At 36.7% G+C, this 265,165-nt stretch overlaps 10 protein-coding genes across 24 annotated transcripts; 5 read left to right on the forward strand and 5 right to left on the reverse strand.

Moving 5' to 3' along the window:
* The first annotated feature begins 11,393 nt into the window (after positions 1-11,393).
* LOC128864282 (uncharacterized) lies at positions 11,394-17,435 on the forward strand. Its single transcript, XM_054103877.1, has 4 exons — positions 11,394-11,495; positions 11,673-11,825; positions 12,677-12,799; positions 17,054-17,435. Exons 2-4 carry the CDS (start codon positions 11,686-11,688, stop codon positions 17,196-17,198), a joined length of 408 nt encoding a protein of 135 aa, XP_053959852.1. The 5' UTR covers positions 11,394-11,495; positions 11,673-11,685; the 3' UTR covers positions 17,199-17,435.
* Positions 17,436-52,304: 34,869 nt separating this feature from the next.
* Positions 52,305-54,513, forward strand: LOC128864752 (piggyBac transposable element-derived protein 3-like). The gene is made up of 4 exons (XM_054104508.1): positions 52,305-52,315; positions 52,574-52,848; positions 52,896-53,555; positions 54,347-54,513. Exons 1-4 carry the CDS (start codon positions 52,305-52,307, stop codon positions 54,511-54,513), a joined length of 1,113 nt encoding a protein of 370 aa, XP_053960483.1.
* Positions 54,514-58,162: 3,649 nt separating this feature from the next.
* Positions 58,163-177,634, reverse strand: LOC128865195 (dnaJ protein homolog 1). 8 transcript variants are annotated; one of them, XM_054105298.1, is made up of 7 exons: positions 177,584-177,634; positions 175,984-176,241; positions 111,302-111,474; positions 110,845-111,220; positions 110,493-110,721; positions 109,121-109,490; positions 58,163-58,425 (listed from the first exon to the last, which is right to left on the reverse strand). In XM_054105298.1, the coding sequence occupies exons 4-7, from the start codon at positions 111,068-111,070 to the stop codon at positions 58,198-58,200; spliced, it is 1,053 nt and encodes a 350-aa protein (XP_053961273.1). In that variant the 5' UTR covers positions 111,071-111,220; positions 111,302-111,474; positions 175,984-176,241; positions 177,584-177,634; the 3' UTR covers positions 58,163-58,197. The 8 variants fall into 8 exon arrangements, with proteins under 8 accessions (XP_053961273.1, XP_053961272.1, XP_053961274.1 ...); XM_054105297.1 differs by having other exon boundaries at positions 175,984-176,312; positions 177,584-177,600; XM_054105299.1 differs by lacking the exon at positions 177,584-177,634 and adding an exon at positions 177,087-177,538.
* A 5,464-nt stretch (positions 177,635-183,098) lies between these two features.
* On the reverse strand, positions 183,099-194,462 carry LOC128863615 (RNA-binding protein 5-A-like). The gene is made up of 13 exons (XM_054102855.1): positions 194,164-194,462; positions 193,947-194,064; positions 192,533-192,826; positions 192,311-192,461; positions 192,186-192,252; positions 191,754-191,827; positions 190,716-190,811; positions 190,541-190,655; positions 190,199-190,435; positions 184,794-185,300; positions 183,860-184,718; positions 183,556-183,796; positions 183,099-183,491 (listed from the first exon to the last, which is right to left on the reverse strand). The coding sequence occupies exons 1-13, from the start codon at positions 194,177-194,179 to the stop codon at positions 183,378-183,380; spliced, it is 2,889 nt and encodes a 962-aa protein (XP_053958830.1). The 5' UTR covers positions 194,180-194,462; the 3' UTR covers positions 183,099-183,377.
* A 4,860-nt stretch (positions 194,463-199,322) lies between these two features.
* Positions 199,323-201,722, forward strand: LOC128863616 (uncharacterized). 2 transcript variants are annotated; one of them, XM_054102856.1, is made up of 6 exons: positions 199,323-199,626; positions 199,684-200,317; positions 200,383-200,588; positions 200,653-200,770; positions 200,920-201,415; positions 201,481-201,722. In XM_054102856.1, exons 2-6 carry the CDS (start codon positions 199,757-199,759, stop codon positions 201,639-201,641), a joined length of 1,542 nt encoding a protein of 513 aa, XP_053958831.1. In that variant the 5' UTR covers positions 199,323-199,626; positions 199,684-199,756; the 3' UTR covers positions 201,642-201,722. The 2 variants fall into 2 exon arrangements, with proteins under 2 accessions (XP_053958831.1, XP_053958832.1); XM_054102857.1 differs by lacking the exon at positions 199,323-199,626 and having other exon boundaries at positions 199,640-200,317.
* LOC128863618 (uncharacterized) lies at positions 201,198-202,498 on the reverse strand. 4 transcript variants are annotated; one of them, XR_008454616.1, is made up of 4 exons: positions 202,265-202,496; positions 202,043-202,180; positions 201,461-201,988; positions 201,198-201,387 (listed from the first exon to the last, which is right to left on the reverse strand). XR_008454616.1 is itself a non-coding variant. In XM_054102860.1 (4 exons), exons 1-4 carry the CDS (start codon positions 202,401-202,403, stop codon positions 201,584-201,586), a joined length of 417 nt encoding a protein of 138 aa, XP_053958835.1. In that variant the 5' UTR covers positions 202,404-202,498; the 3' UTR covers positions 201,538-201,583. The 4 variants fall into 4 exon arrangements, 3 of the variants coding, with proteins under 3 accessions (XP_053958835.1, XP_053958834.1, XP_053958836.1); XM_054102860.1 differs by lacking the exon at positions 201,198-201,387 and having other exon boundaries at positions 201,538-201,627; positions 201,893-201,988; positions 202,265-202,498; XM_054102859.1 differs by lacking the exon at positions 201,198-201,387 and having other exon boundaries at positions 201,541-201,627; positions 201,773-201,988; positions 202,265-202,498.
* Positions 202,499-204,918: 2,420 nt separating this feature from the next.
* On the forward strand, positions 204,919-205,950 carry LOC128863617 (transmembrane protein 222). The gene has a single exon (XM_054102858.1). It carries the CDS (start codon positions 205,070-205,072, stop codon positions 205,664-205,666), a length of 597 nt encoding a protein of 198 aa, XP_053958833.1. The 5' UTR covers positions 204,919-205,069; the 3' UTR covers positions 205,667-205,950.
* LOC128863619 (RNA polymerase II transcriptional coactivator) lies at positions 205,742-206,716 on the reverse strand. Of its 2 annotated transcripts, XM_054102864.1 has the most exons (3): positions 206,549-206,716; positions 206,179-206,475; positions 205,742-206,049 (listed from the first exon to the last, which is right to left on the reverse strand). In XM_054102864.1, the coding sequence occupies exons 1-2, from the start codon at positions 206,606-206,608 to the stop codon at positions 206,197-206,199; spliced, it is 339 nt and encodes a 112-aa protein (XP_053958839.1). In that variant the 5' UTR covers positions 206,609-206,716; the 3' UTR covers positions 205,742-206,049; positions 206,179-206,196. The 2 variants fall into 2 exon arrangements, with proteins under 2 accessions (XP_053958839.1, XP_053958837.1); XM_054102862.1 differs by lacking the exon at positions 205,742-206,049 and having other exon boundaries at positions 206,070-206,475; positions 206,549-206,715.
* Positions 206,717-207,051: 335 nt separating this feature from the next.
* LOC128863614 (ubiquitin conjugation factor E4 B) lies at positions 207,052-233,480 on the forward strand. 3 transcript variants are annotated; one of them, XM_054102853.1, is made up of 14 exons: positions 207,052-207,578; positions 207,650-207,819; positions 221,521-221,838; positions 221,926-222,040; positions 222,095-222,245; positions 223,016-223,918; positions 223,989-224,707; positions 224,792-225,363; positions 226,039-226,435; positions 226,503-226,615; positions 226,672-226,849; positions 226,927-227,073; positions 231,810-232,152; positions 232,217-233,480. In XM_054102853.1, the coding sequence occupies exons 4-14, from the start codon at positions 221,987-221,989 to the stop codon at positions 232,513-232,515; spliced, it is 3,876 nt and encodes a 1,291-aa protein (XP_053958828.1). In that variant the 5' UTR covers positions 207,052-207,578; positions 207,650-207,819; positions 221,521-221,838; positions 221,926-221,986; the 3' UTR covers positions 232,516-233,480. The 3 variants fall into 3 exon arrangements, with proteins under 3 accessions (XP_053958828.1, XP_053958827.1, XP_053958826.1); XM_054102852.1 differs by lacking the exon at positions 207,650-207,819 and having other exon boundaries at positions 221,521-221,855; XM_054102851.1 differs by lacking the exon at positions 207,650-207,819.
* Positions 233,481-243,141: 9,661 nt separating this feature from the next.
* On the reverse strand, positions 243,142-258,274 carry LOC128865209 (serine/threonine-protein kinase Tor). The gene is made up of 7 exons (XM_054105331.1): positions 258,258-258,274; positions 257,694-258,190; positions 257,414-257,631; positions 256,788-257,354; positions 255,481-256,691; positions 253,488-255,393; positions 243,142-251,890 (listed from the first exon to the last, which is right to left on the reverse strand). Exons 2-7 carry the CDS (start codon positions 257,917-257,919, stop codon positions 248,633-248,635), a joined length of 7,386 nt encoding a protein of 2,461 aa, XP_053961306.1. The 5' UTR covers positions 257,920-258,190; positions 258,258-258,274; the 3' UTR covers positions 243,142-248,632.
* Between the last annotated feature and the right edge of the window lie 6,891 nt (positions 258,275-265,165).

The raw sequence follows: 265,165 nt of genomic DNA on the forward strand, positions 1-265,165 counted from the left end.
AAAAAAAATTGTGTTCTGGATGTTCTAAAGCAGGAAGGTGATTACCAGGGTTAGGATTTTAAGGTATTTGCCTATTTTGATCCTTTCTGTTAACGAAATCAAGAATTACGCGTTTGACATATTTTTTACACAAAATATAAATTTTTATTTTGCCTTCTTTGTGCCTTTTTTGATTTTATCGCCTTTTCCGCCTTTTCTAATAGGACTATGAATAAGTTCGTGCGGTTTTTTTTCGAAATTTGAAACTTTTTTGACGTAAAATGGTTACAAATTTAATATTCAAAATATTGTCCATCGCTTACTACTACTTTTTCCCATCTTTCTGGCAATTCACGGATTCCCTTTGTGAAAAATTCGGTCGGTTTTGCCGCAATCCACGAATCGATCCATTTTTTGACTTCATCGTAATTACGGAAGTGCTGGTCAGCCAGGCCATGTTGCATCGATCGGAAGAGATAGTAATCGGATGGCGCAAGGTCTGGACTATACGGCGGGTGGGGTAGGACATCCCATTTGAGCGTTTCTAAGTATGTTTTGACCACTTATGCAACATGTGGCCGAGCATTGTCATGTTGCAAAATAACTTTGTCGTGTCTATCGGCGTATTGCGGCCGTTTTTCTCGCAGTGCTCGGCTCAAACGCATCAATTGTCGTCGGTAGACATCCCCCGTAATCTTTTCATTCGGTTTCAGTAGCTCATAATACACAACACCCAGCTGGTCCCACCAGATGCACAGCATAACCTTCAGGCCATGAATATTCTGCGCCGACGTCGATGTTGAAGCATGACCAGGGTATCCATACGTTGCCCGACGTTTTGGATTGTCGTAATGGACCCACTTTTCATCGCCAGTCACAATTCGATGCAAAAAACCCTTTCTTTTGTGCCGTTGAAGCAGTTGTTCGCATGCCATAAAACGGCGTTCAACGTCTCTTGGCTTCAATTCATACGGCACCCAATGGCCTACCTTTCGGATCATTCCCATGGCTTTTAAACGTTTGGAAATGGTTGATTGATCAACTCCCAAAGTTTTTGCAACCTCTTCTTGCGTTTGAGCCGGATCTTGATCGAGCAATTCCTCCAATTCGGTATCCATGAACTTTGGCGGCGCACCCTCGCGTTCTTCGTCTTCCAAGCCAAAATCACCACTTTTAAAGCGTGCAAACCACTTCTGGCACGTTCGCTCAGATAGAGCATGCTCACCATAAACTTCCACCAAGATACGATGACTTTCGGCTGCTTTTTTCTTCATATTAAAATAATGAAGAAGAATTCCCCGCAAAAACACATTATTTGGCACGAAATTCGACATTTTCAAGTGTGGTAAAAATATTGTTGTTTACGCTTCAAATAAAAAACTTATACTGACGTTTGTGCCTTACGACAGTAGCTCTCCAATGAATGTTTGGAAATGTGGATCGATGGAATAATAATCAAGTTACGCCATCTGTTGTAAAACCGCACGAACTTATTCATAGTCCTATTAGGTGCTTGGCCTTTTTCTTGCCTTTTTATATTTAAAGCCTGGCAAAGCACCTTGGATTTGGCACAGCTTTTTTGTTTTACAACACTGCTCTCTACTCATCAGCTGATTTCTATTTCTTCTTCAGCTTGCGATATGATGAGTTTCTTTTTTTTTTTTGTAGATAAAACTTGACATTTTCAAATTCGTGCGTTAATTTTCCTTGTGAGTTAAATATTTGCGATAATGATAATAAAAAATCCGCGGCTATATAAAAGAATTTGGGGAAGACATACTTTTGACTGACGGAAAGATTCTCATTTGTTCATGCTGTGTAATAAAAGTAAATCACGACAAAAAACATCATATTCAACTACATCTTCAAACGGAAAAACACAAAAAAGCGGCGACATTGAAACTGGCTCCGAAGGTACAACCTATAACTTCATTTTTAAATAATGCCACATCAAACGAGTTTTTCAGAGATCTCTCACCATGGTAGCCTGCGATATACCTTTAATAAAAGCCAATCATAAAGAGTTCAGATCGTATATGGAAAAAATATGTCCAGAAAAAAGTTCCTGATCAATCGACTATGCGGAAGCACTATTTAAAAGAAATTTATGAAAATGTTTTGGAAGAAATACAGTCACATATTGGAAACAACAGCTTTTTTGTGTCAATTGATGAGACTACGGACAAAGCAGGCAGATTCGTTTGTAATGGCGAACGGCAAAGTTGGTCGAGGCTTTCTTCTAACATCGGAAGTAATACAAAAGGTAAACGCTTCGGAAATTGCTAAACTCTTTGATGATGCCTTAAAAATTCTATGGCCAGAAGAAGTAAAACGGGATAAAGTACTGATATTTGTTACAGACGCTGCAGCATATATGAAAAAAGCGTAGTTGGGATTCAGTTATTTTATCCACGAATGATTCATATTACAAGTGTTCCGCACAGAGTTCCCAGGGTATGAGAAAAACTGTGAAGCAAGTATGCAGAAGTTGATTCCTTAGTTGCAAATATGAAGAAAATATTTTCAAAAAGTCGAACAAGAATTCGATTCTTTCAAGAAAAGCAACCAGATCTACCTCTACCACCTCAACCAGTAAGTTTTTTTTTTAAATCCATGTATGTATAAATGATTAAAAATATTGGCATTTTTAAAGGTCTTGACACGCTGGGGAACTTGGTTGGAGGCAGTATCATATTATGCTAAATATTTTAACGGAAGCAAAGATATTGTTGATGGTCTCAATGACGATGCGGCTTGCGTTATTTTTGCAAAGAAATTGTTTGCAAACAAGGGAATTCGAGAGGACTTGGCTTATATTCGGGCTAACTTTGGGTTTATAGTAGGCGAGATAAATTCATTCAAAATCGTTCGGTGATCTGTCAGATAAGGCGCCAGTTAGCGTTAACTGAAGATGGTGAAAACGGCACTAATAAATATTGAGTTGAAAAATGCACGGTCTACGAATTAGTAGTGGATTAGGCTAGTATATACTACAATAAGATTGATAATTTAATAATTAATATTTAGGCGAGCCAATAAATAATGTATTGGATGCACTGCAGAATATAAAAAAACAATTTAAAACAGGCCAGAGGGCCAATAGCTACAACAATATTGGAAAAATTTAATATGGTATTTCAAGCAAATCAAGGTCTGCAAGTGATAAAAAAAATTGCCGGGATTCTGAATGGTGAAAATTCGGTAGCATGGCCAGAAAATATAACCACAAACGCGGTGGAGTTTTTGAATTGGGCACCATTAGTCTCTGTGGATGTCGAGAGGAGCTTTAGTTCATTCAAATCAATGCTTCGTGATAATCGCATGAGGTTATTACCCGAAAATTTTAAAATACACTTAGCGGCACTACTATGATAGGAAGGGCAAAAAATCATAGTCAACCTCTGTATATATTTTTAAATATATTTAACTGTACGTAAAAGTGTGTACATATTTAAAATATTGAAAAATAAATGCCTTTTTTTGCCTTTTTTGAAAACTCATTTTGCCTATTTTCAAATGTTTGCTGCCTTTAAATCCTGACCCTGGTGACTACACTAGTCAATATCTCCATTGATAGCAGCTACATGCATTTGAAAAACTCAGCAGTGATCTTGCAGCCCAACTTTATTCTTAATGGGCAACTCTTCTTAGAACACTCCTCAACAAACTTGAAGCTTTTGTAAGGTTCGAGAAGAAATAATTCCTTTTGGTTTTCATATTGCGTTTAAAACTAATGCCGCTACATTGTTTATGAAGGGTACACTCGATCAAACACTTGTCCTTACGTGCATATCTATAATGAAATACACTCAATACCATGGCAACAACAAACATTATATAAATTAATAAAATGCTAAGCAAATATACATAAATGTGCCTCCAGAAATACATAAACAAAAGTGGTGGCAAGGGTAAAATGTAGCCAACTTAATGAGCATTTACTGACAACGTAAAAGAAGGGGAAAATGCATAAGCTCTAACTCATAATGCATATACACTTACATACACAATACACCTAAGCCTCCAACCGCCCACAAGAGCAAACACTTAAGAGGCAAGTAAACGAGCAAGCAACTTGAGTACTGAGTATTCATGTACCTTCTTCAGTTTATGGTGCTTAACAACATGTTACCATTCGTAAAGATTATAACAAATTTATACTACTTACCATACACCCAAGTACAACAACAGAAATCACCAGCGCTTTTATATTTCACTACTTTTACGAATGTGGGTAAATGGCATAAGGAAAGTTCTTGAATACACATTTTCACGTTACGACTTGGCACACTATTTCGGATATGTGGGTTTCAGAGAAAAGTGAAATGAGAAGAAGAAGAATCGCTTCATATCAAGACTTTCATATGCATAGTTTTAGGCGCTCTAAACCACTTAAGTACCCATTAAAGCAGCTGAAACAACTTTCTTCCTGGCATAAATTGTTTTAAAGCAGCAACGGAAGCAGGTTAGTGTGCAACAACAGTAGCAGTTTGTCGAGAAATATGCGCCAACACAATAACAAAAAATGGCCTACAAGCAAATACACACACACACACAAATATATTTGTGCTTCACATTGTGAGCTCCTCTCACTGCAACTGATTCGAGTACTGCCTCATGTATGTATACATAAAGTACAGGCAAAGTAACGGCAATCATCAATAATCTTAAAGACAACGCCAGCTGATACCACTGAGCCAACAGCCAGAAAGAGTAGAAGGAGCAGGAGAAGAAGCAGATGAAACGGACGGCGTGGGGAATACAAAGTTCAAGATACTCTGTCAACATGGGAGCACCGATAGGCCGAGCCACTTCTTTTTGGGCGTTGACTACTTATTGCTTTGAACGTTTAACCCCCACATGAGGGCAGTATGTCAAAGGCTGGCAAGTGCTGGTGGGACGCTATGAAAACACTGGACTTGTTCGCCAGTGTCCATGTCCGTCCGCTAGTCGTCTTGCTGCCATTACTCTCGTTCTTTCCCTTGTCGATTTTACATTTTTATCACTGCAATAATTTTTGGCAGCTGTTGGCGTTTTTCGCTTTTTACTCGCCATGCCAACTAGTGATTGTTACAATTTCCGGGCAAGTTCCCGACACTCTCTGGTCGAAAGTTTCCATTTGCAATTTATGTTTTAAATTGGCGTGCATTTATATTACAAAAGAATTTATACACCCATGTTTTCCTAGTATCCGTCTCTCCCTCCATTCAAAGGACGTTATTTTGGGCCAGCGCCAGCTGTACGCTGTTAGCCATTAGACGCGCGTCATTGACCCGTACGCCCGCATACTTTTCTACTTGCTGCTCCGCTCTGCGCAAACTTCGTCATCTCCTACTCTGTCTAAACTCTCTCTTGAGCATATTTCTAAATTGCACTCCCCTTGCGTTTCACCTCTTTCCCCACATTCTTCGGGTCAAAATGGCATCATTACGCAGTAATGTCATATCGATACATTCACTGAGCGTTAGCAATAAATTATCGGTTGAAAAAATGTTGAATGTTTAGCATTGCCAGTTGCGTCTCATCTGCGCTAAAAAACTCCTGTTTATTTTCTCCTTGTTTGACCCTTTTTATTAAAAATCTAAGATTTCATGTGCGATTATTTTGAACCCTTCATGATAAACAAATGTGATAAAATAAATCGAAACGAAATTGGCTGCCTGGGCAACGCGCAACTATCAGGAAAAGTGCTTGCGTATGTGTGAGTATTTTTCCTATGAGAGTGGATAGGGTTACCAAAATGCATTTATTAACCTTAATATAAAAATCTTTTTTATTTTTATGCATTCTTAGAATTTCTTTCTTCCTCCTCTTATTCTTCTTCTTCCTCTTCGTATACATAAATATGAAAGTCTGTTTATGTGTACAATTGTAGCTTTTACATTCCTAAACTAATCCTCTGATTGCTCTAAAATTTTAGTAAGCTGTTGCGAGCTGCCTAGGAAGCCTCACGAACTTACCCATTGACTACCCAGGTGTTGCCGGAACATGTGTCGAAAAATCGTATGTATTGACCAATTGGACTCATACGCAGATTGCAGTGCACTAAATAACTATAGCACAGATGCATGACCTGAAATGTATTTCTTTTAAGCTGAAGAAACATAAATGTCTTCATTTTTAAATGGTTGACGGTTGTATCTATTAAGTGGCACTACCACTGGACAGTCTAGGCACTTTTCTGAATTCTTTATTCGCTTAGAAGGCTACTGTTTCCGAAACTTTAGCATAAAAAAATTGAATAGTTTTATATGTATCAGATTCAAGGATGATAGATTACCAGGCTTGCTATTTAGCTATGATGAAAAAGAAAATTTTGAAGGGAACTTTGGCTGCCACGACGCTTTGGGAATCGGCAGCCGAATTCTGCACGATCATTTCACATGTATGGTATTCACACACTCGTCCAATCACCCGACTAGAAATTTTGGTAAGGCGGTGATTAGGCGCAAATAAGGCAGACCGCATTCCAAATTTGCGCCTCATAAGGCAGCCAAACTAGGCCCAAGTCCCGAAAGGTATCGCCACACATCTGCCTCATTAGGCGCAGGTTCGAAAAACCGAACTTCGGTAATACTCCGGATGTCCTTCTACAAATCAGTTAGGGATTCCAATTTATGCCTAAGTGAGACACTGCCACAGATTTTCGTGACCACAACCAAATTTGGTATTGTTCTGGCATGCCAATTTTTGCCTTGCCTAACGTGGGCCTGGTAAGGTAATAGTGAGGCGTGTCTCAGTAAGGTCTGCCTAATTCGGGCCTAACTGATTCTTCGGCATGCCTCACTGTAATTCTAGTCGGACAGCCGCTGCTCAGACTGCAACGAAGTGTCATTGGTTGATTTTCCGTATATCACCCACACAGTTTTTTTTTAAATACGCCTCAAGTGACGTCAGCCCATCAGTTGATTTGTCTAATTCGCTTAGAGCCGCATTAAAGAGCTCACTTTTGAAATCTGAGCTCCGCGGTGAGCCCATTTTTGTTTTTATTTATTTGAGATTTATATGCCGCTCGTGAGGCCTGATAGAGCATGTCAATTTTCTTTTTTTCTTATCATTCTTGTCATTTCTTGTAAAAAATGGCTCTTAAGGGAACTAGTTCCTTTTTTTGATGGTGGTTGTGGTATGCACACCGTGTAGACTATCACTTTCACATTTCATAAGCCATGTGAAGGAGAAGCGATTTCCTACGCAAATAAAAAAACAAACAATAAAAATCAAATTAAAAATATGTTTCATGTACCAAGTTTCTATAAATGAGCTAAAAAGGTAGAAAAAAATTTTTCGTAGACTCTTAGAGGAAGTTTTGATAAGCTTTGATTTTCAAATTTTTACAATAGTCATTATGAACAATGTATAAGATTCAAATTTAAAAGTGTGAGTCGTATAAAACAGACTTGAATTGACATGAAATGTCAATATGTCGTATGTTAGTTGTTTGTATTAAAATTAGGCAACCTCACCGGTCACCTAAGTATCCTAAATAAAATCAAAAACACCATAAGCATGGCTCAAGTTTCAGACCACATTGACCCAACCCTCTGTTTCACAAAAGGATACACAGTTACCTTTCCAGAGAAGATCGAGTGGAAAACAAACCCAAAATGTATGAATGATGATTCACAAAAATGATACACTGATGGATCAAAAACACCTTATGGTGTAGGAGCAGGAGTAGTGGGGCCCAGAATCCACTAATCATTCACTCGCACCAGGGACACCACCATCTTCCAAGCGGAACTATACGCAATAATGGAAGCAGCAAACATCATGCAACGTAGAAACCACAAGAGAGTAAAGATTAAAATACTCTCGGACAGCCAATCAGTTCTAAAAGCTTTAGATAGCTATACCTACAACTCAAAAACTCTCTTAGAATGCCACAAGGCACTCAATAACCTGGTATCCAAAAACAATGTCTCATTAATTTGGGTACCAGGACATGAGGGATATGACGGCAACGAAAAGGCCGACCTTCAAGCCAAAAAAGGGGCAGATGTAAACTTCATCGGACCTAGTCCCTTGTTCGGATTCAACAAAAACAGCCTAAAACAAAAAGTAAAATACTGGGTCACTATTATATCAGCATTGGAATAACGTAGAGGGTCTTAGACACTCCAAAAAATTCCTAAGTTTCAACGCTAAAAGAGCTAACATGACCCTCACGTTAAACAAAAAGAGCATTCGCACTCTCACAGGCGCCCTCACGGGTCACTTTACCTGCAACAAACACTTACATAAATTAGGCATAACTAACACCAGCACCTGCAGATTTTGCTGCGAAGATGAGGAGTCTATAGAACATCTCATCATCGAATGTCCGGGGTTGACGCATAGAAGGAAAAGGTTTTTAAACAAGTTCGTGCTTACAGATGAAGACCTCCAATCACTCCCTCAGAAGGAGCTGGTACAATTCATAAGCATACTTAACAGTCAATAGACAGCATAGGGTGCACAATAGATCAATATGGTCGCAGTGCTAAAGGGCCATACCTTAACGCTTTACTACCATTAACCATTAACCATTAACCATTAGTTGTTTGTATCTATGTACCGATCTCATATTCTCATCCTGTTTGCTGATTAATAAATAAATAAAATTTACTATTTTTAAAATATTATACAAAACTCCTTTATCAGTATTTAGTGGATAATACTTTGGCCATCATTATTGCATTTAAACATGTGACAAGATTCTACCAAATTTTTACACATATAATATTTCAAACAAAATGTATGGAAAGTAGTGATTTGGTTATATTTTACCTTGTTATATTACCAGTGCCAAATTTCTTACAGGCGCTCTTGTTTTTCAGGCTAATTAAGGGATTCTATAGCACAACTCGCCCATGGACGTTAGGTTTCCACACAAACTACTTTATATCTAATTTCCCTAAAAATTTTATTGAGTTCTATGACTGATGCAAAGGAATTTTTTTAGTTCGTTAGAAACCATGCGAATTATTAAGTTTTTTTCCAAAAAATGTTGAACGCACCATAAATAAACGAAAAACATGCTTTTTTCAAATTAATTTATAGTTTCGAAAATCTGTTTTAAAAATTTACCGGATCGCTTAAAATAGACCTGAAATTGGAAGTTGGAAATTTTTAATGAATTATATCACCTCATCAAGGGTGGTGTCGGTAAATCAGCTGATTTGTTTTTTTTTTATTTCGCCGTGTCCATTTAGCTGTCAGCCCAAAATGGAACAAGGAGATTTTATTCTTTGTTTTCTACTTTACCAATACTATGCTTTGATAATCAAACGTACAAAAAATGTTATTAACCTCGCCTCAGGTCTATTATTTGTGCCACACATTTTTCAATTTTGTTTATAATGACTATTAGAATTAGAATAAAGAGACGCTTGCACTGGGATTTAAATATCTTTTGTGTCGTGTACTCTATACAATACTTGATCCAAACCCAGTTCTCTCAATAAACACAGATAGGAGATTACCCACTCACCACGAAGTTGAAGCAACGTGGCTTCACCATGAACGGGGAGATTGGGATAGGAAAAGACTGGTAGAAACACACACTGAGGAATGGCAACAGCAGTGGGCACTGGACAGAGCGAAAGATAATTCCATAATTCCAGACTTGCGAACATGAAACATGGGAAACTGAATTTCTATGTAACTGAATTTCTTTCTGCTCATAAATGTTTTAGACAATATCTACACCGATTTAAATCTGTCAGCAATCCATACTATCAATTCTGTGTCGATAAAGTCGAAGGACCTGAACACGCAGTGTCAGAATACGTGCCAATTACTGAAATACGGGGGCTGGTCAAACGGGAGCTGAACTGCAGACTGAGCTCATAAGAACTCGTTCAACAAATGCTGACTTCACCTGAAAAGTGGGAAACTAGAAGCAACTACATAAAATCAATACTGATAAGACTACGGCTGCATGATCGAGCTGCACGAACCAATGACGTAACAAGAAGTTACTTTACCTCCTCTGCAAAGAAAAGTCTTCAATGTGGGTCCCGCGAGGTACTGACAGAAATGAGTAGTGGGGGTGGTTTTAGTCTGTACGAGCTATAAGTATCCTTAGAAAACTTAACCTCGTCCGCATACTATAAAAAAGGAGGCTTATGCTTATGCTTAAGTATCTTTTGGTGTACTCTCCGAATAAGCATTTAGCCCGACGTAGCCCTATAATTTGGTGCCAGCTTACTATGTATCTCGTAGCCTCTGTTCGTCGCTTCTAAGCTCTTCCTTGCTGTTATGTTTTCCTATGGCATGGAAGACTGAGGTATACTAACTATTGTTAAAATCAAAACTAATTCTATGAGTATAGGAAAAGCTATTTTCAACTTTTTAATCTAAAGGGTGGTTAAATTTTAAGGGCCGATGTTGAATGTAAACCACACCTAAATGTCAAGTTTTCTTCTGCATTTCATTTGACATTTTTCAATTTCAGACTAGCTCAATTTGAACCATGGAAAGATACATAATCGAGCAATGCGATAAAGTTGTTCAGGCTTATTATGAAAATGGGCGTTCAAATCATAATGCATATCGCGCACTTCGTGATTCAGTGATGAGGCACATTTTCACCTAAGTGGATTCGGCAATAACCAGAATTGCCGCGGTTTGGGAGAATGATAATCCAACAGTCATTGCCGAAAAACCAAAGCACCCACAAAGAGTGACTGTTTGGTGCGGCATCATTGGGCCGTATTTTTTCCAAAATGACGCCTTTCAGGTAATTACTGTGAATAGTGTTCGCTATCGCGAGATGATAACGAACTTTTTATGGCCCGAATTGGAAGATATGGATGTGGACGATATGCGGTTTTAACAGGACGGTGCCACTTGTCACACAGCTAACGAAACAATGGCTCTTTTGCGCGAAAAATTTGATGGCCAAATAATCTCACGTCGCGGCGATGTCAATTGGCCGCGAAGACCATGTGATTTGACACCGTTAGACTTCCTTCTTTGGCGTTATTTGAATGAAAAGGTGTACGTCGATAAGCCAACAACAATTCAAGAGCCAAAGGATGAGATAATTATGCCTCAGCGTCATTGAAAATTTGGACCATCGGATGGAGGTGTGCCGCCGTGGCTGCGGCGGCCATTTGATCGATATTTTGCTACATACGTAATTGAGCTATACCAGTATTGTCACAATAAAGAAAAGTGACAATAATTTCCTAAAAAACTTGTATTTTATTCAAAATCAACACCGGCCCTTAAAACTTAACCACCCTTTATTTATGGAAACGTGGCAGATAAAATTTTCTTTCATATGTACACTTGAAAATGTTTTTGATTTTCCAATCATAATTTGAGTCCATTGGCAACCTTTAAAACAATCCTAGCGCATACACGCACGCACACACATACACGATACTTAGTCAATTTATTTGTTCAATACACACAGTCGCCAACGAACTGCTATTCGTCAAGGTAAACAACCAAACGAGTGGATAAAATTCAGTGGCTGAACGATAACGAAATCAAAGAATCACAAGAAATCAGACAAATCGAACGCGCAGGTGAAAAATTGCGAAGCCGCACAGGGCAACGTGTTAGCAATCAGCTGAAATTGCAATTGCTCTTCGCGTGCTGCAAACATATCAGCGCCTTGGAGGCAGCATCAATTTTTGTTTTCACACAAAATACTATTTCCTCTATACATTATTTGTTTTTGTTTCTTCTTTCTTTCTTTGCAGTGCTTGAACCAACATGAAATTAGAATACGATACAAATCCATTCAAGCGACCGATGAATGCGCTACAAAAGCAATGGTACCGCGTACTTATTGCAAGACGTGTTGGCTATGGGCCACCAAGCTCGTTGAATAATGCCAACCAAATGCAAACATAGTGAGTAGCAAATAAGGAATATTCAGAGGAGGGAAGCTTAGGGGAAACAAGAATTGCATTAGGAACATGCAATAAGAATCACCAGGAGCGGAGCAATCGAAGCTCAAAGCTGAGCAATAAGCATGATATAGACATAATCAGACGGTGTGGCAGAGTACAGCTATCCACTACCTCAACAATTGTTACACCAACTGCTCCACATGCCCTCTTTGCTCGTACGTGCATATACTTTGGTTCCTCGTTATTGTTAGCAGCTTCTAACTGAGCAGGAAGGCAGTGCAAAAGCGCAACAAATCTGTTTGAATTTCGTCAGGAAATTGCATTTCCTTGCTGCCTCGTTTGGCTTGATTTGATTTGTTTCCTCACAACCTGCTGGCTTTCTTTCATTCAGTGCTCATCCTTGGCCGCTGCTCTTGTGCGGTCTGCTGCTGGCGATGTTGATCCGTGTTCCACACTAGTTAGCGCTGTTGTACGTGCATCGAACACACTTGCCGTAGTTGCAAATCCCTCACGGGCTTCAGCGTGCACTCGTGCATACGCTCTCACATATTCGCACCTGTGCGCCAGTGTTAGTGCAAATGCCTTTGCCTTTACCTGTGTCTTTATATTTATGTGGTTATGTCAGTTTTTGATTTACTTTGCTTGGTGCTCATCGGTTCTTCTCGAGTTGTATACTCTGCAAATATTTTCATTTCATATTTCACATCATTGTCCTTTTATTTGCGCCGCTGAGCTCGACAACTGCACCTGTAATCCATCGATGCATCTCAACAATTCAACTTCTTCCCGATTTTCTTCACATTCTATCCTCTCCTTCTGACTCCCACTTTTTCTTTCCCTGCTCTTCGCAGCCAACAAGTTTGCCAACGGCGTTACGTGGACGCATTCCGTCGTTACAATGCACAGTTCCGCAAGGAAATTCAGCAACATGAAGCCATGCAACCGACTGTCATTGATCCGATGCGTGTTCACAGGTATGTTTTGTGGAGAATTGGATAATTTTTTCAAGGCAAAATGCACAAATGCAAATACACATGAATGGCAAACAGTAAGAGATCGCAATACAATAAAATTTTTAGAACCACAGTGCACTGTAGTATATTTTCACATAACGAGTATTTGTAGTAAAGCAACGGAATGGAGTTAGATGTAACTACTTATATTTCCTTGTTGTCAAAAAAGTCTTGCGGTATTTTTATTGAATTTTCAATTGTTCATAAAATTGGTTATAATAATGCGATTTAAGTCAAATATGAGCCGTTCGATGACGAGCTCCCAACGAGATGCCAATTTCATAATGCCCCTCTTATAGAAGCTCGCTTCCCTATTGTCAAAAAACTCGGAGAGCCAATTTTCACAGGACTCTCTTGTGAACAACTTCCGACTACCAAGCTCGTTCGCCATGGACAGAAATAGGTGGTCATCACTTGGTGCGAGATCCGGACTATACGGTGGATGCAAAAGAACCTCCCATCCGAGCTCCCGGAGCTTCTGGCGCGTCACCAAAGATGTGTGTGGCCTGGCGTTGTCCTGATGGAAGACAATTCGGTCTCTGTTGATCAAAGATGGCCTCTTCTGCATGAGTGCTGCATTCAAGCGGTCCAGTTGTTGGCAGTACAGGTCCGAATTGAGCGTTTGGCCATAGGGGAGCAGCTCATAGTGGATGATTCCCTGCCAATCCCACCAAACACACAGAAGAACCTTCCAGGCCGTCAATCCAGACTTGGCCACCGTCTGGGCAGCTTCACCGCTTTTCGACCACGACCGTTTGCGCTTCACGTTGTCGTTGGCGTTTTCATCGCCAGTCACCATCCGCTTCAAAAACGGGTCGATTTTGTTGCGATTCAGAAGCGATTCGCATGTATCCATACGGGCAAAAATGTTTTCTTGCGTCAAGCTTCTTCAAATGGTTTATAACGGTTTGATGACTCATGCCCAGCTCTTGGCCGATGCTACGGCTGCTACTATGCCGGTCTCTTTCGATCAATTCAGCGATTTTATCGCAATTTTTGACGACAGGCCTTCCGGACCGTGGCGCATCTTCGATCACCTCTGCACCAGAACGAAAACGTTAAAACCATCGTTGTGCGGTGGAAATGGAAACTATATCGGGTCCATAAACTGCACAAATTTTATTGGCTGCATGAGATGCATTTTTGCCTTTATCGTAGTAGTACTGTAAAATATGCCGTATTTTCTCTTTATTTTGCTCCATGTTTGCGACGCTATAACTCACGAACGATTAAAAGCAAACAACAATTAATCAAACACGTGTTAGCACGTGAAAAGAGCTTTCCAAAAAGTTCTAGCGTGAACCGATGCGACGAATACAACTAGAACTACGCGCTTGCAAAGACAAGCTTGCGGAAATACCGCAAGACTTTTTTGACAACCTATATAACACATATTTTAAAATGTTCGCAATCGTGAGAGAGAATGAATTTTTGCGCGTCGATCTGCCGTGTGTTCGATAATTTGAGGAGATACTGAGACATCTTAAGTAAACTTGGCACACGCCTGCTAGATGGCTTAGGGGCGCACTTAGAGCTATAAGTAAAGAGACCCATCCAAGTTATCAAACCAAAACAGACTCAAGATATATGTAGACAATTGGCTCTTACACCTTTTTTTGGATGATTGGCTGAGCTTCTTCTCTTATTTATGGTATACGTATTGATCTTTTCCACAAATGGAGGGATTTACGGCTTTACGCCGCATCCGAATGGGAGCAGTTTTTTATTAGGGGCTTCTCCTTGACAGAAATACACTCGAAGACTTGCTATTATCTGCCGAGAAGCGACCGCCATTAGAAAAAACTTTTTCTCTCAAATTATGCTTCGCACCCGTGGTCTCAAACCTGTGCAGTTCCCAATTGTAGTCACGCACCAACCAATTCGGCTACGATGGCTGCCAAGAAAGGGAAGAAAATAAAGTTGAGGCGCAAAGGCAGAGTCAAAAATTGTGTTCGAAACGTGTTATTAACAAACTTACGCAAGCGCCAAATATTCAAGTGCGCTAGCTCATTTAGCATGTAAAAAGGTGAGGGCTAAGATGTCTAAATCATAGTCTGGCAAAAGCAAAGTAGATGAGGAATAAATGTCGAGATGATTCCATCTCATAATTTTTCACCGCATAAATTCCAGCAAACCGTATTCGGTTAAACCTCACATCAAAAACGTGAGGAATCTATAACGAGAAGAGTCGGCTGCACTTCCAAAAGATGTGTTCTCAGAGGTAACAACCTAGCAGAAACTGCTTGCAGTACATTTTATTAAGCTCCTAGCTATGAATGTAGCTTTCGATCTCGGAAGGCGGTTTCTGGGCTTAGTGTAATGTTTCCAATTTGTATGTGTCTCCATACACGGTATCCTGGAAGTCTTCGAATACGAAATTGAAGGATGCGTGCTTCAATGACACTTCTTTGATTTTATCTAAAGTGATGGAGGTGGACTTGAGAACTTATTTGTCGCGCTGTAGTTTCGTACAGTCGATATAGTTCGGTCATAGACCTGAATGACTAACTCCAAATAGGTCCGTGTTGTGTGCATGCGGGCCATAATTTTGTAGGTGATAGTGTAGGGCACCTAACAGTGAATAAGCCAATGCTATTGTATACTCTCGAACAGAGAGACCTCAACTCGGTTTATATCCTGGCTGACCGTTGATCACCCCAAAACCAGTATCTTTCTTGATGTAAGAAACTCCTTTGTGATACGCGCAGTGTGAATTAGTGCCGTAAAATTCAGGAATCAGCGTAAAAGTTATCAGAAATTTTAATCAGTACTTTATCCAAAAATTATTTGAAAACCCCATCCAAATTAAATATTTTTGGTCAGAAAAAAATAGCATTTTGGGGCTCTTCGTTCCAATATTTAGCGTGCGATAATGTGCCGTTTCAGGCTCTCGGAACTCACACTTAATCAATTTGTATTAGATCCAATACAAATATACTCTTCTTCTGGATATGTTAAAATCTAAATTAATCTTAATCTCCAAGCAAGACATCGTTTTTCAACTGTTAGACGCCATATTTCGCACTTACACCGTTCGTCTATATTAGAGGAAGCCTGAGTCCGTCAAGAAAGTTCTAAACGTCGTTACGGCGCAAAAGAAGCCAGGGCCATCCCAACATACATGGACGAAGCATTGAAGACGAGGAAGTAGAAGAAATCGTATTTCTATTTCTATTTGTTGTAGCAGCTATATCGGCCCCTTTTGTGCCAGTTTCTTTCAAACGCCATATCAATTTACGCCAAATCGGTGTGATAAATGTGTAGAACGTAGCCTTATCTAAAGCATTGTTCTTATTAAAAAGAAGAAATTGGTTAAAAGTGCGTACTTCAGTACTTGAATATTGCGATTAATTTGTTAAGCGGAATATTTAAAATTATTGTATTGTAGTAAGGGAAGAAATATACCCACCTTCCATAAACTCTTTATCCAGTTATCCCAACTTGGCACACATTTTAAATTTCTCTTCCTCTTCCCCTGCTTGATATGAACAAAAAATGTATGCTTATTTTGATATTGAAAATTTAATATTTCATATTTCATTTTATTTTTAAAATCTTAAGAGAAAGCAGCCTAATCATTCTGATGGCCAAAAAAAACGCCATCCCAAAGTACGACGTAAAAAGGTATTGAAATTTATTGTAGCCAAACTAACTCCCTCAATTTCTAAAAGTTTACCACCAAATTATTTTCTCACACAAAATTGGGTCAACCCATAGCAATAAAAAGCACCTTAAAGCGAAAAGCACTTAATACACTAAACACCTTCAGCAACCAGTCGACTTTGAAATATTTTCAATCGACACCTCCACCAAGAAACAAAGAAAATCCCGAAGAGAGTTAAACTAACTGCAATCCAACACCGCTAAGTATTTTCTTCACTCTTTTTTGATCCTCTCAACTTAATTCGCTTTTAACACCTAAAATGCACAGCTGGAGAAACACCAAAAAGGCCATTCCAGCCAAAGGTAGCGAAAGCCACGGCACTAACAGCCACACCTCGCTACGCTTGCTTAGTTTTTGTTGTAGTCAAGCAATTAACTTTGTAGTTGTAACACTTTTCAACAAGCAGCCCGTTACTTTGATAAGCAACATCAGCAACAAGAACAATTAGCGTACAAAAACAACAACAATTGAAGTAGCAATTCAAGCATCTTTGACATATTTTAATACACAAAGTAAAACTTAGTTAACATTCTTTCACTCCATCCCCCCAGAACCTTTGCCATAACAACACTTTGGCCACCATTACACTCAAAACGCGAAATCAACCTGACGTTGGAACAATTGGAGAAGGTTTTGAGTGTCAAAGAACGGCGTCGTTTGGAGGAGATACTCAAGCGCGAAACGAAGCGCAGATAGAGTGGCGTTGAAGGTGAACTTGAGGCAGGAGAATGGATGGTGAACTAAATACATACAAGTGCATACAATACTTCATACAGAAGAGCGGAAACAGCAGGGAAGAGAAGCAGAAATGTAAAAGGGCGTGATTTACGAGAGCAGGGGATGGGACGGAAGTGTTTTCTGGCAATAGATATCGCATTTCAACTGGTTAGATTGGTCAAGAATATAAGTGGAATTTGTAATTTTTGCATGAAAAGTCTAGAGAAATTAAATACATAAAAGACGGAATGATTATTACAAAGAATTATTTCCATTGATAAAATAGTTTAACTCATATTTTGAAACAGACACTAGACTATATTGTTGCGAAAGTTTTTGACATGCTGAGTCTACATCTGGGTTCTGGCCTCTGAAGTGCCCCAGAACATAAGACATTCGAGATATTCCGGGATATTCCGAGACATTTCGAGATAAAATTACACCGCGTTACACACATTCTGTCCTATGAACCAAATATACTTTTTCGGAAAGGGGATAAAAAATAAAAATACACGTGTATAGGCAATTTTCATGTACACGTCACATTCTTTTTTTTTTTTTGTATTTTATAACTTTAATCGAGCAATTCTTGTATGCATATCTGTATAGCCACACGATCTCAGGATTAGCTTAACGGATTTGAATGAAATTGGGCACACAGATAGTGTATCACATTTCTAGACTTTTCACCTAGGTATTGCCACTGACAATGCTTCACAGGGTTACCACCTGTTCGAAATTAAAGGAAAAAATTGCATGAGATATGCCGATGTGGGTATCAAAAGAAAGGTATTTCACTCCGCATTACAATAGAGATATAAAACCCCGATTGGATCACGGGAAAAGGGTTAAAAATTGATCCAAAGTTTTTCACACAGGCGGACCACGAGCTCTATATTTTATACATAAAAAAAAATTCTGACGTGTGCATGAAAATCGCCGATACACGTGTATTTTTATTTTTTCTCCCCTTTCCGAAAAAGTATATTTGGTTCATAGGACAAAAAAAAAGTTCGTTTTTGTAACGCAGTGTTAGTATTTTTACCGATATTTCAAGTCATGAGATACTTTTTTTTCAATATCGTGCAAATGTCGCAAACTACTCTTCGCCTTTTGATATGTAAAAAGGCCGTTATTAGTATTTGAAATATTATCTGTTGAATCTGCAGTCTTGTGAAAATGGGTTTAAAAGGGGAATATTTGTACATTAACAATGTCTAGGACCTTTCAAAAAGTAGTATTACATAACCAAACAAACAAATATATCCAAAACCTCCATTTTTTATAAACCGAAATATTTCGAAAGCATGTAACATAGGGTTGGATTCGAATTTAGCACGTCAAGAACATATGGAAAATTTTAGACTCATTCTTGGTTTTGAAAGTAAATAACATTTTCTTAGCCTGTATAAGACTTTCAAATATCTAACAAGCAGAATAAGTAAAATAAGTAAGTAATATAAAAGTTAGTTAAAAAATAAAAAAATCAGTTTAGTGTTTTTAAATTTTATTTTATTATAAATAGTAAGATTAATTACGGAGCAAAACTTCATTCAAATGACTGTTCGACTGGCCCACTCTGTCAACTTTTGTTTGCGCACATTTCTACTGCTTTCGGCTCATGCTTTCTCAATATCGAGAACACTGTTTAGATCTGAGAACTGTTTTAGGTCCATTTTTACAAAAAGTAGATCAATCACGAAATTTTAGGTCCATATATGCAAAGAATATCAATAGTACTGCATTTACTTTCTTGCTTAACTTGATGAAAGAATTAGAAGAAAAGACTCTAGCTGTGAAAAGATAAACCAAGGGTTATCCGCCATCGTTCTGTAGTTCTGTGATCAGGCATATAACCCAGTATGTATCACTGTATACGACCATCTGCATTGTTCAATAAGTACGTAAGTTAAGCGCACGATAGTAAGATAATTTGTTTTTGTAAAATATGGACTATAGATAGCTATCTTTCAACTGATCATTAGAGTGTCTCAGATGTTACTTCTCGAGATAGACGAGCAAACACTTTTCGAAATGCTGCCTGAAGATGATGAAATGATTATACCCCATCCTACAGATAGCTGCATTAAGCAGACTCGAAGTAATGTGAAGCTCCAGAGCATGGATGCGGATAGGATACTCACAAAACTTAAGAGCTGCGGCTTTGTTAGACTTAGAAGTTTCCTCGGGCGCCTCTAGTGCATGAAACCGCGGCCTTACAAGTTGATGTATCTGCCCAGAATTCGCTGAGTTAACGAGAAGGCCACACAACCCACAGATAGTCGATGAAGCACCAATAATCTTGATGCACGGGGAAACCACCTCACGGATCCCTGTCTAACTGGCTTTCTAGCCCAGCGGTTTCCTGTGGTCTCCCTGTGGCCTCTCAGTGGCCTAGTACCGGCATGAGCTTAATTGCTGAGTACTTGGATGCAGCCGAAAGGGAAGTTGAGCGTTCTCCGTCTAGTTTTGCGGGTACCATCAGTAAGCAATAATAAGTGAATTCGTATGAAATGGGAATAAAATGCTTTACAACGCGAGGCTCATTACTTCATACCTACAACTTGTACAGCGCTAATTTTTTTTCGCTGAGTAGTGGTCAGAGCTCTGTAGAGGCAAACTGAACACTTTTTTGAAGCTTCAATTATGCATAGATTAATGATTGTATTTATTCGCGATTATGAGAATTTTGATGTTGTTTTTTAGAAGTCGAGCGAAAACTACTTATCATTTCGAAAACTTGTAATAGTGCAGTTCCATGTAAAATATCCAAGTATTTTGAACATTGCCGTAAATTATTCTGAAAATTATTACTGGTATGCTTGAAGAAATAGGAAGTAAGCGGACAAAAAATTTGGACATAATGGAATAATTTTCAGATTTATTCAATATGAAAAATTATGACAGCTTTTTCACTTTGAATTGAAATATTTTCAGTTTTTTTTATATTAGAAAAAAAATTTTTATTTAGAACAAAATTTACTTTAAAAAAATTTGTTTTGCTAAATTTTTTTTATAATATATAGAATAAAAATTATTTTAAAAAACATTGTTTTGGAAAAAAATTTCTTTGTTTATTAAAAATTTTTGAGAGGGTTTTTTTTTGCTTTAGAATAACACTCCCAGCATATTAATGTAAGTAGGGTGATTTAATCAATTTATAAATGGATTAAAATATGAACGAGTGGGTATACTAGCGTTAGAGCGTTAAGTTTTCTCTGGTTCACTGCAACGTATTTTAATATAACGGGAAAAGTTAGAGGAATCCGACTACAACACTTTGAGGTATTTCTAACCAATTTAAAAGGCCACAAATTTAGTTTGGTAAATTACTTTTATTCAATTCAAAGTAAAAAATGTGTGGAAATAATACAAAATTAAGAATTTTACTTTTGCTCGATATGACCACAATTTGCCAATACTTTCCCGATTCCGGATTGGAGAGCACCCAACTGCGGTTACAGCGACCCAAACCATTACTTGTGGCAAGTGCTGCCTCCTGGTGGCTAATTGATGATCAAATTCTCGTATGAACGGTCGGTTGGTTGTTCAATTTAAAAAAAATGTCTCATCAAAAAACACAATGTTCGGAAATTTACCGCTTTCGGCCAAGCGAAGCAACTCCTTCGGTCTCTCAAGTCTGCACTAACAAGTCAGACTTTGGTGTGAAATCACGAATCTTGTAAGGCTTGACTTTGAACTTTAAGCACTATTTGAACTATTACACGTGACGTCACAGTCTTTTGATGACCACCTCCATGACGTTTCGCGATGCTACCAGTATCATTGTAACGAGTAACCTTTATTTACTTTAAGGTGTCCAAGCTCACGAACAGTCGCTGGTTGTGATATTCTAGCCAAATATTTTTCTCATTTACTCGCCCGTGCATCAGCTGCGCGAGCGGTCTGAAGTTGGTCGGTACACGAGTACCGGACCCTGTAATAAAAAAATTGGAAAACAACTTTTTTAGAAAGGAATTTTAGAATTAATTTAATATAGTCGTTTTTTTCATAGAAGTATCTGGTACATTGTCATACATTTTTCTAAAAAGTAGTTTATTTGTAAGCTTGAGTCATGCGGCAATAATGAAAGATGATATAGGATGTCCAGTTTTCACCCTGTGTCGGCCATCGTGAGCTGTTTAATAAATTCGTGATGTCTCTTGAATAATCCAATTTTTATTTCAGAGCAAAATCTAAAGAAAAAGTACTCAACAGTGTACGAGGGCGGGTCAATAAGTCCGTGACTTTTTGTATTTCTGACCTCTTTACTGAAAAAGAAATACTGCTCCTGTCAACAGGCATCTGCCAGTTGACTCCTGTCAAAATTTGAACGTGCTGCGTCAGTTAGTTTGTGTTTTACAGCTACCTTTATCAGACTACCCAGTAATTCACAGTCGACCACAAACGCAATCGTGTAACAACTTCACAGGAAGGTTTGGCGTTGTTTAATCGCAATATGGAGGAGTTTTTGCGCCGTTTTGTAACCGTGGACGAAACATGGATCCATCACCACACACCAGAGACCAAACAGTAGTCGAAACAGTGGGTTTCTAAGGGTGAATCGGCTTAATAAGCACACGAAATCCAGTTTTTTCCATTTTCTCCTCAAATTACTGGGTAGTCTGATAAAGGTAGCTGTAAAACACAAACTAACTGACGCAGCACGTTCAAATTTTGACAGGAGTCAACTGGCAGATGCCTACTGACAGGAGCAGTATTTCTTTTTCAGTAAAGAGGTCAGAAATACAAAAAGTCACGGACTTATTGACCCGTCCTCGTACACTGTTGAGTACTTTTGTTTAGATTTTGCTCTGAAATAAAAATTGGATTATTCAAGAGACATCACGAATTTATTAAACAGATCACGATGGCCGGCACAGGGTAAAAACTAGACATCCTATATCATCTTTCATTATTGCCGCATGGCTCAAGCTTACAAATAAACTACTTTTTAGAAAAATGTATGACAATGTACCTGATATTTCTATGGCTTGCTCAATAGTAATGATAAAAAACGACTATATTAAATAATATTGGAAAATAATGTAAACCTGAAAAATAAATTGTAAACCCTTTTGACACTCACAGCAAGTCTGTTAAGTTAAGTTTAAGTATTAAATACGTTAAGTTTAAACTTTGGATATGAATTTATCCGGTAATCTGTAGCTCCCTACTCGCATATTCCTTCTAACTACCTTTCAAATTCATTCAATTCCTACTTAAGTAAGTAGATAAACTTCTGGAGTCATCCCCCAGAAATAGAAAAAAATGCCATCAACGGCAATCAGCATCATAGCCGAATTCGTGCCGACATGCGATACTTTCCATGCCATCAGCAACATACTCGTAAGCATGCATTGTTATTGATGTGGCATGCAACTCGCCTACAACAATTCATTACAATTTCCCCGCATTTACAATACTTGTAAAAAAAACTAGCAACTCATCATTATACGCGCAACGAAAGCCGCCGTCGAAAATTGCAATGCGCGTGATTAAGCGAATACGCCGAAGCTGGGGCGGACTATCAAAATAGCGGAGCAAGTGCATGCTTTGGGTAGTGAAACCAAAGTAAAGGACAAGTAAAAGCTTGTTTATTTGTTGTCGATTCGGTGGATGGATGCCACAGGCGCTTGCTCGCATTGCAAATCACGGCCCAAAATATCGACAACTGGCAAAATGTGTGAATTGAATTTTGAAAAAGATTCTTTTCGTGGCGTATGATGTGTCTATGGACATGAGGCGGAGATTCAGCATTGAACCGCTTCGATACTGACGCGGTCAGACAATGAACAGTTTGAGTTGAAATTGTTGAAAAGTTTGTTTATTCCCGTGCCCTTTCTGGTTGCCACTCCTATCTGCACGAATACGGAACGTGTTGTCTGCCGCTTTAACCGAGGCACCACTGCAACTTTGTCGGTTTGCTTGCTCATTTCAGTCTTAACCACCGCGAGTCAACTTTTTGCAGCCAGCTTTTTACAGCGCGTATTGCCATCGTTCATTCGTTTTAGAGTTTTGGTTTTGGTTTTTCGGTTGAGTTTGATGCGCCTTTGACTAGGAAGTTTTTGATTTGGTTTGGCTTGATTTGGTTTGCACGCTTACTCAACATAACATTCACATACACACCCAACCGCATCCATTCAAGCAAACTCTCTTTATTATACTTGGTCCTTCAAACGCTACGCCGCTTTTCTGGTCTGCTCATTGGCATTTCACTCACGTCGCGGATGTTTATGCCATTAGAGCGATAAGCTGCTGCTGTTCGCTGTCAGACGCGCACGCCTGCATAACAATTGCCAACACTTTGCTATAGCTTCCCTGTACGCTTGTCTGCCTGTCTGCCTTTCCTATAACCAACGACCCACCGAATTTGAGTGTTCAGGGGTTAAGTACAGCACAATTTGGTCGCTTTGGTTTGTGTAGTGGTGTTGTCGTTCGCTTTGGCAGCAGGTTGATTTCTTGAAATGACGATTATTGCTCACTTCACATATTAGTTGAATAATAACAGCTACATAGAATTTTGCTTGCCTTATCCCTGCGCTCAAGTGGTATTTTTTGTCATTTTTTCTTTGGCATTTTATTTCATAGATGGGGAGGACTGCTCTAAATTTCTACTAATAATTCATTAACGACAACAAGATCGATCGATTCTGTAGTTTATGTTTCTGACTACTTGGTATGCATTGGAGGTGAGATGCGTAGGTTTGAGTGTAGATTGGGAGCCGAAATTGGATTAGCGAATAAAATGTTCTTGCTTTGTTTTTGTGGCTACATGAAATTGAGACAAACTTCGAATACAAGCAGGAAAATAATTTCTTCTCTACAGACTGTCAGCCACAGCTTCACCATTTTTGTCGCAAATTAGTTTGTATTGAAGATGAAGAAGCTTTCAATACTTTCAAGAAGCTTTCATTGCTCTCTTTTAAGTTAAAATAAAAAGTAAATTCATACCTACACCTGGTTTCCCGCTTTAAGATAAGATATAGGTTAAGAAGCGAACGTAGGGCATCCCCGACATGAAGAATCTTTAGCATGCAGGCATACATGTGCCTTACTCCCAGTATCCAAGGTGCCTTGAAACTCTCTAGTAAAGCTTAAGCCTTGTTTGTCGTTTGTTTTTACTAATAATAAGACCAGCTGTACCAGACTGAAAAAGATAAAATAAGCAGTAACAAATCTCTGTTACGTCAGTCAAACAGCTGATTCTTTCAAATTCGCTGAAAGCCGATTAACGGTCTGATAGTGACCATACCTTCTATATTTTTTCGCCATGCCCTGCTCCTCACAACATGTTGCGTAAACTATTTTGTAATTCCATTGCTTTTCAAAGCACCCCGTCTGAAAGTATGCAAATTGTAATATACATAAATATCTTCACTTGGAAGCACTAACTCATACAGGGTTTGATTGAAAAGTAATGAGCCTTATTTTTTTAAAGCAGTTTTATTAAACCTTTTGGCTTATACAACCAATATTCTTCAAAATAGGACCCTTGAGCGTCAATACACCCCTGGTAGCGGTCCTTCCACTGCAGGAAACATTTTTTAAACTCATCCGCCGGAATCGCGTTCAATTCGGCTGTCACAGTTTTTTTGATCGCCTCGATGGAGTCGAAACGCCTCCCCTTCATTTTTCTTTTTAGGCGCGGGAGTAAGAAGAAGTCCGGAGGGGACAGGTCTAGGCTGTAGGGAGGGTGGGGAAGCACCGGAACCCCCATCTTGGTTAACGCAGAGGTGCAGAGGAAGGCGGTGTGCGCCGGCGCATTGTCGTGATGAAGGTTCCAATTGTTGACGAGGTCGGGCCGAACCTGGGCGACGCGGTTTTTCAGCCAAAGGAGCACTTCTTTGTAAAATGCCGCGTTTACAGTGCTTCCTGGAGGTACAAACTGTCTAGCTTTACCCAAAATTTGATCGAGTAACGTTGCTCCAACGATCGCTGCATTTTCGCCACTGCAAAATCCTAACACACTTTTAAAACAGCTTTCACGCGCGGAGCGATGTTGACTGCACCGCTGTTGCCAGTGAACTGGGACCGGTTTCCAGTGAAAGAGGAAGGTCCAACGATCATTTTCCCCCACCAACCGATTCGGTTGATCGCTTGGCAGACGCTCAGCGCAGGAAGGCTCATTACTTTTCAATCAAACCCTGTACAGGTCGATCGTGAGCTAAGCGGCTAAAACCAAAGCCGATTGAACATCGTTACATTAATCTTTTGTTGCTTTCACATACACATTTTTCACTTAGTGCGAGCCGGAATTCCCTAGCGAGCAGAGAAGTGGTGAATCGAAAGTAGCTGATATAAAAATGTCTTGATTCAGCCAGGCGCCGGTATTCGTACAAATTGTGTTGAGATACCACAGTTGTTAATTGTACTTCTTGCCTAGCAATGAAAAAATTAACGGTGATGGTGGAAAATCGTTTTATTGTTTTCCTAAATATTCTCCATGTTAATCAACTTATTTTTGCCATCCCAGCAATTGCAATCGAACCAATTTTCAAAGAACTTCGTTCAGTCCAACTGAGAGAACTCTGAAACATGCATTTTGAATACAACAACCCCTTCTTGAAAATCGCTATTCTTAATGTGAGAGAACAAAAAGAACGCCATTTGGCCGGAACGGCGCCATTTGCAAAAATTACAATTCTTCCGATAGAGTGATTAATTTTGTGCCACCTTGTATAAAATCTATAGCTTCACCTGCACACGTAATTTTTCTTGTATAACTTCCTTTGTATAACCATTCTAACGCCTCTTCTGGCATTTCTCAGTGAATACATGGACACTAGACAGACACTTTTTTTAAAATGATTTATTATATTCTACTCTACTCCCAATCATCCAAGGTTCATTCAAGAATTGAAGCATGAAATCGAAGTAGCCATTGGTGAGAAAAATGCCGAAACTTTCGAAAATATACTGCAACTAGGGCTAATGGAATAGATGTTTAACGATCGATAAAAGCTCCAGCGGAGACCTCATATTTTTATTTTTTCGAAATGATGTCAACACTGGAATTGCCTCGTGAAAAATCTTTCTTGAAATTTCTATACTGCTATATCAGTATTTCCGTTAAGTTTTATTAAATTTAATTACTCCGCTTTTAACAGGGGGGCAACCACACTCAAAATTGTTTTAAGAATCAGATTTGTAAACCTCTTACGTTCGACACTCATGTGATAATATTCCGTTTATCTAATTAATTTAATATATCTAAATTTTTCAGACAGATGGCAACACTTTTTGGAAATGTTTTCGAAAGTAAGACTTATAAAACCCCTAAATTCAGTAGTTTTCGCGAAGCGTTGTAGGATGAGAAAAAAAACAATTAGCCAAATGAAGTTTTGGGAATAGTTTAATATATATTTGAACTAAAAAAAAAATTTGTACAATCTCCAACAATATATTGAGTTATCAATAGATTCCCAGAGCGCCTGTATCCAACTTCTGTACAAGATACAACTTGCAATTTTCATCTGAAAACAAAAAAAAAAAAGATTATTAATTTTGATGTAATTATCTTCGATGTGAACTAAGAAACACATAAAATTCGAATTTTTGGGGAAGGTAGAAAAAAAAAGTGGTTTTTCAAGGAAAAAAAAACTCTTCAACTGGGTAAAAAAGTCGCTTAAAAAAGTTTTTGGATGTTTTCTAGTTGTTTGTTTTAAATTTTGAAAAAGGTGGCAACCCCCAAAAAATCTTTTTGAAAAATTGCATTTTTTTTCATTTCCATTTGACATCAGCATTGCAAGATTTTATCAATGTTATTCTTTAATTTAACTTTTTAAACAGGTGGCAACTCGACTGCGAAATGAAATATAGTTTACGCAAAAAATTTCAAAGCAGTCGGTCAAGGCGTTCCGAGGATTGCGACCGCAAAACACCGCCACACGAGATTAGATATACTCGTACATATTTACATCCTAAATACTACGTAGACTATCCTATGGTAGAGACTTTTATCAGTTCCCTATAGAATTTGGAGTATAACTATGTTTTTCTTTTAGATATAAATTTCCACATTCGCATTTGATGGGACATATTGATTTGAGTATTCCAATTTTCAAGCGAAGCTCTGAGCCTCCTTTGCCAAGAATGCCCGTTGAATAAATAAGAAATAGAATTAGACTTTGTAGAACTGTCAGAATTTTTTAGAACTCAACTGACTACAAATGTAGTATCATGATTCAATTATTAAAGGTTTGCTCAGTAAACAGCTTTCTCGTTCTCTCTTGACAAATCGGCTCCCTTAGCAAGAAACTGTGTTGCTAACTCAAGAGATTGTAAGTAAAAGTGGAGCAAAAGTAAAATTTGTAGAACAAACATAACCGTTGGCATCATTGCTATTTGATTTCTACGAATTCGCTGACATTTGAATTTCTGGATTCGTGAATTTGAGTAAGTTTTTAGTAAATACATATTATTCAATAAATAAATTATAATTTTATATTCAATAGGTTATTTCCGTGCTAATTTGAGCCTTTTACTGTGCCTGCTTGCGACTGAAGCTGTTTTTAATCGTTTTTCTGCGTCATACACACACAAACACGTAAGTTCAAACTAATGGCCAATAGACTTTGAAATTATATAAAGAGTGAACCTTTTCGTTTACAGATTTCCAACTGCCCGTCTACAGAGCCACTTATTCCGTGCTTAACAGTGTTAAGTGAATCTGTAACCGTTTTCCTGTCAGAGTGCAGCACCACCGTTTTGCAAGTGCGACATACAAACAAACACGTAAGTTCAAACTAATGGCCAATAGACTTTGAAATTATATAAAGAGTGAACCTTTTCGTTTACAGATTTCCAACTGCCCGTCTACAGAGCCACTCGTTCTTAAAGCCCATATCCTAATTGGTATGTACATATGTATATAAATTTTGCGTTACTTTTTTTTTGTCGGGATTATAGTATGTTGTCTGTTTTCTTTAGCGTAAAAGTTATATAGTTTTATTTTATATATAATATTTAATATTTAAATAATGATAAAATTAGCTTTAGTAAATTGATGATAATTTAAGTTACAAGTTAATCAATAAAACAAACAGAAAACAATAACCGATGTTCTTTTAAATTTTATTGTACATGTCAAAAAATAAAACAACCGGGGCATATTATTTGTGGAGTATGTATGTATGGAGTTTACTTTAGTTTCAATGTTTTATGGTGAACACAAACTTTGCTCCGGTTTTCTTTCTGTGCGTACGACTGCAAAATCACGAAATGCATCTTGGACAATTTAGTGCAAAAAATTCACGAGTCTGGGTTCACTGCCGTAGGAATGGTATCGGATATGGGTGCAAGTAACCAATCTTTATGGAAAGAGTTGAACGTGTCAAGTGGTATGCTAAAGTTCATAAATACTTATATCTCTTATTTAGACCAAACGTGGTTTTCAAATATAGCAACAGGCGGTAAAATTTTTGTGTTTGCTGACGTGCCACATTTGCTTAAGCTGATTCGGAATCACTTCCTTGACACAGGATATATTTATAAAGATAAACTTCTGACGTCGAGAACCATAGCACAGTTGCTCACGTTAACATCAGCTTCAGACGCTTCAATAGCGTACAAAATATCGGAGGAACATCTGACAGTGCACCACGCTGGTCGTCAGAAGGTTAAGTTGGCTGCTCAGTTGTTTTCGAACAGCACTGCAAGTGCTATCAGAAGGTGTTATGCATTAGGGCATGATATATACAATGCGATCGAAACAGCTGAGTTTATATCGATTGTGAACGACTGGTTCGATATATTCAACCGGAAATTCACAAATTTTCAATCCATGCCAACAAAAAAGCCTTTCGGAATGGATTTGCAGCACCAACTACCATTTTTGGAAAGAATGTGTATGCACAACACAAGGGCTTTTGGACGCAAAACGATGCTACCCTTTCAAAAGGGTGCGCTAATGAACAACAACTCGCTCAGAGATTTGTACAGATATGTCCATGACCACTATGACATTCAATATATCCTGACCTATCGACTAAACCAGGATATCATAGAGCATTTTTTTGGGTCAATGCGCGCGAAAGGTGGGCTTTTTGACAATCCGAGCCCCATACATTTCAAATATAGGTTGCGGAAGCACTTACTAGGTAAGGGTGCTTTAAAAATATATAAGTTATGAACAAAAGTACATTTATCATTATGTAATTAATTACAGCCCGCAACTCTGTAAGTTTTGCTGCTCGTGGTAACGTCGAATCAGATGAAACCGAATGGCTTCGTCTGAGTGATACATCAGTCGAGAGCCTGAAAAGATTTCTTTCTGATGATGAGATGTTATTGGAGGAATTCTCGTTTAGCAGCGAGGTAGCATTTCCCAACGAGTTTCAACAGGGAGAAAAGTTGGATAGTCTCCACGAGGACACCATTGAATATGTTGCAGGCTTCATCATAAGAAAGCTGGGACTGTCAGAGCACATTTCCAATGAGCCTACCTTCACTTGGGTTGATGAAGTGTCCGGAGGAGGCTTAACCAAGCCTTGCACCAGTTTTTTAAACACAACAAAACAATTGGAGCTTGTATTCCAGAATTTTAACGGGAGAACTGTTCGGCACTGCGACAGCTATTTGGAAAAATTGATCGCGTGTTCGGAACACGTAAATGTCAGCGTCGACGTCAAGAAGCTTTTCTTTAAAACTAGAATGTACCAACGAATTAAACATTTAAACAAATCGTTGCGTAATAAAAGGCATTTTTAAAAAATCCTTTAAATACAGTACAGTCTGTTTTCAAGTAGGTAGTAACATACGAAAAATTTTTACTTGGGTATCAAAACTATAAATTTACATAGGTAAAACGTAGTCTAGTATGGCGTAAGTATGTTAAAGTGTGTTTTTAGTCAATTAAATTTATGATGAATCTGCTTCTTCTATGAAATAATTCATTATGGCCATATTTGCCTATCGCACCGCAGTCGGTACTTCGTTACCGGACCAACGCCGAGTTATGTCCCAACATGTATGGGTAATGTTAATGCTCTCATAATCACAACAACAAAATTCAATTCAAAATTGAATTGAATTATTGGACTTATTTTATCTTTTTTTGTTTTAGTTCTCATTAGACAAATTCTGCTAAAAACTCCTATTTGCACCATATATTGGCTTATACACTACATATGTACATATGTATGGTATATGAAATTAAATTTACTTTGTGCATGAACAATGAATTTTAAAATAACTTATTTACGTTCAAATATTAATTTTAAATTATGTTTTAAACCGTTTGCAGCTTATTTCCATTTAAATAAAAAAGTACGTTTTTGCTACTATTATCATCAAGAGGGATTTAATTTTTCCCCCTTTCTCACCCTTCTTAAATGCAACCTTTTGTAAGGGAGTGTCAAAATTCTAATGTCACAAGTGAGCAAACCTTTAATAATTGAATCATGATGTAGTATCTTTTAACATTTATTTATAAATATAAATTCTATTATATAATTCTCTATAAGCCAAATATGTGCATAGCTAACGAGATATGCGCTAAACTCTTAGTACAAATAAAGAACCATATCATTTTCTCTATCGAAAATTGTAAATACCGAAACCACACAAATGCCGAGCATTCAAAACAAACCCTCTGCTACTGAATTCCTTCTCTCACTCATAATTCACCTCATTCGCCATTGCCAATGCAGTTAACCACCAACCATCGTAACAATAATCCAATATATCCACCCTCACTTCCCGCTCAATTGCGCTCGTCTCACGCGCTCAATGACAACAGATGCGCGTCCGACTGTCACGTGCATTCACATTCAGATGCACAAAGTTCCTCTGGCGATTCGCTATGTCGATAGCATGCTGTATCTGATGGATGAGCGCCTCCATGCTCCTTTTGATTTTGATGAATTTATAGTTGATTTGTCGATTGATGCCGCACAACTCGTGCGAGCTGCGCGCACTCAGCACCACATTCGATGATTTACTTTGAAGCAATACCCGCGAGGATTTTCCGCTGGTCGTTGATACGGGCAGTGAGCGTACCGAGGTGGCACTGCGCGCCGAGTCGGGCAATTTGCATTGATATTGGGACCAAATATTCGCCATGTAATTTTTGTAGTTTTTCAAAAGCCAATCGGAATTGTAACGTATGTTGAGACGTCGCACCAGGCGTATCGATTCGTAAATTGAGCGCTCGAGGCGTTGGCAATTCTGGAGTGCGACTTCAAGTACTTTTGTTTCATCCATTTTGGCGGCTGTCAACTTTTGTGCACTTTTGTTTTTGCTTGTGGCTGTTATTGTGTAGCGAAACGACTTTTATTATTTATTAGTTTCTGATAGTTGTTGTTTTATTTGTTGCGCACAGCTGTGTTTGATGCATGTCATGAACCTTTTGCTTGAGTTGTTCTGATACACCGTTAACGCCAAAAGCGTTTTGGTTAGTGTTATTTTTTTTTTTTTGCAAAATTTTTCGAAATATTTTTATTTAATCATTTTTATTTTTTATTGTTTTTTTGTTTTGTTCTTACAACACTCCTGAAAATTTAACGTCTTTGCTGAAGAGAATTTCAAAGGTTTCTTTCTTTGGCTTTTATAGTATCTCGACTAAGCATGTCAAACCCCGCAAAGAGAAATTTAGAACTATAACTAATCCACGCCCCAATTGTGTCCCATTGCATCGCTCTCTAGCTAAAGGTGCTTCAGATAACAATAATAGTTTTTCCAATTGCTATGTTTTAGCCGCTGTCATAGTTACCAATGACAACCAGTGACCGTGTGGACCACTGCCTATATGCCTTAATGCCTGAGCAGATCTTAAGGTGGCACCGCCCATTGCATTGATTACCTCCATTCGAAGTAGAGTTCGGATGGACCCGTTTTTGGCAAACACCGCAGAAATAAATTTTGTGTACAGGGTTAAGCTCTATGCCAGCCCTGAAAATAAGTATGTATTAGGAGCATAGAGCTGTTCTAGTGACGATAGAGGAAGGCCTGCACTAGACATGGCTAGTTTATGCTATGTTCGTAGAAGAGGGTTAATTAAAAAAATTATTAAATTTGTTATTAACAAATATTTAAGTCAATGCCGCGGCGCTACATGTTATACCTACAAGCAAGGCAATGCTTGAAATTATGAAGCAGAAATAATGACGAAAAATTCGAGTTCTTTTGACTTCATTCATTCATTGAGCCAGTTTGACAGTTTGTAAGAAGTGAACCGCTCTCCAATAAGGGCTGACTGCATTGATCGAAACAGATGATAATCCGAAGGTGTAATGTCTGGGGAATACGGCGGGTGGGGCAAGATTTCCCAATTCAGTCTCTCTAAATATTTCTAGACCGATTTACCGATTTAACAAGGTGTGGCCTAGCGTTGTCATGCAGCAAAATCAGTTTGTCATGTCTACCGTCTCATTCCGGCCGCTTTTCTTTGAGAATTCGATTCAAACGCATTAGCTGCAGTCGGTAACGATCGCCAGTGATGGTTTCAGATGGTTTAAAGAGTTCATAATTGATTACACCCCTCTTTCTGATCCCACCTGATGCTCAACATAACCTTTGAAGCATGAATATTTTTTTTTCGCTGTCGATGGACCTGTTTCACTTGGCAGGCTCCATTTTTATCGTCAGTGACGATGCGATCCAGAACACCTTTTCACCAAACGTCTCTCAATATCCCTCTCCTTCAATTAATGTGGCGCCCAGTTACTTGCTTTTTGGACCATTCCCGTCGAGTGCAAACGTTTACCGACGGTTGATCTGCCTACATCCAACTCTTTAGACATATCATCAAGGGTTCGACATGCGTCATGCGTCTTCATCCAATAACTATTGTAGTTGAATATCTTCGAATATTTTCGGTGCCCCTTCGCTCGTTTGATCTTTATCACTCACGTCGAAATTGCCAATTTAGAAGGTTCGAAACCACTCTTTACAACTTGTATTTGATGGAGCGTGATTACCGTAAATATTGATTAACATACAACACATTTCGGCTGCACTTTTCTTTGAAAGGTAATAATGAAGTATGACAAAGTTGTTTTTTCGGGACAAACGTAAACATTTTAGGCTTCATATAAAAAGGATCTCTACGCTTCAAACAAAAGTCAACTACTGCGATCGATACCTTACACATCCACCTTAATTACCAGTATATTACTAGATCGAACACAAAAATGGTATTAGTAGCGACACCTCTTTTCCGAGGGCGAAAACTTATGGCAATACCCAATATGGTTGGATCATCTCGCGGCGAGCTTTCACCAATCCGCGCCGCGATCATGAGACTTGACACCACCTGCTCATTTCATTTGAAACGGCGTTAAGTGCTTTGTCTTCGCTAACAATGCAGCGAAATTTAACCATGCTTAAGGCCAAGATTCGAGACGTTAATGCACATATTGCACTGAGTCATGAAAAAGTTGGACCGATCGCTTAAAGCACTGCCAAAGAAGCCGAGGCCGCTATTTGAAGAAAATAAGGTAAGACTCCATTTGATATCTCACACCGTTGTGATTTTCTTTCCCATTGCTCTTGTCTAGTGACCCCATAGTTCGGAGCTAGAGCATTAGTGCAGCATTTAGGAAGTTCTAAATGCGATTCTTGAGAGAAGCAACAAAATATTGAGCTTTTGGAAAAGCCGTTTGCATAATTTGGTGTTTCATATCCACAGAGGGTGTCGCACCAGTTAAGTTGGCTTTGGTTATACTCGTCAGCCCTCCACAGTATTTTACCGTTTGTCCGAGAGACATTGGGAATTAGAGAGTGAACTTGAGTCCAAATTGTGGCATCACAATGGACCTCCAAGCCCAGGTAGGCTCCTTCCACATTTTTAAGAAGACGAGAAACCATCGTAACCTAACCTAACCTAACCTAACCTTGGTTATGCTCGTAATGTCGAAGAAGAAACTGAACGTCCAAGTGGCGACTAAATGCTGTTTTGCTGTGTTATAAGCCCCACCTGACCGTAATAAAGCCCGCCAGTGCCGTTAACATGCATATACAGTTATATAAACTATTTTCGAGCTAAATCAATACTATGACCACGTAAATACACTAACTATCAAGAAATTCTTCTCAAGTTGGCATGTGGCTTACCTAAAAAATGCAGCTATTTTCCTTAAAATATTAAATTAAAAATTCTTCAAATTATCTCAAGTTACTATATCAGCAGTAACTGTTGGCGGGGCGATTAATTTCATGCAACCCTCAGGGGCAATGATGCAGCGCGTGATTATGTACAGCGCAGCTAAATCCTCAGCATAACCATCCATGTCTTTCGTAGCGCCATTATACTCGTATGCAAGTAACTTTGCCATACAACTCTTTCGGAATTTCACCGAATTGATGAGTTAGCATGACGCTGCTTGCATTATTCGCCTAACAAGGCTTTTGAGTTTTATAAACTATCTAACATACGCACACATATACTAATATATATTTACATGCATACACGCATACAAGCGTACACAAAAAATGTGCATACTTCGCAAGAGTGAAGTCAAAATACAAAGCAGCCCACGCACCGAACAAACCATCAACCGCACAAACCAACTAATCGAACCACCAACGAAAGCAGATAAAAGAATGTTTCGAGCTTTTTTGTGTTAAAAATGACTGATAATTTTGTTGTATGCTTTGTTATCTCTGGGCAAACTTCCTGCTGAAACTCTATAACGCAAACGCGGAATCCCGTACAGCTAAGTGGTAGAGCGCCAGGTTGGGAAAACAAAGTGAAGTTGTGTGAGATGTTGGAGAGGAAGGAAAACAGTCCGAATTTTGTTTCTTAATTTCGCGCTAAATATACCTGCTATTGGAAGCTGGTCAAGAGATTGCTGGTTTGATTCCAGTTTCATGGACTTCAACCAACAAAATATTACTACTAAACGAAGTTAAAAAAGTATCGCGAATTTTGTGTTTTTTCAAAAATTATTTATTTATTCATTAATATCTATTTTGTCTCCTTCAAAGTAACCCCCATAAGATATTATACACTTGTGCCAACGTTTTTTCCAATCTTCGAAGCACTTCAAAGAATCATTTTTTTCTTAATCTTGTTCAGCTCCTCCTTTGATGCCGTCTCTCTCTCCTCAATCGTAGCGTAGCGTCATCCTTTCATGGGCCTCTTCAGCTTCAGGAACAAGAAAAAGTCGCAGGGGGCCAGATCTGGGGAATATGGTGGCTGTGGCATCTTTAGCGTGTTGTTTTGGACCAAAAAGTTGCACATAAGCAACGATGTGTGAGCAGGGGCTTTATCGTTATGCAAGAACCAATTTTCCTTCTTCCACAAATCCGAGCGTTTCTGGCGGATTGCTTCGCGCAAATTGCGCATAACATGCATGTAATATTCCGTATTGACCGTGTTACCCTGTGGCAAGAACTCATGATGCACAACACCCCTGCAATCGAAGAAAACGGTAAGTAAAACTTTTAAATTCGATCGAACTTGGCGCGCTTTTTTCGGTCTTGGTTCGTGCGGCAGCTTCCATTGATTAAGCTTTGGTTTCCACGTCATAACCATAAACCCACGATTCGTCACCAATTATGACCCTCTGGAGCAAATTTGGGTCGTCGCGGACAGAGTCCACCATCTCATTAGCAATGTTTTTTGAAAGTGAGCAGTTTTGGTACGAATTTTACGGCGCCCCGTCTCATGCCCAAATTATTGAAAAAAATCGAATGGTACGAGCCAATCGATGTGTCTAGGTCCTCAGCAACTTCTCTAAGGGTGATTTGAGGATTGGCCAATACCATTTTCTTCACGTCATCATTTTTTTCGGCGTCCGGCACCCTTTTCGTCATTCACATCTTCTTGGCCTTCTCAATCCTTGCTTTGGTCCGAAATAGCTTCTCCGTATGACACAATCAAAATTCGGAATGCATCAGCGCACTTAATTTCGTTTTTCACACAAAATTTGATACAGGTTCTTTGATCCATCTTTTTGAAAAAAAAGTCGAAGACGAGTCGAAACACGTGCAAGCAAAGCAGCTGTCAACAATTAACTGAACATTCAAAACGGCCGAACTCGTCGGCATGAGTGAGAGAGATGAGTACCAACATATCGCCACAAAAAACTCGAAATTCGAATATACTTAACCTGCGAAAATTCTAAATTCGCGATACTTTTTGAACACACTTCGTAAACTCTATAAGAAAACTTCGCGTAGATTGCTTTTAACGTGGCTGAAGAATTAGATATTCTGCATTACCTCCGTTCTTTCCTAATGACTATATTTGTCGGGGGCTTGTTTAGGATATATCGAATGGCAGATAGTCCCTAATCGTATAGCCTTTAGTTGCTGAGTGATTCCATGTGAAATGATTGAAGTATACCAATTTTTGGAAAAGTTTAGGAAAATGTCAAAAATTATTAGATCACTTGGCATGCAATCGGTTGCTGCCATTGAAATAACTACCTTAGTAAAGCAGCCGTCACAGAAGAAATGCTGTTATGAGGATGCTTATTGGTTTCATGCTCAACGCACGCACATGCTGCACGCCCTAGACAGAGTAATACCTGGAATTAAGATTTGGGGAGTCAGGAGGCCATAATTTCGGTTTTATGTGACTATGGAAATTTTCAGACATCCAATCTTGTGTCGCCATAGCTTTGCGTGAAGGAGCAGGGTCTTGCTGACGAATGTATCGGCTACCATCGCACACACTATCAATCCCGCGGTAACTATTGTCTCTAGAACCTCTACTTACGCAGCAGAGTCTACTTGAAATCTTTTGTTGCTCACAATACCTAAAACCATAACAGTAGCTGGAAAATTTGTGTGCACTACAACAGGAGCCTTTGTAGTGTGGAACATAGCAATCTGTTCGTCTTCTGGTCTTGATAAAAAAAATTTTCCTCAGAAAAAAATCTCTGTCAGTTCAAGGTGTTTAATTTTGTTCAGAAGGCTGTTTGATCTAATAGTTCGCTATTCTCATGTTTAAGTAATAAATAACCTGCTCTGCACTTAAAGTAGGATCTTGGACATGTCGATGAATAAGACCCTCAGAAGCATTGATCTCCCTAACAACAGTCCTCATTGATTTTTAAGGATCCTCGTCAATGACCGCTTGTATTGTTGAATAAACGTGCATTTTGCAGTTTGCAACAGATTCTGCATCGCCGCCTGATACTTCCGATTCACGGCGAACCTTATGAACGAGTGAACGGGCGCACTTAAGAAAATTAGGGACGATAACTGCATGTATCTTCATTTCTTGTAGTCCTCCATGTCTTATCTGAAAAAGAGTAAAAACAAAGCTGAACTTAAAAACGTGCAATCATTTTGCTATCTGGGCCGCATTGTGTCAGTATCAGGCGGTTCAAGTGAATGCATCAAAAAATCATGAGTAGTATTTGTTTCACTTCAGTTAGTTTGAAATGCTTCACATATTTCGAAATTCACCAAATTGAATATCTTCAATTCAAATATAAAACCCTGCCTGCTGCATGGAGGCGCAACCTGGAATGTCCTAATAAACAGCTGGCTCATACACTGCAATTCTTCATAAATCGTTGCTTGAAGATAATCTTAGAAATATTCTGGCGAACGCTATATGGAACGTGGACTTATGGAGCAAAACTCAATACCCGCCCGTGCTTCTTGAGATACGAAAAAGAAAATGGGGCTGGTTTGGTCATGTCCTGGGCAGAGAAAAAGGAGACCTAACAATAACTGCCATTAACTGAAACCCTTATGACAGTCGTAGACGTGGAAGACCAGCAAATACCTGGAGACGACTTCTAGAACTGGAAATCTGCTTTATGACCCTGAACTGAATTCGAATGGAGCGACTCGAATGGAGAAATCTTTTTGTGGCTCTTTGTTTTAACTTGGAACCTTAGGACACATATAGCATATATATACAGTTAGTTAATATATATATACGTAAACAATCTCTATATTGTATAGGTTTTAACCCAGCATACTCGAAATTTTTTTAACAATTCTATTTGAAAAGTTTGAAATTTTGATGAAAATTTGTTCACGTTTTTTTTTTAATGTGTACAATATTTTAAAAAATATTAATATTAAATAAGAAACAAATAAATAGTTAAAGCTTAACAACAAGTCCCTGTGCTATAATTTTTGTAACACATGGGCTGAAAAGTCCCGGGCTTGACACATAGATGACACTAGTTTTATTGCATTCTCATCTTTCTCAGTTGATATTAACCTTAAAAAGACATACATATGTTAAAATTAAAATTCATTAGTTCGTGAGTTATTGTCATTTGTTATTTTCAAAACAATGAATCGAAAAGAATTTCGTTTTTTTATTTTACAGTGTTTCTTGATGGGAAAAAATACCGTTCAAGCTTTTAAATTGTTATCGGGACTCCGCTCCATCAGAAACAACAATAAAACGATGGTTTGCTGACTTCAAACGTGGTCGTAGAAATACCGTTAACGCACAACGCAGTGGACGTCCAAATAAGGCGGTAACACCAGAAAACATCAAAAATCCATAAAATCGTTTTGCATAATCGAAAAACGGAGCTGCGTTAATTAGTTGACATTGGAAAGATATCAAAAGAACGTGTCGGCTTTATATTGCATGAAAATTTGACTATGAGAAAGCTCTGTTGCTCACTGTTGACCAAAAACAAGAATGTGTTGATGATTGTAAGAATTGGTAAAACTACTGGAAATTAATTTCGATTCTCTACAATCCACCGTATTCACCAGATTATGCTACCAGCGACTACCGGCTGTTCGCAGACCAAAAAAAATGCTCGCCGGTTAGAAATTTCGCTCGAATGAAGAGTTTATCGCTGAAACTGAGACCTATTTTAAGCCAAAATATAAATCGTTCTTCAAAAGTGGTATTTAAATGTTAGAACGGCGCTGGAATGATTGCGTTGTGTTGGAAATTGCATTGATGAATACAGCTAATTTTGAACAAAAGCAAAGAAAGTGTTTTCTTTGTTGGGCACGGGACTTTTTAGCCCATGTGTTATATAAAATTTGTGGCATATTTTAAGCGTTTAAAGCACGTTTTTAAGCGCATGTTTTGGTTTACACTACTTATTACCAATTGCTTGTAGATATTAAGCTGTTGAGCTTTTATTTTTTGAAAATATCTTGAGTGCACCTCTAGTCTGTAAGATTTTGTAACAATAGATTCAAATAAATAAATTATCCAAGCTGATGGCATTGAAACCCTGCTCATGCTTATTCTAATAAGTTTTTAATATAATATATATACACCTATTTTTTTGAGAATGGTAACTCAAATGACATGTCAAATGTGTTCATAATTTACTTAAAGATTTGACATTTACGAAATGGGACGCTATACGCTTGAACAAAATTGGGAAATATTGAAAACCTATTTCCAAAGTGGTGAGTCTTCTTCTTCTTTTCTGATTTTCACATCGGTGGCTACGTCAATAAGCAAAATTGTCGGATTTGGGGCTCAGAAAATCCACACGTTACTGTAGAGAAGCAAATGCATCCACAACGAGTCACTGTTTGGTGCGGTTTTTGGTCTGGCGGCATCATCGGGCCATTTTTTTTTCGAAAATGAGCGAGGAGCTGCGGTTACAGTAAATGGCGAGCATTATCGTGACATGCTCAACGAGTTTTTGTTTCCAAAAATTGAAGAGGATGACATGGACGACATTTGGTTTCAACAGGACGGTGCAACTTGTCACACTGCCAAAGTTACACTCGAACTTTTGGCTACCGTTTTTGAATTCCGATGTCAATTGGCCGCCTCGGAGCTGTGATTTAAGCCCGTTGGACTATTTTTTGTGGAAAGCCGTTAAGGACAAATGCTATGCGAACCATCCAGAGACGATTGATGCTTTAAAACACGAAATCGAAGTTGCCATTCATGAAATCGGAGCCCAAATAATCGAAAATGTGCTTAAGAATGGGTTGATCGAATGGCCTACTGTAAAGCCAGTCGTGGCAGTCATTTGAAAGATATTATTTTTCATTGATAAATGATGTTCAATCTTCAAAATAAAAAAAAAAAAGTTTGAAAAATTATTTTTTCAAAAAGCAAATTTTACATGGCCCACCCCATATATTCTAATAGGTTTTTATATAATTTTATAATAAGTTTAATAAATAATTATAATAATTTAATAGATAAATAAGTAAATAAGTAAATAGAAACTAGAACTTGAATATATAAAACTAACAAAGTTGTTAAAATTCTAAGAAATAATTCCCATAGACCTATAGAAATTTACACCATTCTAATCCCACATAAGTGAATATTTGTGCCATTCAATTAGCCATCAATTAAATCAGCATTGATTTCAAGCAACGTACTAACATTGGTGATCTCCCTGCGGCTCTTACTCACTCATACGCCCACTCAAGAGCACAAAATTCTATGTAAAATTCTATACACAACTAATTAAGCGTTTTCCTTTGCCTAAATTAACCAGTTGACATTTTACGCATACAATTTCACACATGAAAGTAAAATTCCAGTTTAGCACTCGATGGCACGCATTTGCTGCACATCTGCTTATTTATATATACGATACGCACATATTATAAATATATGGGCATGCATGTACACACACAAATATTTTTCAAAGTCTTTATTACGTAATGGCAGGCCTAATACCCAGTTGGATCATTAATGGTATTTATTTACCTGTGAGCACAGCTTGAACATTGGGGCCGATTAATGGTTGCAGGACTTTAGGGGCAACTAAATATTTTAATGGTATGCCAGCAACAAAGGAAGATAAAAAGCACACACACAGCCACACAAGTGCGCATAAAATTTGCATTGAATAACTGTATATAAACGATTTCAAAGCTCTCGCAAATGTATGCGAATGTTAGTGATACAAATATACCATATTTGTTTGTGTGCGTACTAGTGCACATGCTTCAAATATTTATGACGCCAGTTATCCAAACTCAAACTCTCGCCATGGCGTATACGCAACATTCAGCTGAGTATGAGAGCACACGCACTCAATTCTAAATATGAGTAAATATATATCTGCATCTGTGGCTGAGTATAAGCATCATTATGGCGTAAACAGATATGCCAAAATACTATGTAAACACACATGTATACATACTCGGTAGAATGTTAGTATGTAATTACGCGTATGTGTGTGTGTGTGTTGCGCGCATTCATGCATCTAATAACTATTTATATTCGTAGTAGATTTGTATTAGCATCGAGCACAAATAGAGTTGCGAATAGTTTATCTGGGTAGAATTCAGTTACTCACAGAATCGCTTTTGGAAACTAAATGCAGAAATACCATATGTATGTATGTGTGTATGTATCTAGTGCATCTTCAACTCGACGCCAACAGTCAGTATGGTCTGAGCAAATATGCACGTGATATGGCAGATATAAATAAGACTACTTGGCCATATGATTTACTCAAATATATTTCATATGTCTGTGCATGCGTGCAGTGCACTTCTACACATACATGCATACTGCTCTTATTATATAAATGCTTTTGAAATGGGTAAATAAACCGCGCACAGTGATCTAAAAAGTAATTGCACGAAGCATAAGAACCAACAAATTTTTAGATACAGTCTGTCTAATGGAGGCGTGACTGGCAAAATTCAAACTTAAAGATCTGTTTCAATGCTGCTAAACTGGTGCATCCTATTTGTGAGATATTTAGGAAGCGTACGTTGCTTTTACAAAATGAGTTTCTCTTACGAAAAACGATTTGAAGAGGTGCTCCTATGTACTCACCTAAATATTCAAAAAGTGTACGGCATTTGCACCAAAATATTTTAAGAATTCGAAGACGATCCCCAATATATTTGAACAACGTACACCGAAGTTAAAAATGTTGACGACTTCCCCGCACGAGGACCAAAAAACAAACACTACCTTTCCATAGCAAAATCAGAAGATCCTTGATTCGTTTGTGACAAAAACGAACTTATCGTTGCTTGAAGCTGAAGCAGTTTTAATGAAAAGTGGTGTTAATGCATCCAAAGAGACGAGTCGACGATGTTTACTTGCAGAAGGTTTCAAATTCTTAATCACATGCACAAAATCACTGTCCCCAGAACGGAATTGGGCTAAAGTAATATTCTCGGGTGAATCTTCCTTTTCTGCGAATAATCGCTCCGAACTGTACAACGAACTGTTAGACATGCAGTAATGATTCATATGTGGAGCTGTTTCTCCGAAAAGAGATTTGGCTGCTTATTTCTGTTTGCCGCCAATTTGAATGCAGTTTTGATTAATAAAATTTACCAAAAAGCATTGTTACCGTCAGCTGCGAAGATGTTTGGAAAATGAGCAAAATGAGATTTAAATGTTGGATTGACCATCACGATCGCTTGATGCTAATCCTATTGAAAATATTTTGGCAATAGTTTAGCAGAAACTCAGAGGGAAACACATACGGACGGTCAAACAAATTTCGAGGCAAATTCGGCTGATTTGGAGCCGACTACCTCCACAACTTGCGCAGAAATTAACACAAAGTATGACTCGAAGATGTGAAGCCATTATAGCTAATGGTGGTGATTATACATTTTATTGAATTTATATTATTGGGTTGGGGAAAAAGAAATGTCGTACTTGTGATCGAAATTTGACGCTTTATTTAACGTACTTAGAATTATCCGATTCAAGTCAAATATGCCCCGTTTTGTTTGCACATTTGTTTCCATTTAGAAGGCAACTTCATTATCCCTCCTTTATAACCTCCCCTCGGATAATTCCCTTCCAATCCCACCAAACACACAGCAAAACCTTCCTGGCGGTCAATCCGGGCTTGGCGATGGTTTGGGGCGGCTCGCCGCTTCTCGACCACGATCTTTTTCGCTTGGCGTTATCGTATATGATCCACTTTTCATCGCCAGTCACCATCCGCTTCAAAAATGGGTCAAGTTCGTTCCGTTTTAGCAGAGAATCGCAAGCGTTGATTCGGTCCAAGAGATTTTTTTGCGTCAACACGTGTGGCACCCAAACATCCAGCTTTTTTGGAATCCAATCTTCTGCAAATGGTTCCAAACGGTTTCGTGTTCTACACCTAGTTCCTGACTAATCGAGCGAATGCTCACATGCCGGTCTCTTTGGATAATTTCAACGATTTTATCAGTCTCTACGACGATTGGCTTACCAGTACGGGGTGCACCTTCGGCATCTACTACACCAGAACGAAATCGATCGAATCAACGCTGTGCTGTGCGAATCGTTACAGTATCAGGCTCATAAACTTCACAAATTTTTGCCGCCGCCTTCGTTGCTTTTTACCTCTAAGGTAGTAAAAACGTAAAATATGACGAATTTCTTGCTTGGTGGACTCCATCTTTGACGCGCTATAACTTAAGACTGAAACGTACGATCACAACACTGTGAAATAGACACTTGTAGTATATATTATGGTCTTCAAATCGCCGTTTAGTGTGACCCCATGCAATAAGTACAATGCAAGATATGTTTAAATGTCGCCCCAATATAAGCTCATACAAGCAGTTTGTTAGTCAAATATGCAGTTAGAGATATACAGGTTATGGTGGTCACGCTTGAATTGAACAGACTGGACTTAAACATATTAGGACGAATGATTTTTTTTAACATACTAGCAGATTCGGACTCTGCATAACATTTCGGGAAAATATTTTATACCACCAAATTTTAAAAGAGGCTATCCTTAGTTAAAACCTAGTGCCATCTTAGGTCCCTTTAAACAAAAAATTAATATCAAAAATAAAATCTTCGTACCAAACATTGAAGTTTGTATATATGTATATATATATGTATGTATGCATAGTACTTTTGTTAATAAAGGGTATTTCAAAAGTGGGGTCCAGATGTCAGTAGTGAATACATCGTAGACGGTACGTTTTTTATCGTATCTTTGACATTTTCAAGTAGACAGATATATAAATTTGCATGATAGAACAACGCAAACAATACAAAAATATTCAATTTTATTATGAAAATGGTCAATCTTTAAGAACTACAAATCACAAGATTCGTAGTTTTTTTGGTGAAAATAATCGTTCGAATGAGTCGACAATTCAAAGGTTGGTGAAAAATTTTCAAGAAACTGGTTCTGTCGCGGATAGAAAAAGAAATAGCATATAAACCTCGTATGAATTAAAGATAGCTAAATTCGCCGGACCTTTTCCTAAGAACATCTATGTAGATTACCATGGAGGATGTCGAAAAAAATTCTTCTATACAAATTAACCCGCCCTAGTAAAATAATTAGTTTCTCTGAGATAATTAGTTTCTTTGAAAAGTGGAATTGTAACGATAGCTTTCAAGCAGTTCGTATTTTTTAACAGTGTTGCCTACTAGTTTTATTTTACAATAAGAGTTAATATTTTAAAATATATAAACATTATATTAAAAGATAGATTCCAAAAAAGTGGAATTTATTCAAAATATATTCTAATCTTTAATTTAAAATTTAAATTTAAAAATATTTTTATTAAGGTTTGATTTTTTTTATTTAAATCAAAATCATTAGTTTTTTTTTATTTTACTACGTGTCCATATTATTTTATGAGTTTACCACTGTATTATTATTCAAAAAGCACTTCTCTGGCAGATACTAGTGAGCACTTCAGGCCCTAACGGTGTTTGAGATGATAACAATGAGCAGTTTTTTATTTAAAAATTAGTAATTCCTTTGCCTTTTTAGAGTAATATAGCAAGGGTGATAGAGTACATGGTTACGCCTTCCGAATTCGCTGTGTCGCAAGAGCCCATGAATAACCAAATAAAACGAAAGGGAAACAACCAAGCACAAGAAATTATACGCACAAACACACACATTCCGTCTACGGCATCAGCCGCATAAAAACGCTAATGAACTGCATTTGTAAGCTTTATACTAATTTGTGCTTTCACAATTTAACACACAGCACTTCGTTTTCACTAGTTTGTATAGCTTAAATCTCACAAATCACAATATTACCAAACCATTCACTGAATTTTCACAAAACCTGTAATTTCTCCTCGTTTTGTTTGTTTTGTTCGTTTTAAATTGGAAAGGGAGCTGACGTCAGACTTGTCAAAATCGCGAAAAATAAAGTAACTGTTTCGGGAAGGTGCCACCGATGGTACTCAATTCGCCTTAGTAATGTAGGTATATATTTCACTTCGAATTCTTATAAAAGGAAAAGAAGTACAATATTATAACTAGAGATCGAATTCTTATGCAAGTGCATATTTTGTTTAACATCACAATGAAGTTCACACCTAGGTAGAAACTCATCATAATAAAATATTCAATTTGCATAAAAATCCGATCTCTAATTATAACAAACGAAAAGTACTCACCTATTTCCGAGGCTAGAACGAAAATGAGTAGTTCGCTAAGCTCTTTTATTTTATTTCATTTTTTTCTTGCGTACTCCACTCGGGAGCATAGGGCCTCGACAAGACTTTTCCGTCGTATACGGTTCTGGCCTGTTGTTTTTGCGCCGTCCCATGTTATGTCGGCAACTGCTAGCTCGCGCAACATCGACCTTCTCCAAGTATTCTTTGTTCGACCGCGACCTTTGCTCCCTTGCGCGTTCTAGTCCAGTGCCATTCTCGTGATGCTATCTAGAGGTTTTCTAAGCGTGTGACCTATCCATCGTCATTTTCTGCTTTTGATTTACCATACGATGAGTTCCTCATTTGTTAAGCTCTACAGCGCATCGTTACTGATGCTCTTTTATTTTGAATGATAATGAAAATGGACACACTTATTTTATGCTCAGCTGTAAAAGTAATTCATCACAAATACACTTCATTGCAACAATAATAAGAGAACTCTTACAAGACGAGTGCAAACCTCAGTAAAAAATTTTGAAGTTTTCACTCAAAGATGTTTATACTCCAGTGCATTTTCCACTCCTTCTCGTCATTCCTAGCGAATGGAGAATAGATGAAGCAACTGATATAAATAAAAATATTTTGGGAACACTGAATCAGAGTTGCCAAAAATTATATTTATTTCATCATTATCCTCAATCCCCAGAGCTCTAAGTTGGAGCATAGAGTTAGACTGCGTTTATTCGGAAGCACTTAATGAGTATTAGCAAGATTGTGTTCATATAGGGAAGCTTTTATTGCTTCAACACGTTACTTGTGATGCAATCGCTCTATTAGCACCCTTTGTGTGCTTGATTTTGCTGACTGTAGACTAAAACTAAACAATTGCAAGCAACGGAGCTGCCGCGTATGAATACGACGGACACCACCAAAAGAGAATTCGCAAAGTTGAAGCAACAAAAGTGTCCCTGTATGAACGCGGTCTAATGAAATTTGCCTAATATCAGAAAAGAGAGTTGGCAGCATTGGTTATTGTTCGTTATACCAGTTTTGTGAGATAAAGAACACTCGCTAGTGGTGAATCTTGCTCGATAACTTTGTTGTTGCTCTCGCATGCAAATTTTTCGTTAAGCAAGCAGAGCCCAAACATAGCGAGCAGAGTAAAGTGACGAATCGAAGACACCTACCCGCATATTGCAAATTTTCTAGACTTTCCAAATTTACAGAACACGTAATTTGTTCTCATTCATTATGAACAGAACTTTAAAAACCACTCTAGTTCACCAACTTTTTGGAATTAACTTATCTGATTCATCACACTGTACTCTACTTCACGATCAATGAGCTGCAACGAATTATGCTTTCGGAAACGCGGTCATACCGTAATTCTTCATCTTTTGCAATTTAATACTCACATGTTTATACTCATTTCTTGTTCATGCACAAACTCACTGACGACTGAAAACTACGTCTGGCTTTCAGTGGTGCAACAGCTTTTCATGTCCGCCACGGGCAAGCACATACATATGGACGAGTAGTTTACCAGCCCGCATGTCTGTCAATCTGCCTGCCTGTCTGTTTGTCTGTTATTTATTTGGCATCCCTATAAGCAACAATCCAAGCAGTTCATCCAATTTATCCCGGCGTTGTACGATAAACTCATACACTACGTTCATCTTCATGTCCATCACAAAACATTGGATAAACATTTCACATTAATTCTCGGCGAGAACAGTAACCACAAAGCACGCAGCACTCCACCCACCTGCAGGCACATACATACAGTAGATATGTAGCTAGCTAATGCAATAGAAGGCTTGAATGGACATAGAAGCTTGCTTTGAATGCATGGTAGAATGCGAGGGAGACTATGGCTAACGCAGACTGGGCTATTTGCTAAAATAACGTGCTTCAACGCCGCTGAGCCTTCTCATGTATCTTCGTCACAGTTTCTGGACTAACAACGTACGCCTTCACCCACAACGATGCTAGTTTTTTTGCCGTACATTTTCCCTATTACACTTTTGTTGTTTTTTTTTTACTATCTTTCATTTTTTTCTTGCATCATTTCGTGGTTTTTCGCCCCCAGCAATTTTTCTTTTGCTCCCCAAGACGAGGAGCTCGAGACGTGCTCGCCGGCAAATCCAGTCAATAAATTGTGCCACAAATGCGGTTGGCCGATACTGAAATCGATGCCATCGTGCTGCTGCTGCTGCTGCTGCAAAGCGTTACGGTGCTGACCACAATTTAAGTGGATGTAGGGTTACCGAGCGGAGAAAATGTGGGATGGGGATTGTGTGGTCAGACGTGCAGGAAAGCTGAGAGTCGGCAGATGGCTACTGCTCGGAAGCAGTCGAAGATTAATTTGGTGGATTTTTCATTTTTCAATATCGATTACGAATGGTAAATGATGTTGGGAAAGTTACTCGCAGCGCAGTTTGATGGGAGTTGCAGTCAAAAAATGGTCAGTGGGGACAGGCGGACAAAATGTGTATGTAAACACCAAAGTGGCAGAGAATGATTAGGCAAAGTGAAAAATTTAAACAACTTCCGTAGCAGTGAAGAGCTGGCAAAAGATATATGCAGCTATAAGAATTTATGAATCACATTGAAAGATTTAGAATTCAGTAATGTTTAGATTTACTATTTTGGGCGAATTTAAACCGGCTTTAGTAAGGTCGAGGAAACAGGCTTTACTTAACTGATTTATGTAGGTATTTAATTTGTATAATTTAAATTTTATAATTCGATCGGCCATTGGAACACTTATTTGGTCTGAGTTAGAAGTCCAACACTGAATTATAGAAAAGTTTTTTTTTTTTGTAACTGACCCTGCAAACATTTATGGTCCGCTGTCTTCGGCGCTTCATGCAAGTTTTTTGGCCATGAACACGAACCTATGCCGGTTTGTTAAGAAAAACCGCACAGGTGAATTAAAAATAAATAAATAAATTATTGGCACGTACACTTCTGTTAGATGTTTGACCGAGCTCCTCCTCCTATTTGTAGCGTGCGTCTTGATGTTGTTCCACAATTGTAGGGACCTACAGTTTTAAGCCGACTCCGAACGGCAGATATTTTTTATAACGAACTTTTTCATGGTATACACTCGGAGGTTAGCCATTGCCTGCCGAGAGGCGATCGCTATTAGAAAAAAATTCTTTTGATGTTTCGTGGATTCACGGATATTCGAACCTACGCTCTCCCGAATTGTAGTCCCGCACCAAGCCATTTGGCTACGGCGGCCAAGGTGAATTGAACAACCGAAATATACGGTGAAGTAAAAGGTAACAGCTCCGGGACTATAGCGACAAAGCCATTGCTAAACAGGTCCTACTCTGAAATCCTTTTCATCAAGCTGGTCGAGGAATTGGCAGACCACGTATCACTTGGTGACGCTCGGCATATGCAGAAATGAAATCTCTCGACCTGGCATGAAATGAATTGGGATCACTAGCACCGTGTTCGTTGGCGAAGAGGAGTAGTTGACGCCCTATACTCCTGATAGATGTTTAAGGAACGCATTGTTCTATTCAGAGTAGGCGTATAACTATACGACACTCACGCCAAAATGGACACCAACATTTGTATGAGAATCTCCTCCAGATAAGTACCTAACAAAGAGTTTCGGTCGCATGGGCAAAAATGCCGAATGCCAAAATATTTCGAAAACTAAGAAATTAAATATGAAAAGGATCGATCAATGATTTCAAAATATTTAAATATATTAACTTGGAAATTGGAATTTGTTTTCAGACTTTTTTTTGTTTTTTTTTTTACAAAAAGAAAAGTTTAAAGATATTGAGTTCGAACATAGTTGCCGTATATTTTTGTTTTTATGGAAAGGGTAAAACTTTTTCATTAGAAACAAAACAATTAATTAAAATGTTATTAGATTGCCATATAACTTATTTATGTAAGTAAATTTAATTATTTATTTTGTTAGCTGAAACAATATGGAGATTTAAAGACAGCTTTGATAAAAATAGTATTACAATAACATGAATCAAAAATCAAGCGCGAAATCCTAGGTTCGCAAAAAAGACGATTAAAAACGGCGGCGGAAGCATCATGGTTTGGGGAGCTTTTTCTTGGCATGGTGTTGGGACGATTGTTCGCGTGGTTGGTAAAATGGATAGATTTCAGTATTTGGATATACTCCAGAATAAAATGGAGCCATTTGTGTTTAAGTTTATGCCATTAAATTTGACATTTATGCAGGACAATGATCCAAAGTATACTGCAATGCCAGTGAAGCAATGGCTCAGAAGAGAAAAATTAATGTACTGGATTGGCCGGCGCAGAGCCCTGATCTCAATAGAAAGTTTGTGGAATGACGTTAAGGTCAAAATTTGCTAACAAATGATGATTTGATTGATTGATTTGATGATTTGTGGGCCACAGTTGAGGCGGCTTGGTATTCGATTTCAAAGGAAAGATGTCACAAGCTTGTAAAAAGCATGGAGCGACGGCTTGAAGATGTAATCAAAAACGGTGGATATAGTACAAAATACTAATCTGGTAAAACAATATTATTACTTGACTATCTGATTTGTTTACTATTTTTGCTTTTATTTGGAATTTTTTGGGATGTGCTATTTATGTGTCCAGGATGTTTCGTGAGTTATCAACGTTCTCGTAAATTAAATCAGAACTGAAATTCTTCTTGACCATTTTTTTTTTTTGTTTTAAAGTGGAAGTAAATAAGTTTTTAATTTTTTATATTGTTTTTTTTTTGCAATCAAAAATAATTATTTAAAAACATACTCCACTCTTTGCTTTCAAAGTCTAAATGTGCTATTTATATGAACATGGTTGTATCTGCGTAGAATTTGGAAATGCAAAATGTAGTCCAATGCAAAATTAATGAGCCCTAAGAATGCTTAAAATATTTATTTTTTTATTTTTTAAGTTTGAATCAAACAAAATATTATTTTATCATACAATTTTCCGTACATTTTCGGTTAATCTAAAAATCCAATTAAATTGCAGAATTTTATAAATCATTTAAATCATATATTCTTACATAATATAATTCATTAACGGAAATTAATAGTGCTTTTGTGAGCTAAATAACATTTTCTAAGGACCTGAAATGCATACATACACACATAGCTAAATTGCCGGAAAAATCTCTTATTTTCACTCATTCCTCACTCATAAAATCGAAATCATTACGTTAAGTAAATTCATTAAATTTATGCATACACAAGCACGCATACCCCAATCAACGCTTCTAGCACCCCGCCAAATCACTATATAAACACCTAGAAAGGAAGACAGCTGAGTGCAAGCAGAGTACGAATTCTTATTAAAAGCTTATTAGATATGCCTGGATAAGTCAAATTGCAGAGCGATCAACACACATTTCTACCCTTACCGCCAAACTCCATTTCGCATATTTGATTACATTTCAACTCCACCAAAATTCCAGCTGCGCATTTGCACCCTCAAATAAGTTTTTCGCACAGCTCCCTGCTGCTCATGCCTACATTGTGGAAACTTATCTGGAGCACGTGGTCATTGCTTATTCTTCATTAACACACATACATCAATCGGACCTCCCAGTTCAAGTTCTGGCGCAGTATTATTACTAGCATACATTTGCATGGTCGCATGTAGTCAGCCATATTATACTCGTACTGCTATTTTGCTCTTTCGCCTCTAATAAATCATCTCTAAATGGTGGTGCACTTCCCCATACTCACTTGTATGTGTAAGTGGAGCTTGTAAGAATTCGCCAAGACAACGCTTGCAGAGAAAATCTGCACTGGTGAAGCACTTTCTGATTCAGAACTACAGATTTCCACAATTGCGAAGCACTGCGCTACTCAGAGCGCCGCCAAATGAAAGCTTTCGCGTGTACACCCTGTACTACTACTTCAAACAACAAACGTTGCATAGCTTTAGGCATGCAGTGATAAAGCAAACTTTGGCGGATACGCGTTTCCTCAAAAAAAGTAAAGAAATATGCTTATAAAGCATTAAAGTAATCATAAATGATGTGAAATTTAACTTACATGAAAAAAGTCAGATTTCTAAATGATAAAAATATTTTAGTGACTGTACGTTTTTTGAAGCCGTTGCTGTTTACTTATCGGATCAACAAAAGTTGAGTTGACTGAATACCCGAAATTACCGGAATAGTTTAGAGATAAAAGTGTTAAGAGGTAAAATTGCTCTTTCCTAAACTTTCATACCGAAATCTTAACACAACCTCCTTATTTTACACCACATCGGCCCGAGCAGTTAGAAGTAGGTGGAGCAAAATTAATCGTCAATTTTTATTTTTACATTTCTTTTTTGGGGGTATTTGAAAGTATTAGTGTTCCTGTAAATAGCCTTGAAGAGCGGCAGCACAAATGAGAGCAAATCTGAGACACTCTTTTAGAAAGGCTTTAGAAAGAGTTCGCATATTCTATAGACAAAGATTTCGTACCTGCTTAGAAATTGAAGAAGGGCACCTTGAACGCCTTAAAACTTATGGCCCCTATTATGAGTTAGATTCGATCTTCGATATTCGCTGGTTGTCGAAGATCGAAAATCGAATGTCAATTTGGTATTATGAGCGGTGCAACTCTATCGAAATTTTCGTTGTTTACCGAATTTAGAGCCGAATGCAATTTTGCTTTCGATTGTGTAGCGTATTTTGGGAGAATTAGTTAACCCGAATCTTCCCACGATTACCATATGGTAATGCAAACATGCCGTTACAATTTTACGTATTATGTCTGAACTAAATAACAAAAAAGAATAACTGTATTTCACGCAGAATAAATGCAGCTCACGGAAAAACATAAGTGTTTTGTTATTTTTAGTGCAGCTAGCAAAGCTATAAGACGTCAAACTCAGGTGAAAAAAAAAGTGAATTATTGTGGTTTTTTAACATGGCACGTCGGTAAGTATATGAATAACTTTTTGCTTTTTTGATATATTTCCAAAAAAATTGCATCAGTTGGTAGCTAATGAAATAAACTAGTAAATGCAAGTTTAGTTTTGTTTGAAATTTGATTTTTTGTGTAACTTTTTTGTATTTTATTCAAGGCGTTACCATATGGTAACCGTGGGACGTCTAGGGTACAGGGTTTTAATTACGTTTGGTGTAGTTTGTTTTTGAGATTTTTGATCATATTTATTGATATTTTGTGAATTACAGCGGTTTATCGTTGCAAGAAATGCTTGATTTCATTCAAGAACTCGATGAAGCAGAAGATCAAAATCAACTGTGTGATATTCCAACCACTCTTTATATCGAGCCTCCTGTGGATGGCAACGAATCTGGCGAAGATGACGCTGAAGATGATTGTGCGGGCATTCCAGATAATGTTTGCCCGGCTCAGCTAAGAGGTGGCTGCGAAGTTGTTATGGCTAGTGGGCGACGTATGCAAGGTTTCGATGAAGAGAAGGATATGGGAGGCATGTTTAGAGACGGTATAAGCATACCATCATTTTAATCTTATAAACTCTAAATTTTTCAGCACCAAATCCAGGTGATTTGCCTGTTATTGAGGTTGCAGACACTTATAATGAGATAGAGGATGAAGAAACAAGGGCTAATCGTTCAGAATCTCCAATGAGGAAGCGCTTATGTAAAATTGAACCGAAACCTTCAAACGTTGCATTGCCATCAGGAAACAAGGAAACTGTTTTTGAATGGATCAAGAAGAAATCGTCATCTCTAATTCCAATTTTTCCAAGCGCAAATTACGAAGATTGTCGCCATTCACTGCCACACGAACAGTTTGAAAAATTTTTTGATGACACGTTATTGGAACATATTTGCGAACAAAGTGCGTTATATTCGGTGGAACAGAATAGACCGAACCCAAATATAACAGTCAGCGAACTTAGAGCATTCATAGGCATATTGATCGTCACTGGCTACAGTTATCACTCCAATTACAAACATTTGTGGAGTCAGGATGAAGACATTCGGAACAATCTTGTCAGTAACACTATGCGTCGGAATCGTTTTCAAGAGATTTTGCAAAATCTTCACTTCGAAAAAAATTCCAAGGCTTCTTCAAAAGACGGCCCAAATCCTGACAAAATGTGGAAACTGCGTCCTCTTACGGATCATTTGAAAGCAAAAATGATAGAAAATTTCCATCCGGAACAAAATCTTTCTTTCGACGAAAGTATGATATCCTATTTTGGTAAACATGGATGCAAGCAATTTATAAAGGGCAAACCATTACGATTTGGATATAAAGTCTGGTCCTTATGCCTTCCATCTGGTTATTTGGTGAATTTTGAAATTTACCAGGGGAAGAATCCTCGATCGAATTTGGAGTACGAAGCAAAGTTTGGAAAATGCGCCGCTCCTTTAGGAAGCATGATCGACGATTTTCCTGATGAATTGAAATCGCTGTCATTCCAGTTTTATTTCGATAACCTGTTTACTAGTTATCCTCTGTTGGCATATCTCAAGCGGATATAAAGGTACTGGGACAATCCGAGAAAACAGAATTCCAGCAATCTGTCCACTAGTGCATAAAAAAGACTTCAAGTCAATGGAAAGAGGTTACTCTGAATCAATTGAAATGAAAAGCACTGGTATTTGTTTGGTGAAATGGAAAGATAACAATGTTGTCTGCATGTTATCTACCTGCTTTGGTGAGGATCCGAAATCAAGGGCACAGCGTTATTCGAAGGCAAGTGGATCGAAAATAAATGTACCCCGTCCTTGCGCAATCACGGAATATAATAAATTTATGTGCGGAGTAGACCGATTAGATCAAAATCTATCCCTGCACCGCATCTCATACAGGGGAAAAAAGTGGTGGTCTAGCATTTTTATCTGGCTGTTAGATGCTTGTATTCAAAATGCATGGCAACTTTACCGCAAAGATCAACCTATCAGTCAGTTAGAATTTCGACGACAAGTTGCAGTATACTACTGCAAACACTATGGTATACCGCCCAAAAGTCCTGGACCTGCGCCCTTTCACAGATATGCATACCAACCAGGTCGAGTTGAACATACTCTGCGCTATGATCAGGTTGGACATTTTGTGGTACCATCAAATCGTAGGCATTGTGCCAGTGACGGATGCAGAGTTAATGGACGAACTGCATGTGGTAAATGCAACGTAGGACTTTGCGTACAATGTTTTGCTCAGTACCACACAAAACCATGATAAATTTCAGTTCAAAAATGTTTTTTTTTTCATTGTCGTGAATTCATTTATTTTACTTATTTTTTAAATAAAAATGTTTGAAAACAGTTATTTTTTGAAAAATTAAAAATAAAACGACATTCGAAAACCATGTTGTCTAGAGGTCCCACGATTACCATATGGTAACGCTAGTTTTCCGCATTTTCCGGAAAATCGAAGCGAGGAAAATGAAAATGGACTTCATTTTCGTGCTCAGGAGATCGAAATACATAAGTATACAACATTTCACAAAAATCCAAAACAAAAAAAGTTATGGGACTTCCCGGGTTAAAATGTAAGTTGTTTGCGATTATTGATTGTTTTATAGTAACCAAATAATAAACATGTCCTATTTTTTTTTATAATTTTATGCAGGTCGAAAGTCGTGAGTACCAAACAGCAATTAGAAAGGCTAATCGCATTAATGGAAGAGAATTCACAATTCGCAAAAGGGATTTACACAAAAATTTAAGCAACAAAAAAATGGGAGGAGTTTACAACGGAGCTGATTTGATTGGGACCACCAGTAAGAACGGCAGCACAATGGATTAAGGTTAATAATGGTTTTTTTGTGATGTTTGTAGAAATACATTTTTATTTTCCCTTCACAAGTATGGACTGCTGAATGACGAATATTTGAATGAGGAAAATTTATAACAAAAATAAAAAAGAAACTATGGCATAAAGGTTTTTATTTAATACTTTTTAGTTTTTTCCATAATATTCTAAGAATATCATTTCTCATGTTTTCTGCTTCTCCGTTATTTGACTCCACTTCAATATTTCCAGCATCATCGTTGAGGGTCTCATCGGATAACTCTTCATCCGGAAGTTGAATATTGTAAAGCAGACAAATGTTGTGCAAAGCTGCACTACCATTAATAATTTGTGTTACTTTTTTTGGAGAATAGTGGAGAGCTCTTGCCTGCAACAAACATCTAAATCGGTTTTTCTAGACTCCAATTGTTCTCTCAATGATACTTCTCGCTTTAGCATGTTGTTAGTTGTATGTCCTTTGTGGAGACCCTTCCTCAGAGTTTCTGAACGCAGTCATTAAATATGGTTTTAGAGCGTATCCAGCATCTCCTGAGACAGACAAAAATTATTAAAAACGGAAGTTCAATTGGTGTTTATTACATACCGAGGATCCAAGTATTGCGACGACCATTGAGATGTTGCTCCTCTAAATGCGCTTTCAATGGCCACATGTTGAAAGCCATAGAATCATGAGTAGCTCCTGGATTTTTCGCAATTATATAAGTTATTTACAAACCTGAAATTTACATTATTCACATTGAGATAAATCGTCGAACCACAACTCCGTTGTACTCATTTTCACAAAAAATACTTTTTTTAATTTTTAAAAATGTTTTTAACAAAGAATTTCAATACAACCGCTTTTTCTTTTATTTTTATTTGCTGTATGAGCTGAGAAAAAATTATCTATTGTAAATGCGTCGAGCGATCAAAATTCACAATAGTCCTATTCTTCAGCGAATGAGCACCATAATACCAAATGAAAATTCGTTCGATCAGCACTTTCGACTACAGTCGAAGATCGAATGTTGCTCATAATAAGCGCCTATATAACTATCTTTGTTGTTTTATATGTTGCTTTTTCATATAGGAATAGCCTGTATATCTCCAGGACCCACTTTACTTTTCTGACCCATGTTTATTACAATTTTTTTTGCTTTTGGTCCCTTTCTTCGATGCTTGGCCGAGCTCCTCCTCCAATTTGTGCTGCGCAGTTTTTTTTATGCCGCCTCCGAACGGCAGATGATTATTTACAAAGAGCTTTTTCATAGAGGAAATATACTCAGAAGTTTACCATAGACCGCCGAGGGACGACCTCTATTAGAAAAACTAGCGTTTTTATATTTTCTTTTATTTTACATCAATTTGTTTGCTGTTTAGCAAAGGGTAAGTATTCATTCAACTCTGTTTGCTCTACAGGGTTGTACATATTCGACAGACCCATCTGGCAACCCTGTATCTTTTGACAGAGATCGCTTAATGACATACCGCGTTGGAAGCTTCAGTCCAAGCAGATTTTTACCATGGAACAGTACACGCCACGCGAGTGCTCCCAAATTGTTGAAATTTACATTCAACAAAAGAAGTCAATTGTGAAAACTCAACGTGCGTATAAAAATTAAATAATGTGACAAATGGCGATTTTGACTGGCCACCGCGTTCGCTCGATTTAACGCCACCTTCTTTTCATCGAGGTCAGAAGGGTGCCGAAGCAATCCGGGACATTTGCGACGGGTATAGAGAAGGTCGTCACGGGAGATGAGAAATAGTGCCCGTACATCCAGATGAAGTAAAGAACGGGTTGGGTGGCTCCAGGAGATACGAGAAAGCCGAGAGTCAAGCCGGATCTTCATCCAAAGAAGATTATGATATGTGTTTGGTGGAACTGGGAGGCCATGATACACTGGTAAATGCTCGAAAAGAATACCACGGCCAACAAGGAGCTCTACATTGCACAGCTACACTGCGTGAATTAGGCTGCTCGACTGAAATAACCTCATCGACATGGACAAACCATACTCCTGCTCGACACCGCCAGGCCCCATGTCGCACAAGTCGTCTAAGCTGCACTCCAAGAGCTCAAATGGGAGGTCCTTCAGCATCCGCCGTATTCTCCGGACCTTGCACCGACCGTTTACCATATTTTCCGCAAAATTTTTTACATTGGTGTGCATGAATTTGTAACTTAAATCTTCATTTCCGTATTTCCTTTTAAAATTTCTCGAACGGCGCATCCCCACAAACTAAAAAAACTATTAAATAAGTAGACACCCTATAATCAAGTATCAGTATGCCAAGTGTAGTATTTTGGCACCGTCGAAAGTGACCCTACTTTCGTCTTAAATTTTATGATTTCAGTTTAACTCGGCCCCACAGATTCCGAAAATCCTCAATTTCCACCAAATGTAAATTCCAGTTTCGTCGAAAAAAAATAGCCAATGCATTTTAGTGTTTTTTAAATAATTTAATGTTATTTAAAAAAATAAAAATTAAAATATAAAGAGGACGTAGAGACGTATCATTTAATATAATTTTAGTTGTTTTACACAGAAATCTTTTTTTTTTCATTTTAATTAAATAAAGTCTAGAAAATGAAAGTAATTTGTCACAAACAAAAAATGTAGAGAGTGAAGAAAAAGTGTGTTGCTTGATAGAACGAGAACGCAAGACAGATAAAAAAAGAGAGAGAGAGAGAGAGAGAGAGAGGAGCGCGAAATGTCGGTGATCAGTTACAAGCAAAGCCGTTAACGATTTGTGGAGGGCAAAAGAATATCATCCGAATCAAAGAATTTTAATGCATAATTCTTTTTTGCTGCTTATGTATGTATGTAGTTCCTCGGCACAACAACGGCATGAACGGCTCTGAAAACGTTTCAAACTTTTCGACAGCTGCAGCGCATTCTATGTTGACTTTTTTCTATTGTTTTCTGTTAATCCTTCATTTGCTGGTTATAGCCATAATTGCCCGCATATTCTACTCATCTCTCTGTGCCCCTTTCCTGCCGATGCTACAGCTTCCTATGCTACTACTGTTGTTATTGTTGATGTAGTTGTTTTTGTTTTTTTTTGTGTTTTTTTACTCTCATCATAACATATCCCTGAGCAATTCCTTTTGCGCGGCAGTCAACTTCTCCGGGAATTGTATATCGAACGCCACCAGTAGATCACCTTTCCGCGTTGGATCCTTGGGGAAGGGCAAACCATAGCCTTGTATACGCTTCACCGTATTCGGTTTGATAATCTCCTGCATGGTGCTGATACGCAACTTATCACCGGACATTGTAGGAACTTGGAAGACCACACCGCATAAGGCCTATTGGCGAAAAGAGAAAAAATAAAGTAAAAAATTAGTAAAGCCATTTCGTAAAATAAACAAACAAAAAATGGGGAAAAAGAGAATACGAAACAAAGTGAACAAACAAAAAAATGTACATAGATACAACTTAAATTGTGTAGGGTCGCTTGTGTTGGCGTTTGAGCGATACATTCTCGGCATCAAAAGGCTTTTAAATATCGCTCAATCAAATATCAACTAATCCGCCCGCAAATAAACAATTCAATTTCCTTCCAATTTGCTGCCCGCATCATTCATTGGTGACGCATCCTTGTGCTCTTGTTCCGGCTTGTTGGTGTATCCCAACGCTATGTCAATGCAGTCATTCAACAAATTATCAATCTTCTTTGCCACTAAATGCGCATACAAGACTGTTTATCCTGGCGGTTACAATGGAAATTGTCTATGGTACAACAATACACTAGCATTTCGTATTCACTTATGTAACTATCTGTAGGAGTGGGCGTGTGTGTGTGTGTGTACATTTCATTTATATCTTAATGCGACATCTAAATCCTTTTTTTATATACTTAATCGTGCTTAAACATGTTGTTGACAACTTGTTTGTTTTACAAATACATACAAACGAATATTACAAGCACACACACTCCCATATGCATACACACAAATACGTGGAAATGTAATATACTATTTCAGGCTTAACAACTCCCCATCGCCTACTACGGCTGTACGTCTCACTTTCGCTTTTACTTAAACATTTGTTGATTTTAGCTTTATTGATAGTTTTCTGTTGGCTTTTATACATGCATACCTATGCGCATCAAGACATACATGCATACATATACATATATTGATAATGTACATATACATATACATGTCATAAGCCCAGCTGGAAATTTTTAAAATGCATGTACATATGTATGTGTGTGTTTGTATAAGCAAAAAACGAAATTGCTCAGGCACGCCCGCAGAACAGAAGTAATGTTAGTTTGGAAGCGGGAGTATAACATAGTGAAAAGATTTTTAGAGGTGTGCTACGTAGCAGACCGTTATTCGGCTCTGAGCGAATTTCACAGAATTAGCTGATGGACTCACGTCACTTGGGTCGCGAAACGCTTTGTTTACGAGAAAACTGAGATTGTGTTAGTGATATATGAAAAAAATCAACGAATGGCAACACTTCGTTGCCACATGAATAACGAGTGATTGAACGAGTGTGTAATTTTTTTTTCGCCATAGCTAAATAGCAAACCTTTTTTAATTTTTTTTTTTTTTTGTTTTTTGTGCCGATGAGGGGGTTCAAAATGCCTAATGCATCAACCGTCGCCGACTCTGGAACCTCCTCCAGAGTGGCATTCCATATTCCTCATGACAAAGGTCTATCTATGTGCCTGCGTCCAGGTCCCGCTTTTTTATCCGGAGAATTCTTTCCGCGAATCCACTGATGATGTCTCACCTTTCGTCGCTACTTAGCATCTTGTCGATTACATTTTCAGTGGTTATGTGACCGACAGCATTCTCCAGCGTTCGACGTTCTTGTTCACAACGCCTGCATTAGAAGAATGTGTGCTCAGCGGCATCTTTGGCGGCATGCCCGTATATGCATGCGTGGTGTTCGTATTTCCCTATTTTGAACAGGTATTTCTGGAAATACCCGTGCCCCGAAAGCATTTGGGTTGTAAAAAAATTGACTTCGCCGAAGTCCCTGCTGTTGCATGTGGCAACGTCTTTCATAAGCCTAGCCGTCCATCTGCCGGGTGTTTCGATAATCCCGCGGTCTTGCCATAGCCTTGTTTCGGCAGGTTTGCTAACTCTCTTTTCCATTACCTCTTCCTTTAATGCCCATAGCTTTTTCCTTTCAGTCTATTGAACCGCTTATTACTTGAACAGCTGGCCCTGATACTGTGCAATAGAGGGAAAGAACTTTCAGGGCTGCTGTCGTTGTACCGATGCCAAGAGCTTTCATCGATGATTTACCTTTAGCGCACTTGCCCACAGTTTAGCTCCGTCAAAGCGTGGTAGCCATCAGCAAACCTGGTAATCTTGGTGCCATAGTTACCCATTTTTACTTACAGGTTGGTGGAAAAGTAGTAAAAGCGACACCTAGCGACTAACAGAGGTATCAACACTTATGCGATATTTCAATAATTTATCTTTCGTGTGAACTCACACAAAAATTATATTTCAAGCTGTAAATTTAGACTTTGTTTCAAAGTCAGTTTTTTGCTTTTTCATGGAAAGAACCGCGCAGTGATGGAATTTTTGGCTTAAGGAGATTAAAAAAAAATGGTTAAAGTGTTAAAAGCATCTGCTCTAAAAAGATATACAGTGTCTCACAAAATTATTTGGAAACCTGCTTTAATTTTCCTAAGAGACATTCAAAAAAAAAAATTATTTTATCTCGGGTTCACATTCAAAAACTAGTTTTTTAACACTCAGCTTTCTCTTGAAAGAATTAATTCAACATCTCAAAAAACAAATTATGAGTGTAATCCGCTATAAACAAGAACTGGCTTGAATTCACATTACATAAGTCTTCAGATCTTTAAATCGTAATAAACTTTTGCAAAGGCACCGTTTTACCCACACAAGACGTGTCGCTGTTGGTAGAATTTAACATTCAATCTGTTAGTTGTTGTTGTTTTAACAGCATAGTTAGCCCTGTCAGTGTGGGTATATCATCTGTCGTCTTCGTCTAGCTCATCTAGGGGTAGGCCCAGGAAACATGCTGTTTCGACGGGTTGGGTCCAGAGGGAGAGGGGGGTTAGATGAGTCTGATTAAGGGGGCATGTGAAGAGGTGGTTAGTGTCGTGCGGGGTACCTTCACATGCCGGACATGTGTTTGGTATGTCGGGGTCAATTCTGGATAAGTAGGAGTTTAACCTGCTACAATATCCAGAACGTAATTGTGCCAATGTTACACGAGTCTCACGGGGAAGCTGGAGCTCTTCTTCTGCAATGGGTGGTGGTTGGACTCCGATTACGGCATTCACGGGACGGGAGTTCATGAAGGTGGTAACGGCCTCCCGGTGAATGTCGTTTATTGACTGTCTGAATACTGTCCGGTCCAGTAGGTCTCGGTCAGTTTTGTCCTGGAGTTCGTCAGCGTAGTCGAGGAGGTGTCTCCTGACGTGCCTGGGAGGCGGCTCAGGCTCAAGCAGGTGTCTGCAGGGGTGAAACCTGCGGTAACACCCCAGCAGGAACTGCTTGCTGAGCAGTTTGTTGTGCTCCGCGACTGGGAGCATTTGTGCCTCGTTGTGCAGGTGTTGTATGGGTGACATCAGGAGGCACCCGGTCGCTGTCCGAATGGCGGTATTCTGACATGTCTGAAGCTTTATCCACTGCGAATCACTAGTGCCAGGCGACCAGACAGGCGCAGCATAGTTTAGAACCGGCCGGCCAATTGCCTTAAATGTCGAAAGCAACAGTTCTTTGTCCTTGCCCCAAGTGCTGCCGGCCAGCGATTTGAGGACCTTGTTGCGATTTTGGACTTTAGTGGCAATTGCGGTTGTGTGCGCAGAGAAGGAGAGCAAGCTGTCAAAGGTTACACCCAAAATTTTGGGGTTATTCACAGTCGGAATTGGTGTGTCGTCGACTTTTACCTTAAGGGACAGCTTGACCTCCTTTGTCCAGGTGGTGAAAAGGGTCGCCGTGGACTTAGTGGGGGAAAGTTGGAGATTCCTCGCAGTGAAAAAGCGAGAAAGGTCGGTGAGGTAGTTGTTCACTTTGGAACACAGGCCATCGATGTCATTGCCCGACGCCATTATCGTGCAGTCGTCAGCGTATGAGATCAGGGAAACTCCCGCTGGTGGTTGGGGGAGCTTCGAGATGTAGAAGTTAAAAAGCAAGGGTGAAAGGACACCACCCTGCGGTACGCCTTGCTTAATCTTCCTCTGCTTTGACATTTGATCTCGAAAAATCACTGACGAGTGCCGACCGCTCAGGTAGTTCGCGGACCACCTCTTCAGCCCTGGCGGGAGTGTCGACTGATAAATATCATCTAGTAGCGTGGAATGGCTGACTGTATCGAAAGCCTTCTTTAGGTCCAACGCTACTAGGACAGTCCTCTCGCAGGGGCGGTTTTGGTTAAGCCCGCGATTTATCTGGGCGTTTATGGCGGTGAGTGCCGTGGTGGTGCTGTGCACTCGTCGGAATCCGTGCTGATGTGGGGCTGGGGCCAGGTGGGTCGTGAAGAGTGGGAGTAGGAGGGCTTCAAGTGTCTTCACTACTGGGGAAAGGAGAGTTATCGGCCGATAGGACTCCCCTTGGTTGGCGGGTTTCCCAGGTTTCAATAGTGGGACCACTCTCCCTGCTTTCCACTTGTCAGGGATGATGAGAGTGGCCAGAGACAAATTGAAGACCCTTGTGAGGTATCCTACTCCCAGGGGTCCCAGATGCTTCAGCATCAGCGCGTTAAGTCCGTCAGGGCCAATGGCTTTCGAAGATTTCGACTTGTTGATGGCCCCCTGAACCTCATCACCGGAGAAAGTAAGTGGCGCACTGTCGTTCGTCAGTTTGTGCAGCCTTCTGGTAACACGACGTTTGGTTCTGTCGCCCGGAGGATGCAGTGTAAACAGCCGGCTAAAATAGCTCGCGCATCTCTTCGGGTCCGACGAAGTACAACCGTTGAAGGTGATAGCCACCTTGTCGTTGTGTTTCGTCGGGTTCGACAAGGACCTAACGGTGGACCAGAGCTTACTCACTCCGGAGGTGAGGTTACAAGTCTTCAGGTGCTCAACCCATTTAGTCCGCTTGTGTTGATTTACCAGTTGCCGGATCTCCAAATTGAGATCCCTTATGCGGGGATCCCCGGGATCGGCCTGGCGTAGGTGGTCACGCTCGTTTGCTAAACTGGCTGCTTCTGCTGGGAAGTGGGGACGGATGTCCTTATAACATCCAGCTGGGATGAAGCGAGCCGCAGCAGCTGTGAGCACCTTGCGGAATGCGCGTTCGCCGACGCGCACATCAGTGGGGATGGGAAGAGCGGCGAAGGTGTCCTCGGTGAATTCCGTGAAGCCGGCCCAATTAGCTTTTATAAAGTTAAAATAGGACCGGTGATTCGCGGAAACGAAATCGGCAGGTCTCTCGATCGAGACGATAATGGGCAAGTGGTCTGATGCAAGCGATAGCATAGGTCGCCACGTTATGCTATTTATCAGACCCGCGCTAGCTATTGTTAGGTCAGGCGAGCTGCTACAATTGCCCACTACCCTGGTGGGGGCGTCGTCGTTCACTGTGCTGAATGTCGAGTCGTCTATCTGCTCTGCCAATTGCTGTCCCCTACGATCATTTGGCAGGCTTGAATGCCAAAGATCGTGATGCGCATTGAAGTCACCTACAACCAATCGGTTTTCACCTCTGATGAGCGCACCTATATCAGGGTGATATCCTGCCGGGCAGCAGGTGACAGGGGGTATGTATATATTAAAAATTTCGAGCTCGGAATCGCCTGACCGGACAGCTATGCCTTGACATTCTAAGGTGCTGTCCCTGGGGTCGATTCCTTCATCGATAAGACGATACTGCACAGTGTGGTGGACTATAAACGCTAGGCCACCACCGTTGTCTCGCTCGCGATCGTGTCTGTGCACGTTATAGCCATCCCTGGTGATCAGAGATGACCTAGCGTGCAACTTTGTTTCTTGGACCGCAGCTATCTTGATACTGTGCCGGTTCATAAAGTCGACTATCTCGTCGACCTTACTCGTAAGTCCGTTGCAGTTAAACTGGAGAAGCTTGAAGCTTCTCGGTGAGGTCAGTGTAATCCGGGGGGTGAGGGACGCGTGGGGTTGTCTACGTTGGACCTGCTGTGCAATCCACTGTGGTTGTTGCGGCCTGATGGTGGTGGGCGGCCGCTCCTCCGGGGGAGGTAGTGGGTGCAGAGCTCTGCAGCAGGGGGCAACGTAGGCAGTTGTCCACTCACGGGTGGTGGGCAGGCCGGAACATCTCCGAAAATGGCACCAGCCATTGCAGGAATTGCACTGGACTGATACCAGATTCCGAGGTATTACGGTCTGACACACGGAACAGACTGTACGGGGGACCAGGAGCTGCTGGTTTGTCCCCGCACTGGGGTTGGAGCAGGAAGGGATAGGAGGGGTTAAAGGGGAGTTGTGTTGCTCCGATAGGCTCCTCACCGTGGAGGTGTGGGTTGTGGTGGCGGTTGGTAGTGCCGGCCTATCAGGGGGTGTAGTAGCCGTGGAGGCATCAGACGCCTGTTGGCGGGAGCAACACGTGGCCACATACCGTGTGGACCACTCCCTGTGCGACTTAAGGCCTGAGCAGGTCTTAAGGTGGCTCCACCCGTTGCACTTATTGCACCTAACCGAGGTGGAGTTCGGGTGGAGCCGTTGGTGGCAGACGCAGCAGTAGAATACCTCTGGCCCAGGGTTGGATTCGACACCAGCCCTGAGGAGAAGTATTTGGAGCAGGTTAGCTGCGGGAGTTTGCTCCTGTGACGTAAGGGGTGGGGTGATATACGATACACTAGACAGGGCTAGTGTACTGGGGCGGCAGCCCTTGGTCGGGAATAAAAACCCGAGTCATTCCGGTAACGTAGAACCGGCTGCCATGGGAATGGCAGTAGAATTCTATGGTGTCGCTAGTTTTCACTTAATGTGTAATAAAATACGAGCAATTGTTTAAAATATGGGTAGCAAGTCAAAAGAAATTACTTTGGAGGAAAGAAAAATAATATTTATTTTACGTAATGAAGGAAAAACATTAAAAAATATATCAAATTCCACAAAATGAATGCGATAACGAGCCGAAGCATGCAGCTCACAATAGGAAGAATTGGATGTTATTTAACACCTCGAATAACTTTGTAACACCGCCTCAGTCGCCGAATCTAAATCCGGTCGAGCACTTGCAGGCAAATTTGAAGTGTGGCTTTCGGAAAAATGAAATTACATCAAAGGACAGCCTTAAAGCCACGGTAATCAAGAAGGAGCGGAGCTGTGAGAACGCGAAAGTTTGTATTCTCAATGCAGAATAGATTAGGAGAAGTTATTAAAATGAAAGGATACGCTAATAGATATTAGTTAAAAATATATGTCTTAAATTGTTAAGTGAATGCAATATTTACTTCCGCTTTTGCTTGAAAAAAAAATTTAATATCTAAATTAAAACTTAGTTTTTAGTTTTTGAGCAATAAATAAAAACTGAAAGGAGATTCTGATATTTTATAATCTAGAAAATATATTTCCGAATACTTTTGTGAAGCACTGTATATGTATGTACATAAACCTTGGCGATTTAAATTTGGGTATTTTGAGTTTGGGGATTATATTTTTGAGACTCTGTATTTGGGGATATTTTTCAAGCTCGGGATTTTGTGTGTGGGGATTACATTTCTGGGGATTTTGAGCCGCTCCCGAAAAGATTATCTCTTTTGGGAGGTTTACCAGCAACAAAAATTCATTAACAAAATTGTGAAAGTATATACGGCGTTGAAGATGAGGCATACAGTGGACATCCAAAAAGTGCAACAACCCCAGAAAGCATTGAACGAGTGCACGATATTATTTGTGAAGCGTCGAGGAGTTAGAGCAAGCGTAAATACTTCAGGAATATAGGAATGAATACTCCATATTTTACACAAGGAATTACATATGTATGAAAAATATATTCGTAAAGTTCGTTAGCAATTCAACGAAAAGCTTTAGAACAGTATTTCGTAGAGTTGCCAGAAAATCATTAAAGGGTTAGTATAAAATTATAGGAGCATCATTGGAATAAGTATTTGAAGTGGAGGGAGTTTATATTGAATAAAAGAGGCTAATTTCATTTTTTACTTTCCTACTATTCAACCAGCCCGTTGCGCTATGGGATTCCTTAACTGGGATTCCTTTAACCAACCAAGATATTCTTCTTTTCAACCACTTCCAATATCAGAGCTACCATCTCCGTCATCTCTGTCAGGCTTATGAAAAAGCATATCATCAAATATTGAAAATATATTACTTCAACCCCATCTTCGTCATCTGTGCAATTGCCAGAAAATTCCAATGGCATTCACTCAGAAGTGCATTACAGAACCTGCTCGATAAACTCGTAATAGCAAATCATTTTATAAACTACAGACATTTTCCAAGACCCATGTTGGCCGATTTAGGTATAAGAATATATCTGTAATATCTCTACTTTTTTTCTCTTAATTGGGGCTTAAAATCTTCAAGAATCTGCTAAAGAAAAACTCTCTAGAATAAAGAGAATTTCTATGCCTAACCTAGCCTAACTTAACCTAAAAATTTTTAGTATACGGATATACACACCAACGCTCAAAAATTAGATATCTGAGCTAGAATAGTGAGACCTAAATTCAGTACATCTACATATTTCAATGAGAATCTAACCTACCACTAATAAATATTCGATTTTTCAGCACCTTCGAGTTCTTGTTTCGACTCATGAATCTTCACGTGGTTGGCGTAATATTTACGCTTAGCGAAGGCCCACAAAAACTTGCCCAGAAGAGTCCAATCGCAGCTTCTGGGCAGCCAAGTGACAACAACGTTATGGCTAATTATTCGTTTTTTTATAATCGATATTAAATTTTAATATTTTCCCCAACTTTGTGGAGGTGAAAAACGATCAATTTTAAAAGTGTCGTGCTTAAGCTAAATGTCTAATAATATATATTGCCAGTGTTATTTTAGCTGTCAAAGTCAAAAAGATGTATGGTTCAAGTTTCACTCGCTATATAAGACAGAGAGAGAAATATAGTCAGATCAAAAGATCTATTTTACTACCGAAAAAGTAGCCGGCAGACTACTGAATAATAATATAGAGGATCATCTGTGCAGCATTCCTAAGTCAAAGAGTATCAAAAACTTTACAAAGTTTCGGCAAAGAATACCTTCGAAATCTCACTGAGTACTATACTGCTAATACCGTTATATTCTCCATAAAATGAGATTCATAAATGTAGAAAATGTTTTATAAAGGCGCCGCATTATAATACAAAAATTCACATTAGAAGTAGGAGCCTAATAATAATAAGAAAATGAGCTAACATTTTTCTGCTGGGCCTTCATATGTACGTATACATATATGTAACATGTATGTATATATATTGTAATATACAAATGTTTATCCATTTCGGAGTGTATTGCTAGCAGACATGTCACAAATCCTTTTAACAAATCCTTTTCTTTCTATGTCGTTTTTAGTATTGATGACTATTTATTCATTGCTGCCACGCACAAAATCACAAACCCACGCGCACACACATGCTTGCGCTAGTTCTCACACATTCACACTCCTCAAATTCTGGGACATTTTAACAGCTTTGTTGTTTGATTTTGTTTTCATTTTATTTTCATATTCTTTTTTATTTGATTGCGTTTGTTGTGAGTGAAAGTCATCCATCACAGATTACTCTCAATCACCACTCAGCGCAAGTAAATATTGTACAAATACAAAATAAATAAAGAAAAGTGGTGGCGAAAGTGCAGCCTATCAATGAGCAACAAATTCGCAAACAAAGGATATATAAACGAATTTTCTACAATGCATGGAGTAATAGCTCCGGAACACGCTCATGCATGGTGTCCAGCAGCTTATATGTATGTGTGCGTGTTGGGTGCATGACGCTAATATCTAAATTTTTTGATTTTCATCATGCAAAAGCCGACAACAAGTATGTGTGACACGAAGCAAGTACGTGTATCACCCGACACGCACACATATAAGCTGCTGGACAGCACATGCATGAACGAGTACCAGACCTATAAGGGCTTTAAAAAATGTATTTGAAATTTATAATTGGATAAATAAATTGCAGTATTTTTCAATATTTAATTAGGATTTTATTTAGCTCAAGACTACTTATAGTTTACTGGCTTGAAGGGCACTTCAGTTTTCACCATGATGGAAAGAATAATGAGATGGCGCCTATCGTGGTCCCGTTACTTTGCTCTCAGCGAATTTGACAACGAGTTACGTGATTTTAGCTCCAGTAGTATGGCCAGATTACCATTTTCGTAACTTGATTTAGCATTTTTTTTCTTGTTATTTAGTCTGAGAGTTTTAGTTCTTTCTTCATGCTATTTTTCTAGCCTGTTCTAATTAAAAGTAATGTTTATAATTTTGTAAAATATACCTACATTTTTTTTTTATTAGTTCAATAATTCTCTTAGTTTTATTTACTTTTTTTAACATCTGGTGGCATTGCCCGCGATTGCAGGTGTTGTTGGTGTTCTTCTGCTTTCGGCAGTCAAATCTCTCTCTCGCCACTGCAGTATTGCCAACCTTTTGATATAAAAACGCACTAAAATTCCCATTCAAAGAAAATAACACAACAAATTTTTATAGAATCATATAAAGAACTTTGTGTGCGTGACAAATTGTCTTTATTTCTTTAATTCTTTTTAATGAATTGTTAACGAAAATCAGTTGCCACTGAAAATTCAGTGCAAAATACTGCTCTAGTGAAGCGGTACTTGTACGTTAAGTAGATCTGTTTGCGAATCGGTCGAAGCGATGCTACGTGCATTAGTAAGAGTTCTGTAAGCCAAGAATGAGACATAATTAGACTCGTCTACCATGCCAACAACACGAGTTTCTGGTTAGCCTATACTCAACTTAACTTAAAAAACAGAGAGATTTTGTTTTTAAATAACTAAGCTATGTATTTTACGCAAATTGAGAGCCGTGAAAGAATAAATACCAATACAAAATACCATACAAAATAAATTTTTCGGACATATTTAAAACATATGGAAACACGTGAAAGCTAAAATATAGGCAATGCAAACCCAATAAGCAAATTTTGTAAGCAAATATCATAAACGATGGAAGTCATACCTGATGCAATCGTGATGACGAGCTGAGTAAGCTGCTATGAAAACTATGTAAAATCTAAGTCTTGGCATCGGAATCTGTTGTTTGTAAAGAGGTAGTTGTAATTAGTATCCATAGGAGAGGTACACAGTATGTTCAACAAATAACATAACTTTTCAGATGTAGAATAAAACACGTATCGTACTGTGTTTGAGAGTTATTTTTTATTCAAAATAGTCTCCATTTAACTCGATACAACGTTCAGAACGATCAACCAATTTATGCATGGACTTTTTTATGTCATCTAAGGGAATGTTCTTTAACACCTGTGTCACGGCTGCTTGAATGGCTGGAATATCATCATAAAACGCACTTTTCACGGCAGTTTTCAATTTAGGGAACAGAAAATAGTCGCATGGTGATAGATCCGGAGAATACGGAGGGTGGTCGATGACACATACATACATATATGTTTTTGCATCAAAAATTCACGAACATTTTTGGTTTTGTGAGGTGGTGCATTATCATGCAATAAAAACAGCTGTTTCCCCTCTGGATATTCAGGTCTTACACGAACAATTCTTGACCACAAACGACGTAAAACTTGTAAATAGTATTCTCCATTAATAGTTTGACCTTCTGCAACAAATTCCTTATGTACAATACCCTTGGAATCGTAGAACGTGATCAACATTGTTTCTTGTCGATTCTTGACTTCGGAAAACGCAATTTCTTTGCTTTTCGCTCCCCTTTCGTCTTCCATTCTGCAGATTTTCGCTTAGTTTCAGGGTCATATTTGAAGCACCATGTTTCGTCACCAGTTATGATCGAATCAAGAAAATCTGGATCGTTTTTAGCTGTTGAAATAATGTCTTTACAATGCTCTACACGAGCGATTTTTTGATCTTCATTTAATTGGTGTGGAACAAAGCGTGCACAAACCTTTCTTTTACCCAAATCGTCAATTAAAATTTTCCAAATACTACCAGTAGATGTATTTAATTCTTCAGCCAACATTCTTACAGTGAAATTTCCGTCAACAGCAATGATTTCGCGGACTTTTTCCACCAATTCAGCACGATTACTTGCTTCTGGACGACCAGGTCTTTCATCATCTTCACGACCATTTTTAAATCGTTTAAACCATTTATATACATTTGAACGAGCTAAACAATCATCACCACAAACTTTTTGCATTAATTCGTACGTCTCACTAAATGTTTTTCCAAGTTTAACACAGAATTTAATATTTGCTCTTTGCTCCATTGTATTTTTACGACACAAGCACAAAACATACTGTCAATAAAAGGCGCGTGACAAACGATTTACATGAAGTTGGCTGTGGTTGAAAGCTGACGCTTGTACCTTTTCAATATGATCAAAGTTAAATAGATAGCTCTACGTGTTCCATGATTTAAATAAAAAGTTCTGTTATTTATTGAACATACTGTGTAGTTCTGCCCTTTTTTGAATTTTCTTTTTTTCCTTTGTTCTTAGTGCTATGACGCTGTCTGTCATAGCAAGTTCAACAATGTTTTACCGAAGCAGATATTCTATATCTTTACAGATCCATAGGTATTGGCTCGTTCGTCTTCTCTAATTCATGTCTTACATACATACACCTGTATGTGAAGCATTGCCCAAAGCTCGCTTCCTCTATGTCACGAGGTGTGCCTATTAAATAACAAGACTATCGCTGCAATCAAAAATGATAGATCACAAGATCGCAACAGCCATGGGAGTAATTCTGACTGCGGAGTAACAGTAAGTAAACAATAAACGTAACAGCGTTGTAGAGGAATCGCTCATGAATAACTAACAATTTTAAAAGCAATGCAACAGTAAAATGAACGCAGATATTATATTATTATATTACGTCAACAAATATTCTGTCAAATTCACTAAGAGCAGAATAGCGTTACGCGAATGTTGCCACCTCTGTATTCTGTATTCCATAATGCACTCTTCTTCTTCTTCTTAATTGGCGCGATAACCGCTTACGCGATTTTGGCCGAGTTTAACAAAGCGCGACAGTCATTTCTTTCTCGAGCTAACAGCCGCCAGTTGGACACACCAAGTGAAGCCAAGTCCTTCTCCACCTGATCTTTCCAACGCAGAGGAGGCCTTTCTAGCCGCTGGATCTTTATTCGCTGTGCTATGTCTATGTCGTCATAAAGCTCATGCAGCTCATCCTTCCATCGCTTGCGATATTCGTGCAAAGGTCCAAAAATCTTCCGCAGAATCTTTCTCTCAAACACTCTAAGCGACGCTTCATCGGATATTGCCATCGTATACGCTTCTGCGCTATACGTTAGGACGGGCATGATGAGAGCCTTGTAGTGTGTTGGTTTTGTTCGTCGAGAGAGGAATTTACTACTCAATTGCCTACTTAGTCCAAAGTAGCACTTGTTGGCAAGAGAGATCCTACGTGGGATTTCCAGGCTGACATTGCAGCATATAGGGACTTCTAGTACTGTCGGATGCTGCTTTGAAGTCGACGAAAAAGATGGCGTGTGTTGATTCTCCTTTCATGGGTATTTTCCAAGACTACTACAGAGAAATTACGCTTGTGCCAAACGACGGCGTGCTCCCACTTCAGTGGGAAAAATCGTTGTAACCACGACCATTGCCCCTGTTGGAGTTGTTTTTCTTTTGTTGTATGGAATAATTTTTACGCGTATCTATAGCGCAAATCAATAAGTCGGCCCATTCTACATTGTCAGTCAAGAGGTTATTAACCAAGTACAGCAACCCAGTGGTAAACAATCTGCCGTATGCTCTCTGTTTTCTCACGGAAAAATGTGCATTAAAAGGAAGAATATTTGGGCCCCTTAAGCGAAAGCATCGCGAACTCAGAAGCAACTGGGAAAAGCAGGCAGTGCTGGAACCGCTCCGAGTAATAGAATACTTTTATTGAGCAATGCAGGAATGGAGAGAAGGTGTATTGAAGGTGGCAATGAGTATAAATGTATGAAATCAAAATAAAATATATTCCAGCCTCAGTCTCGTTGTTCAATACACACACCCCATACAACTCAAATATAGTATGCAGCATCGAGAATCACATAAACCGCAAATGTATGCAATAAAGCACGAAGAAATGATAATAATGAGATACTTATAAGGCAGTGAAAAATTTGATAAACCAAATCATAAAAATTCCATGAGCACAACTAAGAATAAGTAAAACCAAAGTTGGTAGTAAAATTGCTGTCGCCCTGTCACTGACGACGTTGGAAATCATGTTGTCGTTGCCGTTGCTGTTGCTGGCTGCTGCCAGTGAGAGCATCATCTTCAATGCCAGGCAGTGCATTATTACCTTGCAATATCACTTAAATTTGAGTGCGTGCCTATTTAACTACTTGACATTTGTTGACTTATTTTTCGCCAATCCTGCATCGTTCCAAATTGATATTCGATGCTATGGTTTATTACTCTTTGTAAGGGAGGCCAAAAAATACACGGAAGGGCGAGGAAGTGGTATGACATTTAATATGAGATTTATTTTCCTTTTTTTTCTTCGAAATATTTTTCTTTAAGTCAAATATAGTTCTCGAATTTTTGGTGAAATTTATTTGTACAAGCAAATGTTTTACTTGGGTTTTCCAAATACTTGCTGGCAGACGGCATCTCCATAAGAATTTTTTTTTACTCCAAGTTCCTTACTAAAGCTTGAAAATAAATAATAATCTGAAAAGGCAAAATTTCTAATATTCTAGGGCAGCCATCACAACACGACTCCTGTGAACGGACGATTTATCACTAAAATAAAGCACATCTCGAATCTTTGGTTGCCTTTGGTAGTCTTTTTAAATCTCTTCCTTTATAATCGATTAATAATAACTTCTCACTCCCAAGAACTATAAGCCATTACCCTTTCTGCGTATTATGACATCTGGAGTTTTATACGCCCTGTCGCACATTTTTAGCCAATACATTGATCTCTTCTTTGGTGCAACCCAAACCCTCGACGTGCCGTTGCTTCTCAAAACCCATTTGCACTAGACATTCGAAAATGTACTTCCTTCAAGTTCAAAATCATCGTCGATTGGGTTTATGCTTGATTACTATTCTGAAGGCTAGGATCCTTCTTAAGCTCGATTTTAGCGGAGCCAAGAGAAGCTCCCCTCGTCGGGATTAAGGTGAAGCGGAGCCTCACAGTATTGCAAGTGGTCAATGGAAGTGACTACCAACTTGTGGCATCTCCAGGAAGACATAGCTTGTTGCGTAGCATAGTCGACCCAAGAGATCAAGACCAACTGCGGTTCTCACAGGACTCTGTAAGGTAGAGGAGAATATATGCTACAGTTGTAAAGAAGTGTGGAAGAAGAAAACTCATGTGTACTAACTTTGCAATAGTCCGAGTTTATCAAGGGCAAGATTACTAGCTTTTGGCAAAACATTTCTCAACAACATTAACGAAATTTCAGGCCGAAAGTCTCTTCTTCTTTTTTAAGACACAACGAAATTTAAGTAGGAGAAAACACTCTTAGAAACTCAACCTCCTGGATTTAACGGCGCTAGGCAGCAATTAAGTATCTCCCAGTTCACAACAACAATCTTAAGGTAGAGCCAGAGTTAAAAAATATTGTTGGCATGAAACATTCACTAATAAAATACCCAAGAAGAAATAATAAAGCCAAGTGTATTAGCAGCTTTTTCTCATAAATAACCATCTGCCGTTCGGGGACGCCATAAAACTGTAGATCTCTCCATTTGTCATCTTCAACAGCAAGATGTAGACCACGAATTGGGAGAGCAGCTCGGATAAACATCAAAGTCAGAAAATTCATAGGAGTTCTTCGGTCTAAGAAGCTCTTCTAAAACGACTGGTCTGAGCGCTCATCGTCTTATGTTGGATTTCCACTTTAGTTGTAACTAATTTAGCAAAATAGTTTAAGACAAACTTTTAATCAATTTTAAAGTACTTTAGTTTGGTAAAACAAAAACGAAACAAACTATCTTGCGGACACAACTCTGAGTGACCGAACCATGTGAAACCGACTTCGGAGCTCAAAAGCGCATAAGAAGGAAATATGGAACTTCTCTAGACTGGAGTAATGACTTATTGCTTTTGAAAATCGGAAGGCAAATGGCCAAATTAAAATAAAACATCATTTCCACGGTTTTTAGAAGGATCAAAAAAGTGTTTATGGTACTGAAATTCTCTCAACATTAGGGTTCAATACAGGGGAGGACTTTTCCTACTTTTTTTTGTATGGCGACTGACCCACTGCCTGGTGTCCAACGAGAAAGAGCCAAGTGTAGCTGTTTACTCGTCTCTTCTTTGCTGTTCTTCCTTGCATACTGAGGAGTTTAACCAGCGAATATTCTGTCTAGTTACAGTTATCTTACCGGCAAACTTTCTCATCCGCAAATATCTCATAGACCTATTAGCCGATATGGCTGAAACTTATAGTTATAGTGCCTCGCTATTAAAATCTAAGTGAAGTAAAATATTCTTTCCTTACTCCTTCATTTCCATTTCGCGGACTTTTCGACCTCCACTGGTTTACACTTACAAACATCAACACAGAAACACTGTGAAAATAAGAACTGTAATGTTGCTCAACATACATACCTACTCAATCCTAACATTAAGCCCCGCAATCCAGCATAAATGTATGTCATTTGTTTGTCAAATTGTCTATTTACGTACCAATGCATTTATATTTACTCCTACTACACTACTACATTCACACTAAGTACTGGCTGTGTGCCGTAGAATCTGCGCAACATTGTGTGCGGCAATGATTGCTGCTCATTCGCCCGTCGTCATGCGATCTTCAGCTTGCTCGTTCACTTGCATTGCATTGCTCCCATTTCGACATTTATTGTGCCTCAATAAATATGTACCTATATATGCGAATATCTGATTGATTTCAACGAAATGGCAAAAACATTTGGGATATTGTGCGTGGATATTGTGCATGCACCGATTACTGTTTTTGCATGCACGGATGCTTGTATCTGCATACATATGTACAGGTATATATCGCTTCATATACATATGTATGTGTAAGTATATGTATGAATGTCATTTGCAGGTATATCCTCGCACCCTTCTCTATATCTCCGGCTAAGTTGGCGGTGGCATTCATGATGGTGTCATCGTATTATTTCTTGACATTTTTCCATTTACCTGCACACCATTGGCTTTCCACAAGCATAAATAAGACTGTGGGGTGGTTTCTTTTGAAATTTTATCAATATTTTAATAATTCTTTGATATTCATTTAATAAATTAAAATAATTTATTTGTACCCATGATAGTCACTTTTCCGATAATGACTAGAGAGTAGAGCACAGCGGAAACCCTTAATCACAGAAACCCATGGTAAAAATAACTCAAAAGGTGTGGTCAAAATCAGACTGTTTGGATCTCAGCTATTCCAAAGGAATCAGCTGATATTTGACGCAACGGGGATGAAGAAAAAGTCAACGTAGGCTTCACTTAAGGTGAAAAGACTTTTAATGGTATGGCCGACGGTAGGTATGGTATAGACGGCTCTCAGCGAATTTAACAGAATCAATTGATGGGCTGACATAGCAGGAGTAATGAATCAGTTTATTTGCGAAATTACTAAAATGTGTTAGTGATATACCAAAAAAAATTACCACAAAGTAACTTCGTTGTCGTCTGAATCCAATGATTGGACGAGTTTGTGAATACATGTGAAATGATTCGATTGAGGAATATCCCCGTGAGTTCCTCTCACATCTACCTATCATGCCTGGGCTTCACTCATATTACTTTGGTGTCGTCGACCGATTGAACAAATGTGTGAATGCATGTGAAAGAAGAATTCTACTGCCGAGTACCCAGTAACACGACAGCCGAAGTTCTAACAACCTTGAAACGAATGAATGTAAGAGAACTTTAAACACGCTGGCTTCATAATACACCAATAGCGTAATAGAAATACCTGCTCACAAGGGAATTGGGAAGGGTAAATGAAGTTTTCATGTACATCTATCAACCACAGCCCATCAATGACCAGGCATATATTTTGTTGGATTTTCGTCTGAGATCCTCCTCTAATGTATGGTGTGCGTCTTTGTGGAGGCACCTACAGTTTTATGCTGCCTCTAAACGGCAGTTGGTTTTTACGAGGCGCTAATTTAGACGTTCCGTGCCCGCAGTGGGGTTCAAATCTGGGTACTACCGAATGGTAGTCACACACAAGCTGCTTCAGTTACGGAGAATGAAATTAGTTAGCGAATAATGAAGAGGCAAAGTGAATGCTGGAACATTAGACACGCAACAAACTTAGGAAACACCGTCTTGCTCATGATATTATTCGGATTCTCCATAGATGTAAACTCTGTTTCTCTTCTGAGAAGTTTGCCTTAAGCTGTTTTTGCACCAAAAATATGAAGACGGATTCGTATATCGATTATTACATAGGGTTAATGACTAGGAAGGCAAAAATTGCATACGGCACTAGATGGATGGGCAAAGACAGAACCAGGCAAAACAGTTTATCCTTTCTTCGAGAATTACTGGAGAGGACTTATGAACTCTCACTGTATAGTAAGAGGACATTTTTGTTCTCGTTATCATTTCAAGAAAATAGTAAGAGACGTCTTCCGTTTTTGCGAGCTGTATGATGGAGCACGTTCGAGTATCGTTTTCTGCTTGAAATTATTATAATTGCACGAAGAGGATTTGGTTCACATTTTTCAGGTTTAAGCCTATCCTTTCCTTTGTGAATACAACTCATTGAACTAAAAACTGAACTCGCTGAGCTCTTCCGAAAGATGATCAAATGATCGTGCGACCTCCTTTAGTCAAGATAAAAGACAGTTAAATTTCGAAATTAGCGAACGGTTGGTCTGCAGAAGAGCAGTACGGGATGAATTATTAAGTTGTCCAGTAACACAGCCTCGAGTATGAAACATCAAATGATGGAAAAGATTGTTTTTAATAGGCAAACAATGTCAAACCTCTGAGGTATTTCTGACTCGCTAAAAACCATTTGCCACTCGGCGGCGGCATAAAACTCTAGGCCTCTCCATTTGTGGAATAATATCAAGGGCACAATGTAAGGGCACTCAATGTTTTTTCAATGGATTTTGACTATAAATTAACGAAGCTAAAATTAGCCTTTTACAAATGGTTCCATCTATTTCACAATTAGGCACAGAAGCTCGACCAAATACCCAATAAAAAAGGGTGTCAGCACCATTTACAAAACAAATACAGCCTTTCATATTATCCAAGAGCAGAAGAACCATACCCGTTAGATCATGTTGTGGTTCTATAACAAATAAAAATACGACCTGGAAAATTCTAATGAAATTTTTTTTAATAAAATTTTGTTTGCAAAAAAACTTTTGACTACCACCAATCAGTAATCGCACCATTGTACCTGTACCTCTTGAAGCCAAATAACATAGCATCGGCAAAGATAGCTGCTGTAATGTGCGTCATAAAATATGTCACGCCGTTACAACTCATCTTCAATCAGCGTTGACAGTGTCACCAACATACAAAAACAACAGCAATAATGCCAGTAATAAAAGGGGCCACAATAAAAATAAAGCCATTTTTGCGTAGCTGCAATGTCGCATTTTGCATTTTGCAATTTGATTTTGTAGAAATGACGACGAACAATGCTTTATCGCTGCCGATTGATTTTTTAACTCTTTATTTTATACATAAGAAACTTTATAGTTTTTTTCATTGACTTTGTTTTTGGTAAGTCATAACTGCGGTGCGTTTTTGTTTTTTTGTTACTGACATTATTGACGTCGTTTTTTCGGTCACTTTACGGTGTTTTGCTGTTGGCGGTTTCGTTTCATTGCTGCTGCACCTTTTTGTTGCGAATCGCTTATTCCAAATTTTTTTCCAACGCAAACCCCATTCATATTTATATTTTAACTACAATTTCGCGCAGTATGCATTTTTTTTCTAGTTTTTTTCTTTTTTTATTAACAGATTTTTTATTGCATTCATACACACACACAATTCTATAGGCACAGTCGCCGGCACAATCAGTCAGTTCCTCAGTCAGCGAGCGAGTTTTTGTTCGATATGTTGCCTTATTTGGTTGGCAACAGCCATTAAGTCATCATAAAAAGCGGTGCTACCACGAGAAAATAAAAATCACAAAGCGCAGAAAAACAGCAAAGCTTCATAAATACGCTGGAAAAAAATTAAATCGCATGCGATATAAATTCGCGCAATATTTTACGCATATTGCCAACTAAAGCCCTGCCAACATGAAATTGCTGCCAGTTCACATGGCCAAGCGGTGGCAATAACACAGCTGAATGATTGCACTTACAAATACCTACACACTCACACATACGATCAACGTACCGATATACTCATGTGCAGGCATGTGTGTACATATGTACATATGTTTAAACGCAAAATATAAAACTCATACATAAATAAATATATGAATGAGTGCAGCGCGCCATTGGCCATAAAGTCGAATTGCACTAAATATTTCTTTGTTGTCTGTTTTGATTTATTTTTTTGTTTTTGCAATTTTTACGGGAACTTCGAATCGTTGCCTCGCTTGGCATTGCCAAAAGGGTATTACTGCAATGCGTTCTACTCAAAAAATATTGTACGAGATGTACCTTTATCAATCACGTGGCTGTTTTTGCGGAGCGCACATTTTTTTAATGCCAAAATTATTGGAGATCATAAAAATATTTTGCCATTTGGGGTATTTAGGGTATTTAAGCAATTTTTATGTGTAAATAAATCGGAAAGATAAATAAAAGAAATGAGTGTAAGTATTTCTTTCCAAAATTGCATTTTAAACAGAGTATTTGCGGATGAAAATAATTTCCTTTATATACCTGTGCTTTATGGATTTAAAGTTACCTATTTCTATTTAAGTCGTATTTCCACACAAACGCCAATTTTTAAATCTCTGTTAACTTCATTTTACAACACAAAGAAAGTTTCCCTATCAGTGTTGCCTTAGAAAGAACTTTTTTGCACCGAAGACATGAGTGTCTATCGAAATTGAAACTAGATTCCGTACTACTCAAGCATTCTACTAATAAATGATTATAAACATAAGATGTGCTTCCCAATTTTTGTTTGTTATTTTACTCAGCAATTATATGGGAAAAATAAAAAATAGTTTAAAAGTTACTTTAAAAGTTATTCACGAAAAACCAAAAAAATGCACTGACAAAAGTGTACATACGTTATATTAGGAAACTTATTTTGCTCTTCTTTTCTGCGAATACTTAACTGTAAAGTACCGTTTATTTTATTTTGAGGTTCTACTTTGCATTCTTCTTAAAATTTATGGCATTTTGTCTTTTGAAAACGATCGGAATAATGTCACTCTGCAAAGAAATCTCTACTGATTTGAGAAAATTCGTTGTTGAGTACAGAATTAATAAGACATCCTTTAGTTAAATAGCTGATTTATTGCATTTAAGCAAGTCTACGGTACAAACTATTTGTAAAAACTTTGAAACAACCAATTCTCTGGAGATTAAGCCGCGTAGTGGCCGGCCCAAGAAGCTCAGCCGGAGAGATGTATTCTTTATTTGCAAAGCAGTGAATCAGAATCCGAAAATACATGCTACTGATTTGGCCCAGGAGGTAGCCGAGAGGTATCAAATTGTTGTCCACCCACGTACAATAAGTAGGACCCTTAATAATGAAGGTAACAACTGCAGAACTCCTCGCAAGAAGCCCCTTATAAGCGAGAAAAACTGAAAGCTGGATCTTCCAGCAAGATAATGACCTGAAGCATTATGCGCAAATCGTCAAGGACTAGCTGCTGTATTACATTTTATAATAAGTAATAAGAGGACAAAACGTTCATGGACACACGCTTTTTTCTGTAAAATGAATCCCTATTTAATAATATTTGACAAAAATTTTATTAGAATTATGTTTACAGACCTGTTTTCTTTCCGGGCATCCATTTCATTTAGTTTTTATTTTGATGTTTCTCCTTACATTCGTAATAATAATTATCGATAACACAGTAAACACAGGGTTGTATGCCAAAAAATATCGTTATTATCTAGGATTATTTTATAATCTCAGATTTTGGGAGACAAATTTTGCATGGGAAATCGCGCTTTTTAATTACAGATTTTGAGTTAAGCGCGAAAAAGTAGATCATCTACTTATATGTGAACGTATTATAAGACACATTTAGTAGAAACGGTAGATGTTGGGGTTAAATACGCATAAAAGACGGATTTCATTAGAAATAAAAATTTTTCATTTTACAACCAAATTCACCTTACTTTTTGCCCACAGGTAAAAAGGAAAATATTAATCCTGGCAATCCTAATAAGGATAATGGAAAACTTTTATCAAATTATTGCATTGTCATCGGTCTTTGATAGGTGTGCGAAATTCCAAGTCGATCAGATTTTTAGAAGCCAGTGAAAATTAAGCTCAAAGATTCCGTTACATACATACATACAACCCGAGCTAATAAAAGTGTATTAATTACATCATTTGAATGTCCACCGTGAGTGTACAGACGTATCTCGCTCACCCATTACCGCATTGAGTTCAGCAAATTCAATCCGAATGTTGTGTTTCAGCTCTGGAATCATCTATTGGAGTTAGATGGCATGATCTAAATGGCCAGTTTATGCCACCATTAGGTAAAATTAATTGACCGTGCAATATTTTTTCATGTTCTTGTGGCTCCATCCTGTTGGGAATAAAGATCGTCTTAGTCTATTTCTTGAAGCTCAGGCCACAAAAAAATCTTCAATCAGCTGTGTATGGCAACGTCCACCGACAGTAGCATTTTATTTTCATCTTCGTGCCAGGTATTCTGCGCGCCCAAAACCCACACCAAACAGTACAATTTAGTGGATGTAATGATTTTTTATAAATAAATAATAATTTTTCTATGGCTTCTCAATGGTTTTCTTCTGCGCAGATACGCCAAATTTGTTTGTTGAGAAATCCATGAAATGAACTTCAACGCTAAAAACGAATTGGCGAGAAGTTGTTCTTAAAGATCAAGAACTTTCTGAATAAGTTTCAATAATTTGGATACATTGTTCTATCGTCTAAGTATCCATGGTTAAAATTGTATTAAACATCTGTCTGCATAACAAATATCAAAGATGACACAAAAAGGTACTTCTAGGAATTATTCACTACCTTCATCTAAGCATCACTTTTGAAGGACGCTTTATTTTGTATGATACATACAATTTGTCCGTGGAAATTCACAGACTACGTCAACAATTTTTTATAACGCGATTAGAAATTAAATTCTTAATTCCTTAATGCCAGCCGAATGTCTCCGCCAACAGTGCTGCGACTCGTTAGATATTTGTAGGATATTTATTATACAAATAACTTTAAAATAAATTAAAAAAACTTTAATGAATAAAAATAAATTTATATAACAGCTCAAAATAAAACAACTCATACAAATGGGTAAATTGAATGATTACCCTTCCCATAGTGCTTTAGTAGGAGTAAGCATTTGTGGAATGCATATTCCCGCTGAAAGTCGATCCGCATTTAAGTCTGGTCTAAAAGCACATTAATTATTTTATTTAACACAGTAAAGGGTATAGCAAGAGGCACGCTCGAAATTTATAAAGTTATAGTGGACATAGGTATTGTGAACAATATCAAGACGCACGCCGTAAATAGAAGGAGGAGCTCGGCTAAACACCCAGAAAGGGTATACGCGCCAATTATATATAGTGGGCATATTGCCGAACGAACATTTGACAAAGTTTTGTACATATTTTCATATTGAATAAAGTTTTAACCACTATTCTGAATATTTAAGATTATAGAAGAGTACACTTTTTTCAATTCAATCTGAAAATTATGAAAATTTACTAAAGCTCGGTGAAAACATTTGAGGATAATTTAACACTTGGCTTTCCCTAAACCTAATTGGGATATATTACCCATCAGTAACCAGCTAACTATCATATTTGGAAAGACACACAAACTTTATTACCGAATAAATAAATATAAAAATTAAAAAAGTAGTTAAATGCTTCACCCTATGAAAAAATGGTCCTTCAGCCCTAAGTCCCGATTTTGAAGTTCAATGCAGAATTCTTGGGGTGCAGTTTTTTTACTTGCCTAAGCCTGGTTCAAAAGTTAATTCAAGAATTTCTTTTTGCCACAGTGTAAATAATTCTCCTCTCAGTAGCTCATTGGGATAAAAAAATGTCTGGTATGTCTGTCCCTATATTACGTCTCGGGTCGTTAGATCTCTATTTTGTTACGAACTGCGTCGGCGGTTTGATTTATTACCTCAAAAAACCCCTGCTGGCTAAGTTTTTACTCTGTGGAGGTCAAATTATGAAAACTTTCGTGATATCTTTTTATATTTTAATTATAACGGGTGATTTTTTAGCTCTAATCTTTTTAAACAGTTGGTTTAAAGAGCTGACGCACGTTTCGTGTTTTATTTCACTGTCAAACATCTTCAGTTTGGTCTATAATTTAACCATGAATCGTCTTACAAACGAACAACTCTTGCAAATCATTGAATTTTATTAAAAAAATGCGTGTTCTGTTAAGAAAGTTCATCGCGCGCTTCTTCCATTTTATGGTCAGTTTAATCGACCCACTGAAGCGGCTAAATTTAGAACCAAATTTACATTATTGGACATCGAACCACCAACACGCTTACGTAGAGTGCGAACTGAAGAACTGAAGAAAATATCGCAGCTGTATCGGCCAGTGTTAATGATGACCATCAATTATCGATTCGTCGCAGTTCGCAGCAATTGGGCCTCTGTTACTCAACAACGTGGAAAATTGTGCGAAAGGATTTAGGTGTGAAGCCCTTCAAAATACAGCTGGTGCAAGAATTGAAGCCGAACGACCTACCGCAACGCAGAACTTTTGGTGAATGGGCTCTTGGAAAGTTGGCCGAAGATCCACTTTTTATCGAAAAATCATGTTCAGCGACGAAGCTCATTTTTGGATCAATGGGTACGTAAATAAGCAGAATTGTCGATTTTGGAGTGAAGATCAGCCAGAATAATTGCAAGAGCTACCACTGTATCCAGAAAAGGTCACAGTTTGGTGCGGTTTATGGGGTGGTGGTATCATTGGACCGTACTTCTTCAAAGATGCTGCGAATCGTAACGTAACTGTGAATGGTGAGCGCTACCGTGAAATGATATCCAACTTTTTGTTGCCCAAAATGCAAGAGCTTGACTTGCATGAGATGTGGTTTCAAGACGGTGCCACATGCCACACAGCACGCGTAACAATGGACTTGATGAGAGGCGAGTTCGGTGAACAATTTATTTCACGTTCGGGACCTGTCAATTGGCCACCCAGATCGTGCGATATAACGCCTTTAGATTATTTTCAGACAAGCCTGCTTCAATTAACGCATTGGAAGACAACATTAAAGCATTTATATGCCGAAACATTGGAAAGAGTATGCCAAAATTGGACTAAGCGGATGGACCATTTGAAGCACAGTCGCGGTCAACATTTGCATGAAATAAAAAAATCTTCAAACATTAAATTATATGGACTGTTCTATCGATTTAAATAAAATTGTCATGCATTTTTCTGAACTTTACGTGTGTTTTTCGTATAGCTCTTAAAAAATCACCCTTTATATTAAACGTGCATACCTACATATGCAAATTCAGGCCTTTTGAAAATGGATTTATATGGAGGCTATGATTGATAGCTGTCGGGCTATCAATTGACACCCCCTTATACCTAAATGTTTTAAGTATACGCCCTGCACAACGTCTCGAAGATTGCCAAGGAATTTTTCACTAAAGAATAGTGTTGGATTTGCTTCGAAGAAATTTCATCCATATTACGTTTCTCGTCTTTAGTATTTGAGAGCTAGCACTTGCATCTATAGATTAGTTCAGAAGCAAATTGTGTGTAGTTTTGTTTGTAACAGTGCACTGCAGAACTATGGACATGAATATTTTTGACATACTTTACTGGCGGGAAAGCCACTGACACACAAAAAAATATGTGAAATTTAAGGAGTAGGGATCTCGTCCTCTATGAAAACAGTCTCTTAAAGTAACAGTCATAGTATGGTCTCCAGATAAGAACAGCATATTTCAATTAGGAACAGCATATTTCAATTAGCACCACACAAGATACATATCCAAGGTCCAAAATACTTGTGTCACTTGATATGAATTGCTCTTTATCTATAGCTACTGTATGATACTAATGATTATACAGGGTGGGCCAAATAAGACCTACTAATGTTAAGCACAAATAAATTTTTTTGACATACCTATTTATTTTTCTCTTTTTGTAGGTTATAATTGAATTGTTGGAAATTTATTATGGAACCCTACCGCAAGACCACCAACAACGACTGCAATACGCTATTCGTTTTCCACAATTAGCCACATAAATTGATTTTTTAAATAATGTTTTGATGTCGGATGAAGCGCATTTCCATTTAAATGGTCATGTCAACAAACAAAACTGTAGATTGTGGTGCTCTGAAAATCCAAGGGCAACACACCAACATCAGTTGCACCCATCTAAATGTACAGTTTGGTGCAGTGTTATGGCCACTAGAGTTATGGGTCCATATTTCTTCGAAAATGATATTTCTACTTACAGAATCCCAGTATCCTAATTTGGCGTTTCAACAAGATGGAGCAACTGCGCATACTGCTAGGCAAACTATGGACCTGCTGCGTGAAATTTTTGGGGAACGTCTGATTTCCAAAAATTCAGATTTCCCTTGACCACCTCGTTCGCCAGATTTGACTGCGCCCGACTTCTTTTTAGGGAGGTATTTAAAAGACAAAGTGTATCTTAATAAACCAGAGACTATTAGGCAGCTGAAGCAAAATATTCGAGAGGAGATACTGAGCTTTCAACCAGAAACATTATGTGATGTAATGGAAAACTCGTTAAAAAGAGCCAATCTTTGTATCGAGAAAAATGGTGGACATTTGTCTGATGTAATATTTCATACTAAATTTCCTTAAACTATATTCAATGTATAAAAACAATTAACCAAAATAAATTATTATTGCACAAGTTATTTGTGTTTAACATTAGTAGCACTTATTTGACCCACGCTGTAAAATATGTGGGAGAGTGTTCTTTAAAATCATCAAAAACCATGCTGGAAGTTCATTAGTTCAACTATCATCAGAATTATTGACTTGCTGAAAGCACTTTCCCTACCCATTTGATAAACTACCGCATTATTGGGTTCTCTTCGGAGGACTAGGCAACACCCAGCACCTATTCTACTGTTCATATTCAGACTAAAGTGGACGAAATTTATCCACCAAACCGCTTCTCATAGGAATATTTCTATATGTCCGCGTGGCCAGACTCGTAGCACCGCATAGCTAGTTATGTGGGAGCTGTAGTAATGATTAAGAGGTAGAGATAAAGTCTATTCAGCACTGCCTGTGCGATCACTCTACCCTCCACTTCGAAGACTGTACTTTTTATTTCTGGATATAACTCCTTCGAGGATCGAGTCAGTTTAGGCACGAGTTACTTAAGCACCTTAGGCGAAGCCCGCAAAAACTGCTTTTGTTCTAAATCTTCCTTTCATTTAGCTAAAATAGTCACCGTCGCATAAAACATTTTCTGTAACTCAAGAAAATTCAAATAAACGTTGACTTTATCACCTTTTAATTTCATTTGTTACGATGCTCATTGTTTTACTCTCATTTGAAGTGATTTGAGCTTTTAAACTTTCGTAAGAATACCAAAACTTATGAATTGTGATAAAAGAATTCTATTGTGACGGTAATGAATTTACTGGCGGCGTGAGAAAACGCGATGTTACTAAAACGGGCGCAGTAAAATTGGATAAGCAAGCTAACTCTTTCAATCATTTGCTATTTCATATCCACTGTGGGCACCACCTTAAGGTGAGATCGTTTCGAATGTGGTGAGAAATTTTGTTGAGTGTACAAAATAAACCACTGGCCAAATATGCACGTGTGTACATATTTGAATTGATGACGTGATTGAGTACCATTTAAGGTTGTTCTCTTTTTTGTATTAATAATAACGTACTGTGTGTTGTTTGTTACTATTATTGTTAGTGCTATTGTTATACGGCTTTTGTTTTTCTACAGACGTATTGTTTATTTACGACTTGTACTCGGCTTTACATTGCTTATTATATTTTGCGTAATTAATTCGTAACGACGTGAATAAACTTTAAAAAATAAAAATAAATTTAGAAAGAAATTGGAAAATCAAAAAAGTGACAGTGAACTAGCTCAGAACTCAGACAGTGAACTAGCCCAAGCACGAATTTCATATCAAAGTGATGGCAACCTAAAACGCAGCCGCGCACAGCCACTCAGGTACTCAGCCACTCAGGCGCTCAGGCGTTCAAGTGCGAAGTGTGCGAAGTAAATGCGACCTTTTTTGGACAATACGAGTCATACGAAAACACGTTGATTCCCATACTACAAATGTAACGACAACACTCGCAATGGCAAAAACAAAAGAGGAGCATGCATCCATAAATTCTAATGGATTTATGACAAAATGTCAACATTATTAGCAGCTTGTGTTGCCTTTTCCTTATTTTCATATTATTATATTCAGTTATTTTTTCTTTTTTTTTTTTTGTGGTTTTTTCTGTATTTTTTTTTTTTTTTTTGCAAAAATATGATGACAATTTGACAGTTTTGTGACAGCTTACAAATTCTGCAAAAATTTTCAGTTTTTTTCGTACAAACGCAATTAAAACAAGTATAAAATATGAGTAGCCCAAAAACAAAACAAAAAACAACAAAAACGAATCACGAAACGCACATATTTGGTGGCATACCATTTTATTGTACACACTGTGCCTCTAGATTATTACTAAGATTGTACTTTTAAATGAATTGGCCCCAATACGGTGTAACGTTTAACACCAACCACCAACAGCAGCAGTGCCAGCGCAATGGCAAAAGCGCAACAATAGCAACAAGAAAACTGTCACCATATGGTGTTGATGTTGGCTTTGGGTGTTTGTTACCATGTCCATTTTGGTGGCGGCCATTGAAACTCGTACTCGTAATTCAATTTTAATAAATTCAAAAATCTTGCCAATTTTGAAGAAAAAAGTACAAAACAAGTAACGATAATAAAAACAAAAACGAAAAAAAAAATGGTAAAATGCGTCAAGTAATGCCAAAAAGAGCAAACGCAAAGGAATGTTACAGAAAATGTAGAATATTTTAATACCAAAGCTAATAAAAAATTTAATCAAATTTAAAATATCTGGAAAAATAATAAACACAAAACCACACATTGGCAGCAAAAAGGCATGCCATTTATTTCAAACCCTTTATTGGCGTTAAAATTATGCTTTTTGCTATACTTTGGTTATCATCAGCAATAACCGCATAAGTCGAAAATTATGCTTTTAAGAAAAAAAAAACCCTTTTTATATTCTAAAGATTAAAAAGAAAAGATTGCAAGTGAGGAGTCTTACGTAAATATATCTACATACAGGGTGTGTCGAAATTGAAGTACATACTTGACATAGATTTGCAATAAAGCTGTGGTCCCGCGAAGTAGCGTGAATTAAGAATTTAGTTAGATGTACAGTGACGGTGAATATAATAGTAGCGCGAAATATTGGAAAATTTCAAAACTTTTGTAATCACACACAATAACCGCATAAGTCGAAAATTATGTTATCAAGAAAAACAAAACACTTTTTATATTGTACAGATTAAAAACAAAAGATTGCTAATGTGAAAATACACACAAGGTAAATATACATACAGGGTATGACAAAACGAAGGTACTTTACATAAATTAGCAATAAAACTGGCTTCGTAAATAATTGAGTTATATGTACATTGGCGGTCGAAAAAATAGCAGCGGAACATATTTCAAAAATGTACTATTTATTTTACACTTCCTTTTTAATTTTTCTTATTTTCTTATGTCTTTTTTTTATAACAACAAGAATATACCACAACAAGTACTATGTAATTCAAACTATCAACTTTGTACAGAACATTAAAAAAGTTTGAAAATTTTTAGCTAGAATTAAAAAAGAAAATCTTGATAAGCGTTCAATTTTGTTATAATATTGTAGCTCGAAATTCGCATTGATTTTTAATTATTTTTTTTTTTTTTGCAAACGCATTTTCTATCATATAACGAATACATGCATTTTTTTTTTTTTTACCAGAGAGCATTACATAAAAAGTTAAAGCTGAATTTCGACTACAAATTTCCCGTCCTTTCCACCATTAAAAACAAAGTGTGCTGTTTTGAGACACCCTGTATGGTATAATTAATCCTTAACTGCACGCACACAAAACGATAAGATAATTGCACGCGTGCACAGTGGTCCGGCGGCCGGACAAAATTCAATTTTTCAACATTTTTGAAATAAAAATTTGATAATTTTGATAAAAATTAAAAAAAAATAAAATAAAAAATAAAAAAAATTTTAAAACAAAAAAAAATGAGGAGAGAATAACCTTACCGTAAACCTCCACGTGGTACTCTCTGGGGTCGTGAAAAATGTAAAACTGAACTCACCAGCTAATTACGGAAGTAAAAATGTATTCAATGAATTTAAAATTTGCTAAAACTAAGGTCAGATTCGTCATCACTATACCCTAAATATATATTATCAGCTTAATTAAATGAGTTTTTGAATTTTGTCCGCCAACGCCTTCTGGTCGGACCACTGTGGCGTGGTGCAATTTATAAGTTTCTACCAAGTATATTATTTATGTACGAGTATACCGGATAGCACAAACACTTGAATTTGAAAGGATGTGAATGTCATTGGCGCAATGAATATCAGGGTGGGTGACCAAAAGGCATCTAAAAAGTAATGCATAAAACATAAATAGACGTAGCAAAAGAATTACACGAATTCATAGTTGATACTCAGAAGCACTGCAGACATTTTCGTATAAGTCGAATGCCTTGAAAAATAGAAATTTTTCCTATTGATAATAACACTGTATAACAAAATGGGGCAAAAAAAACACAAAAATGTGATGTAGCAATTATTAAAGAGAAGAGAAGATCTGTAGGATGCGGGACCACTTGAGGTTTTGTGCCTAAACATCATAATTTTTTTTTTCAGTATATGGAAGTTTCCCGAAATCGATGTCAAGTTGATTTAAATTATTCGCAAAAAACCTTGTATAAAACTCTTAAAGACAACATTAATGGTAAAGAGTCTGTATTTACATTTTGTTTTAGACTCTTAAAGACAATATTAATGGCAAATGTATTATATTCATATTGACTTTAAGAGTTTGATACTACGAGTTTTTTCAAATAATTTAAATCAACTTGTCAAGAGTGATCTACATCTTGCACTTTTAAGTAAATGCACGCAACTGTACATACATAAAATTCTATTCTTTTTTGAGTCGACTTAAGCGGTTATTTCTATGCGTGAACACAGTTTTATAGTAAATAATTCCCAAGCACTGCACAAACATTTTTCCCCTTTTGGCTTAATACATAATTTTCTACACACTTTATCAAATTGAAGAAAAAAATGTGCAACGCATAAACTAACTTCTAACAACCAATCTCTGCCTAAAATTGGCCAAATCTAACAAGCAATAAAATCCTAAAAATTTTTACAATATTGCAATCAATAGCCACATGCAGGTATGTACATGCATATTTGTAGTAGTTGTTGTTGTTGGTTACGGAGTGTGTAATTTTTTTAGCAGCTCTGTCGCATCACTCACCAGAGTGCATATGTACATACGCGCATTGTTTTACATAGTGTTACTTGCTGTTATGTGTGTGTATGTACTCATGTGCAGTATGTTCGAATTGCTTAAAAGTCTAGTTAACACCACAACAAAGTGCCTGGCAGTGGCCAGCTTCAACCAGAGAACCGTTTGGGCCCTCTACTTTTGCGTTATTTGATATTTAAACGGCCTAGCGGCTTGTCGCGGCCATAAACAACGAAGCACTTTAGTTTGTATGCAATTGCAGTCTGTCCATTTAGCTAACAAACATTTTCGGCCGTGACTCGACCACTCAAACAACCACAAAATGGCAAGCCAAAATTAAAGCTATTGCTGTTTTTTTGCTGTTAGTGTAATTTAATGCACTTGTCAACTTTAGTTAATCCAATTAACAATTTTGACATGACAACAAACTAAACGTGACTCTAGTGGTCAATAGCACAACAACCGTGTAGAAAATAAAATGTATACTTACAAATACATAGAATACATATATATTTACATAGTACTACACATGTATGCTGTATGTGCATGTTTAAGTGGAACTAAACTTAACTGCCATAACAATTCAAGTAGTAATAAGGAAAAAAATTAAATTGATGATTTCATGTAAGCCATTTTAATAGGAGTATACTGTACATACTTACATATATGAGAGGCATACCTAGCAAGGACACCCTGAGATGAAGATGGATAAGGGATACCATATATTTTTGAGAAAATGCTAAGATAAACAAAAAGAGCGTGAGATGTTGGCAGCCAGGAATGCGGCTCGAAAATTAAATACGAAATACACATGCCCCACAAAGTTTGCGATCACCCGAATAGCATTCTTAAATTTATTAAAAACAAAATAGAATATTATGATTAAATTGAAAATTTTACAATTTGTTTATTCACTACATTCCCAGCTTTTAAGGGCAAAAACAAAAAAACAAAATTCCTCACTTCACTTTTTACATAACGGGAAAATAATTTCAGCAGCATGTAAATGTGGCACCAAAAAGTCTGCGTTCAGCCTGTTTATTTTAATGATACCGTTAATTTTGAGATATTTTTCCTTGTTTATATTAATTTTTGATTGCGCAGTACTTCGACTGAATGTTAACAAAGCTTAGTTGAACATTTCATTTATAACTGGAGATAATTAAAGAACATGGAAGGAAAGGAAAAAGAAATAAGCGTTTCTGAGAGGAAAATATTTATAAAAATGTGGAAAGACGGCAAAAGTTTCCGAAATATTGGAAAATCTATTGGGAGAACGTATTCCTCCATTCAGCGAGTTGTAACAAATTTTCGGCAAACTGGAATTTTTACACCTAAGCCCATGTCAGGGCGTCCGAAATAATTATCGACCTGGGAAAAGCGTTCTATAATCAACTTGGCAAACGTTAACCCCCGGATTACATCCTCAAAATTAGTTGAAAACATAAATCAAGCATTTAAAAAAGTATTTGCGCTAAAACTGTCAGAAAAGTTCTACGTCAAGCTGGATACCGTGGTAGAGTCGCCCGAAGAAAGCCTTTCATTTCTCTTGTGAACAGACGTTAACGCATTCAGTTTGCTAATGAGTACCTACATAAATAAGCCTCCCGAGTTCTGGAAAAAAAGTAATATTTTCAGACGAAAGTAAATTTTGTATATTCGGAATAAAAGGCCGTCAAATTGTTTGGCGAAAACCTGGAACTGCTCTTGAAAAACAAATACTTGTTGGCACGGTTAAGCACGGAGGTGGCGGGATTATGGTTTGGGGCTGCATGGCGGCAAACGGGGTGGGCCAGTTAGAATTTATTGATTCGACGATGGATAAATGGGGATACTTGAACATTCTAAAACGGAATTTAAAGCAAAGTGCAGAAAATCTCGGCGTATCAAGACCATTTTGGTTTCAACAAGATAACGACCCGAAGCACACAGTCGAGATCGTTAAGCTTTGGCTGTTGTACAACGCCCCAAAACAGCTTAAAACACCGCCACAGTCCCCAGATCTTAACCCCATCGAGCATGTGTGGGATCCATTGGAAAAAATAATTCGTCAGCAAGTGAGTACTAGTAAAGCGGTTTTGCGGAGTGTCATGCAGGCAGAATGGAGGAAGATAACAGCAGAGGAAACATAGAAACTAGTAAGTTCAATGCCAAATAGGCTGAGTGAAGTCCTGAAGCAACGTGGATATCCAACTAAATATAATATTAGATTTAATTTTTGCATATAGCATATCATGTTTTTGTATTAGACTTTAAGACTGAACGCAGTCTTTATGGTCGCTTTATTTACTTGTTACAGCCATTATTCACCGTTATCTAAAAACGTCTGTGAGGAATCTTGAAATTTATTTTTGTTTTTGACACTTAAACATATAATAAACCTATAAATATACCTATACAAATTTATAAAAATTATAAAATCAGGTTGTGTGTTTCATTTACTAAAAAGTTATTGTAGGGTGAACGCAGACTTTGTGGGGCATATGTATGTAGAGAACGACCGAGCATTGATTTCTAATGCCGAACTAAAACTGAGCCGAATGCATAAAGGGCACAAGTACAATAATAAACAAGCAACGATTTTTTTTTAAAGTCCAGTATTTTTATTAAAAATAAAAGCCCAATATTTTATTTTTTCTTAATTTTTTATTTTGTATTTAATAATAACCAGTACAAAGTACCTTACAAATTCGACAAAAATGTAAGGAAAAATAAGCCAAATTGGGCAACTAAAATATTACCAATCAATATAAACCATACTAAGCAACTGCATTTTAAAATTTTTGCAGTAAGACTTATTTGTGAAGGCTAGGTTAGGTTGAAGCATCCCATAGGACGGGAAACACTCAGGCTCATGGCCCATTGTGATGCCGCGTGCAGTGCTTTTCCTATCTCTCCTAAAACCAGTGTGTGCTTTTCAACAATAGAATACTTCCGATCTCTGCAGAACTGAGATCTACCGATTCGTTAAAAAATTGTCTGCCTAGAATGTTAAATCTCCGTTTGGATAGAGCAGGGCAATGGCACAGAAGGTGCAAGATTCTCTCTTCCTCATCAAGACAACTTCTACAGAAGTCATGTGCTTGCACACCCATCCTTTGGGCAGTGCCCCCTTATGACTAAAATCAGTGTGCTAAGACTCTGCTTATTTTGGCTTAGCAGAGATTCTGTGCGTTTAGCATTGAGAGTCGGCCACAGTTGACTGGCGATTTTGCAGGTGATTTCAGTACGCCAGCTTTCATTCGATTTCTTCAAGGATATGTAGCTTAAATGTTTGTAAGGGTATGCCTATGTCATTGTCTATGTACTCATCGGTCAATGTGGGGTCGAGTCTCGGTAGACTCAGCCATCTCGTTAAGAGATGTGCGACATTTCATGGCTATGTAGGAGGTTGCCGACTGTTTTGTGAGGGATTTTATCAGCGCCTGGCTGTCAGTGAAAATGTAAATGTAATTTCCAGATATCGTATCATACTGTACCAGTGTCGCGGCTTTCATTATTGCGATCGGTTCCGCCCATCCTGCCATCTGTGTATACATGGATAGACTCGCCTTACATGTCTTAAATCGTCCCGTTTATAAGATGCTAGTCTTTGAACTAGAGGCAAGCGTTCTGTTTACTCCTATTTCCATTAGCAAAGTTGTAATTGCTTCCGGATATATATTATTGAAGGCACCCTCGATGTCTAGAAAGGCAGCGAGGATGTATTTCTTATAGTGAAATAATTTCTCAACCAAGTCAACTAGCGTGTTGGGACGTTGATAGCTTGTTGCTAATTTTTCCTTTGATATGCACATCTAGCAACCGTTCTAAGGCTTTTAACTGAAGGATGATAGGCTAATTGGCCTGAAGTCCTTCGGTTTTGTATGTGCGGTTTTCCCTCCTTTGGAAATGAATGCATTAAAGCTTATCCGCATATGTAGAACTGGACACTGAAAATAAACGAAAGTGAAAGAGCTGTCCTTATCTTTTCTAGAGATTCTAGATTAATTAGCTTTAGCCGAGAACTGTAGGATGGAACAGTGGCGTCAAATCGTAGGAAACGTAATGTCTGCTTAAGAAATATTTTTTGAACGCGCTCAATTCTATTTGTCGAAAGCTGGTCGTGAAGTCTCCAAATAATAACAACCTACTCTAAGTGAGAACGAACAAGAGCCGTAAACAGCAGTTTGTAGGTATACGGATAAGAAAGCCCGAATGAAACCTAGAACCGAGTACGATTTTGAAAGAAAAAAAATTAATGTGTCCACTAAAAGAAATTTTCGCGTCGAATAAAACTCAAAGATTCTTAAACTCTGTTACACTTTGTGTACTACAAATTATAAATGACGTAGAATGGGTTAAGAACGTACGGACGCCTCGAAAATGTTAAATGATTACAAAGGCATGCGCGATCTCATGCACCATCGATGAAGATTAAGTCGAGTTGAAGCTTTTGAGCGCCCACTGAGTCCTTAACAGATGAGAAAATCATCCAGGAAGAGCAAGAAATTCGAAAAGGAGAAACATTTTCTTATGTCATTGATAATAACATCGCATCATCGCACCGCACATCGTCTGCCCGTCAAATGTGACTTAAGCCACTGCAGAAAGGTGGAATGAAAGACCAAGCAAGCTTAACTAGACTCACGTGCGAGGCTTTGTCAAATCTCTTAGAGAAGTCAGTGTAGATGCAAACAACTGAGAGTCCTTTGGAAAGCCATGTCATACAGAATTCATTAAAAACACCAGGATCAGTAACTCTAGAGTGGTCAGTTACAGTGTTGGTTGATTAGAGTAAATTAAAGACTTAACCGCAAAATAAATTTTGTCTTTACAATCAAACAGTTTTGAGACGCTGGTTAACCGTGAAATCCGCCTAGAATTGTAAACATAATTTGTTTCCGCTTTGAAAAAAAGTGTGATGATTGTAAGTTTCCATTCATTTCAGAAAGTGCGTGTAGATAAAGATTTGCTGAATATATTCTCAAAAATTCCGTCAGTTTCTGTATGTAGTGAAAGTTTGAGGGAAAGCATTCCCTTAAAAATATCATCAGATGAAATGCACAAATTGCCAAAATTTAGAAATGAAGATATCTCGGATGAAAGGTCAGAGGACAGTTCATAATTTGGCATTATTAAGTCTGCAAATAAGTTAGCCGCTCCGGCAGGTGTATACTCGAACTCGACTCTTTAGATTTGACAAAATTCCAAAACAACTTCGGAATAGCTTTAAAACCAGATTATCTAAGGATTAAATTTATTTTCTGATATTTTACAAAAACGAAAATAACTGATTACTAGGTGCTTAAGAAGAATAGAAGAATAAATTCAAACCTAGAGTTCCGTTATAAAAAAATTGTAATTGCTGCAAAATAGGCACAAACTTTTCGCAATATGCGTTGTGCAATTTGTTAGTTTTATGATAAATTTACAAAGCGTACGTTGTCTTTACAAAATGAGTTCGGCGTGTGCAAACCGATTCGAAACAATGTTCCTATGTGCGCATCCTACAGGTCCAAAAATGTCAATGCATTATTAAATAAATGTGTGCAACGGGTTACCGGAGTTCAAAACGAGACTAAAAAACATAGCAACACCTCTTCAAAGCAAAATCAGACCATCATTGATTTTTTTGTGACAAAGCCGAAGTTATCGTTGCATGAAACTGAAACAGTTTTAAAGAAAAGTGGTTTTAATGTTTCGAAAGACATGATTCGAGGACGTTCATATGCAGAAGACCTCAAATTCCGGATCCCATTGAAAAACCCATAATGGAAAGAATAAAGAGATGGCGGAGATGGCGATTACACCTCTATGGTTTTATCTAATTCGCATTCAGTAAATTCAAACGCTTATTAAAATATGTAAAAAGGTTTCCAATGTTAAGAAGAGTTGAGAAAGGAACATTTAATAATCTTGCATAACCTTAAAAGGAGCAAAAAATAAAATTTGCACTTTTAAAATATCAAACTTTATAAAAATCAACAAATTTGCATTTGCATTTAAAATCTTCTCAGAGTGTCCTTTTTCAACATTGTTTTGTTTAATAATACAGTTTTTTTAGCTTACAGTTTCGGTAGCTTTAAATTAAAAAAGAAAACAAACACAAAACTTAAAAACTTTCGCATTTTGGGTATAAAAAGCACTAAATTTATTGTGAAGACCAAATGGTTGGCAACACTGCAAAACTTGGCAAAAGTGGCTTGATGCACTCTCTGATGGGCGCAATCTTGTCATTCTTGGAAAAAAGACTTGCATGAGCTAAGACAAATTCATAACGGAATTAGGCAAATGTAATATGCACTTTTGAATCTACCTTTTGGGCGAACAGTTGCATACCACAAGTTGCAATCGAACTACAGTTTTAAGCCGACTTCGAACAGCTGATAGTTTTTTATGAGAAGCTTTTTCATGCCAGAAATACACTCGGAGGTTTTCCATTGCCTGGCGAGGGGTGACCGATATTAGAAAAATCATTGGGTGATTCATACACGGAGACTCGAACTTGTGCACTTCCGAAGGGGAGCCACGCGCCAACTCTTTCGAATTCCAATTCCAATTTATTCGAGAGTCCAATGTTTCGAGTACAGGCGTACAAAGTTGATCAGCTTCAGTATCAGACTTATGAAATAATTTGTATATCTGCCGTGAGTTTGGAAACTAAGCGCAGGCTCTTCTCAACAGCAGCAAGAAAAACCGCCGCCGACACTAAGCCGTTGAGACCAACAAACTATTTTCCTGCGTAAACTACATCAACTCAGCGCAATCCTCAATAACCACTTGGCTCCTCTCCTAAAGCTGAACAGTGACTCAATTTAGTTTCTTTCCCGTCTTTTCTTTAAAATTTCCGAATATAATTTTTAAATTAATAAAAAAAACCCCCTTAGCGCTTATAGAGCTCAGTCTCCATAGCATTTTTAAATAAGATATAGGCACTTGTCTAATGGAGTGCATCAGTATAAGTATTTCTGCCACCTCAAATTCACTGCAGTAGAGATGTAAACTCTCGGTCAGCACGATTCCGACTGGAAACCATTCTTCTTTGGCCAGTGGTTTTCTGCTGAACTGCATTTTGTTCTGCCACTCGTATTGAGATTACAATTTATCGTATGCTTGCCTTAATTTCCATCTATTCCGGGAAGGCCGTTTGTGGCATGCAACATAATAATGTGTTCCTACTCAGAAATATTTAATATTGACGAGTCAAGTGTTTATGTGGAACTGCTATATATTTCTTACTCAAATGCCCTCTGTAAACTCTCTGTGTACCCACTTGGTTCCAAAGTATTTTTTACCAAGCCGTCTTGGCCACTGTCAGCACAAAAAGTTTTCAATAATTAACGCGATTTTTAAGCCGCTTCAAACTTACATTATTTTTTACTATAATTTAGGGGACTATAAAACTGTGTACTTGAAAATTTTCTAAAAAAAAAAACAAAATTTTGAAAGAGTGATGAAAATTTGTTGAATTTTTTAAATCTTGTAAAAAATTAGAAACTTGGATTAATATGGTCCTTGTTATAGAATAAACTATAATTTTATAAAAAAAATGTTCCTTAAAAAATATTTAAAATAAAAAGATAAACAGAATGTTTCTATAATTTTGCAATGGTGTATTTAATAAAAATAAGAACACACCTACAAAAAGTATAAATAATTCTGTCTGTTTTGAAGCCATTTATAATATTTCATGTGTTGAAAATTTAGCACCTTTGCAATTTCATAAAACACACACAAATTTTGTATGGCTTATTGTAGGCATATGTGTATTTATCTATTGTAATATATACATATAAGTATATGCATGCATGTGTTAGTGGCGGTGTGTGTGTAGCTCCAATTGTTAACAGAGTGTCACGTTATTCATTAATTTGGGACCAACTGCTGCGAAAAACTAACCGAATTACTTCACTCAGCCAGCACAAAATGTTTAGCAACATTTTGAGTTTCTTTTAAATTATTTTTGTGGTCGCTGCTTACATGATAGTTGTTGTTTTCCTTTTTCATTTTCTTAATAAAACAAAGTGTGGTTGACTATTGCAACCGCAAAAAATGATATGGCACAAAAACTGTCAATTGCCAGCGATTAGCTAGACAAAAATGGTAAATTGCCATTTTGGTGAAAAAGATTTTTACTGCTAATCTTTTTTTTTTATAAACATAACTTTTCATTTTCTTTTTGCGTTGCGTTGCAATTGCAATCATTTTTCAAGTGTATCAAAATTGCATTCATTCAAACTTTAATGTGTGTTATTTCATGCTGTGAGAAAATGCCAGTGCGCTGTTTGCCAATTTAATTTGTTAATTAATTTTTTTTCGAAATCAGTTTGAGTAAAAACAGCAGACTGTTTTTGGTTTTTTCTTGGAACGTGATACCATCTCGATTTGTTAAAGCCCCATGGCGGGAATGCGTGAAAAAATTTAGCCATAAATTTTAATTTGATAAATAAAGTGATTTTTTCAAATGCTAACGCAAGAAATCGGGTATACAAAAATTGTTGTTAAATATAAAATTTAATTGAAACAAGAAGGGTGGACTTAATATACGTTCAAAATCGTACCCTCCCCAACGTAATATCACAAGTATTTCTGCTAAATTTTTGGACCTGGTGCTGCAGCACTTACGCCCACCATCACCGAATGCTCTTCTAGAGTTTCTACAGGACTTAGTAGGTTACCACGCAGTATTTACAAGATTAGATAATAAAATAGGTCTTAGGGTCTCAGTGAACACCTCATTTAGTTGTATCCCTATTTAGATACTACAACAAATTTTAACTCATATTTGGCAACATTGAAAATCACAGTTATATGGATGGTGGATGAAGTTCGATTTGATTGATTCTAAATAGACGATTTGTAAGCTTAATCGAGATGGATAAAGTGGTCGTACAAACTAAAGTGAGCGGTACCACGTAATTTATAGAAAAATTTAAATATAAATTTCATTCTCTGATATTATTATGTGAAATCGAATCCTCTCCAAGCACTGCTCAAAAGTAAAATATACCCTACAACACACGCGCCAGATGGGCTCACTCATAAAAAAATTCTCGGAAATTCTCACTTTAAATCAGAAAAAAAGAAGGCATCTCGATATGAGGAGAAGTACTGAAACAACTCCCAGAAGAAGAACTCACTTTCCTTACGTATATATATATAACTCTATTACATTACCTGTTTTTGTTCCATCTCAATGGAAAGTAGCTCAAGTAAGAATGATCATTAAACCATAAAAAGCGTTGCACAAGACGAATCATATTATATCTCATTCACATGCTGGTTCTACGCTACCGGCATAACTCGGTTTTTTCCCCGATCAAGGGCTGCCGCCCTAGTAAACTAGCCCTGTCTAGTGTAACGTATCCCGTACCCCACCCATTAGTCTATTGCCTATTGCCTCTAACCTAATGGAATCCCTTTTCCTCAAAAGAATCATGCTTATGATTGAAGACCAAAATAGAATCCTAAATCACCAATTCGGTTTCAGGAACAAGTCCATAGATTCCTAAACAGCATACACAAAGCATTTGAACAAAAAAATATTGCCAGCGGCTTTTCTCGATATATTTGAAGCCTTTCACCGCGTTTGGCATGATGGCTTACTGTATAAAATAAAAGACACTCTACCAATAAACTATTACATATTGATTAAGTTCTACCTGATATTTCCTTGTCAAACAAGGCGAAGAACTGTCTAAATTAAGTGAAAGCACAGCACAGGTGCACTCCTAGGGAGTATTACGGGCCCCATCCTATACTTTTTATACACATGCGCTCTACCAGCTTCTGAAGAAACAATAGTCGGATAGTTAGTGGATGATACTCACAATTGACCCCCACCCTCATGCGGTCTCCCAAAACCTCCCCAAAGAACTTGATATAATAACTCATTGGTTGAAAGAGAGGCGCATTAAGTCAAACGAGACGAAATCTCCCCAAGTCACACTAAATCGAAAAACTTTCCCATCCCAATAATATAATCATACCCCAAGCTAACGTCAGAAAATATCTGGTCATGAATCTTGATAGCAAATTCACATGGAAAACCCATATTTTCATTAAACGTGGGACTGTAGGAATAAAACTGGGAAGCCTAAATTGGTTACTACATCGAAATTCTCATGTTTCTCTGGAAAGTAAGCATATGGCATTCAACTTTGGGGCACAGCAGCTAACTCCAGCATCGAAATACTTCAAAGATTCCAGTCGAAAACCTTCAGAATGATCTCAAACGTGCCTTATTATCGTGATCTCCAGTACCCACAATAATTGAAGAAATAACACAACGCGCACTCAAATCCTCTCGTCACAGAAATAATTGCAAACCCCATAAGCAGATGGCAATAAAGAAATGGAATTACTAGAAAAAAAAAAATATTGTCTTGCATAAAAAAATTGAGCAAATTTTTTTACTAACTACTGAAATCTCTTACATTATTGCTTTTCCTACCGTTCCACCGTAGGATGAAATTCGAAATTCGATTTTGCTCATCTACTTTGGCTCAAAGGCAACATGTGTAACAAGTTTCGTTCAAATGTATATCTCAATGTGTCTATGTGCTCAATTTGCACTCGACTAGGACAGATCGATAAAGAACCATGCGTGACTTATGTGGAATGGCCCCGCTCCCACACATAAAATTATCAAAAAGAAAAGAACCATATTTTAATTGTAAAATGAGTATTAGTGAAAAAGAAAACAATCATATTCCAATAAAATTTATGATTGTAAAATGAACCTTAGGAATGCCACTCAGCACTTTAGAGTTAGAAATATAAATATACATAAATATGTATATGCTTAAGTATAATCCGCTCATTGCATATACGAATGACGTGAAGTCATACGTATATGCAGATAACAAACATACTGGTGTCAACACTCAAGTATGCAAAACATACTTGAGTGAAATAAGAGGACACAGTAAAACAATTGCTGCAAGTCTAAACAAAAAGTAGACTATTTGGATGGTGCTGAGTGACATCACAAACACACATATTTACAATCTAAATATGTATATACTAAGGCTATATTTAAGACCTAAAGATCTAAGAAAAGCCAGTTGTGGCTGAACCGCGAAGGGCGACTGGCAAAAGTCGCAGAAACTCCGTAATCTAAATTTGCAATAAAAGTTTCCATAAACTTAATAAAAAGTATTTATTATTTAGAGGAAGGATATTAAAAGGGGTTATGGCCGCAACTCGAGGTTTCAAAAAATAGACGGAAACCATAGCTGGGGAGTCTATAGAAACCATAACTGGCGCAGTCGCGATACGGATGGCACCACCCCATTCGGCTACGGTGGTTGCTTATTAAGGGATCTTTAAAGAAGGAAAGCATTTACACATAAAAATTTAAAAACTGCACTATAAAATAGCAGTGAAAGAAGCAGCAGCAACAGATATCTCTGTCATCAAAGAAGTCGCTTGTTTCCTTGATCGCTATCAAACGCAAAAGCAACATCAGCAGCAAAACAACAGCAGCAACATCAGCAGCAAAACAACAGCAGCAACATCAGCAGCAAAACAACAGCAGTAACATCAGCAGCAAAACAACAGCAGCAAAATAACAGCAGCAGAATAACAATTTCAACAAGTACCAGTGAGCACTCCGGAAACATCAACCAAACCACAGCAAATAAGTGAAGACCAAGCAGAGCAGAGATCCTGAAAATTTTGATCCATCCATTGACGAAAGGAGTCTATGTAAGTAGCTAGTGATACATATATTTTTTAACATTTTGCGAAAAGTTATGATACTTGAAAACGACAGTGAAAAAAAAAAAAATTTTTTTTTTTTGTGAAAAATTGTTTGCGGGCAATAATCTTCGCACTAATAGAAACAGGTTTAATATGTTTAATATTGTGGAAAGAGCCCCAGTGCAGAAAAAAAATAGAGCAAGCGTACTTAATGCTTGGGCACGTTAAATCAATTAAGAAATTTTCTCGAAGCAAGTAAGCAAAAACTAATAATCAGGCATGTGACGTATGCCAGTTCGGTAAAAGCAAATCAATAATAATAAAAAAAATTGAATTATAAAATATATATTTTTTCTACTCCTTTGTTGATTCGAAAAGTAAATGGCCCAAAATATGGAGGCTTGTTTAGTAGCGATAACGCAACTATTGCAGCAAAATGCTATATATCAAAGAACCACCTTAAGACAAAAGGTGGAGAAAGACTTAAAATATCTACATCCTTTTGAAGGCAACACAAAGAAGTTGCCCTATTTTATTCAAACAATTGATAGGATTTTGGGGGACTACCCAGAGCAACAGGACCTAGTGTATAGAATAGTTTTCGATCTTAAGATATCAGGATCAGCAAAAAATTTTCTTTCTCTGACCCCACCAGAAAATTGGGAGGAGTGTAAAACAAAGTTAAAGCAACATTTTCGGTCAACTAAAGACCAAATGTCGATAACGAACGACATTACACATTTAAAAATAGGGAGTATAAGTGAACTTAATAAAAAAGCTAGGGATATAATTGATAATATCACCGAATTTAGTGTTTTAAGTGAAAATGGTGATGCGATGAAGGAGATATTCACGGGATGGCTCATTCAAAGAATAAAACAATTGGCGGCAGGTACGTTTGCTTGCACCATAAGAAACATAGTGTCATGGCCGCAGATGTCGGCTTGTATATACAATTTTATTGGCTTGGATGCTGGAAACCTGAATCCAATGCTCATATCCAAAAATATAAACAGACAGTCTGGAAATTTTAATCCTCGCCCTGTTTATAATAATAATAATATTAGACAGAATGCCAATTTTAGGCATAATAACGGCAACAATTCGCAAGCCAATAATTCAGGCAGGTATAGCAGCCGTTCGCAAAATAGCACTGCTCAAAACAATTACCGTGCACCCAATTTTTCACGACAAAATAATAGACAAAGTAATTCGCAACAGGTAAATGGCCGTCCTGTATATGAACAAGGCCAATATTATTGGCAAGGTAGCCAACAATTAAACAATCGACCACAAAACACTCCAAATAGACTTAATACATCTCAGCAAACAAGGCGTTCAAATGGGCCTCAACCCATGGACGTCGATGCTGCGAGTCAAGGGGAGGCTGTAAACATAAACGAAGAGTTTTTTACAAACTAGCCTCGGGTGGTCAGAATAAAATTCTAATAACATTGACGTTATTCAATAAAAATTTTTTAACTTTGCTGGATCCAGGATCTACAATTAGTATTATGAAGAAGAAAACCTTCGATGAATATAATCTACCGGTTATTAAAGGAAATAACATAATAGTGAGTACCTTAAATGGTAATATTAAGGGCACAAATGAAAGAGTTAGTTCTCCGTGCCCATCAGAGTTTCAATATGTTGCCAAGGCTAGAATAAAGTGGGTGAAGATGGATTTTGATAAACCATACGATTTGTTGTTGGGAAATGACTTTATATTTAAAAATGTCAAGGTAATTGATATAGAAAAGGAGGAAATTGAACTCCTTAATGGTGTAAAAATACCATTCCTCTCAAAGACGATCCAAGAGCAGGTTTATGCATTGGAGTCTGGGAAATTGCAAAATATTCAACTTGATCATCTAAAATCAGATGAACGTAAAGGAGTTGAAAAATTGCTAAAAAAATATAAAAAATTAATTTTTAAAGATGGGGGCACACTGACTAATACAAAATCAGTGGTCCATGAAGTAAAGACGGTCACAAACCAACAAATAAATTCAAAAATTTATAGGTTACCTCCGAAACATGAAGAGGAGGCGGTCAGGCAAATTAAAGAATTGGAAAAGCAGGGTATAATTCAAAAAAGCAGGAGTAGGTATAGCTCTCCTATTATAATAGTTCCAAAAAAAGAAGATAAGTCCGGAAATAAAAAGTTTCGTTTAGTGGTTGATTATCGTAGGCTTAATCAAATAACCATTGACGATAAGTATCCCTTGCCAAATATTCATGGAATCTTAGACAAGTTGGGCAAAGCACAGTACTTTAGCCCTATTGATCTTGCAAAAGGTTACCAAATTTTAATGGCATCTAAGGATATAAATGAAAATAATGATAAAGAATCGAATTTTGAAATTTCCGATACGATACATTCCGCAGAGGAAGAGTTATTGGAGCACTTTGCTATAAAAGAGGAGATTGTTAATAAATATAAAACACAAATTATAATAACATATAGCCCTGAAGCTGAAATTAAGATATCGCATGGTAGGAAAATAATCGAGGTTGACCCACTGAATAGTGAAAACATATTAAGAACTATATTTGAAAGGCACATTAGGAAAGGTAAGGTAGGAATATTTTCTGAAGTTGAAGAGCAAGATTATCATAAAATTCAACTGTTGTTGATGTCCATGTTCTCCTGTAATAGCAAACTGGAATTCATAAAATGTACAAAAAGAGCAACAGAGATATCGCAGGAAGAAGAACTGCATAGACAAATCTCTTTGTATCACAGTAAGGAGTCGATGCACAGTGGCATTGCAGAAACAATTAATACATTGAAAGACAAAATATTTTATCCGAAACTCAGGGAGCATATTCAGTTAATAATAAATAACTGTGAAAAATGCCAACAAATAAAATATGATAGAAAACCTATAAAACCTAAGTTCAATTTGACAGAAACCCCTACGGATAAAAACGAAGTTATCCATATTGATATATTTCATTTCAACAAACATTCGTTTGTTACGACAATAGATAAATTGACCAAATTTGCAGCAGCATATATAATAACTGATAGGAATTGGAGGTCAAAGAAAACTATATTGCTAAAACAGTTCGCAAAATTCGGAAAACCGAAGAAAGTAATAATGGATAATGAGTTTAGAGCAGAACAATTGATACAATATTTAAATACTGAAAATATTGAGGTCCATTTAACAAAACCCAATAATCACACTGGTAACGCAGACATTGAGAGACTTCACTCAACCCTGTTGGAGAAATTAACAGGAATTGATGATACAAGTCTTTCAACGGAAATGAGGATGCAGGTCGTTATAGCGAACTATAATGATCGATATCACTCAACCATCAAATGTTCTCCAAGGTTCGCCAAAGATAGCATTGGCCCATCCATATTACAAGATAGAATTAATTTGACAAAAAGAAAAATAATAGCAAAACATAATAGCAATAGAGAAGAGTATACAGAATACAGAGAATCAGGACCCATAAAAAATTACAAAAGAGTAAGACATAAGGACCAACCATATTTCCGAATTAATCCATTGCAAAACGTCCATCCATCTAATATAAAAAGACCACAAAAATTTGCGAACATACCTAATTTGGACACAGAAAATAATTACGATGATGATAGGTTTAGTATCATAGTCCATAATGGAGATACTGGTTAATTTTTTTTTATTGCCGTTTCCACTTGTAAGTTTTTTTTATTATTTTGCTTTCAGACTATGTGGCGTATAATATTTTATATCATGCTAGTGAGCATGGCATCAGCGAGGGGATTTTTGCAGGTGACCCCGATACTGGACGAGGCAGGGTACACCATTGTACGAATAGGACAGGTGGAAGTAGTTAACGAGACCACAACCATATTGCATATTATCCAGCCACAAGAAATTTTAGAAGTTGTGGAGGAATTAGGAAAGGAAGTCAGAAACATTAATATGACAGAAAAGAAGTTTTTGCTAAATGAAATTGAGGCATTGAAGGCAAAGATAAGAACAATTCGACCCCAAAAGAACGGTAGATACAGGAGGGGATTATTGAACGCAGCAGGAAGAACATATAATTGGTTGTTCGGGTTAATGGATGATGAAGATAGACAAGAGATTTTAGGATATTTAGAAGTACAGAAAGAAAATGACCATAATATTATTGAAACAGTTAATAAGCAAATAGCAATAAATAATCATTTTAATGATAGTATAGATTTGATTAGAAAAACAATAAATGAAGATAGGGAGGAAATAAAGGAATTTGTAAAAAGTATGAATGAACAGAACAAAAATTTTTACGAGCACATCCTATTCAATAATTTGATAAATAAATTGAGATATTTGGAAAGTAGGGTCAATGATATACAGCACAATATTGCTGCGGCTAAATACAATATGGTCCATCCAGGAATTCTAACTAAGGAAGAAATTGATCACTTCCAAATAGATTTTTACAAATTGAAAATGGCAAAAATGGGAGTATTAGCATATAAGAATCAATCACTTGTAATAGCAATAAAGATACCAAGAAGTTATGTTATAACTGATCTAAAGATGATCACTCCATTACCGAACAGAAATAAATTACAAATAAAAACAGAAAATGAGTATTTAATTACAATTAATGAAATAAATCTAAGTTATAAGAAAGACATTGCCTTGAAAGATCTAAAACGAAGTAGAAATTGTATATTTGAAAATGATTGTTCTTTTGAAATAAATAATAAAACTAAAATATTAAACATTGATGACGATACGATATTGATCGTCAATGCATACGAAACAATCTTAAAACAAAATTGTGACAATAGAAATATCGTATTAAAAAATAATTTCCTGATTACGTTTACAAATTGTAAAATCGAATTAAATAATGAAATGTTTGAAAATAATAAAGTGGAATTTGCAGAAAAATTCCACTACCCAGTAAAAATGTTAAACCAAAGTTACGAACAGGAATTAAAGTTTAAAATGATTGAAGAAAAAAATATGGAAAACATTAAAGGAATTAAAGAATTAAAATACCATAAAAATGTTTCATATGGTATGAATGTAACAGTAGCAATATGTTTATTGCTCTTATTGATTATAATAATTGTATATTGGAAAAGGAAGAATATAAAAGTAAAAGTTGTTAATAAAAAGAATTATAATGAAGGAGGAATTATGTTAATGGAAACCAACCCCAAACAAAATGTACTTATTAATGAAAGAACTCAGGAGAGTTCTAACTCTAACGGTGGGGGAGTTATGTGGAATGGCCCCGCTCCCACACATAAAATTATCAAAAAGAAAAGAACCATATTTTAATTGTAAAATGAGTATTAGTGAAAAAGAAAACAATCATATTCCAATAAAATTTATGATTGTAAAATGAACCTTAGGAATGCCACTCAGCACTTTAGAGTTAGAAATATAAATATACATAAATATGTATATGCTTAAGTATAATCCGCTCATTGCATATACGAATGACGTGAAGTCATACGTATATGCAGATAACAAACATACTGGTGTCAACACTCAAGTATGCAAAACATACTTGAGTGAAATAAGAGGACACAGTAAAACAATTGCTGCAAGTCTAAACAAAAAGTAGACTATTTGGATGGTGCTGAGTGACATCACAAACACACATATTTACAATCTAAATATGTATATACTAAGGCTATATTTAAGACCTAAAGATCTAAGAAAAGCCAGTTGTGGCTGAACCGCGAAGGGCGACTGGCAAAAGTCGCAGAAACTCCGTAATCTAAATTTGCAATAAAAGTTTCCATAAACTTAATAAAAAGTATTTATTATTTAGAGGAAGGATATTAAAAGGGGTTATGGCCGCAACTCGAGGTTTCAAAAAATAGACGGAAACCATAACTGGGGAGTCTATAGAAACCATAACTCGTGCGTTTTTAATGGAAGAAAATACTCAACATCGTATGCAAAAAAAGTCTCAAAAAACAACTCTACTTCGAACTTACACTTTATTATCCTAAAATTCAATGGGCTATAAAACTGCATACTCAGAAAATTAGTATAACAATTTTTTTTATTTGTTAAATTGTTGTGAGCTTTTGACAAAATTCGGAATTTTGATTTATCAGGTTGATAAAAAAAATGAACTATATTTTTATAAAAAATTGACCAAAAAAATGTGTCGTGAAAAATAATGCACATTTTTTAAAGAGATTGTGTTAATTATATGAGCGCACGTACAGCTACAGTTGCGGACTTGAAAATAGTAGTAGGTACCATTATATTTAATTAGCCACTCAGATATTTCTTAAATTCACACAGAGATGACGTTTTTAGATTTTTATTTTAATACTGTGTAATTAATTTTTAGTGCACATTCATCTTAGCTGTAATTCAAATTTAATACACATTCACTCATTTTAGCAACATTTCTTCGCTTCGTTCATGATAATATTTATTTAGTGTATGGGTCTCACAACAAAAAAATCATCATCCAATTTTCTTTATGAATAACTTTTTTACTAAATAAAAATAATAACTCTGAAATATTTTTAGAAATCTTTATTTTCTTTTTTCCCTTGCTTATATGTTTGTATACTGCAGCTGTCTAGTTCGCAAGTGTCAAATATGAATGGTGTACGACGTCATTTCTAAAAATTATAAATCTGCCGATAAGGTGATTAATTTTGCACCACCTTGTAGTGTGCTCCATTACATTTAGAGTATATTTTAATTGACAAGCCGCACCGGGCGGGGCTCGAATGTATTGCCTAGGCCAAGCAATTTCAAATGAAATAACTTTTGATTCGTCGATCCCAAAAATATTGCGCCATTTGCAAGCTAGTCGGCGTGTTTTCTAGAAAACTACAAGCAATTATCTCCATACTTTTGCATAAGCAATGGCTTCCTCTTTGGATTTCGAGCGAATAATTTTGCATTATAAGTCTAAATTTAGTTCTGTTTTTATCTGCCTGACAGATTTAAAAGCATCAACATTGGCAGTTCAGACAATTTCAGGGTCCTCTTGAGGTGTAGTTGAATATTATTGAAAAAGGCCTTTTAACTTACTTTCACTTCAATATTGTAAAAATACTCAATACTTTTTCAAAAGAAAAAAAATTATTATAAAATTAGGTATTGCAACCGCTGCTAAATTAAATAAATATGGCTTTACATTTCATTTATTTATTTTTTATCTTCTCACACCCTTTTAAAAAATTTAACAGTGTCACTGCTATTTTCATGTTCGCGACTGTAAATCAATTCCACCCGTCAGTTTCAATACTCTGATATGTATTATATGTATTAGTGGTGCCACCTGCTCAATATGCCTTAAGTTATTCGGTATTTGAGCGCTATTGGTTTTAAAGTGAAATTGCTCGTATCAAAAATACACTCGCACATTTAATATTGTCACTGAAGAGACGCAAAACTTTCTTTGATTTTTGATAATGCAAATTCTAATTATTCAATATAAAAAGCTGAGGGTGATGATATTTATAATATATTATTTAATATCTCATCTTAATATCATTTCTAAAATATTTCGCGAATAAAAATAACATCAATTTTCCCTTATTTGAGTTAAAGACTTTACCACCTTAATAAAATCGTTCTTCCTCTCCCATCTTTTCACTCACCTGCTTGAGCGTTAAACGCGCCGTGTACCGCATATCACTACCTTCTCGCTTAAACATCGCATGTGGCTTATCCCTAATGATGAAAACAATATCCGCTGGTATCTTGCCGGGTGCTTGATCGCCTTCCTTTTGAAATGTTACCTTCGTACCGGATTTCCAGCCGGGTTTAATCGATATGCTCACATATTTGTCCTCTTTCTTTGTTGATCCATCCGGCTGTTCCACTCGCCTTGATATTTTCATCTTTTTCACACAACCATGGTAGATTTCTTCTAGTGTCGCGTAGAGATCATGTTCGACGGGGGGATCTTGTTGTTTCTCTTTTTTGAATGGGGTATGCACGTTGAACGAATGTGACCTAAACGAAGGTCTTCGCTTTATTTTTTAAGCATCCATTACAAGCGTAATTCAATTATATTCTGAGATTGACTTTGACCAAATTAAATTAAATTTAAAGGCCTTTTGTGTACAAAATAGCTGTATGAATCTATTCGACCTGAAGAAAGAAATATTGATCTTTGAAACTTGAACGTAAGTTGAGGCTGAGCTGCATTGCATGGCGGCATAAACTTGAACTTATGTGTGTGCCGGGGCAATGTCCACAACGAACTGTCGATTCTTCAAAGCATCCAATTGCAACGAAAACAATTTTAGGGACAAGTACTCGTATAGCGAACAAGTTTTCATTGATGAAGCTCGTGGGAGTAGTTAGTGCAATGCTGGCACCTGGAAGACAACCAAATGCCTGAAATGGTGGTAGGAAAATTCTTTCTCAGACAGGGAAGGAGTGAGCAACGAAACTTGATAGAACTAATTGCGGGGTGCAATTAGCTCGAATATTGAACTGAAAATAACTCTACTAACTTGGTGCATTGTCATGGTAGGCAATGAAAAAGCAAAAGCACCTCTTGAGATGAAGGTAGTCGTTTGGAAGTTCACAATCTAATCAGAAATTTTTTCTACTCAAGAAAGCTAGCTCAGACAAAGATTACTTGAATTCGTAAATTACTCCCCGCACTAATGAAAGTTATTGGCTAACAGACATCCAAAAAGGATTCATTCGTTCTACTCTTTTAGAAAAAAGTTACGGGCAAAGATCATAAAACCTTTTTATATTCTAGGTAAAGTAATGGAACGTATTGGTCTTCGTAGGCTTTCATAGGCTTTCTTGGTTTTTTGTTTGAAAGCAGGGTAAAAGTACATTGATTTCTGAGCCTACCTCGAACTACTTTAATATTAATTTTGGAATTTGCAACTGACCCTCAAACCGAGATCACTCCCACCTTAAGCTATTTCCTTTTCTTTTTTTTTTTGTCAAAGTCAACCTCATTAAAATTGTACTAGTTGCAACAACTATTCACAGCACACTTACCTGAACCCACTCCCGAGCCCATGCCGTGACCCCAAACCTCCAAACGGGGATGAGAAGAAATCATGTTCGGTGTCCAAATCGAACACATTCTTATCGAATAGATTATCGCCCATATCAAAGAAAGAGGCAAACGGATTACTGGAGCCGAAGAATTGAGCAAAGGTCGCCCGCGGATCACCATGGAACTGATATGTGAACGTTTTACCGCCGCCGGTGCCATTGCGAGTACCTGCATATGACAATTTACAACAAAATAGTTAAAATTATTGTTGCTATACCAAAACTTACACGCACACATTCATGGATAAATAGAATTCACAGTTTTAAAAGTATTCAAGAATTATCACTGTACCTCCACTCTTCAAACCCTCTTCACCATATTTGTCGTACACTTCACGTTTATTCTTATCGGAAAGCACCTCGTAAGCCTCGGCGACCTCTTTGAATTTGTCCTCTGCATTTGCGGCTTTATTTTTATCCGGATGATAACGTAACGCTAATTTTCTGTAGGCCTTTTTGATCTCTTCATCGGTGGCAGTCTTCGGCAGACCCAATATTTTATAATAATCTTTGCCCATCTTTTATGTCACTCTGTGTATTGGGGTATTTTGATGACGTTGTGGAGTAGTGTTGAATGCGTGGTGAGTATCTTTGTTTTGTATATGTTGTTGGGTATTTTATGTTGATTTGGATGGGAGTAATGCAAACGTTAAATGATTTGCTTAAATCTGTGTCGATGTAAATAATGAAAAAATAGCAATAGTTAATTTGTGTGCCCTAATTTTTTTTATTACCAATTCACTACTCACAACACTTAAACACGCTAAGTGGCTGGTTTAATTTGTCCGCAAGAAAGTCCGTGTTTTTTTTTCTTTTGGCTTTTTCCGTACCTTTCCTCAGCGCACTGAACACGGCACAAACATTGTTTTGCTCTGGATGGGTGTGAGGTAAATAACTTCTGATGGGGCTCGACAGGTTTGAACTGCAATTTTTTAAACAAAAATGTTAGTGCTAATTTTTTTGAATCCACTTAAACAATTTTTTATGAATTGCAGAAAAATATAAAAACGAAAAAATTGAGAAAAAGTGTAAATGTATGTATGTATTATTTGAAAAATAATAAAAAACAAATTTTGAAGGCTCCTAATTTTTTTTGTTTTTTTTTTAGTCTTTGAAAACTCCATTTTCTGACAGAAAATTTAGTGAACGAAACAATAATCGCTTAGAATACTAAACGCAATACAAAGGGTTGCACAAAAAGTACAATCAAAGGAAAGGGATCTTATTGAACTTCAATAAAAATAATATCGAAGAAAAAAATTTTATATTTTTCACTTAACAAAATCATTCACACAACTGCTTATAAATACAAAAATCGCGAACAGCTCAATCATCATCACGAGCAGAGCAAAATTACGCACATGCGTGCATACTTACACATATTCGTGAAATACAAAGGCGTGTATATATGTACGTATACTCGTATATATGTATAAAAATTCATGTATGGATATAGGGTGCGCCATTAGCTGCATGTTTGTTAAAAATGATATAAAAAACACTGACAGAGTCGCCATTCGATTCGACAATCGCATTCTGCTTTCAGTATTTAATGCTCAACGACCACTTCGAACAATGAAGTAATATTCCTCAATCTCTGCCTATCACCTCAGATGCATATGTATGTGGGTTTCAATGAGACCGAGACACCCGTATAATATGCTAAGAAATCCCACGCTAAAGAGAAAAAAGAAAAGACGATGACTAAAGCACCATCTTGGGAGTGGACGTAATGCGAGCTGGATGCTACTGAATGAAGGCAGATTCTTAATCACCGAAGTAAGAAATGCGATGCCGAAATACGTGAATGCAAAGAACTTTAGGTACTAATTGATAGGAAGAATATCCAGAAATTAAATTATTAACTATCAAATGTTTAACTCGGCTCACCCTGCAGTAGCACATCCCGCCCACTCGGGCCGATCGCATACGACTCATATCGTCTTCGGCACGACATATTTTTTATGCAGCGACGATGACGATACGCTTACATGTCCGTACACAATGCGACTATCTATAGTCACTATACGAGTTGTCAATATGTCAAGCGATGAAAAGGAATTTCTTTTATTATGTTATCTTCTCCATCGGAGGAGAAATAAAAGAAAACAGAGCGTACAAATTTCATACATTTTACAGGATGCCTAAAAATGCTTTTAAGGAGCTTTTAGTGAAGGGAGGAGCGGAAATTGTGAAGCCGGCTATTGAAAAACAAAATACTAACATGAGCGAATTCATTAGTCTGGAGGAAAGAAGTATGATTACGCTGAGGCAAGTAGCATTCTTTTCGAGATTTTAGTGTGGTGGACAGAGTACAAGAAGATGTGGATTTCTCAATCCAATTCCGTAGGAAAAGAACGTGCAAGTTTATATGGTCAATTTCAGTACACAAAAAACTACTCCTCGCTACGAAAGTATACATCATCAGCATTGTCCAAGCCTTAAGCGATCCATTTCATACCCTTGAAATGAGATATTCATTTTTTGTCATTTTTCTGCGCGCGGCATCCTTCAGTGTTTAAATAACAAGTTATTTAAAATAAAAACAGTCGACTAACCACCCTTTATTTAATGTAAAAACGAGCAAAAAATTAAAACACGCCATCAACTACACCGAAAATCTGTTGCCATGAATACTATCATCATCTTCGCCAGCGGCCACACATCACAATCAAGCTCATGATCATTCCATGCCAACCCACGCATTCTACAATTTTAGCTCCGCACAGGCGGCCAGCATCAACTATCTTAACGTCTCGATAGTGGAGGTGGCGGTGGCGTTGACGCTCATAGCATTGGCGTGTTGGCGATCGCACATTGAAGAATGAAATCGTAAAAGAAATTTTTAAAAACAAAAAACCTTACACATATACTTGTGCGCACACATACCTATGCGCATATGTGCGTAAGTGTATATAATATAAATTTTGCTTACGTATACTACTTATTTTTAATCTTTTAATATTCACACGTTGTTAAATTAAAGAGTTTTTGTCTGTTACTTAGTTCTTGATTTTCGAAATTTCAAATTCGGAAATATTTTCAAAAACCAGACGAAAAATTTTAAAATTTTGTATTGGCTTCGCTAAAAAGATAATTTTATCAAAAGTTTATGATTGATTTTCCCAAAATCTTGTTCCTTCGTATGTAAAAGCTTATGTATGTATATACATACATCTGTACGTATGTATGTATAAAGTTTTGTAAATATGTGTCTTTTGTATGTGTCGGCAAAAAAAGACAAATTTCGTTAACGAGCACTGCTTTGTAAATAGTTTTGCTCACCACCCCCGAGCATGATTAGTTATGTGCGCCCAAAATAGCAGCATAAATAATTTTTGTGCACATACCAACACACATACTGTGTATATACAAGGCGGCACTAAATTAGTCACCCAATTATATGTTTGGAAAACTTTTTTACTAACTAAAAAATCAATATTTTGGATCACGGAAATCTTTAATTTCACCTTTACGCCTGGCGCCATTTGCAAAAATTTTAAACCTTCCGATATTAATGTTATGCCATCTTGCACTTTCATATTTTTTTATTTCTGAGAAAACGTAGTCTTTGGAGGCTGCGCAAAATATTTTAGAAACAAATAAAAACTAAATTCCATAAAAACCATCAAAAATTGTATGTAGCCTCCACACTTAATCACTTTCATAATTTACAGACTTTCTGTCATTTTTATATAGTAATCAACCCCCATTCATTAAAGGTGGTGAAACTAGACCAACAACAATGTTTTGTACGTTTGATTGTCACGGCAAAGTATTCGCAATGTAGAAAACAAATTACGAATTCGCCGTGTTTCAATCTGTGCTGACAACCACATGGACACAACGAAAGAAAAAAAATCAGCTGATTTACCGATACCACCTTTAATAGATTCGCCTTGATAGTAAAAATAGAAGAAAACATTCTGATCACTCTGATCAAAATCATCTCTTCGAATTCGACTTCAAAGTGGTCCTGCTCAAAAAGTGATTCAAATCTTTTACTTTAACGTTGGCTTACGTCAGATTCAGACAGCAGACTCGCTGGCAACCTTAAATAGAAATCATAAAATAAATTCCATTTCCGCATGAAATGACTTTGATGACCTTTTATAAAGTGTTTATTTTAAAATTTTCTTTTACCCCGAACTAGTAATCGGACAAAATTAAAATATTTGAGTTAGTCAGAAAACATGGCAGCTATTAAAATGCTAGATTCCTCTTCAAGAGTAAATTTTAAAATTTATTTTTCTGTAATTTTTCCTTCATGAAATTTTTATATAGAGCTTTTGTTTAATCGACACGATTTTTTTCTTCCATAAGATAACAAATCAATTTAATACGTGGTTTAAACCATGTTTTCGACTTTTTAAAATCTATAATATCAGTAGCACAAAGCAGGTCCCAATTCGAAATAAATGGAAGTTAATGAACTGAAAGCATTTCCATCTTAGCGGGTACGTAAATAAGCAAAATTTACGCTTCTGGGGCACTGAAAATCCGCGAGTAACCCACGAAGAGCCATTACACCCGCTCAAAGTCACTGTATGGGCCAGACTTCGCGGGCCAAACGGTTACTGTGAATGGTGAGCGCTACAGAGCAATGATAAACGAGTTCTTTTTGCCGCAACTTGATGAATTGGGATTGGAAAACATGTGGTTCCAACAGGACGGTGCAACGGCACACACTGCATGTGCCACAACCGATATGCTGAAGAATGTGTGGGGCATTGCCTGTAATTGCATGTACGCACTGTACAACGCGTTGATACAACAATCGCAGCGTGTGTGCTGGACGTAGGGATTGTTGATACAAAAAGGCAGCGTGTATACGTTGCTTTAGTATTTTTGTTCCTCGCGTTCGTGCAGGTTGATAGAGTTAGTGGAAGTTTGATGATTTCATTGTATAATAAATATTTGCCTGTACATACACTTAAAAATCTGCCTATAAGAATAAATAAAAATATAAATTGGAAAAATCCAAAAATGCATTTCCCGGGCGCCTAATCTCCCGTTTTGGCGATTTGCACTGACCAGCAAAATCGCCTGATTTGACTGCTCCAGACTTCTTTTTGTGGGGCTTTTTGAAGTCGCGGGTTTATGTCAACAAGCCTCAGACTCTTGCTCTTAAAGACAATATCCGTCAAGAATTTGAGGACCTATCGCCGGAAGTTTTGGCCAAAGTGATAGAAAATGCCATTCAAAGGGCTCAAATGGCAATCAACTGTGGCGGCGGCAATAGACTTGATGTAAAAAAAAATTAAAAGACCAAATAAAAATAATCCACAAGAAGAATCAAAGTTTTTCATTTTTTTTTTAAATTACAGCCAAAAAACATCGCAAGGTTACTTTTGCGCCACCTTGTATTATCGCTTTTGAGTATGACATATATATATATAATATTACGCCTCGCCATAAGCTATTGTCAAACATTGTTACTTTTTATTATTTTTACTTTTTTTGTTGTTGTACGGTGTTATTAGCTAATAAAAGTTAAGTACCTAGGGCGACCGGCTCTGTTTGCGTTTATCACAGCAGGGCTAACAAATGAATAGTTTTTTGACAGCATTAACCGCTTAATTGTTTATTTAATTTATTATTCAAACAACTCTGTCCTTACATACACACATATGCATCCACAATGCTTACTAATTTAGGTTTGCTGGAATTTTCATAGTGGCATATGCACGAAGTTGCTATATTATAAGGCTTGCATACAAAATTTTATTCGATTAATTATAAACGCATTTTCAATAATGACTCTTTTAAAGTTATGAGATGTAATATTCTACATTACTTTTTAAATAAATCTAATTTTTGCTTAAAAAAAACAGAGCGGAGTTCTATTCAAAATTAAATTTGATTTTAGTTATTTAAGTATAATTTGAATGTTAACATGCAACTCTGTAAATGTATTCCACAGAACTCGTATTCCAAGAGCTTTTATTTTAAAAGCTTTGGATAAAAGTTCTACGCTTGACACCATAAAATGACGAGTCCTCGAGTGATCGCCTTTAAAGGTTAATTTAGAGGTGCAATACCAAAATGTCATAACATTAACCGTAGTCGTAACCAAAATGATATTTACTGTCATCTATTGGGTTGGGGAATAAGTTCGAAGCATTTTTATATAATCATGCTTTTTGGCAAAGGGTAAGTATTCATTCGATAGAACTCTTTCTGCTCTATAAAACTGTGTTAATTGTGTTTCTGAGTTATTAAATTTTAATTTAAGCTTCAAAGGCTGAGAAATGGAACACCCAGTAGGCCAAAATCAAAATTTTCAACACCTGCGCTTCTTTGCTTTTCATTGAGGTCAAAAAGCTGCCGAAGCAGCCCGGGTTATTTGCAACGTGTATGGAGAAGGTATTATAGGCAAGTCTACAGCAGGGAAATGGTTTTCAAAGTTCAAAAATGGCAACTTTGACGTCGATGACACGTCCCGCAAAGGAATGCCTTCTGAATTCTACAAAGAACGTCTCAAATCACTTTTGAAGGTCGCGGTCGACAAACTAGTCGTGAATTAGCTGAAAAAATGAACTGAGATCTCACGAAGATTCTCAATCACTTTAATTCAATGAGATTTGCCGAAAAATTGGGAGCCTGGGAGCCTCACGAGTTCATCGAAAAAACAAAGAAACAAAACTAAGTCTGGCAATAATCTAAATATTTAATCCAAAAAAACCTAAACTAGGAAAACCTTAAATTTTCCACACAGTCGAAGGCCAAAGGCTAACAAGTTGAGAACGTTTCGGTGTATTCTTCAACACTCTATGGACTTCGCATACTGTTTTTTTATTTTTCAAAGTAAATTTTCGTTATTTGGAATCGTTATTCTGGCGTTAAACGATTAATGATGACTTGCCAAACCTTACAGAACATTTTACCATTCTCAGCTGACAAACCACAATTATCGATATCGATAGTTCCCATGCATTTAAAAAAAACACGCATTACATACTAACGTATAGTATCTACACAGCTTTTTAGTATATTATGTATTCTAAATTTTCACTTTTGGTATTCTAAATTTTCAAAAATGTTATTAAAAAAATATACCTTGAAATTAAGATGGCAACCCTGTTCAGAAATATTTTTGAATTGAAATTGTCTATGAAATGCTTTTTCCTACAATCGTAGAACAAATTTAATAATTATTTCATTTTTAAATAACATAAAAGAAGAGGTAACCTTACGAAATGCTCTCAGGGGTAATACCTACCCAGATCAAGCATTTTTAACACTTTTTTTCTGTGGGCACATATATCCCTATACAGTTTTATAACTTTCACCTAATAATGGCTAATTAATTTAAAAAATATATACATATATTGGCAACCCTATTCTAAAAATACTTTTGAAGAAAAGCTTCCGTTTTATAGCCATAGTATTAGGCATTATATAACCTTATTGTTGAATAATAGCATCAAATAAGTGTTACCCCTCCATCTATATTCTCATTTATAATATCTACCTAGATAGCATTTTTTTGCTATCTACATTTACATTCTTACAAGATTTATTAACTGTTTACATACATTTATCTACACAAATGTATATTACAAATAATGTGGCAACCCCATTGAAAAATATTTAAGAATTTCACTTCAGCTTTCAGTAATATATTTAATTTTATACTCATATTGCAATATTTAATTTTAGTTTTAAACAATTTAAAATAGGTGATAACCTTAAAAGAATATTCTTACAAACATCGTGATCGAACATTTTTTAGGAAACTTCATTTGTTTCTTACATACACAGCACACAAAAATCAAATTAAGTAAAAAATTGATATAGAAAATTTGGTGGCAATGCTAATATATTTAAAATATATTTGAAATAAAGCTGTCAAAAATACCTTTTTCTTCGATTCTCATACATTTTATATCTTATATTTTCGATTTTTTTTCTTATATTTTATTATTATTATAACTTAAAAAAGGTGACAGTCTTATTATCTTATCCTTTTTTTTCAATGAATATATAAAAATAAAAAAATTAAATATAAACAATTATAATAAAAGTAAAACAGTTGTCAAAATAAAATCACCTCAACATGTTTACCAGTTTTGACAATTTTACTTTTATTTGTTTAATGCTCATTAATTTTTCATAGAACAAAAAGCATACAAAACCAAATTGAAACTTTGTACAAAAATTGAAAACAACAAGCAAAGTTTAGAATTTCTAAAAAATATTTAGTATGCAGTTTTGCAGCCTATTACAATATTTTTTGTATATGGAAGGGAGGAACAATATCGTCAGCAAAAAAAATTGTAAAAATCAATTGGATTTTTTTTAGCAAATTCAAACTTTTATGTTCGATGATCCATTGTTGCACAACGCAGAAAAATGGAATTGCAAAAATGATATTTCCAATAGGAATGGTAATTATTATCAAGCCAGCTTTTACAAGGTGGTGCAAAATTTATTACCCAATTTTGTTTTTGAATAAAAAAAACACTTTGAGTGATGGAAATCTTTAATTTTACCTTTACGCGCTCCATTGATTGACTGTTTGTTTACTGCAGCTGTTCATTGGTTGTATAAGTTCATAAGGGTCATAAGTTCATAAGTCTCAAATATGATTGACGTTCGACGCCAATTGTAAAAACTATAAATCTTCCGATAGGGTGTCGTAGATTTTAAAACACCGAATAAAATGTAGGGCAAAGGCAGGACATTTGGAGAAAAAGTATATTACATTTTAATGTTTTTTTTTGTTTTGAAAAATTACGCGGGATAAAAGTTTGAAAAAAGTAGGGTTCCGAAAAAAGGATGGACAGATTTATATATGAGATGTGACAAGATCAAAAATACAAACAATTTTAATCAGCTAGTGAACCGAAAGACTGAACGGGAGCGAAGTATCCGTACGTAGCAGGAGGAATGGAAAAACTCTTTGAACGGATGATAGGCGTATCGATTGATTCCTGAAGTAATACTTAACGATTATCCCGCGGGACGGAAACGGGGCTGGGAAGGGTTTTAAATACAAAAATTAAGCATCTGCGCCTGGGTGTACGATTTTCTACAATATTCGGAGAAAAAATCTCATTTTTCGAATAAGGCAAATCCCGAAAAAGCATTGTGTAAATGGCAGAATAAAAAAAAGCGAGGTTTATTTGGCGCTCATGATTAAAACGTTCAAACTGCACAAAGCTGCCTAGTTAGTTGATAAGTAGACAAACAAATACTTGTTTAATAGTGGATTTGAGCAAATATTTACATTCATAAATATTTTAAAATAACAGATGTCAATATCTATCAACATTTTTCAAGTCATAGCCGATGTCAAATGTCACCCAAATGTACGTATATATGTGCAAATCCCTAATGAAACCAGAACAAAATGCAAAGCACAGAAATTTTGAAAAACTGCGAAATATTTTTCGCGACACCGTAAGCCAATTATAAATATGCAAACAAACACAATTGATATTTTCAAAAAGAAAAATAGTAAAAGATTAACGAGATGAAAGTCTTAATTGGGTCAACATGTTGCGGCACCATGACCGCTTTCTGAACGCCCCAAAACACCTCGAAGCAAATGAATGGCAAAAGACCAAAAAACCCAAAAAAAAATAAATAAAACGCTTGCATGTATGTGCATATATATGTAAATATATTCATACCAACAATGGTGCTGATTTTCGGTCTGCGAAATGTGCTTTCGCGCACACACACAAACGAAAACCAACTACAAGCGCACGCTCTTGTCTGCCCATGTGTTGGGGGGTATTGTGGTGGGCGGACAGCTGTTAAATGACTATTTAGAAAAATGCATAAATGTATACATACATTCATACATACATATTCATACATATATATATATATAATATAGATATATAATTTGGCGGATATATGGAACGTTAATTTTTGCCTTGCTACGCTTTCGCTTCATCTCGAAGCGACTGGCGATTTAATATTTTATTTTTATTTTTATATCATACACATAATAGGTGCATGCATACATACGAACATATCATATACATATGTATTAATATTTATTTAGCTTTTAATTTAATTTTTATTTTATTTAAATTTTAATTAATTATTTTTTTTTTTTTATAATAATTTCCACACATCTATTTGAGCTTTGCCCATTTCGTATGCGCTTTCTTCCTATTTTCTTTAGTCTATACATAATTGCGGCTTTTGATTTTTCACACTGTTTGCTTGCATGTGCACTTGCACATTAGAATGGGCCCGAAAAAAATGTTTCGTGTTGCTATCCCCTAAGTTTGTTCTATGAAAAATTTATAATGCAAATATTTTAAATAGACCCTGATGCTCCCCAAAATTAAAAATAATTTTCAAAATTAAAAGAAATATATATTTTTCTCGTTTGTTTTATATTTTGACCTAAGAAAATTTTAATAACCAATGAATGTATTATTTTGTTGTTTTTAAATGTTTTTTAAAGAATTTATTGCGGATTCTTAACAATTTTTTATCTTACATAGAAATTTGTTGTTTTTTCATTGTCCCCATAAAAAAATATTAACATTATTTTTAATAAATAACTCGACTTTTGTGAAAGAAAATAAAAGAGCAGATCAATTAACATCGATCTGTAAACATTTTATACCAAATTTATGGAAAAATGCATTTCTCCCTTGGAACTTCAATAGCAAATTTCAAAACGTTGGCCGGGTAAATATGAAATAGAGAAAAAAAATATTATATATGTGCGTAATTTTTTTTGCCCTAGAACACATTTAAGGTGTAGAATCAAGAAAAAAATTTCTTTGAGCACCCCTAATGTACATACATTTGTTTGTATGTAAATGAATTATTTATACCTTCTTTGAGGAATTATTTTGTATTAATTTTTTCGCCTGCTATTCTCGTACTATATGCAAATATTATTAGAAGCTTTATTTCTAATGTTTACATTCTCATATCAGACACACTTGTCGTGCTGCCATGCTATCAATTTGTCATTATTAGCATTTCTGGGATGTGCCTCCAGCTTGATTGATTATTCTTACGTGCAGGAATCACTAATAACTTCGAATACATGTATGCATACTTGTACATATGTACATATAGGCAGGTATATGTATGTGTATATAAGTACGTACTTTCTTTTCTTTTACAATGTAACAAAAATATTTACAAGTTTTCAGTTCAACAGTGCTTGCTGAAAGTAAGTAAACCACCATTTTGCATTTCTATCAAAGAAGAACAATTTTACGTTTGTTAGACTTTTAAAATTACTGGCAAATAAACTCGAAAGTAAAAAAACACTAAAACTTGTCATTACACCATAAGTGCAAAAGTCTATTATTTTTTTATAAAATATGAACACCCTTTATAAACTGTCACTATCTGTTCTTATCTAATCCTATCTATCTGTTTGAAATTTTTTGATAAATTTTCTAAAAAAAATTTAAATATTTTTTCTCTTCTTCTCACCTCTCTAAATCTCACCTTATCTAAATTTTTCGGAAAATTTTCCAACAAAATTACAAAAAACAAATTTTTTCTAATGTCGGATACAATTTTGCGTTGCCTTCAAAAGGGAGACTAGGTTAGTTGAAACAGACTGCTCTTCTAAGTAAGAAGTCACTTAAAGGCTGCAAAAGCTCATTAGAATCTCGCGAGTTTCTCTCACCAATGTCTATATATTAACAAATCTTTTTCAGGAGTTTAGCAAAACCAGGGATTGGAATTACTCAGCTACTTCCTAGTTTTAATTTTTGCTCTCGTTACTACTCTGAACTTACTACTTGAGCAGGTGGCGCAGGTGGCGCAAAACGGGGAATCAATTATTTTACTCCGCTCCAAGCTATGTTTCGTTACTGCTAGTAACTAAGAGCACTAGTCAAAAAACATTTTCCGTACGCTTTATAATTGAAGTAGTAGCAGAAAACTTGGAATCGGCCGGAGCACTATTTGCGAAATTATTCATGTGTACTCCACATACCCCTTCTACTCTCGCTTCTGTTGGTTGCGCTACTGCTACTGCCATATCTGCTATTTGAGCATTGTTCGTTCTTGTTTTGTTAGATGCATTGCGTATGAGTTTTTGCGGAGGTACACTAAAAATATAATCGACAAATTAAGTATGCCCGTATACTGTAGGTTGTAGGTATGGTTGAATACAACTTAAAATAATATTTTTTATAATTCTTGAGTCCTTAAACTTTTTATGTTTGAAAAAAATTCATAAATGTATGACATAATTGGTACATTGGCTATCTTTTAAACTATTTTGTCGAAAATTAAAAGTAAAAAAATGAAGTCCAAAATAAAAAGACTGTCATCATAAAAATGTTTTTGATGGCGCCATCTTTTTAATGAGTTAGTGTGTTGGAAGTAACATCCTTAGCTGACTTCCAGTGAAAGCTCGGTGATATTCGGTTCAGTGGAAACGAAGTTATTGCGTCTAAAGTATCATCGGTACAAAAATGTATATAAATTTATCAAAAATTAACCGAACAAGTTAACAAGTTAACTGAGGGCCAAAAATTGCTCAGCATTCAATCTCATTACAGAAGCGAGAAAAGACGAGAACTTCCTTTACAACATTATAACTGGTGATGAAACGTGGTGTTTCCAATATGAATCTGAAACTAAGCGTCAAAGAGCCAAATGCAAGGCCCTAGACGACCGACCACCCAAAAAATCGTATTTGGAGAAGTCAAAAATCACGTTGATGCTTATTTGTTTCTACGATTCCAAGGGAATTGTCCACAAGGAGTTCGTGCCAACGGGCCAAACCGTCAATGCAGTTTTCTATCTTGGCGTTTTCACACGTTTGTTGCATCGCATTCGTCGAATTCGCCCTGAATACTGCGAAGGAGGAAGCTGGCGCTTATTGTATGATAATGCAACATCACATCGATCCACTCTTGTGACTAATTTTTTGACTAGAAATCGCATTTTAACCATCAATCACTAACTTTATTCCCCTGATATGGCGCCCTGTGACTTCTACCTATTCGGAAAATTGCATTTGACCATGAAAGGAAGCCGTTTTGAGTCAGTAGAGGCCATCCACAAGGCTTGTACCAACACCCTGAAGGACATTCCGGTCAATGACCTGAATCACTCTTTCGAAAAGCTTTTAAATTGCGCAAAACGGTGTATCGAGGGCAAAGGGGACTACAGGGTGAACGATATGAAGTGTTACCTATTCAAAACACCATAAATTTTTTGTGTGGAATTAGTGTTTATTGATTTCAAAGAAAAATTTTTTTAAAAATTATTACAATTTTAACATATATTCACTTTAGCTCGATATGACCACCTTTTGCCTTGACTATAGCCTTCAAACGGTCAAAAATGAGTTGTATGCCGCACGAATGTGATCTTGAGGTATTTTGGCCCACTCTCGAGTAATCGCTTTTTTCAGCGCATCCATACTCGCATATTTTTTAGTCCTCACCTTGCTCTCCAAAATGGACCAGATGGAATAGTCCATCAGATTTGCGTCTGGCGAATTCGAAAGCCATTGTGTGGACGAAATGAAGTGTGGAACATGATTTTTTAACCATTCTTGGTTCACACGAGCTTTATGAGACGGTACCGAGTCCTGTTGGAACGTCCATGATCTACGACCGAAATATTTGCGTGTCCACGGCTCTAAAGCAGCTTCTAAAACATTTTCCCGATAATAAGTCGCATTCAATTTGACACCAGGCTCGATAAAAACGATTGAAGAGAGTCCATCAGCGGTCACGGCGGCCCAAACCATTACTTGCGATGGGAAATTGCTTCAAGTGGCCATATGGTTTGTGCGTGACTACCATTCGGAATTCAGAGAGAATGTAGATTCAAATCTCGGTGAAAGACCATAAATGAAGAAAAAGTTTTACGAAAAGCGGTCGCCTCTCGGCAAGCAATAGCAAACCTCTAAGTGTATTTCTGCCATGAAAAAGCTCCTCGTAAAAAATATCTAACGGTCGGAGTCGGCTTGAAACTGTAGGTCCCGCCATTTGTGGAACAACATCAAGGCACACGCTACAAATAGGAGGAGGACCTCGGCCGAACACCCAAAACGGGTGTAGCGCCATTTATATATATGTATATACCCTTTAAATAGACAAATAAATAAGGAATTTATATGTGACAGCAATTTGACCCACGACGTAGGTCAGGAACTTAATTGCGTTTTGAAACTTTAAATAACTGCAAAAAAATGTTTATAAGGTAAGTAAAATGTTTTCGGGGCTGAACATTTAAAGTTGATTTGATTTGATTGAGGCTCTAAAATGTCTGTTTCAATGTGTGATCCTAAATTAGCTATCGATTTTCTTTTTGTATGTACTTCCCACCTTTTGCATTAAATGGCTTTGATAAAAATAAATCAATTCAGCGTTTGGCGGCAATTTTTAAATTGCTTAAAAGTCCATATAAAGTGGTTACTACACACACATGCATATACATATGTATGTGTATATAATAATTGTTGCTTGCATTTAATATATTTATATGCAAAAGTACGTAAGCACTTGACTTATGCACAACAAATGAATAATTTGTTGGTGCCACTTACCTAAATCCACGAACTTGTCAAATTGTGCAAACAAATTTCCACATTTTTCAAAATTCATGCTAATAAGTTAATCCACATTATTGCAAATATCTTTTAGTCTAAAAGTCTAAAATCCGAAAGAAGAAGAAAAACGCGAAATAAGAGAAGAAGACTAACTAAGAAATTTTCAAGTAGAAAATTAAAAATAAAACGATATCTAAATTCATACAAATCACACAAATTAGTAATTAAGTATGTACATACGTACGTGTGCATGTGTGACTATGATTTTCTTGTTTTTCGATGGCTGTGGTTAATTTCAAATAATTTTCATCCTCTTCTCAACCAACCCACTCTATGTGATATTAGAAGAAAATGAACGGTTGAAAAATATTTTAGAATAAAAAAAAGCAGGAGGCGAGCATTTGGCTGACAATGAAACGGCGAATGGCGAGTGTAAGGTCATACGCACCGGCCAATGGAAAAGAGTAAAAATACCAATGTCAGTATGTATGTACATATGCATGTATTTATGTACAATTGACATTAAAGAAATAAAAATAAGTCTTTCGTGTTTGTTATAACGAAGCAAAATTAAATAATGGTGAAAATTATAATTTTTATTTAAATTTTTTTTTTTTAATATAATATTTTCATATTACCTGCGCTTTTTCGTCGCACAAAGTATTTTCTTCTAATTATGGCTAATATGCACTTTATTGTCAATTGAGATAGAGTCAAGAAAAATCTGATTAAGAAGTTATGTCTAGTTGAAACTTTCGGATTTTTTAATTTTTAGACCAGCCAACACGTAGAGCGACAAGTGGAAGCAGAAGCGAAAAAAGCAAACCTTTCCTGGACCCAAACTAAATTCTTAGCGCTAAGTAAATCAAATTATAATTTGTTTATCCAGAAACTGAGGGAAAATATAAAAACTAAAAACATTTACTTTTTGCACACATTTTTTTATTTGTTATGAATGTTTCACTCTACTAAGGACCAAAAAAATGTGTATTCATTCTACATATTGCTCAATAAAAGAAATTTTGAGTTTACCTAATCGCGGAGTTCAGTTAAGCCTCATTCATCTATATTTGCTGCATGGTTATGCTTCTAAAAAGTTATGCGGTCATTGAATGCATTCATCCATGAGATTACAGATGAAAATAGAAGAGTCCTGTCCAAGCTAAGGCAGAACAGTGCCTTACACTACAACTACACCATGAAGCCCTTCACTGGGCAATGACCGATAATAAGTGCGATCATGTGCGAATGACCGTGCATTTGAGATCAATAAATTGATCGGATTTTTGGGTAGTTAGATAACTAGGAAATTGTTCAATCTGCATCCTTAGCTCATATGAGCGTGTTAAATTTTCTTCTTTGCGAAACTAAGTTCTCAGTGAAATATAATATAAATTTACATGATGATCACACACTTCCCTGAGCTCTTCACATTGTTTCACAAATTTCACTTATATTGAGAAAATGTTTCAAAAAGCCAATCCCTATATCTACTTGGTAAAACGGGTTTACTGGCAAACGATTTTTCCGCAATTGCCGCAGCGGCGAAGAAATTGCAGCGTCGAACACTATCTTTTTCACAGTCCCGCTTATTAACACCTATAAGATATTTGGCGGATCTTAATTCAACTTTACTGAAAGCTATGCAGCAATCTTACGACTGCAGCTTTTTCCGGATAACATTAAAACTGGTGCTGGAATATCTTGATTAGCTTAATATCTCGAGCTAGAACTATCAACTACTTCCCCTATAGTATGTGTTCCAAGGAAGGTAGGAATTACTGGGAATGAAATGGCAGATAAGTTAGACAGGAAAAGGGCACCCTCCCCATTTATAGGGCCAGAGCCATTTGGCGGTAACTACTTATCTCTGTACTCAGGAAGTGCAGAAAAGACGAAGATCATACTGGGACAATCTACTGGATTTATCGCGGTCAAAATCAATGATAGGTAGCTTTAGCCTAAACCGATTTAAAGAGTGTATGGAATTAAATAAGACTAATTTTCGAATAATCGCAGGAATTCTAACCGGGAATTGTAGATTGAATTATACTTGGAAATATACTCCAGCTTCCAGATTCTGTAGGCAGAAAAATGAAATAGCCCAACATGGGCTGGCGACGCATAAGCGGCACAAACACCTGGATAAACATATTCTACCATAGGAGGAAATAAAACTGAAACAATTGAAAGCTCCAGAGAAGATGAAAAAGAACCGATTACAGCAGGAAAACGAAAGCGAGGTAGTCCGAAGATAATTGGAACTGTGGCAGTTGGTTGTCTACGAAAAAATTGTGGTTGAAGGCGATGAAGTTTGAATTCAATGCATTATCAAGCGTTTTAAAAGTGAGAAATTGCTTAAAATTGTTGCAAGCCATTGAAACTTGAGTTTTGAATTCATAAAATTTGTTACTCTCAATAGTGGCTTAGTGTAATTATACTCCTATGTTGAAATCACATTTGGACGAAGATGGTGTTTTTAGGATTTCATACTGATATTAATCCTAACCAAGGATGATAGTTTACAAAGTTTGGCCATCCAAAGCAAAATTGTGGGAGTAACTTCGGCTGTCACGTCATCGCGGACTCGCCAGCAGAATTCTGCCGCGCATTCGAATCAGTCGTTGTGCAGATGGTCAAGAAGTACCACGCGAAGGGGTTATGTTGAAATTGTTGGTATATCATCAACACAATCTCGGTTTTTTCATAAGCAGGCCCATCCCACATCCCCTATTACGTCAGCAAATCAGCTGCTTCTATCACATACATAAGCTGTTCATGATTTTTTGCATGTATTGAATTGGCTTATGTATAAGTATATATTATATTTGATCCTTTTATTCCTGCATGGAACACAAGGCTTTACTTATGTACGAGATGTGTTCAAAAGCTATCGCGAATTTTTGAATTTTCGCAGGTTAGGTATATTCGAGTTTCGATTTTTTTGTGGCGATATGTTGATACTCATGTCTCTCACTCATGCCGACGAGTTCGGCCATTTTCAATGTTCAGTTAATTGTTGACTGCTTTGCTTGCATGTGTTTCGGCTCGTCTTCGATTTTTACCTTAAAAAAGATGGATCAAAGAACCTGTATCAAATTTTGTGTGAAAAACGAAATTAAGTGCGCGCATGCATTCCGAATGTTGACTGTGTCATACGGAGAAGCTACTTTGGACCAAAGCAACGTTTATCGGTGGTACAAAATGTTCTCAGAAGGCCGAGAAGATGTGAGCGACGAAAAGCGTGCCGGACGCCCGAGCACTTCAACAACAGACGAAAAAATTGATGAAGTGAAGAAAATGGTATTGGCCAATCATCGAATCACCGTTAGAGAAATTGCTGAGGACCTAGACATATCGACTAGCTCGTGCCATTCGATTTTTTTCAATAATCTGGGCATGAACGGGTCGCCGAAAAATTCGTACCAAAACTGCTCAATTTCGACCAAAAGCAGTATCGCATGAACATTGCTAATGAGATGTTACACTCTGTCCGCGACGACCCAAATTTGCTCCAGAGGGTTATAACTGGTGACGAATCGTGGGTTTATGCTCATAAAGCTCAATCATCTCAACGGAAGCTGCCGCACGAACCAAGACCGAAAAAAGCGCGCCAAATTCGGTCGAATGTAAAAGTTTTGCTTACCGTTTTCTTCGATTGCAGGGGTGTTGTGCATCCAGTGAGTGAGTTCTTGCCACAGGGAAAAACGGTCAGTAAGGAATATTACCTGCAAGTTATGCACAATTTGCGCGAAGAAATCCGCCAGAAACGCTCGGATTTGTGGAAGAAGAAAAATTGGCGATAACGCCCCTCCTCACACATCGTTGCTTGTGTTCACCAAAAACAACACACTAATGATGCCACAGCCACCGTATTCCCCAGATCTGGCCCCCTGTGACTTTTTCTTGTTCCCGAAACTGAAGAGGCCCATGAAAGGACGACGCTACGATTGACGAGATAAAGACTTCGCTGCCGTCTTAGAGGAGCTGAACAAGATAACAAAAATAATTATTTTTTGAAGTGTTTCGAGGTTTAAAAAAAAGTTGGCACAAGGGCATAATATCTCATGGGGATTACCTTGAAGTGGGCAAAAAAGATATTATTGAATAAATAAATAATTTTTGAAAAAAAAAACACAAAATTCGCGATACTTTTTGCACACACCTCGTATATTATATATATTGAAATTTTCTCACTTCCAATTAATTACTCGATCTGAAGAGACTGGTAGGTCTTTAAAGGGTTCTGGTTTTTACATTCATAAAAATTGCACTTTTTTTAATCTGAATTTTTAGAAGGTTTGGATGTATGCAGTTTTGTAACCCATCAAATTTTGATGTAACAAAGTAAAAGTTTTAAGTGGCTCAGAGATCGCGTGGATTTTTAACGGTTTCGTGTTTTACTGGGAATTTCTTATATGGAAGAAAACATGAATCGCTGTGAAGAAAATAACATATGTATGTATGTATATACCCAACCCAATGGAAGAACTGAGAAATATATTTAACTATAATTCTGTCGAAAATCCTCAGATCTTTTGCTACTTAGCTCCACTGAGGCGTCTTTTTCGTACGGGTGTATGCGTTCGCTTGTGTTTTCCAAATTTCCGCTATTTTTAAACGAACTCAAAAACAAACAAAAAAACCCTGCAGCTATGTATAAGACTAGGCGGCAATGCTAAAATTGTTTTCAACAAAAACAAAAATAGAAAATAAACCGAACATTGAAAATTTCGAGTTAGATGCCGCAAATCGCTGAAAATCAGATAAAAGTTATTTGGCGAGAAAAACGTGAAATGTAAAAATATTAGCTGCATTACATATGTACATATGTATGTATGTATATTTATTGGAAAGCAGCATTTTCTGTGAATTTCTGAAATTTGCTAATTGTTTTTGAAAAAGTTCAGAAAAGTTTATGTATATACTGCATATAAAATTAGTATTACGCAAGAATGGAAAAAACACAAATAACTTTGAAAATTGCAATTAATTTTAAAAATGTTATAAATTTAAACCTTTAATGAAATTTTCCTCTCGCATTTTTAAAAATATATTTTTTGTGAACTTTTTTCGACGCGAAAACCAAGCAACAACAGCATTACGTGTTTTGTATTCGTGCTACTTATCCCTACGGTTGCTTTCAGTAAATAAATAATTTATTAACATGTACCCGTTTTATTGTGCGCCCAACAACAACAACAAGATGTCCAATGATAATATCGAATAATAATAAAAATAAACAAATTGCAATAAAATTAATAAACATTAATATTTATTGAAATACCAGCTGTGCTGAAGATGCGCATGAAATTAACATAAAGTCTGCACAAATATTTGTGTACACGCATACACACGTAGACATGTATGGGCATAAGCCCACTTTTAGGTGCATAAATCCATATGTAATAATGTGCATTAAAAAAATATATATATACATACATATATATATACATACATACATATATATATATACATATATTATATCCATATATATATGTATATAGCTATGTACGTATGTATGCACGCACACTCCATTTCCCACCGTCTCTCTTTTGTAAATTTCAAGTGCGGAGAAAAAATAATTAATTAACTCAATTATGCACATATGTACATGTATACATGTATACATACCTATGTATGTATACCTGTGTACATATGTGTACATTTTTTATTATTTTACATCCTTTGTGCCTTCCTCTGTGCCCAGCGTGCGACACAAGTCAGCTTATCAAATCGCTAAAGGAAGTTTGGCTTAATCTGCTGGCATCTTTGAAGATTTTTTATTATTATTTATTTTTTCAATCACATGCTGAGTGGTTATGACAAAGCAGACAATTAAACTGACAGGCACCACAATGCAAAATATATTTTTATTAATGTTGTTGACATTTATTAATGCAATATTGTTCAGTTTTTCCTTTAGCGGTCTGCCTTACAAGGCATCAGCTAATGCACCTCTTCCGTTTCTCTGTAAGGTCAAGAGTAAATAACTTCATTAAAATTAATTATAAAAAAATGGGTGTTTAACTCACAGTCACCTCAACATTGACCACTCAATGCATCACAAATGCACACAAAATAAAATTCCTGGTTGGAAAGACATGTTTGTAGGTATGTGCATATGTACAGTGCGAATTTTTACTATCCTTTTATTTTTTAGTTAATTTTTATATAAAGCGCAGAAGAAAGTACGGAACATGTAAAGAAATAGACAAAATCCTATAAATGAATACCTATCCTTCTCAAAGATCGCTATACTTATATGGGAATCTCACTTCCAACAGCTGCTCAGCATTGTGGAACAAGAGTGTAATGAAGATTCAATGAGTTCCTACGACGCCAGGGAAAATTATTACTTATCACTTTTTCACATAGAGAGTTCTGTGAGCAAAGTAAAAAATAGTAAGCCCCCAGGGCATGACAAAATATGTAATCAGTTGCTGAAACATTCCTCTACGTTGGAAAGATCAGGCGAAGAATACCTTGGCTTCACTCGGTGTATCCAATTGACGCCGATTAGCACGAGAAAGAAACGACTGGCGCGCATTGCTACTCGGCCAAAATCGCGTAAGCGGTTATCGCGCCAATTAAGAACAAGAAATATGCAGGAAGTAGCTTGATGGTCGAAATTACAACAACAAAATACTGGAAAATAAAAAAGTGCCAAAAGAATGCAGAGAAAGTACGATAGATCCCATACATAAAAAAAGTGATAAAAAAAACCCTAATAACTAAAGGGGAGTCACTCTTTTAAGCACAACGCTCAAACTTTTCACCAAAATATTTGGAAAAGAAATAAATAACTCACAGTTCAGCGACGAACAGCAAGGATTGATGCCATATTTATCGGGATCCCTACAAAATGCTGTATATCAAAATTCTTTTCGTACGAAATACTGTAAATTAACGTAACAAAATTCTGCAGTGACAAAATTCTGTAAAAACAAAATTCTCTACTGTCTTAAAAAAATTCTGTATTGACAAAATTGTGTATTGATGAAATTCTGTACTGACGAAATTCTGTATTAACAAAATTTTGTATTGAAAAAATTTTGTGTTGACAAAAGTTAACGAAAAAAGGAGTTATACGCAAAAATACGGTGGATTGCGTAGCCGGAGTCGGACTGATGAGGGTTATTTTTTTGAAGCGCAGCCGAAGGCCGCCCACGTGAAAAGAATTTCTACGCAAAAATACGGTGGATTCTATCGAAACTGAAGAAAAAAGTGCGCACTTTTTTTATAAAATTTGTTGAATTTCTTATCATTTACTTACAGCATTTCGTCAATACAGAATTTTGTCAATACAAAATTTCGTCAATACAGAATTTCGTCAATACAGCATTTCGTCAATACAGCATTTCGGCAATACAGAATATTTTTTACAGAATTTTGAAATACAGAATTTCGTATCCAGAAATCTATAATACAGAACTCTGAAATACAGAATTTTGTAAACAGAATATTGTATCATTCAGCATTACGTACCCAACCCATATTTATCATCAGATAATTAACTGAAAAATCTATTGAATATAACAAGCCATTGTATCTGTTTCTCATCAATTTGACTAAAGTATTTGATACAATTTTTTGTCAGATGTGTGAAATCAAATTAGAAATATGGGACATCAGAATTCGTTTTCGAGGTATGGTTCCTTCGGCAAAGTTTCTTATTTTGATCCCTAGAATATGATTTTCACAGAGCAATGGGCGATTTTTTGCCTCCCCACAAATCGACCCGACCTAGTATATATACATTACATTAGTTTGGGAAAAAAACCATTATTTTTGCGTAAAATTTTTGCACAAATAGTTTGAAACTATTTTATGGTCGATTCTTAGCTCCTGGGCGATGCTACGACTACTAACATGCTAGTCAACTTCGATAGCTTCTATGCTTTTATCGACATTTTCGACATGGTCGACATTTTCTTTAACATCAAAAATGCCTGAACGGAATCGACGCAACCGAAATTGCACGCAATCAGCTGTTGCAGTATCGGCACCATAAACATCATTCACAATTTCAGCGGTAATTTTTGCCTTTATCAAAGAAAAAATGTAAAATGAACCGAATTTTCTCTTTGTTGACTTCCATTGTTTAGCCCCTGTAACTCACAACTGAATGGAACAAACAAAACACAGCAAACCAGTTTTTTAGTATGAAATGTCACCTTGACAACGAGCATAAACTGTTAGATCGATACTTTACGAGATATCGATCACTACAGCCATCTACCGGGAAAATAATGGATTTCTTTATCCACAAACTAATCTTTAAGTATTATATTATTCAATATTGTCATTAAATATGAATATTTTCAACCATTCTAAAAAAAACAAGAAGTAATCTTAAATAAAGTAGAAGAAAAATTTTCTTTAATTTATTTATAAAAGTATTGCTCATACTACAACAGAAGCGATATACGTATATAATAGTATAGTATGTACTACAAAATTTCAAGCGTTTTTTCAAATTCTTAAAAAATTTAACAAACTTTTTAGTTATATTTCTTTTTTTTTAATTCTGGGTATGCAAGTTTAAAGTGGCTTAAAGTGCGCGTTGACTTTTGATAATTTTGTTTTACACGAAATTTTTTTATATTGCACTAACGTTCCAAAAATCATAGATTTCTGGAAAAAATACTTAACATAAAGTATTATTTTTAAAAGTTCACAATTGGCGCGATAACCGCTTAAGCGATTTTGGCCGAGTTTAACAAATGCGCGCCAGTCGTTTCTTTCTCGTGCTAACCGGCGCCAATTGGACCACAAAGTGAAGCCAAGTCTTTCTCCGCCTGATCTTTCCAACGCAGAGGAGGCCTTCCTCTTCCTCTGCTACCACCAGCTGGTACCGCATCGAATACTTTCAGAGCCGGAGCGTTTGTATCCATTCGGACGACATGACCCAGCCAACGTAGCCGCTGGATCTTTATTCGCTGCGATATGTCTATGTCGTCGTAAAGGTCATACAGCTCATCGCTCCATCGAATGCAATATTTGCCGTTGCCAACGTCCAACAATCTTGCGCAGAATCTTTCTCTCGAACACTCCAAGCATCACTTCATCGGTTGTTGTCATCGTCCAAGCTTCTGTGCGATACGTTAGGGCGGGCATGATGAGAGTCTTGTAGAGTGTTAGTTTTGTTCGTCGAGAAAGGACTTTACTACTCGATTGCCTACTTAGTCCGAAGTAGGACTTGTTGGCAAGAAGAATCTCTACCTTGGATTTTAAGGCCGACATTGTTATCGGTGTTAATGCTGGTTCCTAAGTAGTATACGAAGTATTTTACAACCTCTTTGATTGATGGCTGCAAATAACACATTTTTGGATTATGTAGACGATCTGTTTATATTAAGTTTGCGTCTTCACAAGTAAAAGATCGTCTTTTCTTTATTTTGGAAAGAGAAATTTTAAAGAAAATAGCTTATCATCAGTACAAAGCACGTAAATACGAAAGCGAACTTCGATCACATTGTGATAAGTGAGATACATGTATGTATGTATATAGAAGGAGGCGCAAAATTAATCATCAATTTTGGTTTTAAATAACTTTTTTAATAAAATTACAAAAAATTACTTTGAGTGATGAAAATCTTTATTAATATTAATCATCCAATTTTGTTTTTAAATAACTTTTTTACTAATTAAAAAAAGATATTTTGAGTCCTGGAATCTTTATTTTGACCTTTACACTGTTTGCATACTGCAGCTTTCTAGTTCACAAGTATCAAATATGATTGACGTACGACGCCGTTTGGATTATAAATCTTCCGCCACCTTGTATCATATAAGAAAGCATGATTAAATTGCAAAAAAGGCAAATATCCCCATCAATAATCTTGGTTGTTGACAAGTTGTCTTCAAAAACCAAAACTCCAGCTGGGGTAATCTTGTTAATTGCTTTATTTGTATGTAGTTATACAAAAGTATGTACGGCTCAACATTCTATTGAATTTATTTTCAATTAGGGCGGTCTCAACTCACCCAATATTTAATTGCCGCAAAATCTCCACTGCTTTAAAATTTATGACCAGAGTGCCGGATGCATTTAGAATATTAAGAAATTTATTTCCGCTCAAATATTGTACATATGTACATACATGTGCCTCATTACGTATAACACTCAGGCACACACACATGCGTATATATAAAAATACAACTGCATAAAAACAAGCATGCGAAGACATAAATCAAAGTTGAAGTTTTAAATTCGGCAATATATTTTAAAATTAATTAGGGAGTGTCCTTCTAAGTGCACAAAATTAATGGGAAATACTTTGTTTTTGTTATCTGCATAAGAACTATCGATATCGATAAATATGGTTTGACAGCTGAGAATGGCAAACTGTGTTGAATTTGGTTGTTGTGCACTGGCGTCATCATCGGTGCATATTTCTTTCGAAATGAGGTATGAGCAGCCGTTACGATGAATGGCGAACGCTGTCGACCCATGCTGACTGAACATCGAGGACCTTTGGCTCCAACAAGACAGCGCGTCACAATCGATTTATTGCAATATTTAAACCACATACGGCCAGATTTTTTGAAAAAAGTAGTAAAACGTGGGGCTCATCGAATGGACCATATAATGCGTGGCTGCGGTGAGTATATGAGGGATATCGCATTCATAATATAAATATCACGCAATTATCTACCAGATTATAATAACTAAATTCATTCCAACAATATTTATGTTTTGTATTATCTTTCTAAGTTGTCAAGCTATTAAAAAAACACCCGATATACGAGTACATATTTCTCTAAATTGGTATTAGCATCAAATAAGCTTTATCGAATACGATAAGTGCAATGAGATGAGCCATGCCCCTTGTATGTATTCAGATGGACTCTATGTATGTGTATATGTACATACAGGGTGAGCCATATAGCGTTTGCTTTTTGACCCACCTATTTTTTTGAGAATGGTAACACAAATGACATGTCAAATGTGTTCATAATTTACTTAAAGGTTTGACATTTACGAAATGGGACGCTATACGCTTGAGCAAAATTGGGAAATCTTGAAAACCTATTCTTCTTCTTCTTTTCTGATTTTCACATCGGCGGCTACGTCAATAAGCAAAATTGTCGGATTTGGGTTACAGTAAATGGCGAGTGTTGCCGTGACATGCTCAACGAGTTGTTTCCAAAAATTGAAGAGGATGACATGGACGACATTTGGTTTCAACAGGACGGTGCAACTTGTCACACTGCCAAAGTTACACTCGAACTTTGGCTACCGTTTTTGAATTCCGATATCAATTGGCCGCCTCGGAGCTGTAATTTAGGCCCGTTGGACTATTTTTTGTGGGGAGCCGTTAAGGACAAATGCTATGCGAACCATCGAGAGGATTGATGCTTTAAAACACGAAATCGAAGTTGCCATTCATGAAATTGGAGCCCAAACAATCGAAAATGTGCTTAAAAATTGGGTTGATCGAATGGCCTACTGTAAAGCCAGTCGTGGCAGTCATTTGAACGATATTATTTTTTATTCATAAATGACAATGGTCCATCTTCAAAATAAAAAAAAAGTTTGAAAACATATTGATTAGTATTTTTTTTTATAGCCGATTCAAAAAGCAAATTTTACATGGCCCACCCTATATATGTATTAATATCAATTCTTCAGTGTGAAAAAAAAATCATTGTAATTTACACCCTGGCGAAAATCTCCACCCAGCTACTTTGCGCTACGAAACGTGACTTTTTCGCGCTGTTCACTTTGTGTATTGTTGACATATTCGTTAACCACACAAATTACACAAACAGCAACACGTGAAATTTTCATCAAGATAATCAAATGAAGAATTTACTACAATTGTTAAATTACTATGTTTACTTGCAGAAAGAAAGTGTAAACGCGATAAGAAAATGTGTGTGATAAAGAGGCGACAATGGCGGTTAAATAGCAAACAGAACTCGCATTGAGTTGATGGGTAAATGAGCGAGCAAAGATGAATGCAAATATGCCAACAGAAACTCCATGAAGAATACATATGTACAGTTGCGGTCAAAATAATAGTAGTGCTACTAAGGTATATAGTTTATTATGTTTATTTTTTCCTACTGAGTCCTTTATTTTACTTTCTCCTTACAATACTGTTGTGCATAGAACGTACAATAAAAAAGTACCGTTAAACCGGTCAAAGTTAGCATTTGTTTTTTCAAATTCATTTTTTTCCAATGTTTTGCTGAATTTAGTCAGTCAAAATAATAGTAGTGCGAAGAGTTTGCTCTCAAAAAATACAAATAAAATACAAAATACAAATTGTTTACTTATAAAACAATTATAAAAGTGCTTTCACTGGTAAGTATTACATTTTGTTAGTGTATTTGTATATAATTTTGATTTAATTTGATCATCTTAGTTTTTTCCTTTTTTAATATATATGTTCAATAAAAATTGCTCGTTAGTATCTTTATTCCGTTGTACTAGTTGTAATTTCTAAACGTTATTCTGCCTATACTTTAAGATGCGTTAATAAAAAAAAAAAAAAAAAAAATTTGATTAAAACATTTTACAGCAATGGGACGAGGCAAACACTGTACATACATATGTGGGGGAAGGAAAAGTTTACATGCATTCATACGTATGTATATAATTTTCTCTTTCTATATACTCGTAGTTCAAAACTCTTCGCTATTTGCTTAGTCATTGTCCACCAAGCAAATCAAAGTTTTGCCGAGACGAATTTGCTTTGTATTGTGCAATTGAGAAGTCTTGGAGTCTTCACGATCGGGTAGTAAAATACTGATTACAAAAATTTCTGGATTCACCGTTATTTTCTGAATTTTTTTCTTATTCAGCATTTTATAAAATTTTAACTAAGCACACGAATATTAAAGAATTCGAAATTTTTTTTTATTAAAATTTGTAAAGTTGTACTTATTTTATTATAAAATATAATTTAATTTATTATAAAATATAACTCTTGTATTTTTAACCGTGAAAAAACTCCGGGAAACAAATGCGTTTAGTAAGCTAAGCACGAGCAAGAGCAAAACCTGTTTTGCAGCGGCCAGCCAACGCTGTGAACACTGCAACATGATTCAATGATAAAAGGTTTGCTCAGGAAGCAGCTTTCTCGTTCTCTCTTGACAAATAGGCTCCCTTAGCAAGACACTGGGTTGCTAGCTCTAGAAATGTTGAGTAAAAGTTGAGGAAAAGTAAAATTTTCTAGAAAAAACATTTCATTTTCAAAATGGTCTGCTGTTGTTGCTCGTACAACTCGCTCAAGAGTTTTCATCGGTATGTTCAGGACTATGGTAGTAGGACATGGAATACATACCGCTTAAGTTAAGACATGATAGAGTTTTTGACGTACTCCAAGATCGATGGGTGGAGAATTTACAAGGCTTTACTTCTTGTGATGTGTTGATTTAGAAGGAATTCATGTTTCGCGAAGAGCTAGCATTTCCCAAAAAGTTACGACAGGGAGAATAATTGGATAGTCCTGAGGCGACCGATAACATTGCATACCTCATTATAAAAAAGTTGGGATTGACGGAACTTGTTCCCAATGAGCCCACCTTCACATGGATGGATGAAGTGTCCAGAGGAGGCTTAGCAAAGCACAGTACCAGCGATCGGTTTTAAATTTAGTAATTAATTCACAAAATAAAGTTTTGGATTAAGTGAAATAATTTCATGTTTTAATATTAGACTTGGCAATTTCCGCTAATAACTTCTATTTGTACAATTATTTACATTCAAATATTAATTAAAATTAATTTTTTAAACCGATCGCGGTTTTTTCCATTTAAGTAATATAAGAAAATACTTTTGTGCTACCATTTTTACCAAAGAGGATTTAATTTGTTCAACTTTATTCACCTTCTTCAATACAACCTTTTGTAAGAGAGTGTCAAAAATCGAATGTCACTAGTGAGCAAACCTTTGATAATTGAATCATGCTTGCACTGGTTTGCTTAATGAAGTTATGGTCATTATGAAATGTTTAAGGAATACTAACAATAAAAATAATAAGAAACAAATCTGAGGAGAGTGTTTTTTAAAAATGACAAAAAGAAAATTTTTTTAAAAACTTTCCACAAATATTGTTTTAAAATTGTTAAAATAAAAATAAATATTTTTTAAATATATTCAAATGATAAAAAAGAAACTAAGATAATATACATTAAAAACTCAGTAAAAAAATCCTAAAAAAATTTTCAAATATTATCAACAAAAAAATTAGTTTTAAAAGTACATTTTATCTAAAAGATATTTTATATAAAAATATTAAAAAAAAGTGTTTAAATGCTTGAAAATGTTAATTGCTAATGTTAAAAAGAACCACAGATATTTTACTTTAAAAGATCTATACCCAAATTTTCAAAATTCAATAAATTTCAAATTTATAACGTACTTTCATGTTTTTTTTTTTTACCATTCGAAATTCACAGAGAGGTCGTTGGTTCGAATCTCGGTGAAAGCAAAATTAATAAAAAAAACATTTTTCTAATAGCGGTCGCCCCTCGGCAGGCAATGGCAAACCTCTGAGTGTATTTCTGCCATGAAAAAGCTCTTCATAAAAATATCTGCCGTTCGGAGTCGGCTTGAAACTGTAGGTCCCTCCATTTGTGGAACAACATCAAGACGCACACCACAAATAGGAGGAGGAGCTCGGCCAAACTCCTAACAGAAGTGTACGCGCCAATTATTTTTTTTTTTATGTTTTTCTCAATTTACTTCGTATTTCTCAAAAAACAATTTTCAGAAAAATTTACCACAATGTCCGAAATACTTGGATCTCTTGACATGGAATCAATCTGTAGTGAAACATTTGTCTTTTTGTATAACAGTGGATTTGCCCTCCAGATATTTAAACTGGTTATTTATTGCATTCATTGTTTTATCTTAATTCGCTATTTACACCGTGGACAGTTTATTTAGGCAAACGAGACAGTTAATAATTTAGCTAACGAGACCGATGGAGTCTAAGTCCTTCCTTGCTGTGGAGTAATACCTTAAGAGAAAAGCTTGGGTACAGTGCAAAAAAGTCGAATAGACTTATAATTGTGCCGCATAACAATTTCTAAGAACCTAGTCAACCGCCAACATCCATCGTTAAACGTCGGACACCAACTATTGAATATGAATTTTGCCTACAAAAGTATCAATCCTATTAAGCTTAATCTCGACAGTCATCTACACTGCTCAAAATGTAGGAAGCGCGGAGCTCTAGGTTAGGCTAGATTATGTGGTTGCCACTCCCCATGAGAATGTAGAGGGGACGCACTTAAACCTGGAGATCCATTATGGTACCACAAAGCTCTAACTCAACCTTAATTTTCGACTACCAATCAACTCCAGCGTATTATAACACTTAAAGCGAGCAATCAAAAAGGCGTCGTTCTGGTTTATCTCTTCATCTAGCAAAGAAAATGCATTAAGTTAACAAACTGGTTCTACTTTTAAGCAATAAAACCACACTGAGATTGTGATTTTTCAGTCGTCTTTTCTATTCTATCGCTGCCCAAAACATCGAATAAGTTAAGGAAAATGTATCGGAAGAATGTCGTGTGAGTATCAGGAAGATCAGGCAACCGATATTAGTGTCCTGCTCTGAATGGAGAGTATCGCAATCCTGTCTCTGAAGTGCAATAATACGCATCATTACCGGGGAAAAGTCATCAATCTGTGAATATAGCATCGAAACGAACGCAGGCTCACGGAATAATGCTTCTCAGCGCAGGCCGACCCCAAAAAACCACTTTCACGTCCATTTAAAATCAAAGTTTTGATGAAAGAGTTGTTCCTGTTCAAAGAATTATTGCTGTGTGAAAATACTGAAGGGGGCCGACCCCAAAGCACACTTTCACGTCCATTTAAAATCAAAGTTTTGATAAGAGAGTTGTTCCTGTTGAAAGAATTATTGCTGTGTGAAAATACTGAAAAGTTTGATAAAGGTCCCTCGCAAGGGATTGGAGTTGTGGAAAACAACTGGTGGTTTCAATACCATATTCACCTGTCGAGTTATCTTGAGATTCTTTGCTTCTACAGCTAAAGTCACAACTTCACGGAAAGCATTTTGAGACGTTTACGATTATAAAAAACAATTAACAGAAGAAGATGCAGGTGATTCCAAAAAAAACCTATACAAGTGTTTGGGTTTGGTGCTTCGTATTAGTTGCTATCAATACTACTTTGAATTGAAAGACATAATTACTTATTTTAATTAATAACTTTTTCAAAAGGTTTTCTATGATTTTTATTTTGGTCTAAATGCCATGATTTTCGCATGGAACTAAAGGCATTCCAGGTACAAGAAATAATTCATAAGCCCGTTGCTAATTAAAAACATACGCCAGGCAGATCGAATAAGAAGCGGATAAATAATATTGGTATGTACCTATTTGTAGCTACATACTTCACCTTAGTGGTTTAGCCTTTTTAAAAGTAACGTTTTGTTACTGAACTCAAAGTTAGGTGAAAAATTTGGGTAGTGAAATTCATTTTAGAGTCAGCTGTAAAAAACCGCACTCTAATTTATGCCCATAAAAGTAAGGGATGTAGGTACAACGTAGCTAAGACGGGTATTTCCACCACATTTTCACTTCAAATAGACCACTCCCTGCACTTCACTACCCCTTCACTAATGCTTGTAATATAGGTTGATGGCCGATAAGCCAGTGAGCGAAACATTATTTTAGATTAGCTGGAGTTTAAATAGAAAATTAGCCGCAAAGTTCATTGAACACTCAGTTCTTCAATCGATACTACATATGTATGTATGTATATATGTATGTGCATATCTGTGTACTTGCATATGCACTTATATATATGTAGATATACACTATTCTACACTCAAAACGACGTTTAAACAATCAACGGCGTAAGTCACATATATTTGTACGTGTACGTACATATAAACAGATGCTATGCATTGGCATGAAAACTAATTTACACTTACTTATGTATTTCCAAACTTAAATTTGTAGACCATGTTAACATGAAATTATACACTATTTTAAGTACTTGCATATAGATATACATGCATACGTACACATACATTTAGCATTTAGTACAAAGTGCGCTCAACCAAAAAGTTCGTTAAACCGTCCATTTGTCAGTAAGTCTTTCGATTATTGTTATTGTCGCTGTTGTTGTTATTTAGCGTTCGCGTAAGTAAATTTTTCGCAGACATACGAAAATTTAATTTAAAATATTTAGTTTTTGTTTTAATTTTAGCTTAATATACATATTATACATACAGCACATTTGTCAAGATATGGTTTTTCAAGAGGAGAAATTCGCTGTTTACGATTTCTTTTGTGAATAAATGGTTAGTTTATTAAAATATATTATGTTTTTTTTTTGTAATTTATTACGATTACTTATGGTATTTGGAATTGCATGGCCTACAAAGACTTTTCCCACAAATCAGTAAAACTGTTTAGAAAATACAAAAACAAAAAATACTTTCATTCAGGGGTGTGTTTTTACAATACGAGAGGTGCCTTTTATATGTCAGGATTTGGCAATCCTGGTGTTGCTCTCTGGCAACTGACAGCTATATAGCAAAGATTGACATTTTTTGGCTTTTACGTACTTAATTCATTTTTTGGCGATGAAGCTCCATCAAGGACCAGTGTTTATCGCTGGTATGGTGAGTTCAATCGTAGTCGTAGTTCACTCCAAGACGAATTTCGTGAAGGTCGTCCAAAATCAGTTGTTGTTCCGAAAACCATTGATGCTGTGCGCGAACTGATATTGCAAGATCGTCATGTGACCTATCATGAGATTGAGACAATCTTAGGCATTAGTGGGACCAGCATATATTCAATATTGCATAAACATTTGACTGTCAAAAAAATTTGTTCGCGTTGGATCCCACACAATTTGTCAATCGCTCAAAAAAAGGCTCGTGTCGATTGGTCGAAGGAAATGCTCAAAAAATACGATCGCGGGGCTTCGAAACACGTCTATGACATCGTGACAGGTGATGAATCATGGATTTACGCGTATGAGCCCGAAAGTAAACAGCAGTCGACTGTATGGGTGTTTCAAGATGAGCCAAATCCAACAAAAGTTGCCCGCGCACGAAGCAATTCCAAGCAAATGGTCGCCTGTTTTTTCGGAAAAACTGGACATGTCGCAACCGTACCACTAGAACAACGCAGAACAGTAAATTCTGAGTGGTACACAACCATTTGTTTGCCAGTTGTCTTCTAAGAAATTAGGAAAACCAATCGCCAAAGACGGATCACTCTTCACCAGGACAATGCGAGCTCTCACACATCGGCTCAAACAACTGCATTTTTGAGCACCCAAAACATCGAATTAGTGGGTCATCCGCCGCATAGTCCTGACTTGGCACTGACTTGGCACTGAATGACTTCTTTTTATTCCCGTACGTAAAAAACAAACTGAGAGGTCAACGTTTTTCGACACCTGAAGAAGCGGTTGCGGCATTCAAAATGCATGTTTTGGAGGTACCTCATTCAGAGTGGCAAAAGTGCTTCGACAATTGGTTCAAACGCATGCAAAAGTGTATAGAGAATATTTTGAAAAACAATAAAGTGAGTTTCGATGATTAAAATTTGTTTTTGTTCTCTAATCCCGACATATAAAAGGCACCCCTCGTACTATACTTTATTGTGAGCCTTGCAATTACAAAGTGAAGCAAAATTAATAACCCTTTTTTTATATTTTGAACACTAAATAAAAAAATATTTTGAATGATGGAAATCTGTCTGTTCGTATGCTGCAGCTGTCTAGTTCACAAGCATCAAATCTGATTGACTTACAATACCATTTTCAAAAATTATAAATCTTCTGATAGGGTGATTAATTTTGCGCCACTTTGTACCTCGCTGCAAAAACCTTAAAATTTTGTTTATAACACTAAGCTTTTGATGAAATTATATTGCAGTGTGCTCACAAACTGAGAATAGAACGTTGTTTGAAGTACCCAAATGGTGTCCAACAAACAGTAAATTGTGAAAAGTGTTTAGGAAGGCAAACAATTATAATAGTTTACGTAGAAATACAGTGCTCAACCTTGGGGTTTGAGTTGCTAGGCTATAAAAAGCGGATTCAATAAATTATATTAAAAAAAAAATATTGCACAGAAAAATTATAATACGCTAAAAGCAGAGAGTTGAACATAAAATATCTCATCAGGTCCGAACCTCGGAGAGATCAAACTGAGGAAGAAAGGAATCAATAGTTCTTATTACTATAGAGTAGATCATCAAAATAAAACTACGAAATACGAAAATAGGAAACCAGAAACTTTCTAGAAAACAGATGAAAAACTCACTAAAATTAAAGAAAAGGTGATCAATAGCCACAAATGATCGATCAGAGAGCTGGCAGAAGACTTGAGCATTGCGTATGGATCCGTTCAGGACATTGTAGTTAATGATTTGAATTTGCGCCGTGTTGCTGTAAAGTTGGTCCCAAAGCACCTGAATTTTAGTAAAAAAGGGACCGCGTAGAGACCGCCAAAGACATGATTTCCAGGGCTGAATCCGACCTAACATTCATCAAACGAGACGTGGGGCTATGATCACAACACGCAATCCATACATCAGGCGAGTGAGTTTAGAGCTTCGAAAAAAACCAAGAGCATAAAAATTACATTTACACAATTTTCAGTCAAAAGATAAAACGATGCTCACAGTTTTTATGGATTACATTTTACAATTTTTGCCAGAAGGTCACACAGTTAATGAGGACAATTTTTTGGGCGGGACGAGACATTTTCGTAAAGCAATAGGCCAAAAAAAGAAAGAATGTGTGGGAAAACAACTTGTTGATTTTGCACCATGATAAAGCACTGTCGCATAGTGCCTTCATTATCCGTGATATTTGACCAAGAACGAAACAAATGCCACCCAAAAACCATCGAATTCACCTGATATGGCTCCCTGCAAGTTTTTGATTTTTTTTTTTTGTTTAATTGAGTCAAAAAACAACTACGTGGAAAGCGTTTTAACAGCCGAAATAGCCGAAAGGAAGTAATGGAAAAATCAGTGACGGCTATACCGTAAATAGAGCTAAATGCTTCGAGAGCTGGATCAAATGCTGACACAATTGAGTTGCAGTTGTTTCGGAGTTCTTTGAAGGCGATAATATCACTTTTGAGGATAATATCACTTTTGAGGATAATATCACTTTTTGATCAAGATGGTATAACTGCTTTATAATTGTGGAAAAGCTATTGAGACAACAGCACAGAACTCAAACTTGAGCTCAATAGAAAATTTTTCAAGCCACTTGGTAGAATGACAGAAAATTCTATTCACCCACGACATGAAAAGTCTTATTTACTTTAGGATAAGGCGATTTGGTCTGCTTTATTGAATGTTAAACGAAATTATATAGTATATTAAATAAAGTGAAAACATTCATTCATTCATTCATTCACATTGTGAAACATTCTCTGGAAATGTTGACATGAAAGTATTTTTTATTTGCGGAGTTTTCACATCATTTTTTATTCAGTATATCTAATCTTTTTACAGGCAGTATAATTCTAAATACCGCCAGTAAATTACATATAATAAATAAAAATAATAATTATAATAACCGAACAATTTATTTGCAAGATAAAAACTGATAAGCAATGTTCTCTCATGTAAGAAAAACATTCTTGATATACAGTATTTATGTATATTTATATATATACCCACTTGTATTATACAAATGTATACATACTGCCATAAACTTATGTGAATGAATTGTTTCGTTTTTATTTTAATATTAAATCAATGAATTTGATGGCACTTAAGATATTCATTTTTATTGCAATATCGCGTATAAAAAAATTTCTTTAGGATGGGTGTGTGTAAAGGTGCATGCAAATCTAAATGGCGGGGGCTGACTCTGCTGAATTTTAAAAGTAAGGCAAGCCATACACGTAGCGACTGTTGTTCCAACTCAATTCGTAATCAAATTGAATTGTTTTGTCTCATTCTCACTCCTTCACTCGCAATCTCGCTGTACACTCTCGTTTTGTAAACAGTAAGTAAAGATGGTATAAAAAGGAAGCACAAAATATTTAGAATGATGTGGCACAACATGCTCACTAACTTTGGCACTCAGTTGTACAACTCACCAAAACACCTAATTTTGTATCTTTCGTAAGACTAACACACAACTTCACTCAACGAGCCCACAAATGTTGCAATCCCGGGAATAACATCTGCAAATTGAACCAACGGTCGCTACGTTTATGGCTTGCATAATAGTGAAGTGCGCCCATATATGCACATTAGGGTGTTCTTAATTAAGCGTTCTCGTTATTTTTGTGGTCCAATACCTTAATAATGCTCACACTGGCTGCTATATTTAAAAGTTTTTGAATGCATTTATAGAGTAATATATAATAATAATATATAAAAAAAATTTTACAATAAATATTTTCGTTTAAAAATTCCGAAAAAAAAACAAAAGACGCGACATTTTTCAAAAAGAAATTATAATGAAAAGTATTTATTTTTTTACCATAAACTTATAAAATGGACAAATACAAATATGACAATACGACATTTTCGAAATTTTTTTAATTACACTACACAACACAAAAAAATTGCCAAGCCATCTTGATATCATATTCAAGGTTTTTCAAATTGTTTGCCTTGCACAAGGTGGCGCAAAATTAATGATCAATTTTGTTTTTAAATAACTTTTTTAGAGTGATGCAAGTCTTTATTTTGATCTTTACGCGCTCCATTGCTTGTCTGTTTGTATACTGCAGCTGTCTAGTTCACAAGTGCCAAGTGCCATTTGCAGAAACTATAAATCTTTCGATGGAATGATTAATTTTATGCCACCTTGTACCTTGCTGCTTTAAGGTTTTTGGGTTGTTATGACTATCTATAACACTCAGTTGCTGATGAAATTCTATTTGATAAAGTCATATGCTTAAAAACTGGGAATAGAACGTTATTTGCGCCACCTTGTATATGTGCATATACATATATTATAAGTATGTATATACTTTGTACAAAATTTAAAAAAATTCTAAGTATTTAAATTAAGTTTCTAAATTTAAGGATTTAACAATTTTTAGCAAAACTTTGAGGATTCAGTTTTATAGTCCGCTGAATTTTGGCATAATAAAGTGCATTGAGAATTTTTTTTTTAGTTTTGCATTTTCTTCATATAAAAAAGTCGGCATTCATTAAATAGAAGAAAATGCACAATACCATCAACAACAAAAATTATTAAAAATCTGAGCAAATTTCTAGACACTTTAAACTTCCACAATGGACTACAAAACTGCATACTCAAAATTTGTCTAAATATTTTAACTAAAAAATTTGCAATTTTGATGAGAATCTGTTGCATTTTGCAATTTTTTATGAATGTTTTGAAGCTTTGGGTGATGTGAGTTTTTTTTTTTTTGTAGTATAAATAATATTTTTATAAAACCAAAATTTTAAAAACTAAGTAAGACGGGATAAATGTCAAAAATTTGCATCGTAGAGCGCTATTATTATTGTGATCACTGGTGTACTTAAAAATTTCGCCAAAATTAACCAAAAACTTGGAACTTGTACTGTTTTTAGGACTTTAAGACTTCTGCCAAAATATTTCATAAATTTACTTAATATATTTGAATGAGTTATAAGTAAAATTTGTTTTTAAAAATATTTTTTCTAACAAATCAACTCAGATGACAAAAAAATTCTATGTTTAAATGGTCTACATAAAGTTGTTTAAAAATTGTATAAACGGCATCAAAAAAACGACACTTTTCATGCTATTCTTAAATTTTGACGTGATAACGTCTTATAATTCGATGTAGCCGGCATGGTGCATGCAAAAAATACGCCGTTATTTTGCTCATGCGTCGTTATCTTGCTTGAACTGCAAGCGAGAGCGCGGAACGAACGACAAAGAGGCACAATCGGCCCCCGCGTTCGGCAACGTTCGACATCTGGCTCTCTCCTACTTGAGTGAGCATATATATGTATGTATATGCGCATATGTATATAAATTCACATACTTGTATTTGCATATGCCTTCATCCTGTTTGCATGGTAATGAACCATTTCGCTGTTGAGAATAGGACGATGATAGGAAAAGTAGGAAATGAAAGGGAGTGTTTCGAGTGTAAAGTGTCTTGAAAAAGGCAAATCGATGATGGTGCCTCTTAGTGTTGTTGACTTATTAACGTCTGATGCACAATCGAAATTAAACATATCTTTCATGAATTTGATAAATGTTTCGTCATTTTTCACGTTTGTGTAAATGTAACTTGATCAATTCCATTGCGATTCCATTTACCTCCTTCTCTATATCCATACAAAATATCTATCAAACAAATAAAATTAAAATTTTCTTTTAAAAAATGCAACCATTCCATCAGTATTTTCTTATGACGTTGTCACGTTAAACTATCGTCAGTAAACCGACTTTACAGACAAACTCCTTTTTTTGGAAGATAGGTTAAGGGAAATTATAAAAAGTGTGCGAAAATGCCTCTTCAATGATACCTTGGGGGTCCAAATCGGTCAAGATCTGCCTGAATTACTCAAATTAATTAAAAAAAAGCAAATAAATAAGTAACCAACGTCAATCAATGGCTGATTTTTGGCTGCTGGCAGTCTAAGTGTCCGATCAGATGAGTCAGGCGCTTGATTTTGCTAGTGCAAAAAAACCAAAGCAAGGCAGCTACCAAAGTCTACGCCAAGTTGAAAAATTCTCTACAATGAAAACAAAAAGCCTTTTTTAAATAGTGTGAAGGAGATTGACTGACGTTTTCAAGTTTTCAAAATTTCTATAAATAGTACTTATGTGCGCGTATGTATGTATACACTACATACTTGAACATATCTTATACATAAAAGCAAATTAAGTATGTAGGAATTGTATGAAATCAATTGTCTATAAATTTTATGGCCAAACAATAGTGAATGAAGGAGCTATAAAATCTAAGCGCAAACCGTATCCAAAACCAACAGATTACTCCCACACAAATGAGTACAATTTGTAAATATCGCACATGTGTACGTACGTTTATGGAAAACAAAGCCAAAAGTGAAAGAAAGTTCAAGTCAAACGTTAATGCTGACAAAGAAATACAGACACTTACATACACATAAAAGAGTTTAAGTGAAGCGGGCACTTAAAGTTGGAGATGCTAGCCTTTGGGGATCAAGATACATACATATATGCAAGGTAGAGCAAAATTAGTCTCCCAATCGGAAATTTATAATTTTTGCAATTAGTGTCGTACGTCAATCATATTTATAAAAGATTTTCATCACTGAAAATATATTTTTTATTTAGTAAAAAAATTATGCAAAAACAAAATATGACGATTAATTATTATTATTATATTTAATTTGAATACCGAAATTTAATTTCTAAAAATTTATTTTGCTGAAAATTCTTTTTTTTTAATTCTATGCAAAGTTTGAAATTATGAGTTATATGGTTTTTGGTGTATATGAACTATACTGCCATAAAAAACCAAGAAAAAACTAATAATTAGGCAACATTTTGCCAAATGTTGCACTGCTAATATTTTGGCAGCCACTGTAAGTGTTACCAAATTGGCTTTTTAAAAATATATCAATAATCAATAATAAATCCAATGATTGTTCTCCTGCTGACCAACCGACACGACACACATCCCGAAACCTACGCCTAACGTTCGAACCATTTTTATTTTGGCGCCGGGCCCAGAAAGACAGGAGTTTGCGAAAGCGTTAAAATCTAACACTCTATTCTCATATGGGCATAGAAATTCTCATATGGGCCAAGAAATTCTCATATGGGCCTAGAAATTCTTATATGGGCCTAGAAATGTATTAACACAACAGGAATTCCTACGGTCGGTGTGCTATCGTTCCCTTGTCCGTCAGTTCTACTTAACCGTACCAAACCAGATTTGCAACCTACCAAAGATTGTCTCTTTAGCAGCATACCTCGAAAATGTATAGAGAGCGTTTTACACGCCACAATTAGAATTCGCACGAAAAAACATAAACAAAACAGCGGCTTGCGCTTGGGTTACAGAATTTTTATTTATTTATTTATTTATTTATTAATAATGAAATATAATTATAAATAACTATATTACAAAAAAGAGGCACTAGCTACTAAGACTATTGGCCTGAATTTTTATATTTACGACCGTTTTCACATCTTACAAAGAGAGTCGCTTTACTAATCGGGACGATACAGTTTTCCTCATTTTAAAGTGCCCTCTGACTACGTCAAAGCACGAATAATTTAATGGAAAATTACAATTTGATCTCAAACACTTTGAACTTATGTTAGCTAAAAAATTGTAAACCGAGTATCAACAGGTCTTTAAATATATCGGACAGAGAGTTTAATAAACGCTTGAGAGAACGAAAATGTGTTTACCGGCAATATTAAGGCGGACGCCATAGCCGAATGGTTGGTGCATGACTACCATTCGTGTGCGGTCCTTAATTTGCACAATCTTGAAGTTTATAGTATGGATAATATTTTCGAACAAGAAGAGATTCAATATTCACAGTTCTGACAGGTTTAACTTATATTTGTGTGATCTGTGCACATACACACGCAGGTGGTGGTTCATTGATGGTTTCGTGCTTTCGTCACTGAACAAAGTGATTGAATAACATTTCTCACATTTACAATGAAGTTCAGCGAATAAATAATATTTATTTATCTATTAATATGGGAGAATTAATAAATTTATTATAATAATCATAGTGCGTTAGTAGTCCTTTAGTAGGAAGTTTGTGATTTCATCGTTAATAAAACTCAACTAAATACTGCATTTTTTTCTACAATGTACAAAAAATGAATCTTGATCGAAGCGTGAAGAAACTCATTACGAAAAATTTCACATACAACTCGATTTTTTTTCTAAGATCAATAATTAATTTTATGAATGGTTGTTTCTTCTGAAAATTTGTGGATACTTTTTTTTTAGATAATCTTAAGATTACTATAAAGCGGTTCGATGGCCTGCGTCCAGCAGCATAAATATCACGTAAGAAGTGTAGTAGGTATTAGCGATGTCAGTTTTCAGGATTTTACTCATTACGAAATAGTTGGGATTTTATTAGGTAGTGTCGGGATCCCGTTAATGTCCCGAAATTAAAATAAGTTTTGAATTTGTTGTATTTAAAATATTATTTTTATTAATCTTCATTTTTTACAAATAACTTCACAATAAATATTATAACGCGCGAGCAACTAAAGATATCGGCTTTCGAGCTTACAATAAAAACTATTATAAAGCTGATTATAATATTGATTGATATTCAATATATGTACATAAAAACAATATTTAAGATTAATTCTGTTAAAAAAATTGTAAATGGTATTAACATGAGAGTCCCTGGGTTTGCTTAGGATGGAGAGTAGTTTTTGAATTTTGAAAAGATGGTACAGTACGTGTGTATAAGGCTGAGGCACTGGGATAAAATATGAGTGATGGGTTAGTGGCGAGATGTTGCAAAAATTGCAGACAGGCTGCAGTTCTCGTTTTCTGATGTAAAGATGAGTGGGCTTAGTATGACTAAGATGAACCCTTGTATAATATATATTTGTATTTATATATTTATTTTGTATCATTGAAGACAGCCTTGAAGGTAGCCTTAGAGGAATTCCTTTGCTTGTAACTGATTTCGTCTGCAGTTGGCATTTTTTTAACCATTTCGAATACCGATTTTCTATATGTATAGATAATTTGTTTTTACCTCGTGTCATGGCATAGATTTAATACACAGAGAACAAAAATCGATTTAGAGGCAATCAATACAGCATAAGAAATTGTGTTGCAATTTTCATTTACAACCGCGAAAATGATTTCAAATATATTAGTGGCTTACTTTTGGGATTAAGTTACTGTGTATTTTGGTTCAAGTGTAATCTCAAATAAAAATGAAATAATTCTTATCCTTCAAGTGTGACCTGAATTTATTTCATACAAACCCAACAGATGTGGGACACCGCACTGCTTCAACACTAGTTGGCCTGATTGTTGATAGAAATTTAAATGCTTCATGCATAGCAAATTTAAATTCTTCTTTTATCATCACCATAGAAAAAATATCTATTTTCTTACTTAGAACTGCTGGCATATCATACAACTTTATATTAACCCTAAAGTTTGCAAACCGCTAGTTAAAGCCCTATGCAATTCATACTTTTTGCTCACTGCTGTGTGTGTGTTGGTGATTTGTCGCACTCTAAAAATAGAAGTTCCCGAAAAACACAATTATAAATTCAGCTCTTTTATAAAAAAGGTGTTCCAAACGCTTCAATCTCAACCAATGTTACAAATAAATCTTATCTTTTCTCAAAAAGCGGGATTATTATGTTGAAAATTTTACTAATTGCATCTGATGAAGCAAATTATGATTAACAGTACCACGATTTGCATGGACTCGTCCTGAAATTTTCGAGATTTCCAAAAAAATTCGTCATCCCGGGGCATTGATATTCCTGGTGGACATTAAAAAGACGTACATCTAACAGAGAATTAAGCAACTTACGTGCACAGTTACACTTTGCTACATATGTGTGTACACTTGTATATGTATGTCTTCACATATTCCTACATTCAAAAAAAACTTTACACCTTTCACTAAATAATCAACATTAAAACCGCATGTACGAATGTACATATTTGAGCACAACAGACACAATCAACTAGCCGGTAGGTTGAACGTGAAAAATCACATTTTTATTTTATTTACATTTCTTCACACTCATCATCGTTCGAACACCTCTAGCCTCTGCGGCGAAAATAGCAGGGCACACGCTAGAAATTACAACAAAGAACAAAAGTACAGTACAAGCTCGATAATTGCAGCTTACAGAAGTTAAGAAAATGTAATTTCAACTGAATACCCATAGAGGGAAAACTTATAAACTAAAACTGAGTACCCCTTTATGAAGCAGAATACTTATATTTTTATAAGAATTTTTTTTTAATCAATTGTACATTTTTATCTTTTACATTTTTTCAGAATTTTTTCTTTTCAAGACCTTTTAAGCAGCGCGCTCCCGAAGTTTCTTCAGAATTAGAATACAACTTCACAAAAATTAATTTTCTAATTTTCTCGAGAAAATTCGTATCCACATAAAATGTTGTTCTAATCGACTTCTTACTGTAGCTGCTTGATGTGCTTTTTTCATTTTATTTTAATTCCATTTATTTTGTATTCGTCATTCCAAAACACCATTCCATCTTTGTGCACGTTTATTTTGGAATTTTCTACGTAATTCTCTAAAGCACACGGTGAGCAGCCATTGAAACCTTATACGCTTTGAAATGCAAATTTTTGGTTATTAAAAAAATACAATACAAAAATGTGTTTCATTTTGCAATTCATGCATTTTTACAATTTTTTCTTTGAGTTCCAAATTCGCGTGTGAATTTCGTAGAAAATATTCACCATTTATTTTTTTTATTTTTTCTATTTGGATATTTGTGAAATACTAGAAAATTGCTTCTCTATTTAAAATTTAGCACTTTTAATTGTTGGTATGTCTCTGAAATCTGAACTAAATTTTATTCCTATTCCATTCTTAAATATTTTCATTCTGTGTTATGAATATATCTTTAACGTCCTAGCGCCCATTAACTACCAACTCAAGCCCAGTGCCGCTATTTTTTTGCGATTTGATTCACTAAACTAGCATATTCTGCAAATAGAAACTTATCCCAGTGATGATGGGTTAGTCAGCAGAATATAGATTTACATTTAATTTTAACACCAAATCTCCAGGCGCTATAAACTGCGAATATTCAGCTCATGCGCCAAGTCAGTATTGTTGTATGGAAGTGAAACATGGCTGGTCCCCAACACCTTCACACAGAGGCTACAATCTTTCGTCAACAAATGCCTCCGCATCATCTGTTGAATATCGTGGCCAAACACCATCAGCAACGACGCGCTGTGGAGACTATCAAATGAGGAACCCCTCCGAACAAACTAGCAGATGCTGACATCACATGGGACGGCGCAAAAACAACAGCCCAGAACAGTGTACGGTGGAAGAGTCTTGTCGAGCTCGTATGCTCTCGAGCGAAGTGAACAAGAAAAAAAAAAAGAAAACAAAAATGCACCTACACTTTTCATACAGCGGCCGGTACATAGAGTATCACAATGAATCGAAATACAAATAAGAGCAAGCTTTGCAGCAGTTCAGATCTGGCTTCAAATTATGTTATCCTGTAATTCATGTGGACTGTACTAGGCTGTCGCACCCGCTGGTAATGTCTTCAAAGAGTAAAAGCGCGCTAATAGAGAATACCTCAGCAAATGGAATAATCCTTAGCTGATAGGAACTCTGGGTATATCCTTCCAGTATATTCTGAAGCCTTATATGTATATAAGAATATCGATAGCATATCTCGAAAAGAACTTTTGAATAGTCAGGGATGAATTCATGTCTTCGAGGTTACGAGCGAGGTTCTTCGAGTAGTTTAAAAATGGTCAAAAAAAGATGATCTCAATGTAAACCCATAAAAGACTGCTAATCCACCGTTTTCAAAATGATGTAAGCCGGTCTTTGATTAGGTTGCACTTAGAAGCCAATGATTCAATACTCTTATGAGGTCAAAACCTGGGCATTACTTTCGATAAGCGAATTCTTGAAAGGAATTCCCATATGGGCAAGACTCTAAGTAAAGCAACTCTTGCCAGGTGGGCGTGAAAAAAACTATTTGAAGAATACATAGAATGATCGTACAGTATGATTATCTACCCGTAATTCGCTCATAATACGTCTAAATGAACTTCTTTTAATATTTTTAAACAAGCAGCAGCTCAAAAGAGTTACAACTGCAATAGCATCTATCTTGCAAAAAAAGGGGTATTCTAAGAAAATTCCTGGATTGGAAATGTTGTGATGCTCTAACCTTTTCCATAGGAAAATCTGCAATCGGGTTGTCGACGTGTTGAAAAGATTAGAGATCGGTAAACTGATGATCTTCTAAAAGCACACTCTACTAAGTGGCTAAACTCAGTGCGGAGTAAGTATTGAGGAACAACAGGGGGTTTCAAACAGGCATTATTGGTTAGTTTTAAGTCTTAAAATACTTAGTTATAGTTAACTACGCATTCACAACCACCGGTTAAGTCTGACCACAAAGGCAATTTGCGGTTTGGGTTGATGAAGATGAGAGGTCTCAGCATATTTTAGAAGAGATAAAGTGAAGTGCCCCAAACTCATGTATGTATAATTGAACCCTTAAGCGTTAGTAATTCATGTACCAAGGATACTTCGGCATTCATTAGAGAGGTTGAAGAACTCATAGGGCGTAAGTTTAGAGACGTACGTATTACGGGTGGTTCCCTCGACAGTCAATTTTACGTTACCATAACAGCACAGACTTATATTCGGCTTAGGACTGTCACTTCAGCAGCAATTCCCGAAATTATGGCGAATATTTATAAGTAGTATACTGATAGTAGTATTATAGCAATAACAAGATAGGTACTACGAGTATACGAAAGATTCTTTTAGGTCGCAATGTCAGCTCGTTTTAGTAGTAGCCAATTTTTCCCATCTATCTGTCTCCTAATTCCAATCCTATCTTCTGAATCCAATTTCTTTGAAAAGGTAATCGGTATTTCTCATCACTGTACCAAGTTCCGTTGCCTCACCTTATCCATAGTGAAAGATGAAGTGCTTACTTTTTCTCACAATTTTTTGTTCGAGTAAAAGCACCCAAGATCTTTACGCTGACTTCTATCCAGACTTACGATTCTATAGACTCTGCTGACCCTCAGACCACTTAGTTATTAAGATTTTTTAGAGCTTCCTTTATGCTGCTTAGCACATTTAAACTCAAAATATTTTTCCTCATGAAGAGTCAGGCTAGGAGTAATTCGAAGAGTTCCACTGAATTTAGTTACATTAGACTTGTTCCAAAAAAGTTCTTTCAAAATAAAAAAATATTTTAGAATTGAAACATTTTCCTTGCAAAGAGGAAACCAACTTATATAAAAAAAATTTCAACTTGCCAATTTTCAATTGAGACTGGCTAGCCATGACAAAAGAGGGAAAAAACGTCTGCCCAGAAAATTTCTACTTTCACTTGGGTGCCTCTTTTTTGAGTGGTTCTATTCGCAGTAAGCTTATGGTTGTTGGTAGCTTCGCCTACTTAAGAATAGATTTTTTTTTTTAACAGTTAAAATTTTTTTTTTACAAACACAAAATACTCAGACGCTAGTCTATATGGACATGAGTGTATCTGTGAGTCATAAAATTAAAAAAAAAAGTTTACCGAAAGCAAACGCAGAATTAAAAGTTATTCACAATACGTAATGCAACAAATTTTCGCGCCACTACATTTATGTGTGAGTGAATTTAGATATGTAAACAAATTTTTAGGAATCACATACATAGGCATATATGTATATGTATTTAAGTTGAAAAAGTAGCGAGAAATAAAACTTACAAAGCAACAAATTGGACGAAGAAATTAAGGCAATAAAAACAGAGCAAGACATTTTTGAGGGAATGAACGCATAATTTGCGAAGATAGTTTTAATGCTTCTAAATATGTATGCTATGTTTATATTGTATTATATATATACATATATATATATAATTGGCGCGTACACTTTTTTTGTGTGTTTGGCCGAGCTCCTCCTCCTATTTGTGGTGTGCGTCTTGATGTTGTTCCACAAATGGAGGGGCCTACAGTTTCAAGTCGACTCCGAACGGCAGATATTTTTATGAGGAGCTTTTCCATGGCAGAAATGCACTCGGAGGTTTGACATTGCCTGCCAAGGGGCGACCGCTATTAGAAAAATGTTTTTATTAATTTTGCTGTTCCACCGAGATTCGAACCAAAGTTCTCTCTGTGAACTCCGAATGGTAGTCACGCACCAACCCATTCGGCTACGGCGGCCGCCGTTAAAATATATTAATCTTTATAATTCCAATAGAAACACCCGAACTTTTTTCATGAGGCACCCTGTATGTACATACGCCTATTCATATAGTACGTACGTACATACATAAATACATATGTACACACATACGTACAAATGTACGGCCTGAAATGACCTTTGAAATTTCTTTAAGGCCAACAATTACGCTTGATTAAGCAATATATGAAAAAATGTTAATTTTATTGCGAAAAATAATCTATTTTTACAACACTTTCAGTGGTCGTCCACATTGCTATGGCAAGCATCCATAGCGTATATGTACATATGTACATACATATATTGTCGGTATATTGTAAATGCATACGTCACGCCCAGTGTAAGAAATTTTAAAAATATGTACAAAGCAAAATGTGGCTGTGGTTGGTAGGTGTAAATATTTGATTTTTAATTTTTATTTTTTTTTTTAATTTTTGTATTTCTTAATTCTTCAACCATTTCACTCCTTGTACTTGCTCGTGCGCACAACAGAAAAGTGATTTGAAAAGGTTGCTTTCAACTTTCCAGCAACCAATTTTGAGAAGAAAACTTGTATAGCCTGGCAGCAAATCAGAAAGCAAACCAATTTTGAAAGTTACTTTCAAGTTGCAAGCCTTGCGCACCAGCAAATTTTCTTTCTTCTGAAAAATACTGTCTAATCATTCGATTGTTGCCATGTGATATCGTAGAATTTTTGAATATTTATAGATATTAATAAAAGCGCGCCATCCTAGTCTATAGGATTTCTGTGTGACTAATTCTCGATTCGACTCGGAGTCCAAGCCCATTGCACGAGCATATTTTTCTACCAGCTTCTCATAAAAACCTCTGTGTCATTGGGGGGAGTGACAAAACTCTAGAAACCTTCATTGTACCTTGAAATGAGGTGTAGCTGCTATAGAAGTAATACGCATACAATAACTACCAGCGACCAGCAGCTGTTATAAGGCGTAAAGCTTCTCTTTCGAACATACAATATTTAGTACGGCACGCTTCTATAACCCCTGCTAATTAAGCAGGAACTACTGTAAGTAAACAAAATTTGAGTTTGTTGAAGCTGTAAAAGCGAAAGAGGCACGCGTTCTGAAGAACCTGACAGAAGGAGGCCACCAATTCGAACAATAGACGATTCACATGGAACATTATGGAGAATGAATATAGGTGTATATTGGAAAGCATACCAAGTAAAAATATATGAAATCAAAATAAAATGTTTCATAGTGTCTTTCTCGTTCGTTACTAGGCACAGAAAAGCAAGTAAAACACTCTTCTTCTTCCTATTTTTTTGACCAGTACCCTGGGAGTGAGTTTGACAAGCACCCACATGTGTAATATTGTAAGTTGCTATGCCGAATTAGAATTTTATGGTAACATTGAAGACAATAGAATGTCGACAAAAGTATAAAAAATAAAATCTTTTACTTGGAAAATTTACAATAACAAATATATTTAATATATTTTTTAGCTTTCTTGTTTTTTATTGAGAAATTTTGTAGACTTTTTGATTCGATTTTCTAATCTTTTCTACCTTTTCTGCAACCATGTTACATAAAAAAGCGTTTTGGAATCAGGTGATCTCAGCTGACTTAAGCAGCATTCCCCATACATGTATGGGGAATATTATGCTGCTACAACAACAACAACAACCAGCTGCGAGTGTTTTTGCTATTGATCTGTCGTTATGCACTCAACTACCACGAAGAAGATTGAGTTGTCAATACCACTTGCACCGGCTCTGTAAGCAAACTCTACGGTTTTTCGTGCCCAAGCACTTTTCATGTCGTTTCAACGAGATGCCGGCGTATATAATTGTGATTGCCAAAAGTAAGATTATGTTTAGAAATACACCAACAAACTGATATTCAAGAACATGTGATTTAACGCCGCTCGCCTTTTCTTTTTTGAAATGAGAAAGACAAACACTATTCCAGCCTTGAAAACTCTGCATCTATAAGTATATTGCCTCGCATGTAAGCTGTCTTGAAGGAATACAAACAGTATGTATTTATTCAAATCGACCTTCGCTCTCTGAACCTTAGAGAAACTAAGTCATCTTACAAATCTCATTATAAGCTTTTGGCCTCAAAATCTCTATACCACAAGTTTGCCTTTCTTGCTTGTTGTTTTGAATATCTCCTTCTTATGAATAGCTCTGTGAATTATCGAGCGCTCCAGAAAAACTAGCGTTCAATGTCAATTTTTGGAACCTAAAACGTGTTCAGTTATTCTACGCATGACCCTTGAGGGTTAATTTCACTAAATTTGTCCTTTGTCAAGAAAGATCTTAGAGCTAAATAATGCTCCTCATCTTGATCTGGTTCTTCTCTATACAACCGTGCATACTAGGGCGGGTCGATTTAAAAATCGCTCATTGTTCTGTGAAAATCGTATTCTAGGGATCAAAATAAGAAACTTTGCCGAAGGAACCATATCTCTAAAACGAATTCGGGGTCGAACTTTTGGGTAGGGGCAAATTTTGAAAAATCCCACTTTGACCCATTTAAAGTGCTCCAATCGAGTCCAAATGTATGACCGACCCCCACTAACTTTGGACGGCCGATCCACCCATGCCAGTGGCACACCCCCTGGAACTCCCCTGGGGGGTTACCCATACAATCATTTCAAAATATCACCATTTTTGGCCTTTACATGAAAAAATCAGCTAAATGGCTATGTTTTTTTCTTTATTTTTATTTATTTATAATAATATTTATTATTTATTTAAATTAATATCTATTTTTTCTCTTAAGAAATTTATTTAGTCAGAACATATGTAACTGAAAAAATTAATTTAAGTGAGTTATAGAAAAGAAACTAAAAAAGTCGACCCAAATTTGGGGACATCAGAATTCGTTTTAGAGGTATGGTTCGTTCGGCAAAGTTTCTTATTTTGATCCCTAGAATATGATTTTCACAGAGCAATGGGCGATTTTTTTGCCTCCCCACAAATCGACCCGTCCTAGTGCATACCCTCTTATTTATTTAGTTTAACTAGACTCTAAGCATATCCAAATAGTGCGCCAAGAAGTCCAAAGGCAACTATCCCCGAGCCGAGAATTTCACTCGACCACTCTGGCAAAGATAAACTTACAATTTAATTTTTTATCATGTAACAGTTTCTAATAAAAAGCATCCATAAAACCATTACTAAATGTTTATTACAAAAAAACAATTTTGTTTTCAGAAAAGTGGTGATTTTTTTTACAATTGAAAATATCACAACTCCTACATTTTTGAATAACTCTATGTCAGAAAGGGATTTCGACACTGAATAAAACTGAAAAAGTGTTTGAAAAAGTCCAAAGAAACAATCACACGATAATTCATGTATATCGCAGCATATTCTTCTTATTCTAGCCATTTCCGCATTTTAATAATTGCCTTGAGAAAACATATATTTGAATATTATATCTACACACATGTAGTCATTTATTCAAGGAAGCGCTCATTTAGTTCATTAAGATCAGTAGGTAAATGCATATACATATGTACAAACATACACATATATACATAGGTATGTATTAGAATATTTATTTAGCAATTTCACTTTCCCTATGTTTTGTATTTACGCTCTTACTTTTAATTTATTTTAAATACTTCTTGTTCTGCCGCTCTCTTCCGCTGCATTTTGCAAAAATCAATATCCAATGTGTGCCTATACGTACATATGTACGCATGTAGGTGTATCACACGCACTTTTAATGCAAAATACCGACACCTACTCATACACACACATCCATATGTATGTAGACTGCCTCACAAAACCATCAACTAGTTGCCAAGATCACCGACTCCCGATCCACTGCTAGTCATCGCTGTCTTTTTCCCACGGGTTAGCGGCAGGCGGTAAGCGGAAGGGGAATACATTAGGCAAGTTCACACTTGCAGCCCTTTTCACAGAACTTCCCAGCTACAAAGCACCTATGAGCCCCACAACTGCCTACGCAAAACCCCAAAAGATCAACACACCAACTCATTATCTCAGTTTCACTCACATACACGTACACATATACGCTCTACACGATGGCGCGCACTCTTCTCTCTTTTTTCGCGATACTCATTCGCGTTGGCCGCGAGTTTTTCTAGGCGATCGCAGACCGACAAAGCGCTCTGCCGATAGCGAGTAATACAAGTATGTGTCATAATTTAAAAATAAGTAAATACTATACATATGAACATCATTACACACAGCAGTAGAGTAGTATTATAAACAAGAACAGATATACTATGTATGTATCGTTTGCTCCTTTTTTATGAACTGAAAATAGTTTAACTTGAATGTTTTTGGTTATTGTTTTTCCTTGAATAGATGAGAACTCAGCCACGATAACACAATTGTTTGGTTAATTGCACTACTTTACTTTTTGTTATTAATTTCTTCGTCACTCTACACTCACTTAGCCGAGAGTAAGCACATGCTGCTGCACACGCGCACACATACACATACGTACTACACACGCGCGTAACGTGTTTTCTAACTCCCATACTCATTCCTTAATCTCCAGAGAGGTGGCCTATAAAATTACTCCCTCTGAAAAAATAATAAATAAACAACAAATTCTGGACGAATCTGAAAAAAAGCTAAGTCAGCAGCTGATTTATTTCAAGAAATGCTAAAAGAAAACACTATTCAATATTCCTCAATTATTTTCGCTTTCTACATAAGAAAGGGGAAACCTTCCGATTAATTATGCATAGCTTCATTGGAATGGTTGTTTCTGTATTAGCCCAACCACCTTTTCTGGATTGCCGATTATGCCATCAGATCACACCACAACTGGCGCCAAACTGTCGCTCTCTGCGGACGCATCGGCTTCTTGACAGTCACTTGCAAAATCTCTAATATTTTTTTTCTTTGTTTCGAGATATACGAGAATACGCCTCATTCAAAGCTTCTATTAAAAAAACGCATAGTTTAGACAACAGGCGCTCACTTTTGAAATAAGTTTTAAGCTTTTCCCTATACGCCCAAAGGTAAAGCGATCCATTTTGGGCGGCAGAAATATGAAACTAAAACGCAACCACTTTTTTGAGCGCGAAATTGCTGTCAGTAGCAAAGTAAACGTAATTTAAAATTAATTCAGTTCATGACTTATATTTAAGAAGTCGTGATATTTTGTAGTGATATTTTCCAAGATATATACAATATTTGTAGAACCTCTCAACCCTCTAACTACTTTTCTAAAGAAATATTTTGGTTACTTGCCAAATAAAGGGTCAAAAAGGCACATAGTAATGAGTTAAAATATGTTTCGAGGAAACTACTTTTCAATTTTTATTTTATATGCCCGAAAATTGTTAGCTTAGATTGATACTTTAAACGTTATTTCTAAACTTTCGAAACAACCTTGGTCACCTATAGGGAAACTTAATTATAGCACAAAAAAAACTTTATCCTCCACGGGCCAAACTGTTTGGGGGTTTTGATATACTCAGTCGACGCCATTAAATAACTATTTTAGAAATTTCGTAAACCAACACCTTTTTTTTAATTTCCACAAAGCACTGATCTGATTGATGACGCCGATCTCAACACCATAGCCATAGAGAAAATTAGATAATTGAAGAAATTTTATGTGATGGTTGATTTTATGTGATGTGATTAGTCTCCTAGTGGTGGCCCTTCGCCAGACAGTAAATAGCCATCAAATACATTTCTGCTTTGAAAAAATCATCTGCAGCTCGAAGGTGACATAATCTGAATACGAGTATAAGGCCACACATTTGTGGGATAACATCAAGTCACAAATTGGAGGGAAAACTTAGCCAAATACTCAAAAAAGGGTATAGGCACCATTCATACCCGCTTTGACATGCACGCATACTATGCTACAATAAATTTAGAAAATGATATACATTTTGTAGTGATAATATGAGCAAAGTTATATAAATACCAATAAAAGAATGTTAAGACAAAATACACAAAATTAACATATTTCCATTATAAACTAAAAATATGCACATTTAAAAAAATTGAGGCAGCAAAAACAGCATTTTTTATGCGCCCAACTTTTATACCCATAACTGTACAAATACGATTAATGAGTACTGAAATTGGAGAGCCACTTATTTGTTGATCTTGCAAATTATACTCATCGATTCTTTGCCTTTTTGCATTGCCACTTTGCACACTACACAATGCCCAAGGCAATGACACTCACAATCGTTGGAGGCCAACAGTTTTTCTTATATCATATTTATGGTTTTTATCATTTGAGATTCGAATTAGGCACTTTATTGTATTTGTTTTATGTTTTTTTTCTTTCGTTTTGATTAGGCTAGTAGTGTTGAATTAGCTTACATACGTCTCGCTAAGAAATATTTGACGAATATTTCACATTTTTAATTTAACAAATGTCCGAAGCGAATAAATTTCTAATAGAGTTAAGGTGAAGGGTTAAGATAAAAAAAATTGCTTTATTGAATAGATGTGTTGTATTTCATTAATATTTTAAACCTTATCCTGCATTCCTGGGTCAAAATAAACCGAACGATTTTTAATGTTGCATATTTTTGTACCTACTTTATGTAGTTAAAGTAAGCTATGACATTCTAAAACAATGACATATTGCAAAAATTGTTCAAATATACAACTTAGAGATCTCGAATATCGTACATTTATCTCATATTCATTGAAAAAATATATTTATTCTTAAGTCAATGGAAATGAAACACATTCTGGAAGTCCTCTTTTGCAGCACTTTTTTGATCAGCTGAAGGCGATAATAATATACCAGTAAAGTATTTGATTTATCGGCTTGAAATGGTGAGTGATGCCATGGCAAGTGACCCAATTGGATATCGTCTTCGATTTTCCGGAAAATTGGTTTATTTGTTGGTTTCAGCGTAATAAAAAGTGCACTGAGAAAATTTCGAAAAATGTTTAATAATTTCGAGATTTATTCAATGCAGAAAATTTTGGTATACATTTTTTTAAATATTTTAATACATATTTTTTTAATTTACAATATATATATATATATAATTTACAAAATTATACATTTTAAAAAGTAGTCCCTGAAATATCCATTAACTTCTCGAGTTATATTCAAATACGTATACCGAACCAGTGAAAAATCCCATGTATTTAATAAGGTACGCAGCGATACTGCCGTCGATTTGCAAATGGAACTTTCAGTGATCAGGTACTGGCATAATCTCAGTTATTTATGAAAGAAATTTAAAAAAATCTGATGGGGGCTATTTATCATAAATATATAAAAAGAAATTTTCAACAAAAAAATTATATTTTTTCCCAAAAACAGGATATACTTTTTCCAAAAAAATGTTTAAAAAATATTCCTTATCCTAAAAAATAAAGAAAAAACGTTATCTTAAAAATAATAAATTTCCCAAACGTAGGAGGATGTAAAAAACCGTCAGGAATTTAACTTATTTTCTGTAAAATAATAAACAGCACATTCTTCTTTTGCAACATCTAACATGCATTTATTTACATTTGTGGGTTGAATAAAAAAATTACCTCTATTTTTTATTTCTTAAAAGCTTATTAAGATTTGTTTGCTACGGCTAATATACGTTTGACACTTTATTAATATTTACTCCGGAAAAAACACTTGCGATCCAATACATTTCATTTACCCATCATTGGAATACGGAAATGGTTTCGGGACTGTTTCAGGATATCATAAGCTACAGATATAATTCTAATATCTAACTTATGACTAAATGTCTGCCATAAAAATGATATCATAATAAAGCGCTTTTCAAAAGTGATGTCAAGATGTCAGTAATGAATAATTCCTAGACGGTACCTTTTCTTTTGTCTTCTTTGGCATTTTTCAAGGAGACATTTTTCAAGTTTTACACGATAGAACAAATTATTGAAACTTATTATAAAAATGGTCGATCTTAAAGAAAACCATATCGCAAAATTCGTGATTTTTTTGGTGGAAATACTTGACCCAATGAGACGACAATTCAAAGGTTGATGAAAAAATTTCATGGCGAGGATAGAAAAAGGACTGGCATTTAGGCATTCATAAATCAACTGTTTGGCAGATTTTTCGTATCACAACCTGAGTGAAATGCACTCGGAAACCTTTTGCATATCAAACAAGCCATAAAAATCCTATCAAGATTGTACCCCAGATTTATTTCGTCATTTCTTGATGAATTCGCTAACCTACTAAGGTTCGAAAGGTGTATACTATATATTTATCATTTTCTTGATTGCAATATTGAATACAAAGCAATCCGTAAACTGAGTGGCTACAAGGGAACATACGAGTCGCCACTATATGACGAAAATGGCACAATAGAAACATGTAAAGAAAAAACAGCTCGCCATCTGGAAAACGTATTTCCAAAAAACTCTCAACTCTGTGTACGATGATAGCTCAGAAAGTTTCGAAATAAGAACTCGGCGTCACCCTAACAGAAATATAAGCGTGCAACCGCCAGATTTAGGAGAGATAACAACAGCAATCAAAATGATGAAAGACGGCAAAGCTACTGGAAATGACGGTATCCCTGCTGTACCCTTCAAAGTCGATACTGAGGCTATGGCATCCCTGTTGCTGCCACTATTCCAGCAAATCTGGAGAGAAGAAGTGATGCCTAGTGATTGGAAAGAATCTATCATTATTAAGCTACCCAAGAAAGGCGATCGGAAAAAATGTGAGAATTGGCGAGGAATATCTATTCTACCAGCAATCACAAAAATTTTTACTCAAATCATCCTAGAACGAATATCAGCCCCGCTGGATAAACTTATCAGACCAAATCAAGCCGGTTTTAGACCTGGACGCTCGTGTATCGACAATATACATACTCTTAGAATCTTGAAGAACAATCTGCTGAGTACAACTCACCACTCTACCTGACATTTATCGATTTTGCAAAGACGTTCGACTCCCTAAAGCGGGATATAATCTGGTCTGCTCTATCTGCGAGAGGTGTCCCAGGTAAAATAATTAACATTATAAAATGCATGTATGACGGCTCATGCTGCCGTGTGTTGCACGAAAAACAACTAAGCGAGTCCTTCCCTACTGTATCAGGCGTGAAGCAAGGCTGCGCACTCTCTCCCTTACTCTTCATAACAGCACTGGACATAGCTTTCGAAACTTATAACCGATGTGGTATAAACTGGAAAATGACTCAAAAACTTGGCGACCTATCATATGCGGACGACGTCGTTCTAATTAGTAACTCTTATAACGAACTACAAACAAGACTCTCCAACACAACAAACGACTGCTTAAAACTTGGCTTACAAGTTAATATAAAGAAGACCAAGTCTATGAGAATTAACGTAATCAACAACACAGAGTTTAAAATAGACGGAGGACAAGTTGACGATGTAAACAAATTTGAGTATCTAGGTAGCATCCTAACCCCCGATGGTGGTACAACGGCTGACATTCAGCGTAGGATATCCATAGCGACGAACACGTTTGCTGGGATGTCACGAGTGTGGTCTAACAAAGCGCTTAAAAGAGGCACTATAATCGGTATATTTAATGCTTGCGTAAAATCTGTGTTACTGTATGGCAGCGAAACGTGGCACATGAAACAAGACTCAACGAGAAAACTACAGGCATTCGTAAACAGATGCTTGCGACGCATTATTGGTATCTGGTGGCCACGTACTATATCTAACCCTCGCCTGTGGCAACTGACGAACCAAAAACCTATTGAAAAGGAAATAATGCACAGAAAGTACAAATGGATCGGGCACACCCTCCGAAAACAACCCGATGAAATAGTCTACTCAGCCTTACAATGGAACCCGCAAGGCACTAGAAACAGAGGGCGTCCCAAAATGACTTGGCGTAGATGCGTTAACCAGGAATCCAAAAAGCCATTCAATGAATTAAAATTCCTAGCCAGCAATCGGAATATGTGGAAATCTTTTGTAGATAGACTAAGTTCTTAGTACATATACCTATATGTATTGTAACACCTGAACATGTCAATAATAAATAATAATAATATTGAATGTAAAAATTTACTTCCTTATACATATTTTCGCTCCTGATGCTTTAAGATACGACCAACCAAATTAAAATATTTAATGAAATAAAAAGTTATGAATATTTCCGTTTTATATCTGTTCAGTAGGGCGGGTCGATTTAAAAATCGCTCATTGCTCTGTGAACATCGTATTCTAGGGATCAAAATAAGAAACTTTGCCGAAGGAACCATACCTCTAAAACGAATTCTGATGTCCCCCAATTTCAAAATATCACCATTTTTGGCCTTTACATGAAAAAATCAGCTAAATGGCTATGTTTTTTAAGAAATTTATTTAGTCAGAACATATGTAAATAAAAAAATTAATTTAAGTGAGTTATAGAAAAGAAACTAAAAAGTTCGACCCAAATTGGGGGACATCAGAAATCGATTTAGAGGTATGGTTCGTTCGGCAAAGTTTCTTATTTTGATCCCTAGAATATGATTTTCACAGAGCAATGGGCGATTTTTTTGCCTCCCCACAAATCGATCCGGCCTACTGTTCAGCGAGTCATATTTCACGCTAAATATATTACACCAGCTCATACTATGCGGCGATTTATAGTTGATATCCAAATAATTTTTGAAAGTTTTTTATTTTATGAGGCAACTGCGTGTAACAGCAATCCAAGAAAGGTAAAACAAAAGAAAATGCCATACATTATTCAGTGCCAGTACGACCAAGGTGAAAAATCGAAGCAGGCGGTGATTTCAACGATTCCGTTCTAATAGGCTAATCGTCGAAAGGGTTAAAATTCATGGCAGAAATACGCTCGGATATTAGCCTTTGCCTGCGGACGCCCCGCTATTAGAAAAAAAATTCTTTTGCTGTTTCGTGCAGGGAGACTCTAGCCTACGCACTCCCGAATGGTAGTTACGCACCAATCCATTCGGTCATGGCGAACGCCTATATTACTTTCCACGTCGAAATAAAGCACAGAAGCGTTGGGAAGCTTTTACCTATTTCTTAAATATTTTCAAAGCAAAAATGATTGGAATCTAAGACAATATCAGGGAATTATTTTTCAGCAGAAGAATTGATCTGTGATCATATTTCAACCACTGTATCTTTCTTTAACATTTTTATTTTATTAACTCCTTTTGTCACTCAAACTTTAGCGATTGCAGTTTTAGAGCTGCTGCTTGGCTTATAATACATTTTTGTGTATTCAAGCTGTCAAATATTTGCTTGTTGTACGTACTATTGTTCCAAAAAAATATTTTCCCTTTTTAGTAATGCCAACATAAGCATATACTTACACACTTCTGTACGTATGTTAATACAGATGCATATATCGTGCGATATTGTTTTGAGTTTACCGTTTTTCAATGTTTTTTTTATTTTTTTATGCGATAAATAAATGTTTAAAAAATTTTATACAACTCCTTCGCCGCTCACTCAAATTCGGTTATTTTCGTTTTTTCTTTTATATTTTTTCTTACTTGAGTTGAGTTTGCCGGCGTCAAGGTCCTCCTCCACCAACAAATATGCCGATGTGTATTGAAAAAAAATCCAATGGTACAGACCAAAAGCTGCATTATATCATATTAAGAAAATACACACATTTACTCAAACGTACACAGTAGGCATTTATATGCAAGTATTAACCCAACCAATTTAGTGATGCTGCTATTTTGGTATTTCAAATATTATTTATGGTTTTTGAAATATAATTGGAATTTTAATTTTTGAACAATATATTGTAATATTTATATACATGTACATGTATATACATACATACAAATATCTAATACATATATAAGGAGTATTCATTTATAGATAATGAATTTTTTTGTGAAGCCCTAAATTGAGAAAAAATTGATAGCACATATTCCAGTAAGGAGTCGATTTTTTTGAGAGGCTTTCATTTATTTATTTTAGGCAAAATCTCCTATTTGTTATCCTTTGAAAACGCTGAATTGCATATTTAAACAGTATATGACGTCTTTTCCCAGCAATTCTTATTCGGAAAAGTGTACAGACTTGCAGGCTACTGTAGCGGTTTTCAACCCAAAATCTAAGGAATTGACATGATGATAAATCTGGTAGGCACAATGTGTCTAACGCCTTCGAAACTCGCTTTCTTTTCGAAAAACAGCGATCAATGTATGCCCTTACTCGTGTAAATCAAAATTAGTGCAAAAATTACGAAGATCCAAGCAATATCTCCAATCTATACTTGGAGCAGCAGACGAGTGAGCGAGAAAACGATCTGATACACCTACGATTACAAGCACAACTAGGTTTTCTCTTTGCACCAGAGCTAAAACAACTACTGACACCGGTTGGACTAATCTGGATAACGCTAATCCTAGAGGTACGTTGTTTTCTTAAGTATCCTGGTGTAATTTCAAAAACAGAATTAAAAATTATTTTTTTAATATTTATTTTGTTTTACAATATTTTGGGGGAAAAAAGTTTTTTTCTTTTTGGTTTAGTCACTTTTTACAATAAAAATGCGGAAAACGTTGAGAAAATGTTTTTCCAAAAATTCGATCGAGTGAAACAAGAGAATGGCTGGACAGATGAAGTTAAAACTTTATATGGTTTTTATGGGTATATCAGGCTGTAAAAGGCACATCTAGCACTACTACCATATTTATTCGATAGTTATACATATGTTTGTAGCGTAGCGCTTGATTTTTCAACAAAAAAAGCATTAAAATCGCTTTTTCCTTGCTTTTTATTCTTTTTATTTTAGCAAGGATTCAGAAAAATATTAGAAAACACGATAGTTAATCCTTGAAGAGAATTCATGCACGTTTTTGAAACCACTTTTAAATTTTCTACATTACTATTGTTTAATGAGATAGCTATGAAAGCCAATTCATGGCAAATGCGGGATGCAAAAGTGATGTTTTCACAAGCCTGCAGAAAGCAAGAAACGCATTTGATAATCTCCGACCAGTGTGGCTGTCCAAAGAAATCATACCAAACTTCGAATCTATAATTCAAATGTTAAGTCTCCAATTCTCTATGCTTGTGAAACATGGTGTCTAGAAAATTAGACTCAGCGCCATGTTGAATCAGAAATAAGAATATGTGTATGAAAAGAATAATTGCAAACAGATCCAAGCTGCTACCATTTAATCAGTTGCTAATAATAACATCTATGCTTATTTTTTTAGATTTCCGCGAATGATATTTGCAGTTTTAAGCACCATTTTGTTCGATAACTAAACATGTAAATTTACAATTTTATGTTAGCACTTACTGTTAAATACATAAGGCGCTTGAACAGGACTCCTGATTAAATTTTAAGCAAATGAGAGCAACTGAGTAAAATATTAACTTAAATTTTTAATAACTTTTAATTTTGGAAAAAAAAAATGTATCCTCTATCAATTGTAAAAAATTATAAAATTGCATTTTTGCCGAAAACTCATTATAAGTACTTTAATGTGATATGGTAGAAAAATCCTGAAGCAGTAATCGAATTCAGCACACCCAAAAACTTAGCGAAACTCACACAGCTTTTCTTCGTGAAAAAAGCAATGTGGCATAGTAAATTTATTTTAAACTCAAAATTAAATAATTTTCTCTTGTAATGTAAAAGCAATGACTTATAGGTAGGAAGTAATGCCATGCTAGCGGCACTGTCTTTCTTCTTTCTGATTTTTTAGCTATTACCTTTTTAAACAGTTGGTTTAAACAGCTGACGCACGTTTCGTGTTTTGTTTCACTGTCAAACATCTTTAGTTTGGTCTATAATTTAACCATGAATCGTCTTACAAACGAACAACTCTTGCAAATCATTGAATTTTATTATAAAAATGCGTGTTCTGTTAAGAAAGTTTATCGCGCGCTTCTTCCATTTCATGGTCAGTTTAATCGACCCACTGAAGCGGCTAAATTTAGAACCAAATTTACATTATTGGACATCGAACCACCAACACGCTTACGTAGAGTGCGAACTGAAGAAAATATCGCAGCTGTATCGGCCAGTGTTAATGATGACCATCAATTATCGATTCGTCGCCGTTCGCAGCAAATGGGCCTCTGTTACTCAACAACGTGGAAAATTTTGCGAAAGGATTTAGGTGTGAAGCCTTTCAAAATACAGCTGGTGCAAGAATTGAAGCCGAACGACCTACCGCAAAGCAGAACTTTTGGTGAATGGGCTCTTGGAAAGTTGGTCGAAGATCCACTTTTTTATCGAAAAATTGTGTTCAGCGACGAAGCTCATTTTTGGATCAATGGGTATGTAAATAAGCAGAATTGTGTTTTGGAATGAAGATCAGCCAGAATAATTGCAAGAGCTACCAATGTATCCAGAAAAGCAGAAAAAGTCACAGTTTGGTGCGGTTTATGGGCTGGAGGTATCATTGGACCGTACTTCTTCAAAGATGCTGCGAATCGTAACGAAACTGTGAATGGTGAGCGCTACCGTGAAATGATATCCAACTTTTTGTTGCCCAAAATGCAAGAGCTTGACTTGCATGACATGTGGTTTCAAGACGGTGCCACATGCCACACAGCACGCGTAACAATGGACTTGTTGAGAGGCGAGTTCGGTGAACAATTTATTTCACGTTCGGGACCTGTCAATTGGCCACCCAGATCGTGCGATATAACGCCTTTAGATTATTTTCAGACAAGCCTGCTTCAATTAACGCATTGGAAGACAACATTGAAGCATTTATATGCCGAAACATTGGAAAGAGTATGCCAAAATTGGACTAAGCGGATGGACCATTTGAAGCGCAGTCGCGGTCAACATTTGCATGAAATAATCTTCAAACATTAAATTATATGGACTGTACTATCGATTTAAAAAAAAATTTCATGAATTTTTCTGAATTTTACGTGTGTTTTTTCTAAAAACTTTCCTATGGCTCTTAAAAAATCACCCTTTATTACAAAGCTAATTTGCTGCACTTAACATTTGATCGCTAGCACACACTCGAAACGGAAGAAGGTAGATAATTTAAAGCCGTTTTTGTGAGAAAAACTAAATTTTTTTCAGATTTAAAAAAATTTTAATTTTTTGGCCGAAGTTGGTCGATCTTGAATGTTTACCCAGTTTCTTCAGAATTAAAAAAACGTGTCAAAAATCGCTAGAAAATCTTTTATAGTATAATTTCAGGTCAAAACAACTTTGTACAAAACTTTAAAGTCCAATTGGGAATAGCACGACCTAACCACCAGGAAGGTAGTCATATATCGTATGATCTTGGATCCAAGACCAACTATGGCATCACTACTCCGCTGGTAGGGATACCTTCATAAAGTTATAAATACCATCTACTACTGTATTATGGAGCAAGGCAATCCGGTTTTTCTGACACATCTGCATACACCCTAACAGCGAGACGCTGCTATCGAACGCGAAAGCACTGGAAGTTACCGCCAAGCTGGAATTGGAACACTTTCAACTATTAATAGACCCCGAGTCCACGAACATGGTATATCTCAAATGGTATACCTCATACCATAGTAAACACAAGTCATTCGCCTTAATAGAATTTATAGACTCAATACCTACCTCGAACTCCAATGAACGTCCATTAGACGAAACCATTATAGCTATATGAAGAAGGAGAAAGAATGAGGAAGTTAATAGATACGAGTAATCCAAAGTTGCCATGCCAGAAATATCAGAGATAAGAATAAGAAAAGTTACTTTGAAAGTCTGTGTACCACCATCGAAAAAGTGATTGAACTTCAGTTCGCGCTATGAACGGGCGCAGCACGAGCTCTTTGGTTGCATTATCAGGAGTTAAAGAAGGAATACACACTTATAAATATATGGAAAGAAGAAGGGATTCTAGTGGACGGCTTCCGGAAATTCCAGATAATTCGAGAACGATAGAAGTAAGAAACGAAGCTATTCAACTCAAGCTAGAGATCAAAAAATACCAAGGAGCATAATGTAACATTGTGACATTCTTACCAAGCTCCGTATATGGAAACACAGGACCTTAGTGGCATCCTCCTCTATTGTTTTTCTATCGTAAAATTTTCTGCTTGCTTTTTTCCAATACTATTTGTGCATTTAACATTTGCTAATCTCGCACCCTGTTTACTACTACATACTCGTATTATTGCCTATTAAAAGCAAACGAAAAAAAACAGAATCAAAGAAAATTACCGCAACCTAAGGTTAACCTATAACTAACCAATAACCTACAACATAGATATGTAGATGCACACATACAAATGCATTCATCTGTACATATAAATGATATTCCAAATTCGAAAAACCAAATACTAAATGAGCGCAAATCACACAACGCGCGCAAAGTTACAACAACAACCAAATTAACAAAATAAATGAAAATTAAAAAGAAAAAAATAAACAAATCAAAAATAAGCAAAAGTGCTAAAAATAAAATTTATTTAAAGAAATGAAACCATGAAAATTTTCGAAAAACCGAAAAATGAGTGGAAAACTTTTGCAGGCAAATCAAAAGAAGCGAAATTCGGTAGAAGAAAATTTGAACGTTGCAAAGGCAAATATTTAAGAATTCTGAAGATTTTGAAAGTCAACTGCTGGCGGAAATTAAGCAGATATTTTAGAAATATTAAGAAAGAAAAGTATTTAAAATTATAAGTAATTTACGGATTAAAAATATTTATTCTAAAAAATTCAAATTTTGTAATTAACTTTTAGGTTTTAAATTTTTTATTTTTTGCAATTAAATTTTAATTTTTAGAATAGATTTACTACCAGAATTTCTGTAGGAGAATAAAGAAATCTTAATAAATATTTGAAAAAAAATAAACAATGGATGAGAAAACAGCAGTGCTGAGAATTTTTTAATTAATTTTCAACTGTAAAATCACATTTATAGATGGAAATTCACTAGAGGAATAAAGAAATATTTCAGAAACGTTTAGAAAACAAGGTTATAAATTTTTCATTAAATTTTAGTTTCGTGAATTTTAAAAATAAATAAAAATTTAGTAGGAGAAGAGAAAATCTTTAGAAAAACTTTGAGACTAAGTATTTAAAGCACTCAATATGCTAAAAATTAGAAATATTATATATATTTTAATAATTAATTTCTTTTTAACTTGAAATTTTTCAAATCAGATTTGCTGTCGGAAATTAAGTAAATAAATAAAAAATTAAAATAAATTTAGTAAAATGATAAGTAAAAAATAGTTAAATAAAAACATTTGTACATAAAATAAGAGCAATTGAAAATTAAATAAAAAACTTTAAAATACTGATGTCTAAGACACATTAAACAAGTAGCATCAGTAAAGCACAAACAACAAGAGAAATGTATTTTATTTTTACCTTGACCCCTAGAATGTCAAAATCTATAAACAAAGATGGACAGTTCAGAGCAATTTGTCCATTTAGAAGCCAAATAAATAGAAAAAAATCAAAATGGCAACCCTACTGCTGCTACCTATTTAATGTGCCTTAGACATCTGTATTTTTAAGTATTTTCTGTTTAATTTTCAATTGCGATCACATTTACTGTTGGAACTGTTGGAAGTGGCAGCAATTTTTAGAAATATTTAAAATTTTAATTTTATTGGCTGGCATTTAAAAGAAGAGAAACTAAATATTTGGAAACAAAAGCAAAAACTTAAATTTCAAAAATTTTAATTATATATTTTAAGAACTTAAAATATTCATTTAGCTTTGAAAACTTTAATAAATACATTTTTTTTACTAATTTGAATAGCAAATCTACTGCCAGAAATTACAATAGTATATTAAAATAAATAATAAGGAAACCTTTAATAAATATTTTAAATATTAAACCAAGTAATTCAAAATATAAGTATTTTAAAATAATTTTGATTCGCACAATTTGTTAAATCACATTTATTGACGGAAATGTTGTAGAAGAATAAGGAACTGTTTCATAAATATAAAAAAAAATATTTTTCATTTTTTTGAAAAACTTTTAATATTGTAGATTTTACACAGATATGTTACAGAAATATAAAAACTAAACTTTTTAGCTAAGTTTTAATTTTGTAGATTTTGCAAAACATGTGTACTTAAGGAAATTTAGTAAACTAATATAATAAAGAACCATTTGGAGAGCACAAAGATTTATTTTTTTTTTTTTTTTTTTTTTTATTCCTTTGTAAGTTTGAGTGCTTGGAAGTCACATATGCCTGTCACTAAATATAAATATGTATAGAGAAAAGAAATATTTAGAAATAAAATTAATTAGAATAATCAGTATTTTAAAATTTTTAAGTATAATGTATATTTTAAAACTTGAAATTATTTGGCTTTAAATTTTAAAACTTTAATCAATAATTTTTTCATTAAGTTTTAGCTTGAACATCAAATTTACTGACGAAAATTTAGTAAAATAATTTTTTATGAATCATTTTTTTTATTAATTTTTAATGTGAATATCAAATTTACTCACGGAAATTAAGTAAAATAATAAAAACACCTTTAATAAACATTTGAAAATACAAAGAAAGCATTTTACAATATCAGTATTTTAAATTTTTTAAATAAATTTTCCATTTACATTTTTTTAATCACATAAATGTGAAAGAAACATAAATAACTGTTTCAGAAATAAAAGAAAAAATTGTTTTGAATTTTTTAATTAACTTTTAATTTAGTAGATTTTACAAAGATATGATTAAAACAGAAAAAAATCTTTTTAATTAAGTCTTCATTTTGTAGATTTTGCAAATCAAATTTACTGACGAAAATTTAGTAGAAGAATATAGAAATATTTACGAAATTTTTTGTAAGAGAAAGTAAATTTGAGAAAAGGGGTAAATAATTCTTAATTAACTAAATTAATTTAATTAACTACAGCAAATAAAAATGTTCTACCCATTTTTTATTTTGTTGGTTCGTAACTGCAGTTGCGTATATAAGCACTTTGACAATGTCATACCATGTAAAGTGTGGATGTAGTTTAACATGAAACACTCAGAGATTTTTTTTTAACTAAAGTTATCTATTTTTCAGTTTTGCCCTAACAATTCGCAAACTTAGATGTTTTCCCCACACTTAATGTTGCGCAAGCTTTATTAAAAAACTATTTGTGTCTTTGTTTTTTTTTTTTTTTTGGTTCTCAATTTTTTTGTTTTTGTTTCATATATTACTAACTTAACTTGTTTCTTTATACCTTATTTGTATATTTTTCCGTGGCGCGTTCACCACCGGTTGATAATTTTCTGCACAATCGGTTACGCTGTTGTTGTTGTTATTTTTTTTTCTTATTTGTTGTAGTGTAAGCAATGCTTGTTGTTGCTATTGTTAATAATATATAGCTGCTGGAAGTTTAAATTTTCAATATTTTTTTAGCTACACTCGTTGTGTGAATCAGTATGAATTTTACGCGCAGTTATCCAGTTGCCCAGCTGTTGTTTGCTCGACTACACTTCTGTGGATTAACAATTTTTGTTACAAATATTATTTTTTTAGTTATTTGGTTATAAGATTATCGCTGCACGCCTATTTTTCAATAGACAAAAAAATTAGTAAAAAGAAATATTAGAAAACAAATTGCTGAGTTAAAGATTTCTCTCTGTACTAGAAATTCTTAAATCATAAATGCACTACAACCCGCACGATCGCATAGTGTTCTTGAAGCAGAAGAAGACGCTTGTAATTTCTTGAAACTTTTCTTTTTTGTTTGCTTGTAATTCCACTATTTCACTATTTTTCGTTTGGATAATGTGACTATTGTCTTCTTCAAGCCATCCGCCCCGCGCACATCCAATACCCAATACCTCTAACTAATTCACTCACAAGCACGATCTCACTCGCGTTCAACAGCGTCAACGCACGACTAAAACTGACCGGAACACAACTGCGAGTTGCCAGCTAACCAGCCAACCAACCAACCGACAGATACAAAGATAGATCAGATACTAATTCGTAATTTACTTGAGCCTTTTCGCTTTCAGCGTGTTTTGTGTGCCTCTCCGCAGTCCGTGGGCTTTTCAACAGCGTGTTCTTTTCGATACGAGTATTAGTTCGCGTTTTTTCTTGTTCTTTTCTTTTTGTTGCCTCCAACTTTTTTGCTTTACGACTAATTTTGACCACATATGGCAGACGAAACGACCAGTTTGAGAGCCGAGAGTGGATAGTGATTTTTTTCTCGATCTTCTTTTGAATAAAACAAAACACAGTCACAAACACAAACACGAAAACAAAAATTCGCAGGCACTCGAGCGTCAAAAAAAAAAAATATTTACCATGCAAGTTAAAAATTAAAAAACTCACAGAATTTGCGCTAGTTCAAATGAAAATATGTTTGTATATTTAATTATATGTATGTATGTTAGCGCGTCCTTCACTCTTTCTTGGTTATAATTTTATTTTCCGTTAAAAATTCACAGTATCGCTGTAAACACCGTAAAAACGTTTAACGATCAATTGGTCTGCTGCGCAGCGCGATCGCTGAAAAAGCATTGAGCACACATTAGTTGGGCTAATAGTCTATGTCGGTATGTATGCGCCTATGTACACATGTACGTATTTACGTACATTCATAGTTAGCTCGTAAGGTTCACAAAAGCCCGATCGAGTAGACGCGCTCTCTCATACGCTCGCGTCGCGCCTCTGACGTAAAACGTTTAAAAACAAAACAGAATTCAACAAAAAATTTCTGTTTCGAGTGTATTTTGGGCTGGGTTAGCAAATGTACTATGTGTACTTGGAGTGGTGTCGATCCGAGAAGTACGGCTTGAGTCCCATACGAATATTGAATCACAACGAACCTGTTTCTGGGTGCGCGTACACGTCTATCATCGTCAGCAGCTGATTTGATACTGAAAACAATTAGTGCGAGTGGAATCTTTTCATTGGCTCTTAATTTCTTTTCTAAAGTTTTTATTTAGCCGGGTATCTGTACTAACTTGTGTCAAATCAAAAAGTGGATACAACAAAAATGCTCAAAGCGCATGGAAACAATTATTTTTTTTGTTTTGCCATATGTATGTGGAGAGGCCACTGCTATGACCAGCAGTGCGTCATGTTTGCTGTTATTTGTATACACTCGTATGGTAGTTGACTGAAGTTTGTTAAGCTTTTTCAGTATTCCCAGTACTGCCAAGAGTTTAAGATTTTTTCTTGGCACAGCCTAAAGATATGCTTTTTGCCTTGCTCAGCGGATGTTATGCCAAGCACATAAAAACTACAGTTCTAGCACCCAGTAATACATAGGTGGGCACTTTGCAGTAACAGTAAAAATGCAGTAAATATAATATTTTACTGATATTGCAATTTAATTTTCATTACCAGTAAACTTTTACTGATTACTGAAAAAAATGTGCAGTAAAAATATTTTTTTACTGATAACTGAAAAAAATTGCAGTAAAAATATTTTTTTACTGATTAAAGAAAAAAAATTGCAGTAAAAATATTTTTTTACTGATTACTAAAAAAAATTGAAGTAAAAATATTTTTTTACTGATTACTGAAAAAAATTGCAGTGAGAATATTTTTTTACTGATTACTGAAAAAAATTGCAGTAAAAATACTGTTAATATAATTCGATTTGCTATTAGCTATTAGCCTTTCTTAACACAAGCATTTCAAAATTTGCAGTTACAGTTATGGGGTTATTATTTTGTTATTTAGGAAAATAACAGAAACCAAAAAAAAGAAAGAAAGTACATATGTAAATGATTGAATTTCGTGATGAGAGTGTATTACATTTTGACTTCCCATAAACAGTAAATATTATATTGATAATGCAAATCAAATTATATTATCAGTAATTTTACTGCAATTTTTTTCAGTAATCAGTAAAAAAATATTTTTACTGCATTTTTTTTCAGTAATCAGTAAAAAAATATTCTTACTGCAATTTTTTTCAGTAATCAGTAAAAAAATATTTTTACTGCAAATTTTTTTCAGTAATCAGTAAAAATTTACTGGTAATGCAAATTAAACTTCATTATCAGTAAAATATTACTGATTACTGCTATTTGTAATGCAGTAAATTTATAATGCAGTGTGCCCACCTATGCAGTAATATTACTCGTAAAACTTTGTTCACATAAAGATAGTTTCTTAGTACGAGACTTTCCTTTCATATTGTGCGCCCAACACTGAAAATACAGTAAAACAATAATGACAATGGCTTTATTGCTTTTGAAAATATATTCCTCAAAAGAAAATACACTGCTACATTCGCCTGAACCAGTTTTCAAAGAACTTTTGCCACTCAGCCCTGGATACCTCCAAAATGAGCTCTGTAAAAGCTTCAACAGCTTTTTCATGCTTTAAATAGCGTTGACCTCGTATTTTATTTCTGATGTGCGAGAACAAAAACAAGCTATTAGGTACCAAATCACGGCTTTGAAGCAGATGGCCCATTAATTCGATCTTTTGAATGCTCAAAAACTCTCTTGTGCGAGCCTATACGTGAGAGCTCGCATTGGCTTGGTGAAGGATAATTTGTCTTTAGCGGATGATTTTACTTAATTCTCCGAAAACTTATGGGAAACATATGATTGTGAATCACTCAGAATTTACTGTTTTAAGTTCCTCTAGTTTGATGGCAATGGTCATGGCTGTTTTGTTTCCGACTCATTATCTTACATATATGCAAGATTCGCCCGTGATGTTACGTTGTCAAAGACGTCTATCTAGGTTATCTAAGTTAGGTTAGATTGAAGCAGGACACACTCAGGTTCATAGCCCATTGTGATGTTGTGAGGGGAACTTGTCATTGTCTCTCCTAAAACCAGTGTGTACTTTTCAAAAAATTTTAGAAGATCCCTGATTTCCCCAGAACTAAGATCTTTCACTTCATTAAAGAATTGTCTACCTTAAGTAGTAAATCTACGTCTGGATAGAGCAGGACAAAGGCACAATAGGTGCGGGATCGTCTCTTCCTCATCCTCATCTAGAAAACTTCTGCAGAAGTCATGTGTTTGCCCGCCCATACTCTGCCGCATAGGCAATGCTTCGCTATAACTGAAATCAGTGTGCTAAGACTGTGTTATCTCCGCTTAGCAGAGATTCCGTGTGTTTCGCATTGAGAGTTGGCCACAATTCTGCATGCGGTTTCATTATGCCATCCTTCATTCGCCATCAGTTCCACCTGAAAGGCCCTCGGGAAGTCGAAAATTGAAGGAGATCCCCAGATGTTTGCAATACACGCCTGCGGTGTCTAACAAGAACAAATATTCTTGACGACCAAATGCTCGTGTAATGCTGAGTGCTTTCTGCTCCCACTAATGCCCTAGGATGTTTCTATCTCGCGATATGTCACATGGCGATCTAGCGTTGTCAACTGGCAAAACAACCGTTTTGGAACGGCCTTTACAAAATTCATCCTGCAAGGATCGACGAAAACTTCCGAAATTAGGCTACATTCAAAGCCCTATCATCTTTTGAAATTAAGTCCTCAATGGTCTTGGAATGCATAGAGAAATTAAACTTACTAGGGGCGCGCAATCGCATTCAGTTCAGTTGAGTCCCGGTAACAAAGGCAGCGTATGGCATATGAGGCACATGAGAAAAAAAGGTTTATATAGTGTCATTATCTAACCAATGGATAGATTTTTTAGGTGAGGAATAATATAATATCATTTGATCACATCTGTCTATGCCAGACATATTTGCGTTATAATTAGCAATCTCGATTGACTTTTTCTTCGAAATACCATATTTATTATGCACGTCAATTAATTTGGGATGGTTTTCCGTTGTGACACAAAGCACATCTAACTTGTCTTTCCACTTACTAATATAGACGTTGCCCTGTCTTCTCCATATACATATGTTCTCCTTCTCTGAATTTTTTTTTTGTTTTTTGCATTACGACTTTCGGATTTATTTTGCGATTGGTACGTAAGGTTCCCATGGTATGAATTTTAAAACTAAGTAATCGATTGCTCAGTCCAACACTATTAGTTGTTGTCCATAAATAATGAATGACCCTTCGATAAATATGGTTCTATTAGTCTCATAACCACAGAATCCACTACAGATAAGGAAGACACCTCATGTGTTACTTTGCCTTTATATACGTCTATATGGAGAGCATAGCCATCATGTGTACAAAGCTCATAGCATTTAATTCCGTACTTATTTCTCTTTGATTTTATATATTGCCGAAAACTAAGTCTCCCTCGATGCAGCATCATAGTCTAACGATACATTTTTTCCAGGTATGCCGTTTGAAATGAATTATTTATAAGCTTCAAAAGTTCGGAAATCTTAGATAGCCTGTCATTATTTGGTACGGATTCACAATGTACGCAACGCAATAGCTGTTCAAACCTGCGCCCGGTCATAGATGCCCCGCAAATTGGATGATAATATAATCGATTGTTAGACCAATTTGAACGAATTCTAGTGTCTTTATTTGAGCCTGCAACAAACAATGGCCAAAGAATATCTCCATATCTTTGTGTATTCATTTGTGCAACTAACAATTAAAAGAATTATTTCCGTAGACTAAATTTTACCGAAAATATCTTGCGGAATTTTATAAATTTTTAGATTATCAGCTATACCCATTGAAGACCAATCAAAATGAAAGTCTTGTATTTCTGCAGTATCTTCATTCCACAAAGTAGTTGTCTCATCTATCCCATTTCAAATATTTATGCCGTTAGAATCTCCCGAATCCGAAGATGATGATGTTGATAAATCCATATTGTTTGATGAAAATATATTAGGGGTACATTCTCTTGAGTTTTCGCTGAATTGTCCATATTCTATCACAAAAGTCTCCATAAATTTATTGATTTCATTTCCAATTATTTCCGTAATATATTACATTTACCTCTATATCTTGATCTGAATCAAAATCATTAATTAATTTTTCAAAAACGTTATACGAGGGTTAAAAAAACTGATGTTTTCTCAAATGTCTAACTGAAGCAGATAATGAAATGTCTAAGCATTTACAATGCACATTGTTGAAAGTTAGGGAAATTTTCAGAAAAAAATGTGCAATGATACAGTCAGCTCTCTCTGAGAATTCTACGAAATAGAGAAGCTATAGCATTCACGTCAAGTATTACACTTCTAGTGTACTCAATGTGCCGGCTTAAGGAAATTTGTAAATGCAAAGAGAAGAAATAAAATAATATGAAAGTACTTAATGTATCAATTGGTCATTACTTTGAAATGTATATTAATTATTTACAAAAACTTAAGGTACCATGAAATTAAATGAACAAAAATTGGTTTTAAAATTTGAATTATAGCATTCACATCATTTTACATCACTATAAAAATGAATGCTATAGCATTCACGTCCGCGAACGTCTTCAGCTTGCACCAGTCTGTGAGGTCCCTACTGGGAGGCTATAATCCAAAGATATTTAAATATCTCATAAACCTCAGTAAAACAAACTGAGAATTCTCACTGTCATTCTCACTGGTCATTGCAGGCAGCGCAGACATCTACACAGGCTCGGTATTTTGTCAAACGACTCTTAACCTTACCTATCTCCAGAGAGCTTAAGGAGAGTGGGCATTAGTGAGAAATTCAGCAACTATTCAGTAGATAAAATGAAAGGGTTAGGTTAGGTTACGGTAGTCGCCAATCAATGGGGCCAACAACAAACGTAGGTAACTGGGCACTGGCTGTAGTAGCAGCATAGGAGAGGTAAAACCCTAATTCCCACCACCATCGGTTCTACGTTACCGGAATGACCCGGATTTATGCTACTACAATAACAACAACAAGGGAAACCTCTGCCGTGAGAGATTGTTGTGAATCTTTCAAAAATCAATTGTACTAAAAAAAATTGAATCGCTTTGAAAACCTTAAAAGTTCTCTACCACAAGAATCCGGAGGAAAAAACATAGCCGGGCAATTTATTTATATTTATTTATTTAAACAAAAGTAGCTTATAAAATGCAAAATATTTATGTTGTGAAATCGTGTGTAATTGAATTTTATTCAACAAACTTTGCTACGGTTCTTATTAATCAGCTGTTTAAATGTTGCCATTTCATGCTACCCTTGTAGGTAGGGTATTCACTACACATATACATATATTATACACCCTTTTTTGAGTGTTTGGGCGATCTCCTCCTATCTATAGTGTGGGCCTTGATGTTCTTCCACAAATGGAAAGACCTACAGTCTTAAGACGACTGCGAACGGCAGATGTTTTTTATGGGAAGCTTTTTCATGGCAGAATACACTCAGAGGTTTGCCATTGCCTGTCGAGGAATGACCGCTGTTAAATAAATAAATATAAATACTTACATATATTTCCATGTATATAGCTTCAAACGTGTTTTCGTAGAATAAAACTTGTTGCTTCATTTTATTTGCAATGCATCATTTAATTATTATATTTACAAGCTACATTTTTTCTTCATATTATTTTCAATAGATACTGATTTATTAATTGAATAGTGTACAAATGTTCAACAATGATGCAGTGAAAGTATAATTGATTGTGTTATGAAAAGACGCTTGCTGCCTTCTAAATACATGCATCTACGTAGTTTTTCCTGTAACGGAAAATTGTTATTCAAAATCACGGAACACTTTACTACATTTGTTGTAAAGATTAAACTAGAGCAAATGAATCAGACTGACTCATAGCGCGACTTCATCATTTTCTTTATGTAGGTTTTGTAGTCTTCACCGGGGGTAATGCCGGATTTGTTACCCAAGCCTACTGTTGACGAGCGTGCTTCGGCCTGCAAAGATATCAAAAATATATTACCAATCAATTGCACTAATTGTATAGGGTAATCGGTAAACCTCTATAATGCTGGTGCGGCCTTGATTTTTTCGGCCTAGTCCTTGTCCCTCGGACCAGCCCATTTTTTGCAGCAAACGATTCCCAACGTTATTCGACCCTATTGGCATTGGTGGCGCTTCTGGTTGACGTGTTGAAATTGATTTCATTTCCATTTCGAAACGCTCACGGCTACGATTCGCAACAGGTGGATCGCTCTCACCATATTTTTGGCGTCGCTCTTTAGCACGATCCCGATAATTACTGCCAAAGAAAAATGTTTGACATAAACAAAAAAAAAACCATAAGCAAACGGGAATCACTTACGATAAACCTGCATTCATGGAATCCCCAGAGGCAGTAGAACTACGAGATAAATTAAATTTTTGCAAGTTTTCCTTGTGCAAATTCGACATTTTTAAATGCTTTTGCAATATTTCCAGTGACTGAAATGCACGCTTACATAGCAGACATGTAAGTTTTTGGAAGTCGACATAGTCCTTCTCACTAGTTTCAGACGTAGCAGCACCGCCCGTTGACGTTGACGGTAATGAGCCGGCATGTTCATCATCCGAATCAGACGCATATGCAGTGAGTTTGTTTCCACTCGCCGCAGAAGGCAGATAATCCACTAATTTGGAACGTTCCTTCTTCTCTAAGATTGAGAAACCGACATCAGCATAGCCACTTGACAAGTATCCACTAGCACCTCCACCTGTTGCGCCAGCAGTAAAAGACGGCACATCATCTGTTTTCGAAGGCAATATAGGTTGCGGCGTGGCAACTACTGTATAATCTTTCTTTTGATTCAACTGCTTAGCCCACTTTTCCATATCCTTAACTATTTTCTTGGCAACCTTCACTTTGTCATGCTTATTTGCTGGATCCTTTTTCTCTTTCTTTTCATCTTCATTGGCGACCGTAGCACTGGCAGTTGCGTTACCAGCAGATGAAGAGGCCGCATTATCTTCATTTGTTTCACTCTTGACTACATCCTGCACAGTGGCGGCCACGGCTGCGGGTGTTGCCAGTACGTAGGTGCTTTTCCGTTGATCCCAATAAAGATAAGCACCTGTTTCGCTGTTGTAATAGTATTGGGAATGTGCGTCGTAGTACAGACCCGTTGCGGGGTCGTAATAATACCCTGAGGTTTCATCATATTGATACAGTGTGACATCGGGTGTGGCTAAATCGTAAGATAAAATATTTCGTTAGTAAATAAACGACTTTAAATCTCATTTATATACAATAATATTCTTACGATACGTCTTGCCGTCGTTTCCTTTCGGCGTAACGACAGTCTTGGCTGCTAAACTTGCTTTCACCGCTGCCGCGGCCGCAGCTGCAGCTGCTGCTGCTTGCGTTGCTGTTGTCTCAATGCTATTCATTTTCTTTTGCTTTCGTTGTATGGCCGAAAGCGCAACAGCGGCCGCTGAATTCGCCGATGTTTCTTCCACTTGAACGGAGCTTGGCAAATTACCATAATGACCTTTGTTTATCTCGCTTATGTAATACTCGGTATAGTACTGTAAATACTGGGCATGTTCAGCAGGTGTCGAAGCATATAACGCGGCGCTGTATTCCGCCAAACGCGGCACATCGGCCAAAGTGTATTCTGAGGCGCCGCCACCTAGAGAACCCGAGGCAGCCATCATTTCGGCAGCCGTCATTGGACCGATAGTACTAGAAGCAGAAGCCCCTGCTCCAGATTCGTTTTTCTTGGGTACGATTTCGCGATTCTCATGATCTATGCAGTAGGTGATGAGCACTGAAAAAGCGTTAAGAATTATGTAAATTTTTATACTTTTATACTTTTTATACCATATTTAAGGATGGGTCGTATCAGTGTTTTGTACATTCTTATTTTCGGTTTGTTGTTGTATGTTAGAATAATAGCTTCACAATAATTGTCGGTACACATTTTACAGCGTTAGCATACGGCATACCCATACGGGTTTTCCCTTTGTTTTGGTTTTTAATTTAATTTTTTTGTTTCCATAGCCCACTAGTTGAATTATGACTACCATTCGGAAAGCGGAGAACGTACAAAATGAAGAAAACATTTTTTCTAATAGCGGTCCCTCCTCGGCAGTCAATGGCAAACCTCCGCGTGTATTTCTGCCATAAAAAAGCTCCTCATAAAATATTATCTGTCGTTCGGAGTCGGCTTGAAACTGTAGGTCACTCCATTTGTGGAACAACAACAAGACGCACCCCACAAATAGGAGGAAGAGCTCGGCCAAACACACAAAAAGGGTGTACGCGCAAATTATATATATAGTATATTTATAATTTTGACGTGATAACGTCTTATAATTCGATTTAACAGGCTGCACGCACGAAAAAATGTGTCGTTACCTTGCTCATTAGTGTTACCTTGCTCATATGTAGTTACCTTGCTCATTAGTGTTACCTTGCTCATATGTAGTTACCTTGCTCATATTAGTGTTACCTTGCTCTTTAGTGTTACCTTGCTCATTAGTGTTACCTTGCTCACATTAGTGTTACCTTGCTCATATGTAGTTACCTTGCTCATTGCATTGAATGAACTGCAAGCGAAAGCGCGGAAGGAACGACAAAGCAAACAAAGCAAACGAACGGCAACGTTCGACATCTTGCTCTCTCCTACTTAAGTGAGCGTATATATGTATGTATATGCGCATATGTACATATATAAATTCACGTATTTGTATTTGCATATGCCTTCTTATTGATTATTATTAATTTGATTCACTTGAAGAATTTAAAATAAAACCAAGTTTGTTAATAATACCTGTTGTTTTAATGTTATTATTATTATTTTCTTATTATATATGAAGGAAAAAATGTATGGTAATATTTACCATATCTATACTAATATTATAAAGAGGAAAACTTTGTTTGTTTGGTTGTAATGAATAGGCTCAAAAACTACTGGACCGATTTTAAAAATTCTTTCACCATTCGAAAGCTACATCACGAGTAACATGGATTATATTTTATTTTGGAAATAGGGCTCGAGATATAGGTCAAAACGTGGACCCGGGTAACCTTCGGATGTGTATGTACAATATGGGTATCAAATGAAAGCTGTTGGTGAATGATTTAGTTCAGAGTTTTTCCATCCGCTCCGTGACTAGGATCTCGAGATAGGGACCAAAACGTGGACCCTAGAATGTGTTTGTACAATATGGATATCAAATGAAAGCTGTTGATAAGTGCTTTAATAGGGGGTAATTTTCATACCTATTGATGACTAGGGTCTGGAAATATATGCCAAAACGTGGACCCGCCGTGTCTTTGAACCGAATTAAACCAAACTTCCACACATTGTTAAGGAGGTATTGAAGATGGTTTCCGTATAGTTTTGATACCTATTGGTAGACAGGGTCTCGAGATATAGGTCAAAACGTGGACCCAGGTAACCTTCGGATGTGTATGTACAATATGGGTATCAAATGGAAGCTGTTGGTGAATTCTTTAGTTCAGAGTATTTCCATCCGCTCCGTGACTAGGGTCTCGAGATAGAGACCAAAACGTGGACCCTAGAATGTGTTTATACAATATGGATATCAAATGAAAGCTGTTGATAAGTGCTTTAATACGGGGTAATTTTCATACCTATTGATGACTAGGGTCTCGAAATATATGCCAAAACGTGGACCCGCCGTGTCTTTGAAATGAATTAAACCAAACTTACACACATTGTTAAGTAGGTATTGAAGATGATTTCCGTATAGTTTGAATACCTATTGGTAGATAGGGTCTTGAGATATAGGTGAAAACGTTGACCCGGGTAACCTTCGGATGTGTATGTACAATATGGGTATCAAATGAAAGCTGTTGGTGAATGCTTTAGTACAGAGTATTTTTCATGCCGCTCCGTGACTGGGGTCTCGAGATATAAATCAAAACGTGGACCCGGGTAACCTTTGGTTGTGTATGTACAATATGGGTATCAAATGAAAGCTCTTGATAAGTGCTGTAATACGTGGTAATTTGTTATGTTATGTTATGTTATGTTATGTTATGTTATGTTATGTTATGTTATGTTATGTTATGTTATGTTATGTTATGTTATGTTATGTTATGTTATGTTATGTTATGTTATGTTATGTTATGTTATGTTATGTTATGTTATGTTATGTTATGTTATGTTATGTTATGTTATGTTATGTTGTGTTATGTTGTGTTATGTTATGTTATGTTATGTTATGTTAAAGTATATTATGTTATGTTAATGTTAACTCATTCTCTATATCCATACAAAATATCTATCAAACAAATAAAATTAAAATTTTCTTTTGAAAAATGCAACCATTCAATCAGTATTTTCTTATGACGTTATCACGTTAAACTATCGTCAGTAAACCGACTTTACAGACCACCTCTTTTTTATCAGTTTTGAGGCTTAGAAATGGAATACCCAGGAGGCAAAAATCAACATTTTCGGCACTTGCTCTTCTTTGCCTTTCATCGAGGTCAAAAAGGTGCCGAAGCAGTCCGGGATAATTGCCACATGTATGAAAAAAGTGGCGAGTTTAAAGCACGGAAATGGTTTGCAAAATTCAAAAATGGTAACCTTGACGTCGATGGCACGTCCCGCAGAGGAAGGCCTTCTGAATTCGATGAAGAACATCTCAAATCATTTTTGAAGGAGAACGGTCGAAAAAACAGTCGTGAATTGGAAAAAGTGAACTGCGATCATGAAGCATTTCTCAATCACCTTCATTCAATGGAATTTACCGAAAAATTGGGAGTCTGGGTGCCTCGCGAGCTCAACGAAAAACACGAAGAAAGTCGCCTTCAAATTGCTTCTCACTATCTCGCCCGCCATCGAGCAACACGCGGTCATAAACAAGGCTTTTTGTACCGAATCGTCACGGGAGATAAGAAATGGTGCCCATACATCAATATGAAGCAAAGAAAAGAAGAGTGGGTGGCTCTAGGAGATACGCCAAAGCCGAGAGTCCAACCGGATCTTCATCCAAAGAAGATCATGGTATGTTTTTGGTGGGACTGGGAGGGCATGGTGCACTGGGAAATGCTCGGGAAGAATGCCACGGTCAACAAGGAACTCTACATTGTCCAGTTAACCTGCGTCAATGGAGCTATTCGACTCAAAAGACCTGATCGACATGGTCAAACCATACTCCTTCACGACAACGGACAAGTCATCAAAGCTGCACTCCAAAGCTCTCCGAACCTTGCACCTACCGATTACCATTTTTTCAGCTACCTGTCAAACCTTATGATAACAAAGAGATTCTTAAAAACTGAATCAACAAAACGGCATCAACAAATTGGAAGAGGTTGTAACAGCAACGGCGAATATATAATTCATTAACTTACTAATATTATATAATTACTGTTTTTTGTTTAAATAAAGGTCTTCTTTAAATAAAGAAAAAATTATAATAATAAATAAATAAAAAATAATAATAATAAATAAATAAAAAATAATAATAATAAATAAATAAAAAATAATAATAAATAAATAAAAATAAATAAGTAAATAAATACAAAAAAATATATTATATAAATAAATAATAATAAAATGTCTTTAAGTTCCGACCACCAACAACAACAACGATAACACACTAAAGTGGAATGACAATCCCAGAATGAAGAACATCGATGGAAAAAATTACCACGGCAGTCGGTTCTACGTTACCGGAACGACACAGATTTATGCCGCATTCTATTCACCACTTCTCTGTTCGCTAAAGATTTCCGCTGCTCGACAAACGGAAATGGTTTATATGAAAACAACTACAATTTACCGATGATCAAGTGACTTTGTGTATAGCTGTTAGCGCACAAGCGATATGGTTATAGTCCGGGAGCCAGGGGTCATTTTGACCTCATCATTTCAAGCCGACTGATTTTAATACTGAAGGCAGACTCCATCCAATGGATGACGAAACCAACCGTCAGCAGGTCCAGTAGCGGTGGGTACGTGCCTGGGATGCTGCGAAACGTGTTGAAAAAAAATTTTTAACAACTCATTTAATACCGGCTGAAATTTCTTTTGTGTATTGTTGACATTTAGTAGAATAAAAAATAAATAGTCAGCTGCGCCGTAGAGGGGGGGAAATACGTGAGCTGAACAGGCGAGGTAAAAAGTAAACCTACTTTATGCCGATTGAAATTTTTTTACATAATTTTGGGGACATATGAAAATATAATAATGATGGTCAGCTGCGTTTATAGCGGTGGGAAGATCGTCAGCCAAAATCGACCCCTGGCTCCCGGACTATGAAGTCAGCGCTTCAAAGTATATATAAGTAGATGTTTTGAAAAGCAATGGAAATTCATAACAGTTTAAGCGAAATGTGATGAGAAGCAAGACGCTCGTCTTTTGACCGCCATAAATCATATGCAATGTTGGGTTCAAGGGAAATTTTTTGTTTAATTCATAACTGGCTAGGTGGTTAGTGGATCGAAATCAGTCACTGCCACTCCAGAAGCATTCCCCAAACATTTATAGAAATGCTTATGCAGTACAACAATAACCACGTCCACGTGGATTACAAGACAGATAAAATTAAGAAGTATTTTATATTGTTGCAATAACACCAAGCTAACCCTCTACTAAAGCCTGTTGTGTTTCGATTAAAGAACTAAATTCACAAAATTTAACTATAAATGCAATTAAACTGTGATATATTATTCAAAGAAACTTACATTGGCGATTATCGATGGTCAGTGGTGGATCCAATGCTTTTAGCGCACTATACATATTCATCGAGTCAATTAAGCTGTCGAAATTGAAGTAGCAAATTCCACGAGATGTCTGCGTTAAGGTGTCACGACTGATGAGTATTTTCGTAATTTTATTTGCCAAATCCGGTACATGTTCCTGCATGGCGGTGAGCACAGTCTCCTCCGTGGTTAATGTATCCAAATTGCGTAACATGATCTCTGCATTGGAGGATTGAAGGATCAGTAGAATTTTAGTTTAAATTTTAATATGTATTGTTATTTGAATATTGCTTAGATTTTTAGCAAGCAGTTTGCAAGATATACTTTTCGTTAGGATGTGGCTGGCTTCTTCACTACCCTCGCCAATTTTTTCGCTATCCCCACGCGATACGTAGCACTTAAAACAGACATCCCGTCGTTTGAAATTCAAAACGCCACACTAAAAGGGGAAAAAAGGTATTTCATTTCAAAATAATGTAATACTTCTCATTCAACTCACTTTGAAGCAATGCCAGTCAGTAACATTCACTTTCTGTTTGGGTGAAACGCTGTATTGAAGATTCGCAGACGTTTGATCCGCTAATTGCAGTGAGCCCTAAAGTGCATGGAAAGGGAAGAGAATGAAAGAAAAAAGGAATACATTAGCAACAATTGACTTTTTAGGTTCCCACAGACTACACAGTCACCGGTTGGTTGATTGCAATGAGCTTGCATTGTTGCAGGTAGCACTCGCTTTTTCGCATCGAAAGTTCTAGACTTGAATATGACTCAACTAGTTATATTTTTTCGCACTTTGTTCATTTTATGCCATTTCCATGAATCTCTCAACACGATTAAAATGCAAACATGCAAATTTTCTATACATATCTCGGATATGTTATAGAATGGTGGTCTGGCTGAGCAATTTGATGTTTTGAACGATGTTCATTCGTGTTTTTTCTTTGCGCTTAATTTTTGGTATCAGCTGAATTACTGCGTTGGTGATTTCGCGATATTGTGTGCCTGCAACTAAACTCGGCTGACCTAACTTTTCTGATATTTATCCATCGTCACATAGCTATCTACATATATTATCTACACTATATTCAATTTACTTTTAACTAATCAACATTTTAAATAATACAAACTCTACTGGACATGGCTAAAAACTAAACTGATCAATCCGGATATGTACATAAATATAAGTGCGTAAGTCCTAACGGCTTGGAAACGCTACACATATTGATCAAATTCATTCCTTTAAAAATGTTATGGAACTAAATTAAAAATTTTAATAGTTTTGCTTTGTAGTTTGTTTAAATTATTTAAAAAAAGTATTTGTTAGTCTCTTCGCATAATTTGCTATCTAAACACCTTGCAAATAGTTTAAATAATTAAGCATTTACTAATTTCTTCTAGCCCTCATCTTCTGTCAGTTTCTAACGCAAATCCTTCACGACAATATTATTTCACTTATACTTAAAACAATGTATGCGCTTGAACGTGATCTGAGATCTTTGATGGGTGTGTGTAGAGGTGGTTGAGCAACAAGTGATACCTGGGTTAGCTCCATCCAACGTGCAGCTTCATCAATGGTACTAAACTCGACGAAAGCGAAACCTCGTGATGCACCTAAATTTTAGATAGAAGCAAATACAAAATATTTACGTCAAAAAATAATGTATTTTTGTTGTTGTTGAATATAGTTGGATTTTTTTAATGTGGAATTGCAACAAATATCGTTTCATGTTGTTAATTCAATTACTACAAGCAATATAGGGTACAATTGTTTGTAGAATTTTTTTATTGTAGCTGCTGCAGTATATTTGTAACCGTTGTAATTGTATGTAGTCCCATTTTAGGGGTTCTATTGCCTCAGTCGGTACTTACGTGCCATCAATATTACATATTTTTTTCACTTATATACTTTCTTAAAGCTACTTTACCAAAAACATGTTTCTAAAACTTAAGTATTGTCTTTGAAACCCACCTGTTTGACGTTTTCGTATAAGCCTTATTGAAGCGGTCATGCCTTGCTGTATCAGGATGCTCATTAGCTACAAATGTAATAAATGTGTGCTAAATAAATGTTACTTATATAATTCATATCCTTACATCAGCCTCGGTTATATGCGATTGTAGACCCAGTACAATTATTGTATTAGATGGAGTTTTGTTATAGAAGTGATTATGGTAACTCTCATCGCTATCATCACTGTCCCGATCATTATCATAACGTCGGCCATATCGATTATGACGATTATCTCTACAAAAATAAAAATAAAATAGAAATAATAGATTAATGAACAACATTACACTGTGGTTGGCATGTCTTGCCTTCTATCACGATCCCGATCATAATCACGATCACGATCTCTATCGAAGTCACGTCCTTTCTCCCTGCCACGATCGTTCCAAAAACGATCACGGTCATCAGCAAAATCATCATCACCGCCACCACGACCGCGATGTCCTCGTGCATTATAGCTTTTATCATCTTGATAGTCATCATATATTAAATCGCGATATAAATCTTTTTCGCCACTACCGCCGCGACGATGTGGACCCAACCGATCACGCGATTTGGAGCGGGTATTGCGACGGCGAAAATTTTGATCACGATTGCGTTCACTAAGTAAAAAGTAAAATAAGTTAAAGAGTATTAGAAGAAATATAAGATTTATATATACGTCAACAAATGCAACTTTGAATACAAGTTTGTTGTTGTTGTAGCAGCCTATTCAATGCGAAGGCTCAAAGAAATAGGGATTTCGGATAAAGTAAGGGAGTGAAACCTGAAGTAGCATTCCAACAGCTGTGTGCAAAGCGCCGTGTTCTGCTACTTACCTTTAAACCTAAAATTCCCATGGCAACCGGTTCTACGTTACCGGAATGACATGTTGTTTTCCCGACCAAGGGCTACCGCCCCAGTAAACCAGCCCTGTCTTATGCACCGTATCTTACTCCACTAGGATTGTCTTTCTATTAGGTTTCAACCACTATTTATTTAAGCGGGAAGGAGTGTATTGGCAAAGCCTCATATGTCGTAACTTGAGGATACATATCAAATGTATAACTTCAGTGAATTTGTGGTTTGTGTATTTTAGTGATGTCACAACATAACGTTTGAGCCTATCTTCTGAAGGGTACGGAGTAAATTTCCTACTAACATAGCTCGTGTATCGCCTGGTTTGCGATAGACCCATGTTATTGTATTTCGTCAGATTTGACAGTAGCCTAACAATGGGCCAGAGCTTTTTCACACCAGAGGTGAAGTTATCTCAATTTACATCTTTCCGAATGTCCGAGCGGATACCCCTAACACAGAGCTTTTTTTTATAAATCTGACGCCCAATATTGCGGACACCTTATATTCAAAATTTAAGTAACATTTTATTCCAATAAATTGGCAATACCAGACACTATTTTCCAATGATTTTTTTTTTTCATCCCTCAATATTTTACTGGAATATTGATATAATTAATTAACAATATTTAGCAAAGTAGCTTGCTGAAAATCTCAAGAATACAGTGCAATAGTGCTCAAGTTCTATAAATCGGAAATTTAGTGCGTTACTGAATAAAAATTAGTGAAGCAAAATAACTTTTTTACGGAATCGATTATTTTTAATTACTTTTGAACGGTATAAGAGAATTATGATCCATTTCTGTTTTGGTCCCGTTTCGATTATTCGTGACCAATTTTGGCACCCGAGCAGCAAACAAGGTAATTATTTAAACCCACACTCACCGTGATCTTGATCGCGAACGGGAGCGACTGTATCGCCGGTAATCGCGTCGTGAGCCCGCCCCAGCCAAGTTGCCGCCATTACGATGTCGCCGATTAACAGGTGATATGCTTCTTGAACCTAGAAAATAATCGTGGAAGTATTGTAAAATATTAATAAACTGAAATCACTTTTTCCCATCAAAATCATTAATTCGCAATTAAAATCTCTAGTACTCACGTCTGTCCATATTCATATGGCAGCTGGCCACAATTCCTTTTTCACAAGTAAATAACGAGTTACAAAGCGGTGATATCCGCACAGTATAGTTTCAGTCGACGTTTGTTAGAAACCCAACTCTTACTTTTCTTTTGTTTTCTCTTTTATAACCAACGTTACTGCTCTATTTTATAATGGAATTAAAGAATATTTAGCATTTCTTCAATTAAAACTTATTAAGAAATTTTCACTATGAGAAACACAAGATTGAAAGATTCATTGATTTTTCACTTCTTATTTGACAGCGTGGGTTATAACGAGTAAGTTATAGAGATGCCAAGTAGGTATTAAACTGTCACTTTAAAATCACACTCAACGCCGTGTACGTTTAACTTAAGACACACAAAAATGAGCAAGCTTATGCCCATAGCCAATGTAAATAGAAAAAAGCGGGTTTGTGTGTCAAATTGACAATTTTTCATTGTATAATAAACCAACAACTACAAATAGTTAATTTATCTATAATACATAGCTTTTGAATTATTTTAATAAAAAATTTAAATTGTACAAGTTACAATACTTTTGTTGGTTGGTTGGTTTGAGTGGTGATTCTTCCAGAATCCAACTAGCACCATTTTGTTGCCGCATCCTCGTTACCAACTTGTTTACCAGTTTACAGCATGACTATATCCAGTCTGTCCTTATTAGGTTGTTGACATCTAAGCCAAACAGTTGTTCGAGACTCTAGAACAGCGGCCTGCCCAGGATTAACATTCTGTCCTTCCATAGGGCAGGGCATTCACAGAACAAGGGGAAGATTGTTTCCTTTTTCTCTGGTTATTTACAACTGTGGCAGTATATGTTTTTGATCCTGTCATCTGGCAGAGAACGTACGTTTAAGTCGGTGAATGTGGGCAGTATGATGCAACCGTTAATACCTCACTTAATTTGCAATATATAAATGAATATATTTGCAGAAAAGTGAGATATTTACCTGTATTTGGTATTTGTAGTTCGCGTTCATACAAGGATGATCGATTTACCAGATTTGACCATTAGTTTGGTGAAAACCAAAATGGTGTGAGAGACTTCGGCTGTCACGAAACAGGGTCGTCCGCAGCCGATTTCTGCTCGTTTCACACGTTTTCACATCCTCTTCCATTCAGTCATTGCTCAGACATCAACAAAGTAATGGATGCGCGTAGATTGTGTTGATTTTTTTCGCATATCACCATCCCCTGTTTCGTCAGTATATCAGCTAATTCTGTAAAATTCGCTGAGAGCCGGTTAACGGTCTAATATTGGTCAAATCTCTAAAATCTTTTCACCATGGCATTCACCTATAAACATTAGCAGTGGTAAAAGTACGTACAAATTTTTGGCGCTATGAAATGTGCGTGGGTATAAACAATTCATTTATGGCGTCAATCACATTTTGGTCTTGGCATTTGTGCTCAATAGGTCAGCACTTTCGGCTGATTGGGCTATTTCAAAAACCATGGAAAATTTTTCCGCAATTCATTTATAAATACACCGAACGCTTGTATCTTGAATCCTAAGTAGTATATACATATGTAGAGCTGTTTACAAGCTCAAACAAATAATTTAAAACCATATCACAAACAACAACAAAAACACTAACAGGAGCCGAGAAGGGGACCTCTCGGATTCAGGGGAATCGCTTTTTACTGAACATGCCCACGATGATGCCCACCCATACATGAATAGGGAATACTGCTAGAGTGAACGTCCTTGGCAGGAAATGAATCCGGGTTCTTCTGGTGACGTAGAACCGACTGGCATAGGAACGGGAACATTGAGGTCGCATTGTAATCGGTGTACCAGTTACGTAAGTATCTGTGAAAAGAGCATTATCCTCACTTAATTTTCTGCCAAGTGACTCCATCTATAACCTGCATTTTATCGCTCCATTTGCATGCGCGAACACAGCGATCTGATTTGTTTCATACTATTTTGAAAATTAAATGGTAAGACAGCAAGATGCCCATATGAGAAAACTGGACAACAAACACATTTAGTAGAAAGTGTAGATGTAGGGTGAAAGAAAGCACTACTTCGATAACAAGGCTACTGAGAATTTATTACTTATAAAGCTAACTACTTAATGATTTTAAAAAATATAACTTAAGCCACGTTTCCACGGCATGTAATTTACTCTCACATTCGTAATTAGGTCTCTCATTAGTGAATCACATCCCAATTATGGTGCTCACACTGACCAACGTAAACGTACGCCTGTATCAGCTGAAACGATGAAACTAATGAGAGCCCCATGTAAATGAATTTTCACCACCGTTCCGTTCCGTAGTATCGTAGATGGTTGTTTCATTATGTCAGCTGTTACGGGCGTAAGAGGGTATATTTACGTTTGTGAGTGTGAGCACCATAAGCCAAAACAAAATTAACAAACTTTGAACAATAATCAGTTAAAATCAAATTGTAATAATGGAAGTAAAATTGTAAAAAAAAATATTATTTCGAAAAGATTGCTGAACACCTCAACAATTGTGGTTTCGACAGCATTCTCTGGTATATATTTCAACAAAAATACATACATATATTGATAGAGAAAACAAAAGTAACAGACTTCTTCAATGCGCAATCTTTATTTTTAATTCCTGCTATTAATAGACATATCTTCTTTATTCCTACTTCGTTTCATGCGGATCTTCCAGTGTTAGTGTGCCGTCTTTTCTTATAACAATTCAATTTTATTCCTTTCAATGATACAATCTATCATTGAGTTGTTGTATTTGACTAGAAACTAATGGACAAACGATGTAGTCTAGAGTGGCGTTGCATATTCATATAGCACTCGTTTCATAACACCGCACAGCCCTACGTTCCCACGACAGTCGGTTCTACGTTACCGGAACGACCCGGATTCATATCCAGCCAAGGACTGTCACTTCAGCAGCATTCCCCTTATATGTATGGGTAATGTTTATGCTGCTACAGCAACAACAACAACAACCGCACAGTTCTACGTATACCGATTTTCCCTGCCCATCTGACACCAAAAGCGCTGTAAACACAACCATAATGTCCTACCCACGTTATTTGACTTAAAACTGAAGGAGTCGGACGGTAGTGATAAACGTACAGTTAGTTTGGGGGCAATAACCATATACATTATTCATTTCTAACTTCAAACGTTACGTTCTTTAGTGTTTTTCCTTTTTTTATTTCATTTTGTTTGCATCGCATCATATACATTTTTTCTTTTTTTTTAATACATATTAATTTATTAACTTATAAAGGCTAAATTAAAAAAAACAGAAATACATTCTTCAACATAGGTTATCCTGTAACGGAAAATTGTTATTTAAAATAACGAAAACTTTACTATATTTATAATAAAAAGATATATTAAACTAGAACAAATGAATCAAACTGACTAATTTTCTTTATATATTGTAGGTTTTGTAGTCGTCCCCAGATGTAATGCCGGAAATCACTTATGAGAAAACTGAATTCATATAGCCCCTGAATCGGTAGAACTACGAGATAAATTAAATTTTTGCAAGTTATCCTAGTGCAAATTCGACATTTTTAAATGCTTTTGCAATGTTTCCAGCGACTAAAATTCACGCTTACATAGCAGACATGTAAGTTTTTGGAAGTCGTTGACGTTGACGGTAATGAGCCGGCATGTTCAACATCAGATGCACATACAGTTAGTTTGTTTCCACTCGCCGCAGAAGGAAGATGATCTATTAATTTGGTACGTTCCTTCTTCTCTAAGATTGAGAAACCGACATCAGCATACCCACTTTATAAGTATCCACTAGCACCTCCACCGGTTGCGCAAGCAGTAAAAGACGGTACATCATCTGTATTCGAAGTCAATATAGGTTGCGGCGTGGCAACGACTGTATAATCTTTCTTTTGATTCAACTGCTTATCCCACTTTTCCATATCCTTAACTATTTTCTTGGCAACCTTCACTTTGTCATGCTTATTTGCGGGATCCGTTTTCTCTTTCTTTTCATCTTCATTGGCGACCGTAGCTGGCAGTTGCGTTACCAGCAGATAAAGAGGCCGCATTATCTTCATTTGTTTCACTCTTGACTACATCCTGGACAATGGCGGTCACGGCTGCGGGTGTTGCCAGTACGTAGGTACTTTTCCGTTGATCCCAATAAAGATCAGCACCTGTTTCGCTGTTGTAATAGTATTGGGAATGTGCGTCGTAGTACAGACCCGTTGCTGGATCGTAATAATATGTGACATAGGGTGTGGCTAAATCGTAAGATAAAATATTTCGTTAGTAATTCTTCTTATGTAGTGTTATGTAACTCACTTTGAAGCAATGCCAGTCAGTAACGTTCACGTTCTGGTTGAAGGAATCACTGTATTCTAGATTGGTACACGTTTGATCCGCTAATCGCAGTGAGCCCTAAAGTACATGGAAAGGGAAGAGAATGAAAAAAAAGAGGAATACATTAGCAACAATTGACTTTTTAGGTTCCCTTTGGCCTTTTAGCTTCAATATCGATTTTAATTAGTGCAATACTTTTAGTACTGTCGTGTTCAACACAAAGTTCCATCGAACCTCAATTTGGGGTTTTCAAGCGAAACGATGAGTATTCTTTTCTTATACAAAATGAGAAATAAAATCACACTTACCGTGATCTTGATCGCGATCGGGAGCGAATATAACGGTGGTAATCCCGCCGCGGACCTGCACCGGTCATATTGCCGCCATTACGATGTCGGTGATTGGATGGTGATATGCTTCTTAAGCCTATAAAACCGTCGTCAAAATATAGAAAAATGTAAATGAAAAACCACTTCCAAATCTTTTATACGAATGTAAATCCCTAGTACTTACATCCGTCCATAGTCATATGGCAGTTGGTAAGAATTTGTTTTTAACAATGAACGACTTATGAAGCAAAGGTATGCGCACATTATTGTTTTATTAGTCGCTTATTTTCCTCTATTCGACACTTTCCCTTTTCTTTTATTTTCTCTTTTACATCCACCGTTGCTTGTGTTCTTTGTAGTGAAATAAGGAATATTTAATATTTGTTCAAATAAAACTTTTAGTGAAATTTTCTCGATGAAAAAAACCAAGATTTGAATGTGTGTACATTGATTCTTCCCTTTTAGTTTGACAATGTGAACTGTAACGAGTAACGAGCTGTCACTGCCGGTCCAAAATCACCAGTGAAAACAGGGGATAGCCTTTAGTAACGTGGCAACACTATCAACGTTTTTAGTTTGATGTCACTATCAAAGGGGATTTCCGTCGTAGAGCCTATCTGTTTTTATGAGGAAACGTGTATTTTTGTTAACTTTATAAAATCAATGAAAGTGATCTTTCTACCCTTTTAGTATATGATGCAAAAATTTAATAAATGTATGGTAAATGAAATAACTTATAATCGGCCAAATATACTTTGATTTCATTTAAAATAAGAAGAAGAAGAAGTCGACCCAAGTTTGTATTCATAAAAGGTATTTCCCCAAATAAGAGACAATTGACCATTGTAGTAAAAACTTTTTATATTTCAGTTTTACTTTTCATTTGTGTTGAAAATTCAATTGATAAGTTGGTTAAGTAAGGTTTGCGTGCAGTTCTCGAAATATGAAAAAGGTAATATTGACAAAGAGCAATAGTAAGAGCAGTGCATTAAAAATAACCAGCCCTGATAACGTGAAATCGAAGTTAGCTTATGCGGAATTATTTCGTGCGGTTCTGCAAATACCCGAGAAAGATGTACAAAACCGTATTTTGGATGCAGTCAATGGGCGGCCGTCGACCGCGCAGATAGTGCACGCGCTTTGCCCAAACTGTAAACAGTCATTTGGTAATTTTTCTGACACACAATTATTGCATAAGGAAGTAGCCACACAAACAGACGTAAATGGAATCATTCCTTGTGCAACAAATACAACGCCAAATGGCGTAAATTCAAACACAAATAGCGATGATAGTCGGGATCGAATTTCGCCAGCGTTACAAAAATATCTAATTACTTCAACACCAAACGTAACGCCAACACAACAGGATTCAAAAATAGATAAATCTCCAGTGAAAAGAAAACGAAAACGGAAAGTGTGCCTGCCACAAGTGGTAAAACGATCGCACGCTCAGTTGGCACACATGCAACTGCAGCCTAAACTGAAATCCAGAAAAGTAGACAACGTATGTTAAGCTTTGCGAAATATGTGCAGTAAATATTTGTAACCAATAATTATGCGTTCTTGCAGCTTAAAATTACGAACATGGATCATTTGCAATCAGATGAGTTAAGTGAAATAAACTTATTTGACCGTCGTTACTCCATTAGTTCCATTACTTCGGACATGTTATTCGACTTATTGAATACACCAGACGAACGATCAAAAGAAGAGCATATTATGCGCACAATGGCAGAAGAATATCTGAATGTGGATAAACGAACAGATGGATTGCTGTAAGAATAGTTCAGAAGCAGTAAATGCGTACATACTTGTATTATTTAATAATTACTTTTGCAGTACTATACACCACACCATTATTGCGAATGACTTATTTGGATTACGTAGACAAATTTTTGTTTGGAAAAAATTGAGAAAAGTGTTGGATCTAAACCACTTGCTAACCGACGAAGATGAAGTAAGTTTATCTACTTATGCAAACACTACGTACAATATACATATGTACATATTACTATATAAGTTGCAAAGCATTTTCAAATTGTTATTTCCAGTTTTCCTTATTTAATCAAAAAAGAATTTCAATTCTAATTATGTATTTTCCTTCAGAATTGCCTGCAACTTGCAATCATTCAAGATTGTTTCCCAAAAATAATAGATGTTCTGCTGAATGAAGGTTTAAACGCCAACGAGATCGACGATCACTCCAATTCCTGTGTTCATTTAGCAATACTCAATGAAATTGAAACCGAATCATTACGTTTACTCATGCAAAAAATAGATCCAAAAATATTGCTCCAGCTAAACGATGACGGTTATACTCCCTTGCATATTGCAGTACGTACCAATAGTTACCTACGTGCAGAAATAATGTTAAATACACTAGATGAACGTCTCCGAACAAACCCTTTATTCCATCGGAATGTGCAATCATCAACAGAAACTGATTTTAGTAAATACTATGAGGATATTTGCAAAACATTAGAACAAAAATATGGTAATATGTCACGAAATGCACAGCCAAAGTTGAAGAAAAAGTTTTTGGAGACAGGTGATCGAAAAAGTGGAAGTACAGCTCTGTTTTTCGCAATAGAAAATAAATTAGGTTTCCGAAATTAATTAATTTATTTTTTTTTTTAAATATACTTACTCAATTATCCCATTTTTCAGAGCATTTTGTCTTCTTCCTGCTTGCTCATCTTACTGATCCGCGCGTTTTAAACTTTAGTGGTCAGGATGCAAAGTCTTATTATTCGGAATTCGGGAAGATGCTTCAATTGAGTTTGAAAGTTGACAGCGCTATTGAAAATGTTGTGACTTTGCTTGGTTAAGTAGAAGATTGTACATATAAACACGGAAAAGACGGAAAAATTTAAAATTTAAATAAAAATTAAAATAAAAAAAATGTAATAGGTGCTAATGTGTTTTGGAATTTTTTCTGTATTCAGTTATAGGTATGTACATATTTCGTTTCTTCCCCATTAACCCCATTCAAGGTTTAAGCTATCACTATTCATTCGATTAAAGTTAATAGGTTTTAAGGATTCTGTAAATCTTTTGGTTTCCTGTCGTCTTTTTTTACCGTCGTTAGATTGCCAAGGCAGTATAATCTTTAATTTAATTTCGTTTACTGCTTTAGATGCGGGTTTCTGCCTTCGAGTTCTTTCCAATCGATCAGCTAAAATTAAGTTAATAAATTATTCCACAACTTTAGTTTTGATATTTTACCAACCTATTTCCCGTAATCGTTGTAGTTGGATTTTATTAAAATGTGTTGAATTGCACAGTAAATCAAATTTGCAATACCTGCCAGATAAATAACGATAGCAAGGTTCTTTGCTGCATTCTTCCTCCAGCACTTTTCGAGGATCTGGAAAAATCAGGTCATATTATAATATGCAGTAGCATTTTCCAACTTTTATTTTTGGTCACCCCCATTTCATGGTGCACTCACCTGTGAAGCTTCGTATATATCGAATTTTTGCTATTTTATGAGTTAACCCAGAATTATGTATTTTACGCACATTTATGTCGTTCTTAAGAAAGCATAAACAATAATCACAATAATAACTTTTACCACCCATTTGTGACATATAATTAGATTATTTTATAGAACCAATTATTAAACCCCATAAACACTGAATTGTTTTATCAAATAACAAAACAAGCGTGATGCCATTCACAATAGTTGAGATAACAAAATTTTTAATACATATTATATATGTATACATTCATCTTCTCTATCATTACACTGTGGAACAAATTCAGGTTAGCAAAAATTAGGTCCATTCTGAGAGTGGCGGGTGAAAATAGAGGCGAAATTAGAAGACCCGTATCGCGCCGTGTTTTTATGTTAGTTCGAATTTTTTTTTAATCGGCCTTCGAAGTTTGCAGTCAAATGCCGATTTTCAGTATATTGTTTCATAAGTACCACAAAAATTTTCGAAATCAATTTTTTCAAAAATTGTAGTTGTTGCACAGGTCTCTAGCAATAATTTGGCTTTTACAGATTGAAAAAATATCAATTAGTCGACGAGTTATAGCCAAAAAACCATATAAACAATTTTGCTCCGATTTCGAACTTCGAAGGCCGATTAAAAAAAAAATTCGAACTAACATAAAAAAACGGCGCGATACGGGTCTTCTAATTTCGCCTCTATTTTCACCCGCCACTCTCAGAATGGACCAAGGCGAATTTATTACAGGTGGCAGCAAACACATATAAGTAAAACCCTACATGTATTTGTTGTTGCGTTTGGTGCAAGCATCATGTCAAAATCAGCAAGCAAATGTAAACATACCAATACATACAAACAAAGCATATCAATTTGACGTAAGCCATACCTACGGCGAAAAATTCAGCTGGGTGAATGCTGTCACCTTATTCAATCCATCTTGGAATGGACCTAATTTTTGCTAACCTGAATTTGTTCCACAGTGTTATTGTATTCATCCACACATGAATTCGCATTGTATTTAGCTTTATCATGGGCAGTGTAGCCGTTTGTCAACATTTGAAATAAAATTAATACGTTATATAACTTTTAAAGCTTCAAAAATGTCAGACAATAATATTGATTGTTTTTGGAAAAATCAGTTTCATTAAAAATGAAATTGTGGAATTAATGTGGTTTTAGTTTTGTGTAATCTCGCATGAACAAGCTTAGGCAAGGTATAATGACTTCTTTAATGAAACTAGGTGGAAATGTTCCTGAACAACTTTTAAAACTTTTGACATTCCGGAAATAACAGTTTTGTAATTACTCGTCTTCGAGGTGTATTCAGCAATTCTACAATAATATACTATGTTTTCTTTAAACTTTACTGCACTTCGTAAAATATGCTCCCACACACGTATTTTTATGTTTGTGTTCAAAATATTTAAATGCATATGCTTTCATCAATAGCATAAATTTTCACTTGGAGGCGAAAATAGCAGTTCAATGCAACTAAAAAATATAGTGTTACCAGATGCCTGCTAGTGAAAATCAAAATACGAACCAAAATAAAGTAATGATGTGGATAGGACACTTCTTTAACCCAGCCTTATCCTATTTCGGGTCGGCTCTCCCTATGCGAAGTCTCCAGATCATGCGGTCCTGATTCGTCTCTTCGTCGACGTTTCTGCATAGCACGTCGTTTTCAATGGTATTGTCCAGGTTTTTGGTGGTCTGCTTAGCCCTCTTTTCGCTACTTCCATCTGCCATACTTGCTTCACTGCTACCCTCCGTCAGTGTAGGGTATATCACCGGTCGTCTTCGTCTGGCTCATCTAGAGGTAGGCCCCGGACACATGCTGTTTCGAGTTTTGTCCTGGATTTCGTCGGCGTAGTTAAAGAGATGTCTCCTGACGTGCCTAGGAGGCGGCTCTAGCTCAAGCAGGTGTCTGTAAGGGTGAAACATGCGGTAGCACCCTAACAGGAACTGCTTGCTAAGCAATTTTTGTGCTCCATTGTAGGGAGCATTTGTGCCTCATTGTGAAGGTGTTGAATAGGGGACATCAGGAGGAAACCGGTCGCTGTCCAAATGGCAGTATTTTAGCATGTCTGTAGCTTTATCCACCGCGTGTTACTAGTTCCAGGTGACCAGACAGGCGCTGCATAGTTCAAAACCGGCCGACCAATTGCCTTAAACACACCACAGGCTGATTTGCAGCTTTTCCATCCACATTGAAGTCGGTGACCAATTTCTCGTTCAAGGGGGTCATATTCGCTGACATACGAGCCTCCATACTACACAATTGAAATTTCAATTTAAGAGGGTTTTTGTTTTGAAGCACGGCCGACTCAATATACGCGGAAAGATGTTCTACGTTTCTGTGAATAGAGTTGCCGGAGTTGGACTGATGAGGGTAATTTTGTTGCCACCTATGCGGAAAAAACTCTGTGCAAAAGTAGTGCGGACTTAGAAGAAAACCCCTTATAGTCAACGCTGATCAGCTAGTTATCTATTGGTAAAACTTTTTTTCATGCTATTAAGTAGTACTGTCAAATCTACTCTGTTGTTGCTCTCTCTTACTTGTTTGTTTTCATTCTGATTGAATTAAAAATTAACATTCAAACCAACAAATATAAAAAAAAATATCATTCTATATCTCAATTCTAAATTCGCCTTGACTAGTACCTTGTATGAATTCGCCTTACTGTGTATGTTTATTTTTCACATCAGTTTATAGTCAAAAAGTACAAAAATGAATTTCCACTCGAAGTAATATCATTCAATCAGTGCTATTTAAAAATAAGTTTAAATCAACTGCTTAAATGACAAATAACAGCTCTGAAAATAGCTCACATTCTCTTCCTACTGATAGTGGCACATCAGCTGTAGGCGTTGCGATGGATGAACATTCAGATGGATTAGTTGTGTTACCACCAATAAATTTTGATAATGATCGCTTTCCATATTGTATCGTTTGGACTCCTATTCCTGTGCTTACCTGGTTTTTTCCAATGATTGGGCATATGGGAATTTGCACATCCATTGGCATTATCCGAGATTTCGCTGGACCTTATTACGTTTCGGAGGATAAAATGGGTTTCGGACGACCAACCCGCTATCTACGCCTGCATCCGAAAAATGTTGTGGGTGGGACTGTTGAATGGGATGAAGCGGTGGCAAAAGCTTCCGTACTCTACGGAACACGTATGCACAATCTATTCTGTGACAATTGTCACTCGCATGTGGCTACTGCTCTAAATGCAATGCGATATAAGAGACGAACTAGTTGGAACATGGTAATATTGGCATTTTGGATGTTCTATTGTGGCAGATATGTTGGATTCTTTGGAGTTATCAAAACATGGCTGCCGTTCTTGATCGTGGTGGGTTTGTGTGTGTTCCTGGCGATGTATCTTTAAGTGGGTGCAATGACGATCCTTTCCAATATGCCTCATGAGCTGCAGAATTTATGTTATTAAGACATGTGAAACGAATATTTTCGTGCACAATTTATTCGTATATTGAGCTAAATACGAAGTAATATAAAATAAAAATTAGTGTATTCCGAAAAATGTTTAAAGTTTTAATTGCCTTAATCTACTTATGTGAAACGATGAAAAACACTTCAAGCAGGTGTTCATTTTGCTGCTTATCTATAAGTACGCTTATTTTTGTTAATAATCATTGACATTTGCATTGATTGCGGCCAAACTTTTATATCCATATCAAACTCCCGGAACTGTCAAAATTCCAAGAATTACATTGGATTGAGTTCACCTTCACTCGACGCGTACATTATTTACTGCAAAAATATACGATATCTTATCTACTGAATTCAAATAATTTATTTCATATATGAAAAGAAGTAATACAAAATAACATATACATTCGACATATATGTATCAAGTGTTATATTTATAGTGTTCGATACCTTTTGTGTACGATTAAATTATTCGCCCAAAGCTTTATTTACTTCGGGTGCAAGTTCAAGTAATTTTTTCCATTGGTGTGGGTATAACGAAATACCCTTTTTACCCGGCAAAATTTCGCCATCCTTCTCGTAAAACTCTCGTATGTCCACCATTTTGCGGCCTTTAAACTCGTTTATTCGAATACGGCGTAATTTTTCAATGGTCCAGGGACCGTTCGGGTTTGCACTACCACTACTGGATCCAGACCCGCTTTTCTCTTTACCGGATTTTACTTTTTTTGCTGGTGGTGGATTTCTCTGAGGAAAGAGTTGCATATGTGAAAGTAAATTAATATATGTAGTTCTTGTTAGCCGTTGTAGTTTAGCTTACGTCCTCCGGCCCGGAATCACTGCTATCATCAGTGCCTGAAATATTCTTTGCTTTAGGCATTATTATTATTTTATATTTGCAAAATTCTCCAAAATAGGTTCACACACTAAAATGAAATGACTGGCGGGAGCAATTTAATTGCCAGATGCATTGCCTGAATTTTGCAGTGTTGCTTTTATGATTGAGACAGATGTCAAGTTTTAGGTAAAATATTACATTATTATAAGAAATTATGGAAAATAATTTAAGAATTATAGCTCTTTGTATTAGTTTTGTTTCTTTATTAAACACAAATCTGAATCGAAAAAGTCGTATCATTGAAATAATTTAAAAATTATATCGCTATCTACTTATTATTATTAAATGATAATACACTTTTCGTTTTTCAACACTTGTCTCAGGTAACGAACGCACTCGGAATTTCGTTAAAAAACTGGAAATATTGATTTCGCCGCAAATAAAGCACATATGATAAATTTCACCAGTCATTCATGCATAGAGCTGCCAGACCCACGCAATGTACACTTATAATGTCTTGTTTTGTTTTTTTTTGCGTACTCTCAGCAGACATATAAATAAAAAGTTGTTATTTGCTCTAATTTGTAAAATTCTCTACCTGTTTCCAATTAAAACATAAAGCATAATATCTATATCCATAAAGTTATTGGCAACGAAAGCTTCAATCGTACTGGCAGCCCTATTAATCCACGTCTAATTGTTCATTAGCTGCTACGACATTTTGTGTTCAGTCAGTGAAGTGGTGAAGTGCAAGATTACGCGACAGAAAATATAAAGAAAATTAAATAAATCTTATATTCTACGGAACCAAACAAAATTTAACTTTTTGTACAGATATAATACCAATAAACATTACGTGACTGCCTGAAGAAATTGTGAAACTTCCTGGTCGCAAGCAAATAATTCATACGAAAAAAGGAAAATACGTGTACATCAAGAGTGCCGAATTATTAGTTGATGCTCGGTTCGGTTCGAAGCGCACTCAAATCCGATTAAATTAACAGTAAAAAAGGTACATAAGACTTGAACTTTTTATAATCTTATTTTGTTGAAACTTCGTTTTTTTGCTTGGGCCTAGAATAGCTTCAAAAATAAAATACGTGAAAATGCAAACAAAGAAGAACGGCGAGAGAAACATAATTTGAGGAAAAATCACATGAAAATTGTTTCTGCCGCAATTTGGAAAATTAATTTACAATAAACTAGTGGTAAATTAAGAAAGATATTTAGTATACAGCAAATGCCACAAAGGGGTGAGTGAGCGGAAAAGTTAACTAATGCTGCTAATTAACGGAAAAAGTGCTTAGTGCTGTGAAAACTTTGTCAAACAAACAAATATATGTACATAGGGAAGTACTTTATGCACGTCTGATAAATGAACGAAAGCAGTGTAGTTTATCAATTTGGAAACTTGCGCATGAAATTTTATAAAAAAAAAAATAATTTTTAAAGCAGGTACACTACTACAGGATCATGACTAAATATTTACTGACAACGAATAAAAACTGCGACGGCAATAAATTTTCTATTGCGTAGTTGTACTATATATAATTGTACATATAACATAATTTATGTATATTATTGTACGTATACATCTCATATTTATGTATCTTGTATACAAAAACTATATTCAAATTAAGCACACTTCAAATTTGTTAATTGAGTGACACATTTTATTTTTAATTTTTTTCTTATCAGAATCTTGCGTTCTAGTGCCCTTCGCATCCCCTATTTCCTCGGGATGTTTGACCATTATGTATGTGTATGAATGTATATATGTGCATATACACCTATGCGCGAGTCTTAACCAATTGGTACTTGTACACTTTAGTTTGATTTGATGGATCTCTATCCTATCCTAGTTTTTTTGTTATCCATCTGTTTTGTTTAGAGATTGAGAAATGCGCCACATATTTCTGCGTTTGAATCGCTAGGCACACCCCATCTTCATTGCCTTAGAGTAGATTCCAATAAGTGCGCTGATGCTGCACTTGACCGACCATGGCTTATCTACAACAGCCGTGCGATATATGTATGTACATAGATATGTATGTTCCTTTTCTGAGCTGACTGCGGCAGCATATTTAACTAGATTAATTCACTGTATACGGGTACAAAAATACATTTTAGAGAGAATAAGAACAGGAGATTACTTTTTTACACCTTGTTAATTTCTCGTTCTTTTATCCATGTATACCTATATAGTATGTCTATATCGAATAAATATGTAATTATATGCTATATACAATACATATATACGAAGGTATGCATGTTTATACGTAGCTCATACATTGTATGCCTATATTTATTTTTATTTGACTGCCACTTCCACAGGGTGTTCTTAGTTTGAATGCTCATTATTTTTATTGATTTCTAAAAATAGTTTAATGCAGTGCAGGATCTTCACCAAAATATGCATTTAAGTGCATACATAAATTACTAAAACAATATCAACTGCTGAGCTATTATCTAAAAGAAATCTTCTGTAAATTAAACATTTTTTTTTATAATCAAGGAAAGGTTGGGAGGCACTCATGTTTATGCAAACCCGTTTGTACAACCCCGTATAATGTCAAATGGTTATATTAAAGATCCGTACATACGTATATACCTATGTATTAATTTCGTGGTTATTAATTGTGCTGTACATTTAACAAATAAAGTAAAGGGTGATTTTTTAGCTGTTATATTTTAAACAATTGGTTTAAACAGCTGACGTACGTTTCGTGTTTTGTTTCACTGTCAAACATCTTCAGTTTGGTCTATAATTTAACCATGAATCGTCTTTCAAACGAACAACGCTTGCAAATCATTGAATTTTATTATAAAAATGCGTGTTCTGTTAAGAAAGTTTAAAGTCGAAAAATTGTCTTCAGCGACGAAGCTCATTTTTGTATTAATGGGTATGTAAATAAGCAGAATTGTCGATTTTAGAGTGGAGATCAGCCAGAAGAATTGCAAGAGCTACCAATGTATCCAGAAAAGGTCACAGTTTGGTGCGGTTTATGGGCTGGAGGTATCATTGGACCGTACTTCTTCAAAGATTCTGCGAATCGTAACGTAACTGTGAATGGTGAGCGCTACCGTGAAATGATATCCACCTTTTTTTTGCCCAAAATGCAAGAGCCTGACTTTCATGACATGTGGTTTCAGCAAGGCGGTCCAAATGCCATACAGCACGCGTTACAATGGACTTGTTGAGAAGCGAGTTCGGTGAACATTTTATTTCACGTTCGGGACCTGTCAATTGGCCACCCAGATCGTGCGATAATACCGCCTTTAGATTATTTTTTGTGGGGCTATGTTAAAGATCATGTCTATTGAGACAAGCCTGCCTCAATTAACGCATTGGAAGACAACATTAAAGCATTTATATGAGAGATACCGGCCGAAACATTGGAAAGAGTATGCGAAAATTGGACTAAGCGGATGGACCATTTGAAGCGCAGTCGCAGTCGACATTTGCATGAAATAATCTTCAAACATTAAATTATATGGACTGCACTATTGATTTAAATAAAAATTTCCTGTTTTTTTTTGAAAAACTTTCCTATAGCTCTTAAAAAATCACTCTTGCTTTTGTTAATTGATTTCTGGTAGCAGAAATTGTGAGCTATTAAAGGTGTGTTTTGTGCATGATGGATTTTAACGTTACCATTCGAAAGGGTCGATAATTGGCGTAAAATACCAAATGTAGAAAAGGCGTTTTCTTAATAGTTGTCGAGTCTTTGAGCGTATTTCTACCTTGAAAAAAGGTTCTCAAACCATCTACTGTTCCAAGGCGGTACAAAGTGTAGTAGTAGGGTACTTCCATTTATGGAACAAAGCAAATTAAACGATGGCAGCCGGTTCTACGTTACCGGAATGACTCGGGTTTTTATTCCCGACCAAGGGCTGCCGCCCCAGTACACTAGCCCTGTCTAGTGTATCGTATATCACCCCACCCCTTACGTCACAGGAGCAAACTCCCGCAGCTAACCTGCTCCAAATACTTCTCCTCAGGGCTGGTGTCGAATCCAACCCTGGGCCAGAGGTATTCTACTGCTGCGTCTGCCATCAACGGCTCCACCCGAACTCCACCTCGGTTAGGTGCAATAAGTGCAACGGGTGGAGCCACCTTAAGACCTGCTCAGGCCTTAAGTCGCACAGGGAGTGGTCCACACGGTATGTGGCCACGTGTTGCTCCCGCCAACAGGCGTCTGATGCCTCCACGGCTACTACACCCCCTGATAGGCCGGCACTACCAACCGCCACCACAACCCACACCTCCACGGTGAGGAGCCTATCGGAGCAACACAACTCCCCTCTAACCCCTCCTATCCCTTCCTGCTCCAACCCCAGTGCGGGGACAAACCAGCAGCTCCTGGTCCCCCGTACAGTCTGTTCCGTGTGTCAGACCGTAATACCTCGGAATCTGGTATCAGTCCAGTGCAATTCCTGCAATGGCTGGTGCCATTTTCGGAGATGTTCCGGCCTGCGCACCACCCGTGAGTGGACAACTGCCTACGTTGCCCCCTGCTGCAGAGCTCTGCACCCACTACCTCCCCCGGAGGAGCGGCCGCCCACCACCATCAGGCCGCAACAACCACAGTGGATTGCACAGCAGGTCCAACGTAGACAACCCCACGCGTCCCTCACCCCCCGGATTACACTGACCTCACCGAGAAGCTTCAAGCTTCTCCAGTTTAACTGCAACGGACTTACGAGTAAGGTCGACGAGATAGTCGACTTTATGAACCGGCACAGTATCAAGATAGCTGCGGTCCAAGAAACAAAGTTGCACGCTAGGTCATCTCTGATCACCAGGGATGGCTATAACGTGCACAGACACGATCGCGAGCGAGACAACGGTGGTGGCCTAGCGTTTATAGTCCACCACACTGTGCAGTATCGTCTTATCGATGAAGGAATCGACCCCAGGGACAGCACCTTAGAATGTCAAGGCATAGCTGTCCGGTCAGGCGATTCCGAGCTCGAAATTTTTAATATATACATACCCCCTGTCACCTGCTGCCCGGCAGGATATCACCCTGATATAGGTGCGCTCATCAGAGGTGAAAACCGATTGGTTGTAGGTGACTTCAATGCGCATCACGATCTTTGGCATTCAAGCCTGCCAAATGATCGTAGGGGACAGCAATTGGCAGAGCAGATAGACGACTCGACATTCAGCACAGTGAACGACGACGCCCCCACCAGGGTAGTGGGCAATTGTAGCAGCTCGCCTGACCTAACAATAGCTAGCGCGGGTCTGATAAATAGCATAACGTGGCGACCTATGCTATCGCTTGCATCAGACCACTTGCCCATTATCGTCTCGATCGAGAGACCTGCCGATTTCGTTTCCGCGAATCACCGGTCCTACTTTAACTTTATAAAAGCTAATTGGGCCGGTTTCACGGAATTCACCGAGGACACCTTCGCCGCTCTTCCCATCCCCACTGATGTGCGCGTCGGCGAACGCGCATTCCGCAAGGTGCTCACAGCTGCTGCGGCTCGCTTCATCCCAGCTGGATGTTATAAGGACATCCGTCCCCACTTCCCAGCAGAAGCAGCCAGTTTAGCAAACGAGCGTGACCACCTACGCCAGGCCGATCCCGGGGATCCCCGCATAAGGGATCTCAATTTGGAGATCCGGCAACTGGTAAATCAACATAAGCGGACTAAATGGGTTGAGCACCTGAAGACTTGTAACCTCACCTCCGGAGTGAGTAAGCTCTGGTCCACCGTTAGGTCCTTGTCGAACCCGACGAAACACAACGACAAGGTGGCTATCACCTTCAACGGTTGTACTTCGTCGGACCCGAAGAGATGCGCGAGCTATTTTAGCCGGCTGTTTACACTGCATCCTCCGGGCGACAGAACCAAACGTCGTGTTACCAGAAGGCTGCACAAACTGACGAACGACAGTGCGCCACTTACTTTCTCCGGTGATGAGGTTCAGGGGGCCATCAACAAGTCGAAATCTTCGAAAGCCATTGGCCCTGACGGACTTAACGCGCTGATGCTGAAGCATCTGGGACCCCTGGGAGTAGGATACCTCACAAGGGTCTTCAATTTGTCTCTGGCCACTCTCATCATCCCTGACAAGTGGAAAGCAGGGAGAGTGGTCCCACTATTGAAACCTGGGAAACCCGCCAACCAAGGGGAGTCTTATCGGCCGATAACTCTCCTTTCCCCAGTAGTGAAGACACTTGAAGCCCTCCTACTCCCACTCTTCACGACCCACCTGGCCCCAGCCCCACATCAGCACGGATTCCGACGAGTGCACAGCACCACCACGGCACTCACCGCCATAAACGCCCAGATAAATCGCGGGCTTAACCAAAACCGCCCCTGCGAGAGGACTGTCCTAGTAGCGTTGGACCTAAAGAAGGCTTTCGATACAGTCAGCCATTCCACGCTACTAGATGATATTTATCAGTCGACACTCCCGCCAGGGCTGAAGAGGTGGTCCGCGAACTACCTGAGCGGTCGGCACTCGTCAGTGATTTTTCGAGATCAAATGTCAAAGCAGAGGAAGATTAAGCAAGGCGTACCGCAGGGTGGTGTCCTTTCACCCTTGCTTTTTAACTTCTACATCTCGAAGCTCCCCCAACCACCAGCGGGAGTTTCCCTGATCTCATACGCTGACGACTGCACGATAATGGCGTCGGGCAATGACATCGATGGCCTGTGTTCCAAAGTGAACAACTACCTCACCGACCTTTCTCGCTTTTTCACTGCGAGGAATCTCCAACTTTCCCCCACTAAGTCCACGGCGACCCTTTTCACCACCTGGACAAAGGAGGTCAAGCTGTCCCTTAAGGTAAAAGTCGACGACACACCAATTCCGACTGTAAATAACCCCAAAATTTTGGGTGTAACCTTTGACAGCTTGCTCTCCTTCTCTGCGCACACAACCGCAATTGCCACTAAAGTCCAAAATCGCAACAAGGTCCTCAAATCGCTGGCCGGCAGCACTTGGGGCAAGGACAAAGAACTGTTGCTCTCGACATTTAAGGCAATTGGCCGGCCGGTTCTAAACTATGCTGCGCCTGTCTGGTCGCCTGGCACTAGTGATTCGCAGTGGATAAAGCTTCAGACATGTCAGAATACCGCCATTCGGACAGCGACCGGGTGCCTCCTGATGTCACCCATACAACACCTGCACAACGAGGCACAAATGCTCCCAGTCGCGGAGCACAACAAACTGCTCAGCAAGCAGTTCCTGCTGGGGTGTTACCGCAGGTTTCACCCCTGCAGACACCTGCTTGAGCCTGAGCCGCCTCCCAGGCACGTCAGGAGACACCTCCTCGACTACGCTGACGAACTCCAGGACAAAACTGACCGAGACCTACTGGACCGGACAGTATTCAGACAGTCAATAAACGACATTCACCGGGAGTCCGTTACCACCTTCATGAACTCCCGCCCCGTGAATGCCGTAATCGGAGTCCAACCACCACCCATTGCAGATGAAGAGCTCCAGCTTCCCCGTGAGACTCGTGTAACATTGGCACAATTACGTTCTGGATATTGTAGCAGGTTAAACTCCTACTTATCCAGAATTGACCCCGACATACCAAACACATGTCCGGCATGTGAAGGTACCCCGCACGACACTAACCACCTCTTCACATGCCCCCTTAATCAGACTCATCTAACCCCCCTCTCCCTCTGGACCCAACCCGTCGAAACAGCATGTTTCCTGGGCCTACCCCTAGATGAGCTAGACGAAGACGACAGATGATATACCCACACTGACAGGGCTAACTATGCTGTTAAAACAACAACAACAACAAGGAGCTCGGATAAATGCCCATCAAAGGATGTACACACCAATTATAATTATATATGTATAAACTGCTTCGCTTCACCACCACCGAGCGATAAAAAAAAATTCCCTTGAATCCAACGTTGCATATACGGCCCTATCATAGAATCCATCGTAGAAAATCTACGAATAAGAATGTCTACTACGAGTACGAAAAAATTGTAATCGTGAATTCCATGTGAACACGAAAAAAGTGCTGCCAAACTCAAATGTTAAATTTTAATATTTCAATAACAGCTCAGCTTTGGCAAATTAGCTGAATTTTCATATTAAAATGGCATGTGCGGTTGTGTTAATGGAGGAAGAGAGAAGTAAACGGAGTCTCAAAATTGAGCGAAAAATATTAAGAGATGCCATCAACCCTCTCGATATGGACGAACCATTGTAAGTGCTTGCCTTTTTGGTAAAGAAAAAGTTTACTTAAATTCGGTTTAAAATAGGTTACATTTACATACTTTTTCAGTTTCAGTAAAGACAGCGCAAGCTCAGCAAGATCATCGTCCATAACTCCGACTATCCTCTGTGGTACGGTTTCTTGCGGAGGAAGGCTATCAACACGGAGTTGGCAAAGATTTCAACGTGCCAATGGGGCATTCGACATTTAGCTATGTACTAAAAGACGTATTGGTGTCACTACAAACACGATTGTCTCCTCAGTGGGTAAATCTCGGCATGAGAGCCAATGAAAAACGGCAAAGCAAGATGGTATTCTATCAAAAATATGGATTTCCTGGCATAATTTTGTGTGTAGACGCACATAAAAATTATTTCCCCCACCAAAGGACAATTTTCTCTACTACAACCGGAAGGACTACTACAGGATCAATGCCATGATTGATTTCTCCTTTATTAGTTCCAACAAAGTGGCAAACTGCTACCGAGTTGTTCAACTTTACACCTGTGGAAGTCAGAAAAAAGTACATATATGATACTTCAAAAATTTCCTCTTATTTATAGTTTAGTTAATATGGGAGTCACATTTTACAGCTTTTTTATTTGTTTCCTTTTAAATACTCTTTTTATTACTTGTTCTAATTTTTGTCCGTTAATCTAACCTCGTCGTAGAAAAATTGTACGAAACTCTAAGATTTGACGTTACGAGTGTATTCGGTGAATGCTACTCTACGAATTTCGAATGTACGTTCGGAGCTATTCGAATTGTATGATTACAATTTCTTAGTTTCAACGAAAAACAGTCTACGACGGATTCTATGATAGGGCTGATAATTTAGCAGCACTGCATTATTTTCGTTTTGATAAACTGTTTTGAAATAGCATTGATTTTCCGTCCCGCTTAAAAGTATGCAAAATAGTTTGATCCTGTGGCCATGGGACAAGTGTCTTGCTCCTCACCACATCTCTCTCAAACTGTTAAGTAATTCCATGGCTGTTCTCTGTTAAAGTAATATAATAATAACATAGCCCCGCTTATTCTTCGAAGCACTGGCATAAGCATATCGCTTGTGAGTTAAGCGGCTATAAACAAAGTCAATTAATCATCGCTAAATTGTTGTAGCTTTCACATAGAAATTTTCCGTTTAGCAACCCGTGAAATTCTTTAGCGAGCAGAGATGTTGTGAATCGAAAGCGGCAAGTAAAAAACATTTACCACAGTTAAGCTAGCACTAAAAAACGACCCTAAGTGTAACTCTAGCACGAATTAAGAACCGTTGATTTAGAAGTTGCAGTGAAGCATAGGTACACATTTATTTCGTTTAGTAATTCGAGTCTAGTAGTAATTGCTTAGAATTCCGGTAACAAATCATAAACAAAAAAAAAAACGGTTGGTCTTTAAGAACAACATATCTCAAATTTATTAATTTTTTTGTTGGAAATCATCGTCCGAATGAGTCGAAGGTTGGTGAAAAATTTCAAGTAACTGGTTTTATCGAAGAGAAAAAGGACTGGCAAACCAATTCCCACTTATTTATGGCGTAGTGCAGAACAAAATTATTGAAATCATTTCGATTGTAAGCAAGTTGTTTTAAGGAACTCGAAGTAGAGTTTGAATTTGATAGATCCGTATCCACCATGTGTCGCCAGGAAGTCTTTGGTTGTTGTTGTTGTTGTCCTAGCAGCATAAATATTCCCCATATATTTGCGGAGAATGCTGCTGGAGTGACAGTCCTTGGCCGGATATAAATCCGGGTCGTTCCGGTAACGTAGAACCGACTGTCGTGGGAACATCTTTGGTCTTCCACGATTCCTTGCACCTAGCGGATTCCACTACAGAGCAGCCCTGCACACTTCGCCGACATCATTACGCAAAGTGTGGTCTATCCAGCCAAATCGTCTGCCTTTGATGATGAGTTCGATTGGGATAAAAAAAGGACAATAATGTAACTAAGAAATAATGATGACTTTCGAATTATGTATAGACAGAGCAATAAAGCACAACATTCCATGTTTTATATTGGTCTGAAGTTGTATAATGGATTACCAATGAAAACAAATAACGAGACAAGATATATGGCATTTAAACAAAAATGTGTAGAATTCATTATGAATAAGAAAAATAATATTTATAATGTAGGAAATGTACAGTATTATTAGTACTAATAATAATACATAAATAAATAACAAATATTGCTGCTGCAAAGGGTTGCTAAACAACCATCAACATCGATATCTCGACGGGCATTCAGATTATTTAGTTTTTCACATACAATTGTAAGGAACCTTATTTTGAATAAAAATAGGGAAACCTGAAAGAATTTATATTTTTACATGTTTTATTTTAAAACAACATCTCGGAGCGTTTTTTGAAAGACCTTTTTTAATATATGTATATACAGGGTGGGCCATATAGTGTTTGCTTTTTGAACCTCCTATTTTTTTGAGAATGGTACTACAAATTACATGTCAAAAGTGTTCATAATTTACTTAAAGGTTTGACATTTACGAAATGGGACGCTATACGCTTGAACAAAATTGGGAAATATTGAAAACCCATTTCCAAAGTGGCGAGTCTTCTTCTTCTTTTCTGATGAAGCTCATTTTCACATCGGTGGCTACGTCAATAAGCTACGGATTTGGGACTCTGAAAATCCACACGTTACTGTAGAGAAGCAAATGCATCCACGACGAGTCACTGTTTGGTGCGGTTTTTGGTCTAGCGGCATCATCGGGTCATTTTTTTTTTCGAAAATGAGCGAGGAGCCGCGGTTACAGTAAATGGCGAGCATTATCGTGACATGCTCAACGAGTTGTTTCCAAAAATTGAAGAGATGACATGGACGACATTTGGTTTCAACAGGACGGTGCAACTTGTCACACTGCCAAAGTTACACTTGAACTTTTGGCTACCGTGTTTGAAAACCGAATAATCAGCCGAAATTCCGATATCAATTGACCGCCTCGGAGCTGTGATTTAAGTCCGTTGGACTATTTTTTGTGGGGAGCCGTTAAGGACAAATGCTATGCGAACCATCCAGAGACGATTGATGCTTTAAGACACGAAATCGAAGTTGCCATTCATGAAATTGGAACCCAAACAATCGAAAATGTGCTTAAAAATTGGGTTGATCAAATGGCCTACTGTAAAGCCAGTCGTGGCAGTCATTTGAACGATATTATTTTTCATTCATAAATGACAATGTTCAACCTTCAAAATAAAAACAAAGTTTGAAAAAATATTGATTATTTTTTTTTTATAGTCGATTCAAAAAGCAAATTTTACATGACCCACCCTATATACATATATATATATATGTATATATATGGAACATATCGCACCCTAAATACAAAAGTGTCACAACTCAAAATGTACTTCTGCTCAAATATGAACAAGACGTTATCAATAAAACGGTCCGCGGATGACATATGGCAAAAATAAATTTTTTGTTTTTTGGTAGGACTGTTATAAGCTTACATGGCAAATTTCAGCGTGATATGTCACATAGTTTGTTTTCTGTGCTACTGTAAACAAGTCAAGCTCGAGTGTGGAAAATTTTGAGTTGTGCCCCTTTTGTATTTAGGGTGCGATATGTAATGAAATAGAACGATTTGCTTCCATTTTTCTTGTACAATTATAATTTTCGTACAACTGTTTGCAAGAATTTATCTACACAGCTGAACAACTCGCACCCTTACGATTTGTAGAGTGTAGAAAATGCTATACATTCGCTTGGTCAGAGTATAAAAGTTTGAGAAAAGAGAACGAAAATTTGAATGAAAGTGATATTATTGCGAGAAAGGAAAACACGATAAGACTTATACTGCTGAAAAAAATAATTTTGCAAATTTTTTGAAATGTTACCGTGGATATAACAGTTATTAGATGAGAAACATTTTTTATTTCACCAATAAGAGTTATATCCAACGTTTATTTTTTATGTTGTATGATAACTGTTATACATATAAGAAAATTGTGTTTTCATTGCCAATAAGAGTTGTTTTACAACGTTTTGTTTTACGCTGCCTGATTACTATCATGCAGAAGTTTTCACTATTAACAATATGAAGTGTAAATTTTACATAGCTCCATGCCACGATAACACATCTATTAATCAACTGTATGTATCGTTGGTTCGAATCTCGGTGAAAGCAAAATTTATAAAAACATTTTTCTAATAGCGGTCGCCCCTCTGCAGGCAATGGCAAACCTCCGAGTGTATTCCTGCCATGAAAAAGCTCCTCATAAAAAATATTTGCCGTTCGGAGTCGGCTTGAAACTGTAGGTCCCTCCATTTGTGGAACAACATCAAAACGCACACCACAAATAGGAGGAGGAGCTCGGCCAAACACCTAACAGAAGTGTACGCGCCAATTATTTATTTTTTGTTTTTTATATCTCTTATTACTGCACATTTTATTCTCTTAGACGGTCCAATTTAATCTTATCTCTGAGTTGAACCATTAATTAACACTATCACGGAGTCACTATCTCAGTACCAGCACCCCGTTGTATTTAATTCAGGTTGTCGTTGTTTCGTCCAGGTTGTCTCATTTACTTCGATTTGCCATTTTTCAAAATCGAACGAAAAAATGGCGCGAAAAATGGCTTCGCGTATTATATATGTATGTGTATAAATATGGATACAGATTGGCAACGGAAAAATATTTCCTTTGGATATTAGTTATCAGGCAACATAAAAAAAAAACGTTGGGAAATTACTGTTATCGGCCAACGTTAAAGTTTAGAATACGGCAATATTTCAGTTTGTAAATTCGAAGTAACTGTTACTTGTGTTCCTTGAATTATACTTAAGGGGTTATACGCAGTTATGAAGCCAATAAAAGACGGGTTGTGAAGGATTTATCCTGAAGAAACTTCAGAATATTTTAATTTGAAAATTTTTGGCGGTTATAAAAGCATCCTTCAAGAACGTAACAAAATTTTTTATTTATGAAAATGTTGATTATAGAGCGCGCTGCAGGCGATTTCTGGAACCTCCTTTAAAAAAAGACGATTTACGGTGTACATCGTAACTCAGGATTGGATTATCTGAAATCAAAAAACCAAACAAATTTTGTTAATATATTAGATTATCTAGTAATTAATCGTTCGGCTAATCAAAATAGTGAATTTTCACAAAATGGCAGCTTTTAAAAGAAATGATTTCGATTTTTACGTTAAAATTTGGCCGTAAATTGATTATAAAATGGAAAGTAAGTATCAGATTTACAAAAGGAACGATTAATTACTAGAAAATGTATCTTTAAAGATTGAGTTAAAACGGTTGACCGATCAAACAAGCCGTTTTCGAGATATCGTGTACACCGACTTGAAAAATGCCGTTTTGAAAAAAACACGTTTAAAGTTTCAATACCTACCTTAAAACGTGCCGAGGCATCTCTACATATTTAGGTATAACTCCGAAAGTATTGCTTTGATCTACTTCAAATTTCGTGCGTATACTTTTGAATATATGTACATTACAAAAATGCAATAAAAAAGAATCGATTTTTTTGAAAGTCATAACTGCGTATAACCCCTTAATAAATTCGCAAAGTTAAATTGTGTGCTTTACTTTTTTCAAATAGCCCCAATTAAAGTTTTTCCACAGATTAACGAAAGATGTATGTATTTTGAGTAAAATCAAAAAAGACCCAATCATAAGTGCGTCAGGGTTGAAAAAAGGAATGCTCCAAAATTCTTACAATCGGCAAACTATAATTTTCCATAGTCCGATTAACATAGAAAAATAGCTCAAAATAATCCATTTGTTTGCGCGCTCAATGTAAAGCCCAGATTTCAGTTTGCTAAAAGTCATATTATTAAGGACGAAACCTTTTAGATGGATATATGTACATATATGTGAATGTACATTTAAGTTTGTTTGAAAATGAAACTTAAATAAAAAATAATAAAAAAAAACTTAAAATATTATATATTTTCTCTGAAATAAATGAGCAGACGAAATAAACTGCAAGCCATTGTATGTATGTATATTGCCATATACTACATATATACAATTTTCCGTGCAGCTAATACCTTTGTTTTTATAGGTAAACACATAATGCTTAGCAAATAAACAAACAATTGTTTCTATTAAATACAAGCTAGAGGTAAATAATTGTCGGCAGTGCTTGACCTTGTGTGTAAAAGAAATACACCTTACAATGTCTTTGGAAATAATCGTATTTTGATAATTTTTGCAAATGCATGCTCCTCTTGATATTCGCAATTTTATATAATATTTTTGGTAATGTTTCCTTAATTATAATTTTTTTTTATTTTCGAGTCTTAGTAGTTTTTCCACTACATTTGATTTTTTTTTCGAAATAATCGGATGTTTTCTTTTATATATGACCCTTATACCTTGTGTCAAAAAGTGAGTGTGCCAATTAACAGAGATGGCTTCTGCATAAAAGAATAACTATCATAAAAATTCCAAGATAAAAATATTCCATTGTGTATATTTGGTGTTAAATAATTGCACAGAGAAGCTTTATACATACCCTGACACCTATTTGAGACCTCGGCCTGAATTTTTTTTGGAGGCAACACTTGATTCCCGCTATTTCTTTTTTCTAGCGCGCAGTCATAAATGGGTTTTTGACATTTGGCCTCTAAATGGCTAATTTACCTTTTGTCTCAGTTACTTTTTAGCACGCGCAAATGCCTCCATTATTAATAGAATAAAACAAAAATGGAAAATTTAATACTATAGATATTTCTTGTATTTTTATGCAGTTCGTTCACCCACAACAACGCAGCAACGAAGTCCGCAGTCATCATTTCAACATTCACCTCCCCACGAACGCATCATAGCACAACAGAAATAATAACGTAGAGACAACAGATAAATATCACCAACGCATTTGCCAGTTTTAGTATTTTCACGCAAAATTTACTCAATCATAGTGCGGAAAACAGAAAATTTGTAAAGAAAAGAGATTTTGTGGTGCTTACCTTGGCAGTGACAGCGCCGACAGAAGTGGCAAGTCAGTAAAGGAAGCTAAAGTAGTATTGGATAAGAAGCTGCTGCCTGTTTCATCAATATTAACTAAAGTAATTGAGAACATTAAGTAATTAAAAAATACATAAATATAATATACAATATTAAAATTTAGTAATAATATATACATATAAATTAAGGCCGTAATCAAATAGTGAATACTAAGAAAACTACAGAACTGAGTAGAGTGAAGGCTTTAACATGTCAACAGCTGAGGAGCAAAATACCAAGATGAATGAATTGACGCCGGAAGAGGTAAAAATGTAATTATACTTGGAAAATTTATCAAATAATTTATTCGTTTTACAGATACGCGCCCGAAGATTGCGCACCTTAGCGGCCGTTAATACGCCAAAAGTAAATTCGCCCAGTAGCAGCAATGCTACCACAACAGAGAGCTGTTCAAGCTCCAGTACAATCCCAGGTACTCCAGGAACAGTGGATGATGAGAAAAGTTTAGGTAGTTAACTACTCATTTCATTTTGTACTCAAATGTCTGTCTAATAGAAGAGTAACCGGCAAAATTCAAAGTTAGACTTCCGATAAAAACCAAAAAAAATTAAATGTTGCTAAATAGGCGTATCCTTTTCGCAATATGCGTTGTGCAATTTGTTAATTTTGTGAAAAATTTAGAAAGCGTACGTTGTTTTTACAAAATGAGTATGAAAAATGATTTGAAGCAGTGTTCCTATGTACCCACGCTTTTCGTGCGTGCGTCACGTGCGTCTGCAGCAAAATATTTGAAGAAGTAAGTATACTGCTACAACAACAACAACAAGAATTCAAAGATGTTTACTTTAAATTAGTTTTTGTTGTAGCAGCAGAAACATTCCCCTTACATACGGGGAATGCTGCTGGAGTGACAATCCTTGGCCGGATATAAATCCGGGTCGTTTCGGTAACGTAGAACCGACTGTCGTGGAAACGACTTTAAATTGGTGAAACGGTGTACCGAAAGTAAAAATTTTGACGACTATTGCCCATGTTTAGGCAGTCGTTAAGCAAAAACTCAAAGGAAAACCAATACGGACGGTCAAACAACTTGAACAGAAATTAACATAAAGATGTGAAGCCATTATAGCTTAATTTTATTGAATTTGTATTATCAGCCTATAAAATGTGGTTACGCTTTTAATAGACAGACTGTATATTGCAGAGTGCACTAATTTTTTGTATGTCAATATTTTGTATTCATACAAATTTCACAAATTATTTCATACTTCTTTTCAGCGCCTCGCTGCCTAAATTATTCTGCAAATGAGTCCCGTTTGCTACGCACCCATCTCAATGCTCCAGCGGAAGCTGACTCAGAAAATATACAGGCCACTTCCGATCCCACTAAAATGGATGTTGATGTCGAAATGAATTCGATAAATACCACACCTACTCAGCCTATGGATATAGCGAAATGCTCTTCAGTTCTAACCCCTGTCTCGTCTGCTTTCACAACTCCAACCGATATCCTTGTTAAGGAAGAGGCTGATAATAATGGATTAGTTAAGACTAAGGGTAATGACATAGAACGCATGGAGACGACAGAGACTACAGAAACGATCAGCGAACGTAAACAGCCTGAGCAATCGGTAGATGAACGCATCGAAGCTATGATTTCGAAAATTTTCAATGCAACCTGGAATGAACATAGCGTCGGCTCAATGATATGCCCCCGAACTGCCAGTTTTCTGGAACATTATCCGCATATGCGTTTTGAGTTTGATACAATCATACATGATGTACTTTTGGAATGTGTGCTAAAGATATATAAAGAAGAGCATGAGACAAAAGAAGGTGCCAGCGGAACAAAAGCTGCTGCGGCTAATACCGATGCAGATGTGCCGTCTGGAAGTGGCAGTACTTCAGCAGCGGCTCTAAATGCCAATGACAATAATAAAGCGACTTCTTCGACATCTGTAACCTCGTCTACAGCCACAGCATTGACAACGGCAACTGCGAATCCGATGTATTCAACGCCGAAAAAGATTAAAAGCGATGACACAGAAGTACAAGAGATCTTAGCAAACGCTCCGCCAGGCAGTGCTGGTGGCACACGACCTTCGATTTTCTTTTCGGAAAACGCAATGAGTGGCGGGGGCAGTAGCGCTCGCGACGATGATCAACCGACATCATCCCAAGGTAGGTCCTCAGATGTTTGTACAATAAATTAAAAACATAATATGTGTTTGATTTCTATTTCTATATGTAGCAGCAGCGATTACGTCTACTGGCGCTAATTTAGATTCCGCTAGTTATCCTGCACCATCCTCTATAATTGTGCGCGGCACTGCAGCTAAGCAGGAGGTACTCTTGTATTTAGTAAATTGCCATCGACAGCGTCAACAATACTTAACGGATAACAGCGTTAGTAGCGGTAGTGATCCACTTGAAGTGGCAACGAGAATTCAAAGCGTACTACAACAAGTATATGACGCCATAATGCGTACCACCATACTTGTGCTTACAGATCGCATCTATGAAAATGTGAATTATATATTGGATCAATCGGCCTTGCTAGAAACGCTATATCAAGGTCGCGTACCCGATGGATTTTTGTATGATTTGGTGGCTACTGCGTATAATCAACACGAAGATTTTCAACAAATATTCACTCAAGTTTTGCGCGGGCTCTTCATTGGAATGCAACGTAACATTTGCACAGCCAACATCAACACCCAACAAATCGATTTGCTAGCTAAATTGGTAACCATTAAAGTGGGTTCGGCGCGCCCGATTTGTGACTTGATTGCATCACAAGTGAATTTCCTTCCCGAAATTTGTACGAAGATACCCGGCCGAGAAATAGTGAAATGCAGTTATCTAGGCCCGTTTCTATCCGTCTCGTTGTTCGCCGAGGAAAACGTGAAATTTGCCGAGGCGCAAAGCAAGAGTAATCTTATTGTATACAATATGTACCACTTTCGCTGGGTAAGAAATACTACTTGGGATGGTTACATATTGATATAATTTTATTTTATTGTTGATTTTTTTTTTTTAATTTTCTGTACTCAGGAAATGCAATCAATGCGCACTTCTATGCATACAGTGTTTCACTCCTTGCTAGTGAACGTAAATAGCCGCCCTAAAACACTCGAATACATAAGCAAAATATTAAGCTATAATGAACGTCGTGCACAGTTCGCTTGTGATGAAAAATTGCTTGCGCGCGATGGTTTTGTCATAAATCTAATGAGTGTATTGCAGCAGCTGTCGGTGAAAATCAAATTGGATCGCATCGATCCATCATTTCCATTTTATAAAGACTCGTTGATCTCCATTGAGAACGATACGAAATTACGTTTTACCGATACCGAATATAAACGGTTCATTGAAAGTAATTTCAGTACGGTCACTCACAATGCCAACTTCCAGACGCAATGTTGGTTCCTTACACTTCAAGCACATCATTTGGGCTTTATGCCAGCCATTCAACGCTACCGACAGAAGGCTCGTGCCATTAAAGAATTACAAAAGCTCATTGACGAAATCGATCGCACCAAATCGCATTGGGAGAATACACCTTACGCAAAAAGGAATAAACAATTCCGTGAACGTTGGCATAAGCAATTGAAAAAGTTGACCAGGTAAGGCACTAATGATTTTAGATTGTACGTAAATTAATTAAATACAATTTTTTTTATATAGGGGTTTTCAGTAAGAGCGCTTCAACTTTTGAACTTTTTTGAATAAAACACAAACGGTTTGACTTTTTTAACTAATTTTTTTTTTATTATCGAGTTTGAACATATACATTTAAGTATGAAATTCGATTTCTTTTGCATGACCACCGCGTGCACGTTTTATGAAGTCCAATCGTTGAACACAATTTTCGACCACTCTTTTGCATAAATCGACCGAAATTCCAGCAATTTCGCGTTCAATATTGGCTCTGAGCTCACAAATCGTCGCCGGCTTGTTACTGTAGACCAATGACTTCACATAACCGCAAAACGGGACGGCTTGTTAAATGGACCGTAAAATGGCCGTAATGCTCTTAAAGTAGCAGCAACAGAACGATTATTTTCATAAAAAATTTGCACGATTTGCAATCGTTGCTCAAGCGTGTAGCGTTCCATGATGAAATGTATACTAATGAAGTTTACAAATGACAAGCGAAAAATAAAAAATATTGCGTCGTTCGCCCTCCCTATCGGAAAAAAGTTGAAGCGCACCTATTGAATAACCCTATATATGGATTCCATTTCATAATATGCGTCTTACTTCATATATCCATTTAATCAAATATTTTTTCTCCCCAGGTCGAAAATGTGCAGTGAGCTGTGCTTGCTCGACTCCAAACTCTTGACTTCTTGCATGTTCTTTTATTCGACGGTTTGTGAATATCTACTATATCAGATTGAGGGACGCGCCATTGAGGGCCCCTTTATAGCTAACGTACCGGTAAATCAGTTGACGCCAACGGATGCATTCTCCGCACTGCCCGAATGGTATGTGGACGATATTGCCGAATTCATACTATTTGCCATGCAACATGCGCTCAGTGATATACGGCAAACAATTGATCATTCGATAATCACATGGTTGCTGACATGCGTCTGTGTGCCCAATCTCATTAAGAATCCTTACGCCACTGCCAAATTAGTTGAGGTGTTATTTGTGTTCTCACTTGGACCACAAAATGCACTAAGTGTAGCTGTAAGCATATTAAATGTGTGCTCTGTATTATCATTGAGTTGTCTTCAATCTTATTTTTCTTTTGTAGATGTGGAATCACGAATTGGCTCAGACTGTGCTTTGTAGCGCGCTCATGAAATTCTACGTAGACATTGAAACGACTGGACAAAGCACTGAATTCTATGATAAATTTACTATTAGGTTCGCATTATAGAAATAATTAAATTTATTTATGCAGTAATTTGTCGTTTTTGCAGATATCACATAAGTCATCTATTTAAATCAATGTGGGAAAATCCTGTGTTGCGGCAGGTTATGATAACCGAATCGAATTCAGGCAACCAATTTGTGAAATTCATAAATATGCTGATGAATGACACCACATTCCTGTTGGACGAATGCCTGGAAAATTTGAAACGAATACATCAGACACAGGTAAAATAAGTTATATGCCTTAGAATGAAAGAGTATTGAATCTCATTTGTATTATATACAATTGTTTTATATCCTAGGTGTTGATGATGGACGAAAGCATGTGGGCGCAATTGAGCACCGAATATCAACAGGCTAGACTCTCCCAATTAAATACTGATGAGCGGCAATGTCGTTCGTATTTGACACTTGCACGCGAAACCGTGGAAATGTTTCATTATTTAACGGTGAGTAGAATTTCTCTTTTTGCAACAATTAAAAAGAGACACCAAAAGTCGCAACACAGTTTCAAGCCGACTCTGAATGGCAGATATTTGTTATGAGGAGATTTTTCATGGGAGAAACACACTCGGAGGTTTGCCATTGCCTACCGAGGGGCGACCGCGACCAGATATAGTCCACACTCTGTCTTATTCCCAAGGTCGATTTTTAAGAGATGGTAATTTAAGTAATAGTGGCCTGTTATGCGGTTCCCTATTGCAGGTAAATGGTCTTATAAGCCTTTTGGTTTACTGTGTGACTTCCCAATGGGTAATCTTTGAGTATTTTGATTAGTTGATACAACAGTATAGTTCTCGATCTTGAAAATCTGCTGCCGATCCCGCCCTATCGAGTTCATCAACAATTTCCTTACCTTTTATTCTCGAGTGACCCGGAACCCAGCAAAGTACAATTTAATTTGTTGTACTAAGTTGGTTTAGGTTGTTAAGGCATTCGTACACTAGTATCTATTCCATAGAATGTAAAGCGAGTGTTTTTAATGTAGCTTGACTGTCCGAGTATATAGCTGTGTGTGCATCCTTGCTACCCCTCATATGATTTAATCTCGCACAGATTGAAATTGCTTGTTTTGAGCATAGATTTTGCTATTTGAACCATAGATTCCCGTATTTGTTTTCGAACCGTGTGTGAATCATTCGCGATCTGAGCATTGTGATTTCAAACCTATGGTTAAAAACACATTTTTGGTCATATGGTCTGTTAATGAACAAATTATATTCTGATCCGCAATATTTGTTATGGGACTTGTATGACCAAAGTCAAAAAGATCTTTCCTATGTAGCACATTTTTTAAAGAAGGATAGTCCTACTATCGCTTCTATAGCAACAGTTGGACACCTGTTCATGGTACCAGTTATTGCCAAACAGGCTTCTCTTTGAGTAACTTCGTTGGAGTAGTTCCTTCTACAATTATTGTACCAAGAACAAACTTTAATTTGCTTGTAAAAGGAACAATGATTGTCTTGCTATGATTAATAGATAATCCTTCAGCACGACACCAGTCTGCTATGAGGAGAAGCGCTTGGTGATGCTGAAAATTGTACCTCCAAATTTGCCTGACATAGTGATCGTGAGATCGTCAGCATATCCAATGGTATCAAAGCTTGTCTCCTGTAGTTTTATTAAGAGATCACCGATGACTTTGATGACTAAAAACCACAGAAGTGGTGTCAAAACACCTTCTTGTGGACAGCCTTTCATTGCCTCGACTGAAACAGTTTCAGTCCCTATAGTTGAGCTGATTATTCTGCAACCAAGCATAGTTTTCATTCACCCTCCAGTCGATGTATCGATTTTTTTATTAAGAAGAGCTCTTTCTGTAGACCGATAGTCCGTGTCATCAAAGGCGCTTTCAATATCTAAGAAAGTACATAAAGCAATTTCTCTAGCTTTAGAGCTGTCTCTATTTTTGTTACAACATTGTAAAGTGCTCGTTTCGTGGATTTTCCTTTATTGTATGTAAACTGAGGTTGATGCGGTGGTGTTGTTTTTCCCAACTTCTCCCGACCATGAAGATTCACTAATCTTTCCTTAGTGTTCGGGAGGAAATATGTAATATATGGTCCTCGCCTGGTACCTTAAAAGGCTGAAAGGATCTAATAGCCAAGCCAACCTTGTCGGAAGCTAAAATTACTTCGGACAACCTCCAAGCTGTTTTATTTAACACAGACCTATGTCCTGTCGTATTGATCCCAGTCATCTGATGCTTCAGATGAACCCGGATAGTGTACCTGAAGCGCCCCCCCGATGGTTTGACAAGGCTTTCGCTATGTTTCATCTAAGATTCACGCTTGAATAATTTTCTTAATTTCTTATGCATACTAGCCAGCTTGTCATTCTACCATGGAACTCTACGGTTGACATTATGTGTTTTGTCCACGTCGCTTTCAGGTTTACGTGGGCACGTGAATATTGGTTAGTATCGTGCGGCGTGCATTCACTGCTGGACATACTTAGTCGGACCAAAAGTTTTGTTACAAGTTAAGTCCATTGTAGATATGAAATTATAGTACTTTTTTTTATTAAATAATGTAAAAATTAAAGAAAGATTTTAAATTTTCATTCGAAATTTCTGGCCTTCGACAAACTGTAGTTCAATGAATTCAGATCTGGATTTCCAGACTGCCAATTTTCTGCGGTTATGAACCCAGGAATATTGTTTTTTAGCAACTGCTGAGTGGTTTTTGCCCTATGGGCTGGAGCGGAATCTTGCTGGAAGATCCAACGCTCACGAATGACGAAAGTACTGGTCTTAATTAAAACTTCTTCAACAGTGACAATTTTCTAATCTGTGAAAAGAATATTTTCAAGGTCGTTGACCGCGTGCCACCAAAGTCGAGTGTAATTTTTTTCAAGCGCGTGGTCAAAACATGACCAGTTGAGCGACGGAAGGCCTTCATGTGGAGATCATCTCTAATTAGTCTTGACATGAATCTGGTCGATATATTCATTTGCCTGGACATGATTTTCTGCTTTCTGAGGGGATTTCTGCGAATTCTTTCTCGAATGGCTTTTATGGCTGCACTGGTTCCAACCACGCGAGGACGACTACGCCTTTTTCTGTCTGTCACTTCAGACATTTGGGAAGGACGATTATCGTGCGGTAAACAAACATTCTCGAAATATTAAGTTTTTCACCAATTTGTAAATCTCACTTGCACTTTTACCACATTTATGTAATGCAATCACTGCAGTGCGATCTTACTTAGCTCCCCACTCCATTGCTAACAAGCGAAGTTTGCACGAAACTGAGTATAATTTATGAGTAGTCAATGGATATGAACAAATGCAAAAATAACGAAACTTTTTTCTCGCTGTATGTATCGTAGAATTTGTCACGGAATTTATGGCAAGACTAAGTATATTGAGTATAAGTAGGAGTTAAACCTAGTTCCGTAGTTGTGTGTTGTCCTGGATTTCGTCATTGTAGTTGAAGAGATGCCTTCTGACATGCCTGGGAGGTGGGAAACATCAAGACGCATACCACATATATATATATATATATATATACAGGGTGAACGATATGAAGTGTTACCAACTTCACACTGCTTGTATCTGTAAAACAGCTCATGACATCGACGTCAAAATTGTTCTAATGACAGTTCAATATATTGTTTATAAGCCAACAAAAGCTTTTACGTCTCAGTTTTGTTGAATTTTTCTTTTCTGTGATGGAATTCAAACGTAATAGTGTGATTGTGTTATATTTGGCTGGAAAATCACAACTAGCCGATGTTCGTGAGCTCAGTCACCTCAAAGTGAATAAAATGTTTGTGTATCGCACTATAAAACGTTACAATGATACTGGTAGCATTGCAAAACGCTATGGAGGTGGACCAAAAAAAACCGCCACAACGCGAGAAATGGTTCGGAAAGTGCGGGCTCGACTTGAACGAAATCCACGTCGAAGTGGAAGAAAAATGGCCAAAGAACTGAAAATATCGCAAGACAGCATTCGACGCATATTGAAAAATGAGCTCAAGGTCAAGGCTTACAAGGTCCAAAAAGCACACGATCTTTCACCCCAGCAAAAAAAAGTTCGGTGCGAAAGAGCAAAGGAGTTGTTGCGCTTGCACGAACGTGGCGAATTTCCTAACATTGTGTTTTCTGATGAAAAAAAATTCCCAAGCAGTTCATTGAGCAGTTCATAAACACTCAAAACGATCGTGTTTACTTGACCGAACGCTCATACGAGAATTTGAGCCTACGTATGGCAACTCGAAGCAATTTCCCATCGCAAGTAATGGTTTGGGCCGCTGTGACCGCTGACGGACACTCTCCAATCGTTTTTATCGAGAAAATGTTTTAAAAGCTGCTTTAGAGCCGTGGACATGCAAACATTTCGGCCGTAGACCATGGACGTTCCAACAGGACTCGGCACCGTCTCATAAAGCTCGTGTGAACCAAGAATGGTTAAAAAATCATGTTCCACACTTCATTTCGTCCACACAATGGCTTTCGAATTCGCCATACGCAAATCCGATGGACTATTCCATCTGGTCCATTTAGGAGAGCAAGGTGAAGACTAAAAATTATGCCAGTATGGATGCGCTGAAAAAAAGCGATTATACGAGAATGGGCTCAAATACCTCAAGATCACATTCGTGCAGCATGCAACTCATTTTTTGACCGTTTGAAGACTATAATCAAGGCAAAAGGTGGTCATATCGAGCTAAAGTGAATATACATATGTTAAAATTGTAATTATTTTTGAACAATTTTGTCTTTGATATCAATAAAAACTAATTTCACACAAAAAAGTTATGGTATTTTGAATAAGTAACACTTCATATCGTTCACCCTGCACCCTGTATATATTAATTTATTTTGTTGGAACAGCATAAATATTCCCCCTTAAATGCTGCTGGAGTAACAATCCTTGGTCGTGGGAATGAGTGTTTGTAGATTTCTGCCATTGCTCTCTTTCATTTTGCCATTGCATGCCTGAAATATTGAGGTTCAAGCACATCTTCTTCGGGTGTATTTGACTAAAACAATAATAAGGACAAAACGAAATAATGCACTCTCGTAGAGTTAAAGAATTATTTTAATTTATTATTTACGCTTAATAAATTCTTTTCCTAATTAACATGTGCATGCATAGCCATCATGTAAATTGTCTAATATGCATGCATACCATACACAAATGTAAACAAAATTGTTTTTTTTTTTTAATTTTCAGAACGACATTAAAGAGCCATTCATGCGCGACGAGTTAATCGATCGTCTCAGTTCGATGTTAAATTTCAATTTACAACAATTGTGCGGCCCCAAGTGTAATGATCTGAAAGTACGCAATCCAGCCAAATATGGTTGGGAGCCACGTCGGCTGCTGGGCGAAATTTTTGATATATATACACATCTAGACTGTGATAGGTTTGCGCAGGCATTGGCCGCCGACGAGCGTTCATTTCAGAAACATCTATTTGACGATGCCGCCAGCCGCATAGAACGTTTAGGTATACGTTCTACGATTGAAGTGGAAAAGTTCAGGTCGTTGATTAGCAAAGCGCATGAGGTTTACCGTAAGTTGATAGCAAAATATGTGCAATACAAAATACAAATTTATATATTACTATTTTTTTGTAGTTGCGAATCAGGTAGCCGAAGATGAGTGGGCCGATGCGCCCGATGAATTCAAAGACCCGCTAATGGATACACTAATGACGGATCCAGTAAGCCTGCCGTCGGGTACGATTATGGATCGCTCTGTTATAACACGGCATTTATTGAATAGCAACACTGATCCGTTCAATCGCCAACCGCTGACCGAAGATATGCTCGTGCGAAATATTGAACTGAAGCAACGTATCGAGGCTTGGCGCAAAGAGCGACGTTTCAAGCGACAAAAAGAACAAAATGTTCGCGTAAATGATAAGAGCTGCTAAATAGCATTCATGGCGTGGGACGAACAGTGGCTGGCACACAAGAAGAGCGATGACTGCAGTCTGCTTTTCACACTGCTGCTGTCACTGCTACTGCCGCCGAAGCAGCAGCTTAGTGTACGGCGTAGTTAATGAATCGAATTTTAATTAGTTGTTTTGTGTGAGTGCGTGTGTATGAACCAAAAAAAAAATGTCTTACTTAAGATAGACTTTTTTGCTTCTTTGCACCTCAGTACAATTTGAGGTTCTCTTTTCTTTACTTTTTTTGGAAAAATAATACAAATATTCTCCTTAGTCGTTTATGAATTTTTTTGTAATTATTTATTTTTGTACAACTTATTTCTGTTACGAAGAAAAAAAATATGCAAAATGCCGTTAATATTTATATTTTTGCTTTACTATAATTTTTTGTTATTATTGTCTTGGTATCTGTATTTACCACCTAGTGGATATGTCTATAACGTAGTTGAAATTCGCAATAATTTAAATTTAAATTTATACATACATATGCAAACAAAGGAGAACAAAAACGAACACACAAAAGAAAGGAAGTGTTGGTAAGATTTCCGCCCTCCTTCAATAATTCAATATTGTCAATTGATTTGAATATACCAACACATGTAAGCAGAACAGAAAACAAACGAAACAAAGCAGCAAAATATAACAAAAAAGGCGTTTAAAAATACGTATTTTTTATGTAAGCATTAGTTTCAAGCTAAGAATGAAAAAAAAAATTAACTTAAAAGTAATTAAAATATATGCATAATATACGATGGCCTATATTTGATTTAATACAATTTTTACATATATGAGTACATACATGCATAAAAGTATATATACAATTACATACATTACATAAAAATAGAAATGTTAATTGTAAGCTACGTTTAGCATTAAATGACGACGTCATTACCGTCGCGCGTAAAAATAAAAATTAATTTCTTGAAAAAAATGTTTAAAATCCTAAATGCAGTTGTTTTTCTTAACCTCGTATCTACAAAATGTGTACTTCCACTAAATGTGTATTTGCAACTGTCAAATTCTTGTTTTTACTTTGCCCTGTGTTCTCATGTTTTTAAATATTTCATTTTCATAATGGCGTCAAACGAATCAGTAGCCCATTTTTGTTATGATTCTCGATCAAGTTCTCGATTGAAATAGTCCATTTGACGTCTCGCTGACTTCACTCTCACTCGTGTTTCTGTAGTTTTGTAATCTATGTAATCTATGTACCTACCTATGTAACTTTACTTTTGCCTCTTTGGTTTAAGGCAGTGTTATTGGTTTACCGTGTCCCACTGCGGATTAGGCAACATCATTTTTAAGTTTCCGGTTAAGGGGGGAGCCTGGTTTACAAGGTCAAAAAAATCAATTTTTTTTTTCGTTTTAAGCGATTCCTAATATATTTCAGAATATTCACACAAAGTTACAGAGCCTTATTCTCAATATTTCCGTAGATACAAAGCCAAAGGAAGGCGAGCGTTAGGTAGTTACGGGGTGTGTTCAACAATGCATTATAATGCGCAACATACCAATTCAGAGTGAGCAGTGCGTTCAAAAATGCAAATATGGCAGTACTGCAAATGCAACGCGTTCTTAAACGTCATTTTTGTATCAAAAGTCGTGCATTATTTGCAGCAAAAATTTTCACACTGCCAATAAATACGCTAGTACAATGTCTGATGAAAAGTGGGTATTTAATTATTTATTTTAGCTTTTAATACAAAAATTTATGAGAAATGCGATATTTAAACTTTATTTTATTATACTTTTCTTGGTTTTAGTGATTACTTTAGTACATCGGAGATAAAATTACTGCTCAGAGTCCGACTGAGCATGGAGAACGAGTTCACGTCGGGAAGGAGGAAAAAGAGCGTGCTCTGGGCTAAGGTCGTAGATGAAGTAAAAAAAGTTAATAAAGATTTAAAAATAGATAGAAACATCGCCCAGCGAAAATTAAATTCATTTTATTAAATTATTTTTGGGTATTTTCCGTTTTGATATTAAACTTTTGACAAGATATGTCCTTCTTTTAAGCTTTACACGTTTTTTTTTTCTTAAATTTAATAAAAGACTATCGGTTTTTTCCTCACATACATCGCCCATGACCAAACTTAGTAACAATTCCATTTTACTGCACAGCGCGTTCATAAATGCAACAAATCTATTTGCAATTTTTCAACAAATCTATCAGTTGCATGAATTGTCACATTGACAGTGCTGCCAGCGCTGCAAGTACTGCGCATTATAATGCGTTTCTGAACAAAGCCACGCTGTGACCGGACAGCTATAGTACAAACTTTATCTTCTTTTCTCGACTTTTCATTTTTATGATTTCTTTGAATTGGCGTGCATGAATGAAAAATACTAATGAACCTTTTGAAATGAATCATAGCTTGATCCCTTCAGTATTAAATTCTCTTCTATTTGAACTAACAAAATAGATAAAAAAAAAATGTTCAAGATTTTTATACCAAGTTGAAGTGAATTTTTTTTTATAGAAAGGCATTTTTTTTTCTTTAAAACCTCCAAAATGTTGAGATTTTGGAATTTCTCTCAGTTTTCTTAGTTCATCTAGAATAAAAAATCATGATAATTAGAAATCCATTTGAATTTTTTGCTTTATATAATAATTACGAGCTGTATCTTGTGCGCCAGTTGGAAACTCCAGCGTTGCAGCGCTCTATTAATTTCTATGTTAAACAATTTTTTCAACTTATTTTAACCAGTACAAAAATTTTTTATACTTTTTAAATGTTCATTAAAAGACAGAAAAAACTTTGCAGTGCTAAATTAATTTTTTCCTTAAAAAAAAAAATGCTGCAATTTTTAGACCTCATAAACCAGGCTCCCCCTTAATTACGTGCAATTTTGGTTTCGTGGACTCCGTTCAGGCATTTGTGATGTTACCACGGCTTTGCGGTAACTGGCATTCTCAACATTTCTGGCCTTTGTCGGGCCTTTAATATGCTGCTTTTCGAAATGCAAACGTTGGGCGTACTTCCCCGCATTTAGCACAAAATAAAATGAAGAGCTTGAAAACTTAAAATTACAATAGAAAATAATAAATATTATTGGAATGATTTTATTTATTTTTTAAATATAAAGTCTATGAACAACAAATTCTTACATACTAACAAAAATTAAGTAAGATTATAGACAAGATTGCAGAAGATTAATGAAAACATTAGACACAGAAAAATCAAGCTCGATAAGACATTTCGGACATAATTTGTTGTGTTATTCCCTCCATAAAAAGCGTAGGAATATCGAAGTTCTCTTCTTGCAACATTAAAGTTTATTTTTTCCATAAGGGTAGCATAGTAAAAATCTGCCTTTATAATGCCAAATACAAAAGTTAAGGAGAGTGCAGATCTTCTACTTTCTAAACTTTAGAGATTTAAAAGAAGTAATCGCGCATTATATAATGGAAGAGGTTCAGTAAATCGTAAAGACAGCAAAAGCATACTTAAGAAACACCTTTTGAGATTTCTTGATCCTATTGATTGAGAAGAGATGATATGGCCACCAAATAATAGTGGCATACTCAAGGTGAAAACGTACAAAAGAGGTGTAAAGCAATTTGAATGGGTATGGGTACGAGAACTCCCAGCTATTCCGCCAAATGAAACCAAGCATCGCATAAGATTTTGAAATGATAAAGTTAATGTCATTAATGAATGTGAATTTCGTATCAAAAATAACACCCAGGTCTTTGATTTGATCAACAGTCTATAGGACATGGCTAGCAATATTATAGGAGCTTTCATAAATAAAATGTGATTTTGAGTAAGTGGCATGAAAGCATGAGTTATAGCGCACCACATCATAAAGACTGTCAATCTGAGCTTGAAGATTCAACATACGAGTATCATCTGCAGAATTTATTAACGAGTAAATAAAAGTAAGAACTAATGCCATTAACGACCAATACGAAAAGAAGCCGGAAGGGTTCAGATGACACGCCGTCAATAGAGACCACACCACCTATTGCTTAAACACGACTTCAGCCATTGCAAGCTGATAGAGTGAATGCCTAGGAAAGCTAGTTGACGAATCAGTAACTTTATGGAATGCTTTGGAGAAGTCTATGTATGTATATGCAGTCGACTTGACATCCAGAAGAAAATGCTGAGATACAGATAATTTGTTTTAATTCTAATATGGTAGATAATTTCCTGGCATTTATTTTTTGTATATGGTATCTGACATATGTTCGCCGCAGCTACGAGTTACATGGTTGTTCGATCACTGAAATGCAACGTCCAATCAGCGAAAATGCAACACAAACGACGGTCATTTGGCTTCAATTCTTGCACGACCTTTATTGTACAGGCACCTAAGCCAAGATCCTTACGTAACATTTTCGAAGAAGAACAAAGGCTAACAATTTGAGAATGACGACGTATCGACATTTCGGCGTATTCTTCAACGCTTTGCTGTATGAACTTAGCGAACCTTTATTTTTTTTTTTCAAAGAAAATTTTCACAATCTGCAAGCGTTGTTTAGGAGTTAAATGATTCATGATCACTTGCCAAACCTTACCGAACGGAATTGTCAACACATTTTGATTTTTATGCGTACTTTTCTGGATGCTGCCACAAGGCAAAATCAATCATCCTTTCGAAAGGGTAATTTTTGGAAAAGGCGGCGTACGTCAATAATAGTTGACTCTTGTGGTTTGGACAGCTACAGTATACGAACAGATAATCAGTGGAGAGCACAAAGGTCAAACTAAAGATTTCTATCAATCCAAATAAGTTTTTGTTTTTTAGTTCAAGTTTTTCAAAAACAAAATTGGATGATTAATTTACGCCCCCTTGTATAGGGTTATTCAATAGGTGCGCTTCAACTTTTTTCCGATAGGGAGGGCGAACGACGCAATATTTTTTATTTTTCGCTTGTCATTTGTAAACTTCATTAGTATACATTTCATCATGGAACGCTACACACTTGAGCAACGATTGCAAATTGTGCAAATTTTTTATGAAAATAATCGTTCTGTTGCTGCTACTTTAAGAGCATTACGGCCATTTTACGGTCCATTTAACAAGCCGTCCCGTTTTGGGGTTTTGTGAAGTCATTGGTCTACAGTAACAAGCCGGCGACGATTTGTGAGCTCAGAGCCAATATTGAACGCGAAATTGCTGGAATTTCGGCCGATTTATGCAAAAGAGTGGTCGAAAATTGTGTTCAACGATTGGACTTCGTAAAACGTGCACGCGGTGGTCATGCAAAAGAAATCGAATTTCATACTTAAATGTATATATTCAAACTCGATAATAAAAAAAAAATTAGTTAAAAAAGTCAAACCGTTTGTGTTTTATTCAAAAAAGTTCAAAAGTTGAAGCGCTCTTACTGAAAAACCCTATATAAGCAGAAACTAAAACAAAAAGGATATAATACAAATTTAAAACAGAATTTAAAACACGAAAGCAATATATAAATATAATATAACAAAAAAAAATATTTAACGAGAAACATAAAAAAAATGTAACACAGAATTAAGAAAAAAAACTAAACAGAAGATTAACATAATTAGAATCTAAAAAAAATTATGTAATAAATTAAAAACAAAAGAATAAAAAAATATCGTGTAAAATAGAATCTAAAACAATTATCTAACTAAAAATTGAAACAATGTTAATATAAAACAATTAATATAAACTTAATCTTAAAAGATCTATCTAAAAAATTGAATACAAATAATAAAAAAAAATAAATAATTGGCGCGTACACTTCTGTTAGGTGTTTGGCCGAGCTCCTCCTCCTATTTGTGGTGTGCGTCTTGATGTTGTTCCACAAATGGAGGGACCTACAGTTTCAAGCCGACTCCGAACGGCAGATATTTTTGTGAGGAGCTTTTTTCATGGCAGAAATACACTCGGAGGTTTGCCATTGCCTGCCGAGGGGCGACCGCTATTAGAAAAATGTTTTTATTAATTTTGCCTTCACCGAGATTCGAACTAACGACCTCTCGGTGAATTCCGAATGGTAATCACGCACCAACCCATTCGGCTACGGCGGCCGCCTGAATACAAATAATAAATATACTAAAAACAGATTAATATACTCAACCTTCAATAAGTTTTGTGGTTCGATAGGAATATTACAATTTCATGGTTTGAAATACACTTTTTTATTCAGCATAGTCTCCCTGAACATCAATACAATTGTTCCAAAGGAATTCCAATTTATGAGTTCCATCCCTGGAGTGAGAATCTGCTATGACCTCATCATTTGATGAACAACTTTTCCCACGAATGAAATTTTTTAGGTCTGCAAACAGATGAAAGTAGCTAGGGGCCAAATGTGGTGAATACGATGGATAGTCCAACAATTCGAACTTAAATTCATGGTTTTTATTATTATCGAAATGCTCTTTTTACTCTGTGCATTGCCCTGATGAAAAAGAATAAGTTTTTCTTTTGCAAACTGGGTATTTTTTAAGAAAATTTTTCCCTCCAGCTGGTCTAAAAGGTTCTAATAATATTCAGAACTTATTGTTTTACTCATTTTTCAAGTAATCCACCAACAAAATTCCTTTTGCATCTCAAAAAACTGATACTAACACCTTTTTAACTGACTTCTGGGCACGAACTCTTTCGAGCTGAAGAACTAGGTTCACACCACTCTTTAGCCTCTGGTTTTGATTTAGGATCATGGTGATAGTCCCAAGTTACATCCGTAGTGTTGAATCGATGCCCAAAATCCACTTTATCCTTCCGAAAACGCTCTAAATGTTGCTGAGAAAGTCGCATTCGAATGTGTTTTTGTTCCATTGTTAGCGAATGCTGAAACCCAATACTTCAGTCAAAATGTTTCTTATACTGCCCAATGAATTGCATAGTGTTTCTACTAAATTTGTTTTAGTCACTTGACGATTTTTTAATACGACTTCCTGTATTTTTTCTACGATTACTGATGTTGTTGCTGTTTTTGGACGTGCTTCACGTGGATCGTCTTTAAGGCTTCTACGACTACGTTTAAATTAAGAGACCCTTCATGCTATTGTATTATTTGATGGCGAAAAGTCCTTTTACTCATTGAACATTCGTTCATAAATTTACTTTGCTTTTAAACCTTACAAAATTACTGGAATTTTTGCATTGTAGAAAATACTGTGACACGTCGATACTAAATGACTTGTAAGCAAGGAATGAATTGACAGTTTGAAAAAAAAAATTTGGCTAGTAGCAACGCCCTCTCTTTTCGATTCGCAAAACTTATTGAACAACAAAACCAGAAAAAAAATAAATATATATAATAAAAATTAAAATAAAAAAATACAAATAACAAATTGGCAAACTCGCGTCCTATGTCACGTTTAAAAGAAGCTAATTGTAATTAGCGGCCGCCGTAGCCGAAACCCAGCACCAACCCAGCGTGACTACCATTGGGAATTCACAGAGAGAACGTCCAAAACCAAAATTAAGAAAAATATTTTTCTAATAGCGGTTGCCCTCGGCAGGCAATGGCAAACCTCCGAGAGTATTTCAGCCATGAAAAAGCTTTTCTTAAAAATATCTGCCGTTCGGAGTCGGTTTGAAACTGTAGGTCCCTCCCTTTGTGGAACAACATCAAGACGCACACCACAAATAGGAGGAGAAGCTCGGCCAAGCATCCAAAAAGGGTGTACGCGTCAATTACATATATATATAAATATATATATATATAATTGTGACATCTTCAGATCACCAAAAACCAAGAAAAAATAACACTCCCCTTCTACATACATTAGGCAAAACACTGATAAAACGCATAGGACTGACAAGAGGAGCTTCGTGAGTGTCAAGTGGAGGTTTTTCAAGCAGGTATTTTATTATATTTCATATTCAAGATGCATACATATGTTCTTATTACCTTACCTTTAATGCTTTACCCTTGGAATTCAAGCTTCGATGGGCATATTAAAAAATCGAAGCAGCGACATGACAAAACGCAAGACGCTGTTTTGCTATTATCAGAAATAAAGACCGCTTCATTAAATATTCAGGGGAAGTTAACGATGGTTGCATCACTTATTTCAGTTAAAACACACAAATGCTATGAGAACTTTGATGAAGGGTGACAATATTTCAGCGTACGCTGCTGTGTCTTCAACTTTCTTTAAAAGTCACGTTTTTTTGTGATATTGTTCAACAATTCAAGCATAAAAATAACATTTCACCTCTCTTTCCATACCGTATCGATCCCAGAGTGCTTTATGCGAACAAAATAAAAACATCAATGCCGCTTGCTTTTCCCACTTCTCCAATGCCACATAATAAAAATAATTTAATATTACCAGGAACGCAATAGAAGAAAGGTGCTCTTTGTGTAAGTATATACTCGAAAAGCCGAAAGAATTTGTATATAGCAAGCCTTTGTTAATTCACGGTTTAAATAAATTAATACGTACACACATGGTCATTAAAATAAGTACCCCCTACGATACGATTAATAATAACAGATATTCTATTGCATGTGGTTTTTTTCATAGAATAATATAACAAATGTAAATAATAATTCAAGGATCTTTTAAAACTGAAGCTAGTGGCAATAGGACCGAAAAGGAAATAGTCATGCGGCCATTAAAATAAGTACGAAAGAGAAATAGATAAGACACAAAATTAAATTATTTTAGTTTATTAAAAATGCTGTCTAAATTATTGAAGTTTAATCAATAACCACTGTGTCACTGCCATAATTTCTTCTTATTTTTGAATGTTTCTTTCCAGATTCTCTTCTGTAAATCTCTCCAAAGGTTTTCGATTGGGTCGGCTGACTTGACTGGCTTGACCAATCCATAACTTTAACATTATTTTGTAAAAACCATTCATGTACTAACATTGAGTAGTTTTTGGGTCCTTATTTAGCATAGAAAGCAATTGAAATATGATATTCTTCTCGGCAAAATGGTAGCCAAGAATACAATTTCCCTAAAATACCTCCGAATCGCGGATTGTAGATGGAGAGACCTGACGACATGCAAAATTAGCAGAACGTTATGTGGCCCACCTAGAACCAGAAACAAACGTTAATACTGATAAATATGAAATGAAGAGATGCCTGTATACTCACGCCACAATTGGTTTCTGGTCTATCGGTGAACAACCACCCAAGTGCATTTTCCTCACAACACACACTGTCACAGTTGTAAACAAGCACATCAAAAGGAAACGATCTTCCATTGTCTCTGTGAACGCCCTGCCTTATGGAAGGAGAGAATGTCAACCCTTGGCAAACCACTGTTCGAGAGTCTCGAACAACTGCCTGGCTTAGACGTCAACACCCTAATAAGGTTTTTAAACTGCACTCAATGGATATAGTCATGCCCGCTGTTCCACTGTGCAATGCTGCACACGACCCATCTTTTGAAGGAAATTTATATGAACTAATAAGTACGAAATTAAGTATCTAATTCGCTACTTACGTTGCATTCAATTTTTTTAACTAAATTTATGAGTATTCACTTAATACGAGTATCATAGTTATCCGCAAAGTATTTATTTGTTGGTTGTAAAAGACTTTATTTAGGAACCAGCATAAACACCTATAATAATGTCAGCCTTGAAATCCAACGAAGAATCTCTCTTGCCAACAAGTGCTATTTTGGACTAAGTCGGCAACTGAGTAGTAAAGTCCCCTCTCGACGAACAAAACTGACACTCATAAGGCTTTCATCATGCCCGTCCTAACGTATGGCGCAGAAGCGTGGACGATGACAATATTCGATCAAGCGTTAGCAAAATAATTCACACACTAATGAATAGAATATCATGAAATTTTAACAGCTTTCTTTTTAAGGTTAGTACGTGAAAAATAGGTGAATGCAATAAAACTAGTGCCATCTATGTGTTAGCCCCGGGACTTTTCAGTCCATGTGTTAAATCGGTTTCAACGAATTCTAATATTCCTATACAGTAGATTCTGTTTTTATGCGGTGTATACGTTCCTCAAGAAACAGCATAAAAAAAGCTACCAGTTCTATAGTAAAACTATAGATACGTTTCAAAAGTGCTAAGAGCCGCATGAATCTGAAATAATTAAATAAAATCGCATAAACAAAAAATTGTATTTTTGAAAATTATATCTTTATTTAAGAAACGTCAGAGTCGAAAAATAAATTTACATCGTCAGAAACGGAATCAGACAATACCCGCATGTTGCGCATTCGTTTAGGATTTGGCGTAAAATCACATCCGCCACTTGAGGAAATGTCAGATCTGGATGGTGATGCAGGCGGTTCCATACTTGTAGGGTTAGCATTTTTGATGTAATCTATGATGAGTTTTTGCTTAGCTGGTTTAGAATCTGGTTTATATGTACAATTCCCGATAGGTCGACATGCATTTTTTAATTTTTTTAAAAACCGCATAAAAAAAACCGAATAAAAACAGAATCTACTGTATTTACTTTACATCACTAAGGGTCAAATAACACTGAAGAAGTGATGCCACTTGTAAAAAAAAGCGAAATTTCAATAATAGCTTTAAATTTTTGGAGCGACACAAGGAAATCGATAGATAAAGGCAGCGTACCTATTTTAATGACCATAAGTGTATGTGCGTATATATTAGGCAAAAACGCTCGTGCACTCAACCTATATAAAAAAGTAGTTACAAAACCATTGAATGGAAAATTCGTTAAATTTATATATATTTTGTTTTATTTACTGTTTCACTTTTATCATTTCATAGTAGGCTTATAAAATAGGCATGCTTCAATAAGCATTGGTAAGCGTGTATGTGCACACGCCCACGTACGCAGTTACACATGAAAATTTATATAAAATAATTTATGTTATAAAGAATAATTTCTTACAGTTTTTTAATTTAATTCTAAGAAATTTTATTTCACTGTATTTTTTTTATTTTTTTTTTTGCTTGAAAATTACAAATTACAACTTACAAATTAAAGAAGTTTTTAAACAAATAAAAGTTAACAAAATGAAAAACGAGGAATAATCCCTTTTACAACTTTTTCACATTTTTTTTTAATTTTTAAATTAAGTGAGAAGTATACATATCTTATAACTACATATTCCCTTAGGTATTGAATACTTAAGGTCTAAATTTTTTAAATCATTGCTATAAAATTAGTTTTTCCCAATCGATCCATGTTAGTTTGTCTGAAGAAGCGCTTCGAAGTCGAGCAAATTGATTATCTTTTTCAATAACTTTTTATTCTTCAACAGAAGCACTAAAAATCGCTAGTAAAATACAAGTACAGGGTTCTTCATTAAATCACATAATTGAGCTTAGTTTTAAAATTTTAAAACAGTTATGGGATACATTTTTTCTTGTGTCCTCCAAAAGAACTAAGAATCGATTTATCTCATTTTAACTGATGGCCCTTCATACATAAATATGTGTTATTGTTAATTTTTTTTGCAATGCAAAACCACAATTAAGTGTAAATGTTATTTGTAAATTACGATGACAAAAATATACCTACACTCTATAGGATCCAGCTCATGCAAACTGGCGTGAACAAGAAAGGAAATAGAGACGTACTGGATAAAACTTTCTACGTCGCACAGTTGTTTTCTCAAAAACATGGAGCTCAGTTTGGCGAAGCAGATTGGCCAATTTGGAAAAGAAAGGTGCGAGACTTGAGTGGACTACCACGAAGGTACACTCGATACAATTGACGGCAAATTGGTGAAACATCAACCCTTGGCAGATAATTCTTCCGAATTCGAAATTAGGAAGCACAAACTAGTAAGCGATTTATACCGTAAGGCAAATAGTTATGGAAACCCATGATTTCGAGTTCATTGCAGATGTGGTTTATCACAAAATAATGGAAATAAAGAAACAGCGCATGAGACGTGGGAAGCCCTACTACTGGATTTTGAAGCGTCAGATCAACTGTTCAAAATATGTAGAGAATTTTTATGGGGAGGACGTTTCACCCCACTTTGGGATGTTAATAAATATATGGAACGAACTAAATAATGACTTGAAATTAAAGAATGATAATGCACTTCCTGGCCTTTTTTTTGTTTGTAAAGTGCTGCAATTTTTGCCGAGTGATTTCGAGAAGTGCAGTGCTTCTAGTGTGGCAGTAATTGCTTAATACTTAAAGACCGACCATTGTTATGGTATTCCACGCCTACCGGGCGCTCTCTGGTTGTAATTAGCCTTACCGTGGTACCGGGGCACTATTGCGGCTCGTCTTAGGACCTTCACTCGTGGGACTTATGTCTGAACTGAATGCATTTAAACTTGATGCCTACTACAAACCAGGTCAGCAGAGATCTTTCGGCAGCCTCTGGTGAACAATTGCCGAAAGCAACAAAATGCAACGAATGCCCGGCCACTGTCAGAGCGCAAATTGAGATGGAAGTTGACGAGATGGGCCTACATCCAAATAGGGAAACTTTCGTTTTATCTTCGGAAGAAGAGGAAAAACTTCTTACTTCTCCCTCACGAAGCACAGGCTTGGTAGAAGCGAAAGTTAAAAAGATACGGCTCAGTGTAACGCCAGAAATCGACTCAAGTACTTCTTGGGTCAAGGACACTTTATAGAGGAAGCGCGACAACTTGCCCAGCAGCCAATGAGAGTGAAGCGTCAACGCTGAAGCAGCACCACATCAAATCTCTCTCAAACCAGCTAACTTGGCGTCTTTCACCTCTGGGTTAGGCGTTGTTGCCTTTGTCCCTTCGCCTTCAGTTATGACAGCAATATTCTAGGAGGATGCTGCATGCAGCACTAAGCTGGGCATCATACCGCCTGATTATCCGGTAACGAGATGGCCTACCGGACATTCAACATGCTAACCTGGACGCAAGAATGAAGAAGCAAAGCGGCAATACTAAGCCGATTTTCAATAGCTGCACCTCCGTCCAGGATATGTAGTTGTATCATTTGGAGTGTTTGAGAGAAAGATTCTGTGAACCTTTACACGTTGGTGACGGCGTGTATTGTAGGCGATGGAACAATGAGCTGTATGAGCTTTACGACGACATACACATTGCGCAGCGAATAAAGGTTCAGCGGCTTCGTTGGCAGGATCATGTCGTCCGAAGACCTCCCCTGCGTTGGAAAGATCAGGTGGAGAAGGACTTGGCTTCACTTGGTGTGTCCAACTGGCGCCAGGAAAAGAAACAACTGGCGCGCTTTGTTATACTCGGCCAAAATCGCGTAAGCGGATATCGCGCCAATCAAGAAGAGGATGGGATATTCTCTGCCTTTTGCAACAGGGAACCCAATACATTGTCGAGACTATATAAAGCAAGTTATTGCTAGGATATATACCTACAAATTAGGCAGAAGTAAAGGTTGTATTTAATCCAAAGGTAGGGGGAAAATCCGAACAATTCCCTAAGTCAAACAGATCTATTAGTCTTAGCTCATTCTTCCACAAAACAATGGAAAAAATAGCCTTGCAACTACTATTGAGCTTAAGCAAATCGCAGTACGCGCTTTTATGGGCATGTCAGGAGCTTTCGATAATAAATCCCATGAGGCAAATGGATTTTGACAACGCCAGAGGACGATATTGCAGAGTTAGCTATAAAAGCCGACAACATAATGGGAGTTTCGACAAAGAATAGCAATATGAACGTCGTCAGTACTCCTGATGACATTTGAACTGCAACCTCTGACTTGGTGATCAGCGCATCGGATTTGGCTATAGCGAATTGCATAAAGAATACATTTGTGACGGTGATACTGCGCGCATGCAGCTTTCCAGAAAAAAACGTACAATAAGGCCTCGAGCAACAAGCGCAACTTTCTGTTGGTATCGTCGCATATTTGGTGAAACTGCAACACGATGTCGCCAGTCATGTGCTTATTGCAAAACCCTATTGGAAAAATAGCCAACCCTCCGTTTAGAGCAGCTACCGCGGAGCCTACCAGTTCAAGTCGCCTTTACGTTCGGGATAAACTATTCTCCCAAAAATTTCTCATTGACACGGGGGCATGCAAATAGGCACATAGGACACGAAGCGCATTGCGGACTTGTTTTTACATTTTCCCCAGTTATTCATAATCGCAGAGGTAGCACATCCGATTCTGAGCGCTGATTTTTTGCAACACTTCGACATTTTAGTGGATGTAAAAAATAAATTGATCATCGGCCGTATAACAAACTAACTATTTGCCAAATAACAAAGCCATTACGCAGTATTATCTTGGGGGCAACCGACTTTTATAAAATATTAATACATTTTCTATGCTGATCTTACCAATGACTTGCACAAAGTACGATATTTTATTGAGATGAAAAGTGCAACCGTGGTACACAAGTGTGCCGTTTCTCGCCAACGAAGTTAGAGTGTGCTAAAAAAAGAATTCGAGTATTTGCTGTACCGAGAAATTTGCCTACGTTTGAAAATCCGGTGAGCCAGTCCATTACATTTGGTACAGAAATCCAACTGGACCTGGAGACGTGGTCTGATACATTCAAGACTTTTGTGGAAACTTGTAGGGCAAGAAAATCTTTTCTGTGATTGATTGCATGAAAGAGTACACCAAATTCCGGTGCATCCAACAGGTATTCCGAAAACTGCTATATTACCGTTTGGTTTATTTAACTATATGATACATGGGCTTAGGAACGTCGCGCAAGCTTTCCAGCGTTTGTTTTTCTTACCTCGACGATGTACTCGTCGCTAACACGACTCCGAAGATGGCTACCGTGAGAGAGGCTCGGTAAGCAATGTCAAAAAATGCCAACTAGGTCAAGGTGAAGTGGAATTTTTGGACCGTCTCGTGTCGGATAAAGGTATCAAGCCGTTCCTACGGAAAGTAAAGGGCGTACGTGAATTAAAAAAAACTGAAAAAAAATCACTATTTAAGAAGATTTTCGGTTTTTGTCTCATGCCGCTGCTACCGAAATTCCACTGAAAAAGCTGATGGGCTCCTACAAAAAGCTTGATAAAATAGTGATCGCTTGGACAACAGAAGCGACACAAGCTTTTGAAGCGGAGACGGTACTTCCAGTCAGATGCATTAATATCAGATGCTTCGGACATCGCCGCTGGCGCAGTACTTCAGCAATGGGTTAGAAAGAGCTGGAAGCTTTTAGGTTGTAACACGCAGAAATTTAGTCCAATCGAACATAGATACAGTGCGTATGACCGAGAGCTTTGGCAATTTTCAAAGTCCTTCGACACTTCATTACTTTGTAGAGGGAGCGAGTTTTACAATATTTACTGATTACAAGCCGTTAACACATGCTTAACACACAACCTCGCCAGGTAAATTGCATCAACCAATTCTCAACCGATATTAGATACATCCGCGGCGCTGACAATCTCGTAGCTGATCTGCTCTCGAGAATTGGAACCTTTACTTTTCCGCTGCCGTTAGACATACTGCAATTACACGACGAACAAGATACAAGCGATAAGTTGAAAAAACTGTTAAATGGTAAATCTACCTCTTTGCATCTGATCAGACATCGACTTCCAGGTAAGGACAACTTCCTTAAATACTCTTCCGAGAGGTTAAACCTTTCTACAAATTTAATATTTTTTACTTATTGTTCTAATTTTATTCCGTTTGGTCCATATGCCTTTTTTCGAATGTTTTTGCTCAGGAAATTTTAATTAATATTTACAGTAAACCCCCTAATAGGCGGAAATTATTGGTTCCTTTAGTTTTGTGCGGTTATAAGAGACATCCACTTATGGGCTAGTCATTTGGATCAAGAGCACAATGAAGTTGTGTATTTGTTCGATTGCAAAAGTATGCTTTACTGTATTCAGGTTATCAGACTTTTTTGTGACTTAGTTGTGCAAAAATTTCTCGCAAAAGTCAAAACATTGCTCATACTTGAATGATCTGGATATTCAGTAAGCTTTTAAGTTTTTTTAAACCTCTTTGAAAAAGTTAGGCAATAAAGGTTTATAAAAAAAAATAACAAAAATTTAATAGAAATAAGATACGCTAAGAAGTTAAGCGACTTTAGTTATTGTAATATTTTGAACGACTGTTAATCAGCTTCTCCTTTCCAAACCAAAAATTATCGCTGCAACATAACAACATTTTTCAATAACGGTCAGTTTAATTAAACTATATTCACTTAATTAAAATTCACTTCAGTGTAGTTGTGACTATTTTTAAAATTTCACATATTTTTTCTCCCTCTCCCTTCAAATTTTATTGTAGTACTTGCATTTCTTACCAGAATGGGCACCAACCAATGTAGCACTGGCATAGGTTCTCATTATTAGTCGCCTGTTGTATGAGCAGATCTACTTGCTGTGGCACTGCCACACTATTCTGCGTTTGGAAGTCTGTGCCATTTAATTTGCTTTTCACACGCTTGATAACTTTGCTTGCCTTGCTGTTCGTTATGTCGGCTACCATCATTGGACCGCCTACCATCAGATTGACACTCATTAGTTGGCTGTGTAGCAACGGTTCTTCGACGGAGTTGCTGAGACTGCCATTGCCGCCACCCAAAATGCCTGAGCCACCTGGCTCGTTATTTGACTTGGAACGATGATTTTTATCCATGTCGAGTAAACGCCAATTGAGCAGCGGATCGTAGACGAAGGCCTCTAGTACAGCCATGAGCGAATCCTTGTTGCGACGCAACACTAACATGACACTCTCGCAAGTGCGTCGATATGTACCCTCAATACCAGTCACTTCCATTGCCTTGATCAGCATACGCGTAAGGCGGAAGGGTATCTTTTCGGGGAATTTTTCACGCGTCATTGCCACCTCAAAGCAATCACCGAAATCAATATGTAGTATTTTGCCACTCATACGATCTAACATCAGATTGGAGGGATGTCGATCTCCCAAGCCGAGTATGTACCCCACCATAGACATGACGGCCAGCGAGCGTGTATAATTCGTGCGACGTTCGAACCATACTTCCGACGACGGTGACTTTAACCACAGCAATTTGGCGAGATCATCGCCATGCGTTTGCGCTAGTGCGCATTCGAATACTTCGACCTTTTGCATCAGTGTTAGGTGATCATAGTCGGGTGAGACACTCAACATGAGACGGTGCTCTTGATTGAGCGGCATATTTCTCTTGTCACGAAAGTCGCGTATTAGCGTGTGCAACGTGTCGCAATGTGGCACCCAGCCGATGAGGCCTGAATTTGTGCTCAGCGGTATGACGGCATAGCGCTGTATAGCCAAGTTACGGCGGAAGGTGTCTGGATCGTCCAGTAGCAGCGTATTTACGAGCGAGAAAAGTTGCATAACACGCTCATCTTGACGCAAATCTTCGTGCCCCTTCAAGAGATACATATAATCTTTACCGTTTGAACCACGTAAACAGAGCTTGCGTGGACGCTGTTTCGAAGTGATTACTTGTAGATTAGTTTTGATGTAGTCGATGCGTATCAATTCCTGGTTGGGATTGTAGGAGCCGGGAACGGCCAATTCCAAATTTTTGCACGCCAGCAATTTGGGCGACACGTAGGGCAGTTCAAGTGAGGTCAGTTGTGGCAATTGACGAGATATCTTTTGGAAAACATGGTAATATATGTCCCAGGCGTGATCCAAATCCATTAGCGCGGATGAGGTTTTATAGCGTTGAGTCCACTCGTAAGCTTCGGTTAGTTCACGACCATAGGCTTGCGAGAACGACGTCTCTTTCAGCGTCTGTGGTCCACGCTCGAGCAGCGCATGCAACGGCTCTAGGATATCAAACATTCCATTCACATTGCGATCACCGAAGTAAAGTCGCGACGCCTCTTCAAGACCCTCATGCCATTGCTCGTGCCAAAGTATGGCAACGCGTATCAACTCTTCGCTGCACATCATTGCCTGCTCGACTAGTGTAGGTTTATGTTTGCGCATCGAATCTAGTATTTTGAAGGCAGCATTTTTGCGCGCCACCGATGCCGATTTGGAAGCTACAGTTAGCGGGTAGACGAGCGCCTGCGGATGATATTTGCCAATATCGATGAGCAAATGATGTATCAGTTGGTTCACCAGTTTTCGGTGCGTGTCGATGCGCGCAATTAGCTGAGGTATCACCTGCAGCCAAGTATTGATTTCGATCGATTTCATTCCAGTCAGAAGTGCATCGTAGACCTCCGAATATTGCCCGTAATCAAACCACAGTGTGAGAAGACGTAGAGTGTCTTGCAACGAGTTACCTTTAATAAGGCTGATCGATCGGAAGAAGCCATCTACCGCCTGTACGGCGTATTGCTCGATCATGAGCTTCTCCTTTTGCATTAAAACGTCGCCGTTCATTGTCGTATGCGATAATTTATCTAGCTGCTGTTTTTGCGCCTGCACCACTTTAAAGTTCATATACGCCCATAGATGCCACGCCTTGTAACAGTTGGGATCGTTTTCAGTCGCTTTCTCGAAACAATCCAAAGCACCCTGCACCATTTCTGGTTCGAGTGAGCTCTGCAACTTATTCTGCCACTTGCCGAGCCGCAAATAGCAACGCGCCAACAAACGGTGATCCGCCTGCTTGGCTGCTTCCTCTGGTCCAATACAATTCAATTGTGCGCGATATGCGTTGACAAAACGGCTAAGCTGTTCGTAGGCACCTTGCATATTCTCAGCAGCAGCCATGTGCTTGGTGTAGGCATAAGTAACCTGTGGCTGATTATAAGACAATGGTTCGTTAGGTTGTGTTGATGGATCTGTGCCCAGTAGCATCACGAGTGTCTTGTGCGACAAATGCAGCGAACCAGATTTGCGACATAGACTGGCGTATTTCAACCAAGTGTGCACATCCTCTTGCGGACGCACAACCAATGAGTGCACCTGTATGATGCGTCGCCAATCCTCGACCAACCGCTGACCGCCCTGCAAACGCTTCCACCACATGCTCTTCAATGGTTCACGCCGCTCGGGTATCAGCTTGTATTGTATAACCTCTTCCAATTCGGCCAACATTTGCACACAAACCATAGCGCCATAGGCACGTTCGTATGACTCGCCAGCCATTGAAGTGAGTTCGGTGTCCAACAGATCACGTGTGCCGTCAATTAGGCGTTGCGCAGTCTCAAAGTCTTCATTGTGTACGGCGAGAACTGCACGATAAAAGCTGCCGTCTTGTGTCTCCTCCGGGATACAGCGCACATACTCCTGCATGGCCTCCCAATCTTGTAGGCCCCATGCGGCGACAGCGGCTAGAGGGCCAGCACGCGATCTGGCCTCACGCCCCAGATTGTCCCATTCTTGTTTCGCCACAGTACTTAGCTCCGACCACTCACCTAACGCTTCCAGACAACGCATGTGACCTAAGCGCGCTTCTAGGTCGTTACAGTTGTCTTTTAGATTACCGGAATAGTGCTTTAGTGCCTGCTCCCAATTGTGCAGCTTCTCGTACCAACGACCTTGTACTTTGAACTCATTACTGGCATTGCGGTAGGTAGTGAGTAGACCCTCAGCAGCCTCCTTTTGCTGCAGCTTATTATTGATGAGAATAAGCGATTCGAGCACCTGTAGAAATTGCAGAAAAAAACGAGAAAACAATTAAGGTAGTTTCAAACATAAAAATTGTTGAATTTCAACTAGAAAAGAAATCAAAAATGCTAAACTGGGAAGTGCTAAACTCGGTTGTGGAATAAAATAAATTCAGGGAAGTTATAACTTGTGAGATCGGAGAGTTGGGCGGAAATTTAGTCTTAACATATGAAAAGTGGGCATGGTCTTAATTCTAAATGAGGTGGTGAGCATTATTTTGCTTTATACATGACACACATAGACAGGCCATGTTTTTCTCGTCTATGAAAATTACTGTTATATGGTAAAATATGAAAATTACCGTCAATACCAAACTACTTTGGACAAAGAGTAATATGTGTAAGTATGGAGGGACAAACATGGCTAAGTTGACCAGTCGACATTAAATCGATATTTTTAAATTTTTTATAAAAATATACTTCAATGTGTCACAGAAATTTTATAAGTCAAACTTTCAAACTTAGGACAAAATTCATAAAAATTTTATAAAAAAAAAAAAAAAATGTCATCCAAAATTTCAAACTTTGGACAAAATTCTTTATAAATCTTCTGGGCATGCAGTTTTATAGCTCATTCAATGTGAGTATAATAAAGTGTTAGCTTAAAGTCGCTCAAAATCGTCTGGACTTTTGACAATTTTTTCCATACGATCTTGAGAATTTTAGCCAGATAACATCGATGTTTCTGAGCAAGTTCCAGCCTCAATGTGTCACATCGCATCTCTAAGACGGCCAATTGAATTAGCAAAAGCTGCTAAAAAGAATACCGAGTCTAGTACGTAAAATATTGATTGCTTGATGGGTCCAAATATATATCTCAAAATTCAGCCTACAGAGGACAGTGATATGACTACCTCCAACATTTTGGAAAACCAAATGTATGAAAGTTACACATTTCAGCCAATTATTCGTTCCGGACTTTTAGACACAGCTATTAATGTGATTTTTTTCGCGGAAATAAAACCCGATTATGAGGTTAGATTTAGATTTTAATTAATTTGAGAATTGCAGTTCGATGATCAGCAGTTCATGATCGTTTGTGCCCCCTTCTCATCAGAGTACCTCATCCGAACCCAGTTCCCTTATTAAACTTAAGATAGAGCTGGGTTGGACGAGCATATGTGTTGACTGTTCTTCTGACTGCAAATGGCCGAGATGCCTCAACCTTCTCCGCGCCATAGCACTGCATTCAAGAAGGTGTATTGGATTCTCCTGGGATTGGTCGCAGAAACGACAAGAATTATGAGCTGAACTCTTTTGTAATAAAGCGATACGCCATTTCCCTTTTGTGAATGTCTGATGTTCATTAAGTCGGTAGCAACGATCTATAATACTGCATAACTTTCTCCAATCTCAAATCGGATATGTTGTAATTAACAAAAGGTTAGTATGTTTCCAGCATTGCAGATGTGTATATGATTGTATTGTAACTTAAAAGCATAACATAAATCCCATAAACATTTGGGGAATGATGCCGCAGTGACAATTCTGACGCAGACTCAATCGTAGGAAAACACATTCTACTTTTAATAACTTAATCTATTTGTTTAAAAATTTCGCTACTAATAACTTACCTGTGGATCTTTGTGAGTTTGAAACTCTTCTTCTTTGTAGCGCAGAGCCTTCGCATATGCTCGGCAAGCCATGGCACGCGTACCCAACAACTTGGTTTCAATTGGTATAGGGTCCTTATCACAGTGCTCCATGAATTCGGCTAAATTCAAGATTGTTTGAGTGATCTCCGGCATATCAGTCACTTGCAATGCTTGTATTAACGATTGCGTAAGCTCGTGCTTGTGATCAGGTGATAGCTCTGTCCAACAAGAAATAAAGGCCGCATTGAACAGGTCGCGCAGCAGCTTGTCATAGTCTTGTGCGAGTGCGTGGCAAGCGCGCAACGCTTGTGAACGTGATTCCTTCAATAAACCGATTGATAATCGCTTTAGCCACTCGACCCAATCGTCTTTGGACACACGACGTGTCACCTGCCAGGCAGCGCGTAAACTGCTTGTGGAAACAATAAGTCGCTTCATGGCGAAATTGCCGCCACTATTAGGCGCTAGTAGTTCGGGTGATTTAAATTTAGCCTGTCGCATGTGGAACTCATCGTCCAGGCACATTGTGGTATTACTTTGGATTTTCGTCAATAGTTTCTCGTATTTCGAGTCGACAATGCGATGCTTTGCGATGGTGCGTTCAACAAGTGGTACAAAAACGAGGTATTTCTTACCCAGCTGTATGACTACCGAACAGAGGGTGGACATGGCTTGTTCGCGCAACTCTGGCTCTGCTTCAAGCACACGAACTAATGGATGTATAATGCGCGAAGAGAAGTCAGTAAAGTCAAGTATCCATGCGAGATGGTCGATGGTTTCTAGAGCCACGAGTGAAACTTGTTGCGGCACATATGGCGCGTCGAACAACTTTACAATTGGCGGCACAATCAAGTGCAGATAGTCATCCAACGTGTTGCCGAACTTTTGTAAAGCTTGCAGCAACCGCTTTGTAACCATGCGATCCTTGGAAGTGTCATGCTGTAGCACACGCAAAATTTGTGGTATCAATTGTGACAGATAATTACGAAATTCACAGCCCAGAGCCAATGCAATTTGCTCAATCAAGTTGATTAAGGTTAACTGCAGAGGCGTGTAGACAGTCCAAAACTCTTTAATTAACTTAAAAATATCACTCATGTAGCTTATAATGTGTTGCTTAACGATCTGTACCAATATGGCTAACTGCTGGAAGAGGAATTCGCGCAAATTAATATCAGCCGTGCGAACGTTCTCCAGCAAACTGGGCAACACTTGCGCCAGATAGGGCACACATTTAATGGCCAAACTTTTGAATATCAATGTTATTGCCTGCACCACGCTGGTATGACGGCTGCTGAGTGTGGGATCACGCAAAATGCGCATTAGTGCTGCAATCGCCACAGCCGGATAGTATTCATCAAGGACATTACTCATATTCACAAGTAGCTCCGCAGTCGAAATATCCTGATTCTCATCCACTTTGAAGTCACTCAACGATATGAGCACACTCTCTTTCTGACTATCGATTAGCCCTTTATTCATTTTGTGCTTGTACGGATCCATGGCTCCCAACAGACCCAGTACTCGTATTGTCTCACGACGTATGGATCGACGTTGCTCAGTTTTCAAAAAATTTATAAGTATATCAATAAGTCCCGGATACTTGTGATAGGGTGTGACTACACGACCAGTAGCGCTAATCAATTGTCCCAGTGTCCATAGCGCAACTCCACGTTTCTCCGGACTGCCAGCATCTCCAAGCATTTCGAGGAGAATGGAAAGTAAATCGTCAGCCCACAATTCCATCTCGTTGGAACCGCCATTCACTTCAGCCAAGTCACCAATCGCGCGCAATACATTCAATATAACTCCGGGGTTGGGGTCGGCTTCGCGTAATTTTGGCACAAGGATGGTAAGTATTGGATGCATGTAAGATGAAATCAATCTGCAAAAAATTATAAAAGCATAAGTACATCAAGTTTAGTCCCTCTTATTGGTTTCATCAGAAAAAAGATAACAAGCAATGACTTACCTTGGTGTACTGATAATCAAGTGATCCAGCATCCTTGCACTCTGCTCCTTATTACGACTCATGCCCGAATGTTCCAGTTCAGTCAGGAGTTGTATCATTATTTTACGTAGTTTAGGCATTACATAGGCCGGATTCATAGCGGACAATCGCCCCACTGTCACCATAGCCAATTCGCGTATTTCAAAAATTTCATCATTTAAAGTAATAAAGAGCGCACTTAACGACTCGGGTTGCGCCAACTCGGCATCAAAGGTTTCATCCAATGAACGCAGTATACGTATGCGCACATTACAATCCATATCGGTAATGGCAACAATTAGTAAACGTTCAATGACATGTGAAACAGTTTCGCTAAGTGTATTGGAGCTCTCTGAACTGTCAGCCGATTGTACGGCAAGTTTTAGTAATCGTGTGCATGTTTGCACCGCTTCCAAGCGTATTTCTTGTTGTTCATGATGAATGAAATGATCAGCACAACGTTGTACAAAATCGAGCATATTTTGTTCCTCGAAATTAAAGCTGCCAAGCGTTTTTAGTGCCAGTACGACGGTAGGTACATCGTGTTGCAAGTTCATCGATGCATCTAATGGTATGGTGGCCAGTGTTTGATAGGGCATGGATAACGGTTTATTCATTAGTACTTGCGACAGTACACGAATGAGACCTTCTGCAATAGCAGACTTAAGATGTGGCACATTTTCTGCAAGTTCACGCAAACAAACCGTCAGTGCAGGCGAAAGGCCACTAAAGAACATTTGCTCGAGGATATTGCGTACATCTTCGGTGATGCCAGATTTTACAGCGTTGGCAAGCAGCGTAATGCAATGAAAAATAGCTGGATCAATTCCTGCTTTACGTTTACTGGGTGCGATCTTTGGCGGTAGTGCTATTTTTATGGCGCTCATTATTGCTCTTAAATGCTTGTCAATGTCACGCTCGACGGCTACAGCTATGTAACCAATTGTGACATATGCAATATTTCGATCCTTCTCTTTACGTGGTACAATACTGAGCAAATGGTCAACGCATTCTTGTAAATAGCGTTGCACGAATACTTCACGATTGAATGCGGCTAGGCGGGGAAGTATTTGTAGGAGCGCTTGCTGAACATACGGTGATTTTGAAGTGCGCTGCTCGAGCACATTATCGCAAATGTTTATGTAGTTTTCTGTGAGTATCTCACGCGAATAGGCGGACTCCAGCACTGTTACCTATAAGAAAAACAATCACGATTAAGTTATGTTCGAATATATATGTACATATTTCTAAACATTTCTTTTTATATCTAAATTTTTTAATATAATTACCGACGAAAACTTGTGCGTTCCACCATGTTGCCCATCATGTTCTAAATGCATGTGCGTCGAACCTAGTTTACTTATAAATGGTGCTTTCAAGCGAGGCACTAATGTGGTTAGTTGACTACCAACAGAGGTGGAGTGTATGACTTCACCGAATTTGTTATGTTGTGCGTCAGGAAGCAGTGCTTTCAATGCAGCGTAACGGCGCTCCCAAGTGGCATGCGAACAACGGAAAAGTTCGTTCAGTATTATAAGACCACCATGAATTCGATCTTCGCGGGTCATTCCTTTTTGATCTTTTGTTCCTGCTGGTTCTGCTACGAAGCTCGCGCTTGCTTCTTGGTAACATGTTTTATACCACTGTGGTTCACTTGATTGCTTAGTGCTTTCGCGTTGAGATGTTACTATAAGTGCGGCACGTAAAGCCTCGCCTGCTGAATCGCGTATAGCAGCTTTTGGGTCGAAAATAGCATTAAAAATATGATCAAAAAATGTAGAAATCTGTTGATAAAAGTATGTAGGCATGGCTATAGCCAATTCGCGGAGAATAAAAACAGAGGCGTGTCGTCGGTACTACAATAAAATAGAATTATTAAAAAAGTCCCAACGGATGATATCTTTGGTTTACATACCTCTTGCCGATCACCACTTAACATCTCGAATGCCCGTTTTATATCAAAATCAATTGATTCTGCCCCCTTCGATCCAGGCAAGTTAGCCAATTTCACCAACGTACGAGCAGCAATCTCCATTACAGTGGTATCATTAGAAGGTAGCAGCGTGCGCAAATGGTTGTAATACGGTGAAATACGTATCATTGTATTCACTACATCGCCACTGATTAGGCATTCTGCAAATCAAAGTAAGAACGCATTAAAAAAAAATCAACCTTAGAAATTTATAACTACGCACTTATGGCTAAGACAGCGCCTTTCTTGTCATTAATGTCAGCAGAATTTACCATGCTGAATATTTGGTGGTTAAAATCGTCGAAGAAAGCCACTAAGTCCTCTTGCGACATTTCCCGTAGCTCCGTCTTTACATACAGAAATAAATCTTGAGCTGCTTTGCTTTGCACATTGCGATTTCGCGACTTTAGGCCAGCAACGAATTGTTGCACCAGTGCTCCAGTCGACATTTTAAAGGTTTTTTATACTACCCAGGCTCTTTAGCAAATATCCGTTATTATTTAGCAACTATTAGCTCCTCCGGTTAAATGTTTGCTATTTTCCAACTAGCGGTGCATCGTTTGCTCGATGGGGTGTCGTAGTAGCAAGTCTCATGGAGTGTCTCATACATACACTTTGAGGTTAAGTTGAACAATGAATATTGAATTTGTCTGCTGAACGTTTTACTACATTTCTTACGGCACAAAAATTGATGAATAAGTAGTACCAGTGTGTTCACAACTGTTTTCAGTAAAAAAAATCACTCTACTTAATACTTTATTAAAATTTTCACTAGTTTTTCACAAACCTACTCAAATTTACACAGTTTTTCCGTCTGGCTCACTTGTCAACTGAAATGTCGTCAAATTCGCCGTACTACTGCGTAAAAACAAAAAACACGGCATATTGCGCGTAAATTGGGCGAATTCGATGTAAACAAAAACTTTTTTTACGAAACCAGCGAGACGCGAATTTAGCGGTAATGACGGGCATTGTGAAAAACAAAGCAGATTCCCTATGAATGTGTAGGTATTGAGAACTCATATGCTCTTATCAGAGAACGTTCATATATATATACATTAACGTTCTCTGGCTCTATGGACTACGAACAGTGTGAATTGTCAAAAATGAAGTCGAACGACGAATACAAATTTTACAAACCCAGCGAGACAGCGTGGAAATTCTTAACAGAAACGAGTGTAGTGTATTCCTATTAATGTACAATGCTTTGACCAGTTTTTGGTTTATGTAGGTAATCAAATTGTGAGACATATATAAATCATCAATGATAGAATATAAGATTGCCAAAATTTACATAATACATACATATAATTATTAATTTACATACACATAATGAAAATGTCACCCAGATGAACTAAACACGTTTCCAATGGATTCATCTCAGCATATGTTCCATCAGGCGTTCAAATGATGCTGGCGCGTTGCATAATCCGAATGGTATCATAGAAAATTATTACAACTTATCTCTCATGCTAAAGGCAGTCCTCAACTTCCACATGTCAGTAAACATTTTTTAAATGAATCGTGGAAATCCATTTCGCACCGGTTAAAGTGTCGAGAGTGTCAGCTATTCGCTTCTTATAATCCATACAAAACTGGGTGCTACCATCTATCTGATTTTACGAATTTGCTTTGCTTTGCATCTCCCCTGTCTATTCCATGTTCCACAATGGCAGTTCTTGCAAACTTTCCGCAATCACTGTTGAATATGCCACCGTATTTCTCCAGCAATCTCTTGTATTTCGTTCTCGCTAGCCCTTACTTCTAGCAACCAAGTCATTATGAAGTCGTGGGTTTTATTCTGCTTTCTAGAAATATTCGCTTTCCTGGCCCAGTTTACTATACTTCTACAGTCATTAAAGTCATTTTGCCCCTTACTAACACCCTCGTGTATTTTTCCGTGATATCCAGTGTTCTTCCCACGATTACGGAGAATCCGTTTCGTCAGCAACCTCTATGACCCATACTTCACCTGCCTACAGCCTCCTTTCACTTTAGCCCATATGACTGTTTCAGATTTAGGCGGCATCATTCGACGGTGACTCTTCTGAGCTTTCTTTCAATGTGCTCATACCCGGTGCTCAGAGGTATCTCCATATTCTAAAACGACAGAGCCCTTTTACCCCAAACTAAAGTAAAACCGTGCCGCAGCATAAACTCCAAGCCAATTATTACTCCATCCATGATTTAAGCCAGTAAAAATTTGAGATCAACTAACAAAGCTCCAATAAAAAACTCGAAACATGCCTTTCCCGAAATCGTATTTGCATTTCTGTCCTGTATCTGTCTCTCCTGTATCTATTTGAAGCTTATAGTCAATGAATGGTTACACATTATTGTTTACCAAGTCTGACAGATCATCGAGCTTGTCGCACCTGTGTTCAGGTAAGCACCTGGGATCGACAGAATAAAAGTCACATACTAATTGCAGTACAACTTGTTTGCTGTAATTATTACGCCTTATCACTTAGCCTCTCGTTTACACCTTCACATGGACTATTGGACTATTTATGCATCAACGAACCGGCACTTGAGAATGACATGATGTCTGAATACATGAGGTTTGAATAATCGCCCATATCCATACGAATATTGAAATATTTAACTGATTTATTTGCTAAATCTATAAAGGATATTTCAGGTCGCAGTGCGTAACAATTTTATCTGTCGATCCATCTACGCACTATATCATATGTATATGAAGGTGCGCATATTTCGTGGGCTAATCTCACAATAATCTCTCGTGTTATGAACACAAAAATAAGCAATAAATTAATCATTGTCGAAAATTAGTTAATCTACACAGTAATCTCTATACCATATTTATTGTCCATATTAATCCATTCGAGAGATTAATAATATTTTTCAATTAAGCTTTCAAACAAACAAAAAAACAACACAGTGCAAGAGAATATAATTGTACATTGAAGTGAGTGCATCAAAGCATAGAGCGCGAAATGAGAGTGCGCAAGTTTTCTGACAGTGTTACCGCTGTACGATGATATTTGTAATTTCGGCCTTTTGGAGCGTCAATCTTAGCGAATTGTTTAAAACTTGACTTACTTTTTTTAATTAATGCAGTTTCTTCTCTTATATAGGTATATATTGTATATGTATTATATATAAAATGGTATTATATATATGGATATACATAAATATATAATAACCAAAAATTGTTTATTATAATCAGGTAACTAGTTTCATAGCGTTTTTTGTTTTTGAATATGACATCCGGCATATTTCTGCCGCGGCTACGAGTTACATGGTTCATTCGTCTTTGGTGCAGTCCAATTCTGGACTACTATTTCCAATAAATCTGGTCGTATGGCGTCAATGTTGGCTTGGATATTGCAATAAATCGATTGTGAAGCACGCTGTACGGCAAGTTGCGTCGTCTTGTTGGAACCAAATGTCGTCGATGTTTAGTTGATTAATTTTGGCAATCAATTGATTAGTTAACGGCAATTTCTGCTTCATTTCGACAGAAATAAAGACCTATGATGCCGCCAGTGATTTATGAACTTCACGCATGGATTTTTTTTTCAAATTAAATTTCCACAATTTGGAGGCATTGTTGTGGCCAAACCTTACTTTACTAAAAAAACACCTGATATGATTGTTTGATCACAATTTTTTAGTTACTTAAAGTTTGGCTTATTATTATTCATTAATTTAAAGTTTTGGTGTTCCCTTAAAAAGTTTTTTATTAATTCGTGTTATGTCGAAAATTGCTACTAAACACATATATGACAAAAGTTGTTCCCATTTACAATATTACAATAAATATCGTGAGATGATATACTGTCGTGTGTACATATGGTGTTAGGAAGTGGGTGCAGTGACCCCTTTTTCCATGTGACCCTGATATTTTGCCGGCTCCTGAAAATCGTCAACGGTAACACTGCCACCGGCTTTCAACATATAAGTATGTATGCATGTGTGCACGTATGCTATACCTTTATGTACACCACTAGGCTAGAGAAATATTGCAAACATTCCTAAAATTCAATTGTGTACAAACTTTTCAACTATAAGGGTAGCTCTATAGTAGTCAAACAGGCAGCTCAGCTGAACAACAACAAAAAAATGTTAGTAGAAATTTCTTTAAAAAAGTGTTTGAATTAATAAAGAGTGCACTACCATAAATTGTTTATTGCTCAATAAAAAGATATACCCACATATACTCGTATGTGCATGTATTATTGGAAAATGAAAGTCGAACAAAGGTTAAAATCGAATTGTGTTCTAAAAATGGCAGACTAATAGATGAGTGTGTATGTATTTTTAAAATTGTGAAGTGGGTAATGCAAATATACGTGTACGTATATATGCATATGCTGGTGTAATGGAAAAACCTTTTAGTGTATGCTAATTGAATTTACTATCGTCATTCAGTTTTTTTCAATTAAATTAAATTTACAATAACATGCTTTTATGGCGGCTTCATAAGAAAATGTGGCTTATAAGTTCGCCAAATGTAGGAGTTGTCGTTTTAGCTCTTGAACCTTCCTCCAGAAACAATGAAACAACAACTAGAAATAAAAGAAAAACGAGAAAATTCACTAGTAACACCAACGAAATTCCTTGCGAAAATGCTGACTCTGATGAGCGAACACTTTGAAGATTTTTTAATTAGAACTGTGGTAAAAGCACAAAAAAACTGTGCTTAATCTTTTTTTAAGAGTATATTCGTTAAAAAAGTGAAATTTATCCATTCTAGCTGATAAAACCAAGCAAAGTTAAGGTGAAATTAATTGCTATTTGCACATGGCCTAAGGGCGGACTTTATATTAGTATCGATGATATCTAAAAGTACATATTCACAAATTCGCATACCTACATGCATATCTACATATCTAAAAGATAACAGTTCTTTCTAGGCTGACTAAAGTTGGATTAATTTAAATTTATACAAAGTGTAAATATGTGGAAAAATACCAAGACCATGCCACAAATTGGAGGTGGAGATTCGGCCAAACACCTAATAAAGGATGTAGGCGCCAATTATATACATATATGTATAAGTATATATAAATATATTAACAAAATACATATTTCATATTTCATGACACGAAACCAATTGAACATATACACACATGTATGCACATATGCATACAAACATATTGGAACTGCTTTGATTTTAGAAATACGCCACACGGAAAATAAAAACTTTTGGCAGCAAAATGAGCTGAAAATACATTTTCCTTACCATATACGATAAAGTTTGACTGGTATATTATTATATTTTACTGCAATCCCTTCATTTCCTCCTCATACAGTGTAACAAAAGTAGGCAAAATAAAGACATTATTAATTAAAAAAGAATGGACAAATTTTATTAGAACTTTTAGCTGCAAGTACATGGGCTGAAAAGCCCCGGTCCTAAGAAAGAAAACACGTTATTTTTTGTTCAAAATTGGCTTTATTCGTCAACGTAATTTCCATCAAGAACAACGCAATCATTCCAATCTGCTCTAACATTTCAATACCACTTTTGTAGAACGATATTTTGCCTCAAAATAGGCCTCAGTTTCAGCTAAACCTCCAACCCGTCGGAGAAAATACAAATGAATCAAATTATTTTGCCACCGTAAAAATAACCGACGGCAAGAAATCCGTCTCCGGCTCAATTCTGTGCAATTTGGTGCTATTAATGATCCGTCAACCCGGTACCCGCTGTCCGCTGCAATTCTGTTCAAGGGTTAACACTGCGCTGTTTAAAATAGTCCTTTAAGATGAGACACCGCAGGGATCGCTTCTGGACACTTTAATAGCTCTTTTGACTATTTTTCAATAGTCATACTCTTTGTATGCTTTTCCTAAATTTTCCATTTGAGATCTCTTTTGTCACGTTCAGCTTAAACCGACAAATATATCTTTCTTAGCTTTTTGTAGTAAGCTGTATGAAGAAACATGGGCGGCACTCAGTGAATTTTACTGTATAAGAATCAGTTTTTTTTAAAATTCTATTATCTGCCTCTATTCCTTTATTATTTAATATTGACGCAAACTAATTTTTTTTATTTTATTTCGAACGTTATTATTTTGACACTAAGTTACTATTTTTACACTATGTCTGGAAGCTTAATGCAGAATTTTTAAAGCATAGTTTTCGGGTTTATATGACACGTCGATTTCTATGGCGACGAATTTCTGGTCGACATTTAATAACACTTTAATTTTATGGGTTTTTGATCGTTGAAGTTTCCTTATGTCTCATAAATTTCGGCGAATAGTGTTGCAGACTGCATTGTAAAGGGTGATTTTTTAAGAGCTATAGGAAAGTTTTTCAAAAAAACACACGTAAAATTCAGAAAAGTACATGAAATTTTTATTTAATTCGATGGACTGTACCATATAATTTATTGTTTGAAGATTATTTCATGCAAATGTTGACCGCGACTGCGCTTCAAATGGTCCATCCGCTTAGTCCAATTTTCGCATACTCTTTCCAATGTTTCGGCCGGTATCTCACATATAAATGCTTTAATGTTGTCTTCCAATGCGTTGAAGCCAGGCTTGTCTGAGTAGACATGTGCTTTAACATAGCCCCACAAAAAATAATCTAAAGGCGTTATATCCCACGATCTGGGTGGCCAATTGACAGGTCCCGAACGTGAAATTAAATGTTCACCGAACTCGTCTCTCAACAAGTTCATTGTTACGCGTGCTGTGTCGCATGTGGTATCGTCTTGCTGAAATCACGTGTCATGCACGTCAAGCTCTTGCATTTTGGGCAAAAGTTGGATATCATTTCACGGTAGCGCTCACCATTCACAGTTACGTTACGATTCGCAGCATCTTTGAAGAAGTACGGTCCAATGATACCTCCAGCCCATAAACCGCACCAAACTGTGACCTTTTCTGGATACATTGGTAGCTCTTGCAATTCTTCTGGCTGATCTTCACTCCAAAATCGACAATTCTGCTTATTTACATACCCATTGATCCAAAAATGAGCTTCGTCGCTGAACACAATTTTTCGATAAAAAAGTGGATCTTCGCCCACCTTTCCAAGAGCCCATTCACCAAAAATTCTGCGTTTCGGTAGATCGTTCGGCATCAATTCTTGGACCATTCTTGTATTTTGAAAGGCTTTACACCTAAATCCTATCCGGATACTAGAGATAGCACAAAGTTCTTGCTAGGGAACGACCGAACTTACGCTTTGGCTTCGACCACAAAAGTTCTGTTCGGTTTCGTGATTCCGCTTCGATAAAAATACTGAATTTTAGCCTAACATATATACCTATATATACAAGGTGGTGCAAAAGTAACCTTGCGATGTTTTTTGGCTGTAATTACAAAAAAAAAAAATGAAAAACTTTGATTCTTCTTGTGGATTATTTTTATTTGGTGTTTTAGTTTTTTTTACATCAAGTCGAGAATATGATGTCATGTAAATGGCCGCCGCCACAGTTGGTTGCCATTTGAGCCCTTTTTATGGCATTTTCCATCACTTTGGCCAAAACTTCCGGCGATAGGTCCTCACATTCTTGACGGATATTGTGTTTAAGAGCTGCAAGAGTCTGAGGCTTGTTGATATAAATCCGCGACTTCAAATAGCCCCACAAAAAGAAGTCTGGAGCGGTCAAATCAGGCGATCTTGCTGGCCAGTGCAAATCGCCAAAACGGGAGATTAGGCGCCCGGAAAATGCATCCTTCAGCATATCGGTTGTGGCACGTGCAGTGTGT

This window comes from Anastrepha ludens, chromosome 5, assembly GCF_028408465.1.
Source record: "Anastrepha ludens isolate Willacy chromosome 5, idAnaLude1.1, whole genome shotgun sequence".
NCBI classification, from domain to species: Eukaryota; Metazoa; Arthropoda; class Insecta; order Diptera; family Tephritidae; genus Anastrepha; species Anastrepha ludens.

Coding starts and splice junctions, on each gene's coding strand:
- LOC128863614 (XM_054102853.1), top strand. CDS start 221,987: ATGTCAACAGCTGAGGAGCAAAATACCAAGATGAATGAATTGACGCCG. Junction 223,919..223,988: donor TCAACCGACATCATCCCAAG/GTAGGTCCTCAG, acceptor TTCTATATGTAG/CAGCAGCGATTACGTCTACT. Junction 224,708..224,791: donor ATATGTACCACTTTCGCTGG/GTAAGAAATACT, acceptor TTCTGTACTCAG/GAAATGCAATCAATGCGCAC.
- LOC128863619 (XM_054102864.1), bottom strand. CDS start 206,608: ATGCCTAAAGCAAAGAATATTTCAGGCACTGATGATAGCAGTGATTCC. Junction 206,476..206,548: donor GTGATTCCGGGCCGGAGGAC/GTAAGCTAAACT, acceptor CTCTTTCCTCAG/AGAAATCCACCACCAGCAAA.
- LOC128863615 (XM_054102855.1), bottom strand. Junction 192,462..192,532: donor GATCGGGATCGTGATAGAAG/GCAAGACATGCC, acceptor TTATTTTTGTAG/AGATAATCGTCATAATCGAT. Junction 190,656..190,715: donor CTGACTGGCATTGCTTCAAA/GTGAGTTGAATG, acceptor TTCCCCTTTTAG/TGTGGCGTTTTGAATTTCAA.
- LOC128865209 (XM_054105331.1), bottom strand. CDS start 257,919: ATGTCGACTGGAGCACTGGTGCAACAATTCGTTGCTGGCCTAAAGTCG. Junction 257,632..257,693: donor AGGCGCTGTCTTAGCCATAA/GTGCGTAGTTAT, acceptor TTTGATTTGCAG/AATGCCTAATCAGTGGCGAT. Junction 257,355..257,413: donor TAAGTGGTGATCGGCAAGAG/GTATGTAAACCA, acceptor ATTTTATTGTAG/TACCGACGACACGCCTCTGT.
- LOC128865195 (XM_054105298.1), bottom strand. CDS start 111,070: ATGGGCAAAGATTATTATAAAATATTGGGTCTGCCGAAGACTGCCACC. Junction 110,722..110,844: donor AGAGGGTTTGAAGAGTGGAG/GTACAGTGATAA, acceptor TGTCATATGCAG/GTACTCGCAATGGCACCGGC. Junction 109,491..110,492: donor GGGCTCGGGAGTGGGTTCAG/GTAAGTGTGCTG, acceptor AATAAAGCGAAG/ACCTTCGTTTAGGTCACATT.
- LOC128864282 (XM_054103877.1), top strand. CDS start 11,686: ATGAAATTAGAATACGATACAAATCCATTCAAGCGACCGATGAATGCG. Junction 11,826..12,676: donor GCCAACCAAATGCAAACATA/GTGAGTAGCAAA, acceptor TGCTCTTCGCAG/CCAACAAGTTTGCCAACGGC. Junction 12,800..17,053: donor GATCCGATGCGTGTTCACAG/GTATGTTTTGTG, acceptor CCATCCCCCCAG/AACCTTTGCCATAACAACAC.
- LOC128863616 (XM_054102856.1), top strand. CDS start 199,757: ATGAAAAAGGTAATATTGACAAAGAGCAATAGTAAGAGCAGTGCATTA. Junction 200,589..200,652: donor AAACGAACAGATGGATTGCT/GTAAGAATAGTT, acceptor TTACTTTTGCAG/TACTATACACCACACCATTA. Junction 201,416..201,480: donor CGCAATAGAAAATAAATTAG/GTTTCCGAAATT, acceptor CCCATTTTTCAG/AGCATTTTGTCTTCTTCCTG.
- LOC128864752 (XM_054104508.1), top strand. Junction 52,849..52,895: donor GGGAGGCATGTTTAGAGACG/GTATAAGCATAC, acceptor TAAATTTTTCAG/CACCAAATCCAGGTGATTTG. Junction 53,556..54,346: donor AAATCTTTCTTTCGACGAAA/GTATGATATCCT, acceptor ACCGCCCAAAAG/TCCTGGACCTGCGCCCTTTC.
- LOC128863618 (XM_054102859.1), bottom strand. CDS start 202,403: ATGTCACAAATGGGTGGTAAAAGTTATTATTGTGATTATTGTTTATGC. Junction 202,181..202,264: donor ATATATACGAAGCTTCACAG/GTGAGTGCACCA, acceptor TGATTTTTCCAG/ATCCTCGAAAAGTGCTGGAG. Junction 201,989..202,042: donor ACAACGATTACGGGAAATAG/GTTGGTAAAATA, acceptor ACTTAATTTTAG/CTGATCGATTGGAAAGAACT.
- LOC128863617 (XM_054102858.1), top strand. CDS start 205,070: ATGACAAATAACAGCTCTGAAAATAGCTCACATTCTCTTCCTACTGAT.